The 288,358-nt window shown below is 40.8% G+C and overlaps 2 protein-coding genes and 1 non-coding gene across 3 annotated transcripts in view; 1 reads left to right on the forward strand and 2 right to left on the reverse strand.

The window, feature by feature from the left end:
- Nucleotides 1–97,922: 97,922 nt before the first annotated feature.
- On the forward strand, nucleotides 97,923–239,829 carry Sphkap (SPHK1 interactor, AKAP domain containing). The gene is made up of 13 exons (XM_051153952.1): nucleotides 97,923–98,265; nucleotides 121,011–121,089; nucleotides 133,686–133,785; nucleotides 158,205–158,312; nucleotides 201,339–201,398; nucleotides 203,449–203,583; nucleotides 209,966–210,221; nucleotides 211,227–214,986; nucleotides 227,203–227,388; nucleotides 229,341–229,427; nucleotides 231,573–231,625; nucleotides 231,722–231,906; nucleotides 239,175–239,829. The coding sequence occupies exons 1-13, from the start codon at nucleotides 98,238–98,240 to the stop codon at nucleotides 239,316–239,318; spliced, it is 5,181 nt and encodes a 1,726-aa protein (XP_051009909.1). The 5' UTR covers nucleotides 97,923–98,237; the 3' UTR covers nucleotides 239,319–239,829.
- LOC127196750 (U6 spliceosomal RNA) lies at nucleotides 186,862–186,968 on the reverse strand. Its single transcript, XR_007831523.1, has one exon. It is a non-coding gene; the product is annotated as a U6 spliceosomal RNA (small nuclear RNA).
- Nucleotides 239,830–276,898: 37,069 nt separating the features above from the next.
- Daw1 (dynein assembly factor with WD repeats 1) overlaps nucleotides 276,899–288,358 on the reverse strand; it is a 38,607-nt gene continuing 27,147 nt past the window's right edge. Inside the window, 5 exon segments of the mRNA XM_051153709.1 lie at nucleotides 276,899–277,284; nucleotides 278,093–278,255; nucleotides 281,014–281,090; nucleotides 286,646–286,760; nucleotides 287,500–287,602. Of these exon segments, the coding sequence (XP_051009666.1) occupies nucleotides 277,250–277,284; nucleotides 278,093–278,255; nucleotides 281,014–281,090; nucleotides 286,646–286,760; nucleotides 287,500–287,602 (493 nt within the window). The 3' untranslated portion in view covers nucleotides 276,899–277,249.

Genomic DNA, 288,358 nt, shown 5'->3' on the forward strand with positions numbered 1-288,358 from the left:
CCTCCTCACATGTGCTACCTAATCTTGAGTGATGGGCATTGCACACAGGTAGCATTTCTATGAAGTTGCTTCCAAGGTATCTGTGGAACTCATTGGAGAGAGAACTCACTTGCGATGTACCTGCCTGTGTGACCCACACTAAAATTTCTTTGGAATGTGTACTCATTTTTTTTCACATACTAGCTGAGAAAAATCACACCTGAATCAGGAGAAAAGCCCCCTTTCCCAGCAGTGCTAACCTAGAATCTTTAAGAAACCCTGGCATCTTGCCAGCTAACAGGATTAAAATCCTGCAAGCCCCAACTCCAATAGCACCCGACCATATGATGCAGAGTATTCTTAGAGATGAGAGGAAATAAATTGGCAGTTAGTACTTGGAGTCACTCGCCTCTCTATCTCTCAATTCTCTGACCATGACATCTCTGGACTGAGGACGCAACACTATTAGATCAATGTTATTTGAGTGAGTAAACTTATTACAGAAAAAAATCATATTGTGAATTGACAAGGCATAATACCTAAGTGGTCCATCAATTCTCTATCAAGATCCATGCAGTCAAGATATCAGGATGTTTTGTTCTGATGACCAGAACTTGTGGCATCATAGCAAGATTGGAGGTCATGGGCTCTCAGCCATATTGCCTTTCCTGTAAAATGTGATTCTTGATGAATTAGATGTTCAGAGTCCTTATATATCAGTGCTGGATTGAAATTTATGTCTATGAAAAGAGTATTATGGACTAGAAGATGCTATTGTTTCTGATAAAGATAAAAATTGCCCTCTCCAGCATGGTCTCTCTTCTAAAAGATTTGGCCTACTCAGAGACAGGAACTCAGGGGTATTCTTGTTAGAGTAAACAACTGAATCAGTAGAGGTCACTAGAGGAATGTCGGTGGTTAGGAGTGTGAATCATAGCCCTTATTTCTGCTGTGGTGGTATTCTGTATGTGCCTGCCATGTCCTGACTAAGTCCACCACCAATAGAAAACAGACAATTTTTTTCCCCAAGGGAATGATCCTATCCACTTGGTTACTTTGTTCATCAGTCACAGTTGGTGTTATTTTGTGTGTGAAAATATACAACACAAAGATTTCATATCACTAGGCTTTATGCTCTAGAAATATGGGATAGGTGTGGTAAAGATTGGGGTAAGACACAAAACTAATTAAGTCAGGGTTATAACTGAGACTAGATTACTTTTCCAATCTTTTTCCCTCAAAATTGTGACCCTGGTTCTAGATAGAGGTTGGATGAATTCTTATGTAAGCCTAGCAATTAATCAGGGTTTTTTCAAGGTTTTCATCAGGCAATATTGTTTATCTATGTCTATTTCCCACATCTATTTAAAGGAAGATAAGAATAGTAACCTACTCCATGGTGCTGCTGTGAAAGCCAGGCTCCTAATGTAACTGAACCTGTGCAAAATATGTGGGTTTCTTAACTACTTCTAGAAGGGGGAGTACACACATGTACACACACACACACACACACACACACACACACACACAGTATGTCTTACTAGCTATTCTAGTTGTTCATTGTTGCATAATAAGCCATCATAAACCTTAATAACCAAAATGAAAGTTGGCTAGTTTCTGCCATGGTTTTGTCCTTTGCTGGGCTCAGCAGGACAGTTTGGGGGTCTCTGTTTCATGACATTTCAATCAGATCCTGATGGAGCTGTCATCATGTGAGAGCCAGACAAGGCTGCATTTGTATGAAGAGCTCACATGGCTGGCAGCACCTGTAGATGATCTGGAGAACTTAGCTAGATGCACAGTTTCTTTAAGGGACCTAAGTCTGAAAGCAGGGCGGAGGATTTCCCGAGGTGAGTGTGCTATCAACAAGTGATCCAAGATGAGGGAGGCCAAGGCTCCCAGTCTGGCTAGATTTAGGTTGTTCCGAAGGTATGTAGTGTCACTTAACTCGATTCTGTTACTTAATTGTGAGGCCTGACAGCTCTTAGGGAACGTCAGGGAATCAGAACTATGAAGCCATTGTTGGAATGAGGCCAGCCACCAATAACTATTTAACAAGAGTCTGTGGCAATGGAAATTACACTACAGTGAGTTTATTTTGTGCAGGAAGTATAATATTTTATGACATTTGTAACATGTCTTCCCAGAAGAAGACTTTTATAGATAAGGTATAACCCTATGTCATTGGTGCTATCAGATAACTGCCAATTAATATAAAGTACTGCTATGTAATGGTAATATTCTGTAGGTTTTTTCAAACTTACATAATGGTTTTTATCATAGTGAGGACTGATATTTAAATATTCTGATTTTGCAATGTTCCCTTAAGCAAGTAAAATCTTGAAATGCTTATGAGAAAGGAAGGGAAGTCTGTAGGCTGAGCTAACCACTCTATAAGCGCATAAGGAGACATAGCCTTCATAATGAGACTAGATTAGAATATTTAAAAAATGAATCCAGCTCAAACTATGGCACCAGCTAAGAACAATACGTGCAGTAAACTTTGAACCCCTACCCAGATCTAGCCAATGGACAGGACATTCTCCACAGTTGAGTGGAGAGTGGGGACTGACTTTCACAAGAACTCTGGTGCCCCATATTTGACCATGTCCCCTGGATAGGGAGGCCTGGTGGCACTCAGGATAGCAGGCTACCAAGAAGAGATTTGATACCCTATGAGCATATACAGGGAGAAGAGGGCCCCTTCATTCACAGTCATAGGGGAGGGGAGTAAGGGGAAAATGGGAGGGAGGGAGGAATGAGAGGATACAAGGGATGGGATAACAATTGAGATGTATTATAAATTAATAAAATATAAAAAAATGGTAAAAAAATAAAGTATGTTGCCAGGCCAAAAAAAATTAATACTGTGGTTAGAACAGAGTTTTGCTTACAGAACAGAATCTGAGTCTCAGTTCTGTGTACTCTGAGATACACTTTCCCATTTAAAAAACAGACATTGCTTTTCTCATTGCATCTGCTAAGTAATAAAGAACAGTGTCTTTCTGATTTCTTGGTTTTGTCATTGTGCTCTGAGAATGGTGCAGTAGCCACATGAACAGTGCAGTGTTGGGCTCTCTCTGTGTGCCTCTTAAAGCTGTTTCTATCTGAAAGCCACAGAGATTGGAGTTCTATATTTAGAAAGGTTAGAAAAAGTGAAGTTCACTTGGGTGTGTTTCTCTAGACCTCTAGCTTTAGAAGTGTTGAAACTCGAGACAATTACATTCTTCCCTTTTGTCACCTAGAATGGATGTGCCCTGGAGGACACATAGGCCTGATTTGTACTGATCTCCGTTCTTTTACTTTCCAAATTTTCAGTACTTACAGTGGTACTCATGAGTGCTTATAGAGATTAGTAGGTGTTGGCAATGAAACAAATATTGGTTAATTCATGAACTTTTCAATACTAATCACATCCATCATTATCACATTATACTCAAAAGAATTTTTTCTCCAAATAAAATAAATTACTGAAAGAGGAATAAACCCAAATCAATCTGATATATTTTAATCATTATGAGTTATTTTATTCTATGTTATTAAATTGCTTTAAGAATTTTCACTTCTTGCCTACCTCTTTCTTCTTCTGTCAGCCCTTAGCATTTTCAAGCAGATATTTAACCTTATAGTGGGCAGAAATAGAACCTGTTAGAACTGTGAGTGCTGGTGTATCTTCACGCTAAGTATGATTTCTTAGCTCTTTGGTAGTAACTAAATTTCACTTCTTGCTGATTGAACTAAATAAATGTTTGTGTGGCTAACTGTACTTTACTTTGAAGTATGGATTAATAACATTTATATATGTAACAAGCTCATTCTCAGAACATAGTAGATCAATGATTTTTTTTAACAAGATCCAATCCTTGAAATCTTTGGTACAGTGTTAATAAGATGAAATTCAATAGCACCATGAACTTAGCTCTGCCTTCAGTTGAAATGGGTCAGAAAGTAATGATAGAGGGAGATGCTGGTCATGGTCAGCACTGTGCAAAAGTAAATAACTGCCCTCAAAGTTGCTACAACCAAAATAATAATAATGTAGACATATTAGAAGTAGAAATTTAGGCTACATACAAAGAAATATGTTTCATTACTTACTGTGCAATAAACTACCACATCTTGCTTTTATAGTGTTTGATAAGTTAACACTACTGAAACAAAACATTTTAATTATTTGGAAAAACAAAGACATGAACATGAGAAAAGTGGAATGATAAAGTGAGGCAGTAGTTACAGGTTTCCCTCTGGAGGTGGAAGAACAGCTGACTATGGGGGTCGGGATAGGGGGGAACCTCACGTTCTTGTCTTTGAATGGGCATTCGTGTGTGTGTGTGTGTGTGTGTGTGTGTGTGTGTGTGTGTGTGTATCACACATGTCTGAAGTTACTTGGCTGCAATCAAGATTACAATGTTTGCTTTTATATGTATAGTTGTTTTGCCTGCATATGTGCACCGCATGTCTGCCTGCAGAGGCCAGAAGAGGACATCAGATCCCCTAGGACTGGAGCTACAAGCAGTTGTGGGCCACCATGTGTGTCTGGAAACTGAGTCCTGTGGAAGATCAGAAGGGCCTTAAGTACTGAGGCATCTCTCCAGCTCTAATACTAAGGATCTGAAGAGGAAAGACATGTGTCATGGAACCCCACTTCCATTCTGGCTTCCTTGTTCAGACATTCCATATGATTAATAAAAAAGAAGCTGAAAGTGAAAAAAAAAAAAAAAGAACAAAGAAGACTAATCAAAGAACAGATGGGAAACATGAAAAATGATATGTTGTATGATAAATGGAAACTGAACTATATCAGTGTGAAATAATACCCCATGAGCTGTCAAAACACAATAGTTACGTGATGCAACTATCACTGGAGAAAAAAAATTGAAAGAACCAAATCATGAGTCATTTAAATCTGGGGATGACATTGCACACCTGTAATTCTAGCTCCAGAGAGGTGGAGGCAGGAGGACCACAAGTTCAAGGTCTGCCTGGACTACATTCCAGTTTTTTGTTTCTAATAAAGTCATGCATGAATAAATACTTAAAACCACAAATAAAATAAAATGGTAAAATATATAGGCACTTTAACAAAATAGTTTATTAAAGTGGCAGTATGTGATAATTCATGCCTAACAAGGTCAGCCAAGGCTACATAAAGATACTGTATCTTTTTAAAATGTATTTCTATTTTTGGTCTCAAGACACACATCTTTTGTTTCTGCACTCAGGAGACAGGGAGATACCGAGTTCAGAGCCAGTATAGGTATACAGAAATAGTATTTATAAGAAACAGACAAGAAAAATAAAAGAACGTTGAAAACAGAAGGATTATGGATAAAAGCCATTAAGTGGCAACTAACCAAATTTGTCTGGACTCTATAATTATGCTTCACTGGTATACTGAAAGTATATATAACAAAGACAGAGGGCCAAACACCAGGATCCAACTTGTGCAAGCCTTCACGTATGTACACAAAGTCCCCCAACAAGCTAGATTGTTTTAGGAACTCATTGGGGATAGCTTGTATACTTTCACCTAAGCTTTAGTGTGACCCAGTTAAAGAAATCAGCAGTGGAAGAGCCCATTTGTAGCACCATATCATGTTCTGGTTGCCATATTAGGAGGACGTTAAGAAATCACCAAACAGCCTCTGGCATAGACGGTGAGGCGTGAAGACCATGCCGCAGCTTAAAAAGTTTAGCTGCCGGGTAGAAAGTAAGCCTCAGGTTAGGCGTGGCACCAATGAATTTCTCCTAAAGTCAAGTTCAGTGCTAAAACTCTATATTGAGATTGAAGTCTTGCCCATTTCCTATTTGAATAAATCTTTAAATTTGCAATCTCATGGAGTCGTGGCAACACGGATTGCAGTCAACCGAAACGTCTTTCACAAAACTAAAGCTCGGGTGCACTATTCAAAACTTCTGAGGCAACCCAAATGAGTCATATGCACACGGGACATGTGTTTGGTTGAGAAAAGAAATGGTGGAAATGATTTCTTCCTAGTCTAGGCGGCAAATGTTAAAGCTACAAGATAAATTTGCCGATTAGCGGTTCCATTTGTGTCTTAGTCCATATTCTGCTGAAAGAACAACATGTAGAAGCTTGTTTCTCACAGTTCTCAAAGGGAAGCCCCAGAGAGGCACCAGCGTCTGGTGTGAGCCTGCCTCCTGGTCCACACCTGGATTCTTCTCTCTGCATCCTTACATAGCAGATGGGGTAGGGTCATTCTCTGGGACTCCTGTTGTTCAAGGACATCAATCCTATTCTTGAAGACTGTTCTCATTTCCTAATCCTCTACTAGAGGCCCTACCTGCTAATAACACCACAATGGAAATTAGGGTTCAATGTAAGAGTTTCATGGAGACACCAGAGTCACACCATAGTCTTCAGAAGGGAGCCAGCGCAAGCTCTCAAGGGGATGTTTCATGCAGAAAAATAAAGCACGCCACATATTTGATTACCTTTCTCAAGAGTTCTTTGAATAAATATCATTCGACAGGGAGTTTTTTTTTTTTTATTAAGTACGTATTTTGTGCACAATGTTTGTCTAAGTTGTGGGTGGGCATGCTCTTGATTTGAAAAATTATTCAAATAGCATCTGTTCAGAGAAAGGTCATGTGTGAATCTCCCTGTTAGATGGAAGCTGCACAGCAGCAGAATCTCTCTTTCATCTATGGTTAGAAACTCATGTTCCTCAAAATGCCTGATGCTGAAACAGATGCTTAAAATAGCTTGCTGGAAAAATATGTAAATTTCATTTCTACCTACACAGGTCAGAAAAGGAGACAAGGTATGGTCTACTCAGTCCTGTGACTATAGTGCATTTAGAAGATTTGAAAATGCATTTATTATGGTCTTGTGTTCCCTATGTTCAGAAACTTTAAAGTTATGATATTACCAGATCAGAGTTTTTTTCTAGAATTCTTTGGATTGGGGCGTGGGGTGATTCATTTTCTTACTCTTTTGCAGTTAAGCAAGTAACATATAACCTTCTCATATTTGTCACAATATTCTTTTTTCTGTTTTATTACATTTTTAAACACAAATACAATACACTACCTACAACAAGAAGAACCATGAAACAATCAGGAATTATAGAAAATGTTACATCCATAGTGTTTTGGTTATTTGTATTTGGCAACCTTGAAGAAAACATCTTTTCTATCTTGGTGTGTCTAAAATTCTGAATGCAAATCAATATCTATCATATCTCATCTCTATCAACTTAAAACATCTATCTAGAGCTAAAAGTAACTTTACCCCCTAACGACTAAGCTTAATCATAAAACTAAACTATCTGGTCTTCAACTCCATCAGAGACTTAAGAAGGAATAAAACTTAATTACCTGAGTAAACTGGAGGCGCAGGTTATCAGCTCCCAAAATGAAAATAAAAATGACAGAGACAGTTTGCTGCCTGATAAGTTACCTGAAACACTCTATAATGTTGGAGCATCATCTCCAGCCTTCTGGCCCAGTATATCTGACAGACATGTTCTTTAGTTATGTCTCCTCTCTGCACTCACTCACAAGTTTCGGAGATTCCGATCTCTACATGTACAGAGGGGAAGCACAAATAATAATCCAAAACACAAATCAGGAGGTTATAAATGTGGTGGTCATGAAACTTTCGTGTCTCCCTTCGAGAAAGAGCTTGTCAAATGCACACATCTTCTGCAAACCTTCACAGTTTCGGCTCGATAAACTGTTCGGGAGAACATCTTGCCAATGACTTAGCACAGAAAGGCTTCTCAAGCTTGACCATTTCTATTCAACTCGAGACTCCACTGTCAGGAAGTATTTGCCAGATCAGCACCATTATCTACCCTGTCTTGCCTCCTTCCTCTCCCCCTTCACACACTTGTCTTCATGCCCAACCAGCATAATGTTGTCATAGCAACAGCCCCCATTTAACAACTGGTCTTTATGTGATTTAGAAATGGGAGGTAAAGATTATGAATCATGGAGCGATCTGGAAGAATTTTAGGGCAAGGGGCTTTTAGACCTGTAATCGTAGACTGTAGGGGGCACTGTTAGTGACAGAGACCCAAAAATAAGTCACAAAAGCACTGAGTACTTTTAGAGAATCACTTCTTTCTAAAAGGCCCCATTGATGAAAGCCCCTAGCATAGCAACTGCCACGTCAGGACCTCTTGAAAAAGAGCAGGGACTGATCTGTAAGTCTAAACCTGCCAGTTTTACTGTCTATATGAATGGTGTGTGTGTGTGTGTGTGTGTGTGTGTGTGTGTGTGTGTGTGTGTGTGTGTGTGTGTGTGTGTGTGTGTGTGTGTGTTGCATGCACATATGCATGTTCAGAGCGCTCAGGTTCACGTGTGCAGGAAGAAGCATGCATGCGTTGACATGTGGAGGCCAAAGTTTGGCAATGCTTGTCTTGATTGCTCTCCCTTTCACTCGTTGAGGCAGACTTTCCCATTGAACCCAGAACTGTCTGATTCAGCTGTCTGGCTAGTCAACTTTCCCTGGGAAATCTCAGCTCTGCCTCCAGGCACTGGAATCCAAGAGGACAAGCAAGCCTGCCTGGATTTTGCATGGGTGTCAAACATCTGAACTTCTGTGCTTGTGCCTCCTCAGCAAATTTGTTTCCCCTCAAACTACTTCTCCAGCCCTACTTATTGTATTCATGATGTTATTGTATTTGTTAATTCAGAAAGGGAGTAGAATTTGAATATTTTAGGCAAAAATAAAGCAACCTTTTTTGACTACTGTAGCCTTGAGCAACACAGATATAATATTAAATCCTTTGAGTTCCCTTTCTTATTTATTCTGAGAGCGAACCACATTCTTAACAAGCTACTAGGGCACAAATAAAGTGGGATCTTATTCATTTATTTGCCGTTCTTTTACTTAACTAAGACTATGGTTAATCTAGTCAGTGACCTATCTATTTAATTGTGAGGTTAAAAGGGTTTGGTTAAAAACTAAAAATTAAAATATTCTTTCTAAATTCAAATTTTAGCTTCATGGTAACATTTTAGGTGCAGAAGAAACACATTTTTATTTTGATTTTGGTCTCTCATACCCAAGGATTAGTATTCAATATTATGTTTAAGATTGGCACGGTCCTTGTATACATTTGATTGATTGGGTATATATGTGCAGAAACATGCTGTCCTCTACTTTATGGAAATGCCAGGTTTTAATATTTTTATACCAAACACTGAGAAGTCCCCAGTGTCTCCTAAAGTATATAGGTCTTTTTCCATCCCCATGTTTTCCTTTCTAGTAGGGAAGAAAAGGAATACAGCGGTGAAAAAGGAAGCTCAGGGAGTTGCTGATTTTATTTCAACCTTAAGAACAAGCTTAAAATTTGCTCTGCAAATGGATAAATTGAGTCCCAAAATAGTAACACACTTGTGCTGACAGATGGAGGTGTGGAGAGAGAAGAATATGCCTGGCAACTGCTGCCCGAGGCGTTTCCATCTGTCACTAGGTCCCTGCGATGCCTGTGCCCTCAAAATTACCCGGTCCACTAACGGGAAGTGGTTCATGTTTACAAGTTCATTTCACTGGGAGGTGGGCTAAGCTTCTCATAAGAATCTCTGAAGTAGTGGGCATGGGCAACATAAGTAGAGTCTGCACCTGTGGCACTAAAACATTATCATTTTAAAAACATCACCCTTCTTTTTCTACTTTCCAGATAACATACCTAGGACAAAGAAGGGATGGTGATAAGGGGAGTGGTGCAGAGAAAGAGAGGATGAAAAAAGAAGAGGGAAGGCATCTTCTACTCAAGCATTTTTCTTTTTAAAAGTTTATTTCTCTCCCCCTCAATACAATAACAATAGAAATAATAGAAACAATAGAAAAATAATAAACAATAGAAAAATCAAATTCACTGTTCCTATTTTGTAGGCAACGTAATTAATGTGATTCCAGGATCTGTGGCCAGGCCACTTGGGTTTGAATCTAAGCCTAGCACCAGCAACAGTGGCAATTCGGGTGTGTTTTCAGGCCTTTAACCATCAATTTCTCAATATTAAATAAGATTTAATAATCATGGCTGTGACAGTGCTGTGATGGGTGCTAAATCACTGAATATGCATGAGGCTCTTGGAGCCGTCCCTGTTACAAGAACCTCACTGGTCTGCCTCCTACCAGGAATTGGGCCAGGGGATACCGGTGTGGACTTGCACGCGCCTATCATCTGGACTAAAGCACGGTAAGAGTACAAGATGGATTTCTTGTCTCTCTAAGCTCAGTTAGGTTCCCCATGACCAAATCAGACCATCTGTACCCAGTCTTACCTCTTTGGTCACAATGCACAAGACCTTTATACTCTTAACAGAAACAGTTTGTGACATTTTGCCATCAAAAGGTTGAAATCATGCCCTGAGCTTTATCTTAAAATCTTAATGTCCATTTCTGGGTTTGTAATCAAAACTTCCTTTCATAGAGTCCTGTTTTTGTTCATTTGCTACACACACACACACACACACACACACACACACACACACACACACACGTGTGTTTCATATGTAAAAAGTAAGCAGATTTTTAACTTATATAATTTGAAGACCGAAGCATAAGAAAACACCTAGGTTCAATGAATATGAGAGAAGTAAGTTGGTTTCTAAACTTCATACCCAGAACATTTAAATAGAATGAGTAAGTGGTAGGGGAAAATATCCTGCTGCCCTCATAGATATTTTGTTCACATACATATAATTCAATAGCTCAGCAACTTGAGCTTGGCTTTGGTCAGGGCACCCATTGCTCCCTGCTTTTCTTTTATGAAGTAGACCTGCTCACCAGCAAGTAATAAAGTGGCCGCACTGGTCCTAACTCCAACTGCAGTAAACCAGGAGGCATTCAAAATGTTGATCTTATTGAACATTTTGCATAGTCAATACTGTGTTCCCAAAGAGTCACAACATGCTGACAGGGACTTGATACGAGGAAGGATGGAGAGTGGTTAAAATAACATTTATCCATAGCCTTTCTTGTCTCTCCAAAGCCCTGAACTCCCGAGCACTGCTGTTCCAAGTAGGAATTTGATTTCCTATCTTCATTCAGACCTAGACATTAAGATGGAGTGGGCAAGTATGAAAAGTAATTGCTACCTCTTAGGGTAAAGTCATTGAGAAAATAAAAACAATGACTCCTTTCTCATCTTTCATGAGTCTTGATGGCTTCAGTTACCTTGAAGAGTATTAAGTCAATAGATATTACATGCATTGGTACCCTCAAACAAGCAAGCATAAAAAGATTTAGCCCTGGATTTCAGTTTGTCTTTCTATTTGGATATATATATATATATATATATCTGCAGTGGGCAGGACATGTCTAGGTGTGTGAAGGCACTCCAGCATGAAGTGTAGGAAGAAGACACAAACCTTCATGAGCAGAATGAGGGCGATAAAGTCAAGGAGGCACTTAATTGTCAATGTGTTCATTTTACAATCCATCCATGGCTGAGTCGGAAGGTGGAAAACCTAACCAACCCACTCTAGAGCTCTCTCTGGGTAGCTCTGGTGTGCTGCCCTGTGTAGCTACTTTTCCATTGCTGTAATAAAACACCATGACCAAGGGGACTTAACTTTTTTAGAAGAGTTTATTATGAGCCGTGGTCCTGGACTGGTAAGGGCCCATCATGGAAAAGAAGCATGGCAATAGGCAGTAGGTGTGGTGGCAGGAACGGGAATGCACAGATCCCATCTTTAGCAGCAAACATGAAGCACAGAGAACAAATGGCTAGGCTTAGGGTAAGACTATGAGCTTTCCAAGGCCACACCCAGTGATGCACTTCCAACAAGGTTACATCCCCTATTCCTCCCCAAATGGCGTCACTACTGAAAAACAAATGTTCAAATGTCTGAGCCTATGGGGTATATTTCTCATGGGACCCGTCACAATGGCTGATGTCTCAATTCGCAGGCCTTCTCAAAACCCTGACATCTTACTGATGTCCAACCCTAGTACTTGGGGTCTAAGGCACTATCCTGTATACATCAAGTTATAAATTTAGGGGTGAGAATAAAAACTTCACCTATTTCATAAAAACCATTCTATGATGTTTAAGACAGTCAATGGTTTCTTTGCTATCATCCTTGGTTAGCAAAATAACTTAAAAAACATAAGTGAGAGTATTACATGTTGGAGAAATATTTCAACAACGTCTTGGCTACAAGAAGAAGCTGCTTTGCGTCATGCATGAAGTGAATGCTGACTCTCATGTGTCATGTTGTGTGCAGAGAGCGCTTGTTCCCCGGTTGATTTGAATTTCACTGAACCAGCTAAATTCTGTTGCCTGATGGCTATTAAGGCCACAGGTACACCCTTGCCAAGATGCTGTCCAGGACATGCCTGGGCTTGTAGCTTGAGGACTCACAGCTAAAGGGCCACTAAGGGATTAGCTTGTTCCTCTCCAGGCTCTATTTTCTAGCCAAAGAAACAAACCAGCTGTGTGTTGTAGTATATACATTTTACTTTCTGTTTATTTCATAACACCTAGAATAATCTAAAGTAGAATGAATATTGATGTCTTCTGATCTATATTCCTATTTGTTCGAAATTGTGATGTTCAATTAATTCAGTAGAATGTAGTGGGAAAAAATTAGAATGAAATTTCTCCTAAAATGTTGGTGTTAGAATTATAAAAAGCAACATATTTTACTTTAATAACTCAAACAATATTTTTCTTAATACGTTTGTCAATAAAAAAAACTTCTGAACTAATGGTACTCCTTGGAATCCTTGCTCTATATCTGATTTAGATATAAGACCACAAGCACATATAAAGACCTGTTCTTTCTTTTCATTTCAAAGAATAGACTAGGACTTAAAACATACATGCACAGATTTAAGGGGAGATCGATGAACCTAATGCTGGCATCCTCATGTCCACATTGCCTTTTCTAAACAGACTCAAAGCACTCACTTTCACAGTCACTTAGAAATGAAACCTCTGATAGCATTTTTCATAAAAGGAACATTTTCTGTTTTAAAGGCGGTGATAGAGTTAGGCAGAGGAAACATCTCAGTTGATAAAATACTTCCCATGCAAACATAAAGGCTTGAGTATGCTCCCTAGAACCAACTTTAAAAGCTGAGATGAGAGATTCTTTGGTAAATCTTAGCACTAGGGTGCCACAGAGATGTGGGTTCCTAGGGCTCCAGACAGTCTAACCTCTTGGTATGTTCTGAGACAATGAGAGGTCCTGCCTCAGTAAAGAAGGTGGACATCTCCTGAGGAATGGTACCTCAGGCTGACCTCTAGGCTTGGGTGTGTTCATGTACACATGCTCACACACATCCACATGAGCTCTCCACATATGCACCCTCCCCCACACATGCATACACATATAATCACATGCATACACATATAATCACACATATACACACAAAACTAAATTACAAAAAAATGTATTTTGATAAATAATATAAACCACCTGCAGGGAAGTTGTCTCAAAGTTGTATCTCCCTAGTGCTCTATCTCGTTCCCACACATATACCACACACATGTGCACACACAATGTAAGTTTGCATCCCACTTCGTTTTTTTCTTTTTTATTAATTTATTCATATTACATCTCAATTGTTTTCCTCTTGATTGTCTCCTCCCATTCATCTCTCCCTCCCTCTTACACCCCATTCCCCTCCTCCACCATGTGGTCATAGGCTATCAAGTCTCATCTTGGTAGCCTTACTATTCTTTCTCTGAGTGCTACCAGGCCTCCTCACCAAGGGGAAGTGGTCAAATATGGGGCACCAGAATTCATGTCAGAGCCAGTCCCCGCTCTACGCACAACTGTGGATATTGTCCTTCCTTTGACTAGATCTGAGTAGGGGTTCAATATTTACTGCATGTACTGTGCTTGTTGGTGCAGTATTTTGAGCAGACCCTGCCTGGGTCCAGATATACTTGTCATGATGTTCTTCTTGTAGGTTTCTAGGACCCTCTGGGTCCTTCTATTTTCCCCATTCTCCCATACTTCTCTTACCTAGTGTCCCAGTAGGAGGTTCCCTGTATCTATCCCAATTTCCTGGTAAATGAAGATTTTCAGGAGTTATCCCTGTTGGGCTAGTGTCCAATTATAAGTGAGTAAATACCATGTGAGTCATTCTGAGTCTGGGTTAACCCACCCAGTATGATAATTTCTACTTCCATTCATTTGCCCACAAATTTCAAGATATCCTGTTTTTAATAGCTGAGTAGTATTCCATAGTGTAAATGTACCACAGTTTCTCTATTCATTCTTCAACTGAGGGACTCTTAGGCTGTTTCCAGATTCTGGCTATTATGAATAAGGCTGCTATGAACATGGTTGAGTATATGTCCCTGTTGTGTGGTGGAGCACCTTCTGGGTATATTCCAAGGAGTGGAATAGCTGGGTCTTGAGGTAGCCCTATTCCCAGTATTCTGAGAAAGTGCCAGATTGATTTCCAAAGTGGTTGTACTAGTTTGCATTCCCACCAGCAATGAAGGAGTGTTTCCTTTTCTCCACATCTTCACCAGCATGTCCTGTCACTTGAGTTTTGATCTTGGCCATTTTGATGGATGTAAGATGAAATATCATAGTTGTTTTGATTTGCATTTCTCTGATGACTAAGGATGTTGACCATTTCTTTAAGTGATTCTCAGCCATTCAATATTCCCTCTGTTGAGAATTCTCTGTTTAGTTCCGAGCCCCATTTCTTCATTGGGTTATTTGGTTTGGTGGTGTTTAATTTCTTGAGTTCTTTATATATTTTGGATATTAGGCCTTTGTCAGATGTAAGGTTAGTGAAGATCTTTTCCCAGTCTTTTTCTGTTGGCAGTGTCTTCTGCCTCACAGAAGCTTCTCAGCCTCATGAGGTCCCATTTATTAATTGTTGACATTAAGGCCTGGGCTGTTGATATTCTGTTCAGGAAGATGTCTCCTGTGCCAATGAGTCCCAGGCTCTTTCTTACTTTTTCTTCTAAGTGGCTTAGTGTCTCTGGTTTTATGTTGAGGTCTTTAATCTGCTTGGATTTGAGTTTTGTCATGGTGATAAATATGGGTCTACTTGCATTTTTCTACATGTAGACATCCAGTTAGACAAGCACCATTTGTTGAAGATGCTATTTTTTCCCCCATTGAATAGATTTGGCTTCTTTGTCAAAAATCAAGTGTCCATATGTGTGTGGATTTATTTTTGGGCCTTTGATTAAATTCCATTGATCAACCAGCCTATTGCTGTGCCAGTACCATCCTGTTTTAATTACTGTTGCTCTACAGTACAGCTTGAGACCAGGTATGGAGATTCCTCCAGAGGATCTTTTATTGTACAGAATTGTTTTTTTTTGTTGTTGTTGTTTTTTTTTACTATTCTGGGTTTTTGTTTTTTCCATATGAAGTTGAGAATTGATCTTTCAATGTCTTTAAAAATTGTGTAGGTGTTTTGATCGGGATTGCATTGAATCTGTAAATTGCTTTTGGTAAGATGGCCATTTTTACTATGTTAATTTTCATGATTCATTAACAAGGGCTATCTTTTCATCTTCTGATGTCATCTTCAATCTCCTTCTTCAGAGATTTGAAGTTTATTTTTCAAAAAAGTCTTTCAGTTGCTTGGTTAGAGTTACTCCTAGACATTTTATATACTTGTGGCTATTGTAAAGGGTGTAGTTTCCCTAATTTCTTCTTCTGCATATTTGTCATTTGTATATAGGAAGGCTACTGACTTTTTTGAGTTAATCTTGTATCCAGCCACTTTGCTGAAGGTGTTGATCAATTGTAGGAGTTCTCTGGTAGAATTTTAGAGGTCACTTATGTACATTATCATATTATCTGCAAATATGGACAATTTGACTTCCTCCTTTCCCATGTGCATCCCTTTAATCTCCTTTTGTTGTCTTATTGCTCTAGCTAGAACTTCAAGAATTATATTGAATAGATATGGAGAAAGTGGGCAGCCTTGCCTGGTCCCCAATTTTAGAAGAATTTCCTTGAGTATCTCTCCATTTAATTTGATGTTGGCTATTGACTTGCTGTATATAGCCTTTATTATGTTGAGGAAAGTGCCTTGTATCCCTGATCTCTCCAAAACTTTAAACATGAATGGGCGTTGGATTTTATCAAATGCTTTCTCTGCATCTAAGGAGATGATCATGTAGTTTTTTTCTTTCAATGTGTCTATATGGTGGATTACATTGATGGATTTCTGTTTATTAAACCATCCCTGCATGCCTGGAATAAAATCTACCTGGTCATGGTGAATGATAACTTTGATGTGTTCTTGTATTCGGTTTATGAGTATTTTATTGAGTATTTTTGCATCAATGTCCATAAGAGAAATTGGTCTGAAATTCTCTCTTTTGGAGGGGGGGGGGTCTTTGTGAAGTTTTGGTATCAAAGTGACTGTGGCCTTATAGAATGAATTTGGTAAAGGTCCATCCATTTCTATCTTTTGGAGTAGTTTGAAGAGTATCAGTATTAGCTCTTCTTTGAAGGTCTGGTAGAACTCTGTGCTGAAACCATCTGGCTCTGGGCTTTTTTTTTTTTTTTTTTTGGTTGGGAGACTATTAATGACTTCTTTTATTTCTGTATGGGAAATAGGACTATTTGGTTTTTATCTGATCTTGATTCAATTTTGGCAAGTGTAATTGATCAAGAAACTTGTCCATTTCCCTTAGATTTTCAAATTTTGTGGCATATATGCTTTGAAGTAGGATCTTATACTTCTTTGTATTTCTTCAGTGTCTGTTGTTATGTCTTCCTTTTCATTTCTGATTTTGTTAATTTGGATAGTGTCTCTCTGCCTTTTAGTTAATTTGGCTAACAGTTTGTCTATCTTGTTGATTTTCTCAAAGAACCAGCTCCTGGTTTTGTTGATTCTTTGAATTGGTCTCTTTGTTTCTAATTTATTGATTTCAACCCTGAGTTGATTATTTCCAGATGTCTACTCCTCTTGGGTGTTTTTGCTTCTTTTTTTCCTAGGGCTTCCAAATGTGTCATTAAGTTTCTTATATGAGATGTTTCCAATTTCTTTATAAAGGCACTTAATGCTATGAATTTTCCTCTTAGCACTGCTTTCAATGTGTCCCACAAATTTAGGTATATTGTTCCTTCATTCTGATTGAATTTAAGGAAGTCCTTAATTTCTTTCTTTCTTTCTTCCTTGACACAGGTGTCATTAAGTAGAGAGTTGTTTACTTTCCATGTATGTGTAGGCTTTTTGTTATTTCTGTTTTTGTTGAAGTCTAGCCTTAGACCATGACGATCTCATAGAATATAAGGTATTATTTCATTCTTCTGTGTCTGTTGAGGCTTGCTTTGTGAGCTGCAATGTGATCAATTTTGGAGAAGGTTCTATGGGGTGCTGAGAAGAAAGTATACTCTTTTGTGTTTGGGTGAAAAGTTGTGTAGATATTGGTTAGATCCATTTGTTCCATGATGTCGGTTAGTGTCATTATTTCTCAATTTAGTTTCTGTTTCAGTGACCTATCCTTTGGTGAGAGTGGGGTGTTGAAGTCTCCCACTATTAATGTGTGGGGATCGATGTGTGGTTTAAACTTTGTTTATAGTTCTTTTACAAATGTGGGTGCCCTTGTATTGGGAGCATAGATGTCCAGAATTGTGATGCCATCTTGGTTGACTTTATCTTTGATGAGTCTAAGTGTCCTTTCTCATTCCTTTTGATTAGTTTTGGTTGAACGTCTATTTTATTAGATATTAAAATGACTACACCAGCTTGCTTCTTGTGTCCATTTGCTTGGAAAATCTTTTTCCAGCATTTTACCACATGGTAATGTCTCTCCTTGTGGCTAAGATGTGTTTTCTTGAAATGCAGAGCAATTTTGGATCTTGTTTATGCATCCACTCAGTTATTCTGTGTTTTTTTTTTATTGGAGAATTGCGACCATTGATGTTGAGAGATATTAATGATCAGTGACTATTAAGTCCCTTAATTTTGATGTTGGTTCCAGTAGAGATTTTGTGTGGTTGTGTTTGTGTGACAGTGTAGTTATCTATTTCCTGTGTAATTTTGTTGTAGCTTGTCCCTTTGGGTTGGAGTTTTCCTTCTAGTAACTTCTTAAAGCCAGATTTGTGGATAGATATTGTTTAAATTTGTTTCTGTTATGGAATATCTTGATTTCTTTGTCAATAGTTATTGATAGTTTCACTGGGTATAGTAGTCTGGCCTAGCATCTGTGGTCTCTTAGAGTTTCAGGACCTCTGTCCAGGCCCTTCTGGCTTTTATGGTCTCTGCTGAGAAGTCAGATGTTTCTGATAGGTTTGCCATTATATATTACTTGGCCCTTTTCCCTTGCTGCTTTTACTATTTTTTCTTTGTTCTGTATATTTTGTGTTTTGATTATTATGTGGTGGGAAGATTTTCTTTTCTGGTCTATTCTATCTGGTGTTTTGTAGGCCTCTTGTATGTTTATAAACATCTCCTTCTTCAAATTGGGGAACATTTCTTCTATGATTTTGTTGAAGATATTTTCTGAGCCTTAGAGTCAGGCATCTTCTCTTTTTTTGATATCTGTTATCCTCAGGTTTCATCTCTTCATGGTATCCTTGATTTCTTGGATGTTTTGCATCAGGAATTTTACAGATTTAGCCTTTTCTTTGATGGTTGCTTCAAGACCTATGATTGTAACTTCTAGTCCTGAGATTCGTTCCTCCATCTTCTGGGTTCTGTTAGAGAAGCTCACCTCTCTGTTGCTTGCTTTCTTCTCTAAGGTCTCTTGTTCCCGTTTTTCTTCTGTCTGTGCTTTTATCACTGTTTCCATTTTCATCTTCAGCTCTTGAACTGTTTTATTGATTTCTGTCATCTGTTTGTTTGTATATTCCTGAGTTTCTTTCAGTGCCTCGTTATAGGTCTTCAGACCTTGAACTGTTTTATTGATTTCCTTCATCTGATTGTATTTTCCTGAATTTCTATAGGCTTCTTTTGTCTTCCACCTGTTTGGTGGCATCTTCCTGTGTTTGCTTACAGATTTTATTTTTTTCCTCCATTATCATCTTCATTACTAAGAATTTGAGATCATCTTTTTTTGTATTTCAATTGTGTTTGCATTCTACGGGTTGCTTTCTTTGGGATAGCTGGGATCTGGAGAATGCCATATTGTGTTGGTTTTTGTTGTTTGTTTTCTATGCTGGCCTTTAGTCATCTTGCTGTCTATGATGTTTGGAGGTAGCCTCTGATGTAGTTCACTGGTCGTTGAGATCAGTTTATTGGTGAGTGATTATAGGCCGAGGGCCTTTGCCTGTGATGATCAGGGAAGTCTTCCCTAGGATAGGCAGGTGACTTGGTTTAGGCTCCTGGAGACTTTCCTTTACATCGTGGTCTCCCTACTGGGTCAGCCGAGTTAGGTCCTGGTGCTCTGCAGCTGCCATATCCATTTGCAGTAGTGTATGTAGAGCCAGTTATCCTGTCTTTGGCTGGGCTTTTGAATACCTTGTCCTCGGGTCCTGGGTCTTTGGGTCCTAGGCTCAGATCACTCTAGAGTGTCTGAAGCCCTGCTGGCTTCTAGAGGTTTTTCAGGTTTTTGCCTGCTCCAACCAGGTAGTGGGGCCTAGGTTCTGCCTGCCAGGGAGAGAGCAGATACTACCTTCTGATTGTTGCTGGCTGGCTAGGTTTCTGCCTTTTCCTCCTGGCCTGTCCAGCCTCTTCTGAGAGTGTGTGAGTCCATTGTGACCTATTGTGCCAGGACAGTCCTCTGGGGCGGGCAGCTAGGCTCCTGCCCTGTCCGCTCAAACAGTACCACTGTGGCTGGACAATGTGACCACAGCCATCTGAGACCCCATGTGGCACCTGGGCTTTCTGTGGACTGGCACTGGGCGGGTGGGGTGTGTCTAAGGACAGATCCACCTGTTTCCCTGAGATTTCCCTAGGCCAGGAGCTCTGATGCTTCATTGGTGGGATGATTTCAGTCCCATATACCAAGTTTGTGCTGCAGAGCAAGGGCACAACTTGCAGCTTACTAGCAGGGTCTGGTTCAGGCCCTGGGAACTGGGAAGCTATCCTCAAGTGAGTCTCTGGATGACTGGAGGTCAGACCTACCTGTGATCCGCACTGTGCAGGTCTTTCTCACCCAGTGATCCCCAGCTCCCATGTTCTGTGGCTCCCGTCTCTGGTCTCAGACTGCTCCACTGTGGCTGGGTGTCCAGGTCTCAGACTGCACCACTGTGGCTGGGCAATGTGTCCACGGCCCTTTGGGATCCGTGGCACCTGGGTTTTCTGTGGACTGGCTAGGGTAGAAGGGTGCCTGAGGACAGATCCACCCATTTCCCTGAGATTTCACTAGGCCAGGAGCTCTGATGCTAGGATGCTTCACTGCTTCTCTCTCACCTAGTGATCTCCAGCTTCCATGGTCCCTGGCTCCCAGTAGTGTCTGAAGTTTCCTCTCTGCATCTCAGACATCTTTTAATCATCCAAACACTCCTGCTCAAACCTCGGCCACCTCTGTACCACTCTTCTCCTCAGGCATGGGCTCCGAGCAGCCCCATCTACTGACTCTGGGCTCACTTTCATTTGGATGGCTCCCACTGTCCCCACCAGGCTCCGGGCACCGCCGCTGCCCGCAGGTCCTCGCAGGCAGCCTCCCTCAGCTGCTCCTTGCATCCCACTTTGAATAATCATACACTATGGATGCTTGAGTCAATCAACACTTTTCTCAATAGCATGCAAATAAAATATCTGCCTCCTAGAACTATTGTCAAGGCTAAATGTTGATTGTAAATGACTTCCTGTTTATAATTGTAAATGCACGGTGTAAATATCATTATTTTGAATAATTCCACGGGGTTCTTGTTTATGTATGTAATCAGAAGTGAAATTACAGGGTACCTATCTAGTTCTGAGTTTAGCATTGAAAACTAAATGGTAATGACAGTTTTCTAACTACTCAGCCAGTGAACTATTACTCTATTTAATACACATTTTGTTAAATAAGATCCCGTATCATCCAATATATTTACTTTGAAAATTAATACTTTTAATTAAATAAATATTTTATTCATAAATACTTTACCATTATTAACCTTTAATCAGTGGAAAAATAAAACTACTAGAAGCAACTGATTAATTCACTCAACACCCTGAAAATTAGGTAGCTGTCTTTATTATCTAGCCCTTGCATAAATATACAAATCTAGGCAATAAAGAGCATGGTGAATTGAAGACTGTATCCATTTAGGAACTAGTTTGTGCAGACTCAAGCCTTCATGCTGCAAAATCAATTAAACTTCCCTGATGTTCAAGAAGGGTGGCACTTGAAGGGTTAACAAAGCCCTGTAAGATGCACAGCTTCTTATCCTGGTAGCCTGATAGGCTGTGATCATATGGTGGGGGAGGAGGTCCCCTTATGTCATAGGTCTAGGGAAGGAGAATAGGGTGAAAGGGAAAGGGAGAGGGGAAGGGGAAGATACAAGTGAGGGGATAACAATTGAGATGTAATCTGAATAAATTATTTAAATTAAAAAAAGATGCACGGCTTCTTGTGAACGTCATAGTCATGTGACCAATTAAAACATCTCAATCTTAAGAAAAGGAAAAGGCATGAATGTGTATGTCCAGTTCCAAATTTGTGAGCAGGAGTCTTGGGTGATTGATGGAGAAAAAAAAATGTGTGGATGTGGACCCTAAAGGGAGAGGTGTCTGCCTACAGTTCTTAATCACACCTGGGTCCTCTTGCTGACTGTGTTTACACCTGTGTGAAGGCTTGCAGGTGGGTGGGAACAGGGTCTTGCATACCAAGTAGCCAGATCTTACAGTGCAGCCACAGTGTCTGTAGGCATTTTTCCATGCTTGCCAGGAGAGAGGGAAAGATCACTGTGCTCTAAATACCAAGCTCAGGAAAGCATTAGGCCTCGTGCCCATTTTAATAAAGAACAAACATGCTTTTCCAGAGCAGAGGGGAAACAACTGCATGCTCAGGAATGTCAAGTAATACTCTTTAATGGAATTATGGTAGGAGCCTCTGCCATGCTTTGATATTTATGTATTTTCTTTTCTCTTTTTGTAGCGTAGTATATATGGACGTGTGTGTGTGTGTGTGTGTGTGTGTGTGTGTGTGTGTGTGTGTGCACATGCATGTGGGGGTATGGGGTTCAGAGGTTGAAACTGTGTACCCTCTTGGATTGCTCTCCATGTTCATTATCTTTTGAGGGAGGGAAGGAGGGAGGGGACAGAGGGAGGGAGAGAAGGAGGCCTTCTTCTCCATGCTTACTGATTGGCTAGCCTCACTGGCTTCCACTGTTTTTCCCTTCCTTCTCCCCTCTCTCCTCCTAATCTCCCTCACTATTAAATTTCCTTTCAAAGGTTTGCCTCTTGGGCAGCGAGGAAAGCTTCCAGCGCTAGCAGGTGAAGCCAGGTATGCCAGAAGACTCACTGCAGATGTAAGAAACATCCAAAAAAAAAAAAAAAAAAAAAAAAAAAAAAAAAAAAAAAAAAAGGCAGCTGGGAACACCAGAGATAAATTGCGCTGATTTTGCAATCTCTCTCAGCCCTAGCACTGTTGATATTTCTTGCTCAATACAGCTTTCTGTTCCACACCGAATTAGGTCATGAAACAGTCTAAACTCAGGGGGTTGATGTGAAGAGGATAAAGGCAGCAATTTTTCTTTCCAACACCATTAAGTCACCTTTCCAAAACAGGTGATAGTTAGGAGCTACAGCCATCTGTCTCTTTCTCACCAAAGAGAAATTTTAAATTTAATCGGAAAAAAAAAAAAAAAAAAACCCAACAACAACCAAAAACCTGTTTCATTTCCCCCTGGATTTGAAAGATGTATTACATACCCACATAGTTGTCTCTGTAGTTAAAGCCATTGATATCCAGATTCTAGAGAGGTTTGAGTTGGGGGTTACCTACGACTTTCACATCAGGAGCCCATGGGGCTATGTTGTATGGAAATATAAGCATTTCACTGCTTTTCATATCTCCTTGTATATGAATTATTAATAAATAAAATTATATGAGATTTATTTTCTAGCATGAACACAGAGGAAACTGTATCACAGTCCACGGAATTTACATCTTAACAAATATCTTGGCATCTCAAAGGGATCATAAACAAAACAATGGTTTAAACGTGTTCTTTTTTTAATAAAATATTTCTATCAGAATCTCTGGACTGTCTACCACTGTAACAGTTGCCCAGAGGAAATTAGTTCTTTTCAATAAAAAAGGGGGCTCATAAAAAATGTTATGACCCACAGCAGAGATTTCACTTGTGTGTATGGTAGAAAAGAACAGAAGAAACATTATGTCAATATCCTACTGTTTATCCTCAAGCCAATCCTTCTTCCCCAGGCTACACTTTAGGGCCGTGGTTCCTGAATGAGTACAAACTGAAGGTCATATTTTATAGAGTACCCATCCCTTCCCAATGCCCAGACAGCCTTCATCAACAGACCAGCTGCTGTGCCTATCTCCAGGGTCAGAGTGCCCTAGGTAATTTTCATGCAGTAGATTCTTAGACCAAGAACATAGGGTGTGTGTGTGTGTGTGTGTGTGTGTGTGTGTGAGAGAGAGAGAGAGAGAGAGAGAGAGAGAGAGAGAGAGAGAGAGAGAGAGAGCTCATAATTCTAGTGCTGTCACAAGAAAGAAGAGGACAGAAATAAAACCATCCCATTTCCTTAAGCTTAACTAGGTCATCCCTGGAAGTTAGCACAGATGGTAGATACACCCCAAAGCAAAATGAGGAATACTCTCTGTTTTGTGTTGGCAAGCTCTCTGTTGGCTGTAGGACAAAGGTGCTATCAGCACTGGAAAGGAGAAGGGCTCTGGGGTGGAGGTGGGGCAGGGTGCATCACTTATAAAAGTCCTTGAGAAGATAAAAGGGTTTCTATGCTCTGAACCTACTGACTTTAGTATAGTATGTGGGTGGCTGGGCATAGTATTCCCTAGAGTCCTTTATATATTATTTGAATGCATATTTTTTAATTAAGTAATTTATTCAGATTACATCTCAATGGTTAGCATATGTATATGTGTATATATATGTATGTATGTATGTATGTATGTATGTATGTATGTATGTATATATTTTCTTTTTGAGACAAGGTTTCTCTGTGTAGCTCTCCTGGACTCACTTTGTAGACCAGGCTTTTGCCTCCCCAAGTGCTGGGATTATAGGTGTGCCCTGGCGGCTAGAGGCCATTCTTATACCAGTATTGTTTAAAGCTATATAAACAAAGAAGTCACTGTAAACCAAAGTATCTAACAAGCCATCCCAGGCCAATTAAATGCACCCTCAGCTCAGTTCCCTTTATTGAGACTCTGAAATGCCCATAGTCGAGTTCATCAACCTAAGGCACTAGGAAGGCTACAACAGTGAGCAGTTGAATAGTAATTATCCAGCAATCAAGTGTGATTAAAACAGTTTACATTCCAAATATATAATGACTAAACTCATTCCTGTGGTTCTCAAAAAAAAAAAAAAAGAAGCCATGGATATAGATAACCCATTGAAATAAAAGAGGAGGTATACAGATATTTACTGCTTTTTACCGCTTTATTTCTATTTTCTATGTAGCAATGTTTTGCATGCATGCTTGTCTGTGCACCACATTCATGAAGCACTTGCAGAGACCAGAAGAAGGCATCATATCCCCTGGAACTGGAGCTACAGATGGTTATGGGCTACTACATGAGTGCTAGAAGTCAAACCTGGATTGTTTAGAAAAGTACCTCTTGATCTTAACCACTGTGCCATATCTTCCCCCCATTTTGTTTTTGTTTTGTTGTCTAGTGAAAGACAGTACCATATGTATGGTGACTCAGACAATGAAGTAAAGATTATTTTGGAGGGAATATAAGTAATATTTATCAAGAATAGATATAATGAATGTGTTCATTTGTTAGCCAGAGGTGCTAGGAATATCGAGGGAATGGATAGAAGTGTTGTCCTTGCGTAAGAGCCTAAAACCACATAATCCACTCTTTAGAGGTAGAATGTCTGCTACATTAAATACTAGATACTAACTTGTGATGATTTCTTTCCCCAATAAAATGTGATACAGTGTATCCAGGTGAGTGACAGTTGAATGAGAGAACAGATGGGAGATTGTTGTCTAGAAAGAGTGTATGCATGTGAGGGGAGGGTTGACCAGGAAAAGTTGAAGTATTGCTTGGAAGCAGTGTTGTTTACTTGAGCGTTATGGTGAGAAATTTAGGTAGAGATCATTGAAATCATTGTATGGTCTTTATTTTGGTCAGGAAGACATTGTGGTGAGTTGGTTCAAAGACTGGAGACATTGTATATAACCTGTGCTGGATTCTTCTATAACTTTAGTGAAGATGCATAAGAGGGGAGAAGGCACTCTATGCTAGGACAAGACTATGATGGCAGCTGATGGACTCTGGTTTGGACAGAGAAGACATGAGAGACTTAATGGAGAGAGCAAAGGTGGTACAGTTGAGGGGCTGGAGGACTGGGTGTCCATGGATATGTTCTTGTATTGTCCTACAGATTTATGAAGTTGTGTTTGGAGGGTTAAGAGCTTAAGAGGGAGATGATGAAAGTGTAGGAATGAGGTCATCAAGTTAATGATGTGAGAACTGGATAGTCAAGTCAGGATGGGTGACCATATCATGAGGATCTACATCAACGAAACCAGAGACAACATTTAGAATATTGGAATAGTTATACTTTCTTCTTCCTGAAGAAATGAAGACATCATCCAAGACTGGGGCTGGAAGAGTAGAGGGAAAAGACTGGGCCCAGCGCTAAAATATAATGTCAGAGCAGTTCACGGTTAGTCTGTGTTTACTTTCTAGTTGTACAAGACACAGGCTCCATGAAAACACCTGAGATGATGGGCAAGTAGCAGCACTGCAATAGTTTTCAGTTCTGTTCTCCTTCCAGTGATCAGCACTTTCACAAGGGGGAGTGCACCTCTCATTTACCCACTGCAGTAGTACAGTGTGATTTGGGCTGAAGTGCTTATAAAATGCCTAAGAATTTGACCTAGAAGGGAAACTTTTCTTGAATACCCTTCAGCCGTAGCAAATTAGAACAAATGAACACCTGACTATGTAAGACATAATGGTCAGGCTAATGAGCTCTAGAATTGAATTATCAGGGCTCAAATCCTAGCTCTCCATTTATTTGAATCACAGAATGTTGCAATTTTTCATCATGTTTTAAACTAACCTGGAAACGTTACCTTGGCTTTACCTAGTTTTAAAGGAAGATAAGAGTCATGGCTCTAATTTAAAAATTATCTTCCAAGATGTGCAGATTTATTTGAGAAGAGATGGATCAAGGAGTGCTTATTGAGTTAATCTGTAAAAGGGATACAGGTCATAAAATCTCCATTTGAAGAACAAAATTTACAACTTAAAGCAAATAAATTTTACCAAATGTCATTTTCCTTTCCAGGAATCTTTATCTTTAATGGTGGGAGGAAAAAGTCATCAAAACTACATAAACTAATTTTTTATGCAAAAGCACCCTTTTCTTTAATGTAGAACTGAAATGTGTGGTAACACAAAATGGCATCTATTAAGAGAATTGACCCAGTGGTCATTCTCTAATCTTGACTTGTATGAACAAGCCAAAACGACTGACTGAGTACTTTTTCTCTTGAAAACACCTGTGCACAAAGTCTGCCTTTATTGTTCATCATAGAGGCACTTCTATTTTGGGCACTTTTCTGGTTAAATGTGAAATAAAGGGTATAGAGATAATAGGGTTTTTTTGTTTTTTTTTTTTTGTTTTTTTGTTTTTTTTTTTTTGCTTCTGTATTAAAAATGTGAGCCCTCAAGAACGACTCCATTTCCTAATCCTTACTTTCCCCCACTTTAAAATGGGACTGCCTGTGATCCTTCTGCAGTAGGCTATTTAGGAGAGTTAAACAAGAGTGGTACCTAGCAGGAGGAAGGGTCAGTGAGAGCCTGGCTTTGATGGGTATACCTTGCCTCTGATTCCTCCCCTCTGTTTCTCCTTCCCTGCTGCTGTGATGAGAGCATGCCCTCTGCCCTGGCTGTCCACCATCATGCATCTTCTTTGCCAGCAGCCTAAGAATAATAGAGCAGCAAATCACCAACTGGAGCCTCTCAAGCCTCCGGCCATAATTTTGCCCCTTTAATTCACTTATGTCAGATAAATTGTTCCAGTAACAAAACGGCTAACACAATACCTGAGACTAAATCTGCCTCTTCCATTTTCATATTCTCTTTGCTCTTTCTTCGTTTACTTGGAATTATCCTTTTATCAATTGACATGTTTACCCGCTTATGTGATATGCTGTGGAGATTTGATATATGTGCGCAAAGGGCTGATCAAATTTGACTAATTAGTATTCTCATCCCCTTTAATATTTTCCCTCTCTTTTGAGCTATTTAAACATTTCTTTAGAATTCATCTTAATTTTTACAAAATATTTTGAGGGGGTGTGGTGGGAAGATGACTTTGTGGGTAAGAGCACTTGCTGTGCAAACATGAGGTCTGAATTCACATTCTTAGCATACTCTGGCGATCGTGTGCATAGGTACACACACACACACACACACACACACACACACACACACGTAAACATACATTGCAAGCACCACTATGCATAAAATTAATCAATAAAACAAATAATAAAGTGTTTTGAGCATAGCCTTCTGATCACTCTTTTCCTGTTTTTGTGTATACACGCATGAATGTGGGTATACACCTGCATCCACACACAGATGCCGGATTCCATGCCAATTACTGTCTATTGATTTCCACCTTATATTTCAAGACATGGTGTCTCACTGAACCTGAAGCTCATGGATTTATAAGACAGTCGTCCTGCCTCCACTTCCCCCAGCTGGGATGCAAGGCATAGGCCACCATGCACAGCTTTTTATGCAACTGCTGGGGATCCAGACTGGCATCCTTATATTAATGTTGTAGCCGGTAGTACCCTCACTAAATCTGAAATTAACATTCCTAACAGTGCTATGCAAAATCTGTTCCTCTAGATATAAATTTATATTATGTTATATGTATTATATAATATACATATATAATCATTTATATATTTATATCTACATAAATTTTATAAAAATCATGTGGTATACAAACAGGGATGACCTTTTCCTATTGGGAGGGCCTTTTATTTCTTTGCCTCATTGGTCTGCATAGGACTTTTAAACAATATTATTTTTTAAAATTTCTTTTATTAATTTATTCTTGTTACATCTCAATGTTTATCCCATCCCTTGTATCCTCCCATTCTTCCCTCCCTCCCATTTCCCCTTATTCCCCTCCCCTATGACTGTTCCTGAGGGGGATTACCTTCCCCTGTATATGCTCATAGGGTATCAAGTCTCTTCTTGGAAACCTGCTATCCTTCCTCTGAGTGCCACCAGGTCTCCCCCTCCAGGGGACATGGTCAAATGAGGCACCAGAGTACATGAGAAAGGCATATCCCACTCTCCACTCAACTGTGAAGACTGTTCTGACCATTGGCTAGATCTGGGTAGGGGCTAAAAGTTTACCTCCTGTATTGTCCTTGGCTGGTGCCTTAGTTTGAGCGGGACCCCTGGGCCCAAATCTGCCTATCATAATGTTCTACTTGTAGGTTTCTAGGACCCTCTTGATCCTTCCACTTTGCCATTCTCCCATGCTTCTCTCATCTAGGGTCCCAATAAGATGTCCTCCCCTCTGTCCCAGTTTCCTGGTAGGTGAAGGCTTTCGTGGGACATGCCCCTTGGGCTAGTATGCAGATATAAGTGAGTATATACCATTTAAGTCTTTCTGCTTCTGGGTTAACTCACTCATTATGATCATTTCTAGCTCAATCCATTCATCCACAAATTTTGGGAATTCCTTGTTTTTAATAGCTGAGTAGTATTCCATAGTGTATATGTACCACAGTTTCTTTATCCATTCTTCTACTGAGGGATACTTAGGCTGTTTCCATGATCTGGCTATTATGAATAAGGCTGCTATGAACATGGTTGAGCAAATTTTCTTGTTGTGTGTTGGAGCATCTTCTGGGTATATTCCTAGGAGTGGAATAGCTGGGTCTTGAGAAAGCCCTATTCCCAGTTTTCTGAGATAGTACCAGATAGATTTCCAAAGTGGCTGTACTAGTTTGCATTCCCACCAGCAATGAAAGAGTGTTCCTCTCTCCCCACATCCTCACCAGCATGTGGTGTCACTTGAATTTTTGATCTTAGCCATTCTGATGGGTGTAAGATGGAATCTCAGAGTTGTTTTGATTTGCATTTCCCTGATGACTAAGGAGGCGGAGCATTTCTTAAAGTGTTTCTCAGCCATTTGATATTCCTCTGTTGAGAATTCTCTGTTTAGTTCCAAGCCCCATTCCTCAATTGGGTTATTTGGTTTGGTGGTGTTTAATTTCTTGACTTCTTTATATATTTTGGATATTAGACCTTTGTCAGATGTAGGGTTGGTGAAGATCTTTTTCCAGTCTGTAGGCTGTTGCTTTGTTCTCTTGACAGTGTCTCCTGCCTTACAGAAACTCTCAACCTCATGAGGTCCCATTTATTAATGGTTGACATTAAGGCCTGGGCCGTTAGTGTTCTGTTCAGGATGTTGTCTCCTGTGCCAATATGTTCCAGGCTCTTCCCCACTTTTTCCTCTAAGTGACTTAGTGTCTCTGGTTTTATGTTGAGGTCTTTAATCCATTTGGATTTGAGTTTTGTGCAAGGTGACAAATATGGGTCCAGTTGCATTTTTTTACACATAGACCTCCAGTTAGACCAGCACCATTTGTTAAAGATGCTATCCTTTTTCCATTGAATGGATTTGGCTCCTTTGTCAAAAATCAAGTGACCATATGTGTATGGATTCATATGTGGGTCTTCAATTCGCTTCCGCTGATCAACCAGCCTGTTGCTGTGCCAGTACCATGCTGTTTTAATTACTATTGCTTTATACTCCAGTTTGAGATCAGGTATGGAGATTCCTCCGGAGCACCTTTTATTGTACAAGATTGTTTTAGCTATTTTGGGTTTTTTGTTTTTCCATATGAAGTTCGGAGAATTGAACTTTCAATGTCTTTAAAAAATTGTGTAGGTATTTTGATAGGGATTACATTGAATCTGTAGATTGCTTTTGGCAGAATGGTCATTTTTACTATGTTAATTCTCCCGATCCATGAGCAAGGAAGATCATTCTATCTTCTCAGGTCATCTTCAATCTCTTTCTTCAGAATTTTCAAAATTTTTTCAAACAAGTCCTTCACTTGCTTAGTTAGAGTAACTCCTAGATATTTTATATTGCTTGTGGCTAATGTGAAGGGTGTGGTTTTCCTAATTTCTTCCTCTGCAAGCTTGTCATTTGTGTATAGGAAGGCTATGAACTTTTTTGAGTTAATTTTGTATCCAGCTAATTTGCTGAAGGTGTTTATAAGTTTTAGGAGTTCTCTGGTGGAATTTTGAGGGTCACTTATGTACACTATCATATCATCTGCAGATAGGGATAATTTGATTTCCTCCTTTCCCATTTGGATACCCTTGATCTCCTTTTGTTGTCTTATTGCTCTGGCTAGAACTTCGAGTACTATATTGAAGAGATATGGAGAGAGTGGGCAGCCTTGCCTTGTTCCTGATTTTAGAGGAATTTCCTTGAGTATCTCACCATTTACTTTGATTTTGGCTATTGGCTTGCTGTATATAGCCTTTATTATGTTGAGGAAAGTGCCTTGTATTCCTGATCTCTCTAAAACTTTAAACATGAATGGGTGTTGGATTTTATCAAATGCTTTCTCTGCATCTAAAGAGATGATCATGTGGTTTTTTATTTTCAGTTTGTTTATATGGTGGATTACATTGATGGATTTCCGTATATTAAACCATCCCTACATGCCTGGAATGAAGCCTACTTGGTCATGATGAATGATATCTTTGATGTGTTCTTGTATTCATTTTGCAAGTATTTTATTTAGTATTTTTGCATCGATGTTTATAAGAGAAATTGGTCTGAAATTCTATTTTTTTGTTGAGTCTTTGTGAGGTTTAGGTATCAATGAGACTAAGGTCTCATAGAATGAATTTGGTAATTTTCCATCCATTTCTATCTCTTGGAGTAGCTTGAATAGTATCGGTATTAGCTCGCCCTTGAAGGTCTGGTAGAATTCTGCACTGAAACAATCTGGCCCTGGGCTTTTTTTGGTTGGGAGACTATCGATGATTGCTTCTATTTCTGTAGGGGAAATGGGACTATTTAGCTTGTTTATCTGTTCTTCACTCAACTTTGGCAAGTGAAATTGATCAAGAAAATCGTCCATTTCCCTTAGATTTTCAAATTTTGTTGTGTATATGCCTTCAAAGTATTTCTTCAGTGTCTGTTGTTATGTCTCCATTTTCATTTCTGATTTTGTTGATTTCAGTACTGCCTCTCTGTCTTTTAGTTAGTTTGGCTAACGGTCTGCCTATCTTGTTGATTTTCTCAAAGAAGCAGCTCTTGGTTTTGTTGATTCTTTGGACTGTTTTCTTAGTTTCTAATTTGTTAATTTCAGCCCTAAGTTTTATTATTTCCAGACATCTACTCCTCTTGGGTGTTTATGCTTCTTTTTTTTTCTAGGGCTTCCAGTTGTGTCATTAAGATGCGTATGTGCGATGCTTCCAATTTCTTTTTAAAGGCACTTTGTGCTATGAATTTTCCTCTTAGCACTGCTTTCAATGTATCCCACAAGTTTGGGTATGTTGTTCCTTCATTTTCATTGAATTTCAGAAACTCCTTGATTTCTTTCTTTATTTCTTCCCTGACCCAGGTGTCATTTAGCAGAGAGTTGTTTAGTTTCCACATACTTGTGGGCTTTTTGTTATTTCTGTTGTTGTTGAATTGCAGTGTAAGACCATGGTGATCTGATAGGATACAAGGTATTATTTTCAAGCCTCTTGTATCTATTGAAGCTTGCTTTGTGACCTACGATGTGATCAATTTTGGAGAAGGTTCCATGGGGTGCAGAGAAGAAGGTATATTCTTTCTTGTTTGGGTGAAAGGTTTTATAGATATCTGTTAGATCCGTTTGACCCATGGCATTGGTTAATGATGTTATTTCTCGGTTTAGTTTCTGTTTCAATGACTTATCCTTCAGTGAGAGTGGAGTGTTGAAGTCTCCCACTGTTATTGTGTGGGGATCAATGTGTGGTTTAAGCTTTTTTAGCAGATCTTTTACAAATGTGGGTGCCCTTGTATTGGGAGCATAGATGTTCAGAATTGTGATGTCATCTTGGTTGACTTTACCTTTGATGAGTATGAAGTGTCCTTCCTCATCCCTTTTGATTAATTTTGGTTGAAAGTCTATTTTGTTCGATACTAAAATGGCTACGCCTGCTTGCTTCTTGTGACGATTTGCTTGGAATATTTTTTCCAACCTTTTACCCTGAGGTAATGCCTATCATTATGGGTGAGATGTGTTTCTTGAATGCAGAAGAATGTTGGATCTTGTTTATGCACCTATTCAGTTAGTCTGTGTCTTTTTATTGGAGAATTGAGACCATTGATATTGAGAGATATTAATGACCAGTGACTGTTAAGAGTCTTAATTTTGATGTTGTTTCCAGTCGAGCGTTTGTGTAGTTGTGTTTTTGCCATGGGATAGTTATCTATTTCCTGAGTAGTTTTGGTTGTAGCTTGCCCCTTTGGGATGGAGTTTTCCTTCTAGTACCTTCTGTAAAGATGAATTTGTGGATAGGTACTGTTTGAATTTGTTTTTGTCATGGAATATTTTGTTTTCTCCATCAATGGCTATTGATAGTTTTGCTGGGTAAAGTAGTCTGGCCTGGCATCTGTGGTCTCTTAGGGTTTGCAGGATCTCTGTCCAGGCCCTTCTGGCTTTTATGGTCTCTGCTGAGACGTGTAATTCTGATAGGTTTGCCATTAAATGTTATTTGGCCCTTTTCCCTTGCAGCTTTTAATATTTTTTTCTTTGTTCTTTATGTTTTGTGTTTTGATTATTATGTGACGGGCAGTTTTTCTTTTCTGATCAATTCTATTTGGTGTTCTGTAGGCCTCTTGCGTATTTATAGGCATCTCTTTCTTTAGATTGGGGAACTTTTCTTCTATGATTTTATTGAGAATAGTTTCTGGGCCTTGGAGTCTGATATCTTCTCTTTCTTCAATGACTATTATCCTCAAATTTCTTCTTTTCATGGTGTCCTTAATCTCTTGGATGTTTTGTGTCAGGAGTTTTCCAGATTTGGAATTTTCTTTAATGGTTGCTTCAAGATCTGTGATTGTATCTTCTAGACCTGAGATTTGTTCTTCCATCTCTCGGATTCTGTTAGAAAATCTCACCACTGTGTTGCTCGCCTTCTTCTCTGAGGTCTCCCGTTCTCGTTTTCCTTCTGTCTGTGTGTTTATCATTGAATCCATTTTCATTTTCAGATCTTGAACTGATTTTTTGATTTCTTTCATCTGATTGTTTGTATATTCCTGAGTTTCTTCCATTGTCTCTTTATAGGTCTTCAGAGCTTGAACCATTTTATTTCTTTCTTTCATCTGGTTGTTTGCGTTTTTCCTGAAATTTTTCCAGTTCTACTCTATGTGCTTCTTTTATGTCTCTCACCTGTTTGGCTGCGTCTTCCTGCATTTGATTACGAATTTTATTTGTTTCCTCCATTAATATCCTCATTACTAAGGATTTGAGGTCATTTTCTTGTATTTCCATTGTATTTGAGTTCTCTGGGTTGTTTTCTTTGGGATAGCTGGAAACTGGAGACGCCATGTTGTTTTGGGGGTTTTTGTGTATGCTTTTACGCTGTCCTTTAGACATCTTGGTGCCTTTGTTTTTGTTGGGTAGCTTCCAGAGTTGGATGGAGGGAGTCTGATGATAGATTCACTTGTTTTCTCTTGATTTCCCTAGGCTGGAAGCTCTGATGATTCACTGGTGTGGATGTTAGGAGGTTAGCCCTGTCGTTTTGGACTCTCACAGCCAGTGATCTTCAGCTCCCCTGTGCTGTGGGTCCTGCAATCGTTCTGGGTCTCTGAATGAGCATTGGGTCAGGCCAAGGTATCCACAGCCTTCTGTGTCCCCTGCCAAGTCCAGCCAGGAACACTGGGCCCGAACCTCAGGCCAAACTCAGCTAGATTCTCAGGGCCTGAACCGTCTGCCGAGCTCAGCTAGGGATTCTGGGCCCAAAATGCACACAGCGGCCAGCCAGAATTTTTGGGCTGGGACTACGCACCAAGCTCAGCTAGGGGCATTTGGCCCAAAGTGTGTGCTGTGGTCAGTTATTGACTCAGGGCCTGAACTGCCCGCCAAACTCAGCCAGAAATTCTGCACTCAAACTGCACACTGTGTCCAACCAGAGTCTTAGAGCCGGTGGAACTGAGTGCTCTGCCCAGCCTGAGTCACAGCCGGAGAATTGCGGCTGCTCTGAGTTAGTGCTGGTGGTGGAACTGAGTGCTCTGCCCAGCCTGAGTCACAGCCGGAGAATTGCGGCTGTGCTGAGTTAGTGCCGGTGGTGGAACTGAGCGTTCCGCCCAGACTGTGTCACCGCAGGGGAGCTGCCGCTGAGCTGAGGTGGTGCCTAGGGTGGAACTGAGCACTCTTCCCAGCCTGCGCCTCAGCAGGGGAGCTGTGGCTGTGTTGAGTTAGTGCCTTGGGCAGAATTGCTTGCTGGGCTGAGCCAGAACCCAGGACTCGGGGGCCGAACTGTCGCCGAGTCCAGTCTGGGTCCCAAGGCACCACACGACCCAAATCCTGCCCAGAGTCCCCTCTCCCGAAGCAACTCGCACCAGCCACCACATCAATTGCCACTACCAGAAGGCTATGAGCTGCAAACCTCAGCCACCGCCGCTGCTGACTCTGGTGCAGCTGGTGCTGCTGGTGCCGCTGGTGCTGCTGCCTCTGCCACTGCTGCTCCAATCCGAGGAAATCTGCACTCCTCCCGTGTGCAGGGGCACGCAGGTTCTCCGCACCCTGGTTCCTCTGAACTGTGGAGCACTCCCACTGCCGTGGTGTGGGGACCTCGGTGTTCCTGGCTCAGAAATCTGTGCAATTTTCTGAATTGTTCAGTGGAGCCTCCAAACATGGTCCACACTGCTTGCCGTCATCTTGGATCCTCTTAAACAATATTAAATAGTATGATCTGGAAGGTTCTTGTAAGTTTAAATAGCAATACAGTTCATCTGTTTTTCTCCTAGGAGAGGAACTGAGACCATTTTCTCCAAAGTTAGGAATGATACAAAAATGTTCATGCTCCTCTTTGCTGTTTAATACAGTGCTCAAAGACTCAGCGACAGTATTTAGGTAAGAAACATACATAAAACAGATAAAAATAGAAAAGGGATAAGTCAAACTATTCCTATTTTCATGTGATAGGAATAGCAAAGGGCCTTTAGTAAAAGGTCCTATACAGTCTACTAAAAGACTCTTGGATCTTATCAACACTTGGAGTAATCAACCTAAAAATCAATAGGCATCAGTTATACCAAAAGTGAACTCTCAGAGAAAGAAATTAGGTGAAAATGTTATTTAAAATAATTTCATAAAATTAAACATTTAGGAATATATCTATTCAAAGAAGTGAAAGCTCTTTACAATGATTACTTGAATAGATTGAAAAGGCAAATCATAAAGATAGTAGAAGGTGGGAATATATCCCATGCTTCTGGATTTGCAGAATCAATATTGTGAACATAGCTATCCTACCAAAATTAATGTATAAATTTAGTGCAATGACTATCAAAATTCCAATGTCATAATAAACAAGCTTAGAAAAAACAATACAAGAGTTCAGTTGGAACCACAAAAGACCACACACAGCCAAAGCAATGTTAGGAACTAAGAACCCTTATGGAAGCATCACCCAACTTCCAACTCTACTGTAGAGCAGTGGTTCTTAACCTTCCTAATACTGCAACCCTGTAATACAGCCCCTCAGGTTGTGGTGACCCCAAGCATACAATTGCTTTCATTGCTACTTCAGATCTCTAGTATTGCTACCGCTATGGATTGTAATATAAATTTTTGGGTTTTTCAATGGTCTTGGGCAACACCTGTGAAAGAGTCATTCAGCCCCAAAGGAGTCAAGACACATACAATGAGCTATAGAGCTACAGTCATAAAGACAGCCCAGTATAGGCATAAACACAGGCAAGATAATAATCTTCCTCATATGTGGAATCTAGCCAATAATATATGTATATAGGTAAACATCTGTACACATGGTTACAGTAAAACACAGAAAAGAATAACAGAGGCTAAATGTTAGGAGATTAGGAAGGACTGAATGCAGGTAGTGGATACAAGTTAAGAAAGAGAATATAAGGATAATTGTTTTACTGTTTGTAACTGTCATGGATTTTCTGTGTTAATGGTGGATACATGCGTAAAAACATATTTGATACTGAAAATATAAACTCGAGTGTAAAGTGCCATAGCTTCTGTTGCTAATGTCTACATTAATTGTGTATAAGCTCATTGAGTTGTATAGTCTTTGAGTCTGAATAATTTTGGTGTGAATATCTTTTATTTACTACATTTTTATAATAACACTTCAAATACATTTTAAACTACTTAAATTAATTAAAATCATATGGTGTGCCAAACGGACTGGGCCACTCATATTGGGAAAACCTCTTGCTTTGTTTGCCATCTTGGTCTGGGTGAGACTCCTGAATGGCATGATCTGGAAGTTTCTTGTAATTTTAAATACCATATAGTCTATCAATTCTACTTACAGGTATTTCCCCATGAAAACTGAACCTTGACTCTGCAATAGCTTCTACATAAATATTTGCAGCCATTACTGGGGGGAAAGTTCAAATGCTCATGAATAAGTCGGTGGGTAAAAGGACTGGAGCATTCCCACTCTCTGGAAGGAAGCTGAGCAAGCAAAGGAAGAGGGGCCAATTCACACAGCAACACAACTGCATCTCAAAATGACCACACGGAGGAAAAGCCAGCCCAGGAAGAGCTCACAGGATGTGATGTCATTTGTTATGACCACCCAAAGGCCATGACCTGTGGTATAAAAAGAGAATGATACAGTCTTTAGGACCACAGACATACCTGGAAAGTGTGGATTCTCTTGGCCTACACTTTCCTTCCTCCTCCTTCTCCCCTCTTTGCTCTACCATGCTTTCTCTGCCAGGATGTTCAGCTGTGCCAGCAGCCTAAAAGAAATGGTTCAGGAAACTCACAAATGGAAGACTCTAAAGTCTTACACCCATCAGAATGGCTAAGATCAAAAACTCAAGCGACACCACATGGCTGGCGAGGATGTGGGGAGAGAGGAACACTCCTTCATTGCTGGTGGGAATGCAAACTAGTACAGCCACTTTGGAAATCTATCTGGTGCTATCTCAGAAAAATGGGAATAGGGCTTCCTCAAGACCCAGCTATTTCACTCCTTGAAATATACCCAGAAGATGCTCCAGCACACAACAAGAAAATTTGCTCAACCATGTTCATAGCAGCCTTATTCATAATAGCCAGATCATGGAAACAGCCTAAGTGTCCCTCAGTAGAAGAATAGATAAAGAAACTGTGGTACATATACACTATGGAATACTACTCAGCTATTAAAACCAAGGAATTCCCAAAATTTGTGGATAAATGGATTGAGCTGGAAATGATCATAATGAGTGAGTTAACCCAGAAGCAGAAAGACTTAAATGGTATATACTCACTTATATCTGCATACTAGCCCAAGGGGCATGTCCCACAAAAGCCTTCACTTACCAGGAAATTGGGACAGAGGGGAGGACATCCTACTGGGACTCTAGATGAGAGAAGCATGGGAGAATAGCAAAGTAGAAGGATCCAGAGGGTCCTAGAAACCTACAAGTAGAACATTATGATAGGCAGATTTGGGCCCAGGGGTCCCACTCAAACTAAGGCACCAGCCAAGGACAATACAGGCAGTAAACTTTAAACCCCTACCCAGATCTAGCCAATGGTCAGAACAGTCTCCACACTTGAGTGGAGAGTGGGATATGACTTTCTCACGTACTCTGGTGTCTCACATTTGACCATGTCCCCTGGAGGGGGAGCGTGGCACTCAGAGGAAGGACAGCAGGTTATCGAGAAGAGACTTGATACCCTATGAGCATATACAGGGGGAGGTAATCCCCCTCAGGAACAGTCATAGGGGAGGGGAATAAGGGGAAAAGGGGAGGGAGAGAAGAATGGGAGGACACAAGGGATGGGAGAACCATTGAGATGTAACTAGAATAAATTAATAAAAAAACCAAATGAATAATTCTTCCTTTATCTTGATTATTTTGAAAGTATTGTATAACAGTGATGGAAAGCTAACCTTCAGTTGTATAAAATTCACCAAGAAGCAAAGTATTTTTCAATCACTAGAAAAAAAAGTAGATATGGTGACCATGGAAAACTGAGATCATGACATCAGGTATGGCTACCGATCAGCTTGTTTTGGACATGCACAATGACTAAGTTCACTTGCTTTGTGGATAAAATGATTATAGTCATCTTTACAGATATCAAACTTTACTAACTGTACACCTCCAAAATTCAAATTTCACTGTATATCTTTTTATTTAACAAGCCATTTAAAAGCTAAAGAAAGAAAAGCTACTTTGGGAGTTTATAGATTGCTTTGTCCTGGCAGGTGTGACGCCCTCTCTACATTTGTCTGAATTTGGAACTATCAAACATTCTTAATGAGAACAAACAATAAAATATGCTGGACTAAGGTTAAATTGGCTGGCATGTTAGCAGCCTGCATGGGATGGTGAGTTTGGTCCTCAAGCCTGTAAATGAACAAATAAAAGAAAAGGAGGGCTAGGGTATGGCTCAATAGTAAAAGTGATTATTGTACAAACAAGACTCCTGAAATTCTGATCACTGGACTCCAGGTTAAAGTGAGAAAGGGGGTGGCTGCTCTGTGAGTCTAGACTTAGAACATGGAGACAGAGGAAGGGAGTTCTGGATTTGATGGAGAGACCCTGCCTCAAAAAGAAGGTACAGAGTAATGGAGGAAGACTCTATACATCAACCTCAGCTGCAGCCAGATGCACACACATATGCAAACACACACACACACAACATATACACACACACAACACACACACAGACACACACACACACATGCCTGTGGGCACATAAACACCATGTACTTACACAGAAAAATAAAGAACAAAGAGGATCTTGGAGGCGAGGGAAGAAAGGGAGGATTGGTGAAAGCATTTGCCTGTGGTCCTGGCACTTGGAAGGTGGAAGAAAGAGGACTGGTCTATGGTCAGGCCAGCCTTAGAGGACAAACAGCTCTCAGTTCAAGCACAGTCAGGGAAAGATAGGAGTCTGTCTCAGTAAAATAAACAACAAATACTAAGCAGTAACAAATAAAAACAACACAAGTGTGAACTGATAGCAACATTAGCAGTAAACCCAAGAAAATTCACAATGTAGATAACACACTCAAGAGAGGACAGTCATATTTATGTGTCACTTGCCTTTACTTTTTTGTAGCTTAATAAGCAGTAAGATGCAAGAGGGTCTCAGGGAAAATCTCTACTAAAGATATGCATATGGCCCTATCAGATTTTGACATGTGTCTCTGTAAACGATTTTCAAGGTCAGTGATATTTTAGAAACACAGTGAGCATCCCATATACTGGAGCTTCAAGTGTTTCAGATAAAACAGCCAAAGACAGACCCCAGCTTGCGGAAGCCACACAGCATGTTTCCACTTAGATTAGTCAGAACACAAAGCCACTCTTTTTTTTTTTTTTAATGTGTGAGTTTGACTTTATTTTTTTTAATTTTATTTTATTAATTTATTCTTATTACATCTCAATGGTTATCCCATCCCTTGTATCCTCCCATTTCCTCCCTCTCTCCCCTTTTCCCCTTATTCCCCTCCCCTATGACTGTTCCTGAGGGGGATTACCTCACCCTGTATATGCTCATAGGGTATCAAGTCTCTTCTTGGTAACCTGCTATCCTTCCTCTGAGTGCCACCAGGTCTCCCCCTCTAGAGGACATGGTCAAATATGAGGCACCAGAGTTCATGTGAAAGTCATACCCCACTCTCCACTCAACTGTGGACAATGTTCTGTCCATTGGCTAGATCTGGGTAGGGGTTTGAAGTTTACGGCTTGTATTGTCCTTGCCTAGTGCCATAGTTTGAGCGGGACCCCTGGGCCCAAATCTGCCTATCATAATGTTCTTCTTGTAAGTTTCTAGGACCCTCTGGGTCCTACTGCTTTCCTATTCTCCCATGCTTCTCTCATCTAGAGTCCCAATAGGATGTCCTCTGCTCTTTAGCCACAAAGTTTCTGTTAACCAGGATTGAAAAAGACACTATTTAAGATATGCAATGAAATGGACAACTTGCATTTTTAAATTTATATTTATTTATTTATTTATTTATTTTCAACCTGCATTTTAAATCTGGTATGAGGCCTTATTTCTGTCACAATTAATTCTATTTATTTATTTATTTATTTATTTATTTTTGGTTTTTTGAGACAGGGTCTCTCTGTGTCACAATTAATTTAAAAAAAATTCTTCAGAGAATGTTTGTTTGTTTGGTTGGTTGGTTGGATTTTGGTTTCTTGAAGCAGTTTCACTGTGTAACCTTGGCTGTCCTGGACTTGTTTTGTAGACCAGGCTGGCCTCAAACTCATAGAGATCTGCCTGCCTCTGCCTCCCTGCTGTGATTAAGGCATACACCACCAGGCCTGGCTTGAGAATTTTTTTTTTTTTAGATATTCTGTTGTTAATGGAAACCATCACAGCACATATTAATCTTCAGTTCCTCTAAAAAAGCTAATAAGTGGATAATCTTATTAAGTTTTTGGAATCTCTATCTAAATTGGAAACCATTAGTCTATCTGGGGTTAGAATTAGGCTTAATTCTCATAGAAGTGTGCAGCATGAAGAGACTGTTGAGCTAATGGACTGACCCCATATACTCCCACTTAGCTTGTCACTTGCCTGTGCAGTGCTTAAGTAATGTCAGTAAGGCAGATATCAGCAGCACTGCCATCTTCTCCAATAATCCATAAGCTCTTGTCTCATTTCCCTTACCTAGTGTTCATCTCATTCCATACCAGTAGTCTCTCCTTCTGAAATAGAAGGCACAGCCCTTGAGGTAGAATAACTTTCAGTGTTTGTAGGATGGATATTGTGCATATCAAGGCACCATGCGACACCCCCCGTCCTCTCCCGGGTCTTCCCATTATCAGGTCTGTGCAAACAGAAATCATTAAAAAAAAAAAAAAATACACAGGCTCTGCCGGGGCTGTTTTTATTTGACTCATGACAGCCAAGGAAATAGGAACCAGGGTGTATACACATATCAGATTTCTGGATCTACTGTTTCCAACCCACTGGATAGTCATCTTTAACTAGGACACAGGTGATTACACTGCTTATCAAAGGACTAATGCCATCCATAGTTGGATCCAGCTCTTTACACCCTCTTTATCACCTTAGTCAATTGGCATCCACAGTTGGATATATTTCAGTGGACACATTTGACTCTCACAGAGGGCATTTGAGTATTTTGAATTCTAAGAAAAGTGATTAAATTGAAAATCAGAGATGACAAAAGGGAGGGAGACCCATTATTCAGGATTTAGGTTTGAATGAACTAAAAAGCAAGCAAGATTTTTTTTCCCTACAGCATTATTGAGTGTACTCTGGTTGATTGTGAGATGGTATAAAACAGAGCTAGGGATATGAGCATTCTCAAGAATGCATATCAAGTGAATATCTGTGCAATAAAGGAGAGAAAAGTAACACAGAATGTAGGATTGTGCTCACTTTGCTATTTAAAAAGTGTCTTTATCTGGCATGAGCCCAGGGTGGTAATGCCTGGTCTGAGACATATAATTTCCCACTTCCTATGCTATTTGGGAAAGTAATTTCTATTTTCATCTTTCATCTGTATTTATTATATATTACTTTACTTTTAACTAGACATGTACTGCAGATATGTGCACCTGAGCAGGTGTCAATGGGTGCTAGAAGAGATGGTCAGATCCTCTGGATCTAGAGATGCAGGCAGTTGGGAACCATCCAACATTGATGCTGAGAAACAAACTTGATCCTCTGCAAAAGCAGTGCACACTCTTAACCACTGAGCATCTCTCCCACCCCTCACATTCCTTTTTTATTAAATAAAAGCATTTTTGTACTCAACCTCCAGAGTGAACGAATGTTTAAACTATAGGCCAGAATGGACTGTGACTTGTTGCTTGTGGTTCATGGTGCAGAAAGCCAAGTTACCTGAATTTTCTATGTCACCCACTTGAGGTTTAAATTTTCATCGATGGCAAAATATGACATAGTAATAGTTTTCTTTCCTGTTTCGCTCAGTCCACTGAGTCAAATGAATGGTAACAATGGTCACATGGTTATGGAGACATCCACCGGGGCCAGGACAACTTACCTGCGACTACCCACCTACCAAAGAAAAGTGTCTCTCCTTATCCAACAGCCCTGAACTGCCAATGCCTCCTTAGCTAAGACTGGGGCTTTGGTAACCCCCTACCCCATGGATGCTGAAATGTTTAACCCACTTGATCATGTGTAGGTAACCATGCTTGCTATGAGTTCATGTGCTCAGCAGCCATGCCATGGCCAGACTAGAGCCATTGTCCCCATGCCCAGGCTCTTACCTTGATTCTGCCTCCTATTCCTCATTCCCCAAGTCTTGGTGGGGTGGGACAGTAGGTGATATGGGTGTCCCATGTGTGGCTAAGTAGTCACAGCTGTTTACTTTCAATGCTTTAAACCATAAGAGCTTGTGTACCTACCACTGCCCACTGCAATAAGTGCCCTTTCTGACCAAGATTGAGAGCAGCGCAGGTGAGCAATTATGGTTTAGACCAAAGGTGAGGGCCTGACAAGATTAACATATAAAACCAACTTTCAACACCTAGTGGAGCTCCTCTATCTAATCTGCTTTCCTTACCCATGCACAGCCTCCCATAAAGACAGCAGAGGAAGGCACTCATCATGGTAATTTCTATTTTATGTGACAGTCTATTTTTCTGAACAACTTTGCAGAAGGGAAGCATAGGCTAAGTTTTTCCACCTCCCATAAAAACATCGATTAGGTTGAATATAAAAGTGACAGGGCAGCAAAACTGTGCCTTTTGGTTACCTTGTAAGAAATTATAAAGTGGACCATGGCACATACATTACCTTAATTGGACTATTGATTCTAGCAACGCAACTAGCACTAGGGATGCAAATTTCAGTTGAGGTCCTGTGAGCTCTTTGGGATTATTTCTGCAACTCAGTGCATGAAAACCTTAAATGCTTTTCTTCAGGCTGTACCATTAAGTCAATCAAAAGATTATGGCTTGTTATTTATGCATAATTCGTATTGCTGATATCTGGAAATAAAAGCCTTTCCTTTCACTAATATGAAGAATCATTTTTGTCTTGATGAACCATCAATCCAAAGGCCCTGTGCCTTCCTAGGAATTATAGAAGGCATATCCTTATTCTATAGCTATATGTCATACAAAGGATACATATTGATAACCAAAAGGTAAGAAGTGATCACATAGTGTCCCTGATGGCAAGCAATCTGGTGTTGCAACTATATATCAACATCCATTCTGCTTGTGAGATGTACTTGTTATTCCTACAGGCTGGATTGATAAAAAGCTTCACAACGAGACAGAGGTGTTTCCATCTTAAAACCAACACATTCTTACTTTGTCACCTCTCAGCTGTCAGTGTAAATTGATACTGTGACTTTACATAAAAGTTTTAAATGTGTTGAACATATGTGTAACAGCAATGTGCTTATACTACCGGCTTTGCCAGTTTATCAACTCTGTTCGTTAACACTGTCTTTTCAAGTTTTAACAATTAAATGCCCTTCTCATATTAATATTTTATTTTCATCAGCCTTTTAATTAAAAAATCCCATGCAAATAACAGAAAGCATTAACCCTTTACACTGACACCTTTTTGAGAAACATAGCAAGGTGACTATAATTTACTAAAGTCTAGGATGTTGTTTATATTGTTTACTGTTTCCCTGGTATCTGAGAGAGAATAAAGTCTTATAGCTTTGTGGTTTCTTTCTTACTACACAAGTCATAATTCAATTACATTAATATCAGAGGGACTCAGGTGTACTCAGAATTGTATACCTATAGACTCTAGTTAATGACAACCTGAAATCATTACAGAATAAATTTGATATATTTTTACTAAGTAAATGTGTGTGTACATATATATATGTATATATATGTATATGTGGTTAATTTTACTTTTTCAGAGTCAACCTACTTTTCAGAAAACAAGTTAACATAGCAGGCCCAGACTGCTTCCTTTTAGAATGTTCTGATTTTAATGCTGGGCTCTTGACTATCTCTTGAATTGGCTTCCAAAGATTTATCTAACTAACAAGCAAGTTGGCTGTGCATAAAGAATGCTTTGTACAATGATTTATGATGGACACCTTTAGGGATATGGACTTTGCTGGTTGCTAAGCGGAGAGCATCATTGTGGCTGGTCTCTAACCCTCTACAGGGAAGGCATCTTGTGGAAGGTACTGCATTTTTCCTATGAAAAGACAATGTGATCTATGTGACCACACCCAGAAAGAAAGAAAGAAAAATTGAGATCTATGTGCCTGGTCCAGACTCCTCTGTGCATTTCTGCTGTTTGTCCAGCGGTGCATATTTGCAATGTTGATGTGATAAGCTTTGTGCATATGGCTCTATGCAGGTTCCCACAAGTCTCCCTAGCCAAGCACTGAACAGATGGCATTAGCTGCTCTCTAAAATGCTATTTAGTTCATATAAATTATAACACTAACATTTGTCTTTTCCAGTCTCTCAACACTGTGGTAATAGGTTTTTTCCCTTTTTCCCATATCATGTATGCTATTTCCCATTCCATTTCTACCTATTCTCTTTAAAAATCCCAGTTCCACTCTGGCACTTACCAACTGCCTACTCTTCCGCATGCTGGCTCATCTGTTCCCCAGTGGAGTGTTGTACAGTGTATTCACTAACCACATTGTCTTGGTGGATGGATATTGTCTCCATTCTCTTAATGCCATCACAAATCTTCTGTCTGTTTGCTTTGCCTCAGTTTCCCACACTCACTGCACCTGGAGACATAATTGCAAAGAACTGGGGATTAGATATTAAAATTAGTTTTCACATCTTGATGGTTGCATTCCGTCTAAATATTTATGATCTGAAGATAATCTAAGCTGGAAATCCCTTTCTAAACCATGGGAGCTGTTGGTGTGGTGTCTGTGGGAAATGGCAGGCTTTCACACCTGGCCAGTGGTGGCATAAGCCACAATATGATATGACTTGTGCAGGGGCTCTAAGGTGTCCACCCAAAAAGCTGAGGTTTCTGTATCTCACTCACCTTCCCTGTTGAACTGAAATTTCCCAGTTGTCATTGTAGGAACCACACATCTAGATTAATGAGGGAAGAAAGGAGTTGGTGGTGTAGGGTTGGTAAAATAGGTCTCTTCTAGACCAACCCCTGTCCGAGATAAATAGATAACAAGAAATGCTAATTTACATTAATAAATACTGAAATTAATGAACAATTATTTGTAAATCAGCAAACAGTAAAGGTAAAGATCGACTTAGATTAGATTAGGGTAAATGCTTAGATTAAAGACTGATTTAGATCAGTCAGGATTTATCCCTAATGACTGGAAGAATGTTGGTGTTGAACAAGGTAGAAATTATGGTCATAATGGAAATGGACTTAGTTACTGAGTACAGGAATGGTTTGGACCATATAGAATGGCTAAGTCATTTAGAGTACTTATTCAAATATAGATTGGGGAGGGGTGGTGAGGGAACTGGCTTCCAAAGTTTCTGCTGAAGTAAGTCTGAATGAACCAGAAAGTTTTTTTTTTAAAACAACATCTATTATTTTATTCTACTGTTGTTGCTACTGCACTGGAGAGCATTCATTGAAATGCTGGTGAGACAGACACAAGCCTCTCCCACACAATTTCATTGGTTCTGGGTAAGATTGCTGCAGGTTTATTTGCAGGTATATGAGATTTGTGATGATTTTTGTTATAGGTGTATATAGACTTGAGCATTGGTCTCACCTACAGCTGTAGGCAAGGATCAGTGCTGGACTCCCAGATAAAGCAAGATCATTTGCTGAATCTGTGACATTCATCACAGTTTAAAATAAAATTATGGTGGCTTTACCACTTCTAATATATTGGAAAACAAACTATGAAGGTGTACTTTGTAAGGCAAAAATGAGTTTTTTAATAAAAATATTACATTGTGGAGCTTTCCTGGACCTGGCAGTGGTTTAAATAAGACCTGAGACTTCTATATAGTTTAACGCTTTCAGCCTATTGCTGGGAAAGTCTCTTGCCTAGCATCTAACTTCACCCAATTTTCCAGCCCGTGTCCCAGCCCCAATACTAACTGCTGTCACACATTCTGTTCTCTTCCATATCCTTCTTGGTTCTTCCATGTCTGTTTGTGTCTCCCTGTGTCCCTTTCTTGCTGGGAAGTCCCACTCTTGTACTTTCTTCTCCAGATATTGGTCATCAGCTATTTATTATCACCAAGCAGTATAAGATCCATCCCTTTGGTTGGCTTAAGGCATAGAGGGCTTCTTGACCTTTATGTATTGAGCAGGTGTGGAAGGATACGCATTTGCAAATAGAAGACCTGGTGTTGGGCCATAGAAGTTACAATGCCGAAATCCTGCCAGCACTTAGCTCTGCTGGTACACTAATCAATAATTGAAAATACAGAGGCACACCTTCTTAACGAGAAGAAAGTTCACCCCAAGAGTATCGGCCAGTTCTGATCATACTGAATAGCACAAAACCAATTACAATAAATTTAGGTGTGGTGTATTATTGAGTTTTTCTCTTTATTCCTGAATATACAATAAAAATAATTACAAGACTCTATAAGGAAATATACCCTTACCATAAATTAATCTCAAACTAATTAGAAGCTAAAAAAAAAAAATAGCCCAAAGAGTACATTTCAGTGATCAGAGTTGAGAAGAACTGAGAGGTCAAGTCCAAGAGAATACTGATTACACTCAAAACAACGGCCCAGGCCTTAATGTCAACCATTAATAAATGGGACCTCATGAGGTTGAGAAGCTTCTGTAAGGCAGGAGACACTGTCAAGAGAACAAAGCGACAGCCTACAGACTGGGAAAAGATCTTCACCAACCCTACATCTGACAAAGGTCTAATATCCAAAATATATAAAGAACTCAAGAAATTAAACACCACCAAACCAAATAACCCAATTGAGAAATGGGGCTTGGAACTAAACAGAGAATTCTCAACAGAGGAATATCAAATGGCTGAGAAACACTTAAAGAAATGCTCAACCTCTTTAGTCATCAGGGAAATGCAAATTAAAACAACTCTGAGATTTCATCTTACACCCATCAGAATGGCTAAGATCAAAAATTCAAGTGACACCACATGCTGGCGAGGATGTGGGGAGAGAGGAACACTCCTTCATTGCTGGTGGGAATGCAAACTAGTACAGCCACTTTGGAAATCTATCTGGTGCTATCTCAGAAAAATGAGAGTAGGGCTTCCTCAAGACCCAGATATTCCACTCCTAGGAATATACCCAGAAGATGCTCCAGCACACAACAAGAAAATTTGTTCAACCATGTTCATAGTAGCCTTATTCATAATAGCCAGAACATGGAAACAGCCTACGTGTCCATCAGTAGAAGAATGGATAAAGAAACTGTGGTACATATACACTATGGAATACTATTCAGCTATTAAAAACAAGGAATTCCCAAAAAAATGATTTAGATAAAATATATTAAAATTTCCACTGACAGACACATGATAATAATCTCATTAAAGGAAATCTATTTATATTATGTTACCAATATTGTTTGTTGATCATCCACTATGTACCTGAATATAGTTAAATTTCTTGCATGTATATAAATAATATATTGAAGCAACAAACTTTGCCAAAACACAACTCTCATGTCAAAGAGAGTCAAGAGATTGTTCATTCTATGGCCAAATAGGATTGTCCATGGTCCAGGAACATATATTTAAATCACCCCCAAATTACACATGGTAACAGCTTGATGAAGGTTTCTAGTAAAAGAACAAAGAAAGTCATAAATCAAGACACCTTTCAAATACATGGGTGGAAACAATAAGGAGGCAAGTTGAAGCAAAGGAAGGAATTTAGGTTAGAAACTTCAGATACTTTCTGGCAGCATTCTTGGCTTTTGAGTTGCCTGGTTGGTTGGTTGGCTGGTTGATTGGTTGGTTGGTTGGTTGGTTGGTTGGTTGGTTGGTTGGTTGGTTGGTTGGTGGGTTGGTTGATTGGTTGGTTGATTGGTTGGTTAGTTGGTTGATTGGTTGGTTGGTTGGTTGATTGATTAGTTGGTTGACTGGCTGGCTGGTTGGCTGGTTGGTTGGTTGGTTGGTTGGTTGGTTGGTTGGTTGGTTTGGTTGGGTCGTTGGTTGGGTCATTGGTTGATTGGTTGGTTGGTTAGTTGGAAAACGGGTGCTTTGTTTGTACACTCCAAATGATTTATCAATGGTAATAAAAGTGTTAGGTTGAGTTACAGAGAAGAAGAGGACTAAAGATGGTTGGGATAATTTGACTGTAGACTTGAAACATCCCAAACTCTCAAATCATGGAGGTTCTAATCAGCTTTGCTGGAAGTTTCAGTTTGAAGGTTCCGTTTCTTTCTGGGCACTTCTGCTCAGAGAACTTTTTAAACAAAAGACAAAACCTAAGGAAATAGACATTGTAACGGTCTTGGTAGAAATGCTGTAATGAAAGATTCTTTCATGCTGTGGGCTACAGGAAAAGACTCACAATGAAAGGTAATCTGCCTCTTTGGTATGAATCTCCTCAGAATAAAATAGAAGGAAGAATTCTCAAATGAGATAATTAAGAAAAATGCAAAAACATGGAACTAGTAAGTTTCTTGGTCTTATAAGCCTTCCTTCTCCCCCCAGGAAGGCATCAGTAGGAGAAAATAGCTACCTAGCATCTCTGGCTTGGCATCTGTTTCTCTGGAGAACCTATGATATTTGAATTGATTTGATTCTTAGAGAGGCACAGTAATAGGCTGCTTAAAGAACTTGAGCTTCAGTAGGTTGGCCTGGGAATCTGTGCTACAGTGAATGTTCAGCCTGTGTGATACCCTGGATTCAATCCTCAGAATCTAAAAACTAGACATTAAGACATATATAATAGTTCTGAAGGCAAATTAACCTATTTAGAGTCAAAACTTCCCCATCTATTAAAGATGCCACCTTGGCCAAAATGCTTAATCTTGATGTATACAATTTTCCACATTTTATTAAGGTGGGAATGACACTGGCTACATTTCTATTTCTTGTTGAAAACATTAGCTGTAATATAACATGAATAGGATTGTAGTTGACATACAGAAATCATATTGTGAATATTTATTATTATATTTTAATTTGTTATCTTGTATTATTATGCTGTAATATAATTTAAACAAATCTGTCCTTACCACATAGCCCCTGAAAATCTACTGTTAAATTATAAGAATGATTTATAAAGGGTTATGGACTTAAGATAAATGTATAAAATGTAATTTTCTAAAAATCAGTGACAACTGAAATGTTCCAAAACTAACTTTTTAATTTTCCTTCTTCTCCAATGATTCCTAAACCTTAGGAAGAGAGTTGGTGATGGAGAGGTCTCATTTTGTGTTGAACGTTTTTTAGTGTCTTATTCTCTGAACTCTGGTCAGTTATGGGCCTTTGTGTTAATCACAGTCTAGAGAAAAAATATTCCCTGATGAAGGCTGAGAGATACACCAATGCATAAGTATAATAATAAGTTAGTTATTAAGAGTCCATTTAGCAGAAAAATAGTGTCTTCTCTCCTAGGGGCTATGATCTAGAGCTGCAGGTTTTGGCCCCATCATGGTACTATATATGGATTTATTTCTTGTGTAACGAGAGAGTAGTTGGTTACTCCAGTGTTTGTGCCATTATTTCACCGGTGGGAATGTCTTGCCAAGGCAGTTATTATTGTAGCTTGCAGAATGCGCAGCAACACGAAAGCTAGGCAGTAGGAATGAAGCTTCCAGATGAGTACCAGATTGATTTCTCTACATACTATGGCTCAAGTAAACAGTATATTCAGCCATAGGTTCCACCATTATCAGGTGGACAACCAAGAACACTTATGATACCCTATAGTGTATGCTGATCTATAGGACATTACCATCAACAATCCCCAAAAGGTATTTTGTTTCTGGGATGGAATTTTATTTGTTACCCTGCGGTATGTACTAGAGGCATTGGTGCTCTCTAATTTACAGTAACTCCTTTATCGATGTATGTGTATATGCGTGTGTGTGTGTTTGTGTGTATGTGTGTGTGTGTGTGTTTTAAATTAGCTTCTACAGTAGCTCTTGTTAAAACTGTTTCCAAATATTTTTAGTGTCATTTTTCCTTCTCCACACTTCCTCTTCTACACTGCGCTCCACTTAATTCCCCAATTCACAATTTACTCTTGTCCCCACTACTCCCTTTTAACATTTTATACACTATATTCTGTCTTTAGCATCTTGGTTGCCCGTGGTCCCTAAGTTCCCCAATTTCATGATTTCAATTAATATTCCAAATGAAACATACATTATTTGCAGATTCAAGATCCACAAAAATTTAGAGAAAACACACAGTTTTCTGTCAAGACCTGAGATATCTCACTCAGAATGATTGTTTCCAGCTCAATGCATGTATTAGCAAATTTCATATTTCTTAGCAGATGAATATAATTTCATCATGTAAATAAATGTGCACATATTCTTTACTCATTCATTAGTTGATGGACATCTAAAGTGTTTCCATCCCCTCTGTTATTAATGGGGCAACAATAAACATACACCTCCATAATAGACAATAGTGTCATTTGGGTATATGCCCAAGAGGTCGTGCCGAATATATGCTCTTGTGTTTTGAAGAACCTTCACAGTGGTCTCTGTAGTGGCTGCATTTGTTTCCTCAGTACCTCAGAGAATGAGTGGCCCCTATTTGCACAGAAACTGATACATTTGTCACCATGTTTTTAAATCTTAGACATTCAGATTGAGGTGGGATGAAATCTAAACTTGATTTTAGTTTGGGTTCATCTGGTGGCTAAGGATGTAGAACTTTTTTTTTCCTTTTCTATTTTTTTGACATTTTAAAATTAATTTATTCATATTACATCTCGATTGTTAGCCCTTCCCCTGTTTCCTCCCATTCCTCCCTCCCTCCCACTTTCCCCTTCTCCCCTCCCCTATGTCTGTGATTGAGAGAGACCTCCTCCCCCTATATATGCTCTTAGAATATCGAGTATCTTCTTGGTAACTTGCTATCCTTCCTCTGAGTTCCACCAGGCCTCCTCATCCAGGGGACATGGTCAGAAAAGGGGCACCAGAATTCGTGTGAGAGTCAGATCTCACTCTTCACTCAACGGTGGAGAATATCATGTTCATCGGCTAGGTCTTGGTAGGGGTTCAAAGTTTAATGCCTATATTCTCCTTGGCTGGTGCCTTAGTTTGAGGGGGACCCCAGGACCCAGATCTGCCTGTCATAAAGTTCTTCTTGTAGGTTTCCAGGACCCTGTGGATCCTACTATTTCCCCATTTTTCCATGCTACTCTCACATGCAAATTAAAATGACACTGAGATTCCATCTTACACCCATCAGAATGGCTAAGATCAAAAACTCAAATGACATCATATGTTGGTGAGGATGTGGAGAGAGAGGAACACTCCTTCATTGCTGGTGGGAATGCAAACTAGTACAACCACTTTGGAAAGCTATCTGGTGCTTTCTCAGAAAAATAGGAATAGGGCTTCCTCAAGACCCAGCTATCCCACTCCTTGGAATATACCCAGAAAATGCCCTACCACACAACAGGGACATATGCTTAACCATATTCATAGCTGCTTTATACATAACAGCCAGAACATGGAAACAGCCTAAGTGTCCCTCAGTAGAAGAGTGGACTAAGAAACTGTGGTACATTTATACTATGGAATACTACTCAGCTATTAAAAACAAGGAATTCCCGAAATTTGTGGACAAATGGATTGATCTAGAAATTATAATAATGAGTGAGTTCACCCAGAAGCAAGAAGAGACAAACGGTATATACTCACTAATATCAAAACACTAGTCCAAGGGATACGTACCATGAAAAATTTTACTTACCAAGAAAGTGGGTCAGAGGAGAGGACATCCTATTGAGGATGTAGAACTTTTAAAAATACAAGTAGTAAACATCGAATCCATACTCTGATCTACTCAATGGACAGGACATTCTCTACAGTTATGTGGAGAGCAGGGACTGACTCTGACATGGACTCTGGTGCCACATATTTGACCACCTCCCCTTAGTGGGGAGGCCTGATAGCACTCAAAGAAAGAATAAGCAGACTACCAAGATGAGACTTGATAGCCTATGACTACATGGTGAGGGAGGTGGTCCCTCTCAGTCTTAGACCTAGGGGAGAGGAATAGGGTGAAAGTGGGAGGGAGGGAGGAATGGGAGGATACAAGTGATGAGATAAAAATTGAGTTGTAATCTGAATAAATTAATTAAATTAATAAAAAATGAATAAGAGAGAACACTTAAAAATGCTTCTCAGGTATTTGTGTCTCATCTTTTGAGAATCCTTTGTTCAGTTCTATGGCTTATGCTTTTAAATTTCGGATATTTTTATGTTTAGTTTATTGAGTTATTTGTATTTCATAAATGCTAACCCTTTGTAAATGCATAGCAGGCAATTTTTTCCTATTCTGTAGGCAGTCTTCACTAGAATAATATTTTCTATAACATTTATTAAATGTTGGTATTAATGTTCGAACTTTCATGTTTCTTTTCACATGACTGAAAAATTAATCCTAAGTTTCTTGTGGTAACTCAAAGATTCAGGGCAGCCCAAATCATCCTGAACAATAAAAATAAAAACTGCTGGCTGGGCATGATGGCACACATCTTTAATCCTAGCACTTGGGAGGCAGAGGCAGGCAGATCGATGTGAGTTTGAGGCCAGCCTGGTTTACAAAGCAAGTCAGGGACAGCCAAGGTGACACAGAGAAACCTTGCCTCAGGGGGAAAAAAACCAAACCAAAATATCCCCCCCCCCCCAAAAAAAAATTTCTTGAAGTATCACTATGCCAGGTTTCAAATCATACTATAGAACTTTAGCAGTAAAAACAATATGCTGTCACCACTAAAACCAGACACATTTATCAGTGGACTATAATTGAGGACTCACATATAAACCTGCAGTTTTAGATCAACCTGATTTTTGAAAGAGGCCGGCAATACACACGGGAAAGCACAGTATTTTCAACAAATGGTGCTGGTCTAACTGGACAGCTATATGGAGAAGGATGAAACTTGATCCTTTTACCTCGTACAGAACTTACATCAAATTGAACCATTGAGCCCAAAATGAGATCAGATATCTTGAATGTAAAAGAGGATGGAGCAGGAAATATCTTTGAACTTCTTGGCATACCAATGGATTTTCTGAGCAGAACCTAGAGAACACAGGCATTAAGAGGAACATTCTGGTTTTGTCCTTGCATTTCCTGGGTATTGCTAAGGCCTTTTGAAAAGGCACATGGTATATTATTCTGGGTGACATTTTAGGAAAGTGAAAACTGTGAGAACATTGTGCTGAAGTTTAGATTGGAGGGACAAGGAAGTACAAGTTGCATAAAGAAACATTTTAGGGTAGCCAACGCATTCTACATAATAACACAGGGCAGATGTGTCATTTTTACATTTGCCCAGAGCCACAGGGTACATAATATTTTAATCTAAACTGCAGATGCCTGATGATTCTGGGTTAAGGAGTATGGGTTTTTACCTTTACCTAGTGACCTAATTGAGTTAATGCTGGAGGAGGGAGATGTGGCTTTATGTACTCACTGGCAAACCCACCAGGCTTCAGTGGATAATCATGGTCATGCCAATGGCCTTATTAAGCTCAGTGTACGAAGCGATACAGGAGGACATGAGCTTGTAAAAGGGACTTTAGGGAGGAGGGTTTTGCTGATGGTGTGGAAAGAAGATAAGTGAAGGCAGGTGGCTGAGACTAATCTCAATGCATCCTATACATGTACAGAGTTGCCAAAGAATAAATATAGTTAATAAGAAAGAAAACCGAACAGAAAATAAAGTAGTTAAAAATAAGTTGAAAATATTTGCCAGACATATATACACATTTTAATGTATTAACTGGTATATTTAAGTTTTCAGCAAATAAAAATTAGGACTGAAACTTGCAAATAAATAAACAAACACCAAAATGTACTGAAGAATGCACATTATGAAATATATGTATCATCTATATAAGGGAAATAATTTAATTTTTAAGACATTTAGAGGACTTGAAAAGTAAAGATTTAACTCTCTGTAACAAGTAAGTGGAATAATTTTACTCTCCCCAATATGATTTAAGTGTTTTTGGATCATTTAAAAATGTTTTAATAGTATTTTGTATAAAATTTGGCAAAATTACTTGAGACTTTATTTCCAAAAGCAAAGATAAAAGTATTTGCAAAATACTCTGATAGAAGTAAAACTCAAAATATGCCCTTTTATATTTGACATAAAAATCTTATGGCAGCCTTGAAATTTATGCTGCCAATTTTGTGAATGTAATAATTCACAAATCATTTTTTTCCACAAATCATTTTTTAAAGACCACAAAGAAGCTTTATGTATAGCACTGGAGATCCTTAGGGAAAGGAATGATTATTTAACATATGAAAATTGCACAATAGAAAAAATTTCATTTTATTCGTGTGTGTATGTATGTGTGTGCATATGTATGTGTGTGAGTGTAAGACTGTGTGTATGCCTGTGTATGTGTGTGTGTGCAGGCATACACATACATGTGAAATGCAAGTGTATCTGTGTTGCCGAAGAACACCTCTGATTCTCTAGAGATGGAGTTACAGGCAGTTGTGAGCAGCACTACCATCCGTGGGTGCTGGCAACTCAATTCAGGACCTCTACAAAGGCAGCATGTGCTCTTAACCACTGAGTCATGTCTCCAGGCTCTGAAAATGTAGTTTTTGAAAAGCACCATCATACAAGACGTAAAAATCATAACAACCCACAGATATAGGAAAACAATATTTAACCTTATTAGTAATTTGAGAAAGGTAAATTGAGATGATTTTTTTATATTGATTGGCTTAGAAAATATATAGAAATGTGACAAACATGAAATATGAATGTGGATACAGAGCACAAGAACGTAGGCTCTGTTGAAGTTGTAATTGGTGCAACCACCTTGGAAAACAGTCTACCTTCCATTTGTAGGAAGAGTGGAGAAGTATAAACTATCATTTAAAAATCCTCCATGCTTTTTGCATTGCATCTGTAACAATAGAAAAAGAAGCTATTCTAATATCTCATTCCTACCCGACACTGGGAAAAAGAATGTATCCCAAATGAGAATATGTCTAACCTTCCTTATTGTGCACCCGCCCCCAATTTGGCATACAATATAAAACCATCTATAAGCTAAAAGGGAGGTTTGCCAGAAATATTGCATAAAGCAATAGTTAGTCCCCGAGTTTCTATTGCCAGTCTAAGTAGAGGATGCGTAGCTTCAAAGAGAGCAGTTAGTCCTGTAAGAGTATGTCAGCTTAAGACTTGCATTATCCGTGTTTATGTATGGAAAAGGCGTTGTGTCACTGGCTTGGCTAGAAACGCCTGGCACTGAAATGGTACAGTGTGGTAAGATGCCCGTCCTTCAAAGGTAAAGTCAAAGATTCTGGATGGTCTTAAGCAGTAAAGCGTTGAGAAAGCATTTGGAATGCCAGTCTCTTTATGAGAAAATCCACTGGAACAAAACGCAGACACTAATTCAATAGTAACACTAGTAAAAAGTAGTGTTCAGAAAGAGACAATGAATAAGAGCCTCCGCTGTTGTGTTTAGAGTTCTAATGGCCGATATATTCTATTTTCACTTCTGAGGTCAATGTCTTTCCTCTTGTCATTGAATATAAAGTAATTAGAATTTTTTTTTTTTTTTTTTTTTTTTTTTTTTTTTTTTTGTCAGCTAGCTTTGGCATCACCACTCCCCTCAATTCTTTTTAATTCAATTAAAATATAATTACATCACCTCCCCCTTCCCTTTTCTCTCTTCAACCCCTCACATATATAATACATATTTGTATATTATAAATGAAATGCATTTGGTCCCTTTTGTTGCTTGCGTGTATATAACTTCAGCGATGACCACTTTGCATTTGTTAATCAATTAAGCAGCTCAGCCCTTGGAGAAACTAGGTCTTTCCCTCTCTCGGCTGTCGTTAATAGCGTGTAGCTCTTTATCTCATCTGGAGACTGTGAGATTTCCCCTTCCACATCAGCTTGTCTATCATTATTGTCATTGTTCTTAAAACACTTATTTTTATGATGCTCAAAGGAAAATAGAAAAGGCAATTGGTTACGTCATTCAGCAAACCGAAAAAAGAGAGAACCATTACTTGTTTCTTAAAAAGCATAAAAATAGCCCATTATATGCAACAATTAGAAGTACTTTGGAGTAATATTTATTTTCTTTATGATATAGTTATCTAAAATTAAAATTAATTTTATGATGCTGTGTAATATATAAATTGTTGAGATGTTTCATTTCATTAATGCAGTAGTTCGCTGAATTGAAGTGTTATATTAAAAATATCCTAATTTTTTTGCTGGAAATCTCTCTGGATAATACATACATTTTCTTCAAAAGTCTTTAAGGAATACATAAATATGAAAAGGGTAGAAGACATAATAACAAAAGTAGAACCACTTCCCAGAAGTCACTTGTGCTGCACGCACTACAAATACTAAGATCTTTAATATTCTAAGACAAATCTCAGAGGTTATCTCTATTTATCTCACTTTACAGATAAGAAAACTCAAGTCAGAAAGGTTGCTGGCATAAAATATATATTTAAACCATGGCTTATGTATTTCAAAGCACTCATTTTTACTACTCTAGACTGCATTCACTCAAACATGGTACGGCGATCAACTTTTTACATTATCCAACACAAGTCACTTTATAAAGGTTGACTTTCTGATTCTGTTTTGTTCCTTATATTTACTTGACCAATAAACATATTTGAGGCACTTTATCTATGCAAGTTACCATGCCATGATTTAAGGGTAGAGGAAGGGAGCTACAGTCTCTAGAAGGAGGGAGTATTTATTGGCAGGTGCAGGAAAATGTGTGCAGGAGAAAAACACCCGTGAATGTACTTGCCCGAAGAGAAACTGACTGTGGCTGCCAAAATCCCATCTTAGAACTGTCATCAGGTAGTCACAGGGCACGAGAGTAAACTGTGAATAATGATTACAGTTGTGAATAAACAGTAACCACCTGGAAAGATAAAAGTTAAAGAAGATAGAGTACTAGAAATGTTGGAACCCTTCCCGTGTTTGTCCCCTGAGCTGTAAACAAGAAAATAATGATGCCACTTACTTTATAAAACCAGAAGACAGTATGTTTCTGTAAGCTGGGTGTTTGTGTATCTATCTAAAACCAATCACCAGTGTGTGCTCATTGTTTGCTGATGATTTGCCCCATCCCTAAGAGGCTTCAAGATGCACCTGCCGCTGTGATTTAAATTCAGTGTATGGGTTATTGTAGAGGGGAAAGTTAATGAACTGTATAACAGAACTGATGGAGTTACCAGGGCGTAACACAAAAACTGAGATGAAGGAAATGAATACAACACTGAAGGAGGATAAGAGGAGATTTTCATTGTGTTCTGTGTTCAGAATAAGGATAAATGCACAGTGTAAGAAATACCAGCATGGCCAAGAACAGCCTTGGAGAATGAGAAAGACCTGCAAGTAGAAGATGCCTGCCAGATTAGGAGAGAGCAACTGTGTTTTACTCCAAGGTCTCTTTTTTTAATTGAAAAATAAAATCAGTCATACTGCATCTCAATTGCTATCCCATCCCGTGCACCCTCCCATTCCTTCCTCCCTCCCACTTTCACCCCATTCCCCTTCCCTATGACTGTGACTGAGGAGGACCTCCTCCCCCTGAACATGATACTAGGGTATCAAGTCTCTTCTTGGTAGTCTGCTACCCTTCCTCTGAGTGACATCGGGCCTCCTCATCAAGGGGACATGGCCAAATATGGGCCACCAGCGTTTGTGTGAAAGTCAGTCCCCATTCTCTACTTAACTGTGGAGAATGTCCTATCCCTTGGCTAGATCTGGGTAGGGGTTTGATGCTGACTGCATATATAGTCCTTGGTTGGTGCCATAGTTCCAGCAGAACCCCTGGGCCCAGATCTGGCCATCATAGTGTTCTTCTTGTAGGTTTCTAGGACCCACTGGATCCTTCTATTTTCCCATCTCCTATATTTCTCTCACCTAGAGTCCCAATAGGATGTTCTTACCTCTATCCCACTTTCCTGGTAAGTGAAGACTTTCATGGGACATGCCCCTTGGGCTAGTGTCCAGATATAAGTGAGTATATACCATTTGAGTCTCTCTGTTTCTGGGTTATCTCACTCATTATGATCATTTCTAGTTCAATCCATTTGTCCGCAAATTTTGGGAATTCCTTGTTTTTAATAGCTGAGTAGTATTCCATAGTGTAAATGTACCACGATTTCTTTATCCATTCTTCTACTGAGGGACACTTAGGCTGTTTCCAGGTTATGGCTATTATGAATAAGGCTGCTATGAACATGGTTGAGCATATGTCCTTTTGTGCTGGAGCAACTTCTGGGTATATTCCAAGGCATGGATTAGCTGGGTCTTGAGGTATCCCTATTCCCAGTTTTCTGAGACAGTGCCAGACAGATTTCCAAAGTGGATGCACTAGTCTGCATTTCCACCAGCAATGAAGGAATGCTCCTCTCTCTCCACATCCTCGCCAGAATGTGGTGTCACTTGAATTTTTTATCTGAGCCATTCTGATGGGTGTAAGATGGAATCTCAGAGTTGTTTTGATTTGCGTTTACCTGATGACTAAGGAGGACATCCTATTGGGACTCTAGATGAGAGAAGCATGGGAGAATAGCAAAGTAGAAGGATCCAGAGGGTCCTAGAAACCTACAAGTAGAACATTATGATAGGCAGATTTGGGCCCAGGGGTCCCGCTCAAACTAAGGCACCAGCTAAGGACAATACAAGCCGTAATCTTCAAACCCCTACCCAGATCTAGCCAATGGACAGAACATTGTCCACAGTTGAGTGGAGAGTGGGGTATGACTTTCACACGAACTCTGGTGCCTCATATTTGACCATGTACCCTGGAGGGGGAGACCTGGTGGCACTCAGAGGAAGGATAGCAGGTTACCAAGAAGAGACTTGATACCCTATGACCATATACAGGGTGAGGAAATCCCCCTCAGGAACAGTCATAGGGGAGGGGAATAATGGGAAAATGGGTGGGGGGGAAGAATGGAAGGATACAAGGGTTGGGATAACCATTGAGATGTAGCAGAAATAAATTAATTTTAAAAAAGATGTTGAGCACTCTTTAAGTGTTTTTGAGCTATTTGATATTTCTCTATTGAGAATTCTGTTTAATTTTGAACCCCATTTCTCAATTGGGTTATTTGGTTTGGTGGTGTTTAGTTTCTTGAGTTCTTTATATATTTTGGATATTAGACCTTTGTCAGATGTAGGGTTGGTGAAGATCTTTTCCCAGTCTGTAGGCTGTCACTTTGTTTTGTTGACAGTGTCTCCTGCCTTACAGAAGCTTCTCAGCCTCACAAGGTGCCATTTATTAATTGTTGACCTGAAGGCCTGGGCTGTTCTTTTCAGGAAGTTTTCTCCTGTGCCAATGTGTTCCAGGCTCTTTCCCACTTTTTCTTCTAACCGATTTAGTGTCTCTGGTTTTATGTTGAGGTATTTAATCCACTTGGACTTGAGTTTTGTGCATGGTGACAAATATGGGTCCAATTGCATTTTTCTACATGTAGACATCCAGTTAGACCAGCACCATTTGTTGAAGATGCTATCCTTTTTACATTGAATAGATTTGGCTTCTTTGTCAAAAATCAAGTGACCATATGTGTGTGGATTCATTTCTGGGTCTTTGATTCAATTCCATTGATCCACCAGCCTATTGCTGTACCATTACCATGCAGTTTTAATTAATGTTGCTCTATAGTACAGCTTGAGATCGGGGATGGAGGATTGTTTTTGCTATGCTGGGTTTTTGTTTTTCCATATGAAGTTGAGAATTGATCTTTCAATGTCTTTGAAAAATTGTGTAGGTATTTTGATAGGGATTGCTTTGAATCTGTAAATTGCTGTTGGTAAGATGGCCATTTTTACTATGTTAATTTTCATAATTCATGAACAAGGGACATCATTCCATCTTCTGATGTCATTTTCAATCTCTTTCTTCAGAGATTTTTTTTTTTCAAACAAGTACTCCACTTGCTTGGTCAGAGTTACTCCTAGATATTTTATATTGCTTGTGGCTATCGTGAAGGGTGTAGTTTTTCTGATTTCTTCTTTTGCATGTTTGTCATTTGTATACAGGAAAGCTACAGACTTTTTTGAGTTAATTTTGTATCCAGCCAATTTGCTGAAGGTGTTTATCAGCTGTAGGAGTTCTCTGGTGGAATTTTGGGGGTCAGTTATGTACACTATCATATCATCTGCAAAAAGGGATAATTTGACTTCCTACTTTCCCATTTGGATCCCCTTGATCTCCTTTTGCTGTCTTATTGCTCTGACTGGAACTTCAAGAACTGTATTGAAGAGATATGGAGAAAATGGGCAGCCTTGTCTGGTTCCTGATTTTAGAGAAATTTCCTTGAGTAACTCTCCATTTAATTTGATGTTGGCTATTGGCTTGCTGTATATAGCCTTTATTATGTTTAGGTAAGTGCCTTGTATTCCCAATCTCTCCAGAACTTTAAACATGAAAGGGTGTTGGATTTTGTCAAATGCTTTTTCTGCATCTAAGGAGATGAACTCCAAGGCCTCTTAATTCACAACCCCTGGGTGTCTTACTCAGTCTTCTCCAGGAAAACACAATCAACAGGATATACATAGATTAAAAAGAGATTTATTATGTCCCTGACTGATGTGGTTAAGAAGGCCAGGAAGTTCTGCTGCATGACGTGTATGCCCTGGAGACTCAGGAAATCCATGGCATAAGTTCTGAAAGCCAAAAGAAGCCTGTGATGTAGGGACTTTCCTGTTTAAGAACAGGAGGAGAAGGATGCTTCAACTGAATGAGGCAGAAAAGTCCCCTAAAGGTTGTAGGATGCCAACCTACATTAGTGAGGGAGACATTTTATTCCATCTACCAATTCAAATGCTAATACCTTCCAAAAATGCTCTCACCGGGATACTCAGAAATTTGCTTTCTGGGCATCCTTATAAATTATTGGATTAATAAATATGAGGGGAAGGTATTGGACAAGTTAGGTGTGGTAACTCACTCCTTTAATACCAACAATAGAGAGGAAAAGGCAGGTGGGTCTCAGTGAGTTCTTGGCTAGCCTGGTCTACATAGTGAGACCTTGTCTTTAAACAACAAAGAAAGGAAGAATGGAAAAATCAAAAAAAGGAAAGAAGAAGGAAGGAAGGAAAGAAGGAAGGAAGGAAGGAAGGAAGGAAAGAGAGAGATGGAGGGAAAAAGATGGAGGAGGGTAACTGGAGATATTCATTATAATACCCAATTATCTCTGTCTTCTTCTGGGTTGCAACTAACCTGCCTACAAAGCTGATTCCTCTGTCCAATTATGCTTAGAACAGGGAAGTAAGATTGTGTAAGTGAAGCGAGAATGTGAGGAAGTGGAAATTCACATTCCTTGGAGGGATGACCAACTGGCATCATTACATTAGAGAGCAACTCCACCATTATTAACATATCCTAGAGGGGATGATATAAGCCATTCATCTCTGCAGCAGGCGTTCTTCTCTAGAGTTAGATAAAGTCCCATAGCAATCCCTCACACATGAACAGAACTATTATATTAAGAATACTGATGACAACACTTGGGAAAACTCCCACATGCCTATCAATGGGCATATGGTATAGCCATACAACAAAACACTACATAATATTAATATTCATGGTATATGTTGATTTGTATCAATATTTATAAAATATTAAAATAACACGTTGAATTAAGTATCATACCACTAGCCAAATTTTGTGAAGAAAATTTCCATACTTAGATTTATATTTACTTTATGGCCATGATTGGAGTGATGATTGCTTCTGGAGAGGGAGAAGTACCAGTTATATATGGAGAGAAAGCCTTTCTGGTCCCACACTGTCCTATTTTCTATATGGGAATATATATCCTTCTGGAAGCAGTCATACTTGCTTCCTTTCTCCTTTCCATCATCTCCTATACATGTCGCCAGAGAGAAGCTATTTAAAGTCATTAATGAACTAGGGAATGGATGTGTACCTTCTTGTCTCAGTCTTCTGCTTCCGAGGTTCCACTTCTGTGTGACATGCTTCTGAGATGAGTACCAGTGAGGGATGGGAAGAGTCTGCTCAGGCTGGTAAAGAGATGCTAGGAAAATCTTTGGGCCCCCTGCTTAGTTTAGCTCTACTATCATGCCATCTTTTCACGAAGATGCTTCATCACCATCTTCTTCACTTCTTGAATTTTTCAATTGGCTTTTCAGAACTTGAAAACAGAAAATTGCTAGCAATGAGTCATCTAAAACATCAAGGTTCCCTATACTCAAGAGCATAGGATTTGGCATCCTAAGTATACATCTAAGAGGGGTTAAAAGATAGTTGATAAAAGGAATAATGTTATACCTAATCATTAATAAATACAATATTAAAATTTCAGTAACATAATGACAATAAACATGCCAATTGCCACATAAGCTCTTAATAGCTCTAGGTCTAAAAAAATCTTCACTGGCAAACCATTGTTACCCTTATTGTGTAGTCTTGAAGTCACCGAGTGTCAAACACTTAAATGTGAGTCACAGGCATTGAATTCCACGCAACAATCTGGTCTCAGATCTGTTGAACTTCTGTAGCAACTGAGACTAACATTTCTCTTTTCTCTGAGTCCCAGTCTTTGGGTAAATCACTGGTTAGGAAATAAAGGGCACTTGGGGTTTATCGTTAAGTCACCAATGGCTCTTTGGCAAGCCAGTGGGAAAGTAAACAGCTGCTTTCTTTTCATGCATGTTAATTTCTCTTATGATGGCCTGAAAGCTCTTTCATAGAAGAGCAGACATCAGGTCAAATAATCTCATGTGAGAGTAAAATTGAGTTTTGTAATTTACCCCTCTTGTTTAAGGCAATGTGACAAAACACCCAGGAGATATGTATGGGTTGCATTATAGGTCCTGCCAATTTTACAAGAGGGTTAAAAAGCAATACAGTGTTCTCGTTTTTAAACACCAATATAAAGTGTGTAAAAAGAAAGAAAAAACCCAAATATTCAAAGCAGCACTGGTTGCTTGGCCAATGATTTTGTGGAGATGCATTTAAAAGTTATTTTGTTAGTTTGCCAAGCATACTGTCTCTCTAGACCTTCCCTATTTCTTAGGGAAATGGGAAAACTGTTTTTGCATGTGGTAATGTTTTCACAAGTGCTAAAATAAAATGTATGTGCTAGAATTTCCTGGCAGTTGCAATTGCTAATTATTTGTGCATCTAGAATGTGCTAACGGGTCAACCACAGTGACAATTAGTATGGATTTTTTTCCTTCAGTGTTCTGGCTGCTATAAAATCTCGACAGTAAACCCCTACTTCACTCCTTGTGAACACAATGACCAGCACTCTTCATTACTTATTGCAGTGCTATTTCATCAAAAAGTGCAGGAGAAGCCATTCAATTACTGAGGTTTATGGGAGCCCTTTATGTAAATTGTATACTGACAGATCCTTCCTAGGATAGTGTCACCTGGGTACCCTCTTCCTGCCCAGTCTCTTCCAGTCCTTTGAACAGCAGCCATATTGGTTTTCGTTGGCTCCTCAAGTATTTCACCTTCACCCTTCCTTACAGGCTCTGCACTTCCTGTTCTATCATTCATTCATTCATTCAATCAATCAATCAATCAACAAACTTTCTAAAAGTACCTTAAATACATTCTGTGCTACCTGGGACACTAGTGCAATCACCAAGCATCCATGATGTCAAGAAGTATTTATTTCTTGCCTGCATAGTACTATAAAGGGTGGCCAGAGGGTCTGGAGACATAGCTCGACAGTTAAGAGTAATTGCTGTTCTTATAGAAGACCAACAGTTGACAATTATCCCTAACTCTAGTTGCAGCAGATCTAGTGCCCACTTCTGGCCTCTCCAGCCACCAAGTACACACACAACGCACAACAGGCATGCAGGCAACACACTTAACATACATAAAATAAAAGCTAGGAAATCTTTTGAAACTTGTCATTATAGTCAACTGAAAAAAAAAAAAAAACCCAGATATTCAGGATACGTACAACTAAAAGTTAAAATTCGGCATGGGATGAAATGCAGCACTGTTTTTTGGCTGTATTTTTGTCAGTACTTCACTGAGAAGAATGACCATCTGAGGAAATAGTGTGCATGGTGACTGTGACTCAGTGATTTCAGGAGTTCTGTAGGTCTGAGCACAATGGTGGAAGAATCTTCCACAAAGCGCCTCCTTCTGAAAGTTCCTCTCCCTTCCAGCAGAACCTCCCTGGGGATGTGGTGGGCCTTTGGCCATGGATGGAATACTTTGGAAAAGGATTGTAGAGTTTGAGACCCTTTTTGTTTGTTTGTTTTTGTTTTTAGACAAGATTTCTCTGTGTAGCATTGGCTGTCCTGGAACTCACTCTGTAAACCAGTCTGGCCTCAAATTCAGAGAGCCACATGCCTCTGCCGTCTGAGTGCTGCCACCAGAGGGTGAGACACAATTTTTGTTGTGTCTTTTCCTGCTTCCTGACCCACTTCAGAGTCTGCCACCCACATGCTCTTCCTACTGCTGTCACTCATCCCCAGGAGCATCCAAAGCAGTGTTATCTGCCTGAGCTTGACCCGGAACATCCAGAGGAACCATGAGACAAAGAAAACTTTTTCTCCTTAAAAGAATTTTAATATGAGTATGTTGTTATAGCAACACACACGAACACAGACAGGTTAGCAGAAAGATCAGTGTGTAAATGATGTTCATTTCAGGAAATGCACAGTGTCTGTCTAGCAAGTGTACCCTTTTATCCCTTTCTCTCCATTTCTGTGTCAGTTCTCAATTCCTGTTTGAGTTGTCTCCACACTGCTCTTTGATGATATGCACATTTCCTTGAAGATCAAGTTTACGTGTTCAGAAATTACCCTTCAAAAGGAAGAGCCAGGTTCCCCTTCAGCAACTCTACATCAAATGTAAGGGTAGACAATCATGTTTAGCCAGACTAACTTGATTGGATAATAAGACCTTATATTAATATATTTCTAATTGTTAAAAATAGTGTTCATGGCTTAAGTATCAATAAAAAAACATTTGATACCTTGTAGAAATATCTTTGCCTTTTTTCTCTTGGATGGAGGAATATATATATATTGGGGAGGAGGGGTTTGAGGCCCTGGCTGTCCTGAACTCACATTGTAAACCAGGCAGGCCTTAGACTCACTGAGATCCACTAGCGCCTGCCACCTGAGGGCTGGGAAGAAAAGTGTGTACCACCAGTCCCTGGGCAAGAAATATTTTTAAACAATATGAATTGATTAATAAAAAAAATCAGTAAATTATATTTCTCTTTGGTTCACAAAAAGATTGCTCAACGAAAATAAAACTTTCAGTTATGCACACAGGTTAAAATAATTATAATTTAAAAAATCATATGTATATACCTTTTTTAAAGACTTGTGTATTTTTATATGCATTGATGTATTGCTGCATGTGTATCTGTGTGAGTATGCCAGATCCCCTGGGACTAGAGGTACAGACAATTATGAGCTGTCATGTGGGTGCTGGGAATTGAGCCTGGGTCCTCTGGAAGAACAGTTAGTGCTCTTAACGGCTAAGGCATCTCTTCAGCCCCTACAATTATATATCACATGTATAGATATAATATGTATGTGGGAATGTGGATGTAGCTTAGTTTTAGAGTGATTATTTAGCACATTAAAGATTCTAGTTTGGACCCCAGAAAAGAAAAACGAGAAGCACACACTATATAAAGTATCTTAAGATTCAATTCTTAAAGTGTAGATAATCCAACTAATAAGAAAGAAAAGCACAAAAAAGTAATTCTGTGGGGGTGGGGGAGAATCAATCCCACTTTAATAGGAGAATAAAAAGATATGTGATAACATAAATGATGTGGAAGAGGTCCTTGTTTTCTGAGCTATATTTCCATACCACACAACTGGAAAAATTTAAGACTGATGAATACACTTTGAGAAAGCATCACATTGCCTTTCAAAGTCAAATACCCATATATCTGAGGCTTAGGAACTATACACTTCAAATGAGAGCCATTGAGGAATTTGAGTAAAAATATAACATGGAGACTTTAAGTAAAGACAACAACATCATTCAATATCAGAATGTCAGTATCATTCATTTGTCACCACAGCAATCCTGGAGCAGATTCTGTCACTAGATAGATCTAGGTTCCATTCTAGAAGAGTGAATGAGAAAATTACTCATAAAGAGGAACATGAGACATTTGTCACAATAAACAAATTCTGATTGCATGCAACGATGTCAAAATGTTAGAAAACTAAAATGGGTTTTAAGATGAATATCAAATGATCAAAGGAAGATATACTTATTTCTTAAATATAATATGTATATATGATTATATTAGACAAATAAAATCAACAATGTATGCTTACACCATGTAGGTGGAGGGTGAACAGGTGAGAGAATGAGTAGGTCACGTCATCAACTTGAAGTGGCATGCTTAGGAATGCTTACTGTATTAATTCAAATAATTAGGTTGATGAAAGTGTTTCATGAATTTATCAAATGAAGAAACTGTGTCATGACTCTAAAATCTAGATTCCACCAATTCTATGCCTCTTAGAGGAGGTCCCCATCAGTCACAGTCACAGGGAAGGGGAATGGGGTAAAAGCGGGAGGAAGGGAGGGAGGAATGACAGGATGCACAGGAAGGGATAGCGATTGAGATGTAATATGAATGATTTTAGTTCTCAATTAAAAAAACATAAAAAAAAGAAGAAGACCCAAAAGTTAACGTACTTTTAGGAAAAATAGACACTAAGACACTGGACAAATCAAAGAAGTAAGAGATTCCAAGCTGAGGAAGATGTAGATAATTAGGAAAGTTGTTTAGATTTTTCCAAGGTAAACCAGATAGCCTTCTGACTGTAGTAGGTGTATACCAGGATTTCTTATATCAATCAATCAATCAATCAATCAATCAAACAATCAATCTATATCTATCTATCTATCTATCTATCTATCTATCTGTCTATCTATCTAATCTATCTCTATCCATATACAACTCCATCTCTATCTCCATATCTATATCTATTTATATCTCTCATACTAAAGTTGAACATGGAGCCTTCAGAACTATATGTAAGCAAATTTACACCAGTCCTCTTTATCCTTTGTATTTTGAGACATTATCTCACGACATCATTCCAAATAGACAGCTCATGTTGTAGATGAGGCCAGACTTGAACTCATGTGGTGCCTGAAGCTGGCCTTGAACTTGTGACAAATTTTTTCTTTGGCCTCAGTCTCTCAAATAGCTGAGATTACAGGCTTGTGCCACCAGGCTTGCCACATTACCTCTTTTAATCCTTGCTACTGGGAGTGTCTTCCCAGTTACCAGATGACAAAGTTGTTTAGGACGAATTTTGTCCTACTACCTAAACTAAAGTATAATAAAAACAGCAGATAGAGAGGCAGATAGAATAATTATGATGGGAAAAAAACCATAATATAGGCAGGTAGACCAGAAATTTTGGAAGGACTCTTAAAAAGAAACAAAAGGCATGGTATTAGAGAGACTAGCAAGGTGAGAACGAAGGTATTTCAGCTGATGCAGTAGTAGAATGTTGACAGAGTTGAGGAAAAAGAGCAAGGAGGCCATCAATACCTGATGTACTTCTATCTCTGTACAGCTGTAATGAGAATGGGTCCTCTTAGCATCTTTAGGCCTGAGAAATACGTGAAAAGAATGTTAGAAGAAGCTAGCCACTTGAGAGACAATGTCACAGACAGACACCACCCCAGCACAAAGCAGGTAGTGGTTTCTACACTCCCTTGACCAAGAGGCTGCTGATGTCCTGCCAACATCCCCCATGAGCTGTAAAAGAACGCACCAGGCAATCTTAGTCAGGTAGTATGTAGGGCTTGTTCTTTTAGGGGGACGGAGAAGGAAGAGGTATTGATCTTCAGGAGAGGAGACAAGGAAAGTAAAGTGCAGTTATCTTTAAAACTTTCTCTGCCTCGACCATGGTTAGAAATATCTTATTTTATAAACAAAATGGCAGCTGGGGAGATGGCTTAGTACAAGCTCTGGCTGGGCAGGTGTGAAGAACTCAATTCGGATCTCCAGGATCCGTGTCAAAGCTAGACACAACGTGTCTACAGTTCCACTACTCCTACAATATGATGGAAGCTGGACACAGAAGAATCCCCAGAATTTGGCATCTATCTAGCAGCATAAGACCCTCACTCCAACGGGTGGAAAGTGGGTACTATATTCGGCATTGTCTCTAGTTTTGGTGAACATCTCACACACACACACACACACACACACACACACACACACACACACACGAAGTGGTGCAGAGCAGAAAAAAAAAGATTTAAAAATAAACACATGCCTGTAAATATCATAGCCCATTATTTCTAAGCACATACTGGATCAATGACATGTAAGAATGATTAGTGTCCCATTTTGTTTTTAATCTTGACATTAGTGAAATACAAACCCTTAAAACTCTCTACTTATCTCACCACAAAGCAATACAGTGATTTTGTAGCACAATAGCATGACATTAAAAAAGATCAGCCTTTGAAGTGTTTTACAGCATTTGCTTTATGATTTGCAAGAGGAGAGCAGTTAATATAATAGTCATGCTTTCAACCGTTACCTTGAATAATGAAGAACTAGAGCATCTTACATTGTTCTATTCAGAGAGAGCGTCCCTGATCTTTGTGTCTTTTCCATCTAGTCCATGGTGACATGTCAGGCAGGGCTATAGCTTTCTGATAACTTTAATAATCCAATTTGTGCCCATGCATCTTTCAGGCAGAAAGAGGTGGATCTAGCTACACTAAGGCACCATTTCCTTCTCTGGCCTAAGCTGTCATCTACACACAGCTGCAAACTAATCTCATATGTGGACAATTATGTGAGAAGAGGCATTGTGATATGTTGAGCAGAGGATGGGAGCCATCTTGTCAGGAGCCATGTAATAATAAACTCTATTAATACACACACACACATGCACGCATGCGCGCACGCACGCGCACACACACACATACGGGGTTAGATATAAACTTAAGTAATCAGTGAAAAATGCTCTTGTTTCTACATCTAAACTATAATTGACTTTTAATAATACATATGTAAGTTTCAACTGAACGTAGTTTTCACGTTTTCCCTCAATGAATACAGATTTTTTTTTCTGAGAAGCTTTTTGGGGGAACTTTGAGTCACAGTGTAAGCCATTTCAAAGAGGCTGACCAGTTGAAAGACAAAGAGGATGGCTTAGCATCCCCAGAGATACCACAAAGTCAACATCTCAGTGTTTTGATCAGCCAAGACATTTGTTCTCAATCAATGAATCAGACAAAATCAGTATTATCCATCACCCATTCACATCCTCTGACAAATGCAACGGAAGCATATGATGAATTTCTTAGTGGGTGTAGGTCTAGCAGAAAAATGTCAGAGATACTTAATGACCTTCTGAGTCAAGTCCAGAGAAATTGGGGCCCAAATAAGTGTACAAATTCCAGAATTTGTTATGAAATGGAACAGTAAACAATTTCCGCCAACCTCGTTATTATATGTAATATTCCTGTCCACTATTTTTAGGTTTGTTGCTATGTGTGAAAGAAGCACTGCATAATTAAAATCATCAAAGTGCATTCTTCAATCAGACAGGAGCATGGGTGGGTGACATAAAATTTAATGGCTACTGAAAAAGATAGAGAAAGACTACAAGGCAAACTGTGTGTGCAATGTGTAAGTTCATTATTTGAAAGGCTGCCACACTGATATAAAAGGGTTTTTTTCTTTAAGAATATGATAATTTCTTTTTGTGTGTGTTTTGGTTGATTTTAATTTCCCCTAACTTTTTGCTAGGTCAATTACATATAAATTTGAAGAAAAGAAAAATATTACTTAACTTCATTTCAGTTACTCAATAATACATCTCATCGTTCTCAGTTTTGAAATATAGCAGATAATATTAAAAGAGTGCTCCTGTCCAGACGCTGGGATAGCAGTCGTACCACGAGCAGAGGCGCACCTGTAATTTTGTGAATTGTTCCCCCTTGCACTTCCTTTATCCTCTCCTTCTAGTTTCACCAACAAGTGATAAAGATAATTAAAGGAAAAATTGGAATTTCTTTTCCAACTACTTATGTAGCTAATGGAGTCTGTACTTGATATTCAGTGACCTTTGTGTGACATATGCCAAAAGATATGCTTTGCTGTGGGATCCACGGCCTGCTTCCATTGTGTTCTCCTCTGCACAATTTTCTGCCACAATCAAAGTGATTTTGAGCACCATCTTGTCACTTATTCTAGTTCCACTATCTTAGAGTACAACCCCCCTGTCTTCTATGACTCGGTTAGTCTCATGAACGCAGATTAACCATTGGTTGAGGGAACCAATTGTGTTTTATTGAGACCTAGCAAAAAGTCAGGAAGTTCTAGCCATCCCCAAACAGCAGCACAAAGCTCCCTGCATGTTCCTTGTTCTTATTTTTTTTTTTTTCACTTTATAACACAATCGAAACGTCCCTCCCTCTTCCCCTCCCGGTTCCACCCTCCATGGGGAAATAGAATAGACCGCAGAAGTGGATGAAGAGAGGTAATTGTGTAGGTGAGTGTGTGGGGAGAGAAACAAGGAGGGGTTATCAGATGTGGGGGGAGTGGGGAAGGGAGGGGAGAGGACTTGGAGAGAAAAGGGAAACCAACAGAGGGTGGCGGGCGGGCGGGGTGTGTCTCTGAGGTAAGCTGGAGACCTGCAACCTGGTAGGCTCCCGGGAGAATATGGAGGTGATCCTAGCTGAGCCTTCTAGCAGATGGGGACATGGAGACTGAGGAGGCTACCTTCTAGCCAGGCAGGACTTAGGGTGGTGGGAAGGGAACATCAAACCACCTATAAAACCTTTGACCCCTGCCTCCCACCAAAATGTTACCTGTTCTTAACTGATTTTAGAGGTCTCCAGGGAAGGAAGCTTCTCAAAACTCTATACGCGGCACTTTGCCACGCGTTAGTCGGCCTGCTCCATTGATGGACTTCTCTGGTTGGCCCGGTAGGATGGCCCGGTAGGATGGCCCGGTAGGACTCTGAGAATCCGGGAGTCGGTTGGAGCAGATCCTGGTATCCCTTCGGTTGAGCTCACATGTAGCCACCTGTGCCTGAAGAAGCACTTCTTGCTCTTGTTTGTTTGGTTTGGTTTTACTGGTAGAGTAGAAAAGAGAAGCCATTTTCTTCCCTTCAAATATGAAACCCGTTAGAGTGACTTATGACGGACTAACTTTATGGTTTCTGTTTTCTCTATGAAATAAAAAGAGGATATATATATATATATCGAGAAATTACATAATATGGGAGAACATTTCAGATTGTATAAATCATTCGATACAGGGAAATGGCTAAGATTGTCCACTCAAGCTGTCCCATCTCGTGCCATGCTGAAACTGTAAATATAGAAAGAAGCACTATAAAAACCATAAAGTGAAACCACAGTGATCTGCTTTCTTTCAACCACAATGCCTTCTTAGTTTGTTTCTGTCCCTATCATTCCGTCTCACTCTCTATATTGTCTATGTGGGCACATGTATACTTGGATATTCAATTTGTATATAACTAAGCATATACAGTTTTAAAGTATATGTTATTTTCATATACTATATTTGAAAATTAAAACTAACACACTAACATTGATCCAGCTATTAAAAAATGTTTCCAAATAAGCAACAAAACTAAAAATAGTAAAATGTGATAACATCACACCAAAAAGCTTTTGTGTGGTAAATGGAAAAACAAATGAAGAAACACCCTAAGGAATGTTGCAGAGGAAACATCTGCAAATTATTTATCTGATAATGAGTCACTGTTCCAGATGATGATGGCAAGATGGCCCCAGGGGTAAACATGCCGCATGGCTGCCATTTCAAGTGTCACAATCCGATCAACCCCTCGAACACGGGTAAAAAGGAAAGACAGAATTGACCCCATAATGCTGCTCTCTGCCTTCCACACATGTCCCATTGCACGCACACTAGTCTGCTGTAATGCACTCATGCACACGCGTGTGCACACACCTGTCAATATTTTTAAGTTAAAAAATATTCTAAATATATAACAAATACAACTCAAAGCCAAAATAACTGAGTAGTTCAGTTTTAGAGAGGCAAAGGGGGCTTGAGGAGGCAGCCTGGTGATTGAGAATACTTGCTGCCCTTGCAGAAGACCTGAGTTCAGGTCCCAGCATCCAGGTAGCTCATCACATAGATCCCTGTGACTCCGGCTTCTTTTTTTTTTTTTTTTTTCTTATGCTCCTCTAAGCTCTTAAAGAACCTGCACTTAATGGCACACACAGACACACACACACACACACACACACACACACACACACACACACACACAGGCATGTATCCACATGTACATAATTAAGAATTACTTTAAATTAAATTTGAAAGATATACAGGACATGGACTAGGGTAGAGCTTGGTGGGAGAGTATTTGGCAAACATGCCTGAGTTGCTGCATTCAATAAGCAACGTTAGAAAAATAATATAAAATAAAAACTGAGCAGAAGGCCCAAATAGACATTATCAAAAGAAGGCACACAAATGGTAACATACAAATAAAAAGTCCCTGGAATCACTAATTATCACTGTAATACGAATTTAAACTAAACCACAATATTATCTCACATCTGGTAGAAAATGTCTTACCCAAAAGGCCAAAGCTAGAAATCTTGAAAGTGAACTGCGGTACATGGTTGAGGGGAAGGTAAATTAGTTCAGACATTATAAAACTAGCATGGATATTCCTTTAGAAATTTAACATAGAATTATTATGCGCTCCAGCAAACCAGCTACTTGGGCAGTTATTGAAAGGAACTGAAAAGTCACTGAAGAGACATCAGCACTCCCAAGTTTATTGTAGGATTATTTACAGTAGCTTCCATGATCAGGATGGAAATTGTAAGCTGAGAGACGGGTCAAAAGATGAAAATTTTTGCTTAGATAGAAAGAATTAGATTAAAATATTGATTGTATTGCATTAGTTAGTAATGTGTTTTTTCTTGAAAAGTCTAAAAGTATATAATGTGCTCTCATTACAAAATGCTAACTGAGGGACGTGATGTGTATATCAATTACCTGGCTGAGCCAAACAATAATGGATCTATATTTCAAAACAATACATTGTACATGATAATTATATATATATATACATATATGTGATATGTATGTGTGTATATATATGTATATATATGGGTTGGCCTGCTGAGAGGCATGTAAGAGGCTCTGGATGCTACCATAGAAATACAAGTGTGTCCATGTTTACTGCTGCTATCTCTATATATGTGTAATATATATCATATATAATATAAAACACACACACACACACTTCTGCCAATATAGATAACTAAGTAAATAGCATAGCTATTAGGCTGGCAACATGGCTCAACATGTTGCCATACTTATTAACTTGTTTGCCAATTCTGATGATGTGAGTTGAATGCCCAGAACCATATATTGGAAGGAAAAAATGAAATCATGCAAGTTGGCCTGCAACCATCACATGTGTTGGTGTGTACACACACACACACACACACACACACACACACACACACACACACATATATATATTATACTTTCTAAAAATTAAGGCTAGCCATTGTGCTTTTAGCAGTTTGTTACACAGCTTTAAACATGTTAAGTGTATTTTGGGACGATAACAGAAAGGGAAAGTTATTTTTTTCAAATGCCCACGAACTGTTTTCAAACAGTCCATCCTTTGCCCTGGCCCAGGGGTATTTACGGAGTTTATCCTGATCTCTCCTCAAATACAGCACGATACTGCAGCTATTTTTAGTCTCCTAATTCCATTTCCAATGGCTCAGTCCACAGCTTGACATATCTTTGGAAATGCTCGTTAGGTGGGCTTAGAGCATTTTATAAAGGAGAAGGGGCACTGTATTTTCCGGGTTTGTGTGTGCATTGCTCACACCTTCTTTTCAGGTCAAAGACAAGTACTTCAGGGTTGTGCTGCGACAATCACGAGGGCCAATGTTTTCCTCGTTTGCATCTTATGAATAATCAGTGATGCATGTTTTCAAAAGCAGAGGGATCATGCTGACACACAGAGCAAAGCGCTGGAGAGCATTCACGTTCCTTCCTTAGATGCCGGATACTGCTTTTATAGAAATGTCCTTTCTTCTCGGTTGACTTCCTTTGGGTTACAGGAAGAATTTTCCTCCGTCAGTCATCTGATTTGGCTCCTACACGTCTTTTTTTTTTTTTTTTAACTGCTCTTGTACAGGGCTCTAAATCCCATTTTCACAGAGCCAAGCCCAGCACAATGGTTTCCTAATTGTAGGTCAGCAGCTATACCCAATGCCTTCTCTCTACAGGTTCTTTTTCTTTACATTTAGCACTCAGATGTGCTTGTTTTCCTCTTCTGAAATTGTCTGTTATTTGTGTCTACAGAGAAATGTGTGTGCGTGCATGTACATGCGTGTGTGTGTGTGTGTGTGTGTGTGTGTGTGTGTGTGTGTGTGTGATAAACAAGAGAGCTTGCCTTCCTTTAGGTAAAGAGTGATTAGAAGTCATTCAGGTAAATGAGCTGCTTTGCAGGATGGAGAATGTGCTGAAGAATTAGGCAGTTGGTGGCAGGGACCAAACAAAGAACAGAAAGAATATGTAGTTCGGCATGCTTGGCTTGACCTGCTGAGGAGCACGTACATGTCTCTTTATGGGTGTCTGTGTTTACTGCTGTTCTAGTCACAATAGCAAGGGAATGGAGTCAGCTTAGCTTCTGATCAATGAAGCGTGGATAATGAAGAAAAAACTGTGTATGTGTGTGTGTGTGTGTGTGTGTGTGTGCCCCCATGCACACACGCACACACATGTGTGCATGCATGTATGTTTGTGCATGTGTGTATGTGTGTTTGTATGTGTGCATGTGTGCATGTGTGTATGCATGTGTTTATGCATGTGTGTATGTGTATACACATATGGTGTGCATTTGTGTTTGTGGTGTGTGTGTGTGTGTGTGTGTGTGTGTGTGTGTGTGTGTGTAAGGCTTCTGGAAGCAGAACAATTACGCTTGAGCGTGGTGTTTGCCTGATCGAGATGCTGAATAAGACCCTCAGGACCAGAGCCTGTTCACGGTATCACATATTTATAATCCCAGCACTCAGGGGACAGAGGCCAGAAGATTGCCACTGGGATGAACAAGAAGATATTCCCTCAAAAATCCAAGAAGAAAGGAAGAAAAGGAAGAAAGGGAGGGGGCAGGAATTAAAGAAAGGTTAGAGTCAGGGGAAGGAGAAAAGGAATGCCCAATATCAGACACAGAGTTTCTTGATTCTTCAGAGAGATGTAGTGTGGAGAACTGACCTTGGTGCTACCATACTGGATTCTGACAAAGGACTTGTGCAGTTACTGAACCCACAGAAGATCGCTTCCATTCAGAGGAACAGGGGCCCAGGTGTTTCCAAGTCTCTCTGCGCAGTCATTAGTTTTACCAAGGCTTTGCCCAGCTTTCTGAGAGATGCACGATCATGGTACATGCCTCATCCAGATTGACCCCCTCTCTCCTTCACTCGCAGAAACTGGTTCCTAGCCTGGCCATTAATGCCCACTGTAGACTGTAGTGTTGCAATTACCATTAAAAACATTGTATGAGGTTGAAATATTGAATATTTCTTAGTTTTGAAACAATAGGTTTCCATTCTTTCCACTAAAAATAAATTACATGATGTGTCTACCACAGAAGACAATGTAAGAGAACATCTTACTATACCTGCGCTTATAGAATGTGGAAATTATACATAGAATTTGGATCATGCCAATAAAAATCTGTTTCTGTTTATAAACCAATGGGGATATTTGGTCATTTCTTTGCCCTTCTATCTGTATACACAAACAAATGTCCTTGTCATCAATAAAGGATTTTACAGGTATGCCCCTCCCTGCTGGTCGTGGGTAACGCATCTATGCAGAGCACCAATGAACACATGTCCCTTAGTGATTGAGGGCAAGGTAAGAAGTCTGTCGCTATTACACTGACCATCTGTTCTGAGAGGAAGTGCGTTGGGATGCTCCTGACAAAACCTATTCCTGTCATTAGAACATCTGAAGTCGCCATTAAAATCTGAAACCACTCAAGGCAAAGGGGAATCACTTTAGAGATGCCTGCCTCTTGGAGATCAGACTCCTGTGTCATCTTATCGTCCCTTAATCAAAGAGATGATCCAATACTCTGCTGAGCATTTATTTGCCAGAAAACAATGTGAATCTGACAATTTACAGGTTTCCCCTCTGGAGCTGAACTAGACTGAGTTAGGGAGTGAAAGTGGTTCACAAATAAAGTAAAGCTAGCATTTACCTTTGTGATCCCAACCAGAATATTGGGTCTCTGCTGGCCTGTGGGTAGACCTGCACATCTACAGGAAATTTAACAACCTCAGTGAAAATGCCTGCTAGCCAATGCTTACACTAACCAAGAGGTCTGCTTCTGCAAACTGGAACAACTTCCTCAGATCGCTATCTGATTTTATTAAATCATTCAGAGATAAACTCCTGAATCTTGGAGGAAATTTTTGCCTAGTTACACACGGAATGTTTGGAGGGATCAAACGTGATATACAAGACAGGAAAAAACACAGAAATTTTATTGGCCAGAAGGTAAGATTCTGGAAGTAAATTCACTTATAAAAATGTTCAGCAGGTCAAAGGCTTTTCATGATAAAACTCGCTTACACACAAGATTGCAGAGTTTTCAAGGAAAGGGAGCTGGAAAGATATCCCTTGCTTTTAGTTTGTAAATTTACACACAGTGTGAACAAAACAGTGCTACACCACTCCTCTGCTGTCTTGTTCACTCACTACTGGACAGGATTTCAGCAGAGAGTGCACCTCTTCCTCCTGGGCTGGCTGAGAACAAGCCTTTCACGGATACGTGTGCAACCTCAGTCCACCCTGGCAGAAATCTTCCTATCCTAGGCAGCCAGAAGCCGGAGAGATAAAGAAATGAGATGAGGACTCATGGCTACTGCCTGGCTGTTCCAGCCCCAGCACCAAATTATGGGAAGGAATCTCCAAATGCTGCTATTCTCACTTGCCCCTTGACCTTTACTTGATGAAGGACCACAGCATGACTTTCCCAAAGGGACTGTCAATTCCTGCGACTGCATGAGTTAGTAGGGAGCTGTGCTTATAAGCAACTAAGCCATAGGACGAGTTCATGTGGCAAGAATGACCTCAAACATCATAAAATCTGTCCTCCTAGATGATAAAAAAAAAATAGTAATGGCAACTGGAAAGTGGGCTCGTAATTACAAAAATGATTGTGACTCTGTGCCATAGTTGAGCCTCTGTGAGGGGAATTATGTGGAGCCATACACTGAGGGAGGAGGAACAGAACTAAATTTGTTCCTGAAAAAAAGATTACGAAAAACAGTGATGTTTGGGTTACAATTCAAACAATAGATACTACTTATTTAAGGACAGGCACAGCGACCCTTTATTGGAGGCTATTTGGTCTCATTATGAACCTCGAGATTGTGAACTGTAAAAACCTGCTTCTTGTTTGGTGTGGTTAAGCCCTAACACACACCTTTAATTCATCAGCTGTCTGTTTATTGTAAACAGGTGATCATTATGTGGCTCAGCCCAACACACATCTTTGATCTATGTATGCAGGATTCAATAAAGGTAAGAAACCAGCTGTAAAACTGAATTCTTGAGATTTACTTTTTATAACAACAGACCCTCGTTCTCATGAGATTTGTACTGCAAAGAGAGAAAGCAACCCATGCATTGGCCCCGGGGTAGGAAGGAGGGTCACTGAAGTCAAAGAGCTGTGAGTTACAGGCTGTGCAGTCACTTAGAGGAGGAGGGGCCCATCCTGCCAGGGTCTGGCCAGAGTCAGGAAACTGTTGTCATGCAGTAGCAAGCATCAGAATCATTTTAAGTTGGAAAGTTATAAAAATCAACTTGAATATCCATCAAAGATGATGCCGATACTTGCTGAAGTGTTCCAACACGTGTGAAAGTGTTGCACAAAGCCAAAGGCATTACTGAAATGCCAACAAAAACAGTTTAGTTATCACACAAAGAAAGAAAGAGACGGTGATTAAAATACACGAGTAGATAGGGCATTTTCAAAATAATACCTAAAATGATGGGAAACCCTTGTAATCATTTACAGTGCTTAGATAGTTGGCTCTTAATAGTGTAGGTGTTAAAATGTGGTATAGGAACTGTCAAAGCAGAGGCAAGCATTTCCGGTGTCAGTAGGGGCAGTTTCTTGGGGGAATTTCCATTTGCTGCCTCCTTCTGTTTCTGTCCTGTCAGAAATTCACCATGTGACCTTGAGTCCATGTTTTGAACTCCTTGGGACCATTTCTATTAGAAAATAAGAGATGATCATAGTTGGTTAATTTTTCGGCTCTTCCGTTCAAAATGTGCGCATCTGTTGTCCATAAAATTGTTACCTATGAACATGTGAGGGGAAAATCATGTATGTGCACATGCCCTTTTCATATTTGGTTCATATGAATTGAAGGTCACAATTACACATTCATGACCATCTTTGCTATTCGATGCGTCATTCTTGTGGTGTTTTGCTTTGTTTTCGAAGACAAACTGTTCTTAGCACAGCCACGGGGTCCTTTGTTCTTAAGTCGTCTAGGAAACAGTTAACTGATGACTCTGCGTTGTATCAGAATAAAGTCTTCCTTACAGGTTTTAGAAAACGCTGGCCAGCTGCACTGGCAGGAACTCACTGCCAGCCTCCAGGTTCACCATCAAAGGTGTCCTTACAATGACCTGGCTTAGTCTACTTACTTCGTCTGACTCGTAAGGGGGCTTTTCCTGAAGAAGCAAGGGTACTGGCTGTCCAAACCTATCTTTATCTCCAGACACCATATATCTGTTGGATGAGGCTCAGCCACATCCAGCAATCACTGAGGTTGGCATGGGGAGCTCTCAGTAGATAGAAATTGACCTAAGCTCCATCTCTCATTTGCAAGTCTTCCTGATAAAACGAGCTGTGTGGGAATGGCCCTCAGTCTCTGCTACAAGTGGTTACAGTTCATAGGAAAACAATGCATCTCTGTAAATAAATAGAAAGTACATCCATGAGAACTTTGTCCTCGTGGGACATAAAAGTTCCCAGCAAGAAAATATGGTGAGGCAGGAGTCCCAGAGTCCTGTTTCCTTTGCGATAGACTCCAAGTAACACCTTTAGGGAAAAAGAAGCAATAAGAAATTAAAGTTATTTGAGAGGGATATAGCTGTTAATTAAACAGTAAAAAACAGAGAAGCTTTGAATTCAGGCAGAACTGCGTTAATTCGGCCACTTGGTAGTCCTGATAATTATAGGAGGTTATGAAACTTTAAAAAAAAATTAATTAATTCACTTTACATCCCTGTGGTAGCCCTCTCCTTCCTCTTCTCCCAGTTGCCCTCTCCTTCCTTCCCCCCCCCACCCCTTATCCTTCAGAAAAGGGGAGCCCCCTAATCAACCCATAAGTGACCCCCAAAATTCCATCAGAGAAACCCTACAGCTGATGAACACCTTTTGCAAAGTGGCCAGATACAAGATTAATTTTAAAAAGAAGTAGCCCCTCCTGGATACAAACAACAAACGGGCTGAAAAAGAAATTAGGGAAACAACACCCTTCACAGAAGCTACAAATAATATAAAATATCTTGGTGTAATTTTAACCAAGCAAGGAAACGACCTGTATGGCAAGAACTTCAAGTCTCGGAAGAAAGAAATTGAAAAGTGTATGTTATGTAACTTCTACATCTATGAACTATAGATACTTTCCGATGAACTGTTAAGTTTTACCAAGATGTGGTTATTGTAAAGCCAGTACCATAGTGAGTCCTGAATAAATATCATATGCAGAAGATCATGATGTTGTTAGAATTTTTAAATGGTGATAACACTTTTGCCCATCTGCAGGCCAATTGCAGCATTGTACATGAGACAATATATACAATTAATAAATATTAAGCAATACATAAATTATTATGCTATACATGGAAACCAAATCCTTTCTTAGTTGTATTTATATATATTTTAAATCTCCCTTTTAAATTACAGTTTTATTTATTATGTGCGTTTGTGTTGGTATATACATGTGGTTAAAAGATAGTTTGAAAGAATCTTTCTCCACCCTGTAGGCCCTTGGGGACTGAACTCAGGCCGCCAGACTCCAGTGAAAGTACCTTGGCCCACAGAGGAATCTCTCCAAGCCAAAGATAGAAACATCTTTTAAGAAATCCACCAGTAAGCCGGATGTGGTGGGGCACACCTTTAGTCCCAGTACTCCAGAGGCAGAGGCAGGTGGATTGTTGTGAGTGTGAGCCAGCCTGGCCTACAAAGTGAGTCCGGGACAGCCAAGACTACAACAGAGAAACCCTGTCTCATAGAACAAAAAAAAAAAAAAAAAAAAAAAAAAAAAAAAAAAAAAAAAAAAAAAAGAAAGAAAAGAAAAAAGAAAGAAAGAAAGAAGGAAAAAATCCACTAGTAAATTATGAAATGATTAACATTAATGACTTAATAGAAGTTTTCTTCTGTTAATTGGAGTAGTCTACTTATCTTTGGTGCCTAGCCTCTTTACATATTAATGCTGTTCTCCAGTGAACACCTATTAAGATATAGAATGTAAAGTACATATAAAGAATTGAAACCATCAAGACAGCTCAAAGAATAACACTTGAAGACCTACTTCAGTTCTTGGGGCCCACATTGTTCAAGGAGAAAACCAATACCAATTGTCCTGTGTACACTGTGATACACACACACACACACACACACACACACACACACACACACACACAAGCTAAAAGAAAAATAGATAATAATCTTTTAAAAGAATTGTAACACATTGTGGTGCTATTTTACTACAAATATCCTCATTTTAAAAGTTCTTGGTGCTAAAAATGAAACGGCAGCATGAACTATAGTCACTAATTATTGAATATATAAAATAATTTACAATGTCAATGTAGAAACAAACCAGGTATAGTCATACTCAAAAATCAAGAAAATCGTAAGTTTAAGGTCACGCTAGAAAACATACACTTCCCAAATACCTTAAGAATCACTTGTATTCATCTAGAACTAGAGTCAAACCTACTTTGAGACATTTGCTGATAGCTGCTAACAAACTGTCTATGTGGTAGAAAAGTTAAAACCCACATAACTAGTTGATACATACTTAACATATAACGTCCAGCCTGTGAATATGCATATATGCATATTGATAATGCTTCTGTCTTTGCAAGCCGAGTTCTTAGTTAAAGGAAAACAGGTTTCCAAAGGCAGAATCCAAGCACCATCTGGGAGTTCTGGCTTATCGCTCATAGTTAACATAATTACATAGGTGAGACCAAAAATCTGTACAATATGGTACTGGATTTCTCATAACTGCGTTAAAAAAAAATCTTCATGCTTGTAGAAATGAGAGCTCTATCCTCGGATGTCATATAAAGGTGTAACGTGTGCTCATGCTGAGTCTGATTTCATGAAGAATAAGAATCTCAGCCCATCTATAAGGAAGGCACAGATGCAGTTGTGAATGCACACAAGCGGTCCTTAGCCTGAGAGTTGTAGCAGGAGGAAAAAGAATATCTACCATTTATCCATTTCCAAGTTGCTATATTCTCTGCTTTGGGAACAATCCTAAGACAGAGATGCCATTTAAAAGAATCAAAGTGTAGGAAAGTAAGCTGATGAGTGTCCTCTAAAGTGAGTAACTGCTGGACTGTGGGGCTGGGCAATCTCTTGAGGGCTGTTCCTCCCAGCCCTCTACTTTCCCTACTACAAACTGCTTTGCTCATATTGAAATGACTATATAGCCTATTTCAAAAAACACACCTCACATATTTCTCACATATTACATTATTCTTTTCTTGTTTTTGTTTGTTTGTTTGTTTTTCGAGATAGGCTTTCTCTGTGGAGCCCTGACTATCCTGGACTCACTTTGTAGACAAGGCTGTCCTCGAACTCAGAGATCCGCCTGCCTGTGCCTCCCTAATGCTGGGATTAAAAGCATATGCCACCACGCCCGGCTTATTGTTTTCTTATCTTGCTGTACTTTTTCTGGAAATGAAGTTTGATTTTCTGTTATCTTGAAACCACCTTCATTCTATCACTGAGAAGCCCTCCACATCCCCAATTAACATGCGTGCATTTATATCACAAATGACCAATCATCCTGAAGACTATTGCACACACAAAGAGAAGTATGTAGAAGCAGGATTTCAACTTGATATAGCAGTGCAAGGTCACATAGGGGAGCCTTGAGGTGACACTGGGTTTCCTTGGGTTTATAGACTCAAAATAATCAGCTGTCAGATCAAGGCATCAGAATCTACTCTGAATTGGCTACTGCTGCTTCTGAGATGAAAATAGACACAAAATTTATTTTCTTAGTCTCTTGGGGATTCTGTAACAAATATCATAAACTGGTTGCTTAAAAGAGACAAGAATTCAATTCTTACCCTTCTGAGACTAGAAATGGTCAAAGTACTGGGTTACTGGGGGTACATGAGGACCTAGCTCTTGGTTCCTAAACTGTCTTCTCCTCGTATCCTACCATGGTGAGATGGCGCTCTGTGGGTCTATAAGAACACTAATCTGTCATGAAAGTTTTACCTCCATGACCTCCCTACTGCCCCTTAATGCCCTTGTGTTAGGAGTTAGGATTTCAATACATGAGGGTGTGGGGGCCACAAACATTCAGACCAAAGCAAGCAGAAGGTAAGTGCTGACCTGGGAGTGGGTTAGCAATAGTACGCCTGTACTGACAGTCTGGAGCATCATTTCTTACAGAAAAGCAGCCATTTAAGATGATGGCACACTGCGCAGCCACAGGAAACTATGTGTCTGTCCCTCGCATCTTCTCTATTCACTCTTGTTCCAAATGCTTACACTGACATTTTCTTTCTCCGTCCACAATGAAGGTTTCTTTGGATAAAGGAAACCTGTTCTTTTCATTTTAATTCTGGTGGTTGAGATTTTAGACCATTCACTCCTTTTTTATGGCTTATTATTTTTTTTTTTTTACAAAGTATGTTTTATGTCCTTTACGATTCCTTTCAAGGAAAACAAATACAGGAAGTACTTGCGAAGGCGTTGTTAACTAACAGCAATGAGCAAAAACTCAGTATATTAAGTCAAGAACCAAGAAGTAATCATATTTTTCTGGTATCAATTATTTAAGCTTCCCTGTTTGCACCCCCGATGTCATAATGGTTTTTATCTTAGATTGTATTTGTGTGAGTTAAGTGGCACAATCATTTTAATCCAAACAAATACTTCAATTGGTCTGTTGAAAATTCCAACTATTCCAGACTCCTGACTATAGTAGCAGATTAAGGAAAGCAGTAAGAGGCAATACTTTATTTCCCAGGAGAGATGGGAAGACTCAAGAGCTACTGTAGTACATTTTGTCAATAACTCAAAATTGAATATCTTGAGCAGCACAGCCCAAATCCATTTCCAGTGCTTCGTGTCTCTTGCTGCACATCCCCAACTTCAGGGATGCTACAACTGCATTGTGGGCAACTCCTGGAAGACCTCCTCTCTGACTTCATGTTCAAAGGCAATGGACAGATGGCACTCTCCTTTCTGCACCTGTGCCTTGCAATAGGTAGTGATGGGTTTTAAATGGAATTTTCTCTTTTTCAGTTCTGGGCAGAGTGCTAAAATGCCAATGGATTCTAACGGGCTTCTCCTCCATGGCACTTGGTGCCTGTGGACAAATATGTCCACTAGGAATGTAGCACCAGAAACAGTAACACAAACATGTTTACCATGTGAAAGAAGAGCTAAAATTTCTTTCTCCTGCACCTTGAACCAATCTACTCTTTATCCTTTTTTTTTTTAAACTGCTGTTTCATATTTAAAGTGAGTTCTTACTGAAGCGATTTCAGGAGTCAATAAAGTGACCAAAACTATGCATCTAACTCGGTTGCTGGTGGGAAAGCCCATTCTTTGATTTTGAGGTTTAGAACTAGAAAAGCAATGGCTGGCCAGGCATGCTGGCACACATCTTTAATCCCTGCACAAAGAGAGGCAGAGGCAGAGGCAGAGGGATCACTGTGAATTCAAGGCCAGCTTGGTCTACAAAGTGAGTCCAAGCAGCCAAGGTTACACAGAGAAACTCTGTCTCAAAAAACAAAACAAAACAAAAAGAAAGAAAGAAAGGAAAAGAGAAAGAAAGAAAAAGAAAAACAATGGCTACCATCAGTTTTTATTACAAACTTGGGCTGGGTTTGTCTTCTCCGACACTATAGTTCTCTCTGAATCCACGCATACAGCAGTGGGGATTTGTGAAGCATCGGTCCCTTTGGCTCTGCACATTTGTTCAGGAAGCTGGTCATTTAGATTCCTGTTACAGACTCTTCGTCAACTCCAGCTTTATAAGGCAGCACCCTGGGATTCCATGCAAGGTATTACGGTTCTGAAAGCTTTTATTTATTTGTGGATTTCAGGAACAACTTCAGATGTCAATCTAAAGAAAACGTTAATACACAGAATCTTCGTATCTTCAAAAGCATACTCGGAACCAGGCCATTCAAGAACACTCTAATTCACAGTTAAAAGCACCATTCAAAGGTTGATGTTTTAACTCCTGGTTGTTATAATTTTTTTTTCATGCTCTTTTATGTTGTATAATTCCCAGAGGAATTCATAGGATTCTACTTTCTGTGGCAATTTTTCTTATCATAAGAATTCAAAATCCAGTATCAGGCCTTATAAAGTATAGTTTTCATAGTAAACAGAAATTATAAATGTTAATTTTTCAGGATATCACACGAGGCTTCTTCAGGTATGAATAGCAAAAAGTTTGCTGCCATGGAGGCAAGTTTTTAAGCCAGCAAATATTGAATATTAATAAATTTGTATTGAATGATAAAATAAGATAGCCTCAGTTATCAACGTTGTGATACATTGGAGATATTTATTAAAATACATTGTGTCCTGGATTGTTTGATGTAATAATTATCAGCAAGAGTTTTATTAGTAGATGTAGCTCAAAAGCTTTAAAAACCCATTCTGCCCAGCAAAGTTATTCATACAGCTCCCTTCGTGTGTATATAAACATGCGTGCTTCATACAGGTGCAGGAGGAGGAAGGGGAGGAGCTGCCTGATTGCTACACAGTTTCAAGAGTCAGGCTCATCCATAAGGCTGGAGAGTTCATGTCTTAGAAAGCATGGAGCAGCGGAGCGCGGGGGCACATGCTTGTAATCCCAGTACTCAGAGAAGCAGAGGCAGGTCAATCTCTGTGAGTTCTAGGCCAGCCTCTTCTACAAAGTGAGTCCAGCAGAGGCAGGCGAATCTCTGTGAGTTCTAGGCCAGTGAGTCCAGGAGCTACACACAAAATCCCTGTGTCAAAAAACCAAAAACTAGAGGGGGAGGCAAGAGGGTGGGAGAGGATGAGACAGAAGGAGAGAGAGAGAGAGAGAGAGAGAGAGAGAGAGAGAGAGAGAGAGAGAGAGAGAGAGAGAGAGAGAGAATGGAGCAAGGACATGTAGAACAAAAGACAGCAAATGGCAAGCGCTCTGATGGTGGCAGTGTCTTGGGTCCTCCTTTCCTTTATATTAACCACCTCCAGGGTGACTGAGGCTTTTGATACTTATAATCCTCAGCAACACAAGGCTATGTCCCTCATGAAGCACCTGTAGTGAGGAGCAATGGAATACATCTAGTAAGCGAATGACATATCCCTATCTTTGGGATTCTTCCAGCAGTGGAGGACCTGTTTGTGAGGGCAATATAACCCCTTTCCAGAAATTCTAAAAATACCTTAACTATTGGGGGGGGGGGGAAGCACTCAACCTGGATTTAATTACACTATCTAATTACAAGAAATTCTTTGCAGATACTCTCCTGTTTAAGACTGAAGGCGATCTTCTAATTTTATCTCCTAATCCCAAGGACCTTTAAATACATCACTGTGTATATATAACATGGCAAAAGGACTCCCTGGGTATGGAAAGGCTATCCCAGAATACATTAACAGGCTTCAAAGGGACCTGAGGATGTGAAAGGAGAAAAAAAAAAAAAAGCAGCGTGGAAACAGATGCAACAACTACGGTTATGTGGTCTCAGCCAAAAAACGCAGGCAGACACCAGGATACACAATAGAAACACATGCATCTCTTGAAGACCCTAGAAAGGTCAAGGCCTAGTCACCGATGTTAACCCAGGATGCTCATACCAGAGTCTGACCTTCAAAATTGAAAAGAAGTCAATTTGTGCCGTTTTAGGCCACCGAGTTTGTGGCAGTTCCTTTTAGCAGCAGTAGAAAGCTAACACACTTCTATTACAAACGTAGGTGCTTTATAAAGCCAGATGGCTCCCTCTGTACCTTGTGTTACACTAGCCCACAGCCTGGGACACTGAGAAATTATCTTTGCCTACTAAAAACTCTGCCAACCATGAAGCTACCCTCTACTGAACCATGAGTAGAGTCCACAAATAGATTTACAACAGAGACAACGTGCTCGCAGCAGTGTGGTGCCTGCCTGCACGATAGTGGCTGTGGTGTGACAAGGATGGATGGCAGGCTTCAAAGAAGGAACAATGGCAAAACATCAGGCACATCTGTTGGACTCACCCACGTAGTTCGCAATGCTATGGGAACATAGGTAGCTGAACAGTTGGTATTTTTAATTAAATATTAAGAGGGTATAAAACAAGCAGTACTTATAAGATTAAAAAGGATTATTTTAGAATTAGTTTATGATTATAGGATAAGCATGCATATTTAATATTTAAATTCAACTATAAGAGCAAAAGAATTCTGCCAGAACATTTTTCAGTTCATTATACAAACTATAACTCTCATTAAAGGAATGAATTATAGAAATGTAGCTGATTCCTTCTGGTCCAGTCAGCCCTTTTATGTCTGGAATAGCAGTTATAAAATAACAACCATGCCACACTTTTAAATCTGATTTGTCTCTGCATCGTTGCAAACTGTGCATCCATCAACCTACATACTGACAGTTGTCAGTAGTGCCGTTATGAGGCACCTAGGATGCCACTGGCTGAAGAAGCCATCAGGCCCACTCTCAGAAAAAACCAACAGCAAAACAAAATCACAAGGCTTCCAGTACTTTCTGGGTGATGTGAGTCCACTTGATGGGGTGCTTGGCTGCTCTCTTGCTTTGGTAGACTGCATTTTCACATCATAAGCATGTTCTGTTGACTGGTGTGGTTTGTGGGGTCCATAAGTTTGTATGATAGGAGTAAATAAGGGAATGTGAACATGTATGTCTTGACAAAAGCATACAGGTGTATGGAGAAAGCCTTTAAACAGAGGGTACATGTTCAGTGAGTGCCTGACCTATTTGTCAGGTAGAACATACACAGCTTCTACTCCAAGGGCAAGACTAGAACACTCATAATCCAGACCCAGCTCTAAAGCAGTGACTCTTAAGCAAGTTCTCTTCTCTGTATGCCTATTTTACATTTCCAAAACATGCTGAAGAAGAAGCTTTTTGAGATTTGCTGTAGATAGTGTAGATGCCCATGGAGGCTTTACACATTAGGCTTGTGCTATGTTTGGAAACAGTATCCAAAAATTATTTAGTTTTTCTGAGATCTCCAAGGTTCAAGCTCATGTTCAAATAGAATATGCATTGCATTGAGTTGGCTGTTTTGAACTATATGCAATGGAATTGATCAAACACGGGGGTCACAGCGTAAGAGTAAGAGGCTTTGCAGACAAGAGAGACTATAGCTGGACTCCATAGTGGTGCCTTGTAGTTTCACTGCTATCTCTAATTACAGGGACCCTATTCATCTTCATGTCTCTTAAGCTGGTCAATAAACACCACATATCACCTGTTCCTCATCTATGCTAATATCCTTAGAGTTAGGGAGGAAATTTTCTTACACTTGCTTGTACAAGAGGATTTTTCTCTCTTGTGCATGTTCAGTAACAGTTACCAGCCCCATCGAGTAATCCATGCAGTTTCTTGGGCTTTCAAGGATGCTTGAGTCTGATGCTTCAGAATTTTCACACCATGGCTCCTCAGATGTGTTCCAGAAATCTGAACCAAATCTTCTCCTTATTGTTTTAAGGCCACATTGAAGGAACAGCACCTGGTGCCCTGCTATGCCCTGAGGAGCTCAGATCCTGACAGTTGCCATCTGGAGCCTGCTATCTAATTGCACCCTCTTTCTGCTTTCATAATTGGTACACACCCACATTTTGGAGAACAGTGTCACAAGAGCCACAGTTGAGGGCTGAGATACAGCTGAGAAAAAGGACTCCAAAGCTTCCATCAGACTAATGTTAAAAACATTTCATGATGCCATATTGTCCACTAACTTGCTTGAAAAATAAGTTTTCCAATTGTTTAACATGCTGCACAAAACATTAAAAAGAAATCCCTAATTACTAGGGTTGTTTTTTTTTTTTTTTAACTTCATTGTTCATTTGCAGTGGCGTGTGCTGTGATCACTAGAAAACCTCAGAAAGTTCTGCTTTGTTCTGTAAATGAGTGCTGAGTCGCAACAATCGGGAACTGTTAGGATCTTGAACGTACGTAGACATTTCCCTTGTCTCTTAGCAAGTTTTATACCCTACTGTGTGAAGTGTAAATTATAGACTGAGCCACTTCCTGTGGCACTGGTTTTTTGCCTGGTTCTTTAACTTTTTCTTCTTCTTTTCTTCTTCTTTTTCGTGAGGAAATATATACTATCATTGTCAGATAGCTAGGCAGGAAAGAAACTAATTTTAGTGATCACAGCTTCGGTTAAGCACTGTAATAATGATGCCAAATGTCCCACCAAGGGTGCAAGGTGGGGGACGGCATGAGACTATTCTGATGCTTATTATATGTGTACTTAATGAATTATATAAATTATAGATGACAATCTCTAGCCAGCCAAATCTCAGAAACGACGAAAGAAACACTCCCATCACGATGACAATGCTTCCATCCTTTGGACACTGCTCTGAAGCTACCAAGGTCATCAACATATTAGGAGCTTTTTCATCCATTTTTCCACATGTCATCTGCCTGTTGGCCAGGGTTTTCCCCTAGACCTCTGAAGTCCTTCTGGTCTATTATAAGTTAAATGTCTCTTTGTAAGTACTATTTTATGTATTCTTTGAAATGGTTTTATATATACAACATATCTTGCTCACTTTTACCCTGACCCAACCCACAATCACGTACCATACTGTCTAGCAGAGTCTTGGTCTTTGCAAGGCTTCGAGAATATGCAAAGTCCTTGCTAACCTCTGTCACTATTCAGTGTGCACATCAGCAACGATGAACCCTGAATGCCATGATATAGTCACCAGGTGTTGGGGGTTGTCACCATTAGGATAGCATCAGAGGACGAAGCTGTTTGGAGTTGATGAAAGCATTTCTCATGAAGCTTCCTTATAAAAGAGAACTTGGTGCAGAGCAGGAAGTTATGTAGCTGTAACTTTAATACTTAGGAGGCTGAAGAAGAAATAGTGTAAGTTCAAAGTCACGTCTTATATAGTATGAGAAGAAAACTGTCAGCCATCAAGTAAGAAATGGGCTCACACTAGACACAGAATCTGACAGTGACTTGGCTATAGAGATAAGAGATAAACCATGAGAAATAAATGCTGTTCTTTGTAGAACTCTGATGTTCTGTAACAGTGATCCCAGGGAGCCCAGACACAATCATGGGATTATCTTCATACGTGACTCCTGTCTCTGTAGAAAGATTATGGCATGTCACTCTACCAACTGGAGTTGTGGAGGCTCCCCTCCCTATCCCCAAATTTGGCCACTAAGATGTACTTTGGCAGGTAGAATCATCATCCCCTAAAGCTGTTCATACTATGATCCACCTCACACTGTGTGTATGTTACTTACACGGTCAGAGAGGCTCTGCAGATGTGATGAGGTAGAGAACTCAGAGACGTCATCACCTTGGGTTTTCTAGATGTCTCGATCAACCTCATAAGTCCTCAAAAGTGGAGAGGAGGACAGGAGCGTGTGCCAGGCAGGCAGTATGAAAGACATATATGGCTCACCACTTCCAGATATGAAGGTGGGAGGGGGGACTGCAAGCCAAGAAATGCAGCAGATCCTAGAAGCAAGGAATATCTCCAAGTTTGAAGCCAGCAAGAAGACAAGGACCTCAGCCTTCCAAACACGAGGACCCACATTCTGGCAATAATATGAGTGAGCAGAAAATTACTTCTCTAGAGTCTTTGGAAAGGAGAGTAATCTGCTGGCACCTTGAATTCAGCCTGGTAAGAGCCAGATTTGCCTGGCTTCCAGACTGGGAGATTTAAAATTCTCCCATATTTTAAGTTAATAAAGCTGTGTGTGTGTGTGTGTGTGTGTGTGTGTGTGTGTGTGTGTGTGTGTGTGTCTGTGGTGTCTGTGTGTGTGTGTGTCTGTGTGTGTGCTGTGTGTTGTGTGTCTGTGTCTGTGTGTTGTGTGTCTGTGTGTGTGTCTGTGTGTGTGTCTGTGTGTGTATCTGTGTGTGTGTCTGTGTGTGTGTCTGTGTGTGTCTGTGTGTGTCTGTGTGTGTGTGTGTCTGTGTGTGTGTGTGTGTCTGTGTGTGTGTGTCTGTGTCTGTGTGTGTGTGTCTGTGTGTGTGTCTGTGTGTGTGTCTGTGTGTGTGTCTGTGTGTGTGTGTCTGTGTGTGTGTCTGTGTGTGTGTGTGTCTGTGTGTGTGTCTGTGTGTCTCTGTGTGTGTGTGTGTGTGTGTGTCTGTGTGTGTGTGTGTGTGTGTGTGTGTCTGTGTGTGTGTGTGTTGGAAAGGGTCGTGGATACATGCATGAAAGAATCATGTTGATTGTCTTCTTGTTATTATCCTTCACCTCATTCTTAGTTCTTCAAACAGGGTTTCTTGCTTAATTTGGAGCTCACCAATTCAGCAGACAAGGTGGCTGGCAAGCTTCAGGGATAGCCCCACCTCTGCCTCCTCATACAAGGATTGTATTTGTAGACCACCATATGCATCTTTTTACATGGGTGCTGTTATCACAATTAAGTCCTAGTGTTCGCATGTTAGCCCATTGCTCCCTGTGTTCTCTTTGATAACTGTTAATGACAGCAGTAGGAAATCCACATACAGGTTCTCAAAACTCTAGATGAGAAAATCCAATAGTACAAAAAGCCAGTAAAATCAGTGGTCATGTGTCCCAGTGGAGTTTGTAGGCAAACATCTTCCTCTAGACTTCTAAAGCCTAGACACCTGTAGAATGAACAAGAAGAAGAAGAAGAAGAAGAAGAAGAAGAAGAAGAAGAAGAAGAACAACAACAACAACAACAACAACAACAACAACAACAACAACAACAACAAACTGCATCATTTATGTTGTATCAAAGGATTCTAAATCTCCCAGTCTGGAAGCCAGGCAAATCTGGCTCTTACCAAGCTGAGTTCAAGGTGTCAGCAGGTTATTCTCCTTTCCCAAGACTCTAGAGAAGTAAAATTTCTGGTTGCTTAGATTATTGGCAGGATGCGTGTTCTCATGTTTGTAGGGCTGAGGTCCTCATATTCTTGTTGGCTTCAAATGCACTTACAAAGAAGCTTCTCTCTCCAGAAACATATTCTAAAAATTTTTTATTTGAGAGGTGGCAGAGAGGTTAAGGGTGCTGGGAATCAGGTGTGGGAAGGAGGGAGTACCAGGAGAGAGAACAGAGAGTGGCATGGTGGGGGCATCTCTGGAACATGGGAGGCTCTTGGAAGTCTGTGACTCTAACTGAGACTCCTTGCAGTAAGAGTTAAGGAGCCTGAAATCACCACCTTCTGTAGCCAGTGGGACTTCCAGTGGAGGGAGGGGGACACCAGCTCACCTATAAAACCTTCAGCCCAAAATCTATCTTGCCTTCAAAAAGTAGGAATTAAGGCAGAGAGGAGTTTGAGGTAGTGGCAGATCAATGTCCAGCCCAACTTGAGACCTACCTCATGGGACAGAGCCAACCCCAGTCACTAGACTCCGCTATGCTTGTAGACAGGAGCCTAGCATAACTGCCTTCTGAGAGGCTTCATCCAGCAGATGATGGAAACAGATGCAGAGACCCATAGCCAAACAATAGGTCAAGTTCGTGGAGTTCTGTGGAAGAGTGGAAGGAAGGATAGAGGGATTTGAATGTGTTAAGGACACTGCAAGAAGACCCTCACAGTCAGCTAACCTGGGCCCATGGGGGCTTACAGAGACTGAACCACCAATAAAAGAGCGTGCATGGGTTGGACCTAGACCCTCTACTATGTTCATCTATGTAGTAGATGTACAGCTTGGTCGCCATGTAGGTCTCCTAATATTGGTAGTAAGGGCTGTCTCTGACTCTGTCATCTGACCCTGGATCCCCGTTGCCTAGCTGGGATGCCTCATCAGACCTCAATGGGAGAGGATGTGCTTAATTCTACTGTGGCTTGAGGTGCCAAGGTGGGTTAGTACCCCTCAGGAGCCTCCTCTTCTCTGAGAAGAAGGCAATGGGAGATTGGGGAGAGGGGTGCATGAGGGTAAGACTGGGTGGAGAGAAGGGAAGAGGCTGGGATCAGGGTGTAGAGTGATTAAATAGATTTTTAAAAATAAATTTAAAAAATAAAATAAGAAAAAGCCAAAATTGAGAATATTTCATTAGCATCAAGATTATCCTAGTACATCTGTTTATTTCATTCCACCTACAAGAAATTTCTCTCTCTCTCTCTCTCTCTCTCTCTCTCTCTCTCTCTCTCTCTGTCTGTCTCTCTTTCTCTCTCTCTGTCTCTCTCTCTCTCTCATATGTTGTATGTGTTGTGTGTGTGTGTGTGGTGTGTATAGAAGGGCAGCTATCTATATCTATATCTTTCTATTCTATATGTGTGTATATCTGTATATATATTTATATACATGTATGCATATCTATCTCTCTGCACACACAAAAGCAGAGGGAAGGGTCTACACTTCGCTGTAGGTTCTATGTTGCTGACTCCATGCACTACACCAGTTGACAATATGAAACAATATTTTTTAGGGGCTAGAAAGATGGCTCAGTGGTTAAGAATGTTTGCTTCTCTTTCAACAGACCCAGATTCAGTTCCCAGTACCCACACTGTATGGCTCAAGACTCCCTGTAACTCTAGTTGCAGGGAATCTAATGCCATCTTCTGGCCTCTGCAGGTACCTGCATGCGTGCGGTATGCATAAATTCATGTGCATGCATACATATGTACATAAATAAAAATACCTTAAGTATTTTATGTTGAGATAATTCTCACATCTGTGAAACACAAAGAGATAGAAGCCAGATAGTTTTTATCTAGTAAAATGCAATATTACAATATAGTATCATATTGACATTGGCAAAATGAAAATTATATAGTATTTTTATTCAAAATCACTTCCCTTCCTTTCTGCTCTACCTAAATCTTTAGTAGCCATTAATGTGGCCCCTGTTTCTATGATTTTGCTGTTACATAACATACTACATGTTACACCACATGCACGACAGACATGCTACATAAATACATACAGAACATACAGAACATAACCACTGCATTGCTTTTTTTTTTTTTTTTTTCACTTTTGATTTTCTATAGAACCATCCAGATTCTTTTCTAAGTTCATGGATGATTTCTCTGTTTTGCTGAATTGTATTTCAGTTATATCAGTTTGTTTAGTCAACTAGCCCATGAAGCATACTTATGCTATTTCCAGCCTTGTGATACAAGTGCCACAGACATTTGCATGTAACACACTTGTGTGAAACGGGTTCTATGAGATGCACACAGGGACACAACTGTTGAGCCTCGCTCTTCCAGCACATCTAAGTGTTCTAAGCCCTTCCAAACTGCTTCAGAATATTCCATACTTCACATTCCTACCAGTAATGGATAGCTGACGATAGACTCTTATGATTAATCAATGGTTGGTTTAGTTCTTCTCTTTCGTTCCATCATTTTGACAGGTCTACAGTGAAATGTTGTAGTTTTAGCTTGCGTTTTTCTGATAGACAATAATGTTGGTATTTTATTGTGAGCTTATTTTCATATAAACCTACTTTGATGGACTACTCACACTCCTATTCATGAATTTGTCTGCATTTGAATTTAAAAAAATTTTTAACATTTTACTCTTTCACCAAATACCTTGTTTGCAAACATATTCTCCAAGCTAACAACTTAACTTTAAATCTTTTCGACTGGATGTTTTCTCAGATCAAATAATACAATGGATTTAGCCAATTTTCCTTTTGTAGACTATGCTTTTAGTGTAAAAAATAAGACTCTTTGCTTAGCCTTAGATCTTAAAGGTTTTTGCTTATATTTTATAGTTGTGTTTGAGTCTTGTTTCTGATGTTTAACTGAAGTCTATGATCGGCGATAAGATGTGTTTTATATAGTGACAGCCAGTAACCTTTTTTAAAAACACATGAGTGTCCAGAAAGTATAGCAAAATCTGTAGAGGAGGCTAGAGGAGGGCAGCGTACCCTCTTCCTTTGAGTTGCTCTGCAACTTTGTTAGAAATCATTGGGCACGTTTGTGTTGTATATGTATCAATTTATGTTGTATATATATTATTTATGTTCATTTCGCTGACTTTGTATGCATCCCTTTATCCAGTACATGCCTGGAATTACTCTAATATGATGTCTTGATGTCTTATAGACTGATTTCTATTCCTCTTTAAATTTCTAATTTTTTTTTTTTGTTTGCTTTTCTGGTTCCCTTCCATTTTCATATACATTTCAGAATAACCTTGTTTTGGTATCTATAAAATGCCCTTGCAGAAAGAAAATATGTCAAACCTAGTATGAGTTTGAGGAGGTCTGATATCATTACTGCGATGAATTTCCAATTCCTTGTGCAGCAGGTGCCTGTAACTCTCCATAGTCTCTGATCTCTTCTGTTAGAATCTCATCCCTTTCTGGCACCAATTCTGTGTGTATTTTATTAGATATTAGGCCAAGTATTTCTTTGTTTCTCTTCTAAGTAAATTTAACTTATACTTTAAGTCAATATTCACGTGGTCACAGTGAGTATAAAAAATAGATTTTACCAGAGTTTGTGTGAAAGAACTCTAGCGCCCCATATTTGACCACATCTCCTGGATGGGGGGACCTGGTGGCACTCAGAGGAAGGATAGCAGGCTACCAAGAAGAGACTTGATACCCTATAAGCATATACAGGGGGAGGAGGTCCCCCTCTGTCACAGTCATAGGGGAGGGGAGTAAGGGGAAAATGGGAGGGAGGGAGGATTGGGAGGAATCAAGGGATGGGATAACCATTGATATGTAATATGAATAAATTAATTTAAAAAATAGATTTTACATTTTCATCTTGTATCTTGAGGCTTTGTGAGCAGTTTTGAGTCCTAGGTTTTTTTTTTTTTTGGTTTTAATCAACAACATATTTTTTTTTTTTTTACTGGACATGGTGTCACGTGCTGGTAATCCTAGCAATCAGGAGGCTGAGGCAAGGTGGTCACAAGTTTTCAGCCTATCAAGAACACCAAGGTTTCATATATAAGCCCATATTTATATGTTTATGTACACAAGCATATATGTATATTTACATATGTGTATATGTATTATACATGTGTGCGTACATATGCACCTGTGTGTACATATGTATATATGTATATATACATGTGGGTATGTAGACACACGTGTATATGTGGGCATATATATGCATATGTATATATGTCTATGTGTGTGTATGTATACATATATGTGATCTTTAGTTAATTTATTGAAATCCTTTCCTGGGGACTGCCTGCATAGATATTTATGCACGCTGTAAAGTCAGCAGCTTTACTTCTTCCTGGCTAAGTTAATTGCTTTTATCTCTCTTTCTTTCTTGGCTATTGCATAAGCCAGGACTTTCAGCACAGTATTGATTGAGTGTGAGCAGGATGATTAAACATGTCTTCTTTCCTGTGCTAGGGAGAATCATGCCGTCTTTCCCTACTGTGTGATGTTAGGCAAGAAGTTATGGTAGGTGCTTTTTACCAAACTAAGTCCTATCATATTCCTATTTTTCTCAGAATCATTATGGAAAGTGAGAGTTGGATTTTGTCATTTTTTTCTTGCTTTAACTGATAGGATCATGCATTTTTTTCTTTTACCTGTTAATACAGTAAATTATAGTGACCAGCGTCATTTGCAACCCTTAAAATAACCTCTACTTTAGGGATAAAGAATAGTAGTTAGGAGTATAATGTTCTTGCAGAGGACCCAAGTTCAGTTCCTAGGACCTATGTCTATTGTAGAAGATTATATTAGACTCTTGAAGGCTTCTCTACCCTGGTTGGTTTCCAAATAATTGACACAAAAAGACTATAATTTACTTTAAAAGCTTTAAGGCACTAGAGCTTGGCGGGTACCAACCATCTAAGCTATTTTGCTATTTCCAAGTTACACATCCCATGTTACTTGCCTTAAGAATCCTTGTCTGGGCTGCTTTTGTTCCATCAGTCCATCCTCACGGCCTCATGGCCTGTGCTGCTCCATGGCAACTTCCCTCTCTCTGGCTTCCTCTCCTCCTGCTATATATTCTGTTTCTCCTCCTCTTCCAGCCTTCTGGTCCCTCTCAAGACCCCAAGCTTGGGAACCTAAGCCCTGCCTACCTCTCTTCTGTCCAGCCCAGGTTGTCAGCAACCTTATTAACCAATCAACTTTATATTAGAGAGAGGAAGGTTTACACAACAAAGAGCAGTGTACATGAGAATGTGTTTGTCTGGGGACAACCAGATCTTGGGGACCAGTAATGAGCAGTAGAATGCATAGCACCAGACCAACCCCCAACACATGTTGGGGGACATTATTTCTCTTTGCTTTTTTTACTACATCCTTGAGAAGGAAGCTTGCAACATCGATTTGTACTTTTCTGATAAATTCACTTGGTGTAAAATAATTTCCAATCAGGACTGCTTAGTAGTTTCTAGAAAATGAAATGCGGATTGAATGCAACTTTTCTACCATTCTGCCACCGTCAAGCAGGCATCTGCCCAATTCCTGCCTGGCTAGGAGATCTCTGTCATTTGTCTAGAGACCCCCAACCATGTCCCTTGCATGCCCAGGCCCCTCGTTGGCTGTTGCCAGCCTTTTTTGCTATATACAATTCATAATATGGAGAGCCCTAGTTTTCCTTGCAAGAAGCAAAAGGGGAGATTTTATTCATTCTGTCTCCCCATTCCTGGAAGTCCCAGGGTTTTCACTTTTAGTTTCCTTTTCAATTAGAAAAAAAAGGGGGCAGAATGCCCCATGCCCTTATCTTAACAGACAGTTTCTACCACCAGTGTCTTGATTTCTTTCTTTAAAAATAAAGGCTGCTTCTGTTCAAAGAGATACTGAGCAGACAATGGAGCATCAGTGAGGCTCGCCTTCAGGTTCTGAAAGCTGCCTCAGAAGGATGGACGCTGTTTTGAGACCTTTTTCTGCTCATAGGGTCTAACAGGTGAGAGATGTCAGATCGCTGCTTAAGGAAAATGGGCTAACGAAGACAGGAGAGAATTAAATCAGATGCTTAGAGGAAAGCAAAAAGAGCTGGGTGCATTGACACAGGTGATTACACTTGCATCTCCTGTGTTGTAAAGGACACACAGTTAAGCTTCCAGGGGACTTGTGGACCACCAGTACGGACAGCGGGAAGCCAGAACCGCCAGAAGTGAGCCTATGAATGTAGCCAAGGTGGTGAACAAGTTCGAGGCTCAGATCCGGTGCTCCCCAGAGAAAGCGAGGGGCGGGGACTGGGCTAAGGGGAGGGGAGTGAGCCGGAAACAACAGCAAAATGCTCAATAGTCAGTCCCCAAGATAGGAGACCTGGGAGGCAGGCGGGAATTAGGCTGAAGGATCGCTTCCACCTAGTAGTCTCCAAGATCTGAGCAGACGACAGGAGGCGCCACCAGGACATCTCTGCTGCGCTTGGTGGCCAGGGAGGAGCGAGCATCAATCTCTGCTGCGGGTGTCAGCCAGCCACCGCCGGCTGCTCCAGCCTGCACGTCTCTGTCCCTGGCGCAGGGCGCTCGGGCTTCTTAGCCTTAGCCTGCGCTGTCAGCTTTTCTCTACCCGCGATCAACCATGGATGTCAACTCCCCGCTTTCTGTGCAAAGGTAAGCCTCGCTTCCCCATATGTTTAATGGAGGCAGGGGTTCCCCTCAAACTCCGCTGGGCATTGGAGATCACAGGCAAAGTTGTTTTCCATCATTTCTTCTGTTAGAGATTCCCATGGAGAAGTTGGGTCCCCGCACTACCAAGCCTTGGGATCAGCCCTCTGCGGACGTTGGTCCCTGTTAGCTACCCCAGCTGGGTGGGGCCTGTGTGCTGGAGCTGCGCCCCACGGAGGGCAGCCAGGTGGCTGCTTTTAAGGCTAAGCGATTGAGGTCTCCTCTGTCCAGCGAGGTACCCGAGGAACAGGACTTTTAAGCGTGTGTTACCTGGAGCAGCTTTGCGCCTTGGCGAGGAAACAGAGACCTGAGGGATCAAGACCAAAGTCAGTTTATCTCCAGTTCCATTGGTCTTGACCTGGGTTAGTGTTTGTGGCTTTGGGGATAGCTACATGTCCTGTAGGGTTGGGGAGAGGGGATCTCTTAGGTCTCTCACTGACACCTAACCTGAGCCCACCTGTGCAGAGGAGACATCCTCCTGAAGCTCTTGCTCCCCAAGTCCACCTAGTCCATGAATCCCCTTCCCAGACAGGTAAGTGTAACCCCCTGAGAAATGTGGTTACAATGATTTGTTGTTTGACTCCTGTTTCCTGTCCCATTGCTCCTGTTCTGCTTTCCTCCGACTCAGCCTGAGAATTCAAAAACCTGTGATTTTTTTTTTCTCTTCTTCCCTATAAACCTCTTGGGGTTGAATTGGGGCTGTTGCTCAGGTGCTGCCCAGCTGAGCAGGTAGCATGAGCCCATTGTGCTCTGCCCAGCATGGAGCTGAGCATCACAATTCACCCTAGAGCTCCTGGCACTGTTGAATGCTGCAACCTGCCCTGCCTTGCTGTCACCCTTCACAGCCCCACTTTTCATCATCATCAGCTCAGTGCTGATCTTGTGAGCTCTGTCTTCCTATCCCTACCCCCATGCCCAACCAACCCAACAGGAAGGTAGCTATCAGCTGACACTATCAGGCACTGAAGCCAACACCTTTGAGCTTGGATTCTTGGACTGCACTGGAACACAGCAAGACCCAGTACTCACAGGCTAAGGCTCACACACAGCACCCAAGAGAGGGTGGGGATTCAGATAAGAGATGAGGGCACAAGAGGTTATATATCGTCTTTCAGAGGGTCAGAGCTTGTGGCCAACAGACTCAAGTGTTTATGTTGTGTGACAGAATCAGTCTTCCAAGCTTCCTATCCGTCACTCACCTCTGTGGACAGGGTCAGCTCTTATGTGAGTCTCTTAACTCTGCCTCAAGCAAAAAAAAAAAAAAAGACCACTGAGTCTCTCTATTCCAGCCTAACATCTGAAAAAGCAAGGAAGTGCTGTGGGAGGGAAGATTCTAAAATCTTAAAAAAAAAAAAAACTAGTGTTGTCTGTTTTAGGTAAAAGTATAATAAGTTTTAAAGGTCGAGGACATTAGAGGCTTACTGTTCGCTGCCTGGAGAAATGGTCCTTAGACTGGAAATGCTGAGGGCTAGAGCCTTGCATGCACACGGCCCTAAGTCCAGCCCTCAGCTTCTCCATCCCAACTCCACAAACTGAAAAGGTGAACTAAACAGTCCCAGCAGTCCCCCCAAAAAGGTGCTTTTTGACATAAAGAATTGCGTACTTTAAACCCACCTTTCCAGATTGTCATGACTGTGGCTCAGTCATGACTCAGTTTCCTTCTCATCCTGGAAGGTTTACTAAAATATTAGAAGCACACCATTCCAACAATTTGTTAAGTTGTTTTCTAGTACAGTGACCAAAAAGGCTTTACAAAGCGTAAACTAGTTGAAGACCCATATCTGAATCTTAACACCACAGCTCCAGAAATATGCCTTTCAAATATTAGCAGTTACTTAGCAAGAAACATCACATTTCCCCCCAAATCAGTATTACAATCTCATCTATTGTAGCAGCCTCATTCATTCCTTTATTTTAGTGCAAGTTAAGATTATAACCTTTCTCCCACAAAATTTCTTGGGAGGCCATCAGAATTAACTTTTCATATATATGTGAAAACAGAATTAGAGTTTGAACTGATACCTGAAGGCCCTGTATTAGTCACCAGACTGGTTTCTGAAAGCTTGAATTTGAAGAACTGACCATTGGATATTCTACATGAATGTTTTTGAGAAAATGGCAAAATGATTAAGTAATAACAAATTATTACTGGTCAAGAATGTATTGTACAAATCTGAAACGTTCTTCGTATTTAATGAAGTTAAGTTAGTGATTAAAATACCAGTGTTTCTTTTAAGCAAGATAAGATAATTCAGACATCTATTCAACAATGCACAGAGAAAACAACATGACTTGGGGGCACAGTGGGTTAGCTGTAGGATACTTTGTGCTGTTGGCATTTTCTGTTTGTTTGTTTTACTTTCTTGGTGATTTCAATTAAAACAGAATATAAATGGGGCAGTAATCAAGCAGTACTCTGTGGTGAGTGATCTCAAAACAGAATTTGAATTACGATTTGGTAACTTTAAAACATGGGTTTTTAACAAAGAAAATGGTGGCAGTTCTGTGAATTGTTGTATTCTATTAACCTTGTATCTGGGCAGGTTTCACTTTGACTGTGAAACGTTTCATTTTCAAGTATGTAATAAATTGTATGAAGTGTATTCCAGACTTTTCAAAATAAATCACCACACATAGGAGCCAGACATGTTGTGGGCTAAGGATACAGCTCACTTATAGAGCTCTGTATGCAGGAAACCTTAAGCCCGGTCCTCAGTTTCAGGAGGAACTTCATCCTCCAAGAAAGAAGCCAAGCAGTAGAGAAATCAATACCCTCACAGTGGATGTTTTATAAGCCCAGAATTTCATGTTCTTTTCTGGCTAGTGGTCTGGTAGAAATGAATGTTTTAAAATACAAAGGTGTTTAGTTTGGTTTGGTTATTTTTTAAATTTTTTTTATTAATTTATTCTTGTTATATCTCAATGGTTATCCCATCCCTTGTATCCTCCCATTCTCCCCTCCCTCCCATTTTCCCCTTATTCCCCTCCCCTATGAGTGTACCTGAGGGGGATTACCTCCCCCTGTATATGCTCATAGGTTTGGTTATTTTTATATCTGAAAGTTTGGGAGCATTCTTCACTTATCTGTTTCATGAACTTTATTTGATTTGCTAAGTCACATAACTAGGTGCTTAGAAAAAAAGAATAAAGGGTCTCGGCTAAGTATTTACTGTACCACAATTATTCTTGTATCATAGTTACAGACGTAAGTCAGTGTTGTTTACATGAGTAACTGTGTGCACAACAATCATGTTTAGACTTTATTAAGTGTCATCCATATATTAAATTATTTGATCATCACATCCTTGGGAGTTTATTATAACATAAATTACTTCTACTTCCCAGAAAAAACTCTGAAGCAAAGGAAATTAAATAAAGCACATATCAGATTTAGAAGTTCACATAAATAACACGTATGACACCTTAGACTTCTTGTGGATTCAGGTCTAGTTTTTTTCTTTTCTTTTCTTATATTGGCCATAAACTCGTATTTGTTTTTAAGTAGGACAGAAGAAATGCTGGCCTAGGTTTAATGGTAACATCATCCTCAGACACATGGGGGCAGCCTAAATGCAAGATGATCTTCAAACCAGCAAGCCTTGAAAATACCTTTTAAAAACTAAAACAAAACAGTTTTTAACTACACCGTACTTGAGCTAGGATTTGAAGTTGAAGAGTTATTCTGTTTTCCAGTGTTTACATTTTTATACTATATAGAAGTGTTCTTTTTGTTTTGTTGAGCTTCCTGGATTGTGTGTGTGTGTGTGTGTGTGTGTGTGTGTGTGTGTGTGTGTGTGTGTGTATGCGTGTGCACATGTGTGTGTGCATGTGTATTATTGATTTCATTGTCATTTTATTTTACCCAGCCTGAAGTTTAATTTAGCAACACATCACTCATATTGTTAGGACCCAGGAGAAAAACTATTTTTTAATGTACCAAACAACTCCAAACTGTATACTAAATTAAAGTCACTCATCAATATATTTTCAGTGAATGTTTATAGGTTTTCTTTTTTTTTTTCTTTTTTTTTTTTTTTACATCTGCTGCATTTCTTTTTTTCTCTTTTTCTTTTCTTTTCTTTTGTTAATTTATTCATATTACATCTCTATGGTTGTCCCATCCCTTGTATCCTCCCATTCCTGCCTCCCTCCCATACAGGTTTTCAAATTAATGTAGAAGAAGAAATGCAGAGGCATAGCTTTATACCTACATCCTTTCTCTTTGTAAATGACCCCAACGAAGCACTGCCTCTTTGAGTGATAAGAGGGCAGGGGTAAGGGTCACTCATGTGCAGCTCTGAGTGTTAGGTGATGTTTTTCTATTGAGTGTAACATTCTCTACCCAAATCCAGCACTGAACTGCGTCCAACTGAACTGCCTCCATACCCCACAGTTCATAAAAGCCAGGGCGCTACCACTCCAGAAGTAACTTCCTATAGAAAGAGAATCTAGGAATTAGGAATGTAGATGAACATACAAGATTCAAGATGTTGACAGTGCTTTTGAGTAATGGACACACAGTAAAAAAAAAAAAAAAAAATTCTGAAAGCAATTTCTAATCAAAACACCTTTATAAATACTCATGAAGTCTACCATTAATATTTCACTGTACTGGCAACTTTTATGGGCACATGGCCTCCATTCTGTGGTTCCTTTGGTAAAATATGTATGTATTAGTTATTAAATAATGATCTTGTAAGTCAACTTACAGAGCTTCTTGTCCATAAGGGTCCTCCTTGGCTAATATTCCTCAGCTGAGTGGCCTTTGTTTGTCTGTGGGAAAGTGTCCTCTAAATGTAATCTTAGAGAGAAAAGAACAAATGGTGGTGAATTTGATGTTGGAATATTTATGTCCTTTTCAGGAATTAACAACAGTCCCTGTCTATGTGAGGTGCTCATTGGCTCCCCCTACATTTTCTGACGTGTCCAGGGGGGTATACTGATCATCTGGGTCCTTTTTGTTTATAACCTTTTATAATGTCACACTTTCCGTTATGCCAGTGGCTGTCAATTAGGCACTATAAGAATGAATGTGTAACTTCCTTGTCAGAAAAATAAAAAATAAAGGCACGTGAAATAACCAAAACAATGGTTTTGTAAGAAAGATGAGTTTGAAAGAAGGGTTGGTTTCTCTTTAAGATTCCCCATAGGTGAAGAGAAACATGTTTATAAAAAGTACTTCAAAAGGTTACTTCTTGGTACCTAAGAAACACCCCTACCACCTATGAGTTATCAGTTCCCTACTTGGAAGCAAGATGTCTATGAACTCCGTGATTACTTCCGTCATCTGACTAAAGGAATAATAATAGCTTTTGAGAGAGTTCAGCTGAGCTGAGGCAGCCTCGTGTACGAAGAATGAGTAACAACAAAGCCTCCAGAGGTGACTGTTTTGTCTTCTTTAAATGATGTTTGTAAGGTCCTCGGGATGTCTTTCTGGACCATCTTTTTTTCTAATCAATGTCTTCATGTTTAAAGTTACTTGCTGGAGACAGGGTATTAGGACCTACCTTCTAAACATCATCCAATCGTCTCTTTTAATGTAACCAGCTCACTCATGTCCGTTAACCTCGCACATGGGGCTAGATTGAGATTCGCCATCAAGCTATCTATTTTCTATCTGTATAATCTGTCCTCTTTTTAAATGTACATTTCCTCTCATCTGCTTTATTTGAGGTTAGTCGGGTAATGCTTATAATTCCGTGCTAGCTCCTCTAGTGATTTACTATTTATATTTTGCTAAAGCAAAATACATATCTTTAATTAACCAGACTCTACTTTCAAGTTATAATGTATCACTTCACATCCAGTGCAAAGTTTTAATTGTACATTCAAATTCTCTTCTCTAATATTTTAGCCTTTGGTTGGCATACATTTTTATAAATGGCACAGAAACCGTGCTCTTATACTTACATGAACTCACCTATTTTAGGATACTAAGAAATAATAAGAAAAACGTTTAATGCTTTTTTAAAAAATTCATTTCTGAAGTTTTTCATACTTTGCATAGAATTAGCCTTCTGTCTGTGTTAGGTAGCTTCTGTTAAAAAAACAAACAAACAAACAAAAAAAAGACTTCCTTCAATATTTCCTGTGGAAAAGGCCTGTCAGCAATGACTCCTCCTCTCTGCTCATCTAATAAACCTTATTTTCCTTTGACTTTCTGAATATTCCTTATAAGTATATAGTTCAAAGTTGAACATTATTTTTGAGTAGTTTTGGGTGAGTATGCAAAGTAAAGGTTTCACTGTGGTATTTTTGTACACATTTTGCTCTTCTTGGCCCTTCTCGCTACTCCAGTCCCCGGCCACCTACACATCTTCTGCTGGCCCACTTTTTTTTTTTTTTTTTTTTTTTTTTTTTGTTCCCTCTCCTTTTAAAAACCTCATCTCTCATTATCAGATTTCTAGTTTCATCATCTATAGCACCTTCACATACAAGAATGTGTATATATAAGTAAATCCAAGAGCCACAAGGGAAAGAACACATGTGCTTTTTTTTTTTTTTTTTTCCTTTCTGGATATAGCACATTTTAGGTAATGGTTTCTGGTTCTACCTATCTTCCTGACCTTGTCGTCATTTTATTTTTCCTTGTGGATGAGTAAAACACAACTGCTGTTAGACTCACCACATTCTCTTTATCCACGCATCGGCTGGTAACATCAGGCTGCCTCCCGCCACCCCTTTTTAGTCATGGTGAATAGTGCAGCAATAGATATGCAGGTATCTTCTCAGAAGGAGACCATTTGAATCATGTGGGAGTTCTACTTTCACCTTTTTTATTTTAAAAAAAGAAGTTTCCACAAGACTTTCTAGAGTGACTCTAGAAATGTACCATCCTTCTAGGCCTACACAAGGGTTGATCACTTCCCGCGTCTTCACCAGCATTTACTGTCACTTATTCTTGAGGTTAGTCATTCTATCGGGGGTGAGATGAAATCTTGAAATAGTTTTAATATCCATTTTTGGCAACTAGAGATGTTGAACATTTCTCAAATATTTGTTAGCCATTTGTGTTGCTTTTCCTTTTGAAAACTCTCTGTTGGGTTTTACTAGCCCATTCATTGGCTGGGAGATTTGTTTTGTTTTTGTTTTTGTTTTTGTTTTTTTAAGTTTTGGAGTTTTTATATATCGCACACACTAAAAACCTATCTACTGTATATGGACAAAGATCTTTCTACTATTCGATAAGCTCTCTATTCATTCTGGTGTTTGTTCCTTTGCTGTGAAGGTTTTAAATTTAATCTGATTTGTCTATTATTGCCATAATTATTTATGTGCTATTAGAGTCCTTTTCAAAAAGTTCTTCTCTATGCTTATGTTGATGAGTTATTTTTGGTTCTTGCTAGAAGTTTCAGCATTTCAGGTCTTATATGCAAATTCCTTTTATATTTTTAGTTCACATTATTAAATAATAAGAAATGTTAAAATAGTAAAAGTAATATTAAGATAAATATTATTTTCATTTTTATGTGCACTTCTGTGTGCCTGAGTAGTGTATATGCATTTGTGTGAATGCATGTGCCTGTGGAAACAGGAAGAGAGTATCAGACACCCTGGAACAAAAATTATAGACAGATGTAGATGCTGGGAACCCATCCTGGATCCTCTGCAAGAATAGCCAGTGCTCTTAACTTCAAAGCGTCTCTTCAGTCCCAAAGATATAGTTCGGACTGGATGAGAAATCTACATTGAGTTTTGTTTTTCTGCATGTGCACATCCACCACCATCTTTCGACGATGCTGTGATTTTTACGATGTGTTTTTGTTGCTTGTATTAAAAATTAGATAACTATAGGTGTTTTTTTCCAAAAACATTTATTGAAGATGTTCCCTCTATCCAAAGTGGTTTTATAACTTTTCAAAAAGAAAAATAGAGATGCAGTTGTGTCTGTGTAAACTTATTTCTTGGTTATCTATTCTGTTCTGTTGGTCTACATTTCTGGTTTTGTGTATTATCAATATGCCTTTCTCACTATGACAATACAATAACTTGAGGTCAAGTATTATGGCACCTGCAGCATTCTTACATCTGGTTATGATTGTTTTGACTTGGGGAGGGTCCCTTGTGTTTCCACATGAATTTTAATTTATGAAGTTTTAGGCTTCCACATTTTTCTAGTTCTCTGAAGATCATCATTAGAATTTTATTCTTGAATCTGGAGCCTCCTTGATGTCCTTAATATTTTCACAGTAGTAAGTCTTCCAATCAATGAAACAGGAAATTCTTTCTGTCTTCTAGTATCTTCAGGTCTTTTTCTTCATTCTCTTTAAGTTTTTTGTTTTAGAGGTCTTTTATCTCCTAAGTCTATTTCTGTGCTGTATTATACTCAGACTTGCATATGTTAAACTAAGTAGATGGTGATAATAATCATCTATAGCATCAACATTGTCATCATCATCAGTCTTTTATCTTCCTAAAGAATGCTTCTATTGGTTAATATGTAGAGGCCTTACCTATCTCTTCTGATCAGTTTTAGTTAGAAATTCTCTTTATCAGATGTGGAAATAGCTATGCCCACTCATACCCAGCTTCCATTTGTTCAATGCGCTGGCTTATATCCTTTAACTCTGTCTTTGCCAACCAGATGTGTTTCTTGGAGACAGCAGCTTGTTGGAGCTTGATTTTAACTCAGTCAGCCTGTCTGCATTTTTTTTTAAAGGCAAAGTTAAGCCTGTTTTCATTTAAAGTTGTTACTGAGAGAGATCTGCTATTTCTAATGATTTTCTTTTCTTCTTATTGTTGTTCTAAGATGAAATGCTGTTGTTTATTTTCTTCCTTCGCTGCTAGTGTCAGAAATTTGCTGGTTCACTCTAGACCTGATGAGTTGCTTCCTGGTTCTTCACTCATCTCTGAACAGTGTATCTAGTTCTTTGTTGTACATATCCGTTTGGATCAAACTCTCTCTACTTTGCTGTTCTCATCACACATTATTAATTTCCATGTCATCTATCTTTTATCCCTTCCTGCCTCCAAGGTTTTCCTTGTCTTGTTTACAGCAATTTGATTATAATGATGCAAGGAGTGAGATGGCATCAGTATTTATTAGCCTGGCTGGTATCCTGTGAACTTCTTGGATTCATGATTTGGTGTCAATTATTAATTCAGAAAATGTTCGAGATGATTTATTCAAACCTATTTCCTACTCGGCTCTGCTTCTTGCTTTCCCTCCAACTTCGATCCTTTCCTGGCTGAGTTGACTCAACTGGTGGTTGGCAAAGGCCAATGTTTATTTACCTAGAATTCACATTTCTTCTCATCACATGGTTTTCATATGTAAGTTTGCATACTGCCCAATTGGTCCACTATAGCCACTCAAGTAGTAAACACTGTTTGATTTTCAACAGTTCTAACATTTCTGCCCTGCTTGGATATGGCTCTGTTAATTGTTTTTTATCCCTTGGAAATATTTTTTTTCTATTGTTTTGCATAGCTTGGAATGTTAGTTCTCTATCCAGGTCAGAGGGAGACAGTGGACCTGCGGGAAACAGTTTTAGGTCCTCAGTGCTACTGTAACAAAGACATATTATGTATTATGGTGGGGAAGGCACAGAAGGAGGATGAAATGGTTGCTCACATTGAATCAACAACAATCAGGGAGCAGAAAGTGGGCAGACAGTTACATCTCAACGCTTGCCCTCAGCTAGCTCCGCCTTCTCAAGGTTCCACAGCCTCCCAGAACACCTCCACCAGCTGAGTACCAACTGCAAATATATGACTCTATAAGGGCCATTTTACACTCAAACTATAACAGCCTTCTTTTATTCCTCTCATTTTTAAGTATATGTCAAATAGCCAATTTATTGAAATAGTTACTTAAATTTCTTAGAAGAGTCGTGGTTTCAGCTGCTCAAATTAGTTCAAAAATATAAATTGTACTGCTTTTCAAAGCAATTAGTGTTTGAAATAATACCTTGCATTTCTGTGGTTCTAAAGCCTAGTGTGTATCTTGGAATGACAGCAAGTGTTAAGAAGACACGGTCTTTTCTGGAGGTTGTCCTAAAGGAACTCTGTTTTTCTAATGTCTATAGGCTGCTGAGTTTTAGTACCATAGCTACCCACTCCATCTGAAAAGCTAGCAGTTCATGTATGTGGGGTTCTTATTACATCCCTCTGGCTTCTGACTTCCTCTTCTGCTAGGGTAATACTGTACCCTAGATAATCCATCGTAATCTTTCTATATTAAGATCATCTGATTAATCCCATCTTAAACTTTAATCCTGCTTTGCCTTAGAATATAACATAGTCATGCTTCCAGGGATTAGTCACCAAGTGTCTTGAGGGAATCACTATTGTGCCTGCCACAGACAGTAATCAAATTAAGTCTGTTCTAATATCACAAGTAAAGTCATTAAGTGTAGTAGAGCTGAAATAGCCTTCCAATTCTCAAAGATACTCAGGGCCCTGTTGAATTCCTTCCCCACATTGGCAAATAGGATTAAGTTGTCCTTCCAAGTATAAGCCAAGATTGTTCCTGAGTTTCTTTTTGATACAAGATATAACCATGTGGTTTAATTTTGTCCAATTCTGTATTTTGGGAAAAATAATGACAATAAACCCTTAACTTCACTTTTACTGTATCTAGCCTGTGCTGCAGCTGAAAGAACACCATTTGACAAGCCTATTTACAACTATTTACAATTTAATAGCATACCACTTGAGAGCCGAGCTAAGTAGGGAGACTGCTGAAAAATCACAGGTCCCCAGGTCTAGTCAAGAGTGGTGATATTAATAAGGCTTTTTTCTTCTTGCTTCAAGATACAAAACAATATCTGGAAACAGATACCCAGGAAGTTGGTCATATTTCACAAACATAGAGAAGGCAACCAAGGCATCTTCTGCAATATGCCAGTTGACACATCACCAGATTCTCATGGATGCTCGTGCTTACTGGTAATGCTTCTTATAGACTGGTATAGGTGTCTATGCACTAGCTTCCTTTCCATAATATAAGAGACATGCGAGAAAGAGAAAAGGAGGGAGGGGGAAGAGGAGGAAAGGAAGAACATGAGGAGAGAGATGATTTGAGAGTGGATAAATGTAGTATTATCTGGTATGTTCCACTAAATTGAAATATGTTCCTGGCTGGAAGTGGAAGCTCACAGACTTAAAGTGGTAACAGGAAGTAAACAACAGCCACCATGCCAGGAGGACATTGCTTTGGAAGATTCTTGAGGCCCCTACCTAATGGTATAAAAGGTAGAACAGTGCTGGGGGTGGAGACTCTGAGCAGCCAAACTGTGGAAACAAGTTTGTTCAGACTGTGGCGTTGTCTGTAAGCTGAGAAGAGAGCTCCAGGTTTGTAGGTCTAGGTGGGCTTTCCAGTGACATAGTATCTGCTTTTTGAGTTAGCCCTGTTCCTCGTAAATACCCCACTACTCATAGCCCTGTTAGTAACTCAACGAGAAACTCACTGGCTGAGCACTTCCAACATTGGTGCACCATTACTTTGTCTGTCATAGACTTTCTCGGGTGATTAGATTGTGTGTGTGTGTGTGTGTGTGTGTGTGTGTGTGTATTGCATCTCTCCAGGAAGACTGTCACACCATATGTGACTGTAAGGTAAAGAATGGGTCGCTTGGCTACCATACATACATATGGTAAAATTACACATGACAGTGTTTTCCTTAACATTTACCAAAGGTTCAACAAATAGCATTTTCTTTGTGTTCTTAAAATTCCCTTTCTCTTTTAATAATGAAAGGGCTCTTTCCTTCTCAAGGGTCATGTGTGGTTTGGAAACTTATTGTAGACCCTTGTCCACCGTCTATAACTGCATCTTCCTGTTGTGGCTGCTGATTCCCAGATGCTCACTGGCATGCGACTGCCTCTGCTCATTCTGAAAGTGGGACACCAAGATCTGTTCCATTTGGAGTGCAGTACTTAGTGACTCAGCTTCTTCAGGGACAAAAAGTCTTTCTTTCCTGGGTGTTACTACCTCCTCTTGGCACTTTCTCTAAGTAGAGCTGGCTTCCCTACCAACCTCTGCGCTCTTGCTATCTCATCACCTCTCGAAGTCAACTTAATATAGTGCTTTCCACTCCTTGTGGTTGATATTAACAGTAAATAATTAACTTCATCAAATTCTTCCCACTAAATGTTGGCCACTTTGAATGGCGGCACAAATAAAATTTAATAAAAAATGGCCCAAACGATAGTCTTGTTCAAGTTGAAATCGAGATAAAACTTAAGATTATAAAGTCATGGGTAAGGATCGAATTGATTTCACTAATAAGTATAATTCAAATGTAAAAGAGACTTTTCTACAAATTACCCCATGTCATGAAGTTACCAGCATGCTCCTATTTAGTATTTTGAACTGTTAATCCAGTGATAACTGAAAAGCAAGCACTCAGGCATTTCTTGTACTGGGCCCTAGTTGTTCAGACACCCCTGTTTAGAGACAGGTGATGACAGCCTAGGTTGAGGACTGACTCTAGACTGTACAAGGGTTGGCTCATAAAGAAGAATAAGAACAGACTACAACTACCACTGATGAAAATTGAAAGCAAGTAAATTCCTAGTAATTTCTAAGTATTTTCTGACTTCTGTTGACTTGTTCTGCAAGGCCACAATTGCTGTTCACGAGTTATATTTCTGAAGGGATATGAGTGAAAGCCCTATTAACATTTCTATATTCAGCACTGTCTCTGTCACCCAAGTAGCAAGGCATTTTTAACTAGTTATAAAACTCTTAACACAGAAGTATGGGCCCCGCTTGGTAAGACCACTCAATAAAACATCGTGCTCTGAAAACATGGTTTGATGTCATGTACATCTGTGCTTCAGGGAAAACCTCTCATAAGGTTTTTATGGTTCATGGATGATAAGATGAAGGTTGTTGGTGAAAATTCAATGGATAACATTCTGAAGCAAAGCATCATTATTTCTAGATTAAGCCAACTCATTGTTCCCACACGCTGGTCATTGATATGATCCATTAGCATCATAGCTGCTTAGGAATGTCTTTCCTCCTTTGGAAACTTATATGGCGCTTTCTGGTACCATGAAAGGGAGTTGTCATGGAGGAGACATCCAGCTAGGGTCCTGTTTCTGAACTGCTTGGTGTCTTCAGCGATAGGGACTTACCCACTATGTCTGGGAGGCAACTGAGGTGATGGGTAGTCTATAATGTTTTGGAAGTCTCTTGAGAAAACCTGACCAACAACTCAAAAGAGAGATCTCATGTGTGGTGTGAGGGTTTTTGTTAGATGATCTTTAGCTCTTAGAGGGTGTATTATCAGCCTAGATGAGAAAATGTCATGTAAACTTTATATGTATATTTATACGCAGCATACTTAGAGCAGTGGTTCTCAATATTCCTTATGTTGTGGCCCTACAGTACAGTTCTTCGTGTTGTGATGACCCCCAACCATAAAATTCTTTTCATTGCTACCTCATAACTGTCATTTTGCAACTACTATTAATTGTAATGTTTTCTGATGGTCTCAGGCAACCCCTGTGAAAAGGTCATTCAACCCTCAAAAGGGTCACAGCCCCCAGGTTGACAACTGCTGATTTAAAGATTATTGTATAGGGAAATAAGTTCTATCAATATAGCAAAAATAGCACAACAGCATAGCCCTTGGCTCCCTGTACTGAGAAATGAGGATGGAGAGGAAGGGAGAAGCCCCTGGGAGCTATTGACTAAGAAAATCTTACTTTGTCTCTCAAAACAAATAACCTTATCATAGGTGATTTCCTGATGTTGAAAAGTCCAAGAACTCTAATTTCCTAGAGTAATGTCTTTAGAATATTTTTTTCTAATTTGTGATTCAGTCTCTGAACTTTTGAGCAATGAATCATTTTGAAAGTCTTTTGGCAGTTTACAAACCAGAACTGTCTTCCTAAAGGATCAAGGAGACATTTCTTTGAAATATAAACACACAGACACACACACACACACACACACACACACACACACACACACACACGTGTGCGCGCGCGCGCACACACACACACGCATGCACACATGCACATACCCTGCATGCATGAGACAAGGGGAGGGCAGTCTGAATGTCTTGGGAAAGCAGGAAGCTGGTATTTGTGGGTCTTATATCAAGGTTTGGAAAACTATGTCAGCTCATGGAAGTATAAGAAAATGTAGTTTTCCTCTGCACAAGGCTCCTGAGCAAGCCCTCTCCTTCATGCTCCTGCTATTGAGAGATTCCTCTGGCCTGTTAGAGTTGAGTGTAGACTTCGCTCCAGTCTCCCTCCCCATTTCAATGGCCTTAAATAATGTTTACTTTCTGTTTCATCCCTCCCTCAGTCCTCACTTCATGTTGTAGTCTTGTCTTTCTCATCTAGGACATAGGAGGATGATGGGTTGTATCTTTACAGGGATAATGAGAATGCAAGGAAGGGGATAAAAAACAAATTGTACTTAGCAAAACTGGAATCTTCATAATATTTAAGATAAGGAAGGAGGTGATTGGGGGGTGATTACAACTTATCTTTGGTTTGGGGCATCTGGGGTTGCTTTTAATGACAAAAAAATGTTGAATTAAAATTTCTGGGGGCAGCAGGGAGAAGAAAGCAGATCAAGTGCAAATAAGTTGAATTTCAATAGATATAAAGAAATGCATATGGATGACCAGCTGCTGTGGTTGAGTTCTAAGGCTCCTGTGGAAGTAGTTGGGGTGGGAATATGATTCAGGGCTGGAAGCCTCAGGGAGATAAGATCCTATGGGATAAATTGATGACGTCAGAATAGCGCTGTCGTTTTCCCACTCCAGATTCTATTCTTACTTAATTTTGAACCTTGCCTCCCCCTCCCTTATTCTGTAGGTGCTCCTCCTTTCATTCACTGTATCGATTTGGCAAGAGAATTCAGCTGCCCTGACATTGACACTTCACCTTGCCTTATCTGTACCCTAAAACTTCCTGCAAGCTTCTCTCACTCTTGGCCACTTTAACCACTCGCATACACTAGGACTGGTTGTGATTGGTCTCTTGGTGTTCTTACATGGAATACAATCACAGAGATAGTGCTGAAAAACAAGAAGTGAATTCCAGCTGCAACTATGTACATGTGTGCGTGTGTGTGCGTGTGTGTGTGTGTGTGTGTGTGTGTGTGTGTTGTCTGTCTGTCTGGGTGTTTGGTGTGTGTGTGTGGTGTCCTTCCATCTGTCTGTCTGTCTGTCTGTCTGGGTGTTTGGTGTGTGTATGTGTGTTGTGTTTGTGTGTGTATGTCTGTGTATGTACTTTCATGTGTCCTACTGAGGTCTGAACAAGAGAAAAAGCAGGTGGAAACTGTGAGACAGTTTGGACACCGTGTGGAAGTTGTTTGGATACATGGCCAACACTGCTCAGCAGTGCTGATTAAATTCTCTAGATAATTGTCCCACAATAAACAAGTCTGTGTGTGTTGTTCACCCTGCTGCAGACTTCCTGGCCTTTTGCAAGCTTATCCATCATAATTAGCTACACCCAGTTTGACACGTTGCTGTGCCCCTGGCATTTCCACATTGGTCTTAAGCACCAGGCAGCAGGCTACACAAGTATGTTTAATGCAAAACCCAACTCTAATTAAGATTTGAAGCCTAGTTTCCTTGCTGGTGCTCTTATTCCTTTTAAGTATCACAATTATTCAATTTAGACAAGATATCCACTACCCTTCTGTGGCCATCTTAATTATCTCTGAAAAATATTCAGTGCCCGTTTCTTGATTTTTTTTTTTTCAATGCTCTGCAGTAACAGCTTTTATAGTAACTGTTAAGCAATCAGACTCCAATAGCACCCTCTGGACTTCAGTGCTTACGCCCCTAAAATGCTATCACCTTTCACTACAAAGCAACAAAAACATCTGCATTGGCACAATGGGCTCAGAATTCCTCTGAAAACAATTTCTATTTAAAAACAAGACAAGGTGAGTAGTAGAGGCTCTGTCACTAGCCATCCAGCTGCTGCATCCTGAGCTTAGCATCTAGACCCTGCCTTGTTTGTCTCCATTTTACTAGTTTTGCTTTGTTTGAGGCTGTGAGTAAGGAACGTCATACATTTAGATATATATTCAATCTCCAAATACTTGATTTGTTTTCATGGCATTCAGTACACACGTACACACTAGTTTATATTTTTTAGAGGGGGATAGTGCTCTTTCATAGGTAGTGGAGAGCTAGGGTCAGGGTGGGCAAGATACAGGATTGTGGTTAGTGAGTTTAAGGTGGTATTCTGTGGGGCGCTCCCTAGATGACTCGGGTTAAAAGGAGTGGCTGCTCTTCCAGAGGTCCTGAGTTCAATCCCCAGTGTAACCACATGGTGGCGCCTGACCATCTATGTGTATCTGATGCCCTCTTCTGGCATGCATGTGTACATGCAGACAGAGCGCTCTCACCTATCAGGTGACTTGAGTACCCTTCATGTCTGAGTGTTTCCTGACCGATTCTCACCATCAGCATGCAAAAGCAGCTAATGTTTCATTAGTATGACATGGAACACCACCCCTCCCTTACACTTCACCTACTTCAGTCTTGTAGGTAGCTTTGGGGCCTGTCTTGTCCAATATCATATAAATTCATGAGGCCAGAGTTGGTTCCTGTTCGTTTGCTGATGTATCATGAGAACCATGCACAACGCTTGGCTGTTATTGGCTGCTAGGTGAGGGATAAAGATGGACTAAGATCTCTGCATGATTTTCTGATTGCTCCAAAGGGTTACGTGGTTTTGCTTACTGTGCTGGAAATTTGACCAATGGGTCTGTTAACAAATTGTTAGAGAGAACTTTTACTTTGATTGGGTGATTCACACACACACACACACACACACACACACACACACACACACACACACACACGCACACACACTCACACAAAGCAGCAAGTGTGCCTGGAATTTCTAGAAAATTCTATCATAGAGAATGAACAGCTCTGAACTAGTGACGTGACGGTTGTTACATATGAAGCCAGGGTAGCTTGTTTTCATCATGCTTCAAGTTCACACTTGCGCTTGAAGCAGCAAGTATTCAATAGAAAAAGGAGCCATTGGAGCAAACACACAGGAACCTCCAGGAAATCTAATAGCAATCAATTACCCTCCTGTCTCCTGTGTCACTCGGCTTTCTGCTGCTGTAACAAATGCCTGAGATAAACAATGGGGAAAAGGAAAAGAAAAGAAAGAAAGGAAAGGATCATTCATGCCAGAGTTTTAAGGCATCTTTTTACTATTGGTTGAACCCACTGTTGGAGACTATGTCCCTTCATCAGAGCAGAAAAGCCCATGTTCCTCATGGCCCACAAAGAGATAAGAAAAAAAAAAAAAAAAAAAAAGAGAGAGAGAGAAAGACACTCTACAGTCTACTTCAAGGAAACACCTTCATGACTTAAAGATTTCCACTATGCCAACTTCTAAATGTTACATGGCCCCTCCCTTCCAGAGCGTCACTCTAGGGATAAAGCCTTTAAACGCTAAAGATTAAGGCTGTAGCAGCATCTGTGTCTAGGTCTTGTGGTTGGATCATAGTTACAGTTGAGACACACGCATCAGATGTTGAGGAAACCAGCGCAGACCGGGTGAAACGTCACATGTCGATTAGTGCTCTCATCTCAAAGTAGGCAAAGAAGAAAACAGCCTGTTGTCTTAGGTGGCACATCTTGGCTCAAATAATCCTTCCCAAGGGAAGGTATTTCTCACCACAGTGCTCCATTCCACTCTGCCTGGAAACTGGCTAATAAATCCACAACCTGCTGTTTCCTCCCTGAGAGGCAATGAAGGAGGACTTCTACGCTCTAAGCCTCCGCTCCTCTGTGGTTGAGCCACACTGAAGCTCCATTTGTTCATAAATGTAATTTGCAATAAATACTGACTTTACAGGACTTCTCTTGGAAGTCCGTGGTGGCTCTCTTACACATTTTATAAACAAGAAAACAAGTGTGTTAAGGTACCAAGCAGCGAGAGAGGCTTTGCATAACTACCATGCCTGGGTTTGCTCACTTTCTGCTCTCAGCTGCCTCTTCCCGGCAACGTTTAATGAGGCAGTAACACAGACCTGCTGTGCCAATGGCTCTATTGTCCTAATAACGAGGATACACGCTCATCTCTCAGTCTTGGTAAAATTCCGTGCTCTGCTTTCTCTGGGGAAGAAGGAATGCAGCCTCCAAGAATGGCTCAAGGTTTCCTGAACCTTGGCTGTTGGGAGTTGATAAATGTATAAAGATCTAACGTGGTCATTTATATCCTTCATATCTTGGGGTCTCTTTAAAGAGCTCCTTTCTTCTGTTGATATGATTCATAAAGGCCATAATTAATAGTCTTCTATTAACAGGACCTTATGCAGGTTGTAGCTACAAAGGAGCCTATGTGTCAGCTACCCTTTTCTCATGATCTACATTTAGAAAGTGAAGAAGACAGACTAACGTGTTCAAGCCTTAGAAATAGGACTGCTGAGTGAATGGCAAGTGCATCAGATGGAGGAGCTACACCTGTCTCTTGGCCCCCATCTTCTGAAAGAAAGCATGGTAGTGTTGCAGACAATAAGAAAACTATGCCAGGGAGCCCTTGATAATTGACAGCAAGTAGGATGGAAGACTACAACTGAGTACCGTGATAATGGCTGCTGGTATTCAGGGAATAAATGTGCTCAAAAAAGAAGCAATGTCACTAGACTATTTTTTAAAGGTCTTCATACATGGGTTAAATTGTAAATCTTGTAAGTTAGTTTTAAAATGGCTTATCCACACATGTAAAAATATAATTTAGTTAGTAATATTTCACTTCTGAAAAGTGATAACCCAATATAAAGTTTTATTATTTTATTTAAGAAGAGGTTTTTTTTTTCTTTCAGATACACAATTAGAAGACTAATTAGATACAAAAATACAAACATTCTTGACAATTTGAGAATGCTTAAACTGCTGATGTGTGTGTGTGTGTGTGTGTGTGTGTGTGTGTGTGTGTGTGTGTGTGTGCTGGAAAATGTAGATATTCTTTTCCCTGTGTCAGCTCCATGGATTTAAACATTAGAGTTTAGGACAAAATTGAGGATTTGTACTTTGTCTCTTTATCAACAAATTAGTTTACTTGTTTTTAAGTAATTGAACTCCCGTGACAATTAAGAAAGATATATTTTATTCTTTCCCACATTTTTGTGTTTAATGGTAAAATTTGATGGCTTTAAGTTGCTTTCTGAATCCCAATGTGAGAGTAGGGTCATAGAAGATCAACCACTCAGCTTCCCTCCCCAGCACAGGGCTGTACTATGCAACTTCTTTGAGTGTAAAAATGCTATGTGCTGAAAGCTAGTTAGGTCCTGCACAGAGCAACACCCACTGCATTCTGTGTCCAAGACATGTAGTTTCCCTCCAGAAAAATCAAACATACGAACTCAACGATAGACTAGTGTATATTGAATTTTCATCAAAAGGATTAAGATTTAATAAGATTATCAATACATTTTCATGCTGTATCTCTTTTGCCTAGGTGTTTAATGGATTTTCGATTTCTTTTTTAAAAATTTATATATTTATTAACATTACATCTTGATCATAGTCCCCTCCTTCCCCTCCACCCAGTCCCATACTCCCTGCCTTCTCTCTGTCCTCCCTCCCCTACCAACCCACACTAACTCCTCAAGTTGCATCAGGACTGAGCACATCTTCTTCCCCTGTGGCCTGGCAAGAAAGCTCAGCCAGGAGGAAATGATCAAAAGCATGCAACAGTCCATGTCAGAGACACCCCCTCTCCCCTTTTTAGGGGACTCACATGAAGATCAAGCTGCCTATTGGCTATGAGTGTGTAGAGGACCTAGGTTGAGTCCATGCATGGTCTTTGGTTGGTGCATCAGTCTCTGCAAGCCCCTCTGGGCCCAGGTTAGTTAGCTTTGTTAGACTTCTGGTATTTTCATGTGCCTGCTTTTTTTTTTTCGTGTATTACATCCTGGCTCCAGTTTCCCCTCCATTCCCTCCCCAAGCCTCTTTCCCCATCTCCCCCAGATCCACCCCATCTGTCTCCCCTCAGGAAAGCGCACCCCTTCCACCTCCAGGGACAGCAACTAAACACACCATAACAAATTACAGTAAGACCTGGCACATACCATCCTATGAAGGCTGAACTAGGCAATCCAGTAGGAGAAAAAAGGTCCCAAAAGTAGGCAAAAGAGCCAGAGACAGCTCCCGCTCCCACTGTTCAGACTCTTACACGAGCACCAAGCTGCTCAGCTGTGCCATACATGCAGAGAATCTGTGATAGACCCCTGCAGCTCCCTGATCTCTGTGAGCCCTCATGAGTCCCAGTCAGTTGGAATTACTTGCTTTGTTTGGCATGAAATATGCTGCATGCTACATATACTTGAAAACAAAACAAAACAAAACAAAAAAAAAAACAACTAAAATCAGGGTCCATGCTCTCAATTATTTGTTTTTAAGGAACAATCCAGAAAATTGTTTGAAATTTGTTTTTTATGGAACAATTCAGGAAATTGTTTGAAAAGGCCCATATTTTTAAACTATCTAAACTGTGGGGTTATTTTTTTTTTCCAACAGTCTTCATGTAAAATGCGAATGACCTGACCAACTTCTCAAAATTGACATGCAAGTGGAATATGCCCAAATTACAAACTGAAACCCAAAAATACTCCAGGGTTCAACACTTTTGAGTACTAAGAAACTGCCACCCAGGACTTTTCTATGTCTGACCCCAAGAGACGGTTATAGTTGAGATTCAGGCAAACTGAAAATATTGTAAAACACTACCCTCATGCTCTGTGTGTTAGTTCTACACAAAGCAAGTAAACCTAGGCTTAGATTTGGGACCTAACTCCAAGATAAGTCATCAGGTGTATGCAAGTATTCTAACCACTTTAAAAATATCTAAATACTAAACATTTCTGATCCTAAGCATTTCTGATTAGGATACCTGAACTACACAGTAACCAACCCGACTATTGATGTTATTGTTTTTGCAATAGCTTATTGCTATGGTGTGAAGTTACTCTGTCTTTGTTGTTATTGTTGTTTTGTTTTTTGAGACAGGGTTTCTCTGTGCAGCCTTGGTTGTCCTGGACTTTCTTTGTAGACCAGGCTGGCCTTGAACTCACAGCGATCCACCTGCCTCTGCCTCCTGAGTGCTGGGATTAAAGGTGTGTGCTACCACGCCTGGCCTGAAGTTACTCTGTCTTTAAGCTACGTAATGACTATTGCCTTCTATGCTGGGCCACTACTACCTCTGAAAAACTTTTCCGTCAAGAAGATAGCTTTTTCTTCTTTTGTCTTCTCTGTTCACAAAGATTCCTTTGTCTCCCTTATCTTAATGACATTTTTCTCAACCTTATAGCCCCCTGGAGCTATTATTCTTTCTAGTTACACTGTTTCTGACACTATCAGGTAACTGTTCAGTGCCTATGAATTTTAGCTCTAGTGTTATAATTTTAAAATGTCATTAATGAATCATTTTTCCTAAAATTGACTAAAATTGCTAATGCTTTTTAGAATTTTTTTTACATGTATGACTGTTTGCCTGCTTGTGTATATAGGCAACATATACACACCTGCTGCTAGCACTCATCACAAGAGGGTGTTGATCATCTGGAGGTGCAGTTATACATGGCTGTGAGGCATGGGTTCTAGGAACCAAACTGCCAGAGAACCAAGCACTCTTACCTGAGGAGCCATTTCCCTAGCATCTGTTAATAAACTTTCAAAACTTACCAGAAGAACACAAGAATGGACACCATAAAAAGTACTTGTTAACAAGTATCTTCAGACTGAAAATGTATTTAATAGATCTTATAAAAAAAAATGAGTCAATATAAAAAGTTCCATGACCTTAAAACTTCAAAAACAACGTTTAGACTCATGGCCATCTTCATCAAAGCAAACAGGTGACATTTGCAATGTATTAAAAAGAAAAGAAAAGAAAAGAAACAAAAACCCAAGTGCTAGTTTAGAATTCTGTGCTCCTCAAAAATATCCTGCAAGAGTAAATACAGGTATTTTCATCTGGCCAAAGATGACCACTTGTCCATACTTCTCCCTCTCTGCCCCACACCAGGGTTTTCCTGCTGCAAAGTCTCTGGCATTGCTCTGATAGCTTCAGTCACAAAGTAAGATTGCCCTGTACTCTAATGAGCTGCCAGCAGCTATGAGACAATAAGGTAAACATTATTTTACTGGCAGTTTCCTTCTCACCTTCAGCTTGGCTGGATAGACACTCCTAGCCATATCTATTATCTCTTCATAGTTATAGTAGATACTGAGGTTTAAAGTGTTATACTATCGATTCGCATTCCAAAAGTAATGTGAGCTTACACGCGTTCATTTTATAGAAACCTTAGCTACAAATCTTTCAAAGAAAAGATGTCTAGAATGATATACTCCCTTATTATTCTCTTAAAATATTGTCAGAAAATATGCATAAAATGAATTGGGAGGCTCGAAACTCTTATGTAAACAAAAAAGCTATTTTTTATGCATGAAAGGTATATTGATTAGTCACAAATACAGATCCATTGGGACCCAAGTCAGATGACACACAAGCAAACATCTGGAATCTTTAGACTTTTTCCTGAATCTTGAAATATTTGCTAGAACCTGTCATTTAGCCGCGGTTGTGCAAAAACTGGCGCACTGTGAATCTGTCTTTCCTCTTAAATGATACTAAACTTTCTTTCTTTTTTTCCCCCATCCTCTCTTCTCTGGCTTCCTCTCCAAATCTGCTGGTGTTTGTAACCCCTTTATGGTGGGTGTGGTCCTCTCCATCAGCCATGTGGGTAGTTGAACCAAACTCTGCTACCTGCCTTTCTGCTGCCCTGCCTGCCAAGAGACACTGCCAGGAATCCAGGTTGGTTGTGGGGCCTGGGGTCCAGGGGATTATAGTGCCAAATCATGAGGGTCTTCTCCTCAATACCAGTACTCACGAGGCCCCGGGATACATGGCTGAATGCTTTTACCCTCATGTTCTAGATTTACTTGTTTATAGCCAGCTGTGGAAATGCAAATCATGAGGTGCCCCTGGCCTCTTCTTTACTCTCACATTTAACCCCTGTGTTCTAGCTTTTCAGTTCCCTGCCCTCTTCTAGCTTAAAAGGTGGAGGCATTAAGATCTATTTTAATATCATAAATTCATATGTTCAATCTCATTAGTGTCTTTCTGCCTTCTTCCAGCTTAAAAGGCTCCAAGGTATTAGGAGGTATTTCACTATCATTATTAGACAGGTGGCCAAATTTCTACTGAGGTAGAACTTTGTGTCACAAAACATAAATTCAGGTTTGTTTTCTATTACATTTTCAGGGAAGTCCAGACCCACTGGCATGTTTATTGTTGCCCTACCCCCCAATCTGATTATAACCATGAAGGTAACTTTCTGTGGCTATCCGGATTCCCAGTCTGCGTTGCTTTTCTCTAGACTCAAAAGCTCAATAAAGTCAGAAGAGCCTATTAAAAATAGTTCTTATGCAGTAAGAAACCATATGAGGTCAGCTGGGATTTTAGGGAGGCCCATAGACTAGGAGGCTGGTTCTTCTAGACTCAGCTTCTTGAGTCATGACTCGAACAATGGCTCTGTGAGTCAGTATTCTTAGGAACAGGCCAGTAGCCTGTGCCCTGTAGCAATGCCAAGAAGATGAAGTGGCAACCGGAAAAGTCCTGTCGAAAGGAGTAGAACAGATACCAATGAGATGCGTTTATTTTTCATTGAGGCTGCCTGACTTTCATTAACAGTGGATATTAAAAACTGATTGTCATCAGGCCCATTTATCAGAGATTAAATATCTCAACATGATTAAATATCTTTTCCTAGTTCAAAGTCAGTTGGGAGCCCAGTTGAAGTTGTTAAACACCCACTATGCCATAATTTTCTACCCTCCATAAAGGAGAAATGCTGGAATCTGACTTATTGAAATGAACTGCAAATCTTCTGTAGGAGATTTTTAGTGTGTGGATATTTGTACACTTTATTCCATCACTCCTACATCAAATACTGCAATTAGAACAGACGTTTCGTATGTGCTAAAATAAATAAATAAGATTTTAAAATGTAAAGATTTCATTTAGAGTATATACCCATTTTTTCTGTGTATCTGATACAGTCACTGGCCTTTGTATTTTAGGAGTAACTGTTTTCACATAAAAAGAAACCCAAATTAATACTTTATTATTAATATTTGACCTACTTAAAGATTAATCAAAAGGTCTCGAATGTGATGTCATGATTGAACCTGTCCCCTTTATGGAAAGATGGCTAGTTAGGGGCACTGTTGTCTTTTGCAGGATCTCATAGTGAGTCAAATATTCTTTCTATAATCAGAGCTACTACATATTGAAAGATAATATATGGAAATTCTAACTTATCTCCATTTCAGTTGTAAGCCTCTCTTAGGTACAAATGTGGTACCTTAAATGGAGGTTGGCATGTGTTGATGTTGATAGGTAAAGATGCACTTACTGAATCATGGTTTCTGTGTGGGGAGTTTTGTCCCAGAGAAGGAAAAAATGATTAATTCTTTCTCTAGCTATATAAGTAGCTGCCCAGATAAGTTGCAAAGCCCTCTGTTATGATTTAAAAAAAAAAAACCACCTCATCTACATTCAAACAGTGTTTCCAAGTTCTTCATTCCAAAATGTAATGCAAATTAAGGAACAATCGGGAACACAGAGCTTTAAAAACTTAATATCTGAGGGTAGGCATTGTTGCATTGAATAGAAATAACACAGGGGAATTTCAGGGCTTTGAAAATGTCCCATGTAACACTATAATCATGGCTGCATGCATTCTTCCAAATCCATAGAACATACATAAAATATGAGCCCTAATGCAGACCCTGGACTTGGGGTGATAATGATATGCCTTTGTAGGCAGGTTTGCCACTTATAACAAGACCAGTTGTTGGTCTTACCAACAAGAGCATGTTGGTAAGAGTGTGTGTGGAGGAGGCAGGGAGCCTAAGGAAACTCTTTGTACCATACTCTCAAACAGGCTGGAACCTGAAGCACTCCAGATAAGTAAAATTACTTGCGGGGGGGGGGGGGGCGGGGAGGGGGTTGAAGTAAAACAAAACCTTTTCCAGTTCAAAAAGCATAAACAACAAAGAAAAGATCTGAGGGAAGAACATATAAGATGAAAAATATGTCGGGGATATTTGTTACCTGGAGTCAAATGATCAAGTTCTTCAGTGCAATTCATATAAAAAAAAAAAAATGAGTGCAGGGGATTCAATGCTTTAGCCGGGTCTCATGTTCACCAATTACTGTCTGCTGCAGGCAGATCTACCTTCTTACCCCTGGTAGTTTTCTAGGCATACTCTTCTTCTTCTTCTTCTTCTTCTTCTTCTTCTTCTTCTTCTTCTTCTTCTTCTTCTTCTTCTTCTTCTTCTTCTTTAAGTATCAGGAGCTAATTCAGCTGTGTTGAGCAGTATGGCTCCTAGCCTGTGGATTATGTTTATATTCTTGTTGCTGCTTTTGATATATCCTTCCTTCTATTTTAAGTTTATTTTCCCATTCTTACGTGTTTGTTTGTTTGTTTGTTTGTTTACATTAAAAGAACTGTGCTAAGCCAGGCGTGGTGGCACACGCCTTTAATCCCAGCACTTGGGAGGCAGAGGCAGGCGGATTGCTGTGAGTTCGAGGCCAACCTGGTCTACAAAGTGAGTCCAGGATGGCCAAGGCTACACAGAGAAACCCTGTCTCGAAAAACAAAACAAAAAAAAAAAAAAAGGTGTGCATCACCACACCCAGCTCTAAAAAAGAACTGTGCTTTTTAAAGTCATTAAATGAAAGTGCATTTGTAAGGAGGGAGTTGAATTTCCTGAGCTGTGAGGAGGTTACCCATAAGTGTAATAACAGGCAGATTTGTCAAGGAAAATCATCAAACATGAATGTGCATGCCACAGTCTGAGGGCAGAACCACCCACCTAAGGTTGTTCTTCTGCCTTTTCCTAAGTTCTGTTCTGTGCCATTCCACAGTGCCATCCTAATGCTTTCTAGTGGCCTTCCTACAGGCTTCGACTATTTTCGTAAAACATTCACATGTACCCAATGAAGAGTTCAGCTAAAGTCCTGAGCTCATTGGGACAGTGAAGGAAAAACAATGCCGTTAGGATTGCTAACCTTATATATTATGATGCACATAGTATTAACTTACACAGTGCCAGCCATGCCACCCAGCAGTCTCTGAGAGCTTCGGCTCCTCTTCTCTCCTTGTTCACAGTGAATTGGTCCAGGGGACTCTGTTGAGTTTAATTCTATTTGGTTCCTCAGCAACATGGACAACTGTGATCTAATGTAGAAGTCTCAGGAGGGACAGGCAAGAGAGGCAAGAAGCAGATTCACAGGCACTTACCTGGGGTGACAGGCTTCTCCCCAGCAACACTGATGCTGCTATGGGTGGGAATAGCTTCTGGTCAAAGGCAGGCCTTGCTGACTTGGTTGGCTTTCCTGTTTCTGGCAGCCACATCATTCGGCCCATTTTCGCTGTGGTAAACGCACTGTCTGCGGTAGGGCCTGTGAGAACCCATCCAAAATGATAATAATATGTATCTTGATGACAGAAATCTCATTACGTCTGAAAGGCAAACGTTGTTTACTAATCAGGGAATGCATCAGAATTGTGAATACAAATTGTGACTTTCTAACTTTTTTTTTTTCCTTGAGATGGTTTGTTTCCAAATATGCTCTTATCACTCATTTCAAACAGAGAACCTTCTCTGGCCCTGAAACAATAGATGAAAAATATCCAGGAACTACAAGCAAGAACAAGAAAGAAAACATACAAGACCATTTCCCTGTGCAACTACTATTAATTTTTTCATGCTTCTATATGAAGCTTTACACTATGTATTCTTCAACTAACTGTTTGCTTTAACGCATAGCTACTGACCCGCTATCCCTCAGACATCACTCTTGGGCTGGGATCCACACATCACAAAAACCCAACAAAGCTAACCATATTTATATAGTTTATAACCTACAATGGAAGAGAGGCATATAGTGATTAATGACTTGGGAAATAAATATATTGCATAAGGTGTTTGTGCACCAAGGATGGCATAGGAAAAAGGCAAGCCAGAGATAGGGACACTAAGGAGAAATGACAGTAGCCACAGCGGTCACAGACGCCTCCGTGAGAGTGGAGAAAGGAAGGACCGGAAACACGCAGTGACCTGAGGCATATCAGCTCTCTAGGTAGAGCGCATCCCAGGGGCAAAGTCTAGAGAAGACTCCCACACAGTAGTGGTGCCGAGACTCTTCGAAAAAGGGCAAGAACCTCAGTGTTGGCCAGAGTGCCAGAGGGGGAGAGGCTGAGGGAGACAAAGTCACAGACATGGCCTACAGCCCACACAAGTGGAACTTTGTAATCCAGAACAAGGACACATGATTCTCCTAGAAATGAAATGCAGAGCCTCAGTGAGTTTCTAAGCACAGAAATGCCCTGACTGATCCTGTATCTGGAAAAAAAAAATATGTCCCTGTGTTAATAGTCACAGTAAGGTTCATGTGAGGCTTGTTGTTCCAAAGGGTTAGAGACCTTGAGGCTCACAGCAGGGAGTGTGGCATCAGACATACATGGTCCTGGGGCAAGCAGCTGAGAGCTCACAGCTCAGACCACAAAAAGGGAACACGGAAAGAGAGCTAACTTCAAATGCCTTTTAAAACCTCAAAGGCCAACCTCGTGACATACTCCTTCCAGCAAGGCTAAACCTTCTAATCCAGCCCAAATGACCACTGACTAGAGACCAAGGATTCCAATGCCAAGATGTACGGGGGGCTCATCTCAATAGAAGCAGCACACACAAGTAAGAGGCAAGAACATGTCAACTTTAGGGAAAGCTTATTCAAATGGTTTTCCAGAAAAGCCAAGAATATAGACAATATGTAGATACATACTGTTTCTATCAATGGCATAATGTAATCATTTTCCTACTGTGAAGTATCGAAAATTATTTCTTTCATTAGCTACCAACAAAAATTTCTTAAAATTTATACTCCAGATTTAAAAAATCACTAGACACATCGCAGTGGTCCACCACTCCATAATTCCGCCTGTATTCTCCACCACCAACACACTTCTTACCATTCTGTCTCTATTTCCTGCGTGAGCCCACCTGAGCTTTCTCTCTAGTCACATGTCTCCCTTCCGGTTGTGAGACATGACGCTTACGTTAAATGATGCAGAAATTCAAAGGCCTCTCCCCCTAGGATCTCTAGGAGGAGGATTCTGCCAAGCAAATATACTAGGCAAACAGGAACACAAAATGAAAGGCATGAGCTACCTTAGAAAAATAATTGTTACATGTTCATTGAAATAATCTTATTGACTTTTTGGCCAGTTAAAGGAGCATTTTTTTTAAAAAAAAAAAAAACAACTTTTTGCCCTAGAAACTTTCTTTTTTAAATTCAGGCTTTCACTACCTAATACATTTGAAGTTTGGTTTATTATAATTATTTTTCCGAATTAATAAACAAAACATTGTGGCCTAAACAGGCCACATTTTTGTAGTCTAAGATTCATTGAACTCTCTTGTGCTCTTTGGATTTTTCAAAGACCTTCGGAGTCTTCTCTTCAGGGCATCATGAGAATGCTCATGAATCTCCCTAAGTTCAGAAATGTTTATTCTGAATATTTTGAAAACTCGGGTTTAAAGACAAAAACTAAGTATGTGTGCATTATAAAAGTTCGCATTTATAATATTTCCAAACGCATGAAAGCCTAAAAAGGAGCCTTTTGGAATAAATGGATCTTCAGGGCTGTGGTGGCATCCTTTCTCAGCTTCAGACTGAGTGCATTTCTGGGCCATGCAGCCTAGTGCAGCTTTGCAGGAAATAACCTTATCAAAGCCACCATCGTAACCCAGGATGCGTGCATTCTCTAGGTAAGAAGAAAAAAAAAAAAAAAAAAAGTAAACATTAGAGAGGTTTGAGTAACACCTGCAGATGGGTTTCTTGAACACCAGGGAACTGACCACATTTGGACTCACTTAACTTTGCACTGAAACAAAGATGGAGAAGGCTTGGTAGCCGGAATGGAAGAGAAGGACGGCGGCACACAGTGTCAAGGAATGGCAGAATAAATCTACGGCTGCTATTTGATAGGAGTGTAACATCGGTTTACATATCAATATTCCCCATCCTAGCTACAAAGCAGGCATTACTTAGTAAGTAAAACATACCACAGAGTACAAATATTGAGCTATTAAACACGGGCAACGTTAGGGGAAGTGAACGGTGTCGTGAAGAATTGGATAACCCAGAGAGTCTCTTGCCTAGAGAGTTTAGCATTGAGCAGGAAGGAACTGACGTAGTTCTGTCTAAGTTCATCTGGACTAAGAGCTGACGCTGCTGAACGAAGCCACATATGCAATATATTTTATCTTTGTAGCTGAAACACTTTTTCTTTTAAAGATGACCATTTGGTAGTTTTATAGTTACTACAGCATTCCTATAGTAAGCATCCAGTTTAATTCCTGTTCAAATACTTATTCATGAAAAGTTAACTTAGCAAGAGTACTGTGAACTTCCTGTCTTAGCATTACTGGCTCATATTTTTGTACATATCATTGGTAGCACATATGTTTTGAAACAATTTCCCCCCATAGCCCTAGTTAACACAAAAAGAAAGGGTAGCCAAGTTTTGATGTTCTCTGGATGGATCGCTTTTCTGAGCTAAGTGGAACAGTTTCCAAATTATATCTTAGGATCTTGGTGAAGTCTGAGATTGTGAAACAGCATTAAAAGAATTCTAAAAATCTGGACAGTAGTAATTAAAGCTGTGTGTATGTTGTCTGTAATCACCTCCTTGGTAGGAATAGCGTGAGCTTGCAAAGCCCATGAGCTGACACCCAGCACCTGCCCTGTAAGTGCTCTTCCTCCCCGTGCGCCATCCATAACAGCATGAGAAAGCAGAACCGGTCTCCTATATCAGCAGTCACTGTTGCTTGTCTTTCCTATTGTAATCCAGTCATTCTGCCTAGTATCCAATTAAGACTAGTATCCAAGTAAGATGTATTCCCAGATTATGTATGGCCATAGCTGATAGATTTTGAGATCTCCAAATAAAGAGCTTTAATTATACATTATCCACCACAATTCTTGGTATGAAAGACTTCAATACAAGCAGGACTGAAAACAGAGAATTTACTAGCTATTGGCTTTACAAATTATATTTCAAGGGAAGTAACAAGACTATAATCACGCCTTTGTTCTTTCTCTGCTACTTAATCCTGAGACTAAATTAGGGCAGAGCTAATTTGCAGCCATTAACCCCACCAAGAAGAACCCACTGGTTTTATGATTAATAATGAAGGACCTGTTGTAGTCTCTTATTTTCACCACCAACCACTATACAAAAATGATACCCATGATTGTATCTGCAACAACATTCTATGTAGTAGAAGGACAAACGTTATTTTTTAGAAGAAGTCATCAACTATTTTTTGTGTACAAGGGAATGCTTTTCATTGTTTAATACATCACAATGTTATAATGTTGTCTATACTTTCCTTGAGGTATACTAGTGACATATAGTAAGCTGTTCATTTTCACTCAATTCTGTTAGCACTTTACTGTTATTATTCCACTAGTGTACGCTATCAAAGGTCTACACTTTATTCTTCCATTTTTTGAAAACGTTTTTTATTTGTTTTTTCAAGACAGGGTTTCTCTGTGTAGCCTTTGCTGCCCTAGACTCACTTTGTAGACCAGGCTGGCCTTAAACTCACAGAGACCCTCCTGCCTCTGCCTCCCTAAATGCTGGGATTACAGGTGTGCACCACTGTGTCCAGCTGAAAACCTTTCAATATTCAAACAGGATACACAGAAGATGATATTTTCAAAGTTGACTAACTGGTTCTTCTGATACATTCACTAAACTCCTACAACTCATGAGGACTCAATAGCCCTTTCAGCCACAGCTGAATCTATGAATAATTTTGTCTGCATGGATACCTCCAGCAAGTTGGCAAGATAGATTTTACATAAGCCATTATAATAGGTGCAAGTGACATCGGTACAGATCTGAACTTCTCTCTAAAGATACAAAGGGGAGATTTATAAACAAGAGGCAGAATGAAAGGAAGACCAAACATGGAAATAGTAGGAAGATAGATCAATGTTAGAGGAGTCCATGAAAAGGAATTGAACAGCCTTGCTAAAGACAGGCCAAGGACAGCATCTAGGGGGAGAGATAATAGAGTTGGTCAGACACCCAGTGTAGGAAGCTTCTCTTTAAACTGTGGTAGAGAAGTTAATTGTTCGTATAAGGCTCAGTAGATCAAGGTCCAGGCATATCTGAAAAGGGTGCTCACAAAAGTCAGACTAAAAATCAGTGACAAGAACCAAGTCTCAGTCAAAAGATGGCTCAGGATATAAAAGAAAGACACCAGCACATCATGTAATTTGTAGTACAAATTTGTTTTTGAAAGTTTGACCTACATGCCTGATCTGCACATTTAGCAGATCCTTTGCATGAGGATAAATTAAGGACATTCAGTAGGGCAATCTTTCGTTTTCAACTGGGCAAGCACGTATTTTAAATTCCTCTAAATAATCTGCAGTGATCATAGTGCTTGTTTAAGTTGATATTAATGGGAGCATCTCAGTTGCTCACTCAAGACCTCTTCAGATGGATCTGAGAATTTTCTCCCAGTATTGAGATGAGAGGATCAGAATAGAGACTGACAAGGGCTGAGACAACCAAACAGCAAATGACAATCACAACATTTTACAAAAAGCATCTTTTAGGGGAGAGAACTCAACAGCAAATCTTATATTTCACAATCTTCTGAAAGTGTTTAGCAACAATAACAGTAGAGTCTCTTTTTTTTTTTTCCGTTAGAACTATCCTGGGAACTACTTCAAATTATCTTCTCAGAGAGGGCTTATCCTACCATCTGTCACTGCTGCTGAAAATTAAACAGTGAATGCAAACAAATGTTTGTGTCTAATCTTCTGAGGTTAACTGATTTCTCAGAAAGGTGGGAACAAATGACCTCAGCAGTCCTGCGTCCTCTGCAGTTGCCGCACTTTTAAAACTCACATTGTAAAGGGAGAGGCAGAGAAATACTGTACACAAATCAGCGTTCTTGACAAGGGCTGGAGCAGATGTGGCTCGGGATGCTCCTGGGACGCGGAAGACAGTGAGTATTTCACTCTGTAGATTGAGATGGGAATAGTAAGAGCTGTAAATGGGTTTGTGTGTACATGGCACTTCTAAAGGATGCTGAAGAGGACTGTGGTCACAGTGGGGAGAACGGACGAAGGAGGAAGCTGAAGTAATTTATAAGCTGAGGCAAAACTGATAGAGGAGGAAAATTAGAGAGAATGTTCCTGTGTGAAAACCATCATGTACAAAAAAGATCATGGCAAATCAGGGCGCACATCACTTAACACAAGAGACAAGTGCTTTGTGGACATTGGTGGGCATGGCTATCGCTTGACTTTAATGTCAGTTTTTAAATTCTGCTTCAGTAGCTATAAGGAAGAACCCAAATTCCAATTCCAGTTTCTGGAACAAGTTCTGAGTAGGAATATATAGAAAAGGCTAGTTGTGGAATACTTGTCCCTGGAGAAACCACGGGACCCTCGATGGTGGCTTTCTCCTTCACTCCACATGAGGCAGTGAAAAGGGAAGTGCAGTGGCCTCTGGAGATGTCTTTTGTTCACAAATGCCATCTTATTTCTCTGTAAAGAAGGTTGCTTGATAGAGGACAAGCTTAAAGTCACTACTTCACATCATGCTTTGCTTTTTTTTTTTTTTTTTTTTTTTTTTTTTTTTTTTTTTTTTTTGTCTTCTTTCCCAGTTAATCTTCCCTCTCATTAAAACACATTTGGTAGAAATCCACATAGAAACCAGCCTGAAAGGCTAGCCTTAATTAATATTGCCAGCACCTGTCCAAATCAAAGGAAAATGTCCCCAGGAAGGATTTACAGTCTTTCCCATCAGAGAAACTTATAGAATGGCAATATGTGTCTTGACAGCAATTCTTTTCATGTCAACTTGAGCTAATAGTAATAAATGCATGAGTCCCAGGTCACCACCATCTTGCCTCATTCTGCAGCAGCCAAAGTCTCACCTCCTTGGAGACTAAGGACAAAAACCTTTATAAAAACTCAAATCACCCATCCCATCTCTAACCCAAAGGCCACGGAATGGATGGAGCCAATTATAAAGTCACACAGTGGAAACCCTAACCCATACATCCCGGTGTTAAAAGGCAGGTCTTCCTCTATTTTGTTGTGGATATTCGATATCATCAAAGCCCTGTCTCGGGTGATTTGGGACAGGAGAAGGTATGTCTGGATCCAGTTTTGGTGTGGTGACATCACATAATGCTTGTCGCTATGTAATACACCCACTACACTGATTTTATACTTATGATGTTACTCTATTTCCTCATTTAGTTCTCACAAGAGTAGCTAAAAGTATATGCATGTGCATAGTTATCTATTGCTTCTATGGTCTTAACTGAGCAAATGGAGTATGACAAGTAACACAACTTAAGTTCCTGTGTGCATCTTTACATCTGCCAAGGAGACAGACTATCACCAAGAAGTCTATGGGCAGAGTATCTCTTTCTTCCTTTTAATGGATGACTGAACGGTTCTAAGGTGTCTGAGCACTATCCCAGGCTTTCTAATGCCTGGTAGTATATGTTTGGTTGGCGACTACGTGAGGTTCAAGGCTTACTGCCTTTTACTCACTCTCGTATCACCTGCTTTCTGACTTGGTATCTAATCAGCTCTTTAAACCAGATGAACTTCCTTCTAGAGAAGTTGCCGACTTGCTATTTCTACTGTATCTTGTCAGCAATGTGTAGCCCAAGGCCTTTCTCAATTTTACTTCTCAGCCCTTCTACTTCCAAAGGGCCCCTAAACCTATTTTTTAAACAGATGCATAATGTGCCCTTACTCTGCACCTAAGTCCTAGGATGATTGGTATAAGTGATCCACCAGCTCACCAATGATAATTGGAGGTACAATACCAATAGGACACAGAAGTCTCTTCCTGAATTCCTGCCTGCAGGGCTTGAGTGACTCCTAAAAAAGAATCATGCATTATTTTCTGTATTCATGGACCAGTAATTGTGGACCAGGATTAGCTTAGCTATGATCTTATCTATCACATATTAACAATTTGTAACCCATGTTAACCCATTTCCTTTGCGTTTTTCTTTTTCTCTATTCCTCCATAACACTCTTGTTTCTTCCATGACTATTTCCTTCCATTTTTACTTTTTCTTCCTTAATCAAGGAAAATGTGGGGTTTGCCTTTTCCTTATATCGAATTCATTATCCTTAGGGCATTCATTACTCAAAAATAGATGAGAAGTTTGAACTCTATAGAAACTTTGCTAGACCCGATGATTTGTCACAAAACACCTTCATTTACTGCAATTACTGAAAATGCCAACAGACTACACTCACACCAAGATTTTATAAAACTGATTTATAAGTGGGAGCTTAAGAATGGGGTCCTGTTAAGAATATGCTGTCTGTTGAATTGATTTGTTTTTTTTTTTAAGCAAAGATATCCACATCTCAAAAAATTTCATATGAAACCATTAGATAATGTTTCAATAGAAACTTTTTAATAAATTATGCATATCCTATATGATGAGCAACAATCAGGGTCAAGCACACGACTTAAGACATGAGAATGAGATTCCACATTTTCATGTTTTCAGAAGGAAAACAGTATTTAGAAATGCTTATAAAATTCACAGGACTTTTTTGTATTTAAAAGGGGCTTAATTTTCAACTGTTAGTTGTGTAATGAAAAGCAGATAGTGGAAAAAATAAAGCCTTCAGTTTTTAATCACCTCTTAAAAATGTAGCAACAATTCTAAATCTTTAAAAATATTTACGCAGTTCTGAACACAGACAAACTCAGCAAGTTTTCATATAGATGTACGAGAGCATTCCAAAATTTGGAAACAGGCAAGATGAAGGATACCTATCACCGTAGAGATGCTGATCGGGTAACCGACCCCTGCTGAGCTCAGTCTTCCTGGTGTCATATCATATCCTTGCGAAAATTATTTTTTAGCTTCATTTTGAAAAAATGAGATGTGCATTTTATGACGCATTGGTTTGGCAGGGCTGAACTAATGTGACAAGTGAGAACACTTGACTTGGTTTTAAAAACTGCTTGAGAAAAGTGGCTAGCATTGTTAGAAGTCGGACAGCTGGGACTGTGTCCACTTAAGCATTGTGGGACTCAACGGCTTGCAGCTTTCCATTCATAATATGATTGTCCCTCATCTTTCCAATTCACAAAGTGAGCCCAACAAGGAAAGGGCAGTTTAAGCAGGATGGGTGGTGCTGCTTGTAATCAGCAAAGAAGCGTTTGATGTCACGCAATGCTCGATCCGAGCTGCGTGTCTAAGTGGAGAGATTACTCACTGGTCTGTGTTCTCTTTCTTTGGTGTTTGGGGCACCCGCAGCAGCACCCTGGAGTCACCACTGATGCACGAGGTCTCAGAAGCACAGCCCATCAGCAGCAGTGCAGCAGGCAGCCTGGCTGGCTCCATCACGGCCTGTAAGAAGGTAATCTCTCCTCACGACACTTTCTTCCTGCCAGAGGAACAGCACCTGAGCTTGGCCTTTCGAGCATGCTTCCTTACATAGAGACAACCAAGAAAACAGCCAAATGACCCACCTTTTGCTTTCCCAAGTATGCCTTGATGACATTTTTTAAAGTATACTTCATAGAAAAGATTGAATAGCTGAACAATTAATTCCCAGAGCCCTAACTTGAGAGGGGGTAAGCCCCAATGCCCATCCAACCCTATCCCACCTCTTCTCTCAGACCTGGGCCCAAAGGGAGCCATAGAAAAGAGCCACTTGTCATGGGAAGCCTTCTCAGGTTTTCAGTGGCTGGATCTACTGTTTGGAGCTATGTCATATCAAAGAGAACATTATGTCTGCCAAAGGGTAGATAGAGTATGGCTTCCCAATGGGATGTGCTTGGCTTACCTTAGCAACACAATTGCATTTCCTAAAATCATGGCCAAACATTTTATTTCGTGATACTTTCAGAAAATAATTGTTTGTGTAACATAGAATAATCCAATCTAACTGTGATTTTTTTTTTCTGTCAATCCAACTAAGGCCCAAAATGTAAAGCAAAATATCTAAGGTCCTGATTCCACCAACTAATATTTTGTCATTATTTAATGCTGATTTATGAAGGACAGTGGAGTGCTTCTCATTCAAACTCAGAGAATGCCACCTGGGCTATTTTATTTATAGCAATATATTTTTTATTTTTTAATTATACAAACACATTATGTGTAAATGAAGACAAATTATTATATGTAAATGTTATATACATACATGCTACCCATATGTAATATACATTAAATATATTCATAGCTGTATATACATTACACATAAATCAAGTTGGTGAGGACTCTGCCCACTTAATCAGCTTATCTATTCTCTTGCCTATGTAACTTTTTAAATACATTGATACTTTTAAAGTATAAAACAATTAAGAAACATATATACTAGAAAACAGAATCAGTATAGAAAAGAAACAGTAAACACAATTATACCAATGTATTTTCATGCTATATGCTTTCCTCAGCTTTCTTTAGCTGAGACAAAGCTACTAAGATAAGTAAGTTTAAATAGGAAAGATTTACTGCAGGTCATAGGTCCAAAGGTTCCTATCTGTGATCTCTTAACCCTGTTACTTTTGTGCTTGTAATGAGCTAAACCGTATGAGCCTAAAGCCAAGTTGCCTCCATCTCCATCAGAGGCTTGCCTCTAATGGCCAGATCCCCTTCCGTACTCAGGCTAAACACTCTGTCCCTTCTTAGTGGGACTACAGGATTGGTACTAGTGTCTTCCCAGAGCCTTTGTGAGCCCTGTAAGAGAAAGCCTAACTCACGTGTTCACTCAAAACCAAATCCAGAATAAACCTGTGCAATTGGGGCCTCTTACTAGGAGGTATTATGTTTTTTCCTGTTATAAAGTATCTATAGGAGAATTGGTTTAAGTCCCAATCATTAGTGGTGAGATCCTACAACTCAAAATGATTTTGAGCTTCTTACAAGGGGAGTAAGCTGCAACCTTCAAACCTTAGGTACATTGCCTCAATGCATTCTAATTTCTAAGGCACATACACTGCTGTTGGTGAGCGTCTACATGATATTTGAAAGGACTGAGGCCACAATGCCTGGATATGACAGCCAGCTTCTCAATCCTTGTGAGCTGTCTGATTCGCAGCAAATGACTAGCTCTGGGTGCCTCAATTTCCTTAGCTGAGAAATGAAGATATTAATATTACCTTCCTCAAAGGAGCGAGACATAGCCAGAATGAGGCATCAGACGTGACGTGCTGAGAACGATGTCTGGCATATCATAAGCACCCAAAAGAAAGATTACCTACTTCTAATGTTGTTAGACAGGATAATTTTATCGAAGAGTACAGTCCCAGAAAAAATAACTCAATAATGAGAGAGTAATTCATGATGTTATCTTGGTTATAGCCATTTCTATGGGGCGGGAGGGAAGATGGCCATGTTCCTTTCTGTTTTGAGAACTCGTGTCTGGAAGCTACAGAACTGACACTTAGTAGAAGCTGGGTGTTTACTCAAAAAATTAAAACCTTTCAGGAGTGAGGAGGAGAGCCAGAGAAATATAGCAAACTTACGCCAAATGGCTATGTAGCATCAACTAAAACAAATTAAACCCAAAGCTCAATTCTGAAAGCTTTTGTTTGTTTGAGACAGGGTTTCTCTATGTTATCTTGGCTATTATGGACTCACTTTGTAGACCAGGCTGGCCTCAAACTCACAGAGATCTGCCTGTCTCTGCCTCCGAAGTGCTGGGATTAAAGGCATGCGCCACCACGCCCAGCTTCTGAAAGATTTTATTAGTATACACATGTAATATTTCTGCATACCCATATGAATAGGATATGTATTTTTTTAAGATTTATTTATTTATTATGTATACAGTGCTCTGCCTGTGTATACATCTTCAGGCCAGAAGAGGGCATCAGATCACATTATAGATGGTTGTAAGCCACCATGTGGTTGCTGGGAATTGAATTCAAGAGATCCGGAAGAACAGGCAGTGCTCTTAACCTCTGAACCATCTCTCCAGCCCCTGGGATGTATATTTATGTACTGATAAAATTTAAAAGTAACTAATTCTACAATTATTTCTGAACAAGTGTTAATCAGTTTAATGATATTAAATTACCTTTTATTACAAACCCAAAGTGGTCAAACTTAGGCAATTTCATGAAGGCCAACCTAAATATACTCCAAAGCCTCTTAGATCCTGAAGGTAGATGCAAAGATGGATCACAAACTGCCCTTAACAGGAAAATGTGTGGTCTCTTTTAACAAGTAACTCTGTTTCCACATGTGTAAAGTAAAGGAGAAGTTCACAAGTTAATTATAGTTATATCTCAAAACAGTCTAAAGTAGTGAGAAAGAAGCCTTCCTCCCTGTGAGCCTGCTTGTTTTCTAATGAAGGCTGGAAGGGAGTGGATCCAGGTGGGAGCGAGTTGGTGTGGGGACTGGGGCCAGTGGAGGGAGAGGAATCCTTAATCAGGATGTATTATGTGAGAGAAAAATCTACTTGCAACAAAATGAAAAAAGAAAGCAGCAGCAGCAGCAGGAGGAGGAAAGGAGGGGGTGAGAGAACCCAGGAGGCAGCCATTGCTATAGGAAAGTGCATCTGGTTCAGACCCAGTGCACAGCAAAGATCTGAGTGGGTGCACAGACTATGGAATGGCCTGCGACTACTTAGCCAAGACCTTTGTGTTCCGAATCTGCATAGTAGATGCCATTGATTTCAATGGTTTCTTACATTCAAAGGATTATTTAGTCATACTTTAGTCAGTCACAGACCATTTGGGGTGGGATTGCCTGACACTGGGAAGATGGCTCACTCGGAAGAGAGCTTGCTGTGAAATTATGAAAACCTGAGTTTGGGTCATTAGAACCCATGTACAAGTCAGAAATAGCAACACAAGCCCTTGGGTGCCCCTTCCAGATGGGAAGAAGAAACTCCAGGTGCCAGAAACTGTCATACAGCATACAAGGCAGCAGTGGACAACCAGAGAGAACCTGTCTCAAGCAAGCTAGAAGGCAAGGACTGGCACCCGGGGTTGTCCTCTGACATCCACATTTGCACTGTGCTCTGGCACACTGGTGCTCACACCAAAGTAACTCACAGCACTCAACCCTTCTATATACCCAGTACATAGACTCTTAGCCAAAAGACATCAAATGCTTGCATGGCTTTATTATCTTGACTACCAATTAATCTCAGTGATTATTGATTGGATTTCAGATCTTGTTAATCACAGATAAATGGCCTGGGGAAACGAGCATCTCCCATTCATAAATGTCCATACAAAGACAAATGGGACCTTACAAAAGCAGCCCTGGCCTGTGGGAGATTCTTAACATACCTGATCATCCTGGGCTCCATAATGGGACATTGTCTCAAAAGTACATGGACACACACACACACACACACACACACACACACACACACACACACACAAAGTTCATCACAAAGCTAATTATATCTTAGAAGGGGCAAGACCTATCATCCAGCTGGATCAACCTTCACACTCCAGTTGAAGTTCAGTAAAAGTATCATGAACAGTGGGAATCTACCATGAGTTCCCAAGCTCAACTTACTACTCCTCAAACCCTCTGGTCAGAACTGACATATTGCTAAGGTAGCTGGTGGTAGAAATAAGATCAGGATCAGAGGGTAATGCTCTAGACAAATAATCACCCACTGAAAAGCACCAACGTGATGATTTATTTCGTGTGTTTCACAAGTAATCTCCCAGGGTTTCAGAAGCTGGCTCAGAACCTCTGGTAACTGGAAGCCACGACTGGGGAAAGAAAGGCCATTGCCTCAGATAATGCACTTGGATGGACTTATTCAAATGAGGGATTCTTCCCTTTGTGTTTTCTACATTGTGGGGCCGTCTTTCCAGAGATTCCAGATGACCATGTGGTAGTGGTTTGAGACACTGCCTGGAGCTTTGGTGATAGAACATCCCTGCTCTTGAAAACAAAAGCTCCAGTGTACAGAGCAAGCACGTGATCACGCTGACTCTAGGTGCAGAGATGCTCGTTCCCTTGTTTTCTTATCTCTGTGTGCTCACAGGTATGCGGGTGTATTTGCATGTGCGCGTGCAGGAAAGAGAGAGGGAGAGAGTGAGAAAGAGAGAGGTGCAAGTGGAAAGTTTTAGTTGTCATTCCTTATCTATCTATCTATCTATCTATCTATCTATCTATCTATCTCTTTCTATCTCTATCTCTATCTCTATCTCTATCTCTTTCTGGCCTGGAACTCATCAAGGAGACTAAGCTGGCCAGACAGGGAGCCTTCAGAATTGGCTTGTCTCCCCCCTCCTCCATCCCCCTCCCCATCCCTGGGATTACAAGAAAATACTGAATTCCTGATTTGTTTTTGTTTTTAATTTTTAAAATACTGATGCAATATACTTTAATCATAATCTCCTACTTCCCCTAACCCCTCCCAGATTTTGTTTTTAAATATAGGTTTGGCAATGAACTCATACCTCTATGCTTACAAGGAAGGCATTTAACGAGTCACCTATCACCTGGCCCCTCACCTTTGCTTTTAAGAGCGAGGAAGATTACCCAATAAATTTATATTAAGATGCTAGTTACTACATGTCCTAATATAGCTGTGACAAATCCTGCTGCTGCTGCTACTATTTCCCTTTGTCTTAACTGACATTGCTAAGGAAGCTTGTGTCTGGACATGGCCTTACACGCTTACTCAGCACAGGAATTAATCAGATCTATTGGTCCATCCATGTTGGAAGGTGTTGCTGAGTCACCTACATGACAGTCTAATTTAGTGACTGTGAAGATCCAGGATAAGTTTGAGTGTTCAAAATGGGATTCTCGAAGTTGTGCATGTTAAATGCTGGGATCGTACACACGCAATGCTGCAGAAAGCTGGGAAGAGCTGGGAGGTGAAGCAGATGCTATTTTTCTCTCCCAGTGACCCTGGGACAGCTTCTCTCATAGGCATGGCCTAATGTTCTCTTTATTGTACACCCTTACATGATAAACAGAGTCAGCTGTACTACACTGTTCGTAAGGATTTCTGCTATATAACATAATTTAGTATAATTTTTATATTCATGGAACTTTAAGTGAAAGTCTCTGTTGTAGCCTTATAAGATCTGAACATGGAATCCACTCAAGCACTTGAACTCCATCCTCTAAGCACTTGAACGGCAACCCAGGGTTCTCTTCTCGGTGTGTGGTCTCAGGCTGATGGGTGGGTCTCATGCGATATTCTTCTGTGTTGACTATTCTTACATTTTCTTCTCCCTAGAAATCATTGCACTTTATTTCATAGTGCCACACTAGGGGAACATTTTCAACCCTTGATTTATTTCACGAACCAAAGATTTACAATTTAAGATAGAGTGGAACCAAGTTTCTAAATAAAATTGACACGAAAAAAAGATTTTTTTTTTAAGAGAAAACTCAACACCCCAAGTTCAACAAGAAACCCAGAGTGTCTTGCTGCCGCTTCAGCTCTGTGTCCACCTCTCACCCTAGGGATAACCAGGCTTGTTGCTCACCAAGCTGGACTGGAGGGAGAGAAGCTTAGCTGGGGGGCGGGTAGGTGCAGGCAGGATCTTGGTTGGTGTGGTGAATGTGTGGGGCAAAGAACACAGTTTTGGGAACAGCTTCAGAGAGCTGGTTTGTTTAATTGGGGGTGGGTGGGTATTTATGCCCCTGCGGAGGTGGCCCTGGTCTCTGAGGCAAGGTTTGTGTGGCATGTACGATTGGCCAGGGCAGGGGTGTTGGAAGATGCTTCATACTAAGGGGCTGAGGGCTGGCGGGGCCTTATAGAGTCAAACAAGGAGTGAGGACTGATAACTGCCAAGGTAATAAGTGCTTTCTAGAGTTGATGGTGGGGCAACTGACTTGATGGGGCCAGGTTGGGACAGGGAGGGTGGGGGTGTGAGACCAACTCCTGCCGTTCTCATCTGAGAGATGCAGCTCTCCTCCTCCCTTCCTGAGCAATCCTGGGCTGGTAGGGCCCAACATCTTTCTCTTTTCATCTCATGAAACCCTCCTTAAACTTGGACTCATCAATGTCAGCAGACAGAGAAACCCGCAGATGCCTAGAGACAGAATGTGACCTTCCCATGATATCTGATCGGACTGTGATGTTTCAAGCATTCTTTCCTGTGGCTGACCCTTAAAGTGGCTTAAATGTGTTTCAGATACATATGTGGAGGCACACACATTCAAATGATTCAACCCATATCTTTAATGACAGAACTATCTGGAGCAAAACCCCCAGCATTGTTTCCAAGAGGCTAAGTGATTTTACTGAGCTAGGCAGGTTTTTTTGTTTTTGTTTTTTTTGTTTTTTCTCGAGACAGGGTTTCTCAATGTTATCTTGGCTGTCCTGGCCTCGCTTTGTAGACCAGGCTGGCCTCGAACTCACTACCTCTGCCTCCTGAGTGCTGGGATTAAAGGTGTGCGCCACCATGCCTGGTTGAGCTGGGCAGTTATATAGTCACATCGTGGTGAATGTTTATTGTGTTCTATATTAGTGATAGCTCTTTCCATTCAGATAGGAAATACTTAGAGAGGGAGACTGAATAAAATAAGAAATAAGAAGCTGTAGTCTAAAGAAGGAATTACCTCCCTTCATTCTGTAAAGCGAATGGGGGTCCCCACATAGTCTCTGTGATCCTGCAGTACACTAGTGGTCTTCATGTCCAGCATCAGATGTGAAAGAATGACTTCATCACTTTTTGTCAAGTGGTTTGATGCTTCAATTTATATCTATTCTATAGCAGTAAAGAAATGGAAACTTGGTGCGTGCGTGTGTGTGTGTGTGTGTGTGTGTGTGTGTGTGTCGGGAGGCGGGGGTGATGGAGATATGGCTCAGCAGCTAAAAGCACTGGCTGCTTTGCCAGAGGGCCTGATTCAACTTCTAGGTCCTGTACGGCATCTCACAACCATCTGTGACACCAGTTCTAGGGGATCTGACACCCTTTTTTAGACTCTTCTGCCATCACAGGCCTATGCACAGGCAAAATACTTATACACATAAAACATAATGATACATGGAAATTTTTTTGGCTTTTTCAAGACAGGGTTTCTCTGTGTAGCCTTGACTGACCTGGACTCGCTTTGTAGACCAGGCTGACCTCGAACTCACAGAGATCTGCCTGCCTCTGCCTCCCTGAGTGGTGGGATTACAGGCATGCACCATCATTCCCAACCATGGAAAAATTTTTAAAAGAAAATTAAAAAAAAAAGAAAAAAGTTATCATACTAAAATTATATTTAAGGGCAGCTAAGTTAGAAAGTCTAAAGGTAAGTTTTCGGAGCCAAAGATTCCTAGACTCTGGGATATCTGGAAGAGCCACTTCATAGGGTGGAGGAAGTGGGACGTGGAGATATAGAGCCAGTGTGGGAGCAGTGGAAAGGGGGAAGGAGGGGCCATGATGAGACTGTATTGAAGTCAGGGTCAGTAAAACAACACGACAGTGAAGGTAACACAGAAGATGACCTTGAGTATTTAGGCCGAAACATCTGCAGAGGTGGCACAGTCAAGACCCTTCAGAGGGGCATGGAAGAAAGTGAGGGAAAGGAAAAGATAACTATGAGCTCAGCATCTGCCCAGTTGGATGTGAAGAGCATACACCAAGATGCCCTTGAGAACGATGCCACTGGCTGCCTAAGAAACTTCTGCTCACCCGGAGCCATTTCACATGTAGGAGGCTTCAGGTTGCATTGAGGACAAAATGCAAATCATGATGGCTTCCAGCAGAGACACACTTCCTCTGCTGTCAGTAAAAGCAGGTCACAATGCTAGATGTCTTCTCGTCAGTGGGGCACTTCGTCTGGTTCACCCTGAACCAGAGAGGAGAAGCTGCCTGTGCCCCACCACCAGTTTATTCTTTGGGAAATGTTAACCTTGGAACGTTTTGTGGGATGGTTTATCTAAGGCTACTGAAGCTGAATTTTCAATATGAATATTATTTACCTCTGTATTCCAAAAGGTGATGTAATGGAGGACTAGTTTTATGGACTCCACTCCCTTTTTCCTTTAATAATTCTTACTATCCAATGGTTGAGAACTAATGTGCCAGTCTTATTTTTGACTGTCTCTTCTGCTGTTTGAACAGCCCCGGAAGGATCTTGCAGAACGCTTTCTTTTAAACCAAAAAAAAAAAAAAAAAAAAAAACTAGGACTCTGAAAGCCCAAAATAGCTTAGAATATTTTGCGAAAATTGAGCGATACTATGCTTTTGGAATTAAATCTCTCCTTCTGAGCACTTGCAATTATCATAAACTTTCTTTAAACTGTAAACTAAATATATCTACCCAGGAATGGAAGGGGTCTTGAGTTTTGAAAACACAATCTGGCACCTGTAGTTCTCTTTCTCTCTCTGGGTACTTAGAGAAAGACTTCCTACCCTGATCACTGTCACCAGCATCAGAGTATCTTTTCTCTCAGTCCTGTATCTAAAATCCCTTTCACTTTAGAAGTCTATGGTGGCCTCTCCTCTCTCCCCAGACCACACTGACAGCATATGTCTTTTCTCATTTCATACCAGGCTCATCCTTCTGGTCACAGTGCCTAGTTTTCATTCTGCTAATCTTAAAGAGGAAAAAAGGATATTGATACAGTTGATGGACTGAGAGTGCCTTTGGCTCAGGCATCTCTACGAAAGAGCCTAGTCATGTGTGTGTCCACATTTACTAGGCCAGTGGTTCTCAACCTGTGGGTCACAACCCTTTGGGGGTTGAATGACCCTTTCACAGGGGCCACCTAAGACCATTGAAAACACAGAGATTTACATTATAATCCATAACAGCAAAATTGCAGTTATGAAGTAGCAAGGAAAATAATGTATGGTTTGGGATCATCACAACATAAGGAACTATGTTAAAGGGTCACAGCATTAGGAAGGTTGAGAACTAGGCTCTTTCCTTCCTTTCATGAGGGTGGCCACCCTAGATGACTTACCCCAAGGCTCCTTCCTGCTCTCCCAGAAGAACAGCCATGAGCAAATGTGTTCCTTAAGTTACATGTCTACTGCAATGCTTCCAACAAGCTTTATGTTTCCAATGACTTCTTCCAGAGAAGAAATGTGATTCAGGAAAGGGAATTGTCATTTCCTTCTAGATGTCAGGGGCCAAAAGGTATGTACGGATAATGAAGTGACATATGATTATTAAAGTCATACCCTTTTGTCCAGTGGTGAATTCTATCTTACCTATATCTTCTTATATATCTATACAAAATAATCTAAAAGCTATTACAGGCTTTGGTGATATATATATATATATATATATATATATATATATATATATGTGTGTGTGTGTGTGTGTGTGTGTGTGTGTGTGTGTGTGTGTACATGTGTGTACATATATATACATATATCCCTCATAAGTGATTTTCCATAGCTCATCATTAAAATACTATTTTTCCTCACTGATTCCACATAGCAATAATAACAACCAATCAACTTTCTTCCATTTATAAACCTAACTTGATTGCGTTAAAGCCATTCATAAGTTATGCTGTTTTTTCATATCCTGAGAGTGCCTGCTTCTGTTACACCCTCACTTCATACTCTATACCCGAACCTGGTTATGTTCATATGTAAAAAGCCCTGATCAACTTTGAAAGGGCTTTTTCTGGGCATCGGACATCTGTGGGATGTAGCAGAAGGAGGCATGTGCAGCATGACAATTCCTTGTCAGTCCCAAACCTTTCCAGAGCTTTGAATTGTCCATTGTTCTCATACCTAGTTCTCAGAGCTACAGAGAGATGCAGTGCAGCTTTCAGAATGTGTGTAACTGAGAATCACAAGTAAAATAACAAGCTCTCCAGGATATGCAAAAGCTGCATTGCTCCATGTTTTCCATGTGAGGGTGTATGTGGGTCCAGGTTAGCATACAAAGTGTCTAAGCTATGAATGTGGAGTTATTAATTTCACCCCCTTTTCCCATGAAGCATTTCCATTTTACACTCAGATACTCACATCTTTATGAGACATTTGTCAGAGAAGAATGTTTTATAAAGTCAGCATGTCCCATACTTATGCACCATCAATAAGCTTATTTAGACCAAGTACTGATACTGAAAGCATTTCATAAATGAATGCTCTCCTCTTACAACAACAGTTTAGCTGAGGCCGGAACTCAGTCTGTTAACCATGCTGCATGTCTGTCTGAAGCTGCTGATGCTCTTCCCAGTCTACCTCATCAGCAGGGGCCAGAATGCACTGGGTTCCCCACCAATGGTCCCTTCTACCTAGTGTTTCCCAGGCTCTGCTTCCTCCTTGATGACGAAGAACTGTTTTATTCTAAATACCAACAGAATTCCTTTAGTTGGATGTACTTTTCTAATAATCAGAACATATTTGAGTCTTGACAGGTGTCAATGGCATAATTCAAAAAAAAATTTTTACATCCAACCTAAAAGAATTGCAAAGTATATCCTATGAATAATCATTATTCACACACTAGAGTCCAATTCTCTCCTGTGAAAGGAGGCTAACAGTCATCCAATTAAAGTATCATTGAAAGGAAAAGGCTGCCTTGACATTTGGTTAAACCCAATGTGAAAGGTTTTTCAATGCCACTTTTTCTGCTACACGATAATTTTATTTGTGTCATTGTTTCTGCTCAGTAGGTTGGTGTGCTTTAAATAGACTTTGTGCACTTTCCATTTGAAATAATGGAACGGTGTTTCATCCAAGAGTAGAAAACAGTCAACCTCAAAAGGAAAGTCAGGAAAGGCATAGATTAAATCAACAGAAACTTAAATGTACAAAATTGAGCAAAAGCCTCTGAATTCTAGACCAGCGTATGTGTGCATATGTGTGGCAGATTTTTAAGCTATTATTAACTTAATTCAATAAATAGTTAATCCACTAACTAAACATTCCAAAATTATAAAAGAAGATTTAAGAAAAAACAATCTTAGTGTGTCTCCAGATATTCAAAATTGTCTGTGCCAGCTTAGCTACAGATGTCTTCTTATCCAAAGATAAAAGGCTCTCTTCTACTTCTGGGAAACTGCATTTCCATCAAGTCTACCCCCCCCCCCGGGCCATTATGGGTTTTTTGCTGTCCTTCAAATGTATACTCCTGCTTTGGGCCTCTGCCTGTGCTCTTGACCTCTGCCTGGGCCACTGTTCTTTCCTTGGCTGGTAATGTGACTAACGCATTGCTTCATTCAGATCTCCATCCATCCAATATTATCTTTACAACTTTCAAAATTCTTTTAGTATAGTGTTAGAGACGCCTGCCAAGATACGCTTTCCAAGATAGCATCTTACTTATTTAAGCCTTCATCTGCTGTAGATTTTTCCTGTAGTTTCCATCTGACATATATGTTTATCAATTATTCTTTTCACCCTGCCCACAATAGAACAAGATTCTACATGTATTGCTATTCTTGTTTTGCCCGCTGATTCCTCAATTACATAAACAATTTCTAGTGGGAAAACAGCAAAGGTATAACAAATATTTGAATAGGTGAAAGTTTGTGAAAACCTAGCATGGATGGCATAGTTTTCCCTTATAATGGTACTGAAAAGTTGATATCAAATATAAAGTCCAGTAAGTATTTGAAATATGTTGTTATTAATGATATTCATTACTTCTAGTTTTCCCACATGTGCATTCTGATTACTCTCTCACTCTTTATTATCCCCCTTCCTCCCCTATCAACCACCCCCTCCCCTAAAGTCCTTTCCCCAGATTCATGTCCTTTTGTCTTCTGTCTTACTTGATCTATCTGCATGACCATGGATTAGGGCTGTATATTGGAGCCTGGTAGTTTCACCAGTGTGTATACAAGGGAAAGCAATGAGTCTTCCTCTTCTTTACCAGTAGCCAATACCTCAGTGATGAGGCGAAGGCCCCATGAGTCAGTCCCTCACTAACCCATGCCTGACTGCGGACACACCACTCCTGTGCGGACGCAACACAGGCAAAAGCGGCTGTGGTGAATTCACAGCGGGAAATGGCATCCTACAGCCTACCTCTGTGTGTTGTGGCTCTGACACTCTTACTATCACCTCTCCTTGGTTGTTCCATGAGGTAGGTGGTGATATAGCTGCCTTGTTTAAAGATGAACACTCAACCTTCAGCTATGCTCAGCACCTTGAGCAGCCGTGACTATCTGCATTCACCACCCTTCACTGGAAAGAGAAGCTACACTGATTGACTCTGGGAGTGGCATTTATCTATTGGCATAAACCTAAATATTGAGGCCAGTGAGAGGACTCAATGGGTAAAAGCATTTACTTCTAAGCCTGATGACTGGAAACTTATCTCTGCAACCCTATGATGGGGGGAAAATCTAATTTCATCAAGTTGTCCTCTGACCACAGCAAATTCACACACACGCACACACACACACGCACACGCACACGCACACGCACACATGCATGCATGCACATAACACAAACAAACAAACAAACAAATAAATAAATAAAGTTAAAAATAAATATTAAGTCTGGGCGCAGTGGCACACAATTGTTATCCTAGCACTCAAGGAGGCAGAGACAGGAGGATCTCTGTGAGTTCAAAGCTAGCCTGTCCTACAAAGTGAGTCTAGGACAGCTAAGGCTATATAACTGGTTTTTTAAAGACAAGGTTTCTCTGTGTAGCCTTAGATGTTTAAATGTCCTGGATTCATGTGTGTATGTATGCATGTATGTATGCATGTATATAAATTTAGAAGACAATTAACATTATTTCACAAAGACTAAGCTCTCTTCTAGGGCCTATGACCTCCCCCAACACAGGTCTTTGGCCATATGTACCACATTAATTGTGAATGCAGTCATTACTCCTACAACAGTTGTACCATTACTGAACAATTTTGCACATCTTACAGGGTAGGCTGGTATCGAGGTTTTTAGGTTTCAGAGCTGGCTAAGTAAAACTGCTGGTTCTCTTTCTCCCTCAGAGAGTTGCATAGCACTTTCTAGCACTGTGAAAGCTAGGGAGGAAGTTTCCAGTTCATATCCACCATAACTTCTCTGTGTCTAGGGAGTTTGCAGCTCATATCCATCTTAACATCTCTGTAGCTCAGGACCCAGGTGTGTGGTGTCTTCAGCCACAGGTCTTGTTATAACCTAGTTCTGCTGGGCTTTCAGGAAGAACAGCAGAAGCCTTCATCCTTTTGTTGGGCCTATCAAGCTTTCCTAACCAATAACTTACGAAAGGAGGAGGTGATACCCGACACCTGGCAATGAAGGTTTTGTTTAATTACCCAGAGCTTTTGTTGAGCCCAAGTTAAAATTTTACTTTCAAAACCATCTTTATAAGAAAAAAAGACATAGCCGGGTGCAGTGGTGCATACCTACCTGTAATCCCATCACTGAGGGAGGCAGGGGCAAGTGGATCTCTGTGAGTTCTAGGTCTACAAAGTGAATCCAGGACAGCCAAGGCTACAGAGAGAAACGCTATCTCAAAAACAAAAAGAAATCATTTGAAACTAAGAGGAAAACAAAGCATAGTATAACACTACCATGCCCCTGTTATACTTACTAAGCTTAAAAGTAAAACCTGGTAATACTAAATCCTAGCATAAACATAAAGCAACGAGCATTTTGCTGTTTTGCTAGTGGAAACTGAAATCGATAAATTTATACAAAGGCTTATTAGATCCATGTAAATCTGCCTTGATACTTAGTAATACTCATTCCTGTGTGTTTACCCAGAAACTACCCCCCAAAAAAACTTAAAACAAACAAAAATTGTGCAAATATTTACATCTTTATTTGCAACTACCCAAAGATATAAACAAACCAAATGTCTTTTTAATTATAAGTAGGCATTTAAAAGTGCTCTGTATACCCAGAAACAAATACTGGTGGACATTAAACAAACTACTACACGCACACAGCGGCACAATGGACTTTAAACTCATTGTGCCAAGTGAAATAAATTTGCCATTGAAAAATCTCTATGCTATGAGATGCACATGACAACCTGGAAAACACGATTCTAGAGGTGGAAATACAATGAAACCTCAAGGGCAGAATCTGGGTAGATGTGTGTGAGTCCGCACTTGGCGCATAGGTGCACGAACTGGGGTTTGATGCTCCCGGTGACGCTGAAGCACATTCTTCCATCCTGGTTTCAGCAAATTACATAGATTGAGAGATAAGGGGACTAAGAAGGAGAAAAACACTTACAGCGCAACTGGTTAGGACTCTACCAGTTCCTGACTTTCCCTGCGACTTAAAAGTCCTGTCTTAGAGCATTCAGGTGTGTGTAATAAAAATGCCACACATGTGTTAATATGCAGAAGCAATGTTACTCCCAACAGTCCTGGATGTTGGGAATTCTGTGGTGCAGTTTGAGGTCTATTTCTTATCAGATACAAAGTGATGTGTGTATCCATCATGGAGGATGAAAGGGATTACGGAGCTTCTTTAGAAAAGACACTGGCCCTCTTGATAAGAACTGGAGCCCAGCTCAGCCACCACCTCTAACAGCATCACCTCTATTTTTAAATGTCATCATTTTATATCCCAATAGTAGCCCCCTCCCTCATCGCTCCTCCCCTGCCATCTGACCTCAGCCTATCAAGTCTCATCAGGACTGCTTGCATCCTCTTCCTCTGTGGCCAGGTAAGGCCACCCCACCAGGGGCAAGTGATCAATGAGTGGGCAACAGAGTCCATGTCAGAGGCAGCCCCTGCTCCCCATATTATGGGGCCCACATGGAGACTGTGCTGCCTATCTACTGCATCTGAGCAGGGGTCTAGGTCCTCTCCATGCATGGTCCTTGGTTAGTGCATCAGTCTCTGCAGCCACCCCACCCCACCCCCAGCCTATATTTGCTCAGTCTCAGCTCTAAAGGGAAACATATTAGGAGCTTGATTCCACCGTATGAGTTTAGAGGGGTGCAACATTCAGAACATAGCAATACACACCCCTTTTATTCCCCGCCACAGCACTTTGTTGATTTCTCCATCATACAAACCATATATTTTTGCAGTTACATATTCCAGTGCTCCTCTGTTTATTATTTTGCCTCCATAAATGTGAAGGTCAAGTCTGTACTATGTGCAATATGTTACCCAGAGAGCAAACCATAACATGCACATTAAAAGCCTTGCTAATGTTTAATGTGTGAAAGAAAAATAAACTTTGTAGAGCAGACTACGGAAATAGAAACAGGCAAAAGAGATGCTCCAGCTGGCTCAGAACTAGCAAGGCAAGGAAACTGGGAAAGTCACCATCACTTCTGGACCAGGAGTCAGGTTTCCTTTAGGGTTTCAATTGGGGAAGGATGGAGTTTGTACACAGACATAAGAAGCTTAAGATGATGACAGCCGACCCAGTGCAATGACCACCCATTAGCAATGGGTGAAAAGCAGGCTCCTGAGAAAGGTCCAAACTGATGCAAGAGAGAAGGGCCCGCTGTTCTTCCAGGTGATAATTAAAGCCCCATGAGGCCCTGGGCTCTGCAGAGAATGATTGACAAGAGTGGAGAGAGCAGTATTCCTAAAAGAAGTATTTATGAGCAAAGGTGGGAAAACCAGTCTGCCGAGAGAGAGGCAGTCCTCCCCCACCTCCCACCCCTGTGCCCCAGAGAGAGAGGCAGTCCTCCCCCACCTCCCACCCCTGTGCCCCAGAGAGAGAGGCAGTCCTCCCCCACCTCCCACCCCTGTGCCCCAGAGAGAGAGGCAGTCCTCCCCTACCTCCCACCCCTGTGCCCCAGAGAGAGAGGCAGTCCTCCCCCACCTCCCACCCCTGTGCCCCAGAGAGAGAGGCAGTCCTCCCCCACCTCCCACCCCTGTGCCCCAGAAAGAGAGGCAGTCCTCCCCTACCTCCCACCCCTGTGCCCCAGAGAGAGAGGCAGTCCTCCCCCACCTCCCACCCCTGTGCCCCAGAGAGAGAGGCAGTCCTCCCCCACCTCCCACCCCTGTGCCCCAGAGAGAGAGGCAGTCCTCCCCACCTCCCACCCCTGTGCCCCAGAGAGAGAGGCAGTCCTCCCCCACCTCCCACCCCTGTGCCCCAGAGAGAGAGGCAGTCCTCCCCACCTCCCACCCCTGTGCTCCAGAGAGAGAGGCAGTCCTCCCCACCTCCCACCCCTGTGCCCCAGAGAGAGAGGCAGTCCTCCCCCACCTCCCAACCCTGTGGCCCAGAGAGAGAGGCAGTCCTCCCCCACCTCCCACCCATGGCCCAGAGAGAGAGGCAGTCCTCCCCCACCTCCTACCCCTGTGCCCCAGAGAGAGAGGCAGTCCTCCCCCACCTCCCACCCCTGTGCCCCAGAGAGAGAGGCAGTCCTCCCCCACCTCCCACCCCTGTGCTCCAGAGAGAGAGGCAGTCTTCCCCCCACCTCCCACCCCTGTGCTCCAGAGAGAGAGGCAGGCCTCCCCCACCTCCCACCCCTGTGCCCCAGAGAGAGAGGCAGTCCTCCCCCACCTCCCACCCCTGTGCTCCAGAGAGAGAGGCAGTCCTCCCCCACCTCCCACCCCTGTGCCCCAGAGAGAGAGGCAGTCCTCCCCCACCTCCCACCCGTGGCCCAGAGAGAGAGGCAGTCCTCCCCCACCTCCTACTCCTGTGCCCCAGAGAGAGAGGCAGTCCTCCCCCACCTCCCACCCCTGTGCTCCAGAGAGAGAGAGGCAGTCCTCCCCCACCTCCCACCCCTGTGCTCCAGAGAGAGAGGCAGTCCTCCCCTACCTCCCACCCCTGTGCTCCAGAGAGAGAGGCAGTCCTCCCCTACCTCCCACCCCTGTGCTCCAGAGAGAGAGGCAGTCCTCCCCCACCTCCCACCCCTGTGCCCCAGATTCCCCAGTCACATCAAACTCATCTTGCAACACACTCACCAAGTGCAAGAGCCTTTGTTGCCTCTGGACCCCAGGTAAAACTAATCACTTCACTCTTGGAATACTTGACAGGGATTGACATTACTCAAAGCACCTCCTTTTTCTTTGTCACATTCTTGGGAGGACTTTTCCAAAGATGCAGGTGGGTTTTATTTTACTTTGCCACGGGGTCTTGCCTCTCCTGTGCTGGCCTTGCTCGTTGGCTCCTCCTACCTCCATCTGCCCACTGGTGAGAACTCAGGGCATGGTTCTACGTCCAGCTTCTTCATCATAATTTTCCTGTTTTCTAACATCAAGTGAACTCAATGAGCACTTGCTAACTGGCTGCTGGCTGGATAGAGCAGAGAAGGAATATAAGATAAGAATGACATAGCACAAGCAAAGGAAGAGAGCCAGTGAGATGTTGTGGAAGTATCAAGAAACTTCTGGGAGCTGGAGAGATGGCTCAGAGGCTAAGAGCACTGGCTGTTCTTCCAAAGGTCCCAGCAAACCACATGGTAGCTCATAACCATCTATAATGAGATCTGGTGCGCTCTTCTGGTGTGTAGGTATATATGCAGGCAGAACACTGTATACATAATAAATAAATAAATAAATAAATAAATAAATAAATAAATAAATATTGTTTTAAAAAATAAAGAAACTGTGAAGATGGAACGCATGCCCTCTAAATTCCACTGACATTCCCTACTAATAGAAATCATGTATCGGTCAGTTGCCTATCCTGCTTGGTGATGGTGGTTTTGTTTTTTGTTTCTGTTTTTGTTTTTATTAATTTATTCAGATCACATCTCAATTGTTATCCCCTTACTTGTATCCTACTCTTCCTCCGTCCTTCTCTCCCTCTTCCACCTTATTCCCCTCCCCTAGGTCTGTGAAGGAAGGGGACCTCCTACCGTGATGGTGGTTTTGTAAACATCTTCCTATTAGGTCCCTAGAACAACTTTCTCAAGAGGCATTGTTATCATGGAATGATGCAAGAGCTAACAGAAGTCTCAGAAATTGTCCAACATATTCAGGAACTGTGTGAGATGAGGAGGTAGAATTTTTAGCCCTTCCTCCAGATCTCAGAACCAAAGGTTAGCATCCTGTCTGATCTAAGTTGCCAACCAGAGCAGCAGGCATTGTTCACCAACAATGGGACTGAGTCTAATTTTAAGAGGCGGTTCTTCCCTCTCTGTCTCATACTAAAACTAAGACCCTGAATCTTGGTACTGCCTGTTGAAATGAAAGTGGCTGCACCATGGGGCAGAAGGATCTTTTTTTTTCCTTATTCAGGACACTCTTGAAGTTTTCAGATGAATTGCACCATTATCGTTTTAAACTTGGAAATGCGCAGCACACAGCACGTTCATTATTAGCACTCCATCTGAAATAAGCAAGCCAGGAACTAAAAATAGCAGATAACTAAATGAGCCGTGGAGAACCTGGTGAGCGTCTCTCTTTTCCCACTCAAAAACAATTCCCTCAGCAGGAAGCTATATTCATAAAGCTTCAAAAACATTAACTGCTCAAGTGCATACCTTATTTCAAGCACTACTTCTAGTCCTTTGTCCAAACTATTAGACAAAAAGCAGGTTAAAATTGCTTAACACACTAGGCTAAGAGGTTTACAGAAGCTAGAGTGTTTATTTTCTTTCTTTGTTCCCTTATCAGAGTCTTTTTAAAGCACATTTCTCCCATAGTATGCATATATGTGAGTACCTGACTGTGTGTGTAATGTGCACCATGTATGTTTGTGTCCCTGGAGAGGTCAGAAGAGGGTGTGGGGTTCCTTGGAATTAGAGTTACAGACAGTTGTGAGCAACACAGTATGGGTGCTGGGAAGTGAACCCAGGTTCTCTGCAAAAGCAGCCAGTGCTCTTAGACCCAAAGCCACCCCTCCAGATTCCTTTGTTGTTGTTGTTTTGTATTCTGGAGGCAGGGTTTCACCCGTGCGTCTCTGGCTGTCCTGGAACTCACTCTGGAGATTCGACTGCCTCTGCCTCCCAAATGCTGGGATCAAAGGTGTGCATCATCATCTCTACCTAGCTCTTTTTCCTCCTCCTCCTCCTCCTCCTCCTCCTCCTCCTCCTCCTCCTCCTCCTGCTACTTCTCCTCCTCCTGCTGCTCCTTCTCCTTCTCCTCTTCCTCCTTCTTCTCCTCTTCCTACTCCTCCTCTTCCTCTGCTTCTGATTCTATCTGCTTCCTTTAGTTAGACTACTAACATATATGGAAAAGGAGTTAATGCGAAGTGTGAAAATCACATGATGCTTGGTATGAACATCAGATAACCTGATATAATGGTTTTACCCATGGAAACTGGGACCAGAAGCAAGGAGAGAACAGGAGTTCACTGACAGAGAATCAAGACAGGAATACAACTTTTAACTTACCCAGACTAGGGTTCTTAAATTAGGACAGATGACCCAAGAGTGGGATTCATGAGATGCCACCATCACACAAAGATTATGGCTTAAGTCAAGGCCTTGCTATCTGAGGGGTGGGCTCTAATGCTGCTACAATACCAAACAAACAAACCATGGGTCCCTGAGAGAGCAAAGGCAGAGAAAGCAATAACTTAAAGATGGCCACTGTTGGTTGGTTACTTCAATACAGCAGGAATTGTTTCATTGCATTGGCTTCACATTGTAAACCATGAGTCTAGAGATTTAATTAAAATAATATGTGAGAGCATTAGCTCATAGTTCCCAATGAAGCATCATTTTTTAATTATTAATGTTGATACAAGTAATTCTAATTGGGCTAGGCAAATAGCTTAGTGATTAATAAAATAAAATAAAATAAAAAAGCTTGGCACAGAAGCATCAGGACTCAACTTCAGATCCCCAGGACCTGTGTGAATGGTAGGGGTGTGGCAGACAGTCCGTAATTCCAGCTTTAGAAGACAAAGACAAAACACACCCAGAAAAGTTGGCTAGTGAGATTAGCCATATTGGAGATTACTGGGTTTGACTGAGAGACCCTGCCTGCCTCAATGAAGAGTGAAAGAGTTATCAAGAATGATCTCTGACATTAACCTTGGGCCTCCATGTTCATATGCAGCCATGTACATGGTTACACAGACAGGCATGCCAACACACATGTGAAAATGCATACATCAACACTCGTACACAATTGGTGTCTGGGGAGAAAGAAGAAATACTTAGTAAGTGCAAGAAACAGGCTGGACAGTGTCACATCTGACAGTCCCTTCCTCAGATGGAGGAATTGCTGGCTGGTAAGTGGCAAGTGGCAGCAGGATGCAGCAATCCCTGTCCGCCACTTGAAACATGTGGCCACTTTGCACAGCCCATGGGACCAAATGAACTGCAATCCAGCTTCTCCCCACTCCTCAGGCTGATCTAGAAAAAAGGCCGGCCAAATGCTGACGGGAGAATCGTAACAGTTTGCTGTGCCCACAACATTGCATGTCTTTCGTCAGTCAGCATCTCGACAGGCAAGGTCCTCAGCCTAATTTTTGAAGAGTGAGCGCTGAAATTAATGAAGAGGTGATTCCGGTTAGAATGTGTATTGAGCTGCATGGTAAAGCAGGGTTAGCCAGTGTGTTCGTCTGGTGCCTGTTAGTTTAAGCTCTGATGTTCCTAGACGGCAGAATTAATGAGTTTTGGGTTTCAGTGATGAAGTTCCAAATCCCGAAGATCAAAGAAAGGCCAGGGACAAACAACGTGGCACCGCTTGTCTATGGTAACTTAAATAGGCTTCAAACCATGCATGCCGCCTGTGAGAAAATATAATATCCTATTATCACTAAGTGGATTAAATCAGCTATATCACTCCCAACACAAAAATTTCTCTTTCTTAAAGGAAAATGCTACACAGGATTCTTAACAAGGAACATCTGACCTTAAGTGAAAACATGTAAGATGAATTTCTACTTTAAAAAACTAGACAGCACGAGATGTTACAGACACATTCCGTACCAGACCATTTTGGATGCGTGGAAGGCAGCAGTGTTCAGGAAATTGACAAACAGACCTTGGTGCCCTCAAGACTAAACCCAAGGTCAAGTTCTTTGTGGAACAGAAACCACCAAAACCCCAAGCCATCTGAGCCTCAAGGTCTTTATTGCCAAAATCACAAATTCTGTGAGGACTTTTGTCTATGAAATAGTAGCATTGTAACGATTTTCAAGTGAATTTTAACAGCTCAATTCTCAGAATTGTCAAACCCTGCAGCAGCAGACAGTATTGGCCGCATCAGTCTTACAAAATATACAACAAAAACTACACCTCAGACCAGAATCTTTGGGAAAGAAACTCTGTTTTCGTATATTAAAGTCATTTTATTTTACTAATTTTAAGGAAGTCTTCCAAATTCCTGTCATTGTTTATAGTTCCTTTCAAGTCACAGCCCAACTGTGTTCTGAGAGAATAATCTACCTCACGCACCTGCCCTCACCACAGCACCTCAGTGGACCCCCCTCCCTGCCCCCACCACAGCACCTCAGTGGACCCGCCTCCCTGCCCCACCACAGCACCTCAGTGGATTCCCCTCCCTGCCCCCACCACAGCACCTCAGTGGCCCCCTCCCTGCCCCCACCACAGCACCTCAGTGGATTCCCCTCCCTGCCCCCACCACAGCACCTCAGTGGCCCCCTCCCTGCTCCCACCCCTATTCCTCAGTGAACCCCTTTCCTGTTTTCACCATAGCTCCCCAGAGGACCTCATCCCTAATCCCACCACAGTGCCTCAGTGGACTGCCTCCATGTTCCATCACATGATCTTTCCCCCTTCTCATTGGTGCAGAAGCTGACTCACTTGGCCCAACTTGTCCTGCAATTAATGGCCAAGCTCACATTCCAAACAAGATTTTAAAACTCTATTCTATCTGGTAATAAAAGTGAATTGCAGTTTTATGCAAGGAGGATAGATTTATAGATTTAGAGGCCCTTCTGTGTTAAGTGAAATTAATCTAGGTTCTTGACTTTGTTTGTTTATTTGTTTTGTTTTTTCAGGACAGGGTTTCTCTGTATAGCTCTGACTGTCTTGGACTCACTTTGTAGACCAGGCAAGCCTCAAACTCACAGAGATCTCAGCCTCCCTGAGTGCTGGGATTATAGGCATGCACCACCGAGCCCAGCTGATTGTTTTTAATTAAAAACATGTATTCAAAAGAACTCAAACTTTTGGAATCTACAATGATTTAGATTTTTTTTAAATTTATGTACTTAGTGTTTTTATTTTATTTTGTTTCGTTTGCTTAGTGTGTGTGTGTGTGTGTGTGTGTTTGTGTGTGTGTGTGTGCTCACAAGCATGCAGGCACAGGTCCTCATGCACACATACACAGGGAGGCCAGAAGATGACTCCAAGTGTCATCACTCTTAGGTGCCACCGAGCTTTCCCTTGAGAAAGCCTGGCTCTTGTATGTGGGCTCTGGCCATGAAACTCGGGTCTCGCACCTGCTTCCTTACATTCAACGTGACTATTTTAAAATGCTAAAGACTTAGTAATATATTCATTAATAAAATACATATGGTTTTCAAAACAATAAAATTGGGGTGAGGAGAAAGGGAATTTATTTTGAAAGTTTGCAGATCTCTCAAACTTTTCTTTCTCTTTTCTTCGTATTTATTCCTCTCTCATAGGATACATCCCAATGACAGTGTCCTCTCCTCTCAAGAGACAACAGCTCTCTCCTCGGTGCTTCTGTGTTCAGGCCTCTGAGGCACTACAAGTCACACTGCTTCTAGAAACGCTACTGAATGCTCAGAGATAATGGACACTAAAACAGCAAGTGCTAAGCTGGGTGGGCACACGACTTTAATGCCAGCCCTTGGAGGGGCGTGGGGCAGAGGCAGGTGGATCTCTGTGAGTTCGAGACTGGCCTGGTCTACAAAGTGAGTCCAAGACAGCCAAGGCTACACAGAGAATCCCTGTCTCGAAAAACAAAAAACAAAACAAAAGCCAACAAATGCCGTGTTAGCATTATTAGGTAGGCTTTCCTCTAAGAGGAATAAGAAGAGGGTTAGCTTTCAGGAACAGCACCCAGCTCACCGTTTCAATCACCTACTCCTGTGCCAGCTGTCTCTTTATGTTATTCCAAAAGATGGAGGTTTGCCATCCTGAGGTAACAATAAATATTGAGTAGAAAGATATGCCCAAGTGAGAGCACACATCTGAGGTGGGGGAAAAGCTATAGAAAAGAAAGTTAATGTATTTCTGTTCATGTAGGACAAAAGAGACAGTATTTTGTTGTAATCGAGTTCGAGTTCTATTTTAGAGGTCATTAGCTGAGTTGGGCAGCCTGTCACATGGGTAAGGGAGGGCTATAAGCAGAAATTAACGGACATTCATCTTAAAGAGAACCATGATAACACTGGGAGTCTTGAGTGAGGGGGAAAAATGTATTCACTATTTAGAAAAGTCATTTGGAAAATTGAGCCACTTAGTTACTTGAGATATTGTATCTTCAAAGTACGTGTCTTTGAAAAATGCTTTTTGTCTTTGTTTTGAAACCCAAGGCCAAGAGCTAGCTGCATTTATAAATCATATCTGGCTTTGTTGATATGGGTGTTCAATTTCTTCTCATCTTTGGCAAACTATTGCTAAATGGAAAAATTTTACTAATGGAACTGCATTATTCACAATATTTTTTAACAGCCTGGTACCTTAGGTGTTCTGGAAAACTCGTGCCCAATTTCATACGTATGTTAGTGCAATCAAAAGAACAAAGAATAAGCAATGCACCAAAAATGAAAACATGAATTCATAAAAGTAAAAGGTATTCAAATTTGTAAGAAAACATTAACTATAAATGGAACTTCTTTGCCCACTGCAAGCTAGGCAACACCCCAAAACAGTCCCTGGGTGACAAATGATGTACAAGTCAAGCATTGTTGATGTTTTGGGTGTTAGGTTTCATGAACAAAAAGGAGCATCAATAACAACAGCAAGCCGGCTCACGGTAAAACGTGTTGTACTCTCTAATTCTGCTTTAAACCAGCGCGTTTCTCCCTCCTCTTTTCCTTACCCAGCTGCTTGGATGAAAGAGGGGAAGAAAAACACCTACAGGTTTCTCCGTAGAAAGCTGCTTGTTTAGATAGAAAAGCTCGCGGGGCAACACTGAAAGGCTTGTCTGTGTTCCCCCAGGTTCTTCGTAGCAATAGCTTGCTGGAGTCGACAGACTACTGGTTGCAGAACCAGAGGACGCCTTGCCAGATTGGGTTTGTGGAAGAGGAGTCTGAAAACTGTGCTTCTGTAAGCATGTGGGACTCGATGGGGGAGGGGGCGGGAGGAGGGGGGATTGGGAGATGGGGGCTGGGGAGGTGGGAGAAATCGGGGCGTGCACCTAAGACAGAAATTTCACAGTATCCAATGACTTCTTAAAGTGTACGGGTTGGCGAAGTATCCTTTTAGAAATGCGTGAGTAGCTCACAAGGACAGACATCATCGAGCGCTCTGGCATCGATGCTTCATTTAAATGCATGAACCAATGTACTCACTCCTCTGAAAAGTGGGGGCTGGGAGGGAGAGGAACCTATGTTCTAAAACATTGACCCAGGCATGGATTCAGAAATAAAACTGTAGTATAGGGGAAAAAAATCTCAAAATCCAATAGATCTTTTGGATTCTTTCCAATATGTTTTATAACTCCTGTTAGAAGGTGTTTTCTGGTATGAAAATTGGGTAAGAATTTTCTAGCATTCTTATGACTTACAGCTATAATTTTGAAATCCCCCTCAACCTAAGAAATAAAAAAAAATGAATTTTATTTTTATTTCATTTTATTTATATTTTTTATTTAAGCAATTTATTCAGATTATATCTCAATTGTTATGCCCTCACTTCTATCTTCCAGTTCCCCCCTCCATCCCTCTTTCATCTTATTCCCCTAGGTCTGTGAAAGAAGGGGGCCTCATCCCCCAACATATGATCACAGCCTATCAGGTCTCATCACGGTAGCCTGCTTACCCTTCCTCTGAGTGCCACCAGGCCTCCTCACCAAGGGGAAGTGGTCAAACAGGGGCACCAGAGTTCATTTCAGAGTCAGTCCTTGTTCTCCACACAGCTGTGGAGAATGCGCTGTCCATTGGCTAGATCTGAATAGAGGGTCTAGATTTACTGCATGCATTGTCCTTGGTTGGTACAGTAGTTTGATCTGACCCCCCTGGGTCCAGATCCGCCAGCCTTGAAGGTCTTCTTGTAGGTTTCTAGGACCCTCTGGATCCTTCTATTTTCTCATTCTACCATACCTCTCTCACCTGGAGTCCCAATAGGAAGTCCTAGTTTCTATCCCAATCTCTTGCTAAATGAAGACTTTCAGGGGACATCTCTGTTGGGCTAGTGTCCAATTATAAGTGAGTATATACCATGTGTATCTTTCTGGGTCTGGGTTAACTCACTCAGCATGATCATTTCTAGTTCTATCCATTTGCCTGCAAATTTCAGGATTTCCTTGTTTTTAATAGCTGAGTGGTATTCCATAGTATAAAAGCATGAATTTTAATGTTCTGAGTGCACTGTATTACATGGAAAGCCTCTGCTAGGCAAGAATTATTTTTATAGACTATCTGGGTAATTCTTAGGGCTTAGAATATGTGTCCACATTGTGTGTGTTTGCAGCGCTCTTTCTCCTATGGGCTGAATGCTGCATTGTGATTGAAATCGCCGCACTCTTGTGGCCTCAGGAGAAGGGAGACTAGGCAGTGCTTTCAAAGGGTGAGGAAATGTATTTCTCCTGATTAAATTGAGAGCACCACCTCTGAGCTATTCCCGGAGGTAAGTTCTGTGCTGGCATATCTGTTTCAAAAGAAAAGAAAAAAAAAAACTACAGAAAGATGAAAATGGGATGGGTGACTTTTGGTAAGTTACTGAGCAGAGCACATTTGGCAGACAGTGCAAGGAGCAGTTCACAGAGTGGAGTCTCACAGCACACATGGCAGAGGCCACCCCAACACTCTTAAGTCTCTCTCTCTCTCTCTCTCTCTCTCTCTCTCTCAATTCTATTTTATTGAGGGACAGTTGGATATCTAATTTGATATACAGTTGAAGATGGTCTTGAGTTCCTTATTATCCTGCCCTCCGAAATGTTGACATTATTCCACACATGTGCCACTATGTCCAGCGTCAAAATCTTTGAATAGATACTTTTATTTTTAAATCAATTTATTATAACTTATTCAGATTACATCCTGATTGGATTGTAATCCCCTAGCTCTTATCTTTCTGTTCCCACCCTCCCTCCCTCTTCTGCCCTATTCCTCCTCCCTTAGACCTCTGTCAGAAGGGGACTTCTTCCAACACCATATGACCACAGCCTATCAGGTCTCATCTCGATAGCTGGCTTCCCCTTCCTCTGTGTGTCTGCCAGGCTTCCCCACCAAGGGAGTGGGTGTGGCTTTGTTGGAGTAGGTGTGGCCTTGTTGGAGTAGGTATATGAGCATGCTCAGACCTCAAAGCCACATGTAGTGGCTCAGTCTTCCTTCCTACTGCCCGCTGATTGGATGTAGAACTCTAAGCTACATAGTAATTTCCCAACCAGCCTATTGGTAATATCCTGCCTCAGATGCCTCCTTGGAAAAAAAACAGTGTAATTTAAAGGAAGATTAAAAGTAGTATTGTTAAAAATAATCCCTTCATTAAAGTTTAATTTAAAAAATCAGCATTATGAAACTATCCCAGCCTTAAAGTATTTACAGACAATCAGAACAGACCCCCGAGGAACCTGTAGGGATTCTGTTTATTGCTCTGCCATCCTTTTGTTATTCTGGAAGACTCGACACTAAGTGGATTGCCATTTGGGCTATTTCTTTCTCACTTCAATTAGTAGCTAATTTTATATCTGCAACAGATTGGTTTGGTGTCACTTGGGAAAAAAATGTTTTTTGAGGAAGGGCTTCAGGCTTGGAAATTATTGAGGTGTAGTGTCCATGTATCAGTACAGCTTTTGTTTCCAAATAGCAAACCATGAGGTTTAGTTATTTGTTCAGGAGGCAGGCTCAGCTATCCTACAGCAAACATGAAGCCTCTGTTGTTGGTGCTGTGACAAACATCCTGCTCTGAAGCAGCTAAGCAGGGAAAGCATTCATTTCAGCTTGCACATCAAGGTCACAGTCCAGCCTGGAGGGAAGTCAGGGCAGGAGCTCAAGGCAGGAAACTGGAGGCAGGAACTGGGCGGGAATGCTGCTCCTAATACAGCCTGAAGCTAATACAGCCTTCAACATGCCACAAAAGGTTGATGTTTAAAAGTTGGTATTTGACAGCTGTCCTGTAGATCTGCCTTCTATCTTGATGACAAAAATGAGAAAATCTCTGATGACCGCCCTTTACCTTGTATCATTTCTCTAAATATATTCATACTCCATCATGAAACTTGAGAAAACTTTAAAAGAAATGTTCCATGCAACAAGTTTTTTCTTTGAATAATCTAGCCTAGGGTGTTCAAGAAAATATGCAACTACAGAACTGTAGGCAACAAATTCTAACACATGTTTTAGTTCATATCTTTAAAAGGTATGTTAGTAACTCACAATTTTTCATTAATTTTAGACTGATAGACATGGCAAGAAAGGAGCCACCAGTTCACCACTTCCTTGAACACTAACAGTCCTCTAACTTTGTGGCTCACCCTTTCCTCCTTGTTTTTATGTGACTAATAGAGTAAGAACTATTTTAGCATGAGTTATAAACATGATGTCCTTTATTTCTCTCTTCTTGGTGTGGAGCATAAAGATTCAACAGGATTGAACTTAGATCTGCAGAAAAACCTTGTTACAGTTTGTTATACTTTGAATGTAGAAAGTCCCCCCAAAGGCTTCCTTACGGATGGTTCCTAGCGATGGTGCTCATAGCAGGTGGCAGAAAACGTAGGAGATGGGGCCTGTTTGGAAGATCACTGGAGGCATAGTGTGGAGAGGCATACTCATTTCTCGCTTCTCTCCCTTTCCCTCTTCCTTTCCCTCTCCCCCTCATCCTTCCCTTCCTACTTCCCTCTCTTCTCTTCCTTTTCTCTTCTCCCTCTTCCTCTCCCTCCCCTCCTCATTGACCTCTTCTCTCTTTCTCTTTACTGGCTCCCTGACCTACCCACCCACCTACACCATCCTTCCTCTCCTGCCTCCTGAGCCTTCATCTAGAAACAATGATGCCAAATGGCCATGCCCTAGATAGCCACTTCCGCTGAAACTCTAAGCCAAAATAAACCTTTCTGACTCTTAAAGCTATTTGATAAGGTCCTTAGACACCATGAGGAAATGCTGCTTCGCTTCGTGACACAACCTAGTCCAGTCCCTCTGCACAATAGCATTCCTTTGTCACTGAGGAATGTTAAAGAAAAGCTAAATACCACCTTGACATCAAATGTCAAGGAATGGTAACAGAGCAAAACAAAACCTCCTTTTTGAAGCAGGGACTTTTGCCTTAGGAAGAATCTCATACTGGCTGGAAGGCTGCTTTAGCTGGCAGCCTCTTGGAAGAGGGGGTATGCATAGTTCTCAGCCCTCACCCATAGGGGTTTGTTGTTTTCTAGCCACTTTTTTCCTCCCTTCTGTCTGACATATTTCCAGGGGGTTGACGATTCAAGCCCTTCAATTAGTCTGGAAGAAAGGACCCTCTTGGAAGGCTTGCTTCTCAACCCAGCTCCCAGAATTGTTAAAATGAGATCGTTCTTGCTGAAGTGGAGCACAAATCTTTTAAACTGTCTGTGTGGCCTGGCCTCACCCTATGCATCTGCTTCACCAGGAAATTCAAAATTCCCAGAGGACACACTGTTGAAGTTTGCGGCATAACTATATGGTAGATATACAAATCACACCACGAGGCAGACCCATGAAGGAGCCTTTAATGGAAGGGTATACAGAGATGGTCTTGGGGAGACATAAGGAAGAGAGAGAGATGATGGAGTGAGCCCCCTTTATAAAGTGACCTGATGCATGTGCAGAAAGTGCACAGGTGACCTAGGGGGACCTGAATCCTGGCTGCTGGTGGTGATGTGCTTCTGATGACAGCAAAGTATTTTAGGGTGACTCTGAAGTTTCCTGTTTTCCCATGGTCCTCAGGGGCTTTGGGATGGCTGTACCACTGCCTAATTACTAATATTCCTCAGTTTTGGTTATTATAAAAAGAAATGAAGAACCAGAAAGGGAGTGGTGATGAGGAGGGGGAATGTGGGCGGAGCTTTGTTCAATGTGGTACTTCCTTCTGATTAGGGGCGTGGCCTCTCTCAGGATGTGGCAGATCCTCACCATCAGGGTATACTTGATTGTTGTCAGCATCTGGTTCTATGATCAAAGGCTCATAACCCTGTAAAAGCAACTGATTAAAGGTTTGATTAGAGATCTTTTGTATCTGGTGTTGGAGAAACGAAGAGAAGAAGTTAATAAAGCAGGGTGCAAACAGCAAGATCAGAAAAATAAGCAGAAGGGGCATCAGAGGGTAAAACCCATTTCCATACAGAATTCTCAAAGGTGTGGAGGTTAGAAGCATCCAGCTGTTCTCTTTGCTTCTGGAGATCTCTCTGAAGTTGTTGAATTGTATCTTTTACTATACCCAACTGGTTGACGTAGAAGCAGCATTCCTCTTGGAGAAAGAAACAAAGCCCACCCTTTCCAGCTGTGAGGAGATCTTGTCCCAGTTGATTTTGGAGCACCACTGCTGCCAAAGAGTCGATTTGTCCATGAAGAGTTAATAATGTCTGAGCCCCTTGCTGGAGGTCCTGGATAAACTGAGAAGAAGGCTGAGAATAATAGGGTTAGTGAAGTTGCCAGTCCTGCTGCCCCCCAGTTCGGATACCAGCAGTGAGTCCTGCAACAAACAGCCAGGAGGGGCAGGATTTGAACTGCTCGCTTGTCCTGATGGACAGCTTTTGAGTCCACAACGGGGATTGGTAAAGGATCTTCTCCAATGTATTACTTCCAACTCAGGGAAGAGAAGCACCAGTGTGCAGGCAGCCCTGACCAGCCAGCAGGTGGATGATGATAGACCCGAGTACCACAAAGAACCGAGGTGGCGTGAGTAGTGGGGCATTTGGGGCTGAGATGAGGTATCCAGTGTTAGAGTTTTGTTGCAGTCTAGGGAACTTAACATCCCTATAGAACGTGTCCTAGATGCCTTGAAACAACTTGTCACTATATGAAAGAGGTAGGGGGTCTTGGCAATACCACAGTTATTGCAGTTAATGAAGGATGAGGTGACATTATCTGACAGGATGAGTGGAGACGCTGTCAGTGGCAGTTCTGAGCTGGTCCAAAGAGGAACACACAGCCAGCAATCTGCAAAGTGGCCAGGCTGGGTGACAGCTTATAGGCTGAGGTCAGATTCTGGAATAAAGGACAAAATGACAGGTTTGTATTGTTTAGGAGAGGGGGTGTCAGAGAGGCAATAGCCTTGGAGGAGTGATTAATCACTTTCTCCACCTTTTCCATGTCATAAGTCTGGGTGATTGGGGCATCATTTCTCCGGATATGAATTGTGCTTATTGGAATTTCAGGTATGTAATGGTGGCAGAGTTTGCCAGTGATTCCTGTTTCCCCTCCGGGATCCCACGGGTCCTGGATGTAGAAGAAGAGGGTCTTTCTGTAAAGGTGAAGGAGCTTCTTCTGTGTTGGCATGTAGATCCAGCATAACCGATATGGGCAGCCCCCATAAGTGTCCAGTCCTCCCCTGCAATGACTCTCTGTTTGGTCAAAGAGGAAGCAAACCCAGTCAAGATGACATTCCTGTGACAGTTTGATAAGAATATTTTTCAAAGATTGAATAGTTCGTTCTATCTTTCCTGAGGACTGAGGGTGGTATGGGATATTAAAATGGCAAGGAATGCTGAGGGCTGTGGATAAGGTCTGGGACACCTGAGTGGTGAACTCAAGGCCACTGTCTGACTAGAGGGAGGCAGGGACTCCGAATGCAGGGACAGTCAGAAACTGTCTGAGCCTTTTTGTTAGTAGTGGGAAAGGCCTCCACCCATCCTGAGAAAGTGTCCACCAGAACCAGCAGATACCGAGTACATTTGACTGTGGGCATGTGGGTAAAATCAAATTGCCAGTCAGTCCTGGGGAGGAAGCCCTTAGCCTGTGAGTAGGAAAATGGGGGCTATGATACCTGGAGTTGGGGTTTGATATCTGACAGGAGGTAGTAACAGTCTTTGAGCAGTTTAAGTCCTCAGGAATAAGCTGTAGGTGGGCTTTAACAAAGTTAGATAAAGATTGGCTATTAGGATGAAAGAGTTGGTATAGATAGGACAGAATTTGATGATTATCAGGAGGTGAGAGGGGCTGTGTGGGTTGAAGTGTGGGGATTTCTAGCAGTGAATAAGAGGAGTTTAGGCCTCCAAGGGCCACAGCCCTAGCTGCCTCATCAGTCCAATTGTTTCCTTTGAAGATTACAGAACTATCACTCTGATGTTACTGACAGTGGGCAATTCCAATATCTGTGAGAAGATGGGAGGCTTCTAGCATGGCTGTAATCTGGTCTGCATTAGTTATAGGTCCTCCTTCCCTTTGTTGTTAGTAATCCTTGCTCTTTCCAGATGGCAGCATGGGACCGGAGGATGTAAAAGACATATCTGGAGTTAGTGTAAACATTTAAGGATTGTCCCTGTGTCAATTGGAAGGCTCGAGTAAGGGCAAGTTCAGCCTGATGCTGAGTGGTATGGACAGGGAGGGCCTGAGCCTCAACCACCTCAGTATTCAACACTATGGCATGGCCAGCTTTTCAGGCTCCTTCTTGTACAAAAGAGCTGCCTTCTGTGTACCAGGTATGGATGGCCTGGGGCAATGTGCGCTCCTTTGTGTGTGTGAAGGGCAGGGCAAAGTTTGTCCAAGGTTTCAAGGCAGGAATAAGATGGGAAATAGTATTTGGTTGAGGAAGGAGAGTAGAGATATTAAGAGGTGGGCGTGGTTGGAAGGTAAGTGTGGAGTCCTCTATTAGTGCCACCTGGAGGGAGAGAACCCTAGAGGGAGATGGGGAGGTGAAATCTGTAAGCCTTTATAAGTTAAAGATGAGAGAAGAAAAAACTGTATGAGTGACCCAAATGCTAGCCTTTTTAGACCCACAAATAAGAAGCTCAGCAGCAGCTAAGGCACGTATGCAAGGTGCCCATCCTTGGGTGGTGAGGTCCAGGGTCTGTGACAGATCTGCTACAGATGCAGAGGAAGAACTCAGCTGATGACTTAGCATTCCAAGGGCAGATCCCTCCTCTTCTGTTACATAGAAAACGGGCTGGTTAAGTCTAGGAGTTATAAAGTTGGTACCTGGAGAAGGGCCTTTTGGAGCCTATGAAAGGGCTGATGACAGGTTTGAGAAGGAGTTCCTGTAGGGAGCCTTGGGCTGCCTCATAGAGAGGCCGGATGAGAAGGGAAAAGGAAGGGACCCAAGAGTGTAAGAAACCAGCCATTCCTAGGAAAGAGAAAATCTCCTCTTTAGTGGAGGGACCTGCCAAGGACTGGATCAGGTGTTTTCTATCTAAGGTAATGACTTTGTGGGTTGGGGTAAGTGTTAGTCCCAAATAGATGTTGTGGCAGGTAGATAATTGGATCTTAGAAGGTGAATCGCTATAGCCAAGATTAGATAAGAAATTTCGGAGAGCAGAGGTTGTTAGTTTTGCTAATCTGTAGGGAAGGGTGTAAGGATTAACTACGACAGAGTGGAGTGGGACCACAGCAGAGTGGAGAAGTCGGAGGTTTTGGACCGGTTCCTTTGGACTTCTTAACTGTGAGTATAGAAGTATTAAAAGGGGGAGAAGGTGGGGCAGAGGAGGTCTTTTTCTTAAAAATCTCAGAGACAAAAGGCTTGGGTTCCCTGAAGCTCTCAAGACTGAGTATTGGGGTTGGGTAACATACCGGGTAGGGCCCTGTAGCTGAATGACCACAGGGGGATGGTGTCTAGCGATAGAGGGGTTCAGGATGTCCCAGACTTGGGGGTCCACTTGAGAGGCTGGCAGAGGAAAGTGTTTTTTAGAACTAGTAGAGTGGGTGCTTAGGCAAAGGAAGACAGAGGCTGTAGGCAAAGTTGGGGTTAGGTGGATTGGGGGAGCAAAAGATATAAAGGCTCCCAGTTTATCTTGAAGGTCACTTCCCCAAAAGGGGACAGGGCAAGCTGGCTTTACTAAAATGGAGTGGGTGAGAGGAACACTTCTAAAAATGCAATTAAGTGGTGGAGTTTGGTGAGGTTGGTAAGGCTGTCCCCCTACTCTGACAATAGGGAAATGAGAAGGAGAGGTAGGCCCTCAGAACTCCTTCAGACTGAGTAAGTGACTCTGGCGTCCAGGAGGAAGGAGATAGGCCAGCTTGATGCCATAATGACTACCCATGGCTCCCCGCTAGAGATGGCAGTGGTCAGGCCTAGGAAACCCGGGTACCCTCAGTCATCCGTGGCCAGACCTAGGATATCGGCCGAACGGCGATTTGGGAGTGATGTCCTTGTGTCATGGGGGACACAGGGGCAGTCTACAGACCAGTTCCCCTCTTGGTGGCACTTTGGGCATGGCCCTGGTGGCGTCTGTGGATCTGGGCAAGCCCAGGCCCAGTGACCCTCTTGTCCACATTTGAAACAGGGACCCAGTGGTCCCTTGGCTCTAGGAGGCAAGGGGCTTGGGTAGCTGCTGGAGCCTGTCTGACGGCTTTAGCCAGCATCTGGCGCTTTTGTTTATGGGCTTTCTCGTCTCTTTCATGGTACACCTTAAAGGCCAGCACTAAGACTGATGTCTGTGGAGTCAGGAGTCCTCTCTTCAACCTTTTAAGTTTGGTCCTCGTGTCAGGGTAACTGTGGGGAAAGAAGTAGGTTATCAGGAGTTGTCTGCCGTCTGTACTTTCAGGGTCTAGATTAGTATGTTGTAGAAGGGCTTTTGTAATGCGCTCTAGCAACTGAGATGGATTTTCGCTCTTGTCCTGCATGACCTCCTGCCGTTTCTCATAATTTACTGGCTTGAGGGCAGCCTTACATAGACCAGCAAGGAGGCAGGTCGTGAACTGGTCTCTAGCTAAAATGCCTTCTGCAGTATTATAATCTCAGAGTGGATCCTGATCGGGCACCGCCTGAGCTCTGACCAGATGCAATGCATTAATTAGTCTGCTGAACCTCATCTGCGTGCATTCTTGCCTGTTTCCAAACTCGCCTGCGCTCTTCAGGTAGTAGGTTGTTAGTGAAAATTTTATATGTAATGGAAGGTAAGACTATAGGACTGAGTGACATATTGAAATCTTTAATGAAAGTAGAAGAATTAGAGGTATAAGACCCCGGTCTCTTTTCTATCTGAGAGAGTCTGGTTAGTGAGAAGAAACATGTACCCTAACTCATCCATTCATGCCGGCCACCTCCCACAAAGGAAGAACTGAAGCTGGCTTAGGTTGAGTGTGGGAAGGAGGAGGCTTTGCTGCGGAACAAGAGTGGGTAGTGGGGGGCTAAAGGGTATTGGTGGCGTGAAAGTGGGTGCCAAGGTAAGATGATGACTAGAATAGACTGTTGTATGAGAGGAAGGGGAGTAGCTGGAGAGGATATAGCTGGAGAGGAAGAGGAAGTAGCTAGAGGGGAGATACCTGGAGAGGAAGAGGAAGTAGCTGGAGGGGAGGTACCTGGAGAGGAAGAGGAAGTACTCAGAGAGGAAGTAGCCAGAAGGGAGGGGGGAGATACTTGAGCAGAGGCGGGGGATGTTTCAGAAGGGGAGGATGTACTCTGCATTGTTGTGGGTTGGCGCTTGAGAAGTGGGGGTTCATCAGCAGGGTCAGAGGTAGTAGAGGATTCTTGAGATAGAGACTTTACACTAGAAGAAGCTGAGTCGGGGAGCAGGAAGAATAGATCAGAGAAGAAAAAAAAAATAAAATCCTGAACATAGGGGACTTCCTTCCATTTCCTAGATTGATGGCTGTAGCTAAGAAGATGCTGTAAAGTATTTGGATGTAGCACACTGTTAAGCTGCCATTCGGATCCTTTATCTAAGGGATACCAAGGCCAAGTTTTGTTCCAGAAGTGAAGTCTGGAGGCCCAGAAATCAGGTGCTAAGCAAAGGGATTTAAAATTCTCTAGAAGGCACCCCAAGGATGTGCCTGGGGGTACGGACCATTGGGCCTTCCCCATGGGGAGAGTAGAAGTCCGTGACTCGTCCTAGGCATCCCAAGGGCAAAGTCTGACTCAGAGATTGATGCAATCTGTACTGGCAGCTAATCAGCCACTGGTCAGAGAGCAATGGCGTAGCCCGAGGCAGTCAGGATCACCCAGTACCGGGATTTCAAATACAAATGAAAAGGAGTGAAACCGTGCTGGAAGAGGGAAAATCTGACCCACTGGAAGCTCCTATCTGGTAGTCAGTGAAAAGGGTCAACTGTAGCCAGTAAATATCAAGGCTGGGGGTTCCTCTGCCTCAAGAGGTGCCAAAGAGGTGCCAGATGATCAATGGTCAATCTCACCAGACCCATAGAAGAGTTCGCATCGACCAAAAGGGGAACTCACTAATTTGGCAGATGTAGCATGTGATAACACAGTGATCTGGTGCAGCAAAGTGGGTATGGGAGTGGGCGGATTGGCACAGGATTTCAGCAGCATGGGCAGAAAGCCACTGCTGGGGTGTAATGGCCAGAAGAGCCCTCTGAGTCTTGGCACCAAATGTTGGAGTTTGTGCCATAACTATATGATAGATACACAAATCACGCGACGCAGCAGACCCATCTAGGAGCCTTTATTGGAAGGGTATACAGAGATGATCTCTAGGGAGACACAAGGAAGAGAGAGAGGATGGGGTGAGCCCCCTTTATAATGTGAACTGGTGCACGCGCAGAAAGTACACAGGTGGTGATGTGCTTCTCATGGCAGTGACGTCTTTTAGGGTGGCTCTGAGGTCTCCTGTTTTCCCATGGTCCTCAGGGCCTTTGGGATGGCTGTACCGCTGCCTAATTACTAACATGCATTTTGACTCTTTGGGAAACAAAATGTCCACTAAATATGACTATGTTCCCAGAAGCCAAAGACTTAGAAAAAAATCTCTTTGTTTGAAAACATAATTATGAAGGCTTATATATTTTTATAAATCAGGCTTTGCATATGAACAGTAGGTTGTAAACTACATTGGATAAACACGTCAAAATATCCAAGGTATGATAGGAATTAAAAATAATGTATTTCAACCAAGATTTTTATTAGATGTTTAGAAGACAGGCTGATAACTAGTTGAGATGAGAGAAATGTTCATTTGCTCTATTATCCTAATGACTTCAGCATGCATATATTTCCTAAAATGTATTGTATGCCTTAAATAATTGATACAAAACCAACGAATTAAACATAGCAAATTAATGCAAAGCAAGCACAAGAGTAGAAAGGAAAAAAACCTAATGTTACAAAAATTGTGTGTATGTATTAAATAATATTATTGAAGGACAGTAGTCAAGAATGATTACACTGTCATTTTTTTTTTTTTTTTTTTTGGCTTGAGTCCCTGGGCCACTGGTAGCATCATTTACCACAAGTGAGGAGAGGAGGGAACAAGCAAGGGAGGCATGCAGGAGGCAGGGAGGGGAGACTAGACATTATAAGGTGGGAAATGGCTGAATATCATTTATTCATTCAAGTAGAGATGACAGGTAGATATCTGGATATAGAAGCTGGAACTCTTGGTGAGATCAGGGCTAGAGATTTCAAATGTCATCAAAGGACACTGGAGAGCAGAGATCGATGGGCATGCAGGGGGAGGGGGCATGGAGAGAGGAGCAGCTTGCAAAGAATCTGGGACACTCAGAATCCCTGCGTGGCGGATGGCCTCATGCCGTAGTGTCCCAGACATAGCAAGGGACTATTACTTTAGTCTGCAAGCCTGAACTTTAAGTGTATGAAATATTTTACAAATCTCAACATTTTGCCACTGGAAAATGTGGTTGTATGAGTGGATCTGGGTGTGCTTAGGCAGCGTGAGTGTTTACATCATTTATCAACTATTTTTAATTCATTTTGACAGAACACATTATTAAAATAGCTCAGAATAGCGACATGTTTCAAATGTTCAACACCTCCTTCCATTACTGAATTTTTCCCTCTGAGGGAAAAGCCTATCAATCAAGAAAAGCCAGCAACAATAAATAACTATTCTCATTAAAATACCTCTAACACCTGGAGGGTGTGACTACATAATTTTCTATTTCTTTTTGGAACTGTTTGTATTAACCTGCCTTCCCTACTCGATTATTCTTGATGTCCTAGGGGGGAAAAGGTGAGAATGAATAGTTGATTTTAAAAAATCTTATATACTCAAGGTTGAGAAATAGACATATTAAGAGGTGAGCTGGCTGATGTGCACTAAAAGGTATCTGTTTTGTATTCCTGGGAGTATTAGTTACTCTTTTATGACAATGACACAGGTTTGCTGTAGAGGTTAATGAGGAAATGAGGTCATACTAAAGAATAGAAGGATTTCTGATCTTTGGTATCAGTTGCTGTTTGTTCTAATAGACTAGAGGCATCCCCCTACACACCTTTTCATAGTGTAATGCTGTAGTGTTTAATTGGATCATCTAGAAGCATTTTATATACTTCCCAGAAACACCTGGAATAACTGAACTCGGTGAGAGTTTTCCCTGCTAAGCTGCGCTTTATATTTGGTTTAATATAATCATTAGGTAGAGAATGTTAGTCAGCTGGCTCGCGTAGGCAGGTTTACTGGGAACCCATGGGTCAAGTCTTATAAACTAAGCTCTTTTCTCCTTTGGTACTGCTTAAACATTGAGCTGGGCAATTCTTTGTTCCAAGGGGCTGTCCTGTACATGGTAGCATATTTAGTACCTGGACTGGCTTCTACTCATTAGGTTCCAGCGCCCCAAATTATATCTAGTCGGGAAGTGCTTGTCCAAATTTTCTGAAGCCTTAACCTTTCAATCACTAATGAGGTGATCCACCCAAATCTACATTTCAACTCTACATTGCATGCCAGACTGCCATAATCACGGATGGAAAACAAAGATTTGACTCATCTCCAGTGAGTCCAGTCTACCTGTCACTGTAATTACAAGCCATCTGTATCCAAGGGGAGAAAGTTAAGGGAAGGTGCCATGAGACTGTCAAGACCAGTTTAAAGTACATGTCTAAAATCAAGATTAATTCAAAGCTATTGCCTTTGCCACAAGGGATTGCCAGTGCCAGTGCCACTGGGACATAGCAATTTCTACACATTTCTAGATGGAGACATGCTTTATGTATGAACTACCTACCTTATGCTATTTACTAGATGAGATACAGTGATACAATAGCTTTCTGAGAGCCATAAAGAGTCTCCTAATCTTACTATCTACGGGACCTACAACGATTGGCAACTTGTTAACCCACTGTCCCGTAGGAGCTAAAGTGAGCAGCCAGGATGCTGCCTTTTGTCTTTAAGAAGCAATGTGAGGCCTTCAGCATTTCCAAAGCAGTCAGAAGTATTATTATTTTTTTTTGTTTCTATATAAGATATATTATAAATATCAAGATATTTTCCAGACCTATAATTTTCCTATAACACCGTATAACCAAAACACAGAGCAGACATTGGGTTAGGGTCAGCTGGTGGGGCTCCAATTCTGACTTACACGCTGTCACCACGTGCTATGACATCATCCTACACAATCCTAAAATCCTGCCCATGCTATTACACAATCCTACAATTATGGGACCAAGATTCCCTTTCTTGTCACTTCATTTAGCTTAACCAAGTTGTTACTACTCTTTAACCAAGCCGCCACTTCTAAGTACCCTCACCCCCAAGGGATGCCTGAGGAAACAATCTCACCCATCATGGACAATAGATGGCAGTGAACATAGATGGCCCAAATTTACTTCCTTTATCCACATGGATTGGTAGTACATACACATATGTACATCGTGTGCATATCTATTCCTGTTGAAGCCATTGTTCTGGTAAGTAAATATTGCCTCTCATGAAGACTCAATCAAGAAAGAATAATTTAAAAATTAAAAATGTGTCCACTAGGTATATTTATACACAAGTCTGATTGAAGACCGTCTACATTTCCCTGTCACATTCTGCCTTTCATGTAGCTCTATCCCCATTTACTTCCCCAATGCCAGGTTCATTAGAATGCCTCTACCACTCAAATCTCTCTTCCCATAGCCTGGACTATCTTGGTACCTGCTTTCTGTCGTATAAACTGCCACTGACTTTTTGAGTCCTGTACATTTGCTACATTCATGCCAAAAAAAAAAAAAAAAAAAAAGTCATTTCAATTCTTAAGGATTATTCAGTCAGGCAGGGGGAAATGTTTCACATCTGTGCTTTCAAATTATTGCCCCCCCAAACAACTGTAATTTCCCGCACTTCTACTTTTACTGGGAACTGACTTAATTACTTCAATATCTTACTCCTCAAAATTTCTGTTAGCTTAAAAGACCACAAATGGTCATAATTCCTGATCAAAAACAAACGGGGGTTTACTGTATCAGTGTTTTTTCTTTGTTAGTATACACATTTCTCCTCTGTCCTTCTAAATACTCATCTTTCTGCAGCTTCTTGACAGGAAACTTACAAAACAGAGCCATGTGCTTTGAACTCACTCTCCTGCCAAACCACCCACCCGACCCTGTCGAAAGCCAGTAAAGGCATAGTCCCCACTATATTCACCCATCTTCCCCACCATTTCATTGATGTCGTCCTGGTGTGTGTCACTAAGTCCAATGGCATGACCTGCTGCCATTGCCTTCCTGACTTCACTCTTGATAGAGATAACTGAGATTTCACCCGTACCCGAACTTCAGCCTCTGAGAACTATATTCTCCGTGATCCCCCAAACACCATGCTCTCATTCAAATTCCTCTCCTGCCTCTAGAATTTTTCCTTTGCAAACTTCAAGTTGGACTTTTGCCCCTTCCCCATCCCACAACCTAGCACTTGGGGTTTAGTGTTTCCTCAAGATCTGCCTGGAAGCTTGGTCCCTTCTCCTTTGATGTTTTCTTTGATCCTATTTTATCCACCGCTCGTGTTTTCAGCTGTCTCTTGCACTGATGACCACCATCTGTAGTCTTCAGGAGTATTTCCAAGTGCCCATTAGATACACCCACGCAAACACCCCAAATAGTAAACAACTAAATAGAAATATCCAATTGGACATGCACTGTGGCTTGCATCAGCCTCTTTCTCAGAATAATGTCCGAAGTTTTTCCATTTCTGATAGCTTTGTAATCTATTCATTTTCCCAAGTCATAATCCACAGTCATATTAATCTTCTCTTTCTCTGTTTCTCTTCAACCTAAATTGGTTATAAAAGCCATTTGAATTTTAAATTCTGTTTATGACCTTTCAACCTAACTGTAATATGCAAGAATTAAAAGCAAACGGGAGAAAAGTAATGAAATACCAGGCCCAGATACCTTTTCCTCTTGAGGAATACTACAGCAGCTAATTCTTAGATTTAATTTTCCTCTGTTACAAGTAATTACATCCTCAGTTCCCCTCTGCCAGCTCCATATCACTTCATTCCTATAGAGGCTGATAAAGTACTTTAGCACCTAAACTCAGGACCAGGTCTCTGCATTTTAACTGAATTGGTTTCAAAGGATTTGATTCATCATCTTTATCCTAATTTCTGCCATGCGGGAAGCCGGGGTCACCACAAAACAATTTGGCAGTGGCACACTGGGAAACACACTTCCCAGGGGCTAGTAGTAGATGAGTTTGAACGCGAGAGTTAAGAAGGCAGGCATGAGGGAGAGAGGGCTCAGCACTTAAGACACTGGCTGCTAGCGCTGAGGACCCTGGTTCAGTTACTAGCACCCACAAGGTGGTTCACAAGATTTATAACTCCAGTACCAAGGTATCTGATGCTCTTTTCTGGCCTCTGTGGGCACCAGACATGCATACGGCACACATACATGGATGCAAATATAAACACTCATAAAAATAACACACATTAAAAATAAAGGAAAGGCAAGCATGGCATGGGAGTTTGTACCTGCATGTAAGTACCCACGCCGTACCTTGCATGAGGAGGTTAGAGGATAATTTTCATGAATTGGTTCTCTTCTTCCACTATGTGCCTCCCACTATGCATGGACACACACACACACATGCACACGCACACACACACACACACACACACACACACACACACACACACACACACACACACACACACACACACACACACACATTAAGAATCATAATTCTAGGCTGGAGAGGTGCCTCAGAGGTTAAGAGCACTGCCTGCTCTTCCAAAGATCTTGAGTTCAATTCCCAGCAATCACATGGTGACTCACAACCACCCATAATGAGATCTGGTGCCCTCTTCTGGCCTGAATGTGTACATGCAGGCAGAGCACTGAATACATAATTAAAAGTAAATAAAAAAGAATAATAATTCTTCTCTCACAAATTCCAAAAATGGCTGGGGATGGACGAGCTCAAAAGACCTCTAAATTTAAGACTCTTTACAAAAGTTTATTCATTATTGTTGGCAGTGTAGTGTTAAAGGAGGGTGAGGCCCAATTACTGAGAGCAGCATATATATATATATATATATATTTTTTTTTTTTTCACCCTGGCCTTCAGTGTGAGTTCTGTTAACTCAGCAGACTGCTGCTGTCCTGAAACTCGATGAAAACACATTCTGTTAGATGACCTAAGAGGAAAACTGTTTCAGGATATATTTTTAGTTTACCTTGGCAATGTCAAAGAGAATCTGTCAATCAATGTCACAGGCTCTTAGCTATTGAACTTTATTCATTGTTTTTCTTCTGTCAGTCAGTTTGTCTGAGAAGTCTCTTTCTTGTCAACCCAAACGTCTCACTCTCTACTCAGCAAACATCGCTTTGATTTAGAGAAATTTTGAAAAGAAATGAGCCCTGTTTACAATGCCTGGACACTCACATGGGATTTAGGATTCTAAGAGAAAGTTCAATTGTGTTTTTAGGTTAAGAAAGCACTTTCAAAATGTTAATCACTGATAAGCATTTAAGAAATGGCTGAAAGAAAGATCCATAGGACAAAACAGATGAGAGATTCCTGCAGTGCAGGAAAACCTACATCACATTGTTTGAGAACAAAGCAAGCCCATAAGACAGATTCATAACAATAAAAATTAAAACATTAAAAATGTGAAGTGAATTGCTCTGACAATTTCTGCCAGGTAAACCAAAATACATCCTGACACAGTTTTCCTCTTAGGATAGCCAACAGAATGTGTTTTCACAGAGTTTCTGGACAGTTGGATAACGGCCTCGACCTCTCCAGTTCTGAATTTTAGGTGCACACCATCACCATGAAGCCTTTTTCTTTCACTTGTCTCTTTTTTCTAAAGAGTAGTGTGCCAGCCACTGCAAACCCACTCTTAGCCCCATTAATGTTTGGAGTTTTTCAATGCAATGAGGCGATGACTATGCACTCTGCCTACAACAGACAGACTTCGGAGGTAAATGGAAGGGTGGCTCCCTGGATGCTGCTGACCATCATTTATTAGGGTTTCCAGACTGGCTGTTGTTTTTCTAAGCCTTACAAAAATAAATAAATAAATAAGCGAGAGGATTGACTGGACACAGTACAGCGCCGCCACTGGTCTGTTTTCTTTTGCGACGAGCAAAAGGTTTGACAATAATAACGGCGGGCATACTGAACTGGTTTCCGGGCGGGCATACTGAACTGGTTTCCGGGACCCCAGAAGCTTTGTGCAGCTATAGGCTTCCCAGCAAACAAATGACTGGGCTTGGGGTGGAAGGCAGGGATATATCACAAAGGGGGACCCCTCCCTTAGCTACATAAGTGGCTGTTGAGTGATCTCAGATCTATATTCTCATTTCTTTCAAGTGCGTTCCTGAGAATGTTTCTATTGGTACTGTCTGTTATTACCAAGTGCAGCTGCTTGAGTAATGCTTCTCCCATGAAGCATTTCTACTGACTAGTAGTATGGAACCAAATTCTTACAGAAACAACATGAAGTAACTGGAATAGGTATCTTAAGTAGAGAAATGTGCAGTGTTGGAAATTCAGTTTGACTGAGAACACATGGTGATAGACTTGGTGCCTTAACTCAGATTTCTCAGTTAGAAACAAAGGACAAACAATTTCTTCCTGGCTATGTCAACTTCTATTTTTGTTACTTTTCTATTGATGTGACAAAACACCATGACCAAGGCAACTTAAAAAAAATGTTTAGTTGCTCTTATAGTTCTGGGTTAGAAGCCATGATCACAGAGCAAAGCACAGCAGCATCTCCTACCAGTGCCCTATGACCTCACACACTCCATAGCATCTCCCGTGACTGTCTGATAACTAGACAGGTGCACTGCTGTCCCCTTTCCTCAGAAGAGTAAGGTGGCATCTTTCACAAGAAAGATATTGGATCCTGTGTGACTCTAGCTTTTTCTTTTCTCAAGGCTGTAATTACTGGTGTTATTTTTAGGCACGTAAACTCTCATGTGCCTTGCCACTTATAGCAGTCCATGAATCACACACTTCTAGAATTCACAAACGCCATGGCAAGGAATGTTTCATATGTGTAGTGCAGGGGGAAGTCCAAGCACATGCTACCCCATCAGAGGAGGGAACAGGACCGCAGTAACTTAAAGGCTTGTGACAAGGTACATTCCTCAGTTGCTGGAGCTCATACGTGAAGAAATACTTAGTCAGGGAAAAGTACCTACTCACTCTAAGTTGTCATTAATTTTGAAAATCAGACACATCTACAGATATCAAGACAGTGTGTTAAAACATTACTACGTTTGAGGCAAAAGGGAATGTAAAAATCTCTTCATCCTTGAGACCCATTTTGTGATGCTGAAATACATTGTTTATTTCCATAATAGGCTTCTTTCTTCTTTAAAAAGCATTGAATTATTCCCTAGGATCCATGGTTACCATTGTGGTGCTCATAGTCTACCCTCTGGGCACAAAAATAAAAATTGTCTTGGCTTTGGAATAGAATGATCTCATTTTTCCCTGATAACATTGATTATCTCTTGCTGAACATAAACTTTATTGGCAAGAATACATAATCATTAATAGAGAAAGGAAGAGTATAAGAGAGAGGGAAGAAAAGGGAGCATGGGAAGAAACGAGGGTAGCTTTATACAACAATAAATTGTATCAAGGGCATTACTGTTGAAGTACTTCAAATAATTCTTATTAAATTTATTATAAATTGTAATATAGAGCACAAACCATAGGTCTGAAATCATGGTAGTTTATATCCATCACAGGTATTTTGCACTAATATATAGTTATTCATGCATGTTATAGTATTTTTGCCTTCTGCCTTTATTTTTAAATCATCGAAAATGCAAATCACTTGGGCACAGTTACGTTTGACTGAGAAGTGCAGGGGCTCATTTAAAGAAAACCCTTGAGCATAAACCCGCAGCAATTCACACCTGTCTATCTACAGAGTAATTCTTATAAAATGTAAAAGAGCCTCCTTTAGTATTACTATTGCTACTTTCTACTTTATATCTATGACCTGACCAGTGGTCTCTCTCTCTCCTACACTACCACAGGTCATTGAGACCAATGCTTTCCTACGACAAACTTCTGGCCCAAGGGTATTGACCTTTTTGCTATTGAAATCTTTAGATGATAATAAGAGTATGTGATGACATGACATTTACTGACATCGCTCGCAGAGGAGTGACATAGGGAAGCCATAGTGTGGCTCCATGACATGAGAGCTGACAGTGTGAGAATCAGGGAGGAACACCAGTTGCTAGAGAGAAATGTGCTTTCTTCTGCCTTTCTGTTCTACTAGAGTCCTCCGTGAATCATATGATGTTTACCCACACTGGGGACCAACGGACTTGCCTAAACCAGAAATCCTACTTTGGGAATTAAACCCATAAAATATATATACATACACATATATATATATACATATATATATATACATATATATATATATATATATATATATATATATATATATACATATATATGGCACATATATGCTGTGTGTGTGTATGTATGTATACAGATATAGATAGATAGATAGATAGATAGATAGATAGATAGATATGCTGGTACTACACTAGGAAGTATCTAATATGTATTAATATAATTAATAACATATAATACATATATTATGAATCAGACAATAAAAATATCTCCCATACAAAGACACACAATATACACATGATATATTTCAAGAAAGAGGTATGAGAGGGAAAAAAAGTTTGCATGGAAATATTGAGGAATAGAGCAGGTAAAACTAAATAGAAAAACCCCACAATTTTCACCCACTCTCTCTTCAGAAAACTCGCACATGGGCCTAGCAAGATGGCTAGAGGTTAAAGCACTGGCTGACTTTCTACAGAGCCTACGTTCTGTTCCTAACACACACATGACTGGTCACAACCTTCTGTAACTCCAGTTCCAAAGCATCTGATGCCCTTTTCTGCCCTCCATGGGCACTAAAAACACAGAGGGCACAGACATACACTTAGAACAATAGAAAATAAATCTTAAACAGGAACTCTCATACTCCTTTTGTCATGGATGAAAGCCCCAGAATATGCTATAATCATGTTTACTGAATGTTGTAGCAGATAGAGATAGCATGTGTGTCGACATGATAAAATCATGTTATAAAGTAATATTCTACTACTGAAAATTTTAATAGAATTCTTTTTTCTAAAGATTTATTTGTTTATTATGTATATGGTGTTTTTACCTGCCTGTTCCCCTGTACACCAGAAGAGGGCACCAGATCCCATTATAGGTGGTTGTGAGCCACCATGTGGTTGCTGGGAATTGAACTCAGGACCTTTGGAAGAGCAGCCAGAGCTCTTAACCTCTGAAGCATCTCTCCAGCCCATAAAATTCTTAAATGTGGTCATATACAGTAGGTAGGTAGATAAATGATAGGTAGAATGATAAACACAGGTAGCTATAAGATAGAATAGGTAAGTGATAGATGATAGACACAGACATGTACAGATACAGGTTTGTTTGATTTTTAACTGTGTGAAAGGATAATCTATAAAGATAATAAAATTGATTGTACCAATTATAAATATTTGAAAAGGAAAGATGTCAGAGAAGGTAGAGTTGGTCAGCTTTGTCACTGTATCTGTTTTATTGTTTTATATGTTTCCAATATTATAATGGGCATATTATCTTAAAACACAAATAAATATGTTGCAACAACAAATCAAATAATAGCTAAGTCAGAGTCCATGTCTTCAAGGCACAGTGGGGAAGGCTGTCTTTCTGTTTGCTCTCATGGGTGTGGCATGTTAATATCAAAGTCATGAATGAAGGAAGTGGACAACTGAAGGAAAGAGCTGTTTCTATTTAGTGTGATGGGGAAACTAACATCCCAATTTGATTCCATGAATAGTGAGGGTTTTATATTGTTTGAAAAATGAGGGAAAGTACAAAAAGGAAAAGGCAGAAAATTCTAGGCAGATAGAGAGAGAGCAAAAGGTAAGTGCATACAATCGTAAAATTACTTTAATATCTCCATTAAGGAGAGATTCAAATATATATTTTTTTAAGAAATGGCTGTGATTGTCCCATGGTTTTAAAGCTGGAATCCAACTTATTTTCTTTCTTCTGAAACCCACAGAAGTGTTAAAAAAATCTGGATGAATATAGAATAAAATATCTGAACTGAGAAAAAGATTGAAGCTGAAAACACAAAGACCTCCCAAAGATAATTAAGAAAATCCTGAATCTAAATATTTCAAATGGTTGTAACATTAATGTTTCTCAACTCTTAAGCCACTTAGTTGGTTGGCTAGCACATAGAGATGTGGTCCCAGCTGCCTGTGTGTAATTAACAGCTCAGTCTTCCATTCTAGTGACCATGGGTGTGAATAACTTGTGAATTCATATATGCTTCTAAATACACAGCAGAACCCATTTTCCAAGTGAACTCTGACAGTGGTATACAAATCAGTGAGAACAAACATGTTCCTAAAGGCTTAAAAGTGACGGAGAACAATTTCTCATGGTTCTGAACCTGAGGCCCTCAGTTAGATAATACGTAACTGAATAAGTGCTTTTCTGTCTGGTCCACAATCTGATGGCTGGCTAGCTCAGACCCCGGGAGACCCTGTCAATTTCCAAGCCAAGGTGACTTTAACAAAGCATAGGAAATAAAGTACTTTCCTTTGAATTCCTTCCTCGGCTTGTACAATTTATAATTTTATATTCTGTAAGCATAACTTGTGATTTTTTTTTTAAAAAAAAAAAGCAGTTTTCTTTCATTTAGAAATATAAAACAAATCCACTTTCTCTGGAACTGAGAGGACCTGTGGATGTTTCTGGTGGTTTATTGGTAATCAGATGGGATTCAGCTAATTGAATGTTCAGTGCTTGAGCAAACAGAAGGGGAGAATGTTCCTTAGTTAGGGTTTCTATTGCCGTGTTGATAACCAGCTTGGGGAGGAAAGGGTTTATTTCAGTTTATAAATCTCAGGTCACACAGAAGCCATGGAAGAGAGCTGCCAACTGCCTTGCTCATCCGGATTTCTTACGTAACCCAGGACCATCTGCCCATGGGCAGCAGTGACCACAATAAGTGGGGCCTCCCACCTCAATCATGAATCAATAAAACCACCAAAGGCCAATCTGGTGAGGGCATTTTCTCAATTAACGTCTCCACTTCCAAAATGATGCTATCTTCTGTTTAGGTTGATGTAAAAAGTAGCCGCCACACTTGGTGCAGTCCTTCTTATTTTTTCCATCTTTGTTTTTGGCGGGAGCTCACACGGTAGGCCTGCCCTCATCTATGCAGATTGGACTGGCCTCCAGATCGCTGAGATGCACCTGTCTTTGCCTCTAAATCCTGGGATTAGAGGTGTCTACCACCATGCCAGTCCAGCCTAGTCCTTTTTACAACCATGCTGACACAGAAAACCAGAATGGCCTTCTGGGCTGCATGGCAGGACCAGAAGAGATGATTGAGGACTCTTAGCAGAGCCTGTGCCTTACACATTTAATGTCATGCCTTTGGAGCTGAGTGTCCAAATTATGTGAAGAAAGACAGTACTGGGTGTGTCTGTTTAACCCACGGAACAGGACATCAGAAACACATCCATGATCCTCTAAGCATTAGCCCTCCGTTTTATGCCTAACCAGACGCTTTTTATTTTAATTGGTGATTTTTGAAGAGATTAACTGCTCTGATAAATTTTACACTCCAATGAGAATTTATTATGGAGGAATGAATGTTATTTTTGCTCCAAAGAGTCTCACTACCTGAGAATAAGTCCCCCTCTGCATGGAGACGGGAATGAATGTGATTTGTCACTGTCAAAGCGATGTGCACAGAAGCAATGGTGCAGTAATTACAGCCCTGGTCTCAGGCTCCACTACCCCTCACACCTGGGCCGGGGAGACTCTGATCTCAGTTTTCTCTGGAGCGCTGGCATGGCTTTGCGTCTGGAGACCCAAACAGCTTGACAGAGGGTAATTGGATCACCTTTGAAAAAGCTAGACCTCAAAGAGACACGAATTGCCATTTTATAGAAACTGAATTTCTGTGTGCCAAGGTGAGACCCGGGGGAGAGGGTGGGGCTAGGTGTCACCGTGGCATAAAGGATGAGCTCCGTGCCTGATGATGGTGTCAGACACCGGGGTAGCAGTTCACTGAACACTTCTCAACACGGGAGTTCTAGTTCAACAGAATGAGCTGTATGCTGTTGAAAAACCACTACTAGGTAAGAAAGGAGCAGTGGGGGAGGCAGTGCTTTTCTTCAGTAACAGGAAGTTAAAATTGCCCCGCAGCTTTCTGATTATTCTTCAGGGTTTTCCTTCGCTGATGGGTGCTGAGGCTTTCTCTCGTTGCCCTTCTGCATCGTGCACTTCAAACCTAAGCCACCTGAGCCTCCTGAATGCAAGAAGCATTTAAAGTTTTGTCCCTCTTCTCTCCCACTTCCTATAGTGGTGGCAATTTCCTCCTCCTTTCCCATTTTCCAGCTTAGTGAACCATTATCTTTTTTTAAAAATCTAACCTTTATTTTCTTTTTTACATTTATTTTAAATTTATATATTAACTTTACATCCCCATCAAAGTCCCCTCCCTCCTCTCCTCCTGGTCCCTCTCTTCCACCCTCTTCCCCCTGTTCCCCTCCCCTTGTCCTCAGAAGAGGGAGACTGTTAATTGTCCCTGAAAAGCTTCTGGAATTCTGAGAGGGGGAGTGGCAGCATGTCCTGGACACTCTTGCAGCATCGCTAGGTGCCTATCCTAGGGTAGACTGTGGTAAGTTTGTTGAGTTCCGAGAAGAGGCTGGTCTTCTCAGAGGTAAACCCTCTGTGTTGCCTGAGGCACGCTTCCTGCGAGCCCTTCCCAATTACTTTCTCAGTGGCGCCCCCTGGTGTTTCTGAAAACACACACACACACACACACACACACACACACACACACACACACACACACACACACACACACCTCACTATCATCAAGCTTCCTCTTCAGCAATGCCAGGGAGCTCTTCTTTTCACATTTACCCAGGATCAACTCAGTCTTTTCTCTCAGTGTCACACTTGACCTTAAGTCAATGGTGGTGTGCCCCTCTCTAAATGAAGCCTGTTGAGTACCTGGGGGCATCTGAGATGTCACCCTCCTTTTAATACCCTCATATTATCCTGAGCAGAAGGGGTTAACAGGATGTAAGACTGCTGGGTCAGAGAGAACAGACTTTATGTCTCCTAGGGCAGTTTGGGCAGAAAGTCAGCATGGTGGTATTGGTTTCCTTTACTTCCCAAGAATCAGAGGGGTGGAAAGTCGGTCCCTGAATCATTCATATAGTACATTAGTTCATGCTGACAGGGAGAGATGTTTGCTTATCTTTCCATCCCTGACAGGAACACTTGCATTCAGGCAGAGCAGCTGCCAGTCTAGGTATAACTGTTCTGTTTCTGTGTAGGGGTAGCAACACCCAAGAAAGTTCTAGACTTCTGACACCTCAGACTTGTTCTCTCTCTTCTAGTCCTTGCTTTTCTTTTTTCAGCCATCTTTTGTATTGACTCTTCCTTCGCAGTTACAATACAAGGTGAGCAATGTCAATCAAGCTCATCTGCAATTTGACATCAATTAAATTATATCCTTAAAGCCCTCATAGGGGAATGTTTTTCTTTGGACACTTGTAACTTCTGGTGTGTTAAATACAGTATACTTGTGTGTGGCGTGTGACGGTTGGTTTTTTGTGTCAACTCTCCACAAACTAGAATCTCTTGAGTAGAGTCTCTTCAGCCTCTGCTGAAGAAGTGTCCTGACTGGCTTGATTGATGTTGGAAGACACACCTAGATTGTGGGTCATAGCCCAGACACAAATGGTGTCACAGAAGGTACATCATCTCTCCTTGTGATCACTTGGCTTGCCTTCTTACCCTGGACTAATTTGCCCTGCTGCTGCTGAGGGAGAGGAGGAGGAGGAGGAGGAGGAGAGGAAGAGGCTGAAGAAGTTGATGATAATGTTTCCTCTTCTGATGTCAGAACCAACGTTTCCAAGCTCTGATCAGCTTTGATTGTAGACTAGAAAACAGTAACTCCAGGAGACTTCCAGGCTTCTGGTGCCATATTGAGACTGCCACTGCCACTAGTGGTTGTCGCCCTCACCTCTGCCTAGTGAGAGACAGCCAGTGTGGGATTACTCTGAGTACTGAGGCAACCAGCCTCAAGGACCAAAAGACTACCAGGTTCTCAGCTCTTGGGTGTAATTTTGCTGTAGTTATTTTAAGGTATGTGTGTGTGTATTCGTGTATTCATATATATACACGTACATATATATGTGTGTATATATACATATATGTACGTGTATATATATGTTCCTTTTTCAGTAAGGCCATATATCTGAGGGTAAGGCAAATGCAAGGAAACAGAATCAGCCTAGCTGTCCATCAACAGAGGAATCAAAAAGGAAAATGTGGTATGTATAAACAATGAATTTTATTCAGCTATGAAGAAAAATACAATTATCAGGAAATGGATAGAGTTGGAAAATATCTTATTAAGTAATGTAACACAGAGTGAGAAAGATAAATACCATGTTCACTCTCATAGATGGGTCCGTCTTCTATGTTTTCGTTCCATTGTTTGCACCATTATTTTTATTTATTTCTACGTGTGTGCCTCTCGGTGTGGGTATTTTCACGTCAGTGCAGGTACCTACAGAGGCTCAAAAACAGTATCATATACCCCAGACCTGAGGCTTAGGTAGTTATTAACAGTCCCATCAACAGGTAACGGAACTCAGGTCTTCTGAAAGAGCAGCAAGCATTTCCAGCCCCGACCCGGGCCTAATTTTTATACACATGTATCTGTACTGTGGTGAGTGTCAGTAGATGTCAGGAAACTAAATGAGGCCAATAGGTGATGGGAAAGAGGTCTCAAGGAAGGAGGATGGGGAGAGTGAGAGAATAGATGTGACATGAAGTTGGAACAGAGACTCTGTGGAACAGAAGGCACCAGCGGATGGGGCATGGTGAGAAGGGCGTAGTCTCCCCGTGCTCCAGGTGTTGAGAGTTGAACATAGTGTACTCATGACCTAAAGCTTTAGCTTGCCAAAGCTGTGTTTTCAGCATCACCCTGTGGCTTTTGCTTTTTTTTTTTTTCCTCTTCTCACTTATTCTGACATGTGGAATGAGATTTTGGAGACAGCATAGTAGAAGGGTTTTTATCCTGTCTCCTCCATGGAGGAGGTTATGCTTTTTAATTTTTTTTTTTCTGATCAGTAACTGCAGTTCTAAAGTTTGATACCTGGCCTTATACTGGAATAATTGTGCTGCAATCAATAACTGCAGTTCTAAAGTGTGAGACCCAACCTTATATTATAATAACTGTGAGGCAACGGCGTAAACTGCTCCCATCTGAGCTGTCTATTTTCCCTTCTGATGATGAAGAATAGGTGTTGGAAAATACATTAAATACAGGTTCTCAATGATTTGATGGGCAAATTCTATTAGAAACAGGCAATTTATAAGAGTGGCCAGCTGAGAAGTGAGGACTAATCTTAGCTATGGTAACAGACTCTTTTGTGGTACTTTCTCTAGGCCAGATGTTCAGTTCTCTTGAAAATCATACAAGGAAGATAGCTATTTACTATTATCTCCGTAATGCACACGAGAAGATGTAGGTACAGGCAATCAAAGCAATGTGTGCTGAAAAGAGACTGGGTAGTAGTCAGCATCCATTCCCAATGATCTGTTCATATGTTCATATATTTCACATATATTTATATATGTTCATATTTACATTCACATATTTAAAGCTGACTTTATACATATACACATACATATGTATATATTATATATGCTTTATACATATATATGTAGGTACACATAGGTATATGTGTATACATATATGTACATGGATATATATGTGTTTATGTAAATATATATGTATACACACACATTCAACAGAATGGCACAGGCCAGCTATATTATAATCCTTCATATATGTAATGATAGTATGGCTTCTATAACCTTGAACTATTTATTACACCTCAGTTCTTTTTTTTGTTGTTGCTGTTGGTTTCTGTGTTTTTTTAATGACACTAACATGCAGTATTTACTACAGCTTTGTGAGATTTTTACATCAGAAGGCATAGTGTCCCTCCTTATTCTTTTGCCCAAGTTTGATTTGACTTGTCAAGGTATTTTGTTGTCTCATTCACATATTAATTATCTTTTTTCAAAAAATTATAAGGAATGTCACTAGAGTTTTGAAAAACTGCTTTTATCATTACTTTTTTTTGAGTTTTTTTTCCTCTTTTTTTTTTATTAATTTATTCTTGTTACATCTCAATGTTTATCCCATCCCTTGTATCCTCCCATTCCTCCCCCCCCCCATTTTCCCATTATTCCCCTTCCCTATGACTGTTCCTGAGGGGGATTACCTCCCCCTGTATATTCTCATAAAAAAATATGGAACGCTTCACGAATTTGCGTGTCATCCTTGCGCAGGGGCCATGCTAATCTTCTCTGCATCGTTCCAATTTTAGTATATGTGCTGCCGAAGCGAGCACTACACCTCAGTTCTTAAGCTGTAAAAGATATATCCTCAGTGTGATGTCATTGGGCTGAGGGAGGACAACCCAAGACAGTTCAGTAGAGCCACACACCTGCCAGGTGTCATCATCACAGCTGTCAATGTCAAGGCTCCTTGCAGCAGGCATGGGTTTATGTTCCCTAGCCCCCAACCCTGACTGCAGAGTTTCAAATTGTGGTGCCTCAGGATTATTTTAATTCCTCCTTCAACTTAATTCATTTCTTTCTGTGGAGGTGTTCTAATATTTTATCTTCAGGTAGACATATTGTAGACATGTCTATCACATAGAAATGACGTCTGTGCCTACTCATATGTACTAGTTGTACAAAAATGGTTCCATTTCCATATTATCCTCTATTTTATCTATTATAATATAGTCTCTGTTCAGGGACTAAAAGGACTCAGCATATTTTGTCCTTCTGTTACTATTATTGAAAATCTAGATGTGGATGAGGCAAAAGGTAACAACACATTACAAGCCAGATCCTTAAAATTTTCCTATTCTGAATTATCTACTCACTGCCTCTCTGCTCTCATCCCTTACCTAAAGTCATTTTATTTGTTTTATTTAATTGTTTATTTTTTACTATTATTATAATTTATTCGCATTACATCTAGATTGTAATCCCTCCACTCTTATCTTCCTATTCCCACCCACCCTCCTTTTCCCCCCATTCTCCTCCCCTAGACCTCTGACTGGTGTTGGTGTCCGGTGACCTCCTCCCCCATTGTCTGACCACAGCCTGTCAGGTCTCATGTGGATAGTCTTCATCCCCTTCCTCTGTGTTCCCACAGCGTCTCTCTGCTAAGATGCAGTGATCTTCTCAGAGGCATCCCCCCTGTGCCCCACAATTGGCTACACCTGAACACGGGGCTCTAGGTCCTCTGCTTGCATTGTCCTTAGTTGGTGCATCAGTTTGTCCAGGCCCTCCCTGGGTCCAGATCCGCCACCTTGTGGATCACCTGACAGCTGCTCCCCACCCCCGACACACACACACACACACACACACACACACACACACACACACACACACACACACACTGTCATTCCATCCCCCAACTCTTCCATACAACTTGCAGCTCTTGGCCTAGTCTGGTTGCAAGTCCCAGTATCTGTCCCGACTCCCCGCTGGGTGGAGTCTGTCAGAGGACATCTATATTGGGTTAATATCCACTTATAAGTGATTACATACCATGTGTGTCTTTCTGGGTCTCGGTTACCTCACTCAGGATGATCTTTTCTAGTCCCATCCATTTGCCTGAAATTTTCAAGATTTCCTTGTTTTTAACAGCTTAGTAGTATTCCATTGTGCAAATGTACCATAGTTTCTTTATCCATTCTTCAGTTGAGGGACACCTTGGTTGTTTCCAGATTCTGGCTATTACGGAAACGGCTGCTAAAATACATTTTATTAATTCTTTGAGAATTTCATGCATGTACATGAAGTGTTTTGATTATAGCCACCCCCACCTCCATCTCCTCCAACTCCTCCTGGAACCCACCCCACAGCCAACTGTGAGCAAATAGTGCTGGCAGTGAGTTAAACCTGTGTGTGGGTATAGGGTTACTCACTAGAGCCAGGACATTTGTCACTAAGCTGAAACTTTAGCAAGCCAGGTATGATTTAGTAACCTGAGTGAATACGAAGGAATACCAGTGCCTCAGTTTATTCCCACGGCACAGCCTCCACGCAGGAGCCACAGATTCTGTATTGAGCAAGTAACAAGCCAAAGAATTTCACTTGGTCCATTTATTCCAGATAAGGAGTGTAATTATGTAATTAAAAGTCATTCGAACTTTACAGGGATTTAGACGTACCTTCAATCCTACTTATTGCATTTACTTTTCAGATCCCATTTTTATTTTTTTTAACTTCTTTTGTGAGTGCATAGTACATGTATGTATGTGTGCACATGTGTGTGTGCAGGTATGCTCACCCCTGAGGAGAAACACAGACTTATGTAAGGATGGCTTTCTTCGGATGCTTTTCCATATTAGTAATTAATTTATTTGTTATTTTGAGACAAAGTCTCTCACTGAACCTGCAGCTTTCTATTTCAGCTGGGCTGACTGCCCTGTAATATTCTCGTATCCTTCTGTCTCCAACTCCAAATCCTTGAGTTAAAGGCCAGCACCATGTATGCCTGGCTTTTATTTTACATGGGCTCTAAGAATCTGTGTTCAGGTCCTCATGTTGGTGCAGCAAGTCCTTTACCCTCTGAGCCATTTCCAGGGAGCGCAGAATGGTCTTTAAATCTCAAGTTCAGTTCTTCTCACCTGTGTGACCTTGGAGGTTGAAAACCCTGACCCTCGGTATCTTCACCTGTGAATAAGAATATCCATGCTGCGCTGTGCGTTTATTATGAGGGTGGAGTGAGGTGAGGTGCAGGCCTCGGTAAGTAGCAAAGCTTATCACTACTGTTGCTATAGTTACTCATGTTATAGCATAGCCAAGAGCCAGCCCCATGAAGGACCCATGGGTCTGAGTAGTTAGGCATAGCTGGCCATTGAGTCTCTACCGAAGCCTCTAAATAAATGCCTATGCTCTGCTTTAAATTCCATGTCACTCGGGGGACTATGAGAACTAGAGGTCTGAAGAGATAGCTCAGCAATTAAGAGCACTGGCTGCTCTTCCGGAGGACCTGAGTTCGGTTCCCGGTACCCACATGGAATCTGTAACTCCAGTTCCAGGGGATCCAATGCTTCTCCTGGCCTTTTTGATTATTGCATGCATGAAGTGCACAAACATACATGCAGGAACCACTCACAAACACATAAACAATAAACTAAATCCTAAAAAAAAAATGTAAGGTAAGGAGGGAATGGTGAGCCTACACTTCAAATCTATATTTCTATTTTTATTGGAAAAGGAAAGCTCCTTGCTCCCCCTCTCTTGTTCTTTTGTTTGTTTGTTTTTGTTTTTAGACAGAGTTTCTCTGTGTAGTCTTGGCTGTCCTGGACTCCCTTGTTGACTAGGCTGGCCTCAGAACTCACAGAGACGTGGCTGCCTCTGCCTCCCTGAGTGCTGGGATTACAGGTGTGCGCCACTGCACTTAGCTCAGCTTACTCCGTTAAAAACAATATTAGAAGTTCATGCCACATTATTTTGTTGGATATAAATTATATGTAGACAAAGACTACTTGATATTAATTTTCAAAAAGCATGGCCTCAAGTATGTTTTTGTGGTGTACTCACTTAATATATTAGAAAACACCTGTACAGAATACTAGAACATTCTGAAGGTGGCTAAGGATGGGACTCAGAGCTCTGTGTATGCTAGATAAATGCTAAACCAATGAGCCACACTTTGACCACTTCAGAACATTTCTCCTGTGCATAGAACTTTAACGAAAGAAGTCTAAGGTGAATTCTATTCAATCAAAAATTTTAGCCATGTCTCCCTAACTGTATAGTAGCAATTTAGAATAGACCCTTGAGTTGTCAGATATTTGATACCTTCTCAGTCCTTTGAACAAGTCAGTGTGTGTGTGTGTGTGTGAGTGTATGAGAGAGAGAGAGAGAGAGAGAGAGAGAGAGAGAGAGAGAGAGAGAGAGAGAGAGAGAGAGAGAGAGAGAGAGAGAGAGAGATTCCTTCTCCAACATGGACATCACCCAAGTGATTCTTAGAAACACTATTATGCCAACTCAATTCTACTATAATCATGAATACATCTGAGGTAAAAGAAGCATACTTAATGCAAAGGAAGTCCACCCACTCATGTTTCAAAACTGCCTGGTAACTGGTTTAAAAGAATACCTGTTGATGCCTTAAGTCCCCTTTTATTGATTGTATTAGTCACTGTATCCTGTTTTTCCTGTAATTGCTGTGCTATCTACTTACTTATTATACACATGAAAATTAAGGACCTCGAGGTACCAGTTTTAAGGCTTAGAGTTTAATGGTCATTTATTGAAAAAGCAAACTACTTCTCATCACTTAGTCTAATAGTGTATTTAAAAGAACTGCTAATGAGTTCTATAATACACATTAAGGACAATTATTTGGAAACCCATCTTGGATTAAAAGCAGAGAAACTAAACAGATGTTCTTAGCAGCCAAGTAAGGAGGACTGAGGTCCACTTTCTGGTGCCTTTTAACAATATAGTCAATCTCATAATTAAGTTTGGGGACTGTCTTCTCAAAATATCCCCATGCCTTCATTCACAATAACTCAACATAGGAATTTGGTGACTGCATTTGGGATTTCTTTTCCATACACTTAGCTATTTTGATGTCAGCCAATCTCCCAAACTGAAAGCGCATAGATTTTACTTAGTAACTCCCAAGACTTTTCAGAGAAATGATGTCTAGAAGTTGTTTGTCTGTCCAAAATAGAAAGGCTGAAAATTAGTTTAAGTAAATTCTTTGTATCTTAGATTGAGTTTCATGGGCTGGGGATGTAGTTCAGTAAGTAGAAGGCTTTGCTTGCCTAGCATGAACAACGTTCTGGGTTCAGTTCCCCCAGGACTGCATAAACTGGTCATGTTGGCACACCCATGATCCTAGCACTAGGAAGACAGAGGCAAAAAAAAAAAAAAAAAAAAAAAAAAATCAGAAATTCAAGGTCCTCTTCAGCTGCATAGTAAGTTCAAAGCCAGCCTCCGTTTCCTGAGACTCCTTTCCAAAAACTGAGCTCATGTTTTTCATTTACTCCCAGTGATGGGTGTTTAAATTGTCCTTCAACCATAGTCATGATTTCACTAATGACAGGACATATTCGCAGACGTGGACACTCAGGGAGTATTGTCATTGGACACACATTCTGAAGAGGTTTTAGTGCTTGTTTTGTTTGTGTGTGGTTTTTTTGTTTGTTTGTTTGTTTTTTGTTTTTTGTTTTTTCTTGAGACAGGGTTTTTCTGTGTAGCCTTGACTGGCCGGGACTTGCTTTATAGGCCAGGCTGGTCTCAAACTCATAGTGATCTATCTGCCTTGCCTCCCTGAGTGCTGGGGTTACAGGCATGCACCACTGTGCCTGGCTATGAGGGGTATTTTTAAAGATATAGATTGTATAGCCTAATACATGTGTGTACACATGAAAATGCTCTGAGGGCCAGGACGACATGGCATCCTATGGGCTGCTGTGAGTGTGTATGGTGTACTGTTTTATAGTAATTTGTTGTATTCGAACATATTAATTATAAAGAATGGGTTCCATTATGACATTTTATATGCATATATAATGTAAAAAGGGTAATTACAGGCAGGGAGGCAAATTGTAATTGTTTCGCACGCTCAGAAGTAGCTGCTCCTTATAAATATTTCAGTTTGCATTACATAGCTTGAGTCTTACAAAATTTCCTTTAATATGAAAGAAGTTTAAAAAGTAGCACTGTTTAGTTGTTCTTTCTTATAGAAATCAATGAAGGACAGGCGAGTTCTCTGTGTGGTAATATATGCATGAAAAGGGCAGAGCAGGCATATATCCCCCACTCTACATTTCAGGTAATCTGCACAGAAATTCTGCAAACGTGTTTACTTCCCCTACTTTTGGTAGTTTGTTAAGACTGCTGGAGTAAGGGACAGGGCTATCATGTAAACCCTTGCCACTAAGCCAGCGTCCCTTTGTCCTTTGTGCTCTGGAATGATTCAAAGAGGAGAGAATATTCCTACCACAGAGGGCTTGCATGCTTCTGAACATTTACTAAGGACCCAATGTCTACAAGTCACCCACAGCCTCTGGGCTTCCCTCTGGTGTTCCTCGATGAAGTATAGGATTTGCACCTTCTGAGTGAACAGTGAGCCTTCCGCTTGAAATACACAGGGTTGGTTTTAAAGGCTTGAAGATAAGGTGGCTTTTTGCTACAGGACTTACTTGTCTAATTGTGTTTTGTTACTTTGCCATAGCTGCTCACTAAGAGAGACTGTGGAGATATGGGTTGTTTCTGGTTCCTCTGAGTCAGCCCACCACCTTGTTTTTCTTTTTTGGAGCATTCTAATTCATATACAGCAGAGTTGATCCTTTGCACTAAAGACATCTGAAAGAGTATCAGAGTGCCAAGACATAATTTGAACAATGAGCAAATAAGGTAACTTGAAGGATTTTGCAAAGTTTAGAACCACCACATTTAACCTGGCATGGGGTAGGAGTATTTTTTTTTTCTGGTCATAAACCCTTTAGGACAGGAAACAGATCACCATACCCACAACATTCTGAGGCCCTGGCCATCTAACAGAAGAAACAACTCTACATGCTTCTACCCCACACTCCACATATCCTGGTTCCATGTACCAGAAAAGATTATTCCTTATGAAACTGGCTGATGATTGCAATGCCTCTCTGCACCTCAGTTTTAGCACCATAAGCAAAGTGGACAGTTGAGTTTTTGTATGTGTGATTTGGAGGATTGTACTGAGCCCAGGGCCTTGTGAGTGCCATGTGAGCTGAGCTACATTCCAAGACCTTGGAAGATAGTAGTAGTGATAACAGCAGTGGTGGGAATGGTGGCAGGAGTGGTAGTGATGACAGTGGTGGTGGTAATGGTGGTAGTGATGACAATAGGGGTGGTAGTAATGACAGCAGTAGTGGTAATGGTGGCAGCAGTGGTACTTTGGTAGTTTAGAAATAGGGACTTATGTAGCTTGCATTGGTCTTCAGCATACTGCTATTTAGCCTAGACTAGAATGTTGGAAGTACAGATGGACACCATCACGCATAGCAAAAAAAAAAAAAAAAAAAAAAAAAAAAAAAAAAAATATATATATATATATATATATATATATATATATATATATTATCTTGAACAAAAATAACTAGTGTCTTGTTGCAGAGTGTGAGGCCCCTTAGCTCCACCCAGGTGTCTGTACTAACTTAGTTACTTTATAATTGATTGACTTTTCTTTGTATGCACTAGCCTAGAACATGACTCAAGAGTTCAGAAGCCTATCTCTTTGCATGTTAGGAGTCTAAGTAACCGCTATGAAGAAAAATATGAGCAAAGTGGAGCTAAGTTTGCCACACCTTTTTGTCTGTCTCTTTACGAGTAAAGCTTCCAGGCACAGGCAGTTGCCAGCAGCGTTTGATTCACCACTTGCCACGTCATCCTTGGGCGTCCTTTGTTAAGGCCACACCTTTCGGTAGGGAGAGCTACCAAGAGGCTCACAGCCAAGGTGAAGATGACAGTCCATGATCATCTTATGTTTCCCAAATTCTCACCCAAAAACCTTTGAAAAACAAATATTTCTTTGAAGAGGATGCAAATTTCTAAAAATGGACATGTAAAATGAATATTTCCACACAATAAAGTATTATACTGCAGTAACATCTAAGGAACTACTACTGACAAACACTTAGTGCAGTTGAACTTAAAAGCATTATGCTGGGTAGTCACAAGAAAACCACAGTTACATTTACATTCAATGTCTAGGATAGACAACTCTATAAAAGATATAAAATAGCTATACAGTTGCTAATGGCTGTGAAAGGAGTGGCATGAAAGTGACATTTTACTGACAATTGATAGTTTCTTCTAAGAATAAAATAATATTCCTATATTGTTCTCTGTGCCTTTCTATATTGCGCTCTGCCTTAACGTTATGAGCCAGGGTCCTTCGAAGAACCAGCCTCACCATTTTGGCTGTGTTAGGTGACCAGAGTGCTCTCAGGACCTGCCCACCCCCTCCCTCCAACTCTGGAGTTATATAGACAAGCAGCCATGGCTGGCTTTTTTGTAGGTGGATGCTGGGAATTTGAACTCAGATCTTCCAGCTTGTAGCAAGTTGTCTTACCTACTGAGCTACGTCCCCAACTTCTCTTACCCCTTTACTTGGGTACGCACAGAGCAGTATGTTCAAGCAGATTGATTCCAAATAAGCACCCAGATCCCCTTCACAAAAATTATTTTTAGACTCCCAGTAAAGTTGATTGTATGTTCCAAATAATCACCCAGATCCCCTTCACAAAAATTATTTTTAGGCTCCCAGTAAAGTTGATTGTATGTATGGTTAGTTAAAATATCTAATTTTTTTTTTTTTTAGAATTGTCTATAGCTTTTTTTTTTTCTACTGTGTGCCTTACCACAAGTAGCTCAAATAACTCTTTCAAAAACATTTCAAATGTATTTTTAAAATATTGACAAAAGGAAGCGGAGAAGTCTGACAGCCCTGAGTGTAAATAAAACTTGCATTTTGTATGATTGCTACAATTAATTTTGAAGCAATGACTGTATACAAATGCAATATCATCCCCAAAATTCAAGAGTGTTCCAGAACGGCTGACAACATGACAGCATGTCGACACTGATGGAAAAGTTTTCCTGTTAGTATCATTAACCCAAACCATTAATCAGAGAAAGTGTAATGTTTTGAGAAGATAAATTGGGTCCAGGGTTCTGCTTGTAGCACAAGTCCTTTGCTTGCAGAAAGAAGACAAGACAAATTTCCCCCCTTTGAAAGCATTGTAGGGATCAGCATCTGATACTGCCAAATTAAGGGTTCTTGTCATAGCTCCCATGGGCAGATGGCTGAATTGTTCAAAGCAGCTGAAAGGAGCTGGTTTTCTTCAAAAATAAACCCTAAGTATATGTTTGGTCATAAACAACATTCAAATGTCGAAATTTTAAATGCAGTTTGACATCCTGCTTTTTAATGAACTGTTCATAGGAACCATCTTTATAAGAATATAAGACACAGAGAAACTTTCCTAGCACCGAAAGTGCTAGGATACCTCCTGGCTAAAGTCCCTTCTGTCATCTAGCCTTCTGCCAGTGGGTGTTCCTGGTGGCTGCACAGCACGGTGCTGTCTCCTTACTGTGGCATTTGCCTATCTGGGTAGTCTAAAGTGTTGTCTGGAATTAATGTGCAGAAACCTAAAACTGTGCCTACATGATGTAGATTTGATCCTGACAGCCATCGCCAGTTCTTCTTATGTATTCTCAGTTAAATTCACAGTTCAAACTTATTTTTTAATCCGATACAACATTTGTCATTTATCTCACACAGGTTGCTACAATCTGTAGTCTGATTAAATTTATTTTATATTACACTGTTTGAGTAGACCGTAAGGCCAACCTCTTTCTCATATCAGATTTTCATTACACTCTCTCTCTCTCTCTCTCTCTCTCTCTCTCTCTCTCTGTGTCTGTCTCTCTCTCTCTGTCTCTGTCTCTCTCTGTCTCTGTCTCTCTCTCTCTCTTTCATTGAGTTGCTTGACTAAATAATCCATACTATGAAACAGAGAAAATAGTATATTGTCTATGAAACTTCACAGTTTATATATATATACACACACACATATGTATGTATGTATGTATGTATGTATGTATGTATGCATGTATATAAACTTTGAAGAATATTTTAGTTTAAATTATTGAGGAGATCAGATTTCTGGCTGAGATTTATTCCTACCCTTTTTGCACTAACACCAATGAGTACATAAGGACAAGCGGAGAGACAAGGCAGCACCATGAGAGTGTAATGTTAAGAGTCCCAGCACAGAGGCAGCACTGCTAAGCATGCAGGGTAGGTAGTGTCTGAGTTCCCTGGGGACAGCGTGTTTCCATCTGCTTCAGCCAAGTGCAAGAAGGAAATATTACAAAGAGCTTGTCCAGACACAATCATGTAAAACGCATTTTACATGAAGAGAAAGGAGCTTGCGTTACAAGAAAACATCACCACTTTTAATGTCTCTTCATTACCAATCATTGTCTCAATATCTTGTTTTTGTTGTTGTTTGTTTTTCTGTGTCTTTAGCAAATCTTCGTATGTAGAAAGGAAAAGTTAGTCTAAGTTCTTTACATCAGCGCCAGTTGCTGAATTAATGTTCTTCCAGGAAATTCTCCTACTAGGTTTCTATAGTTTCCCTCTGTCCTTGTCCACAAAACAACTCTGCTTAGGGCTCTTTAGCTCATCACTTAAATCAGAACAGATGACCATGGCACAGTATCTGCCTCCTATGGCATACTTACCACTCGAGACAGGCCTTCTGCTTCATTCATTCACTCGCTCACATTGGGCTGCATGATGGCTCAGCAGTTAAGAACACTTGCTGCTTTCTTGGAGGACCAGAGCTTATTTCCTATCACTGTTATATAGCTCAGAATGACCTGAAATTCCAAGAGCAGGAGATTCAACATCCTGCTATGATCTCTAGGGGCACCCAAACTTTCAGTTGTACACAGACAGACAGACAGACAGACAGACAGACAGTTAGATAGATAGATAGATAGATAGATAGATAGATAGATAGATAGATAGATAGATCCTTCAAAAAAAGAATTCCCTAAGCATCTACCAAGTGCTGCTCCTTGTGATAAGCCCTGAAAACACAACTGAGGAACAGTGCCTGGCTCATGAGCACATCTGATAAAAGGCAACAGTAGATAGATCGTGTTAAAAACAAAACAAACAGAAACTCTCTAAATACAACCAGCTTTCCCCAGCTCCTTCCTGGACTCATTTGGCATCCTTGAACTTGCCTACTCAGGTATCTTAGGGAGAACTCTATACCATCTGTTCAGGGAAGAAGATGAGCCTGCACAAAAGTTATGCCTTCTTGTCCCACCAGCTGCCATCTCCTGCAGCCCCAGGTCCCCACCCCATCACCATCGCAAATTGTTCTCCAGCTTGAAGACCTGGAGCCCCAAATCCCTCCACTTTTATCACTTACTCATACAGCACTGGTCTAACAGTACCCTCCACGGAACTTTTTTTTTTTTTTTTTTTTTTTTTTTTTTTTTTTTTTTTTACTTTTTTCTTTTTTCTATTAATTAACTAATTAATTACTTTACTCTACATCCTGATCAGAACTTCCCTTCCCTCCCCTCCCCCACCATGTGCGCCTTTCCCTTTGTCCTCAGTAAAGGGAAGACCTCCCATTGGTATCAACACCTTGGCATATCAAGCTGTAGGTGGATTGGGCACATCTTCTTCTCTTGAGGCTAGACAAGGCCATCCAGTTAGAGGAAAGGGATCCAAGGGCAGGCAACAGAATCAGAGGCAGCATCTGCTCCTACTGTTAGAGATCCACATGAGGACCACGCTGTTACATATGTATAGGGGCTTACACCAGTCCCATGGATGCTCTCTGGTTGGTGATTCAGTCTCTGTGAGCCCCTGTGGGCCCAGTTTAGTTGATTCTGTAGGTTTTCTGATCCAGATAACTTTATTTCACCTTCCCATTACCAAAAGTTTCTGTTACAAGCTTTTAGCCATTAAGCAGGGAAGTTTGCAATGTTAAGCCATAGGTCACTTTTCAGCACTTATGATGCAATGAGTGTAGGATAAAATCTTGATTTCTTCTTTCATTCAACTCCTTTAAAGGACTAAAAGGCTTTTCACTATGTCAGAGGAAAGGACTTTGGCTCCAGAGTCCTGTTTCTGTGGGCTTCACAGCTCTGGCTTCTCCTCCCTTGGTGCTCAGTGTGAAGCCTCTCCCAGATCATTGTGCAAAGGATGGAGAATGTGGAAACATCATCCATTCCTTATGTGAGCTTTCCCCTTTGCTCACTTCAACTCTACCTTCCTTGGGGTACCATTTGTGTCTAGCCTCACACTCCCAGCATCCTTCTCCACTACACCCAGCCCCTGCCTCATCTCACAATGTTGTTCATCATTTTAGGGATGTGTTGTTCTGTACCTAGCTCCATGAGGACAAGAAGAATGCCTTCTGTTGTCTGTCTTTTGAGCACACAGCACAGCGACCATATATCTCAGAAATGATGAGCACTCGGCCTCCTCTCAAAGCATCTTCCTTTCATTTCCCAGCTCTTCTGTGTAGACATCTGTGTTGTCAGTTGGGGGGGCGGTCAGCATGAATGGGTGACTGAATCCCAAGGAAGTAACTTAAACTCACAGGGAGTTAGATTTGTAAATGGCAATCCAATCACGTGGACCACTTAACAAGAGGCAAATAACTGTAATGCTTTCATGGATGCTCTTGCAAAGCTCTCTGGATGTGCAAGGGTTGTATTTCCAATGACCTGGACTAGGGAAAAGAAACACATTTTCAAATGATTGGGTTACAAATCATTGTGTTCAAAAGGTAGATATTTTAGATGTGATTTCTTCTTTTAAAGATTTATTTATTTATCATGTATACAGTGCTCTGCTTGCACATACACCTGCAGACCAGAAGAAGGCACCAGATCACATTATAGATGGTTGTGAGCCACCATGCGGTTGCTGAGAATTGAACTCAGGACCTCTGGAGGAGCAGTCAGTGTCCTTAACCTCCTAGCCATCTCTCCAAGCCCCTTAGGTGTGGTTTCTATTCAGACTCTCACTCTATCTCATTTTTTTTTTCTCCTAGATTGACTGGAGGCTTTTGTGAGCTCTGACAGTAGAGTAACTAGATGGAGTTGTGGTCGTGAGCTATATTCTAGATGGCTTTGGGCCATTTAATATACATTTAAAGTATCAATGGCCACCTGCAAGAAGGAATGGCTCTCAAGAATATTCTTATCATTGAAAGGGACAACTCAACCTAACACTAAGACAGGAAGTGGGTCAGATTGGAGATCACTGTCATGTTAGCACAGACTCCACTGCCCAATACTCTACCCACAGACCGGAGTGAGCAAAGTTAACCTATATGGGATTTCGAAGACACCAGCCACATAAGATGTAAATATGAAATTGGCCTTTTGATGATGCTAAGTCAACCCAAAGTCCTCTCTGGAAAGGAAGTTAGCCACTCCTACTGCATTAACATTTGTAAGGGAAACATGCATTTTTCTCTTATTCATCAGAACCTCACAAAAATTATTATTCCAAGTTATTACATCCATAAAGCACAAAATCATAACAATACTATAAGCAGAAAGACTGCAAGAACTTGGACATGAGAGGAATTATGTGGCGGCGCCCCACTAAAATGGAAATTAAACTAAAAGAGGCAGTATAAGGTTCGATAAATCAGAGGTTGGGTAACTGAAATATATTCACTAGACCATATAAAAACTGGGCTATGTCTTTATTCTCCATGGAGAAGATAGGATTCTAAAGCTGTTGGGAAAAAAAAGGAGGAAAGTAAAGAATATACAGTCAGAAATTAATGGAAAGGAATTAAGGATGCAGAGTGGGTAGTAGTTAACATCTTTCTGAGTGTTTTTAATTTTGAGAGGTTCTTTCTTTCCTTTTCTCTCCTCCCCCCTCACCTCTCCTCTCTCCCACTGGCCCCATCTGTGTGTGCATGTGTGTGTCTGTGTGGGCATGCATGTGTTTGTGTATCTGTGTGTGCATGTGTGTCTGTGTTGTGTGTGTGTGTCTGTGTGTGTCTATGTGTGTGTGTGTGCATGTGTGTGTGTGCACGGGTCAGAAGACAACTTCAGGAGCTGCCCCTCACCTTCCATCTTGAGACACAGTCTGTAGAACCTGCTGCTTCATCTCTAGCTGGACCGTGATGCTGGGGATTCTCCTGTAGCTGCCTGCAGTCTAGCCCTACGGGTGCTAGGGTTACAGATGTGTACTACTGCACCAGCTGTCACTTGGTTTCTGAGAATTCAAACTCAAGCTTGTATCACAAACTATGTACCCACTCAACCATCTTCCCAGTACCTATAATTGAGATTTATTAATATTTTATTTAAAAAAGAATACTTGCTTTCATATCTAGTAAAATCCTGTTATTCTATTTCTTAAAGAAATTATCCTCTGGCTGTGTGTGTATATAGGTATGTGTGTGTATAGTATATACTCGGCCCTAGAATCCTGACTCAATAACCTACCACCAAGATGCAGAAACAAACATTTTCCATGCCAGATATAAGGTTATCGACATGTGTCAGCAAAATTTTATAGTGCAGCCCACAATGGATGAATAAGTTTGTCTCCTTATAACCAAAGCTGTATTGCAGGGCAGATAATCACCATCCTAGATGGCTTTCACTGGTCTCTGTCGTGCTTTTTCCTACTGTGATACTCAATGATAAGAGTTTTGTGATGTGCAGGGGCAAGGTAATGGGTCTTTTTAATGGTGAGCGGAGAATCATCACATTAGTTCAATGTCCGCAGTGCTGACGGGGCAGCATTAAAACCCCTGAGCACTAATGGATATTGAGCCAATTTTTCCAAGGTCAATGTTCCAATTACCGCATGAATCCTCAAATGCGTCTAGATCATGAGCCGTTTCTGTTCTCCATCTACTGTGCTTGCATTGCATGTCTTTCTTTCAGGGATGGTTTGACTTTGTTGGCCTGTGGAAGGGGGAAGGCTGTTGCCACGACAGTTGGGACATGTGGGAAGGGGGCCAGAAATCTCTGTAGAGACCCAAGGTCTCTATGCTGAGCTATAGAAAAATGTCTAAAAATTTAAAACTATTTCTGTGACTTTTAAAATTTAGTTTATTTATTTTTTCCTAAAAGGATGGACAGATTCTTCAGACAATCGACAGTTTCTTTTTCTTTTTCAGGTCTGTTTTGTGAACCTGGATGTAAACAAGGGTGCCTGCAGCACAGAACACCTGCAGCAGGTAACAGCTGGACCTGCAGCTCTCCTGGAGCCTGTGACAAAAAAGGCTAGACTGTCCATGATGCTCTTCTGTAGAGGGTAGATGGTGTTGTCACTGTCCGCTTCCCTGACCTTGCCCTGCAGCGTTGCATGCTGTCGTCCCATTACATGTTTGAAAGTCACTTTGCCTTGCCTGTAAAACTGTTCAGGAAGGCATCTCCCCTTACCCATCAGCATCATAAAGTGGTTGTTATGTCCTTCCTTCTCTCTCACACCACAGTCTGGCATGCCTTTTCCAATGTGTCTTATAACCCAAGGGAACGCAGCCAGCCCTGGTGTTATGCTTTCCCATTCTTTTTATCAAATCTCATCTCACCAGCGTCTCCATTGTCTTACCCTTATCATAAGCTTGGGCATTTTACACTTCATAACAGCCATCTTCCACCAAGCTCATCCAAGGTTGATCCCTGGTGTGAATCCTTGACTGCATTGAGCACGTGGATGTCTATTTAGTTCTTTTAGATGCTGAGCATGCCTGTGGTGCAATGGAAAGAATTAAGTAATGTGGTAGTTTGTCATTGCGTACCCAAAGCTGAGAGAGGCTTGGCCTCATTTGCTATACCAGCATGATATTTGCAGTTGGATTATCACACAATACAGAAATGCTTCCCTTAATTGATGCTAGGTACTCAGTCAGGACCCACTCACAGCCAGCACAGAACTCCTAGCATAGTTCTCCTACTGTAGTTGAATCAAGCTTCTCAACCCATTATTCACAGGGATTGGCCATGACAAACTTTGACCAAATTCTGAATAATATCCTCTGTACGGTACCAGGGGTTTCAAAGGAAATTTCACATATAACTTTATTCAATAGTCAATCAGAAACTGACAGATAGGACAGTAGCCCATCCACCATCACAGCTACGAAATAGTTTATGGAGTGATTTAAGAGAGTTTCCAGTCGTGGTTTTGCTCATATAAACTGATAGGATTCGTGCAAGTTACTACTTTCTAGGCTATAGGCTGGCTGGCTCTCTCCCTTTGTCTCTGTCTGTCTGTCTGTCTGTCTGTATTATATATATAATATATATATGAAAGTAATTATGGCATATCTTTTACATAAGGTTCTGTTAAGGATTAAATAGAATAGGATGCCATCATATATATATATATATATAAGCTTTACCAAAGTACTTAGAACATAGCCAAAATAAAATCAGTATTAGACATGATTTTATTATTATTGAATTTGTTGTACAGAATAATACTATCAAGTAATTCTTTTATTCAAATTTTAAGGGGAAAAACTTTTCCAAACTAGTGTTTTTTTTTTCCATTGTGTAATAGTAAGTGCCAAATGTTTGCTTTGAAAATTTTAAAAACAAAGAGATTTTTAAAAGAAAAAAATTAGATTTTTATTCCAATATTAATTCTTATTAATTTGAAACAGTTTTTATCTGGTTTCAAGTATTTTAAATTTTTTATTTTTTGAGATTAAAATGTAATTACATCATTTTCTACCTTTCCTCTCATCCTTCTGACTCCTCCCCTATTCACATTCAAACTCATGGCCTCTTTTTAATGGTGTGTGTGTGTGTGTGTGTGTGTGTTTCAGGGCTGACTGTTTGGTATTGGATGGTTGTGCTTTTCCCGGGGGAAGACCATTTCTTCTGCACTCAGCAATGCTTAGTTGCCTGTAGTCCTCTGTGAGGAGGGTGAGACCCCTGAGCTCTCCAAGTTCCATGCTAGCATATTTATTACTGTCGTCCTTATTCAGGTCACGTTTAGGCAGCCATGATGGTGAGACCTCATGGGTCTGACATTTCTTGCAGAAATAATCTCCCAGCAAACTTTTTGTTCCTCTACCTCCCACAAGCTTTCTGCCTGCCTCTTCTACAATGATCACTGAGTCTCAGGAGCAGGAGTTGCGTTGTAGAGATCTATAGACTAAGCAGCTTATAGACCTGTATTCTAAGTAATAAATAATTTTTGCAGATGGAAAAGTTTGGGAATGCTATTTTAGAAGTGTAAAGAAACCTTCTTAACTAACAAACTCTTCTCCCACACAGAAACTGGTCAGCGTTTCACCAGACCTCCCCAAACTCATCAACTCCATGAATGTCCAACAGCCGAAAGAAAATGAAATTGTCCTTCTGAGTGGGTTAGCCTCAGGAAACCTCCAGGCCGACTTTGATGTTTCACAGGTAAGGAACACAGCTCAATCAACTAGTCACTTAGTGCAATGGCTCTCAACCTGTGGGTCGCGACCTCCTTAGCAACCATCTACCTCCAAAAAATGTTTGCATCGCAATGTATAACAGTAGTAAAATTATAGTTATGATGTAGCAACAAAAATAGTCCTATGGTTGGGTGTCACAATACCATGAGGAACTGTATTAAAGGGTCGCAGCATGGGGTAGGTTGAGAGCCGCTGACTTAGTGGTATGCTTTCTGTAGTCAGATAGATATAAAACAGATGCTGTACATGAGCTTTAGCAGAAGAGCCGACTCTGTGTGTGATACTGGTCTTTAGCTCTCCTTCTCCCAAGTAGCACCTCTCAGAGATTGACAGATTTTCTTCCGTATCAATTCTCAGATTCCTGGTGTAGTTTCCCTGGGGCTTGAGCAGATTTATTACGCCTTGGCGATTCCCATTTCTGCTCTAGAAAAGCCTAGTAAATATTCAAAATCAGAGTCTTCTCCCCTTTAGGAACAGGCCTGGAATTATAGGATATATCATTTTTTTTCTCATATCGTCTAATGGCATTATTCTTCTGGGACTTATTGCTCCTTGAGAAATTTCAAATTAGCCAAGATTATAAGAAAGCACATAGCTTCTAGGATGAAGAGGAAGTAAGCTGGGCCCAAAGAAAGAATAAAATCCCAGAAGAAAGAATGTCATTAAAGCAGGAATGAAAATGTTATAATACTTTGAAACATTCCTGCTCACTGCTGTTGTATAAACTGTCACAACACTATTATGAAGAATGCAAGTAAAGGTTTTCAGTCAGTTTTCTAAAAAGTACAAACAAGGTATGCTGTAATGTATATGTTTTATAATATATAATGTAATATGTGACAGAACCCAAGCATTTGTTGTCCATCAAAGTTGGTCATCCTTTAAAATATCAGAAGCCTGGAAGGCCAGCCTTTTTTCAGTCTGGACTCCAAAGACTAAGTAGATCTCTACCTCAGCTGTTAGAATTTTTTTAATTGAGACATCAGTATAATAACATTTTTCATTAGTCAGTAACCTAGATTCCTGGAGGGTTATTAAGAAATGGACCTAAGTTCTAAGTACCCTCAATATTTCAGCAAAACAATGATGATCAGAAAACAATTTCAAGTCTGAAACAGTTGAGTATTTCTACACCAGGCCTGTATGTCCTCTGTCTCTATGCTCGTGAATGAGGGCCTTTGTAATCCATGGAGGAGCTCCTTAAATAAAGAAGGAAACCACAACTAGTACTGGAAGCCAAACTCTGAGTAGCAGCAAGCACTGTTGACCAACCCTTGGCCACACCATGTATCTGCACACGAGTTTAATCCTTTTCATCAATAAAACAAGAATCCCATAGCACGTAATAATTTGTATCTTGTCAGCCAGAGAGAAATGATACTCCTGAACAGCCACCAGGTGAGATTTGAGGCTAAAGGATTTGGGTCTTTCTGAGTCTGGATTTACCCACCCATGAAGTGGGAATACATTTATTTCTACTTTGAAGCATCAACTTGAGAAACGAAATTGGTAAAAAACGCACATTGTTCAAAACAAATTTTAGGATGCTTGTTTGTTTGTTTGTTTGTTTGTTTGTTTGTTTGGAAAGCCAACATCCTACAAAGAATTGAAACAACTTTTTTTTCTAAAACATCTTCTTTAAGATGAGATGCTTTATAGCAAAACTGCAACATTATAATAATGACTTTTAAATGTTATGAATCAATGAATAGAAAAGCTCTACTGCTTAGTAACCATATATTCTTGATTCTGAAGCTAATAACAAGGCTTGTGCACTATAAATTTTACATAAATCTTATGCTGTGGTTTTAAACAAATAAATCACAAAACTTTGTTGCTATCTACTTTATAATAATAGGTTGTTTTATACTGATGTACTTGGCTGTAGATAACATCGGCAATTGCAGGTATTCTTGGGAGATCCCAATTTCCTTCTCATGCCTCCATGATAATTGATATTGACATTAATTAGAGCTGGCCTTGAATTGAACTTGGTAGACTCTGATTGACCTTATTAAGATTCTTACTTAAACATGACTGAAAGTCAACTTAAGCACACAGGGACTACTGTCTCATGTAATAAGCAAACATAGGGAGTAGAAGAGATGAAAGGCCTTGGACCATGTTGACAGGACATGAATTTTTCCTATAGCCCCCTTCCTGCTTTCTCTCTGTAGGTCCTATTACCCAGGCACATAAGGAGATATTATCCTTTTGTGTTCAAGTTGACTAAAACTAACATTTCAGGTAGTTCTCAGATGTCTCGTTGAGTTCTATTGGTTCTTGTGTGTTATATATTCATTTTGTAACCAGTCACCATGGCCTGAGGAATGTACTGCTCTGACTGGCCAGGCAAGATTCATCCCTAGCATCAGAGATGAACTCCCTGTGAATTTCTCAAAGATTTCTGCCTCAGAGGACAAAAGGGGTAAATTGTGGTCACTAAAGAAGCAAAGATGTTCCATGAGACACATGAGAGCAAAGTCACTAAGAACGTGTTAAATATCACATAGTAAAGAATGTCCAAAGTCAACCATGGTTGCATACCATATATCCCCAACTATCTGAGAGGCTGAGGTGGGAGGACCACTAGGGGCCAAGAATTTGAGACCCATCTGGTGAGAACACCATGTCAAAGAACAAATGAAATGTTCAATTTATCTATCTTTGTACTTACGTGCTATCAATGCTTGCCTGTGAGTATCACTTTACCTGTCTGCCATCTCTCAAGGATCCCAAAGATGCTAAGTCATTTTGTAGATACCGCAGCATATGTTTTAATAGGTCAGCAAAGCAAAGGCAGCCTCATAGGCAGCTGAACCTCATCTTGGCCATCATAGCAAGTATCTACTTTTTAAATACACTGGGATTAGCAGCTTTGCCTCCATTATAATTTGTGGTCTATTAACCCATAAATAAGATGTAGAGACTGGCTGAAACTGTGTGCTGGACTAGCCAGGGAAGTCTGAATAAGTCATCTTTAAGGATGGCCTAACAATACGTTAATTGCATACTAAGATCTTGCCCATGCTGGGGAATGCAGTGGTGAACAAGTTAAGCATCTTGCTCTTGTGGATCTACCTTACAATTATTTGATGGAACCTTACTGTCTATATGTTTTACTAAATATATACAAGTACAAACCCAAAAGTCCATGTCCATACATCTCAAAGCACTAATGAACATGGACAGTGACCATCTAAGAAAAATAATAACAAAAACTGTCAACAGCCAATAGTTAAATAAAATAGTAAGTACAATTAGCTACTTTCTGTTCCTGTTTAAATTCTGTTGCTATAATAAACACTGTGACCTCAAAGAAGCTTGTAGAGGATAGGGCTAGTGTTTTTAGCACATGCATACAGGTAGTGATCCATCACTTAGGGCAGGATCCAAACAGAAAACACTGTGAGGGATGCTACTCACTGTCTCACACTCAGAACATTTTCTTATAACAGCCCATGTCCACCTGTCCAGAGATGGTGCTGTCCATAATGGCCTAGATCTCCCTCATCAGTCATTAGTCAAGACAATCTCTCACAAATATGTTCACAGGCCTGTCTGACTGAGGCTCTTCACGTGGGGTACCCCATTCCCAGGTGACTCAACTTTGTGTCAATAAGAGGTGAACAGAACGCTTGGCTACAGCAGCAGATGTATTGAGAAGCTTATCATATACAGCAGTCAGGTCTGCTCTGATGGTTGCCCCAATTCACTGTTTGTGTATGAGTGTGAAAAGGCCCAGGTGTGGCCTCTCTCCTCGTCAAACTTCACACAAGTCTTCTGTGGATACTGGCCATTTCTTGTTTGAATCAGGAGACCATAGGGATAAACACACACACACACACACACACACACACACACACACACACACACACACACACACACACACACACATTGAGAGTACCATAAACCTGAATTGCAGTGCAGGCTCTTCCTCTGTGTACCTGTCTAACCTTGAAAGGAAGAGGTAGCTTTTTTGCCTCTACTTTCTTGTCTCTACAAGGGCCAGAAAGCCACGAGCCTCAAAAATATATTGATTACATTGGAATTAATATTTAAAAACTACCCTGAGATAGCATATCAAATATCCTGCATATTAAATATTTACATTACTACTCATAACAGTAGCGAAATTATAGCTATAAAGTCGTAATGAAATAATTTTATGGTTGGGGGTCACCACAACATGTGGGACTGTATTAAAGGGTCATAGTATTAGGAAGGTTGAGAAGCACTGTATAAGGCATTATAAAGTTATATGATATGTCTTTGTGTTACAAGCTTTTTTTCTTTACTTAGCTATAACTCTTTAGATTTTTTATTTACTTTTTAAAAGACTGTTAAGAAAGAACACTTTCTTCCTAAAAATTCCAAAGCTCTGTAACAGTACAAAATTAATAATACCTTTGAATCTACCTTGAACTATTACTGGTTCATATTGATTTGTTAATATTTCTTGGGGTTCTGCTACCATTTACATTGCATACTAAATTTGAATAATATTAAGTGGCAAATAAGAAATTATCTTGACCCAGAACTATGACAACTCCATATGGTTCCAGTTAATAACTCTCTTTACCATTGACACTGTGCCTTTTATGGTGACTGACTGTCCTGTTTTGCATCTCACACTATACTTTATGTCTAACAGTCAGAGGATGTCTAGTAACTTTCAGGTTGGTTTGCTAGGCATAAGTTCAGAGGAAAGGAAATTAATTCAGAGGGGGGAGGGAGGGAGGGAGGGAGAAAGAGAGAGAGAGTGTGTGTGTATTCTTCATATCACTTGGGAGATCACAGGTTTGTGGATTCAGTAAAAAGCAACATACCAGTGCACCTACAAGTCATTGTGGCAATCTGAGAGGCTCCTTGCAGAAGCATGTCATGATTTGAATGGATCTGAGTTGAAGTCTGAAATTGTAAGTTTCTAGGTAGCATCTAGAAAAGGCTGAGATTTCCAGTCCACACCCCACACTTTGAAATACAAGGCTGTGCACCACCATCCTTGACAAACAATTCAAATCACAAATGTGCAATGCTAAACTCTATCCCTGCCCAGTGAGGGTTCCTGAACCTTTGTGAGAAAAATTGACTTCTTCATAAAACCATCTTCCTACAATTGCTCTAGCTGCAATATTTAATCAAGTGTTGATATGTGGCATAAAGATAAGAAAGTTAACTTCAGGAAGCAGCAGGTGGGTGTCTATGTGCATATATCCTTTTACAGTGCCTTGTATTCCCTACTCATGAACACATTAGCAGAATCACAGGTTCTAAATCACAAATCCACTAGCATTAGATCAGTAAACTCAGGCACAGATGAGCATAAGATTGAAATAAAATATTTTTCCCAAACATTTCTAATTCCACTTAAGGTTGAATTTCTCCCTTGTGCATTAACTCTTATGTCCATTTGGAACTATTTCCTCTCAGATCTACTGTAAATCTACACATTATTGCTATTATAAAAAAATGAAGTTATGGGGACGGGGGCAGTGGCTCAGCTGATAGAGCGCTTGTTGTTGAGGCGAGTTGGCCTGAGTTCATATCCACAGCACACAAGTAAAAGCCTAGTGTTTCAGCACTGCACCTGTAATCCTAGTGCTGGTAGGTGTGAGCATAGCAATGGGCGGGTCCTGAAGTCCCACTGGCCAGCCTGTCTAGCCAAAGTGACACCAGGCTCTAGACTTCCTCCGACCCCCAAGCATTTAGCCCACAAAATGTATTACTGTGGTTTCTTTCCCATTTGACACGTAAATCTGCTTTTAAAACCTCTATCCAGTTTTTATAACCCAGTAGTGTTTTATCCAAGGATCTTAGAACCATGTCTTTGAAACCAGTACCCCTCTCTTACAGGGTCCTAATATCTATAGACCATTGGCCCAAAGACATTTTACTTTTCCCTTGTGTAAAACCAATTAGCAAGCACAAATGACCTAAAATCCCCCTTGCCTTTTGTTTCACTGCAGCGCTGACCTAAGTTCTGTGTTCATTCCACTTATTTCAATAATCTTCAATAAAATCTTCCTTGCCTATTCACCTTTGAACAATTCAGTTTTGTTTTGTTTTGCTTTCATGAGAGAAAAAAAAACCCTCAAATATAGGATACATATATTTGACATGTTTGTTTTAAACAAATATTCCTTCTAGATGCCCTGTGTTCCAAAATGCCATGTGATTTTCTTTTAAAGTCTACCAGCTGGAGCTTTGAAGATATTTCAAATATTTTAAAAGCCCCTCTCCTGTTTACAGGAGAGTTTGGGAACAAAAAAATAAAAATGGTCGCCAACCTAGTGTTTTATTGTTGCTACTTTTGAGGAAGTGCCTTCTTTTCTCTCTGCTTTTAGTGCCCTTGGCTGACGGATATCTGCTTGGTCCAATGTGCAAGAGGGAACAGACCAAACAGTACCAACTGCATCATCTTTGAGATCAACAAGTTCCTGATTGGTCTGGAAGTGGTGCAGGAGCGCCAGCTCCACCTGGAGACCAGCACCCTGACGCTGGAGGATGACACCAACTGTTCCCTGTCTTCAATCGAAGAAGACTTCCTTACGGCCTCCGAGCATTTGGAGGAAGACATTGAGGTGGAGGAAGGCAGGAGCGGTAAGACTCTGCTGATAAGACAAGTAGCCCCCTCCCCTGAGATTAGCCACCCCACCCCACTCTGGGAGAGTTGAGAGAAGTGTCAGGCCACAGCAGTTTGGCTAAAGCATCACCGTCTCTGCTTGCTGAGGTTTGATGAGGCAGTGATAATAAGAGAACACTGGGGAACATGCTGACTAATGCAAGACAGCTTAATGGTTGGGTGGATACTGGTTCCCAGAAGATGCCTTTAGGGATGCTGAGGGGAATCTGTGTGTTCTAAAAGGGAAACCTTCCTCTCCACCAAGAGAAAGCCTCTTCCTAGGAGGAAAGTTCATTTCCCTGAAAATGCCAGAAAAGTACATCAACTGGAACCAAGTTGGACTGGCTTGGATTCGAATCCCAGAACTTCCTTTGGGCCTGAGAGATCTAAGACTTCTCTCAAGTCTCTTTTAAACCCTGGCTTCCAAAAGTGCTTGTAGTTAGTGGTGGTTGTGAGATTAGAAGGTGATGGTGACCCGGGAAGGTGCCAAGTAATCATTTGCATCCACTGACTCATTAACAGAACTCAGTGTGTCCCTCTTTCCCCTTAAGCCCCAGAGAGAAAACCTATACAACACGTTGCATTGCTGTTGAGGCAGGTCCTGTGCAAATGTCACTGCAAATCTTTGCAATAACACTCCCAAGATCTTCTACCCCCTGACCCCACCCCTTCTCTCTCCCTTCCCTCAGATGCAATTTCCTGTGTCACTTTTCCAGGAAAAATGATGAGAAGCCAACATACCCAAATACCTCCTCCTCCCCTAACTCCTACGCTTGTGTACCACATTAAAGGTGTTCTATAGGACAACATTCAATAACAAAACAACCTTGTCAGATTTACTTTAACTGAGGCAACAATCCCAATGGTGTATTAAAGGGGAAACTGGAGAGCCAGATGCAAATTTAGAACAGAATTGTTAGTTTAAGCCCATTAGAATCGGCTATCTGAAAAGTTAATGCTGGCCCTCAATTTCTTTTCACTAGGTTTTGAAACTGTAAATGTGCCCGCTAATGTTTTGGAAAGTAAAAAGCCAAAGGAAACTACCCAGGAAGGATGGGATTGCCGCAAGGAAAAGCTGCACTGTGCTTTAGGGGAAAAACACATTAGAAAATATCGCATGCCTTCGATGAAAACAGAAAGATCAAAGGAAAGCGTAGCAGAGAACACAGCCTTGCAAAGTCTCAATCCTTCAGCCAGGTCATCGCGCTGGAAAAGCGAAACAGCAGGGAACAAGCAGCTGGCCACGAACTACTCCTACCATGAAAATATCAAAGGAGAAACAGAACCATCTCAGATGCTGTACATCCCCAGGGATGCTTTTTTCTCCATGGTTAAGAAAGACATACTTTCTCCATGTGCTGCAGTCTCTGAGCAGGGCAGCAACCCCAGAGATGATGCTACTCAAAACCCTCCTCCTCCCATCCAAAATGGAGAAGCCACCACAGGAGAGTATGCCACAAACTTAGCAGAATCTGTAATGCAAGACGCCTTCATCAGATTGTCTCAGTCACAACCCACCCTCCCCCAGGAATCTGTGGTCAGGTTCTCTGTGGGGAATGCTCTTCTTCCCAGTGGCTGTTGCACAAAAGATATGGTGGCCTCTCGGTCATGGAATGAGCTCCCCAAAATTGTCATTGTGCAGAGCCCAGACGGCTGTGATACTGCCCCTGAGCCAAGTGTCTCTTCCTTGCCCGACATGGAAGTTTCTGTTGAAACCTCGGGCATTTTTTCCGGAGAGGGCTCCAGCAGACCCACTCAGAGTGCCCTAGAAGTCGCACTGGCTTGTGCGGCCACTGTTATTGGAACCATTTCCAGTCCACAGGCCACAGAAAGATTCACCATGGAGCAGGAATCTCTGATATCCAATTATGCCCAGAAAGGCAGCAGGGTTCAGGAGACTCAAAATCCCCAAGTAGTCATGGAACCTTCTATAACTGAATACTCCTTCCCATCGGCTCTGTGTGGCATGACCCAGGTGGCAAGTGCTGTTGCTGTCTGTGGCCTAGGAGAAAGAGAAGAGGTGACATGCTCTGGAGCTCCAAGTGGCCTCGTGCCCACATCTGGGGCTTCTGAAGAACTAGCCTCAACTGGAAAGTTAGTGAAGGAGAGGAGCCCAGCACTGGGGAAGGAAGCCATTGCAGAGGCTCTGCTCAGGGAGGCTGCTCTGGTTTTAGCAAGGCCTGATGCGTACAGCAGCATTGGAGACCTCTTGGAATCTGTGAACAGGAGGGTTATAGAAACTACATCCAAAACCCAGGTCCTGTGTGCAGAAAGTGTTCGAAGGAACGAACTGGCGCACACCTTGTCCAATGTCATCCTAAAGCATTCTATTGATGAACTCCACCAGAAAAATGCAGGGGCTTGCCCCACTGACGAAAGGCTTCCCAGTGGAACTCTGGACACTTTAATGGAAAGTGTGAGCCAGCTGCTCCACAGTGTGATCTGCTTCACGTTCAAGAAGGTGAGTCACGTTGTGACTGTCAATGAACATCCCACTGGCCTTTCTAAGGAGACTGTCAGTTGGATGCAGTCAGTTCCCATAGGTTGCCAGTCATTTGATCAGGCTGCTGGCCAAGCATGGACAGAAGCCTCGGCATGCTCCAGCAGCCATCCTCTTAGCAATGCACACGGCACTGGCCTCGCCATCAGTGATCTTATCGAGGAAGCATCTCCTAAGCAAAACACCGGTGGAACACGGCCAGGACTATTCAACAACCCATGCAGCCACAGAGGGCTTGATTCGATGCCTAAGACATTCCCCAAGGAAATATATCTCAAAGGGATTGGGGGAGGGGACACAGGAACCCTTCATCATATACTCAGTTATGAATGCAATGAGCAAAGAGCCTCTACAGAAGTAGGAAAGTTGATGGCAACAGGCGAGTGCTGCAGTGGCTCCCAGGAAACCGAAGACAGCATTTTCTCAAACACCCAAGAGAAATACACCTGTGCCACACCCCTAAATCATGAAGTTCAAGTTAACCTATCCTTGTTAGGGGATGACCTGGTGGCTCCTGCTCAATCTACACCACAGGAAAGGCAGTCCGAGGTCTATTGCCTCACAGACTTTGCGGAAGAATTGGCAGAGACTGTTGTCTCCATGGCAACCGAAATAGCTGCAATCTGCCTCGACAACTCCAACGGAAAACAGCCCTGGTTTTGTGCTTGGAAAAGAGGGAATGAGTTTCTGGTGACGCCCAATGGATCCTGCCGATCCTTGAAGAGGAAGAAGGAAAACTCCGGAGGCGGCAGCGCTGTGAGGAAACACAAGCCACCCCGCCTCAGTGAAATCAAGAGAAAAGCAGATGAGCACCCGGAGCTGAAAGAGAAACTGATGAACAGAGTTATGGATGAGTCTGTGAACCTCGAAGACATCCCTGACACCGTCAGTACTTTTGCAAATGAGGTGGCAGCCAAGATCATGAACCTAACGGAGTTCTCCATGGTGGATGGAGTGTGGCAAGCCCAGAGCTGTTCCCGGAACCGACTTCTGGGTGGTGATAGGTGGAACCGGCTGAAAGCCTCTAGCTGCGAGAGCATTCCAGAGGAGGACTCTGAAGGCCGGGTCTTTGTGAACAACCTGGGTTTGATGAGTACCTTAAGCCAACCTGTTAGCAGGGCCAGCTCAGTCTCCAAGCAGTCTAGCTGTGAGAGCATCACCGATGAGTTTTCCAGGTTCATGGTGAAACAGATGGAGAATGAAGGGAGGGGCTTTGAGTTGCTGCTGGACTACTATGCTGGCAAAAATGCCAGCAGTATTCTGAGCTCAGCAATGCAGCAGGCATGCCAGAAAAATGACCACCTCAGCGTGAGACCGAGCTGCCCCTCTAAGCAGTCCAGCACAGAGAGTATAACAGAGGAGTTCTATAGGTACATGCTGAGGGACATTGCCAGAGAGAGCAAAGATGGCACCTCCTCCAGGCGAAGCAGCCATGACTGGACCACAGGCTTGCTGTCTCCTTCTCCAAGATCCCCGCTCTGTTACAGACAGTCGTCTATGCCTGACAGCAGGTCCCCATGCTCCAGGTTAACAGTAAATGCACCTGTCAAAGCCAACTCCTTAGATGGCTTTGCCCAAAACTGCCCTCAAGATGCCCTAAATGTACAGCCAGTCAGTAGGGCTTCCTCATCCGGACTCTGCAAATCAGACTCATGCTTGTACCGTAGAAGTGGCACTGACCGGATCACAACCATGCTAATTCACGAAACGTGGGCCAGCTCCATTGAGGCCCTCATGAGAAAGAACAAAATTATTGTGGATGATGATGAGGCAGCTGATGCCAGTCCCGGTCCTGTGGCTGGTGGCTCTCCTTTGCAAATAGAAAAGTGTGCAAACAGATTAGCCATCAGCACAGGGCACAGGGGACCAGCTCTGCTTGTACAGGAGTCTGTTGATTACCAGAGAAAGGATGCTGCTGCAGAAGGCAATTGTTCCCCAGTATCATCTCCAAGGAAACCGGCCCCTGTCACAAAACTCAGTGGTCTTGATCCGAGAAGAGAAGCCTCTTCGAGCCACAATGCCAAGGCTATTGTTCTCAAGAGCCCCAGGCAGGCAATTTGCTCAAGGGACGTGCCTTTGATTCAGATAGAGACAGATCAGAAAGAAGCGTGCGTTGGAGAAGCTGAAGGCTTCCTTCCCCAAAGTGGCCCCGCAGAGGAAGCAGAAGGGCGTCGGCCTGAAGAAACCATCCCAGAAGTGGCCAGATGTGCAGACACAGCCCTGAGCACCTGTCAGAGCTGTCGGTAAGTTGATCACCTCTGAGAGGCCAGAGAGGGTGCATGCTCCTCAGAGTCTATGGTGCGCTCAGTGCTATTCTAAATCCTAGGTAGGAATAGAGGGGCGTTATTACGCACAAGCAGAATTCCTGAGACAGTAACTGACCTCTGTAGTCCCCTCTGCATGTACAAAAAGGGATATGTTCCTCTTACCTTATCCCCTGACACTTTTCTCCAGCTTTCCCAAGGCAGAGCCCGCTGTAATTGTAAGCATTTGTCAGGGTCCCTCTTGTGCCTCCTGTTCTATTTTGTTTTAAATGCCTGATCTTTAATCCTCACCCAGGATCAGTAATCCCTCTGGCCATTTTGTGGAATTTTATTCATCTATCTCTCGTAACTCTTGGCCCCTATATTTTTATTGTATGTCTCTCAAATATCCAACAATGGCAAAGTGAATTTATCCCCATATTCAAAGGGATCAGGTCACTACCTGGTCCCTATAGTTGATGCTTAACTATGTTTCAGAAATGATTACTATGAAAATATGAAACCAGTCAGAATCTGATAAAGTTCTAGTATACCTTTCTATTAGCAGAAAAAATATTTTTTGCCTATTTTGTAATTAAATGCAAATTATTAGTGTGAACATTTCTTTGGAATTTTAGATAACTGAGGCAATACTGAAATGGGACAGTTAATTTGGAATTCAAAGCTGATTTTATTCTATAGTCACGGCATAATAAAACATCTGCCTACTGCACAAGAAAGAAAGAAGGGAAGGAAGGAAAGTAGAAAAGAAGGAAGATAGGATTGTGAATAACTTACACTTTAATTTCCAAAACAAATTAAAATGTGTTTATATAACAGAAGCAACACAGAATAATTCTCACTAAAGCAAGAACCCCAATGGTTTGGTAGCATTTGAAATTCACGGTGATTTTCAATCAAAGACAACAATAATAGATAACATTTTTTTTTCATTTGGAAATAGTTAAATTTAAATAAATTATAGCTTTAGAATTTGTCATTAATTTTTTGGCATCTCTTCCCTAAGGAGATCCCTTTTTTGTCTTTTTTAAAGAATCTCTACGAGACCCTGTGTCCCACAAGAACATAGTGCAACTATCATGGGGTACATAGTCTCTCTGGAATTCTGGCATTTGTACAGTGCTTTTCCAGAAGATTGTACTGCAAGGGGGAGTGAATTTTGAACCCGGGGCAAGGTAATTATTTCCCTCAGGCTGCATAAGGAATACTCAGTTTTTTTCATAACTTCTACTCTCTGCACACTACTCATAAGAGACCACTATGTCATTCCTTTATTTTTTGTCCATAATTAAAGTTCAGTGAAACAGGAGAGGTTTTTTTTTCAAGCTTTAGAAAGATATAGCTTGAGAAATAACCTGTGTAGTCTTTTCAGAGATTTATGCCTACAGTTGGTAATTTACAAAAGAGCCTTAATGTTTTTTATATTTAACTGGAATAAATAAGTTGAACACAACTCTTACTGTCAACTGCTCTCTAAAATCTGGGGTGCATTTGCCCCTGAGCACAAGAGCTCCATGTTGAGGTGCTTAAGCATCCCACTAGAGAGTACCATACATGGTGTCTTCAGTAAAGGGTTCAGTCAGACATGAGAATTTTCTGTAAGACAGTGCTAAGAACTTCCCTTTCCAACTGGATAGAACCCCAGAAACACAGAAGGAGAAGAAAATACAAAAGCACGAGAACCAAACGCACAAAGCCAAGACCAGTGAGGTAAGAGATAAGGTTTCATCAATAACCATTTGGATATGGACAGTATTCCTCAAAGATTTGCTAAAGGGACAATGGAGAAATATATCAGCGGTAAGGACACAAAATAGCCAACCTGTCACTTTTCAAGCTTGTTACAGTTTGAAATACATGAAAATGATAAATACTGATTCCAGGCACCCGACTTAATGTCAGCAGAAGCTCAAAGATGCTTAGTCAGTGAAGACCACTAAATTACAAAGCATTGTGAACTAAGATCCAACAAGCTGCATGGTGGTAGACTCAGTCAAATAACGATGGTCACGACACATTTTTCAATTAAATGTCACTGGTGTAATTCTAAAAGCAGACTTAGCCTAGAAAAGTTGCAAAAGCCGTGCACTGTGTATGAGTAACCGCAGCCGACTCAGATTCTTGCTGCATGTACTCACTCAAGCATGCAACCTCTCCCTTCAGGGTAGAGCTATACGGTTCTGGTTGTCATCAAATAAGACAGGAAGGATACAGAATATCTACCCTAGGAACTCAAGAGTTGACTCTGAGTGCAAAGCACAAGGGCTAAGGATCGAATATCATCTTTGTTTTACGGAGCAAATAAACAATCACCACATAACATGAGCCACACTCCCTTGAACGGTATCGACTTGAGCCAGTTCCCTAATCTCTTTTATTTTGGTTTATTCACCCATAAGTAGAAATGATAATAATGATAACATAATATAATTCTTAAAGTTTAAATGGCTTGTATACAGAACTCTTAATGCAATACTTTATTCGTGATGGACATTCAGCATATTTGTTTGGTTACCCTTGCCATTTGCGCTGTCATTTGGGTGAAGGTTTGTGGTGGCTATTACCTCAGGAGATGTCGTTTTCTCTAAGGGGAAACCCGTCATGAACAATGTCATAATTTTATTGAAACAAGAGAATTCCCAGGACTGCCAAACAGAAAAATTAGTCACAACTCAGTTAAATTTCTTGAGTTCAGAGTTGCTATCATGGGAATTGATTTGTCAAAATACCCGGAAACAGAACTCCCTTCTCCATGGAAAAGTCCAGCCCACTTCTATGTAAGCATGGGGAATGTGGCACAGGCCATCTGAATGCTGTTTGGAGGTGGATAAAGGTTATGAAGGTTATTTTAGGCTTTTCTCTGAAGGACACCTTCGTCACAACAAGATAAAAGCCACTTTCTTACTATTTGATTACTTGATTTTAAAAAAAAAAGTCACAACTGACAACCCATTGTGGAAATCGTTGCTAAAAGCAGCTATTTGTTGACTGTTAGTGTTATATTTTGAAGATGTATGGGCCATAGTTCTGAAATCTCTAAAGAAGAAAGACAGCATCCTGTTGGTGGCCACTGCTTTCTCCTTAACACGGCGTGGCTTGCAGTGAGGACTAAAGAGCAATTGGTTATCTGGTGCTTTCTCAGAAAAATGGGAATAGGGCTTCCTCAAGACCCAGCTATTCCACCCCTTGGAATATGCCCAGAAAATGTTCTACCACACAACAGGGACAGATGCTCAACCCTGTTCATAGCAGCTTTATACACAATAGCCAGAACATAGAAACAGCCTAAGTGTCCCTCAGTAGAAGAATGGATAAAGAAACTGTGGTACATTTACACTATGGAATACTAGTCAGCTATTAAAAACAAGGAATTCTTAAAATTTGTGGACATATTAAACTAGAAATGATCATAATGAGTGAGTTAACCCAGAAGCAGAAAGAGTTAAATGGTATATACTGACTTATATCTGGACACTAGCCCAAGGGATATGTCCCATGAAAGTCTTCACTTACCAGAAAATTGGGATAGATGTGAAGACATCCTATTGGGACTTTAGGTGAGAGAAGCATGGGAGAATGAGGAAATAGAAGGATCCAGAGGGTTCTATAAACCTACAAGAAGAACATTATGATGGGCGCATCTGGGCCCAGGGGTCCTGCTCAAACTATGGTACCAGCCAAGGACAATACGTGCAGTAAACTTCGAACCCCTACCCAGATCTAGTCAATGGACAGGACATTCTCCACAGTTGAGTGGAGAGTGGGGTCTGACTTTCACATGAACTCAGGTGGCCCATTTTTGACCACATCTCCTGGATGGGGAGGCCAGGTGGCACTCAGGAAGGATAGCAGGCTACCAAGAAGAGACTTGATACCCTATGAGCATACACAGGGGGAGGAGGTCCCCCTCAGGCACAGTCATAGGGGAGGGGAGTAGCAGGAAAGCAGAAGGGAGGGAGGAATGGGAGGATACAAGGGATGGGATAACAATTGATATAATATGACTAAATTAATAAAACATTTTTTAAAAAGAGCCATTAGTTAACTTTTGACATATTGATCCCTAAGTGGAAGTGATAAACAGAATCCTGAGCTTTCACAGGATATCCCGTGCATTGGAATGATCACATGTTTCAGAAACATGCAAAGGACATGTACAGTAGAGTCAACTGGTCTGTGATGAGAGAGCAAAGGTGATGTAATTTAGAAGACAGTGTTTGCGGGCTAGAGAGATGGTTCAGCAGGTAAGAGCATTTGCTGCTCTTGCAGAAGACCTGGCATTAGATACCAGCATCCACAAGATGGGGCTCACGTTCATCCGTAACTCTACCCCAAAGACTCTGATGCCTCCTTCTGGCCTCTGCAGCCAACAGGCATGCACATGGTATGAGCATGCATGAAGACAAACATTCATATGCTAAAACAAAATAAACAAATATATAGAAAAAATATTTACAAAAGAAAGAAAATGAGGTTTCTTCAGTAGTTTCCATAACAACCAGGCATCCATTGTGATGGTTCTTCTTCATTGTCAAGTTATCTGGATTTAGACTCACATAGTTCCCCTCTAGATGTGTCTATGGAGATGTTTCCCTTTGGTTTAACTGAGGAGGGAAGATCCACCTTGAATGTTAGTAGTACCATCCTATAGGCTGAAGCCCCAGATCAAATTTAAAAAACTTAGAAGAAGCCAAAGAACCAGCCTTCTCCTCTCTGTGCTTCCTAACTGTGATGTAATGTGACCAGTTGCTTCAAAGCCCCTGCTACCATGTCTTCCCTACTATGATGGACGATCTCCGTATGCCATGGACATGAAAGACCACTCCTTGAGTGGTTTCTGCCAATGGAATTAGATAAGTCATAGACTAAAACTGTATTTCTAAAAGATCCACCCAGTAAAAGAAAATGATCTAAAATGTTAAAATTCAAAATGTCCTTATATGTTGTCAGAGCTCTCATAAACACGGACTATCCTAATAAAGCAGCATGCCTTCATTGAAAAACAAAATCTCAAAATTCGATGATAAGAAAAAGAACAACTCTGAAGGATTGAAAGATCCAGAGAGGTCAAGGACACCATAAGAAAACTTGGGCCCATTAGGGCTCACCGAGACTGAGTCATCAATCAAAGATCTTGCATGGAATGGATATGGGCCCCCTACACATAGGTAACAGATGTGCAGCTTGGCCATCGTGTGGGTCCCCTAACAACTGGAGCAGGGGCTGTCTCTGACTGTTGCCTGCCATTGGATCCCTTTCCCCTAAGCGGGCTGCCTTGTCTAGCCTCCATAGGAGAAGATGTGCCTGGTGGTATTGCATCTTGATATACCAGGATTGGTTGTTACACATGTGAGGCCTCTCTCAGGAGAATGGGAGGATGGATGGGGGAAGGGGAGAGGAGAAGGAGGGACTGGGAAAAGAGGACAGCGGGGAGGCTGTGATCAGGATGCAATGTAAGTAAATACATTAGTGAATTAAAAAAATAAACTGAACAGCTTTTAGAAAATAGATGAAGGTTCAAGGATTGTAGGCTAGGTTCCCAGCGAGTGAGCATAATCATTGGGAAAAGATTCCATCACAAAGGCTTTATGCAATCTTTGCATCAATCTACGATTGGATTCATTATTTGACCACGTTATTAGGAGGTGATGTAAACTTAGAGGTGGGGTTGAGCTGGAAGCAGTAGCTTGACAAGTGTCCATGGGGGCTATATTTTGTGTCTGTCTCTTTACCTCCTGTCTATCAGGAAGAGAGCTACTACTTTAGCTTTGCCACCTGTTGCTATCATGACACTCAGCTTCTCATTTTGGGCCCAGAAACAACATACATGAGTAGGCATGGGCTGGAACTTGTTAAACCATGAGCTTAAACACACCTTTCTTCCCTTATTTCTCTCAGGTATTGAAAAAACATTTTTTTATAAAAAGCTACACAATGCTCAGCTATCATACACCGTTAGGAAATTTCAAATTCAAACAATAAAATATACTGACTATCTATTAAGACAAAAGCCAAACCGCAGACAGACAACACCAATTCCTGGCTAGGATGCAGAATGTTACAAACCTGTAGTGTAAAATGGAAGAGTAACATGTTCATTTAAAAAAAATCTGTATGTGGATCTTTACATCAACCTTATTTCTAATTATGAAAACACAAACATAAGCAAGGAATCTTTTGCCTGAGTTACTTTTCTAATGATACGACAAAACCCTGTGAGCAGGAAAACGTATAAAGAAAGCATTCAATTGGGTATGTGGCTTCAGGGATTAGCACCCATAATGGCAGAGCAAAGGTATGGCCAGCAGAAACACTTGAGGGCTTACCTCTTGATGTACAAGTAGGAGACAAAGAGAGGCACATCAAGAATGGGATGAGTCTCTTGGACCCTTCATGCCCACCCCAAGTGACACACCTCCTCCAACAAGGCCATACCTCTTAATCCTTCCTAAACAGTTTCACCAACTGGGGGCCAAGTATTCAGATATATGAAGCCTACGAGGCGATTCCCGTTCAAACCACCAAACCCTTCAGTAGGTGAGTGGTAAAACATATTGTCATGCACCTTAACAGTGGAATAGTGTTAGAAGAGTGATGGAGGCCTGGAAATGAATGGAGGAGAGTGAACATATGTTATGAATAACCATCTCAAAGGGCTATAAGCTGCATGATTACAACTTCATTGTATTTGGCAAAGAAAAAAACAACTGGGACAGTAGAAAAACCAATAGCTCCAGAGGGTGAGGGAGGTGGGGAGTGAATAGTCAAGAGTTTAGAGGATTTGCAGGGTAGTATAACTGCTCTGTGCGATGGAATAATATATAGATCTACAACTCTGCTGTGGTTGAAGCATCTGCTGTCAAAACCACGAGTTAAAAATCTGATCACGGCTGCAAAGAAAGAAGCTGATTTGGTGAAGTGCGAGAGCTGTGCTTGCCTGTGAGCATATGGAGGAGGATTTAGAAGGCCATTGGAAATGATGCTGCTTTAGTAACATGGCAGGAGTGTGTTGCCCTCTAAGACCCCTGACCTCTCCAGCCAGGGGTTACTGGGTAGGATTCAGTCCTGGGGAGGGCAAAAAAAAGGAGTGGGATGGATGTAAATATATGGTGTATTCATACATGAATTCTGCAAATAAACTTAATTCTTTTCAAGGATAATAACCTTTAAAAATATAATCCTCAATACAGAAGTATGGTAAGCTGCCTACTGAAATGTTTTGGGTCATAAATAGTTCAGTCCTTATAAGGCGATAATGCCAAACGCTAAAAGGCTCGGGCATGCAAATTTAGCCCCCACCCCACCCCCCGTCTCAGTCTCCCCTGCCCTTGCATATCCTACAAGGATGGCATGACAAAAAGTCCTTCACCAGAGACAGACTCCACAGCCTTAAGTTCTCACCGCCAGAACTGAGAGCCAACGTTTTTTATCATTTATAAATTACCTAGTCTTTGTCATTCCAGGATAGGTCCACAAAAATAGGATGAGACAACTTTGTGTGCATGTCAAAAATGCATACAATATGCAGCATCCCAGGTGTGCTCTAATGCCAACTATGTAGTTTAGATCGTAATTACAGCAATGGACCACTACAGTGCAGTGTTTTAAGAGGAAAGAGAGGGAGACTTTTCATGGATAGAGAAAACTTAGGTAGATGGATGTATATAGATGGATGGATGATAGACAGACAGACAGACAGACAGACAGACAGACAGATAGATATAGATAGATAGATGATAGGATTTTTTTTATGTTATATGAGATAGAGTATCACTATGTCTGGCCTCAAACTCGTAGCAAGCCTCCTGCCTCATCCTAGGTTTTAAATACTCAACTTTTCTGAATTAAAGCATATTAAATTTTATTAAATAAAAACAGTTTGAGGCAAGCAATGTGACTCGGTGTTTAAAGGTGCTTGCAGTCAACACTGACAGCTTGAATCTGATCCCTTGGACCTACATTATGAAAGAAAAGAACTGACTTCCATAAAGTGTCCTCGGGCCTCTACATAGATGACATGCCACACACATACTGAATAAATAAAGCCTCAAATTTTTCAAACAGAATCCCAAACAGAATGTGCCACTAGGAGGCCACACAATAAGTGTTTGTTTATATGATTCTATGGGAAAACGTGCTTGCTATGTCGCCCAGCTTGCCCTTGTGTTGTGCACTTTGCTCGCGTGGCTCTTCATAGCGCTCAGAGCATAGTTCGTCTAATTAAAGTTGCCTATTTCACGAGAAAAAAAAAAAGTTTGCACAGTAATGGAAATGAATATCAACAATGACTTGAAGATAGATAAAGGAGCAAAGAGGGTCACAAAAAACAACAGGGTGGGCCAACGTAAAGCATAGTCTTATCTTACTTTGCAATTCTTCAGAATATCCTATTTTAAGTAGAAAGGGTTTTCTAGATCATTTTATGGTATGTGCAAACTAAAATATGTCACTTATGGCACAAAGTATAGGGAGGAGGAAACAGAAATATGTTGTGTACAGGTCATTACACAACATACATTTCATTATATGTCAATAATGTAATGAGACAGTAAGCTATACATTGAATAAAAATGCCAATAGCCTGCAATAGCCACCAATATATGAAAAATATAGTTGTAAGTTAGTAGTGGAGATAAAAATAAAAATCTAAAAATTGCTGTTAATTAAGAGGAATCTGAAGACAGAAGAAAAAAAGAAACTAGGGACAGATGGGACAAATAGAAAACAAGATTATATATTTAAACCCAGTCTTGATAGTCGAATTAATTATCAATGATCTAAACACTTCAGTTAAAAGGCAGAGATCATCCTAGAGCACAAAAATGTGAAATCCTGGCATAAGCTGTATACAGCTAAAATATAAAGATTAAAATGGGTCAATTTCAAATACTAAAAAACAAAAAGATTTTTAAGAGGTCAAATGGCCCTCAGGATAAAGAGTATTGCCAGGGAGAATGATGTTTTATAAGCTAACAGGGTCAATCCATCCAAAAGACAATCTTCTTGTCTATAGAACCGCCTAAGCAATAAAACATTAAATGGTAAATTTTTTAAAACTATGAGAAGAAATAGACACAGAATTGTACTGGAAATGTAATACTCTTTGAATAATTCATGAAATAATAAAATATGTAAACATATTATAAATGTTCATATATATTTACAAGAGAATCAACAGCAAGAAAACTGTGTCATTTTCTTCACTTTGGAAGCTGCTTATCTGAATTTCCTGTATACTCAGGTAATTAATTTTATTTGTTCTCAGGTCTCTGATGGGGTTGAAGACCAAATAGTTTAGTTTTACAATTAAGCTTAGTTGTTTAGGGGTCACGATGTTCTTAGGTCTAGATAGATGATCTAAGATGATAGAGATGGGATATGATAGATATTGATTTACATTCAGAATTTTAGACTCACCAAGATAGGAAAGATGTTTTCTTCAAGGCTGCCAAATACAAATAGCCAAATCACTATGAATGTGACATTAATATAATTCCTTATTGTTTCGTGGTTCTTCTTGCTGTATGTAGCTTATTTTTTAATATATATAATAATATAAATGTATATGTGAAAAAATAAAGACATATTTAAAAAAGAAAGCTTCCAAACACAACAGGATGATACACATAATGAGCTCAGAGATGACACACCACAGCCAAATCCTGGTCACGCTCCACCATGACAAAATCCCAGTACAGAATGAGGAAAGTGGACACAAAACCCCTCCACTGGCAGAAGAGCTGCTGTGTGAGGGAGTGCGGCTTTTCCTTGCCGATGTGACCCTTAGGAAGCTGGTCACACACAGCACTCACCACTCCCAAGACCAGCTAGGCAACAAACTGGACTCCTGGGGAAAGAAAGGGGGAAAAGACTTATGGGAGGGAGGGATGGAAAAGTGGAGGAGGAGGAATGGGAGAATGAATATGGATGATTAACAGGAGGATGAATATGTTCAAAAATACTGTTCAAAATTCTCAAACATCTAATAAAATATTAAAAAGAAAGAAGAGCAACTTTCACAATCAACTCAATTCATATAACTCAAAAACAAAACAAAACAAAACAAAACAAAACTCTATCCCAACAGAAAAGTATCCTTTTTTTTTTTTTTTTTTTTTTTTTTAGAGTACTTAAAACATTTGTGAAGATGTTCCAGAGGCCAAATTGCAAGTCAATACATTTTAAAGAATTTAAAATATAAAGAACATATTCTCTGGTCATGTTGGAGTTAAGCCAAAATATGTTAATGACAGTGATGTATATAAAATCTTCCATAATAACTAGAAATCACTATTAGAAATTAGAAACTTATCTTTTGCTCACAAATGACATTAGAATAAACTCCAAATGAAAACTGTAAACTTGTTAAAATTTGTGATATGAAGGTGATGCTACTTAGGGAAGACATCTATACTTTTAAGTGTTTCTGGCTCTTTTTTTCCCCCATCATAACAGTTTATCTATGTTCTAAGTGTCCATTTTGAAAAACTAAAAAACATCAGGGCTGGTGTGATGGCTCAGTGGGTAAAGGCTGAGCATCCGAGTTTGACCCCCCAAGACCCACATGATGGAAGAAAAGCAACTCCTCCTGCAAATTGTTCTCTGACCTCCACATCCATACTGGGTTACAGGCTCACCCACACACTTATGTACACAAAAATAAACAAGTGCACTAAAAAAGAATGAGCAAATTAAATTCCAAAAACAGCTGAAAGCAGATAATCAAAATGAGAGTGTGTATCAATGCTTATAAATATAAAGGGAGAAAATTAACAAGAGTCAAATTCTCTTTTTACTTCAAAGACTGCCTGAATGCATGCATATGTATACATTTAACATTTGAATGAAATAAATAAGATGTACAAATGTCTGCTGCCGTTTCTCCTTCCAAAGGGCTTTCTATAGTAATAAACACCTGTATGGCCCCTGCAATGAGGACTCTCACCAACTGTATGCTTAAGCTGCTGCCTTCTACCTGTGCCCGGTGATTTCTACTTTCCATTTATGACAAAGGCTTAAAATAAACACAGTTAGGTTGTGTTAACAGAAAACCCAACCTAAGGAAATCTTACAACGGTGATACAGATGGTCCGTAGGTGTGTGAGATAAAATCGGGAGAACTCTGGGCTGGTTTCCAACATGGAGATCGGACAATTGGCATTGATATGACTACGGTCCTCTGAAGCTCTCATGGGAACTGAGCGGTCAGCAAGGAGGCTGCCAGATGACACAGATCTGCATTGCACATTTGTATATTATTCACCAATAAATAAGTAAAGCTATAAGATAAGCTTATCCCAAGAGCAAATAAAACCTAGCACTCCGGGTAATTATCACTGGTTCTGAATTTCTGTTATATGGCACAGATGTGAGGTTTGCTGCAAATAGAGCATGAAATTGAGATAAAACAAGATGTGCTGACAGACTTGTTTGTTAACCTGGATAGTCCCCGCCAGTCACTAGGGCTCAGCTCCCTTTTTAGCATAAAATATCCTGGAATGAACTCCTCTATAGTATAAGGCCCCAAATTAATAAGGAATTGGGCCCAAAATTGCTTTTCAACTGGGTGAACAAATGCAGCCAGAGCCTTCTATTTTTTTCCGTGTTTAGTTCATTCAAAAAATAGTTTTAATTAACACCATCTCCTTAACCACACCCAGCCTCCCCATCTCTCTCTCTTCCCTGTTCAAATCTCAATATTGGAGGAAGGAAATACAGTCTTATTAAGTGGGAGAGCACATGAAAGGAGCCATGGTGTTGTCCACGGGCACTCGCCACCAGGCCTGGCAACCTGAGTTTCAATCACCTGAGTCCACAATGTGGAAGGCAAGATCCAACACCCTCAGGTGTCCCTCTGACCCCCACATAAGTCCCATGACATGTGTGCACCAGCCTCACCCCCACCCCCACAAATAAATATGATAAAGTCCACTGTACCTCAGGGATTCAGATTTTCAACCTATTTTAAGACTAAATAAAGCCAGTAGAGAATAGTAAGTGGGAGACATGGAAAAGCTGGTGGAGTTTAATTGTGAGAAGAAAACACAGTGTAACCCTTACAGAAAGACTCCACCTGTGACCAACAACATCTTGCCTGGTGCGTGGAGACACAGGCTCGTGGGTACCCAGGGTGGGCTCTGAGAACAGCTCCATGTCACACGTCCTCTCTTGATAACAATATCTTGATGTCTACAGTGACAGCCTTGAGACCAGAGAAGAGTCAGAAGTGGATGTTTTGAAAGAAGTCAGACCCCCAGATGAGTCCCCGAACCCTCCAAGCAGCAGCGAAGAGAGCACAGGCAGCTGGTCCCAGCTGGCCAATGAAGATGACAACCCAGATGATACAAGTAGCTTTCTGCAGCTCAGTGAAAGGTCCATGAGGTACCCACTTCCCCTTTCCCTTCCCTTTGGTTCCTACAGAAAATTCCAAAAATGCGTGTCATGGCTCAATGCCAGGTGCCCTTAAGAGAACAGGGGATTGGTGGGGCGGGGCTGGAGAGATGGCTCAGAGGTTAAGAGCACTGACTACTATTCCGAAACGCCTGAGTTCAATTCCCAGCAACCACATGGTGGCTCACAGCCATCCATAATGGTGCCCTCTACTGGCCTGCAGGTGTACATACAGACAGAACATTGTATACATAATAAATAAATAAATAAACAAACAAACAAACAAATAAGAACAGGTGTAAGAAAAAAGAAAGAGAGAGAGAAAGAAAGAAAGAAAGACAAACAATGGGGGGGGCAGTCAGTCAATCATGATTGGGCTAAAAACGATCTTAATTTCTAGTTATGACTTGAATTACCTCAGCCATGTTTAATAGTTAGCTGTGTTCTCTTTCCCCCAAAGACACCGCAGGTAAGTTCAGTGCTGAGAACTGTCCATTTGTTTCCATGCAAGCCCATGCTACACGTTTGAGATTTTTTTTCTGGTTCCCTTGTATTTCGGATGCAACACAGGCTGGGTTGTCACAAGGCAAGTGTTTGCACACTGTGTTGCACTGCTTGCCCTGACTTCTCCCTCCCTTATCTGCTGTGCCCTCTGTATTGCTTCTGGAAAAGATAGAAAGGGCCATCTGGCTGTAACCACTAGAGGGAGCTTTCTGTCTAAACTCTTTTTGACCCCAGGCCAATGAGACCACAGACTGTCCAGAGAGACTGGCTGCAAAATGACACTGAAACATCTGGGTATGGATAAAAGATCTTTGAAAGTTCTATTTCATGCAGTACAATCTAAGAGTTAGGAACACTTTACATTAAATAAGTGGTTTCAAATTTCAAACATCCCCACAAAATGTTATAAAATAGAGACAGAAAAGCAAAGACAACTTGAATCTTTGGACTTGGAGTGACAGGTTTCAAAGTGTTTCTTCCTCCAGTGTCCTGCCTAAAACTCCAGATGAGACTGTGAAGGCTCAAGAGACTTCTTGGTGGCTCACACAAATGTGAAGGGACAAAGGCCCATGACATGACATACTAGCAGTCACCATTGCCGAACTTTGCTTGGGAGAGATACTGTTGGAAAATGTGGGAAGTGCGGGAAAAGTCAGCGAGTTTGGTAAAAATTGGATAGGTTCTATTTCACAAATACAGACAGAGCCTAAAACTTGTCTCAGCAGTACTGTGCTTCAGAGAACATATCCCAGACTCACGAGTAGACCATATGTCGATTATACAACTTACAATAATGGTATTATATTCAATATTCTTTCTCTATGAGACATAAGGTGTCATGTGTTGCTCCTTCTCTATGGTTGGAAAAAACAACAAAACCTAACCCAGATTTGTATTTGTAAATTTTATAGTCCTCCAGGAGAACAAGAAGTCAAATGTATGCTCTATGGAATCTTATGGAATATCCCTAAGAAATTTTCTCCATATAACAAAGGGAGACCTTGGGCTTCTGGCTTTTTTCTAGATGCAAGAAGTGGGCAGATAAGCATTAGGGTGCTTTCCCTAGCCAACATTTTCAGAAGTATATTAACTTTGTAAGTACATCAAAGGCCAAGGAGTCAAGGGTAAACCCCTTCTCCTTAACCAGAATGAGGAAGTAAAGAAAAGTGTTATTACCAACTATGTATGGCCCCCAGGTTGTGGCACCCCTTCAGGAATTATAAATCGTTATCAGTATAACTGCCATAAGTGTACTTGGCTTCTACCTGATGTCTTCCTTTAATTTGGTCAAACATCTGATACCAATTCAGAAGGTCAGGCATAAACCAATAGTGCCCTGGGGAACGACGAAGGACCCCCTCCCTACAATGGAACAGCAGTGTCAGCAGTGTGGCCGAGGGTGGAGACCCGCATTAATGTGTAAACTTTTGCTTTGTCAGCAATGGCAACAGTAGTGCCACTAGCAGTCTTGGCATTATGGACCTGGACATTTATCAGGAAAACATACCGTCTTCTCCCATGATTAAGTAAGTAGCCATGTGACTCAGTGACTGACAGCTCTGCTCCAATTCCATCTGGCAATCCATCGTGATCATAAAGGTTGTGCCCAGCCACCAGTTCATTATGTCTGTGCCACTGTGGTTCCATGTCACTGGAGTGCAGAACTAGGGCCTAGAATAGGCCCCAACCCCTCACGGTCTGCTTTCTCGGTTTCAAACCAGTCCCTTACAAAATACTCGTTGTTGATAAAGCTCACCCACGTAATCAGAAGTGTATATCATCTTTCCTATTTTTGATTGACAGAAACAACAACATTTCATTGTACCATGGCTCCCTTGGAAGACTATTTAATAGCCTTTGCGATGGAGCACAGTCATTTTAGCAAAATTAGCTAGGAGTGGTTTTTCCTTTGCTTGTGGATACTGGGGTTACCCATATGGGATGCATCCGGTGTCAGTGGTTGCCATGAGGGAGATGTCATCATCACGCAGTATCTCTGCTCTCTCCATGTGAGATCTTCTCAGAGATCAAGGGAAAAAAGCATTTGGAGATGTACTACGCAGAATGACACAGAAAAATAGGAGGGCACCCCGAAGTCATGGCTACTCCTAAAATTTGTGATTATTCTGGAAAATGAACTAAATTGTATTCTAATTTTGGTCATGGTGACTTTAGAATATAATTTGGGTATTCTGAACTGACAAATCCATATTGACCTAATGCTGATTCCTAATGTATTTCCCTCTAGCTAACTACAGAATAATTGATTTTATTTCACCACTGAATAAGTATATTTCTCAGTGACTGGAGGTTGCCAAAACCCTTCCTTGTTTTAATACCCATGAGTAAACATGAAGACATATATGATCTTTTTTTTTTTTTTTTTTAGGAGAAATGAAAACAAAATCAACAAAATTGTTTTGTGGTAGATTAGTTTCTCTCCTCTGAAAAACATGAACATAGCATTTTCATGCTATGTTCTTTCTTTGTAATATGAAAGTATGACTTCAAGAAAAGCTAGTGTTGAGAGGAAGCCAAGATCACTCCCATCACTGCACCCATTCCTTGCTGGGCCATTTGTGCTACCTGCAGAGAGAGCAAGAAGAGGCTCTGAACCCTTAGAAAATCAGCATTCCTGCAAAGAGTTAGCTATGAATGGAAGAATGACTATACTCTTTCTCTCAACTACAGTAAAGTTTACCCCACTAATGGACTTTACTGTTCAATGGAACACCGCAGATCCTAGCAGCAGCAGAGAATGTAATAAACCTTGTATCACCAAAAGACACATTTTTAAAAGCCTCACTCCAAATTTCTAGAAATTAGAAAGATCTAGGACATATATAGGCATCCCAAAATGGTCACTTCTTCTCAGCTACTATGCATATTTCAGAAGTTTTTACCACCACCACCCCATTACATATGGAGATCTATAAGTACACACCATGCAAAACCAAAAACCAACCAAACAAACAAAAATAACAAAATGCTTTCATATTAAACATGACCACAGCTATGGAGAGGCTCGTTTTGGTTATGAGACATTAATTGTGGAGAATCTCCAGCCTGCTCTACCTCCACCAAATAAAAATAATGGAAACGAATAAAGAAAGAGTCAATTGTTGAGACATTTTGTTACGGTGTTTAGGTTTCACAGTTTGTTGGTTGTCCTTACTCAGCTCATAGAGCAATCAGCATGTTAAAAAGTATCTTTCTACTTTAAAATTCAAATGTACATTGTCAAAGAACAGAGAATACATTGTGACAAGCTGGAAAAATGAGGTCCATTAAAAGACAAATAAAATGCATGACGATAACTCTTCAAATTATAACCGGGTACCCAACATCTCTCTTTAATTGTTCAGTCCCCTGGGGGGTGGTTCATGGAAAGGGAGTTGAAAAGAAAAGAAAGATGTAACTCTCAGAGTCTCCTCCACTGACTGTCCTAACTAACACCACTCAAGGCACATGGGACTTCTCTTTTGTGGTGGAGAATAGTAGCTGCAGACCCAACTGTCTTGTGTAATATCCACCTGGATCTAACTTGTTCTGTGAAGACCATAAGAACGAGTTCTTGACGTCAGTAGCTCAGAAAGACTCATCTCGTCGTCTTCCATACAGCTCATTCTTTCAAAGCGTCACCAACCATGTACTGTTGTTTTTTCCCAAAGCGAATTGGTAGAAGAAAAGGAGAGTCTTAAGGAACAATCGGAAAGCATAAAGGGTAAGCCACGGTCCCATCCTTTCGACACACTATTGCTCGGGGGTGAGGGGGTGTCCCTTTGGAAAGCAGAGTAAGGTTGTATTTGTGTCTCTTCAGAACATGCCTCTGGACTGCCAGGGAGAGCAGCCAGCCCCCAGAGGAGCCTGCTGGTGATCAACTTTGACTTGGAGCCAGAGTGCCCTGATGCTGAGCTTCGAGCCACGCTGCAGTGGATAGCTGCCTCCGAACTTGGGATCCCAACTATCTACTTTAAGAAATCTCAGGAAAGCAGAATTGAAAAGGTACCCTGTTCCCTGTCTGGGTGAGATAACAGTAGCTCTGTGGTCTTTAGCTCAGCTGGAGACCCAGTGAATGCCTATTTCATCCATATGGACTTGAAGTGTTTAATCTTGATTTCCCTCACCTGAAAAATCTTGTGCATACCTTGAAGAGCCTAGCTGTGACAGTACATTCACCATCTCTGCCTCGTGGACCTTCGGATTCTTAAATAGTTGGTGCTAAACAGAAAATGAGGCGAGGAGACAGTAGCTTTCTTGATATTTTTAAAAAGTATTTTTGTGATATCCCTATACCCTGTTTTGGCTGCAAAATACTCCTGAGTAATTCCTTATTTAAAAACTGTCTCTCTCAGTTAAATAACATTCGGACTGCAATCTTCAGGGGTTTTTGTTTTGTTTTGTTTTGTTTTAATGCACAATTGCACTCTAATGTTCTGGGCCAGCATCCTAGATAAAACCCTTACCTTCTTGCCTACACACTCGGAAATTAGAACAGTTTCAAAGTCTCTGTGACCCCAGGCAGTCGGATTGGCTGCCAGGGACATCAATCTCCACACCTCCACCTCCCTTCCACCAGCAATTTGTTCTTCCAATTAAGGTCAAGTCCACCGCACCCAGGTGTCCTAAATTGCCCTTCTTAGTAGGCAAAATGAGGCAGGCCTCACTAGCTGATACGCTCTCCCTTCAGTCATTCCACCCCTAGGCTTCCCTGTGCAGAGGATACCCTAAAAGGACAGAATCCATAAGTCACATAGGATACATCCCATGTTGGACTCAGCCCCAGGGGGAAGGAATCGAGAATATTCTCAGGAAGATGACGTTCCCAGGTTCACATAAGGGGTTGGCTTTGTATCTCTAGCAGCTCCCCGAATAAGAGAATCCCCTGGTGCATTTTCAGGTGGAACATTAAACAGATTTTAGTTTAATCCACCTCTTTAAAGGGGCAGTCACTTTCCATGCATGTTTGTCTAATAAATCTTCCATTGTTGCAAGAGCAAGGGGGAGGGTATCTTATTGATGCGTTAATACGTAAACCACATTGTAACTTGGTATTTGTTTATGTCTCCCAGGTGGTCCATTTTAATGTGTCTGTCTTTGTTAATATCTATGTTTCTGAGAAGACAGAGCCTTCACTCCTGTTATCAGGAAAAACATTGAACGACCTTTCAAAGATTCATGTCAGTCAGCTCAAGGGACTTAGCTGTAAATCACGCAGTCTTAAGGACTAGACTTTCCAGGTTTGGTTCTGAGCTGATGAAGGCTCTCTGCATACAATGGTTTTGCTAGGAATGGGCATCACCCTTGGTTGTCTGTGACTGGATTGCTTAAAGAAAGAAAACTTGCATAACACTTAGAAAGTTTGCAGTTCAACTCTATTTGTTTTTACTTAGTCATGGAATTAAGTAATCACTTTTAAGAGTGTGGAAAAGAGCACCAGAGATAACATGCCAACTCAGCAACATTTCCAACATTTCATTAGCTCCTCATCTTCTTAGAGAAAAGAAACCCTACATTCAGAAACTGCCACCTTCTGACTGTCCCTCAGTATCCAGCATATCTTTGTTGCTTTTATTTTGTGCTTTTTGGGACAAGGTTTTATGTAGTCCAACGTGGCCTTGAACTCTCTATGAAGCAGGTGATGACCTTGAAATTATTTTAATTATGTACAGTAGAGGAGGGGTCATAGGCGCATGAGTGTAAGTGTCCCTGCAGGCTAGACCAGAGTATCTGATCTCAGAGACTTACAGGCTATTGCGAGCTGCCCAATATGGGTGCTAGGAACAGAACTTGAGCGCTCTACAAGAGCAATATGGGCTCTTGATTGCTGAACCATCCCTCTAGCATTAACCTTGAACTTCAACCTTCCTGCCTCCCTTCTCATGTGCTGGCTTGTGTCATTCTGAGACCTGAGCCCTCAGGCTCCTTGCATGGTAGGTGAGCATTCTAACTCCTCAGCCCAAAACCCTATGTCTTCGGTTCTTCGAATGCTGATTTAATTTTCTCAGCAATTAATTTAGTCAATTTATGTATCTATTTATGGTAGTAGAGGGGAGGAGGGTAACATGAACACTACTAGTACAACTCATCTTTCCTTGGACTTGTCGAAAGCTTGGCCTTGAACTTGGAAGGCACTTGAGGACAGCAAACGATGAATCCCAGAAAAGGCAGATTCCAAGTACTCCAGATCCCCAGCGCACTGTCAGTTGTCTGAAGACTCACAATGCCTTCTTCTCCTAGCCTTGCCCTTCATTTGCATTTTATTTCATCACTAGAAGGCTACGTTCCTTTGATCACCATACATCCAAAACATCCACCAAACATCTCTAGACGGCACCGTTCTAAGCTCAAGGTCCCAGGCAATAAGAGAGAAGAAAGTTCCCGCCATCTCAATGCTTACCTTCAGTTCATGAAGAAGCACCAACTGTCTCTAGAACACTTGAAGAGGGCATTGTTTATAAACGGCCACCTAGAGATACCCAAGCTGGTTCAGTAAGGAAGTTAACGAGGGTCTAGAATGTTGGTTGGTATCTAAAACCACAGCCATGAGTTAAATGGGCACAAAACAGAATCACCTGGTAGACACACTCACAACTGACTCTAATGCATAATTTCCTCCCATCCACTCGAAAAACCAATAAAATCTACAAACTTTTCCAGGGAAGGCACTTCCCTGACACTTCCAGTACCTGATAACCTCAAACACTTCAAAAACTTAATTCTCTACAACCTTGACATCAGGTAAAGTTAGTCCAGTTAACTAAAGGCAAAATAAAATAGTCATTAGCAAAATTTATAAAAACCACTTTTTACTAGCTACTTTCCAGGTTTATTGAGGTTTTTTTTTTTTTGGTTGTTTGTTTGTTTTTTAATGTAGAGAACATTGTTTTTTTTAGCTATTTTCCTTCTGCAAAAATGCAGTGAGCTTCTGAGATCTGAGCTGATAATCCAGTGTCTGGCACCACAGTACACATGGCTTCCTGCTCATCTTTAAACCTGTGTTGAGAAGCATTTCCTTTTCTTGGAAGCAATGTGCAAAAAGGAAAGTGCAGAAGGAGGAGACAGATAGACCCTTACCTTCTTATAGAAGGCCTCACCTCTAATTTCTTATTGCAATCTACAAGCAAGGGGGCGGGAGCTGATTCAGGAAACACTGATGACATTGACTGCTGATTCAAATCCCCTCCTGAATAACTCCTGCTAAAGTGTCAGCTATAAACAAAGGCATATCAAAGAGGAAGGGACGGGTACAAATTACATCCTAAGGGTTTTCATTTGTAAACAAAAAATAGTGTCTTACTTCAATCCTTTCATCATAAATCTCAAGTCAGGGAGTGTTAGAATCACCCAGGACGCCTTCCAAACCCAGAGCCCTAACCAGTTTGTTCAGAATCTCCGCTGGAAGGAAGACCCAAGCCCCAGGTCCTGGTGCAGGTCTAGAACTCCTGGATCCAGCCCAAGTTTAGACTCAGGGTTTTATAGGCCGTAACTTCAGGGACAGAGTGGGGACCTTCTCACTATGCTAATGAATTCTCATTTCTACCTTGGAGCAGAAGACCATGGCCGCTTTCAGAAGTATGCATTGAATGTGTCAATAATAATAATAATAATCACATAGCTTCCTGTAATTCCCATAGTTGTACTATGAGCTGTAAATAATCAAATCTACAAAATGCACCTGGGAATACAAAGGTCCGATACCTAATGAGGTGTCCTTCAGATGAGTCTGCTGGCGGTGAACTGTCACAGAATAGAATCTCTTGAGTTTCCTAAGACACTGCTTTTGCTTTAAAAAAAAAAAAAAAAAAAGTCTGAAGTCTACTGCTGTCTACAGGAAAGGAACTTAATTATTGTTGATTGTGAAGTGTCAGTACAGAAATGGGTTTTTCTTGTTTGTTAGTAGAGCAGGCTAAGAATCCAAATTCCTGAAGTACTAAAGCATAACGTGAGCAGACTTAATGAAATCTCTAGGGTCAATTGCTGGTAGAATGTAGCTCTAAAACCAGGACAACAAGCTGGCCCTGGCGGTGCCAGCTTGTAAATTCCAGCTAGTGCAAAAGAACTGCAAATTCAAGTTCAGCCACAGTCACAGAGTTTAGGGTGACCTCAAGCAATTTAGTAAGCCCTTTTCTCGGAATACAAAGTTGAAAGAAGGTTAGAGTTACAGTTCAGGAGTGAGCATTTACCCAGTGTGCACAGTATCCTAAATTTAATCCTGATACCACAAAGGTAAGAGGCTGTAATACCGAGCTAGAAATACCCTTTCTGTCTACTCACAACCTTATTTTATGTTCACTGTTATTTTTGTTGTTGGTTTTGGTTTTGGTATTTTGAGACAGGGTTTCTCTGTGTAGCCTTGGCTGTCCTGGACTCGCTTTGTAGACCAAGCTGGCCTCGAACTCACAATGATCCACCTGCCTCTGCCTCCCGAGTGCTGGGATTAAAGGCAGGCCTGGCACGGTCACTGTTTTTTATTGAGGAAGCACAAGACTTCCATGCTCATCAACTTCATGCCTGCTTCAAGATTTCAGGATCCAAGATTAAATCAGTACAGCTGCTGTGTTTAGTGGGGTTGTACCCTTCACTAAAGCTGCCTTAGAGAGGCATGGTGACACATTCCTATGATCCCAGTACCTGGAAGGCAAATACAATAGGATTGCTATCAATTTGAGGTCATCCTGGTCTGCCTAACAAATTCTAGGATAGCCAGAGTTCCATAAGATGACCCTGTCTCAGAAAGAAAAACAAACAACAAAACCAAAACTACAACAAAACAAAGTGGTCTAATGGGATAGCAGACTGGCCTTAGACATCAACACACATGCTTTAGGCAAGGCCATCCCACAAACTCCTAGTAGAGTGGCCTAACTCTGGGATGCTTTAACTACTTTGGGTCATTCACTAGCATTTTTGGTCCTCATCACTGTGAAAGGTCCTTTTCAAATGCCCCAATAGATGGAAAGAAGCTGTAATATTGATTCCAGGAAAAGTATCTTTGTTGGAATCCGCTCCTAAGCAGTGACTTGGAGACAGGAGTAGTAAGGTGGTGGCAGCAGAGTAACCTAGGGTTTATAGAAAGAAGCTAAGGCAAATTCAGCATTAATAGACTTTTCATTGACTTGACCTTCATAAAATGTGTAGAAAAAGAAGATGTACTTTTAGTAGAAGATTTTGGCCAAAGGTCATGTGTGACCCTTCAGGGAAATCTTGAGTGAGAAGTTATTGGTCTATGAGCATCTCTCAGTGAGTTCTTGGAAGCTTAATGCCCAGGCTATACATGCCTATCTATTCCTCAGATTTCCAGTAAGAGCTAAGGAATGTTGACCAATTGAATTATTCGGCTACCTTAGCCTCCCCCACCTCCTATTCACATTGTCAGTAATACTTTAAAACCCCCTGTTCCGCTCTTGTTCTACCCAAAGCATGACCTGAGTTTACATACACACTAACATGTAAGTAACAGTTCACAAAATCCTTCCTTGGTGTCTCCATAAACCAGCCACCTCAACCATCCATCCCTCGGGCCATTTGCACTATAAGCAAAGCCTTCCTCTTGCCTCACCCCTGTGAAGGCTTCACATCTGTCCCTGAAGTGTCAGCATCAGGCAGGACGGAGAGGCATCCCAGACAACTAGTGATTTCTCTAAAAGTCCAACAAAGATGCATGGAGCTAAATATTCTGGCCTTCCATTGCTGTTGTCATGAGAAGTAAGATGAAGCTGTGAATATATTACCTTAGGGATGTGTACACCTGCGGTGGTCATCACCATGTGATGAGAGACATGTCCTGTGACCATCTTCTAGTTAGAAACTTGCTGCTGCCATCTCCCACTCCAAGACTTTTAACCACTTTCATTAAGTTTTATTTCAATAGAGAAGTATTAAGCAACCATCATATAGGTATGCATGTTGTTTGTTTTTGATTGTATGTGTGCAAACATGCTCCCTAAAACTGAAGGATACTTTGAGCAGTAGGCTTATCCTCAATGATGTTAGGTGTGTCCACTTACGTTTCATGAAAAGGCATACCATATCTGGCTCCGTTTAGCCTCTTATTCCTTCTGTCATTAAGTAAATATTCATTGGCTCTTTACTGAGAGCAAAGGATAGAAAACCATGTCTGAGTTGGTACCCTACTCTGGGGAGATTGCTAGCCATGATAACATGAACATCTGCCTTCCTTTACAAGAGCCTAAAACCCTTTAGGACAATATTTATGTTTTCAGATATTTAAAGTATTTCATTCTCCAATCTAGATGATTGCTTTGTTTAGACTCTAAAAAGTGAGTGTATACCAAAAAAAAATTTTTTTTAAAGAAATAACCAAACTATGATCTTAGTGTGAATTTTTTTTTTTTAACAAATAACACTCTTTCTCATAAAATGCCACCAGATTCTTAGGGTATCTACTCAATTGACGTTCCGAATTAAAAAAACAAAAACAAACAAACAAACAAACAAAAAAACCATTTTCTACAATCCTGACACCGAAACAGAGAGAACTATAAAGAGCACTGGTGCATATCAAAGTATTGCCTGTTGTTCACAGATCTTATTAATTATCACTTTCTAATTAAAAATCATGTCACAGCGGATGTCAGTGTGGTTTCAAAAATAGCATATCATACAGGGACTCCCAATGTCCTACGCCCATCAGTCACTTGTCGAGAATTTCCCATTATGCCCAACTGAAACGGAAACCAATACCATCTGACAAATCTAAGAAAGTCCTTGCTTTCCTTTAACTATTGCTATAGAGAACCATCTTGAAAACCTTAGCATGGGGATGGAGAGGTGCCCATCACTGTTGAATGTGGAAGCATTAGGTGACTCTATCTACCCAGAAATGTAGCACTCAATTTATGTTCCCCCAAAGTACACATCCAATGAGAAATTGTTTTATAGTCCTGGTGCAAGAAGATTTAAAATGTGAACCTGAAAACAAAAAAAAAAAAAAAAAACCACCAACTACCTAAAAGGTAGCCTCTTAGAGGGACTGTTCTTTTCCACCCAGTTCTCCACTAAAAATAAGACTGCAAAATAGAAGGAATTTATTGTATGAAATAAAAGGCAAACAGACTGCCTTTGGCAATGCCCCCTGAGAGTGAAAATGCTTAAGCATAGACTTGGAGTCCCAGTCCCCTTTTTGAGGAGATGCTGGTGAAGACACTATAACATGTGAGTCCTAACTCTCTCTCTCTCTCTCTCTCTCTCTCTCTCTCTCTCTCTCTCTCTCTCTCTCTCTCTCTCTCTCTCTCTCTCTCTCGTTTTAGTTTCTAGATGTTGTGAAGCATGTCCATCAGAAGTCCTGGAAAGTGGGCGATATATTTCACGCCGTTGTCCAGTACTGCAAACTACATGCAGAGCACAAAGAGGGGACTCCAGGTCTCTTTGACTGGCTCCTGGAGCTAGGATAAGTCAGGTGCGCCCCTCAGAGAATTTCCTTCCTCTATCCCAGCTTAGGTTACGGTGGTTTGCGCTAAATGCTCTGAACTTTCTCAACACACTGCATCTCATTAGCAGAACTATTTAAAAATCTGCTCCAGTACCATGCACAGGGAATAAGTCTGAAAGAATGTGAAATACAAGTCTATACTAATCAATATCGCTGTGGGCAGGTGTGAAAGGGCTTGTTTGAGAACAGTTTCGAGAGGAGATACTTCAGTGAGGCCCAAATAGGAGGGTTTCCAAAAGCCCAGCCTCCAGGAAAGCTACACTCACATACACATCACAGTAAAAAGTGATCTATAATGACCCCGGCTATGTGAATCAAACAGAAACGAAGTCATTGGGTTACAGTAATTCTATAAATTATGCCAAAAAACTTCAATGCACTTTGCTTAATGGGTACAGGGATTATCCACCCAAGGAAATGTTTGGGATATAGTTGAAAGTTTCCATACCTTTATGTGAATGAATGATTTCCACTCTCAGACCAGTACTGATGGATACCGATGCACATCCAACAGTGCTATTGTGATCCATGTGAGGTGATTTCGCTTATTTGCAGAGGCTGATAAGTGTTGTACCCCTTCCCAAGTGTTCCTGAGCTCAAGAAAACTAATGTCATTCAGTGGCTAAAGGGAAGCTCAAGGTTGCCTTTTTCCCATCACTACATTTATCACTTGGGTAAAATTATTATGGAAGTCTTTCCTAAAGGCAAGCTTTAAAAAATAAACAATAAGATAATAGTCTTTTGAGATGAAATGTGCTTGCATATATTGAATTATATGAGAAATTTTATTTTGTTGTAAATTATGAAGAGATTATCTAAATAATATATTGAGTTTTCTTAGAGCTTCGTAGACCATGAGGAGACTGTTGTCTTAAGTTTAGTGTCATGACCCTTGGTGGGGGATTGTACGATGAGTGCACTGACGTCTGTATTTCTGACATGCTTCTTCGAAGACATTTGTAATAATGGATGCAGGGTAATTGCCCTGTACTTGACAAGACCAGCTAGGAATGTAGACTTCCTGATTGGGTGACACTGGCACTAAATTAGAGAAATAGAAGCCTTTAACACATTTTTTAAAAAATTTATAAGAAATGCCTTTGAAAACTCAAAGTATCTACATAATCTTAAAAATCTTCTTCCCTCCCAACTAACTATGCTTCACTAGCTTTTATTTTCTCAATCAGGAAGGTATTTAGTATGGATCTTCTGAAGCTCTATGCTTTTAGTTTATGTTTAAAGCTTATAGGGTAAATGTGAACGAGGCCCCGCATCACCAATGACAATACTTCTGCTCTATCTATCACATCCTAAAAGACTCCAAGCAAGCTTCCTGGTAAGCCATAACCCCCTCCTCCCATGACAGGAATTTTTCAGACTTCAGTGGGCATTTATCACGCAGATAGTCCAGATTTAGGCATATGTCCAATCTGACACATTAACCAGGTTTTGAAACCTAGCTATCATCTCAAACTGAACTGTATGTGTGCTTCTTTGTGCTAATATGTGGGAAATGATATTTTTATTGTTTTAACCATCCCAGAATATTGTGTGTAAACTATTGTTGTGCTCGAATAAATGTTTACTTATCCTCCAAAGCACAAATACTGGATGTAACCAAGTGTTGTACCTAATGTTGCAAACTAATCAATAAATCTCTGTTGCAAAATTGTTGTTCCATCTTCTCTCCTTGACTCTAGGACATAGAGATTAAGGAGCTTTGTCTAGGGGGCTGGAGAGATGATTCAGAGGTTAAGAGCACTGACTACTCTTCCAGAGATCCTGAGTTCAATTCCCAGAATTGATAGCTCACAACCATCTATAATGTGATCTAATCTCTCTTCAGGTGTGCAGGTGTATATGCAGGCAGAGCACTGTATACATAACAAATAAATAATTTTTGAAAAGCTCTGTCTAGAAAATTTTCAAAAAGAAATAGTCACATTGTAAGTAGATGAAGATAGGTGTCCCACTTAGATAAGATTTTCTGTCCTGATTTCAACTTTTGATTAAATAAATGTTTAAGACAATTTGCTAGAGTGGGGAATATTCACTTTAAAGTATTTTTTTCTTAACCTTGACACTGTTCACATTTGGAACAAGAAAATTATTTTGCTGTAGGGCATTGTCTTAGACATTGTATGATGTTTCCCTGCATTTGACTCCTTCCAGTTAGATAGTGATAATTTCCTCTTTCTGATTGTAGCAATCTAAAATGCCTCCTAACACTGCCAAATAACTCTCATAGAATCAAGTCAAGTCTGGCCAAGGACCTCTCAGGGTAACAAATAAAGTGAAGGAACAGGACCTGGGCCCCAGAAAATAAAGGAGGAGGAGCTGAATCCTCTGGTCTATGGAATCTCGGGATCAGAAAACCAGGCATGCCCTACCCACAGCCCATGGGGGTAGCCTTTACACAAAAGCTTGGCGACCAGAGAAGAGACATAAAGCCAGCATGGAGTTTATCTACATGAGTAATTAAGATGAATTTATCAAAGCAACAGAAAAATGTGTCAGTGCTTTCTAAATGCTAGAAAGAAACTACTAGAGTAAATGCAAATTAAGCAGTAAAAGGTGTAGGCAGTTAATTCACAAAACAGACCTATGAACATGCTTAGGCCCGGGTAATTCTCCAGTCAGACAGAGGATGTCATCAAAGTAAAGCAAACTGGTCACTGGCATGTGGAGATTTTAGTTGAAAGGACTATTGAGGAAGGAGTGACTAACTCAGGAGGTTAGACTCCTAAGCACAAGGTCTTTCAACAGTCAAGCAGAAGGCAGTTTTCCTTAATAAAGAGCAACAAACAGGCTAGAAAGGATGCCTCTCAAACATCAAAACATCAGGGCTAGACAGTAGATCAGAGACTGTTCTATTCCATTGGACGGTTGTCAGGAGGACAAAGTGTAGGGCCCAAGCTTCTTGAAGAAGAACCATGTTATTCCAGTTGATCAGTGGGTACATTGGCTAAACATTTATGATGGAATATAAATTTGGAGGGTCTCTCTTTGGTCTTGTTGGAGGTATACGAGTGGAGGTGGGGGCACCCGGGAACTTTATTTGTTTCATATAGAGGAGGAGGATTTCCAGAAATAAGTTCCACCCAAGAACACAACTGTTTTGGAGGATGCCTCTATGTCTCTGATCACAGATATTGTCTCACATCGCAGGGCTCAGGCAAAGATCATATTGTTACTATCAAAGACTAAACAATTGTTATTGGTGAAACCATTCTCTTTGACAATTTCTGTCATCTGATGGCTTTCTTCCATAGAGTAGGACTATGTCACTCATCTAATAAATGTCCTCTTATAAAACCGTGGAGTATCAGGCACCATGCTAAATAGTTGGAACAAAAATTGAAATCATACCTAGAAACGAACTCACAGACAAGAGGGTAAACACACATATCAGTCTCATAGAAACAATGTAATCCTTGCTGTTATGTAATTCCTTCAAGATTAACAATTGAGAGATCAATAGGCAGGAAATATTTATCACTGCCTGGTGAGATATTAGACCACTTTAAGGACAAGCCAGTGAGCTTGGAGAGAAGCCATTTAAAGAAAGAAGGGAGAAAGAACTTTTAAGGATTCAAAATAGTCCAATCAGAGAAAAAGTAAGATCATAAGGGAATATCTAATGTGCAGTCTGAGGCAGAAGGAATTTGATAGAATTATAATATTGTGGTGAGCTAATGAGTCACGAGATTTGGAGCCAGGAGCTGAAATTAAACACATATTTTAAGAAGAGACCATCAGGTCCAGTGGATCTGGATCCAGGGGGCCTGCACAAACTGTTGCACTAACCAAAGACAATGCATGCAGTGAACCTAGACCCCTGGTTCAGATCTAGCCAATGGACAGATCATTCTCCACAGTTATGGGGGAGAGCAGGGATTGCCTCTGATGTGGACTCTGGTGCCCCTGATTTGAACACTTCCCCTTGGTGGGGAGGTCCAGCAGGGCACACAGAGGAAGGGGATGCAGGCTATCCAGATGAGACCTGATAGGCTGTGGTCCCCTTCTGTCAGAGGTCTAGGGGAGGACAATAGCGCGGAAAAGGGAGGGAGGGTGGGAATGGGAAGATACAATTGAGGGGATAACAATCAGGATGTAACCTGAATAAATTATAATACATTTTAAAAAATAAAAGATTTATGTCTATATCATAGTCCTTTCAATCAAAGAAGATGTAAAATCCACTGTCAATGCAAGAGAAATAACATGTAAATTTATGTTACACTCACTGAGTTATAGCTTAAATAGGATAATATTATTACAGAATATTTTGTTTGTAGGGTTGTAGGGTATATAGAATACTACTGCTAATACCGATACTCTTCAAGCTACTCCAAAAGATAGAAATGGATGGAAAATTACCAACTTCATTCTATGAGGCCATAGTCTCATTGATACCTAAACCTCACAAAGACTCAACAAAGAAAGAGAATTTCAGACCAATTTCTCTTATGAACATAGATGCAAAAATACTAAATAAAATACTTGCAAAACGAATACAGGAACACATCAAAGATATCATTCATCATGACCAAGTAGGCTTCATTCCAGGCATGCAGGGATGGTTTAATATACGGAAATCCATCAATGTAATCCACCATATAAACAAACTGAAAATAAAAAACCACATGATTATCTCCTTGGATGAAGAGAAAGCATTTGATAAAATTCAACACCCATTCATGTTTAAAGTTTTAGAGAGATCGGGGATACAAGGCACTTTCCTCAACATAATAAAGGCTATATACAGCAAGCCAATAGCCAAAATCAAAGTAAATGGTGAGATACTCAAGGAAATTCCTCTCAAATCGGGAACAAGGCAAGGCTGCCCACTCTCTCCATATCTCTTCAATATAGTACTCGAAGTTCTAGCCAGAGCAATAAGACAACAAAAGGAGATCAAGGGTATCCAAATGGGAAAGGAGGAAGTCAAATTATCCCTCTTTGCAGATGATATGATAGTGTACATAAGTGACCCTCAAAACTCCACCAGAGAACTCCTAAAGCTGATAAACACCTTCAGCAAATTGGCTGGATACAAAATTAACTCAAAAAAGTCTGTAGCCTTCCTATACACAAATGACAAGCTTGCAGAGGAAGAAATTAGGAAAACCACACCCTTCACATTAGCCACAAGCAATATAAAATATCTAGGAGTTACCCTAACTAAGCAAGTGAAGGACTTGTATGAAAAAAATTTCAAAACTCTGAAGAAAGAGATTGAAGATGACCTGAGAAGATGGCATGATCTTCCTTGCTCATGGATCGGGAGAATTAACATAGTAAAAATGGCCATCCTACCAAAAGCAATCTACAGATTCAATGCAATCCCTATCAAAATAACTACACAATTTTTTAAAGACATTGAAAGTTCAATTCTGAACTTCATATGGAAAAACAAAAAACCCAGAATAGCTAAAACAATCTTGTACAATAAAAGGTGCTCCGGAGGAATCTCCATACCTGATCTCAAACTGTACTATAAAGCAATAGTACTTAAAACAGCATGGTACTGGCACAGCAACAGGCTGGTTGATCAGTGGAATCGAATCGAAGACCCAGATATGAATCCACACACATATGGTCACTTGATTTTTGACAAAGAAGCCAAATCCATTCAATGGAAAAAGGATAGCATCTTCAACAAATGGTGCTGGTCTAACTGGAGGTCTATGTGTAAAAAAATGAAACTGGACCCATATTTGTCACCTTGCAACAAAACTCAAATCCAAGTGGATTAAAGACCTCAACATAAAACCAGAGACACTAAGCCACTTAGAAGAAAAAGTGGGAAAGAGCCTGGAACATATTGGCACAGGAGACAACTTCCTGAACAGAACACCAACGGCCCAGGCCTTAATGTCAACCATTAATAAATGGGACCTCATGAGGCTGAGAAGCTTCTGTAAGGCAGGAGACACTGTCAAGAGAACAAAGCGACAGCCTACAGACTGGGAAAAAATCTTCACCAACCCTACATCTGACAAAGGTCTAATATCCAAAATATATAAAGAACTCAAGAAATTAAACACCACCAAACCGAATAACCCAATTGAGAAATGGGGCTTGGAACTAAACAGAGAATTCTCAACAGAGGAGTATCAAATGGCTGAGAAACACTTAAAGAAATGCTCAACCTCCTTAGTCATCAGGGAAATGCAAATCAAAACAACTATGAGATTCCATCTTACACCCATCAGAATGGCTAAGATCAAAAATTCAAGCGACACCACATGCTGGCGAGGATGTGGGGAGAGAGGGAACACTCCTTCATTGCTGGTGGGAATGCAAACTAGTACAGCCACTTTGGAAATCTATCTGGTGCTATCTCAGAAAAATGGGAATAGGGCTTCCTCAAGACCCAGCTATTCACTCCTTGGAATATACCCAGAAGATGCTCCAGCACACAACAAGAAACTTTGCTCAACCATGTTCATAGCAGCCTTATTCATAATAGCCAGAACATGGAAACAGCCTAAGTGTCCCTCAGTAGAAGAGTGGATAAAGAAACTGTGGTACATATACACTATGGAATACTACTCAGCTATTAAAAACAAGGAATTCCCGAAATTTGTGGATAAATGGATTGAGCTAGAAATGATCATAATGAGTGAGTTAACCCAGAAGCAGAAAGAATCAAATGGTATATACTCACTTATATCTGCATACTAGCCCAAGGGGCATGTCCCACGAAAGCCTTCACTTACCAGGAAACTGGGACAGAGGGGAAGGCATCCTATTGGGACTCTAAATGAGAGACGCATGGGAGAACAGCAAAATAAAAGGATCCAGAGGGTCCTAGAAATCTACAAGTAGAACAATATGATAGGCAGATTTGGGCCCAGGGGTCCCGCTCAAACTAAGGCACCAGCCAAGGACAATACAGGAGGTAAACTTTAAAACCCCTTCCCAGATCTAGCCAATGGTCAGAATATTCTCCACAGTTGAGTGGAGAGTGTGATACGACTTTCTCACGTACTCTGGTGCCTCACATTTGACCATGTCCCCTGGAGGGGGAGACCTGGTGGCACTCAGAGGAAGGACAGCAAGTAGCCAAGAAGAGACTTGATACCCTATGAGAATATATAGGGGGACGTAATCCCCCTCAGGAACAGTCATAGGGGAGGGGAATAATGGGAAAATAGGGGGGGGAGGAATGGGAGGATACAAGGGATGGGATAAACATTGAGATGTAACAAGAATAAATTAATAAAAAAAAAAAAAAAGAATACTACTTAGCTATTAAAAATAAAGACATCATGCGATTATCAGGCAAATGGATAGAACTAGAAAAGACCATCCTAAATGAGGTAACCCAGACCCAGAAAGATACACATCGTATAACTCACTTGTAAATAGATATTAGCCATAATGTATAGGAAAACCATGCTGCAATCTACAGACCCAAAGAAGCCAAGGAAGGCCCAAGTGAGGATGCTTGCATCTCACTCAGTAGAGGAAGTAAAACAGACATCTGAAGTAGATGGAGGGAGGAAACTGGGTGAGAGAGGGGGTGGGGAGGGTAACAGGGGTAGGAATCAGGTGTGGGGAGAACAGGGAGTGGGGAAGGACTGTAAATCAGAGGGAGGGGGAATCTCTGGGACAGGGAAGGCTCCTGGGAGTCTATGGGGGTGACCCTAGCTGAGACTCTTAGCAGCAGGGGTTACGCAACCTAAAGTTTTCACCTCCCGTAGCAAGGTATGACTTCCAGTGGAAAGAGGGGGACACCAGCCTACCCATAAAACCTTCAATCCAAAATTTGACTTGCCTACACTACAAGAAGTGTAGGGATTAAGATGGATCAGAGATTGAGGGAATAGCAAATTACTGTCCCACCCTTGAGAGCCACCCTGTGGGAGAGAGCCAAGCCCTGACACTATTAATAATACTCTGCTATGCCTGCAGACAGGAGCCTAGCATAACTGTTCTCTTCAGAGGCTTCATCAGGCAGCTGATGGACACAGATGCAGAGACCCACAGCCAAACAATAGACTGAGCTCGGGGAGTTTTGTGGAAGAGTGAGAGGAAGGATAGAAGGAGCTGGAGAGGTCAATGACACCACAAGAAGACAGGGTACCATGCTCATGGAGGATGGGTCTTCCCACATGAGTTAGCCTAATCTGGAAACTCTTCTAGACAAGCCCAGATGTTGGCGTCTGTAGGAGTTCTAAAGCCATCAAGTTAATCAAGGTTAACCATGACAATGGTTGATACTATTTTGTCATAAATTCTATCAATGCAACTTTGTTTTGACGTTCTTCTTGGCTGGCTGGAGTCCCGCTAGTTGATACAAAATGCCATTCGTGTTATCCAGTGAAATTACTTTGGATTTCACAGAAGAGAAATAGTCTGGAAACACTGGAGTTTGATTTAAATCACATGAGGACATTTGACCTAAAACATTAGACACTGCAGCATAGAGAAAGCTGCAGGGATATTGGGATGGCTCTAAGTGTGACGCATCCACATTATCAGCAGAACTCAGAGGCCAGCTGAAAGCAGATGAGTTTGAATGAAATGAATGGAATGAAAGAAGTCACTGAAGCCTAACCTCCTAGCTAACAGAAGCTAGCTCCGCACGAATAAACGAAATGCCAGTCTGACCATCTAAGCATTCTCTCATCAATAGCATCAGAACACCCCGCCCCCTAAGGACTACACCTGCCCCTCATTCTTTTCAGCTTTTTACACATCCTTGATAGAAAGACAGGGAGCCCTTATTGTTCTTCAAGGACGCCCTTCACTGAAAGTTATCTGGTGTGTGTGTGTGTGTGTGTGTGTGTGTGTGTGTGTGTGTGTGTGTGTGTGCGCGCGCACGCGCGCGCCCTCATGCATTTGAAAGATTATCACTTCCTTTGGCAAATTCCACCCAATTGATTATTACATAGTTTGGCCTGTTTCTGACACAAAATGTAGACGCTACTGTGATGCACTTAGCACACACAGCCCAGGTGCAAAGACTGAGCGTGAATGAGCCCTTGAGTTGAACGTCTGTTGCAAACTCCATACATACACAGCATAGCTCTCTCTTGCCACGTGACAAACAGCAGACAGCCCTCCAAAAATTGCTCTGAGACTCCCTCCCTCCAGATGAAAACCAAATGACTCACCATGTGTCGATAGAGAGGGAAGGTAAGCAAAAGCAAAGAGGCCTTTAGTTTCAACTGTTCTGAGCCCTTCCCAGGGCCCATACGTGACATTTGTGAAGGGTGAGCCTGCCTTCTATGTCAAATAGCAGACCAATTATTTTTGACCTGGCCATATTTTTAGTAATAAAGGAAGCAGACCACATGCTGACCTTTTGTGAAACCCACAGAAATGTCAAAGGGGTTGGCAGGGTAGGGGGTGGGGCTACTAAGATAGATTGGTTATTTCTTTCTGCCTTCATTTTTGGCAGCAAGATCTTATTTTTAAATTTGAGTGTGGCAGACAATGTAAAAATCACTTGTTTGGAGTCTCAGCTATATAAGAGCTCCAGCTCATTATTAATTGTCTCCGAAAATTAGAAGAAATAAGCTACATAAACAATGAGATCTGTGCGGCCACTTCCAAATGAGCATTTGGTATTACAAATCCACAGCATGGCTGTCACAATTGTCTGACTAATTTCCACACTGCTTATTATGATGAAGAAGAGAAAGCCGTCAATAGGTTGAGGGAGAGGTGGGAACCATCTCTTCCAGACCAATGTAGCAGGGGCTGGGGGGGGGTGGGGGGTGGGATCTTGTGTTTCTAGACTGTCACTGGTTTTCCTACGATGCCTGGAGCATGGTGCTGTGGCTCTTTGTGTTATAAATGCCTGAGGCAAGATACTGAGAGATTATATTTTGAACACTTCCAGCTAAAGAAAAAGTTGGAAGTACTCAATGAAACAAACAAACAAACAAAATACATAACTATAATTTATTGTTGCTGTCCGAGTCAAAGTTTACTCAACAAAGCAAGTGGAGAATACTGAGTGAAGAAGCAGAGATCAGTTAGAAAGCTGAGCAAAGCAAGCACAGAAAGAGGCTGCAGTGGGTCCCTCACAACAGGGAACAGTATAGTGGCTTCCCCACTGTGGATTTAAAAAAAAAAAACAGGCAGAGGGATCTTTCAGTTTTTTTTTTTTTTTTTTTTTTTGGTTTTTTGAGACAGGGTTTCTCTGTGTAGCCTTGGCCATCCTGGACTCACTTTGTAGACCAGGCTGGCCTCGAACTCACAGCGATCCGCCTGCCTCTGCCTCCCGAGTGCTGGGATTAAAGGCATGCGCCACCACGCCTGGCTCATCTTTCAGATTTTTTTATGAATTCAAGTGTTCTTTGACAATTTCATACATGTCTACAATACATTCCAATTACTATCACCCCCTACAGTACTCCTATATGAAATCCTCCAAAAAATGACTTCAAGTTAAAAATATATACTTTTAAAGGAATTATTGTAGAATATATCCTCATCAAGGAAGGAAGGTAAGGACAGAATGTAGGCAGGAAAAAAATGAGATAGGAGAAGGAGACAGAAAAAGAGGAAAAGCAGGAGAGAGGGAGGGAAGAGAGAAGAAAAGAAACAGAAGAGAGTGACACTCCAGCGCAGATGCTACTTTTCTATGTGTGACCATTGACTAAGTTTTTTTAAGGTTTGGTTTATTTTTCCCCTCTCTCTGGTGGTCTCATACATGAGCACACTGTATTTTGGTTATATTCTTGTGGCTTCTCCCTCCCAACCCTCACTTCTCCTGAAGCCCCTCTCCACACCACCCTCCCTACTTCGCTGCTTCTTTGTGTTCTTCCTCCTCCTCTTCCTATTTCTCATCTTCTCTGTTTCTATAGCCCACAGAGTTCAACTGGTGCTGCCCATATGCATGTGGGCAGGAACTGTCCCCTAGCAGTACACGGGCAACCTACTACAGGGCGTGGTGCGAGAAAATTTACCCTCCTTCCCTTCCTCTGTAGCCATCACCTGTCAAAACCACTTCATTTAAAAAAAAAAAATTGTTTAAACGCATAGCTGCTTTGAAAATGAGAAAACTGCACATCCACAAGAACCCAGTATTTAGTTCATAAACTTTGCCATAGCTGTTGCACAAGAGGTTAAACGTTCATTTTGAACACTGTGAGAACGGGTCGAAGCCTGGCACCCATTCATGGCACTTACCGGGGCTGCTGTTCAGCCTCAGCCTCAGGCCGTGGCTCTCCTCAGCTACTGAGGGATGAGGCCCTGATTTTGATACCGTATTCAAACCATATGAATTTCTTTCCCTTCATCGTGGAAAACACGATTGTTGTAACCACTACTAACATCCCCCTATGACATTTCCAGACTGGCTCAGGCTCCTGCAGGAGCCCATGGGTTGTTGGCTTAAGAGCACACCATTGCCCGAGACAGAGGTATCTCATCTTTCAAAATGCTGAGGGCAAAGCTGCAGTTATTGGAAGTGCCCTGTCTGATGAAGGATAACCTTTAATTGTAAGAACGTTCAATCCTGGAAGCAGGGAATGCGGTCTCCTGACTCAGTGGGGATGGTTGGAAAGCTCGTTCCCTTGAAAAGTAATCTGCTTGTCTGCTAATGAACATCTGGTGGGGACCTAGCATGGTCAACTGCAGAAGATTCCGGGAATGCAGAACAGTTTTCCTAAGAAAGCCGCGAAACCTGATTAGCCAACATTTTACGAATAATTTCCTCCTCTGCCCTCCTTTTGCAGGTCCACATAGGTCCTTTGAGCATAGGGAGAGACCAGGAACTTAATTTTGCTGGTAGAAAAATGGCAATTTCAAAGTGCAGAGAAATTTAGCAAGGACAGATAGAAACAAAAACTAGAAAGTATTTGAATCCTTATTCTAGTTTAAGTTCCACGTGCCATTTGAAGTATTTTTCGTGTACTGATCTATTTAATATCAGCAATAGCCCTCTGCAGAAGGTATTGTTAGCATCACATCATTATCAGAGAAACCGGAAGCGGAAAAAGTGTCAGCGGTTGAGTCAGCTTTAGGAACAGAGGCAGAAACAAGCGGAGCTGGGTTTATTTTAAGGGATGAACACTGAAGCCTACGCTCTTGCTTCCTGCTAATAACATTTTAATTTGGCGTCAAGTGAAGCACAAAAGGCCAGGAGCTCAGAGTAGCGCTGACAGAAAGACACCAGTACATATAGCAGCTATATAGTACTACTAGGGTTTTGTTTTTTTTGTTTTTTGTTTTTTGTTTTTTCAAATTAGGAGGGCATCCACGTCTCTCTCAACATAAGGAGGCAAAAAAATTGGATGGGACTGAGTTTAGTTACAGAGAGCAGGTGGCTTGGGAAACTAGCACTGGTGACTATTTGGAAAGCTGAGAGGCAATATTTGCACATCACTCGAGCTGCCTCCAGGCCATCACTACTTTCAAATGGAACATGTAATGATGCCCTTGATCTGAGACAGCAACTGGTCATGATTTTTTTTCCAAAGCTTTGAGACAGCAATAAAAAATTATTGTAACCAAACAAAAACATGTTCCTATCCTCTAATAGCAGTTTTAGAAGTGCTGTTAAATGGTGTGTGATATTTAACTTGAAACCGTGTATCAAACACTCCTAAGTATGTTGTGCAGAACATCTATTCAAAATAAAACATGAGGCAGCAATAAAGAGCCACATGGTTCGGAATCCCACAGAGGAAGTTTGCATCAGCCAAGTTTTCAGCCTGCGAATAGCGACCAACCCATAATCACACTGGTAGATGAATTTAAATGTGGTTTTAGATCATAACTCTAGTAGCGGGTGGAGTGTTACCAGCAGGTCATTTTCAAAGTACCGCTTGTCAAGGTTGACTCATGGGCAATCTGGGATTTATATCCAGCCAATGAACATAAGGTAGAGATAAGGAAATGATCATAACACACAATTCCACTGGTCACCAGAGACATGCTGGAAATAAGACTGGGCCTATCCCAATCTGTCCAGGAATAGTAACTGTGAGTAATGTTCAGATCTTTGGCATGAGGCAACACAAAGGAAATTGGTCCTCACTACCTAAGGCCACATGGGTCATTGCCAAGGTAAAAGCATATGACTAGCACATATGGTGCCCCCCACATTGAGAACCCCACCACCTTCCCTTTCCTGGTGTTATTAATAGAAATCCACCTCCTCTATAGTACCCCAGTGATGTGAGTGAGGGATGCTATCACCATCCTGGCTCTGGAGATGGGCATAGGCGACACCAAATCACCGAGGCTCATTATGTCTTTATCAAAATATTTGGTTAGGTTAGAGAGACATCACAGAGATTAAGAGCACATAATGTTCTTCCAGGGAACCCGTAATTCAAATCTCAGCACCCATGTTAAGTGTTTCACAATCCTCTGTAACTCTTACTCCAGAGGTTCTGACATCTCTGCCCTTTGTAGACACCTGCACTCATGTGCACCTACCCGCGCACAGGCCCACTCAGGCATATTTACACAATTAAGAATAAAAGAATTAAGATCTCTATGAGTTCAAGGACAACATAGTCTAAAGAGTGAGTTCTAGGGTAATCAGAACTACACACAGAGAAACCTTGTCTCAAAAAAAAAAAAAAAAAAAAAAAAAAAAAAAACAAGAGAAAGAAAGAAACAAAGAAACAAAGAAAGGACTTTCATAAACTACATAACAAAACACTCAAACTCAAAAGCCAACTGAAGAATGTTTACAAATATAAAACATTCTACAAAAAGAATCAGACTGTTTAAAGCCCTTATTATTAAAAGGAAAAATGGTTCACCAAAGGAAATAGGTAAAAGAAAATGACAGTATTTTGTTTTTGTTTGTTTTGTTTGTTAAAGAAAGTAACCACACAACATATGAATAACCTCTATATATTTAGCACTTTAAAAAGTACAAATTGGAACATAAATCATAAAACCAAATCAGCAACTATCAACATTCAGTGCCAGGAAAGGGGTGAACACATCAGGTACTTTTATATCATGTGAGAAATTAAATATTTAATCTTTGGGGGAAATGGTACAATATTATCAAAATAAATACCTGAATACTTTTCTAATGTGTTAGTTACTTTCACCTAGTTAAGACCTGTCTTGTCTGCTTGCTAGTGCTGGCCTTAACTTCTACAACATGAAAGTGGAAATTTAAGGTCCATCCAACCAGTATATTCTGTACGCATTTGTGTAACTTGTGTTTTGTCTTGTGTGTGCATCTTATTGAAAAAAGTTTTAAAATATTCCTTCAAATAACAGTATTCAACTAAAACTTACCACAGAGGAAGGTTAGGTGTTGTTTGTCACCATTATCCCAGTACTCTAAAGATAGGCAGTTACCTGGAATATGATGCCTATACCATGGTTCTGTTATAGGGAGATGAATAAAGTTCTATGGACATCTGCCTAGTTCTATGGTTCTCTCTCTCTGTGAGGTAGGGTTGCATATCAGATATCCTGCATATCACATATTTACAGTGCTATTCATAATAGTAGCAAAATTACAGTCATGAAATAGCACCAAAGCGATTTTTATGGTTGGGGTCACCACAACAAGAAGACCCGTATTAAAAGGTTTCAGCATTAGGAAGTTTGAGAGCCACTGGCCTAGTTGATGACAAAAAGAGGTGAAGGAGCTTGGCTGAAGGAAGAGTGCATTTGGAAGAATAGAAGAGTGTGGCTTTGAATCTCCTGTCCATCTGTCCTTCTGTGTGTCTTTGGGAAAGTCATTAACCATTCCAACCCTTAGTTAATCCTTCTGGGAAAGGCTCTTCAATGTGCCTTCATTACAGGAATGTTTGTTGTAAGTCATCAGTAGGCCAACATGCATTCTGTATCAGGTTTTCTGAGCTGTGTGACTTTTTAAAAGGGCAAAACAACTTAAGGGAGAAAAATACTAAGTTGGGCTTATGATCTCGGGAGGTATCAGTCTGTCATGTCAGGTCAGTGGTGTCAGCAGCTTAATTTTTCCTAGCTTTGATAAGGTGATTTTTTAAAAAAAAATATTCACAGATTTGTTTCACACTTCTTCAGCTTACCAGTATCTACGTCCCCTCATAGCCATAGATAGAGAAGCATTACCCCCTCCTCACAAATGGACAAGCATCAGCCAGTGGGAGACATTTCACTCTGAACCATCGTGAGCAGCAAAGGGCTATCTGAGACAACCCGCCAATGTCATCTCTGAACACTGATGCTATTTTTGAAATGCCAGCCTTAAATAGTGCCTGCTTGAAAAACGGTATTTAAGTATAAAGTGACAGCGTTAAAACTGGCTGAAATATTTATAAGCCTAGTTTTCAACTGCGCCGAGAATATTTTTTGACAGGTGATTCTCAAGGGAGCCTTTCAAGGGACAAGTTCGGAGGCCCATGAAGAAAGCTTATAATTGGGGGCACTCAGCTTTACCTGAATGCTAAGCTCTTAAAATTGGGGGGCATAGTAAGAATTTTAAGAACACAATTTAGCATAACTTGTCTATGTATCTCAGATATATGTATCTCAGATCTATGAAAATAAATAAAAATAAATCTGTATCGCTGATCTATGAAAATAAAATTCTGTCCATCGTCCATGAGGGGTGCTAAGAATGAAACAATCAACTCTTGGTGAGATAAAGTCATAACCTAGTTGTGATGGTTCATACACTATTTCTACCAGCCATGGCAGTTCTTTGGATGGGGCTGCAAAGCCACGCACAAGCAGCTCTTCCTGCCTGTCATACATGCTCTCCTATTAGAGACACTTGAATGTGGCACTTCTTGCTCCTATTTGTCCCATCCCAATGGCTCCTAGCTTACATCTTTCTATCTGCTCTCTTAGAGAGAAAGGAATGCCTTCTCGGGTTTCTTGGGTAAGCATGATAACTAAGTTCAGCAAAACCACTGAATTCTATTTCCAGGGCTTCAAGAGTATTACTACGGCCTAGAGAATTTAAGTAAGATTTGGTTGACTACTGTGAACTAATTAAACCCATCAGTCAGAATAGCGCAGACACTTTTACTTGTACTTTCCCACTGTGTGTGGTATTATGCACAATTCTGTTGAATTTCCAGAAACTCAACCATATTTCTTTCTAAAAGACTGAGAAGGGCAGACCGATCATCTTAAGAAGCTTGGTTAATGTTGGAGTCAGCCATTCCAAGGTTGTTTAATTTCCTCACCTGTTTGATAGATTTCTGTGGGATGACATGTACGTTAAACTGGACACCTCTTCTCTAGTAACTGTTATCCTATTTAACTCTATGAAAACAGAAGCTAACCAAAACACATCAGGACCATATCAGATGAACCTGATTAAATCTTTGCAATAACCCATGTCTCTAGGAACAGTTGTCCTTCATTTACAACAGCTTTTCCTAGCTTCGATAAGGTACTGTTTTTAATGGTCACAGATTTTGATACTTCTCCAGTCATCCAGTGCCTGGGTCCCTATCCTTGCATATGGGCTGGGTTATGACTTTATACAAGATATTTCATATTTGTGGAGCTGATTTGAGTTCTAAGGCTCAGCTGTTGAGTGCCACACACTTTCTTCCTGATGCTCTTGAGAGTTTACCATGAGAGAATTCTATTTTTAAGCCAAAATAGCCTGAAATGATGCTGCTGGAGAGACCATGTGTACATATTTCACTGGTAATCGCAGTGAGCCTGGTATCAAGGCTTCCACTCTGAGGACCACAGCATCAGGCAGAGATGAACCATCTCTGATGGTTATTCTCGCTTGTCAACTTGATTACATCTGGAATGAACTAAAACTGAAATGGCTGAGCACACCTGTGGGGGATTTATTTATTTTTTACTTAAATCATTTGAAGTGGGAAGACCCACTTCTATTTAGGATCATTGAGGTGGGCCGATCCACCTTTAAACCCGGCCACACCTTTTGCTGGAAGCCTATAGAAGCTTGCTCACTGTTTTCCAGCTTGCTCTCACTCTTGCTAACAAGTCCATTCCTTCACTGGTGTTAGAGTCTACTTCTTTGGGACTCTAGAATATACTGAAAACCAGCTGAGATGTGCAGCCTTATGAGCTGAACAACTACTGGATTCTTGGACCTTCCCTTCAGGTACATAACAATTGTTGGACTAGCTGAACCACAGCCCATAAGGCCATTTTAATAATAAATTGTAGATCTAGGCTGGGTTCTGATGTGCATGTGTGTGTCTGTGTGTGTGTGTGTGTGTGTGTGTGTGTGTAGTGCCATATATATATATGTATATGTATATATATGTATATATATATACATATATATATATATATAATCCCATTTTATAAGTTCTGTTCCTCTAGATAACCCTGACTAATAATCCATCTTTGTTATAAAACACAGAATGTAATGAAACAGAAATTCTTCATGCTAGAGTTTTCATTATAGCATAGTAGCAAGGGTAACTGTCTTTATTGTTCATCACAGATAGAGTTTAAGATTTTCTGCTCATAATCTTCAACTACTGGGTGCTTAGTACAGTTGTCTGGTACAATTAAGATCCAATGAGGTTTTTTCCCCCCTTTTACAGCATTGGAGGTAGTGATACAGTACTTGAAAAATCTGAGTGTGGCCCAATCCAACACCAACACAAATATTTTTTTTTTGGTTGTTGGTTTTTTTGTTTGTTTGTTTTGGTTTGTTTTTTGTTTTTTGGGTTTTTTTTTTTTTTTTTTTTTTTTTTTTTTTTTTTTTTTTGGTTTTGTTTTTGTTTTTTGCTTTACTCTGAGTCTTTTTGTTTAGCTTCTTAAATCCCAAAGAGTTTATGACACCTAATAGTGATAACCTTGGCCAGGCTTGATGGAATACATCAATAATCCCATCACTCAATAGACTGAAACTCTGCTTCCTACACTGTGGATGGCAACACCATATGGGTGATATAGCTAAACATAGGAGTCACCAAAAACATGGCACTAGTAAGATGTTTCTGAATGGCAATGAAATTAAAAATGAAAAGCTCAGTCCCATTGCACCGTGTGACTTCACCTCACTGTAGCCATGGTTCTGAACACACAATACATGCATTTTAAAACAGAACATACCATCACAGCACGCAACACCAACCTACCTCAGGTCAGATTCAAGACTCTTACATGTTATGAGCTACAGTGTTTCTTTCTGTTCCTATGAACCTCCCAGCTCTTACTGAAACTCGATGGCTTCATTACTAAAAACAAAGGCTTTTGATGTTCCCTCACTATTGTTCCTCAGTGTGTTAAATAAAGTAGTATGTCTCTGAATTGTATTGTGATGGAATGCTGGGTTTTTTGTAATTAGTATTTAAATTGCTGACTTGTGTTTCATAGATAACCTCCTTTCATCCAGCAAAATTTGAGTTTGGAGTAGGACGGAATTACTAAATTCTGAAATGGCCATGAACATTCTTCTGTCATTCTATACTATAAATTCATGGGAAGGAGGGGCAGAAGCAATATTGATCAATTCTCCAAAACACTGACAATACTTTCTCTCCTACAGAATGAAATAGTCATCCACGATTTAATTCTTCATGCAAAAAGAAACAAGTACATCCTCTGTTAGTATGCAAATTTTCTTTTGTCTTTAATGAGTGGCAACATTATATGGAACAAAGTATTATTTTTAAATAAATTCCTTTATGATTTATTATCAGTAAAGGTTTGATTCCTATACTTAAATGTATACATGGGGAGTGTCACACAAAAAAATCTTGAGCAAAGGCCAAGAGCAGGAAAAAAACTAAAAAGGCCTAGATAGGACTGAAAAAGTGGCTCAGCACTTAGGAGCACAGGCTTCTGCTGCAGAAAACCAGGGTTCTATTCCATGCATACACAGGTGGCCTGAGTAAGTTCTGTCCAGGGGCATCCAGTGCACTCTTCCGAGGACACCAGGTACACACATGCTGCACAGACAAACATGTAGACAAAATACCCATATTCACCCATTAATTAATTAAAACAAAGGCCTACACTAGATTGAGGGAAAGTTCAAGGTTGGCCTAGCTACATGTCAAAACCATATCCCAGTAAAATAAAATAAGCATTTAAATGAAGAAGTAACTTAAGCATTTAATGATAAAGGTGAGTATTTTTTTCTTCTTCTTCTTCTTCCTTTCCTCAATAGTAACAACTTAAGTTTTTAAACTCATGTTGAGGTTTCATCCAGTTATGACCGGGTGACAGGAAGTCTGAACTATTTAGAGCAGAGGTACTTTGGAAAACAGCATCACTGTTGCATAAGCGTCCACAGCAAAAGGAGAGTAACTTCTCTTCTTGGTCTGTTTTTAGAAAACTGGTGCTCCAAGCAAGGAGTACTGATTTATTGGATCACACCATCCCGAAGTCGAGGTAATTGGACATAGGATAATTAACTAATAAATTTAGTTCTTATCCACAGGGGGAAAGTCATTCTTCTAGAACCTCCAAGTAGCTCATTTTCATAGTATTTTTAATGTAGATGTGGCAAGCATTGTTAATAAAGCTTATTATTAGGAGAAGACATAAATACCAAAACACAAATAATTTCCCCCAATGCTTCATGCTGACCAGCCCAGACATGCTTATTAAATAATCACCATGAAAATGCATCCCACAAGGCAGCTAGCCCTTCTTAGAACAAGAGAATGCATCTTCATCCTGGTGGTACCTGAGGCGGGCACCCGACCAGCATCTCTGGAAGTCCCAACTCAGCACCGACATGGTAAAATTTAATCAGAATCCTCCTTAATAAAAGGCACATTGTCAAATTAGCCCCTTGAAATGGCCTCCATGAACTGAATCCTGAAGTCCAAGAACTATTTATTTGAGGGGAAAATGTTAATATAGATTTGGGGAACATCTTCCTTACAGATACTAGGCTGAACACACAGCATGACCGCCTCCATAATTTCCGTGGTTTGATAGGGAAATGAGCTTATTGTAATATGGAACAAACTGACCTTATAAATCTTTTATGATTTTTAGAGGGGAAAAAAAGCAACCATTGTGGAGCAGATCTAGCCTCCTCCAGACCCCAAGTCCCCAGCATTAACAGCTCTCCAGTATTTCCTTATAAAAACAGTGACACCTGTGGAAATAAATGCCCAGCGCTATTGCAACTTTCATTAATTATCCTAGTAAAGAAAATTTATGTTCAAACTGAAGCCTGCAACTTGATGATCTTAGTTTGGAAACGAAACAGAAATTATGAATGGTTTGTTTGTGCTTCTTTTGTTGATAATAGTATGAGCAAAAGGAAATCATAGTTAGGCTCAGAAAAAGAAAAATGTTTCATTCTGACCTAAGATAACCCTAAAGGACCCTGAAAGACAGCCTCGTGCTTACAAGATCAACTTTCTGCTTAACTAAGATTTCACTTGCATGCCACCTTAAATGTTAAGCAAACAGTCATTAAGCATCACTGCAGCTATATAACCTAGGCAAAACAAACCTATGTCAAAATCACTGCTCGCCCTTTCCATCAAATAACCATAATATTCAGGAACCAGTGGTGGGAAATGGCTCATACATTAAGTGCATTAGAAGGTCTTTTTATCTTCTTGATCCAGTATCATCTTTAAATAGATATATAAATCTAGAGACAGAGATCGAGATATGTACATGTATGTATGTATATATATGTATGTATATTGATTAATTCTTTGAGAACTTCTTTTTTGGGGTTTTCTTTTTTCATACAGGGTTTCTCTGTGTAGCCCTGGATGTCTTGAACTCACTTTGTTGACCAGGATGGCCTCGAACTCACAGAGATCTACCTGCCTCTGCCTCCCTGAAAGCTGAGATCACAGGCGTGCATTACCGCACCTGGTTGGAATTTTGATGGGGACTGCATTGAGTCTGTTGATTGCTTTGGGAAGGATGCCTATTTTCAATATATTAATCCTGCTAATCCATGATCATGGGAGACCTTTCCCATATCTTCTTCAATTTCTTCAATGTCCTAAAGTTTTTATCATACAAGTATTTCATTTGTTTTATTAGACTTAACTCCAAGGTATTTAATATCTTTCAAGGCTCTTATGAAAGATGTTGTTTTCCTGATTCCTTCCACCATTTGTTTGTCATTTTTATATAATAAAGCTAGTGATTTTGTGTGATAATTTTGTATCCTACTACTTTCCCAAAAGTTGACCAGCTATAGGAGTTTTCTGGTGGAATTTTTAGAGTCACTAATATATACTATCATATGATATGGAAATAAAGATATTTTGACTTCTTCCCTTCCTATGTGTATCCGCTTCATCTCCTTCAGATGTAGAAACGTTCAACATCTGTATACTGATGAATGTACTTCATTATATAAACAAACTGAATAACCAAAAAGCACATAATCATTTCATTAGATGTATAAAAGGCCTTTGATAAAATCAACACGGCTTCGTGATAAAATCTTGGAGAGATTAGGGATCCAAGGAACATACCTCAACACAATAAGGCAGTTTACAGCAAGCCCCAAACCAATATCAACCTAAATGGAGGGAAACTCAAAGCATTTCCACTGAAATCAGGAGGAAGACAAGGTTGTCCGGTCTCTCCATACCTATTCAATACAGTACTTGAAGTCTTGGCTAGAGGCAAATGTTTTAACAGATCTAGTACTGGCCACTTCAGAGACATTCTAACAAACATGTCTGCATTATGCTGAGAAAATGTCTTCCACACACAAGATGTTCAATATGGTAGTCACACTTACTCTTGAGAATTTGAAACATGGCTGGTTTTACTGAAGGGTTATTTAGTTAATACTAATAATACAACATTGACATAACAGCTAACAAATGCACTTAGCTTGGATTTAAAGCAGATGCTTTCGCTACAAGGTCATATTAATTATTCTAAAGCATATACAAACCAGATCTGCCAATGGTGAGTATAGCTGATACAGGGAAATGTTTCTCTGGCAGACAACTTAGGTAGTGGAAAACTTTCAAATGTAATTTGAACAAGATAGGTACATGCATCTAAGTTTTCAACTGGAGATAGGAAATATGAATACAAATCAAACATTTCCAAATATAGCTTTTGAATAAAGATGAGCCTGCCCTCTTAGCCATGGCACTGTAAAAAATGTCCTCATTCTTATTTCTGTCTGGATGGCTCAGGCTACAGAGTTATTGTCAGGTGAGTCTTCCTCCCTGAGGTCATGACATCTCATGGGGCAGCATGTGGAAAAGCAGAAGCCTGCCAGGTCACAGGAAGGATTCTTGAGATGTCCTGACCTTCAGGGCAGACTGCCTGCCTTTCCCAGTCACCTCACCATTCTTCAGAGCTGTGCAGAGCCAACGTGCTGAGAATAGTGCTGTCCAATGGTATTTATCAGACCAAGGAAGTCTTACAGAATTTTTATTGCTTATTCCCACAAAGCTTACTGAGGTTCCACTGCACAGTGACTTGAGCAGGCCATAGAAGACTGAGTTTTCTCTGTCCTCAAACATACCAACTTTTAATGAGTTCTTTTATGCTTTGGGTGATTTTCTGTGTCTATGTGGAGAGGCTATAGTTTCCTACTATTTAGTCAAGTGCTCTTCAAGGTTTATCTTCTTTTCTTGTATAAATGGGAAAGCTCAGAAGAAATGAAGGTCTGGTGGAGAGCCTTGAGCCAAGGGAGAGTCTCCGTCCTGCCACTATCATTGTGAGCGGTTTTACCCCACTTCTGGGGATTAAAAATACAAATGTGTCAGCTCTACTCTTCTATTCCCAAGAGTCACAAATAAGAGGCACCATGGACAGGCAGAGCCAATGTACTGAGAAGCGTTGGCTTCTGAAGGCATGGAGCACATGTGCACATGCACACACACACACACACACACACACACACACACACACACACCAGACAGACAGACAGACACACAATCATACAAAATATCTAAAATCAAAGGAGATGTAGTGTATCTATTAAGTCTTTACTACGTAACAGTAAACTAAGCTAAGAGACAAAATATCAAGCACTCAGGGTAACACGAATGTTTGTTTGTCAGCATCTATTTCTTTCTGTAACTCAAGGGTTATCCTTCATTTTCTTCTGAAGTCTGGCCAAGTGAGAAAAAAAAAAAGATGAATGGTAATAACATGCATTAGTTGTTACTCGCAGCTCTACAGCCTTTTTCGTCTTTGCCTGGGTTACCATGGACCACCTTCTGAGACTACAAACACGTGTGAGCTTTCCATGGCTGTCAGCTGCCCTGAGAACCTAGAACAAGTTTTCTGTAGGCAGGAAATATCTTTTGTGGGACCCTCCTGCAGACCGAGGGGTATTATTAGTGGCTTGTGCCAACATTACCTTCCCTGTCATAATTGAGAAACTAAGTCACTGGTTTTCAACCTTCCGAAAGCTGTGACCCTTTAGTACAGTTCCTCATGTTATGGTGTCCCCCAGCCATAAAATTGTTTTGTTGCTACTTTATAACTCTACTTTTGCTGCTGTCATGAATCATAAAGTGAATGTCTGGCATGCAAGATATCTGATATTTGATCAAAAGGTTGGGACCCACAGGCTGAGAACCACCGAAGTAAATGATGCAGGGATCCTGTCTTCTGTGTGCTTATAATCAGGAAAATTATTTACTGTATCTCATTGGCTGCAATAATGCTGTGTTCAGAAAAAAAAAAACCCAGTTGTTTTTAATTAAGAAGATCATTTTCATATGAAAGCATCATAAAGGCAATTTAAGATTCAATCCACTAAGGTATTTATTCTCAATCCTCATTAATGGTTTGAACCACATGTTTGAATTAGCAATGGCAAAGACCTACACCCCTACAGGTTGTAGTTGGTACTGAGGAGGGCCCAGGCTTCAGAACTGTTCAGTGACCCTTAGTTTCAGACTCAATGAATCTGATGGTAAGCTCCTAAGACAAGTCTTCATGTTGCTCTCGAAACTAGACATGAAGTCCAACATGTCTATTTCTGGAAACATGCGGTATTTTAATCACTTCTTTAGTGTCCCTTCCAGTGGGGATCGCTTTCATGTGTTCACAAAGCTACGCTACAGTTTAGACTACTCAAAGAATAACAGAGGTGTCACTGGGGGAATATTTTGTAGCAAGATAAAGGCCTATAACTAGCTGACTTGAAGTAAGAGAGATTATCCTACACGCTCTACAGGGGCTTAGATCAACGGACAGTTAATATTTGCAATATAACCAAGGCCTCCCTTTCAGACAAAACAAGGAGTTTCACCTGCACATAGCAATTTTTACCTCTAAGCTTAGGCAGTCTCATCCTGGTGGCCTGCCCTGAGGATTTCAGACTGCTCCCCTCATCCCCAAAAGTACACAACCCAGTTGCTTACAACAAACCTTTTTCATATTCCTGTCTCATTTCTTTCTCAGAGAAACTTGACTAAAACATTACTTCACCCTCATTAACTTGTAAACTGTGGGGCATAGATAATTGTCTTATTCATGATGAATTCCTGGTACCTAACAACATTTGGGCCCATAACAGTCACCCATTAAATATATACTGGATGAATAAGGGGACAAATGAATAAATGAATGAAACACCTGGCTCCTTTTGTAAAAGCACCTACCAAAAACGAGAGGCAATCAGGAAAATAGATGCTTGTTCTCTCACTCTTTCTGTATGCATATAAATAAATTACAGATAGATGATAGGTGATAAATTGATGATAACAATAGAGATATGTAGGGATGACCTACATCTGTACCATCCAGAACCTGCCCAATATTATCTGATCACAGAAGCTAAGCAAGGCTCACCTTAGATAGGAAACTACATCTACATTTTTATGTCCTTTAATTAACATAACCTCTAAATGTGAAGTTCTGTGTGTTCCGCCCATAAGTTATTCCCACAGAGGCATAGATTGAAAATTGATTCTAAATTAATCGAGTGCACGATTACTCACTCATTTACTCATTCAGTCAGTTCATCAGTGTTCACTACTGGATCCTAACAGTAAGCCACATCCAGTGCCAACTCAAAGCGAATAGAGAAGACGTGTCTCCCGGAGGTGGGGCCAGGTTGAAAAGTGATGATTAATACCCTCCCATGGTTACAGGTCCCTCCGCACATGGCTGGGGTCTTCAGGTGCTTTCTAAAACCCTTGGGGCTTATTACAAAGACAAGGGTCATCTGGTAGAGGACACTGACTTTGATGAAAACTCGATGTAGGCTTGCCAGATTTTCCTCTGCCCTCATCTCTCCTCTATGAGGTTGTGCCAGAGCCCTGGGGAGAGTATGAAAAGAATAAAAGTGGTCTATCATAAAAATCTCTGTGAAGCACAAGGAAACAGCTAAACTGCTCCTGAGCCACAAGGCAACACAGTGGCAGTGCCAAAAGCCACTTGAGATGAAGCAAATTCTAAAATTAGAAAATGAGGGCATGTCCTCTATCCGAAGAGGAAAATGAGAGGGCCAAGGAAGTCAGAAGAGGGACTGCTTGTCACAGCGCCTGCATCTGTCATAGAGGAAGCCATATGCCTACCAAGTGAAAAAGTGGTCCGGGGAAAATTCAATTTCTGACTGTGTGGCCCATCTTTTTCTTTTCTTTTCTTTTCTTTTTTTTTTTTTTTTTTTTTTTTTTGGTGTGTGTGTGTACGTGTGTGTGTGTGTGTGTGTGTGTGTGTGTGTGTGTGTGTGTGTGTTTCAGTTGAACTTAAACCTTGTTTATGACAGTCAGGCACCTGACCCCAGCCTTCGCCTTTATTTTACTTTTTATTTATTTTGACACACAGTCTCAGTAAGTTACCCAGGCTGGCCTTCAACTTATAATTCACTTCCTTAAGCCCACCAGGTTGCTGAGATTGTAAGCATGCACCACGAGGTCTACCTGCTTAGTCTGTCTTTCCGTGCAGACCTTCAACTTGGTCACAACTGTTCCGTAATTATCATGATAGAGAATCACATAAGCATAATGTTAGTGTGTACAGGAAATCTCTCCAACCTGGCAGGACCCTCAACGCCACCCAGCAGCACTCTGTGAGATCATCTGTGACCATCCCAAACCAAAATACTGCCAATATCCATCTCAGCCCTCAAGTACTTCACCAACAGAAGATGTCCCCACAGAAACCAAGGTCATTGGGCTTTAATGAGCCAGGGCTTGTTGCCTCTGGCCTGAAAAACCAAAACCAGACCATAATATTCTCCTACTGTACATAAACAACCCACAGAATATTAACACAAAGGTCACCCTGTGACTGTTGATGGACAAGACAGAAAAGCATCTCTGCTCTAGTCACCTCTGAACAGAACATTAAACATGTCAGAGATACAGAAATGACTCAACACGTCTCTCTCCTGGCTGAGATGAGGGAGAGCTGCCCCTTCGCCAATCACAACTTTAGTCTTGCTCTATACCTGGCCTCCCCCTGAGCATGAGATGTGTGACGACGCTCAGTCATAGAATTAGCCTCACATCCTGACAGCATGCAATCTTTGCAAAAAGCAAAGCCTCCAAGCCCTTCTCAAAAACAAAGCCAAGCTACAATCTTACAAATCCCTTCTATCAGTCTGTGTCTGAGATGTCCCATGGGTCCCCATGGCAGGACATCTCTCTTTAAGAAGCAATAGACTTGATTTGTTCAGCTCTGGGTACTCTTTGGCCAGAAGACACTGGCAAGAATAACAAGGACTCTCATCATCATCATCATCATCATCATCATCATCATCATCATCATCACCACCACATTTGCTAGGGTTTTTCATAGTTACTTTTCCTTTGTTGTTGTGATAAAATAATGTCAAAAAGCAGTTTATTCTGGCTCACAGTTCAAATGGACAGTCCACCGTGGTGGCAGGAGTTTGAAGCAGCTGCTTGCATGGCATTCATGATCAGGAAGGACAGAGAAATGAGTGCATCCTCTGCTGCTTTGTGCACTTTATATGGTCCAGGATCTTAGCCTAGGGAACTGTACTGCCCACCGCTGAGATGAGTCTTCCTACGACAATCAACATACTCAAGATAATCCCTCACAGACATTTTAGAACCAAGTAAGAGAAAAGCCCTGGGCACACCTCTGAAGCAAATGGGTATGAATGAGTGAAATCTGTGGTGCCTTGGATTTTTTTACTTTTGTTTTTGTTTTTAGGTTTGGGGTTTTTTTGTTGTTGTTGTTGTTTGTTTTTATCAAGCAGTGTCTATGTAAGTAGGACAAACTTAAGAAAAAAAGAGTTTAAGAGAAAATTTTGTCTGGCATAAACTAAAAACTGTGGTGTAGTGGTTTGAATAAGAACGGATGTGGAGAAAGAGGAACACTCCTTCATTGCTGGTGGGAGTGCAAACTTGTACAACCACTTTGGAAATCAAACTGGTGCTTTCTCAGAAAATTGGGAATAGGGCTACCTCAGGACCCAGCTATTCCACTTCTAGCAATATACCTGAAAGATGCTTCACCACACAACAAGGATATTTGCTCAACTATGTTCATAGCAGCCTTATTCATAATAGCCAGAATCTGGAAACAACCTACATATCCCTCAGTTGAAGAATGGATAAAGAAACTGTGGTACATTTACACTATGGAATATTACTCAGCTATTAAAAACATTTGCAAGCAAATGGATGGAAGTAGAAATGACCATCCTGAGTTAACGCAGACCCACAAAGATACACATGGTATATACTTACTTATAATTGGATACTAGCCCAACAGGGATGTCTTCTGAGAGTCTTCACTCAGTGAGGGATTGGGACAGATGCTGGGATTTGCTATTGGGACTCCAGGTGAGAGTGGTATGGGAGAGTTGGGAGATGAGGGAGGGAGGGCGGAATGGGAAGATACAAGTGAGGGGGTAACAGTCAGGATGTAATCTGAATAAATTATTTTTAAAAAGAAGGTCCCCATAGGCTCATATGTTTGGATGCTTGGTCCCCAGTCAGTAGAACTGTTTGGGAAGGATTAGGAGGTGTGGCCTTGCTAGAGGAGATGTGTCCCCGGAGTTGAGCTTTGAAGTTACAAAAATCCAGACCAGGCCCAGCCTTTCTGTCTCTCTGCCTGCCACTTGTGGATCAGATGTGAGCTCTCAGCTACCACTCCAACACCATGGCTGGCCAGCTGCCAGCAGGCTCCTTGCCATGATGATAGACTGAACCTCTGTTGCTATAATCCAACACCTGATGAAACGCTTCATTTTATAAGTTGCTGCAGTCATGGTGTCTCCTCACAACAATAGAATAGTAACTAACACATGGGGGAAAGGACCTGTAATTCCCAGTTGTAGGTATAGAAAAAAAGCTTCAGAGAAGAAGGTAAAAGCAAAGCCACAGATGAAGGGAAGGGTGGAGCATCTTTAGACAGTTGAGTGAGACCCAGGGAGTACTTCTGTGATGTATAAGCTCATTGAGGCTGCTATAACAAAATACTCATAGTGGGAACTTAAACAACTGAAACCTACTTTTAAGAGTTCTGGAGGTTTAAAACCCAAGATCAAGGTGCCTAAACATCTCAGTTCATTCATTCATTCTCATTCTCTCTCTCTCTCTCTCTCTCTCTCTCTCTCTCTCTCTCTCTCTCTCTCTCTCTCTCCCTCCCTCCCTCCCTCCCCCTCTCTCTCTCCCTCCCTCCCTTGCTTCTCTCACTGGCTGACAGAGGGACTCCTCATTTTACCTCATGTGCCCTTTTCTTTGAGCACAATTAACTGTGGTCTCTTTCTCTGGTTTTCTACTTTGGATAATAGACTATCAGAACACTTGGTGTGACATGTCTTATGTCATTATAGTTCTCAAAATTGGGAGTTAAGCTTACTCACGAATTATCTAGGCAAGTTATGGCATATAATCTGTGGCAACAAAGACTTTGTGCCAAAAGGTCTTGCTTTCTAGTATAGAGATATTTGCATTTGCCTATTTCGATTCTTCCTCTATACCTGATCTAACAGTTAAGACCCTACAGATCTTAAAATGATTGCTAAATAGGCAATGCTAAAAGAAGAGGTTTGTCTATGACCATACTACCCCAAATGTGACTGATCTCATCTAAAAGGGGTGGTGGTGGTTAATGCTTATAGACATTACCTCAAATGTGCACAGAAGCAGCTGATGCCCCTCTAAATATAGGCCACCTGCTGTGCCTGAGGGAGTTGGAGAAGAGCATTGGAGGAGGGTATTCTCCATACTGTGGCAGCAGCAAGGAGCTTTCAGGGAAACAAAGGGGCTACTCTTGTACCCTTGGACAAAAGCTGGCAGTTAACAAAAGCACCTTTCCTCAGGCACAAGTCAGCACTGATACCAAGCTTAAGATGGACATTCTCCAGGGAGATGGGGAGGGTCAAACACCCATAGCAACAATCAACTACACTGAAGGCATTGAGCTAGTGGGGATCCGTGTGGGGCTCTGTTTCATTCTGTTGTCATATTTCCATGTTATAGATAAAGAAACAAATTTGGTAATGTGACATGTTCACTGAGACTAGAGTGAAGAGTGGAGTCTTGTCTTATACCAAAGCCATATACCAAGTGTAGTGGGTTTTCTCTCACTAATGAGGTAGGTCATGGTATCTTCAGCCTTTGGTTTGAGCTCTGCTGTCTGCCCTCTTCACCAGGCTGCAGAGAGGGGGAATAGACCGCCATTGAAGATTTGCTTAATGACAGGTCTGATATGAGAAAAAAAAAATCTCTCACCTTGCACTGAATAAGCAACATATGAAGTCAAACCCTGTGCAATTCTTATAGGTCAAAATCTGTCAAAGTTGGTGATTGCATATGATTTACACTAATTGCTTATTTATGGTAATAGCCCAAAGCACTCTGACTATCCATCTACTTCTCATTGGAGAGTGTCGACTGCACAGTCCTTTTGCCCCAGGCACACAGAGAAAGTAAGTCTTATACTGCCTGGGGAAAGAAGGCCAAAATTATCTTCCAGAAGCTTCTATCACCTTAGACACAGAATCTGGAAAGCAAGGAGAGCCGATTTGAGTTAAACAGAAATTCCAGCATTCTCCTCAAGATTGTTATCTCCATAATTAAAGATGAGCATGTCCTAGAAATATCAGCAGAGCAGGTGTATGAAAAATACAATGCTAAACCAGAAGCAATACTAAAGGGGACCCTTCCCAAAGGGTCCTTACACATTTAGCATAAAGCAAAGTCAGGCATGTTGATGGACCATATACCAGAGAAGCCCACGTGACAAACATCTGCAGCCATTTACTCTGAAAGATATCAGATTCTTTACTATCTTCCAGAAAATACATTTCAAGTTCTGGAGCATTTACAAATGTCTCCAGGACGTGTGAAACACTACATATCAGAAAACCCTAGGAAATATCTCCACCTTTAAATGTTTTAAGTACTTTATACCTTTTAATTTTTCCTCAGGTGTTGGGAAGAACATTTTAGAAGCATTATGAAATCTGAAATCATACTTATTTAATTATATTTACATCTTATGTGTTGCCTCACCCACAAATTATATTATTTCCACTGTGGTGGAGGCTGGTAAAGGTGCCTTAAATGAGTTAGAAGCATAGCCCTTTGCAAGAATAAAAAAAAAAAAAAATAAAGGAGCTGGGGATGACTCAGAGTGAGGACCACCAGATTATTAAATTGAGTCAAAATAGTACTCACATCCCTGAATACATAAGAGCTCATGAGAGATGGGAACTCAAAACCATCACTGAATTTCTTTACCGCCTTTCATTCTTTATGGAAAAGGGACTTGGATTTGCAAACAACGTACTGATGATAAAGCTTGAACTGAATGGACAGATTCTTTCATGGGTCTTAAATCCATCAAACTCAAGTCACAAGATATGTGCCCATAAATATCCGCTAATACTGAGTGCTCGAGCAAAATCAAGACCTTTATGTGTTTATTAACTGATTTAATCTGAGCGAAGTTCCCACCCACTGTTATTAGCCCTATTTTAAAGATAAGAATATTGAATTACAGAATGTTTTGTGTCCCCAAGACCCCAATGCCAGGAAGCGGAAGTGCAGAACATGAAAACAGACCATCTGATTCCAGGGCTCATGGTTTTCATCACCAAGAACTATGGCTTAAGTGTAACCAGATGCAGACTAAGTGCCTTATGGTTTCTATTGCTGTGATGAAACACCATGACCAAAACCCAAATTGAGGGAGGGTGGGGAGGGGAGGTTTGGCTTACCCTTTCACAGCATTGTTCATCATTGAAGGAAGTCAGGATAGAAACTCAAACAGGGCAGAAACCTGGAGGCAGGAGCTGATGCAGAGGCTGTGGAGGAGTGTTATTGACTTGCTTCCCCTGGCTTATTCAGCGGCTTTCTTATATAACCCAGGACCACCAGCCCAGGTACCACCCACAATGGGTTGGGCCTTCCTCTATTGATCGCTAATTTAGACAATGCCTTACAGCTGGATCTCATGGAGCCTCTCTGATGATGCTAGCTTGTGTCGAGTTGACGCAAACCCAGCCAGATCACTAAGTGATTCTTACTCTTTTGAAAATCCTAACTGCTCACTTCCCCAACATTATTGGTTGTGCCTGAAGGCTACAAGGTGCCTCTGCATCCAAAGTTCCTAATGTAAAAGACGTCACTCTATCAATGAGGGACCATGCAATATTTCTTCCTATTGCTTGGTAAAGAGACCCTCAGTTGCCTCTGGTGTTTGAAAGGAAAGGACAGCTGCTGGAGCCCCTTGCTCCCAGCTTGTGAGCATCAGGTTTTTTTAGTTTGGTCTCAAATTTTTTTAAACAAATTTTACTTTATTTTTTTTAATTTGTTTTTTATATAAATTTGTGTTTTGCCTATAGGTATGTCTGTATGAGAATGTCAGATGCTCTGGAACTGAAGTTACAGACAGTTTTGTAAGCTACCATGCGAGTGGCGAGTGCTGGGAATTGAACTTGGGTCCTTTGGAAGAGCAGCTAGTTTTCTTAACCACTGATCCATCTCTCCAGTCCCCTGGTCTCATGCTGTTGTCTTTGCCAACCAAACACGAGCTGATTTGACCATGAAGTTCACAGTTATATAATGATAAGATGCAATATTTACACTTGCAATACATTGAAATTACAGAAAACTTCATTAACACACAAAACCACCCATCTTTGCTCTGGGAAGATAGCGGTGTGAAAAGGCTTCATTCAGAGTTGCAGTCTTTCATACTGGTCATTACAAAATAAATGTTCGCACATGCTTCCCCACAGGGGATCTTTAAAGAAAAAGGGAACTATCTATTATTCAATTTAATGGTCTCTGTCCTTAAGATAGATGGAGAAATGTCCCTGCAGAATGTCAAGATTAATGAAATGTGTCATTTGTCCCAGATTTGGCAGGATTGTCCCAAGCCTTAAACTGTACCACATTTTGAGTAGTATCTGTATTCCCATATAACCCTAATCTGTAAACCTGGCATTTAAAAGATTACTCTGAACAGTCTGTCAATTAAAGCAAGAATTGCAAAACGATAAACACTGCCACCTGCTGAGGGGAGAGAAGAAATCAAAGCTTGCAAGCCCATAAACCCTGCAAACAGCAACAAATTCTAGGCCATGTCAAAGGGACCTACTGTGTTGTTCTCCCTACTGGACACTTGGTGTGTGACAGCAAACATTTCAGCAACAGCCATATTTCTAATAAAAGAGCATCAAGGGTGGCTTTGTCCAAAGCAATGAATCCAACGATTCCTTACAGGCAAAGCAAATGGCAATCCTTACCATTATTTTATCTGCCACTTCCATAGAACTTTTCTGGAATTCACATTTCTTAAAGATTCACAAATTATCCAAAAACCAGGATAGGTCTTCCAGATAAGGAAAGGAAGTGGGGAGGGTAAAGAGAGGTAAAGATGGGCAAATTCATTCCGACTTCTGGGTGTATGCTACCATATCTCTGAGGCTCACCATTCCTATTCCTTCCCTTTAAGGTAAACATAGTGACTTATGAGAAACTCTTGCAAGTATAAAATACTAAAACTTTTTTTTTTTAGTTTTTACTGTTTATCTCATAGAGAATCTTAAGAGGTGGGAGGAATCTGGGATGGTTTACGATCTTATTCTGTTTCTGTTCTTAGTGCCAAAGTGATAATAAAATGGTGGCTTACAGATTGGACAGCAGTAAGACTGGGAGCTAAAATATATTGAAGTCCATGCTTATGATTTGGTGGCCAGAGGGAAAAAAAGGAGGAAAGAGACTGATCCCCTGGTGGCAGGAATGATGCTTCTGAGAGGGTACTGAATGTAAAAGATAGGGAGAGTAAAATGACAGCCACCCATCTGTGACCACGGATCACCAGTGACCATGGATCATCTGTGACCACGGATCACCAGTGACCATGGATCATCTGTGACCATGGATCATCTGTGAGCATGGATCATCAGTGACCATGGATCATCTGTGAGCATGGATCACCAGTGACCATGGATCACCAGTGACCATGGATCATCAGTGACCATGGATCATCAGTGACCATGGATCATCAGTGACCATGGATCATCTGTGACCATAGGTCATCTGTGACCATAGATCATCTGTGACCATGGATCATCTGTGACCATGGAGTACCTTAACCATAGATTCAACCAAATATGATCAAAACTGTTTTTAGAATCTATTTCTATGAGGAATGTGGACCACACCTTAAAACACCTAAACTGACAACCTCCTCACTGCTTAGCACTCCTGGTTCAATCCAGAGCCTTAAAAGACTGTTATTAGTTACCTGAACTAGACATGCACAAGATGAAGCCAGTAATACTCCAGTCTGGAGTGGGGAGGGGCTCAGCAGCCCTCATTCCTGGCTGAGGGTCTACTGGCAGTTGGTGGCTGCCAAAGGAAGGAGAATCTGTTTTCTTTAAGGGTGCTAAGGTAGTATTATATTCCACTGGATGTCCCCATATCCCTAAGTACATGGCCAGCAAAAACTGGACAGTAGTTTGTTTGTTTTTAATTTTAAGGAAAATAAAGGATGAGAAAGAGATGTGAAATGGGAGAGGCAGATACGGGAGGAATTATGGAGAAGAAGACAAATATGATAAAAAAATATAATACAATTATCTCAGGAATGTTATATTTTATTTGATAAAAAACTAAATATTTCTCCTTAAGACACTACAAAACATTGAAATAGTTGATATCTCTACTCTAAGTTCTGAAAAACTATTGTGTTCTTTTCCCAAAAAAGTGTTATATAAAGTGGTCACAAAATTTTTAATCATACAAATAGTAATTAATATTTATCACACTCTGATCATATGCTATATATTAAAATCCTCAAAATAGTACTATTATAAATTTTGAAAAGAGGAGACTGAGAATCAGTGGGAGGGAACTTCCCAATAATTAAGGGCTGAAATCAGAACTTATATCTAGATGCTATGGCTATGCTTGGTCTCATCTGATCTCATAAACTAAGGGGGCTGGGACTGGTTAGTATCTGGATTGGAGAATGTGTATCCAGGCAGCCTGACTATATAGTTCACAGGCTTTATTATAATGCCATGCTGCCTTTAATTCAAATAAAAATCAAGTGGTTGTACCGTCATTTTCCATATCATCTTGATTGCTTAGGCACTTAATTTTAAGTCAGTTGTGGTATCTAAAAATCTTAGTAAATATTCTTTTAACAAAGACTTTCTTCCAGTCTCATAATCATAGACCTATAATGCCAATTTCACAAGTGGCTGAGGTAAGAAGACCACAAGTTCAAGGCCAGTCTGAGTTACAGAAGGAATCCAGGTGCAGTGTGGGAAACGAGGCAAGACACGGTCTCAATGAAAGAAAAAAGGATGAGCATACAGCTCAGTGGTAGAATGATCGCCTAGCATGTGCTAGCCCAAGCACTGTGGGGAAGAGAAAGTCAGACTTCATTGGTACATAAAGCAGAGAGAAATAAACCATCCTATATCTTAGTTGGGTTATAAGACACTGACTGTCTACTAACTGTACATTGGCTAAAATTTTTTAAATGGTGTAACAAAATAATATGGTCACATGACTGTCCTTAGTTGCTTTTTGTTGCTGTGATAAAATGACCCAAGCAATGCCAGGGAGATCACGGTCTATTTGGCTTATACTTCCATGTCATAGTCTGTCATTGAAGGATGTCAGGACAGAGACTCAAGGCAAAATCTTGGAGCAGAAGTCAACAGAGGAGTGCTGTTTCCTAGCTCCCTCCAGCTTGTTCAGTTACCTTCCTTATAGATCTGAGGACCACCTGCCCAGATGACATGGCTCACAGTGAGTTGGACCCTTCTTCACCAATTAACAATTAAGATGTCCCATAGACATGCACATAGGCCACTCCAACAGAGGCAGTTCTTCCCCTGGGGTTCTCCCTTCCCAGATGTGTCAAGTTGACAGTTAAAGCTAACTAACCCATGATGAAAGCCGAGTAACAGTCACAGAATGTGTCTGCTTCTTTAGAGTCTTCAAAGTAGCTGCCACATGGAGGAAAAATAGTCTCTGCATTGAAGTATTGAAGAAACAGCACGTACATGCAGGAAATAAAACTGTATTGATGTGATTTAGATCCTGCATGTGTCCTCAAGTCCCATGTGCTAAAGGCTTGATTTCCAATTTCTGTTACAAGGAGTTAGTGGAAACGTTTTTTTAAAAAAAAATGGGGCCAGGATGGAGGTTCCGGGTCAGTGGGGGCATGACCTCCCATTCTGTCTCTTCTTCTCGCCCTCCTTTCCTCTCCCTCCCCCACCTCCATCTCCCACTCCCTTGCCCTGTTCACGAAGTGAATGATCTTTCTGTGCCGTGTGCTCCTTTGTATCCTTTCCTAGGAGCCCAGGAGTAACTGGACCAACCAGCTCTGTACGGAAACTTCTAAAAAGCATGGACAAAATGAAACCTTTTCATAATCCATATCTATTATCTTAGATATGTAATCATAATGGTGACAAGCTAACTAAACCAAACTGTACATAAAAACCAACTGTACACAAAAGTCGGCTCAAAATCCATTGGAAATTTTAATGCTAAGACCTGAAACCATAAAACTCCTTGAAACACCATTAGAGGAATGTACTGTGGCACTGGTCTTGATGGTGAATGATTGGACATGACTCCAGAAGCATAGGAAACAGAAGCCAAGGTAATTCGACTATGCCATCTAAAGCCCAGCAAAGGAAATGATAAGGAAAAAGGGAGGCGAGGCTGGTGAGAAGAGCCAGGGGGTAAAGGCAAAGGCACTCTGCTGCCAAGCCTGACCACCTGAGATCAGTCATCAGCCCTGGGACCCGCACGGTAGAAGAAGAGAACTGACTCAACTGAGTTGTCTTATGACGTACACATGTGCACAGTGGCATTCATACAACAAACAAATATGTAAATAGGAATAAAAGAATAGAAAATGCACATATGGAGAAGAGCCTTATTTAGTCTTGAGAAAGAGGAAAATTCTAACATCTGTGAAAATGAAAGAGTATCAAGGACATTGTGCTAACGAAATAAGCCAGGCAGTGAAATAGAAACAGTCCATGATTTCACACTTATACACCCTAACAAAAGCCAAAGTCAATAGAAGCAGCAGAGTAGATGAGTGCTCACCAGGGGCTAGGTGGTTGCTGAAGTGGAAAGATATTAGCCAAACAGTAAAAACGCATAGCTTAAATAAATATAAATTTAGGGTATAGTGTGGTGACACTGTGCTTGTAGATATTTTCTAGTAGATTTAAACATTGTCATTATGAGGAACAGACAATGGATCATTAAAGAGTGTGTGTGTGTGTGTGTGTGTGTGTGTGTGTGTGTGTGTGTACACGCATATGCACACACAAATTTCAAGATTTCCTTGTTTTTCATAGCTGGGTAGTATTCCATTGTGTAAATGTACCACAGTTTCTTTATCCATTCTTCAGTTGAGGGACATCTAGGTTGTTTCCAGATTCTGGCTATTACAAACAAGGCTGCTATGAACATAATTGAGCAAATGTCCTTGTTGTATGGTGGAACATCTTTCGGGTATATGCTCAGGAGTGGAATAGGGGTCTAGAGGTAGCACTATTCCCAATTTTCTGAGAAAGTACCAGATTGATTTCCATAGCGGCTGTACATGTTTGCACTCCCACCAGCAATGGAGGAGTGTTTCTCTTTCCCACATCCTCGCCAGAATGTGCTGTCACTTGAGTTTTTGATCTTAGCCATTCTAGGGTAGGGGAATGAGGAAGAAAAAGGAGGGAGGGTGAGACTAGGAAAGCACAAGTGAAGGGATAACAATCAGGATGTAATCTGAATAAATTGTAATAAATTAAAAAGTTTAAAAGATTGTGTGTGTGCGCACATGTGTGTGGCTGTCTACCACATGCATGCAGGTGACCACAGAAGACAGGAGACAGTGTCAGATTCCCTGTAGCTAGAATCACAGTTCATTGTGAGCTACCTTATACAGGTGCAGGCAAATAAACCTGGGTGCTCAGCAACAGCAGGAACTGCTCTTCACTGCTGAGCCACCCCTCCACCACTGCAAGATATTTTTAATATTTTAGCAACAGTTTGGTTGTTTTCTCTTATACTTCAATGTTTTCACTTGTTTTTTTAATTTGCTAATCTGAGCATCTTCTCAGACCTACCCACATGAATCCTATGCCTCTTTCAATGCAGAATATATTTGCTGATGAGAGCCATTTTAGTCTTTGTTAACTTACCCACCAAACATATAATGAAACACTATTCATCAGAAATCTTGTTTAAAGACTTTAATGAAGAGATACTGTAACATCAGCCTTTGGGTACAATTTAGTAGATTCTAGAATCTTGGAGAAGTGCTGTAAAGGCACTCTGACTTCATCTGTCAATACCCTGGTGCTATTGAAACACAAAACATAACAGAAACAATTAGTGACATTTACCACGTGTTACACCTGCTCCTGTCATCACCTCAGATAGCATCAAGAAATGATGCAAGCTCATCAGCTTTCATGGTCATGTCCGTGAAGTGAAGGGCAGGCTGCCCCATAGGTGAGGTGCATGAAGAGGAAGTAAAGGAAATAGGCTCACTTGGTCTCTGGGAGGTTCAAGTTCTTGATCACCATTGCCAACAGGCCTGCTTCGCAGCAGAGCCCTTCTGTCAACGCCATATCCTGCAGGAATTGTCCTTGCTGCCTGATGAAACAAACTGTATGATCATTTCCCTCTTACCTTATTTCCATTGCCCTATCTTCTAACAGGTGGACTTTCTCCTGGGCTACTGTTACTCAGCTATCTGTGAGATGTGAGGCTCGCCAAAGGCCACAAAATTGCTGATAGTTGGGGAAAATATTCAATGTAAATTCTTACCCCCCACATATTAGTGCTTCAGCAGAAAAGATCCAAAGGGGGAAAATTTAATTTAATAGTACATCTCTACTGGGCTATAAAACCATCTATGGAAAATGGTGGTGCTGACTTGTTTGAATTATTGGTACTCACCACCATCAGCTGAGTGGCAACCATTAGACCCTTGGATGGCTGGAAAAGTAGAGGGACCAACTAGACAGATTTCTAAATGGCTACCTTCCCAGGAGCAACAGAATCTTACTGCTAGTAACAAGAGCTTACTGCCAGTGGTAGGACACACTCTTGTGAGTCCTGGTCCAACTAAATGGGACCTGACATGGTAGCTAATATCCAACCCTAGCACTGGGGAGGCTACAGCAAGAGGATTGTCACAAGTCTGAGGCCAGTCTGTGCTACATAGTGAGGTAAGACCACCCAGAGGTACATATTAAGACGCTGTCTCAAAACAACTTTTATAAAGCCAACAATAAGAAAAAAAGGTTCAATAATGGTAGTAAAATTAGAATCCAAGATAAGCCAACCACCCTGGAAAACAGAGCAGAGGTTGAGCATGAACTCCTTTAAGCATGCTTCTAAAAATCTAGTAGCTAATTTAAGTGGAAAACCAGGTCTATGCCGTTTATTTCTCCCTTACCTGTAATGACTATATTCCCTTTATAGTTGAAAGCACATGAAAATATCTCATCAGTGTGGCCCTCGAGAACTTGGAGACACTGGCCAGTCTGCACATCCCAGATTCTGGCTGTCTTATCAGAGCTCCCCGTTAGGAGACGGTTTCCTTGGGGATTGAAAGAGATCTGCAAAGCAGCAAAAGAGACCACAGCAGGTTGATGTTTGGGTTAAGAGTAGACTTCCATCAGCAAAAGGAGGGTTAAGCACCCATCTTCTCTCTGGCCTAATATTTATTTTTAGAACAATTTCATCCTGATGGGAAAGATATGGGGGCTAATATCTGAAAATTGAAACCTAGATGCTAACGTTTAACCACTCGCTCTCACACAATTCTGACCGTAAAAGACCAAAGCACCTGCACACTTTGACTATTCCCCAACAGTTTCTTCCCAAAGGCTCATGGTTCCCTCCTCACCCAGAAGAGAGGCAGAGCCAGGTAGTTGATAGAGGCAAAGCAGGCTAGATCTGCAAAGTGCAATGTCACCTCTGCACTGCGTGTCACTAAAGGCGCATAGAGGCTCTCCATCTGCCCCACAGAAAGAGTGAATGACCAAGGGCAGGGTCGCAAAAGGACTTTCATCCATTGCCACCCCAAATCCATCTAGTTTCAGATAATACATTTGGATACTTCCCTCAGGCCTAGCATCTCCTTCGGTACCTGAGTGGCAGAGGGACCTGCTGCTGACCCTTTCATTCCTCTGATAGGGCCAATTATAACCCTGTATATTTATCACAAGACAATGAGTTGAGCCACTTCCGCTGGGACTGAAGAGATGGTGGGGACGGAGCTGTGTCTGTGTCTCTTCACTGTCTCACCAGTGTCTGTAAAATGCCTCCCATGGTGGAAACACTCAAAAGATCATTACTGATGCCCACACTCCTCTAAGACATCCTAAGGGAACTCACCGGGCTTGACACAAAACTAAGAAGAGGACAAGCTGGAATTAGGAAGAGGATCCACAGGAGAGGAAGGGGGACAAGAGAGCGTAATGAGGATATATATGATCCCAATACATTATATACACATATGAAAATGTCATAATAAATCCACTATTGGACATACTTAATATATCCTAATGTTTTAAGTGTTTGATGAATGAATAAATGGAGTACTAAATGATTTAGCTCTGTACTCCTTATAAATATTGCCAGGCATTAATTTCACGAGCAATATATTCAAGTTTTTCTGATAGTCACATGTTCATAAAAACAAGCACGCACTCACAGAGGGAAAATGTCAAACGTGATGGTAGCTACTTAGCCATACACTTGAGAACGTTGCCGAGGCTGCCCTTGTATGCCCTACTTTCCCCTTTATTTTTCAGTCCATGAAGTGGTCGGTACTGCCCATTGCCACAGAGACCAGCACTTACCAGCCATGGGGCAATGGCCTCCAGAAACAGGGGTGAAGAGTGGAGGGATGGGAAAACACGTGGGCAGTGCTGGAATCTGATTACAACCTTCAGAGTTCTGAAGCAATCAAGCTAGTGTTTCATAAGGAAGGGGCAGGTAAGAGCTCACATTTAAAACCAAGAATTTGGCCTGAGCTGGGAAGCAAGATTCCCCGAGTCCCAGCATACTCTGACATGTTCTGGGGACACATACAAACCACAGATTCTTCTCTGTGAAGATTCTAAAAAGTGTTCAAAAAAACCCTAAGATACAGCCCCAGAGCTTCAAAATGGGTAAATTCATACGTTGTTAAATATTTTCAAACATCACTCCCTCCATTACAGCTAATTCACAGATCCCTTGAGGCACCATATGCTTTTCTGCATAACACAAACTTGTGTGTTTACCAGAACTAGGCAGGGAAAGCACTTGACAAGCTCCTTAAGTTGCTGAGCTGGGTATTTTTGGCTAATTAAATATTTGCTGATACTTGAAAAGAATGCTTCTTTATGATTTTTAAAGGTTTAGGCAATCGTTTGTTTTTTGCTGAATCGGAGAGGACAGTCTTAAAAAGAAAGGCGTATGTAGTTGAGTTTTAGAGGAAGATGATATAATTAAGGAGACTTTACTATCTCAGTCCCAACATACCTGTTTGTTTGTTGGGGGGGGGTTGTTTTGTTTTTTGACTGTTCGGAGCAATGTACCATATAGCCCAGGCTGGGCTTGAATTATTGACCCTCTTGTCTCTACTTCCAAAGGGCTGGAATTACAAGCCTGTGTCCCTATGCCCAGCTACCACTTCTACGATGTAAAGGTACTAGATGTTTTGTAACCGACCTAGGTGTAGCTCCACTCTCTACGAAGTAAATGAGCTCACTGGTATTTTGAAAGGAAAATTAACTGAAACCCTTGAGTTCCTAGCAAGTCAACATATAGGTGAAGTCTAGTCTGATCCACTTGGAGAAAGTTCCCTGCTGTCCACCATGGAGCCCACTGCCAATAATGGGCAGAGGAAAGATAGCGAGGAGCAAGGAGTTTATTTAATGGTAAACATTTTCACAAGGGGTGTTATCAGATCCTTTAAGTGGAAATTCATCTTAAAAAGATGATCAGGTACAGACATGACATAAGTAAAATCCAGATGTGGCTTCTCAGCCATTCGCCTCCAGCAGCTCTAGCAATGGTGGACCCCATGTTAGACTCAGCAGGAGATCAGCAATATATCATTCAATCCACTAAACTCGGCTTAGTCTGTGTTCTCTCTGTCTCAGTGCATTCAATGTCAGAAACATCACTTCACTGTCTAACCCATATCAATAAATATGTTGAATATTTTCAAGGGGAAATTACGATATATTAACTCATTTTAACTCAGGGGATTAATTTGCAACTATTATCCTACTTGTATCAAACATGCTCTTTTTTTTTTTTTTTTTTTTTTTCTTTTTTTTTTACAGTTAACACACTACTCCAAATGAGAAGGCAACTCACCTTTGAGATTTCTCCTTCATGGCCTTCCAGTTTGGTTATGCATTTTCTTGTGGCTGCAATGTAAACTCTTGCTGTTCCTTTTGGGGAGAGATGGGGAACAAACATTAACCCAGGGCTGGAATACAGAGCTTCACATTACCTGAAAGTCTATGCTCTAGAAAATAAGCTCCGGGCTGAGTGTGTCCTCCCAGTCTCAAGAGCCATACTCAGCCCTCTAAATGCAAGCTGTCCCACCACAGAAGAGAGCACAGAACTTGCTCTCTGTCTCTGACACAGGCAGAAACGATCTTGGGCTCCCAAGTAGAAGGGGTGATATATGGAATAAGAAATAATGAGGTAGATAAAATGATTTTTAAATGTTATTTTAGAATTGATATGATTACAAACTTAATGCGTATGGCTGGGAGGATTCACATCCAGCAACATAGAAATTGGGGGGTGGGGGCACCTTAAAAAGGGAGGCTGGGACTTGAAATAAATTATGTGTTGTATAGACTCCTCATGACATAATAGCCATGATGGCATGATGAGACAGGACAAAACAGAACTCAGCGGTCAGACTGCTGGGTTGGTCCACTTCCCACCTCTATCATTTCCCACCTCTGTGTCCTGAAGGGGGCAACTTCTGCTACTTTATTACACTTCAGCTCTCTGGGGACAGCAGTTATACCAGCCTGTGTTAATCATCTTTGACTGTACAACAAACTAACCCAAACTTAAGAGCCTCAAATAACAAACAAAAAAAAATATTATTTTGGAGATAAACAAGAGTGTTCTAGATCTCAATGCTACCTGGGAAGCACAGAATCAGAAGACGTTTTTAGACTACTTCAAAATAAGAAGCGATAGTTTAGAAATAATGTTTCGTGGAACTATGAAAGAACAGAGTTGATACTGTAATGATCAGCAGGGAACAAAACATAAAAACTAGAATTGAACTTGTACTTTAGAAAACTCTTCACTCCTCAGCCTGCTGACCCTCCAACCCTGTCCCCCGCAATTGCTGCTGAGCAGCTTCCACTATTCTATGCAATGGAACATCTTATGTAGCAAATGTGTGTGAAGGATTATGTCCTGCCTTGCTTTATATAACTACACTGAATTTTCCACAGTAAGATAAACTACAACATAAAATCGTAGAGTGTTTCCAAGGGCGTGATGTATGTGCCAGTGTAAATCATGTGTGCTCATCAAGAAAGAGGAGCATTTATGTATTAGCCCACACAATTGTAAAAAACAACAGGTTATAGCTTGGCATCATGCATAGGAGACAGAGTCTACTGACATTGAAACATGAGCCAATGGAGCAGTGAGGTAAAAGAACCACACAACTTCATGCAATGCCGTGAAGGACTAGACGCAGCCTAAAGCCTGCAGATGTTTGCTATGGGTGCGCAGTATTGTGTAGAATCACACATCGTTCTCAAGCATGGGCTACGCATTCAGGATGGTAAGCTTAAGCAGATTGTTTAAAGATTCATTTTATTTTAATTATGTGTATTTGTACGCGTCTTCTGTAGGTACATATTATGGGTGAGTGCAGGTGCCAGTGGAGACTAGAAGAGAATGGTGTAGCCAATGGAACTGAAGTTGCAGGCACTTGTGAGTCAGTCAACATGAGTGCTGGGGACCAAGTTTAAATCTTCCTCAGGAACAGCAAGCACTCATAACCACTGAACCATCTTGCCAGCCCCGCTTATGCAAATATTAAAGTGATAGAAAATATATGATACTGAATCACACATTACATCGCTAGGTAATGGAATACAGTGTGATAGCTTCTAAGATGTCAAACATCTTACATGTATGAAGTATAGCATCATTAAGAGCTTTAAGGACATGGCAAAGTCAGTGTATTGCTATACATGATCACTGGGAAGAAAGAAAGCAATTCATTGTGCAGTATAATATAGGGTACCAGAAGCTGTCATAGAAATAACATATCCTGACTTTCGCACATACTCTGGTGCCTCACATTTGACCATGTCCCCTGGAGGGGGAGACCTGGTGGCACTCAGAGGAAGGACAGCAGGTTAACAAGAAGAGACTTAGTACCCTATGAGCATATACAGGGGGAGGAGGTCCCCCTCAGGAACAGTCATAGGGGAGGGGAGTAAGGGGAAAATGGGAGGGAGGGAAGAATGGGAGGATACAAGGGATGGGATAACCATTGAGATGTAACAAGAATAAATTAATAAAAAAAAAGAAACAACATATCCACATATCATATCTTGATGCATAGAACTCACTATGGAGACCAGGCTGGCCTGTAACTCACAGAGATCTGCCTTTCTTTGAGCCCTTTCTCTAGCCCTTGCTTGAAACAGCCTTTGTTCAAAGTTATAGAGCTATGCTACAAGAAGTGATATTTCAATGATTGATTTTATGGTATTGATTTCATTCATACAAATTCCTACATTTACGTAGTATAACAGTGATTAGTTGAGATAAGTCCTAACAGACACGTTTAGACTGTTTATTGTGATCTAAGGGGTGTGATCACCAAAAAGGAGGACAGGGAAGCAAGTTAAGGACCAATGAGAACTAAAATAATTTCCAAGGACAACATTTGCAAAAGTTTTCTTTCCTGATACCAACATTTTTTTTTTTTTTGGTTTTTTTTTTTTTGGTTTTTTGAGACAAGGTTTCTCTGTGTTATCTTGGCTGTCCTGGACTCAGTTTGTAGATGAGGCTGGCCTAGAACTCACAGTGATCCACCCGCCTCTGCCTCCAGAGTGCTGGGATTAAAGGCCTGTGCCACCATGCCCAGCCCAACATTTTCTTTATACCATAGTAAATAGGACTGTGTGGTCTTGGCCAAAGAATAGACAGAGTTCACAAATAGAGAGGTTCCCAGTCCAGTCCAATGGGAGAAAACACAGTGTCATATGGATATGGGCATGGGAAACAATGAGCTCACAATTCTACTCACTCCACGTATAGAAACTACTGCAATAAGATACAAAAGTAAAAGCTATCAAATCTCTATATTATATCTTGATGCATAGAACAAGTTCCCTAAGACCTGTGGGGTTAAAGACTTCTTAATTATTTAATAGTTACTGTGTGAAGAACTCAAGAGGGGCTTTGCTCTCTAAGGGTCTCTTTGTTGGGATTAAAGTAGCCACCACACAGAGCTTTAATACCATTCTTCACGGTAATCCAAAAGACAATGTAACTATATGCTTACATCACATATGATATTAAAGTTCATGATTAACATAGAGTAGAATATATAGACATCACAAATGACATAATACCGTCATACAGCATTATATCAAAAATGGGGCAAAAATAGAGTTTGCATGCCTACAATGCTGTCAGAGACATGAATAAGGGCACGGTATAACATATTTATCATAATATGTCACAGTAGGACCACAGTATAGCATAAAACTTAAATATGAGGCACACCATATTTGTCACATGTTTTTGTCAAGTATATGGAGTAGACATCAGCCACATCAATCTATGTCACCAGAGAGTTTTACCCATAGCATAGTATGATTACACATGGTTACCAAAGAGGAAAGGTAGACAGATACAGTACCATATGTAATATTTTAAAGTGTATATCCACAAATTTCAGGAATTCCTTGTTTTTAATAGCTGAGTAGTATTCCATAGTGTAAATGTACCACAGTTTCTTTATCTATGGAATATTATTTAGCTATTAAAAACAAGGAATTCCCAAAATTTGCGGACAAATGGATGGAACTAGAAAGGATCATAATGAGTGAGTTAAGCCAGAAGCAGAAAGACTCAAATGGTATATACTCACTCATAATTGGACACTAGCCCAAGGGGCATGTCCCATGGAAGTCTTTACTTACCAGGAAATTGGGATAGATGTGAAGACATCCTATTGGGACTCTAGGTGAGAGAAGTATGGGAGAATGGGGAAATAGAAGGATCCAGAGTGTCCTAGAAACCTATAAGAAGAACATTATGATGGGAAGATCTGGGCCCAGGGGTTCTCCTCAAACTATGGCACCAACCAAGGACAATATGTGCAGTAAACATCAAACCCCTACCCAGATCTAGCCAATGGACAGGACACTCTCCACAGTTGAGTGGAGAGTGGGGACTGACTTTCACACGAACTCAGGTGCCCCATTTTTGACCACATCCCCTGGATGGGGAGGCCTGGTGGCACTCAGGAAGGATAACAGGCTACCAAGAAGAGACTTGATACCCTATGATCATATAGAGGAGGAGGAGGTCCCCCTCAGTCATAGACATAGGGGAGGGGAACAGGGTGAAAGCAGGAGGGAGAGAGGAACGGGGGAAAACAAGGCATGGGATAGCTATTGAGATGTAATATGAATAAATTAATTTTTAAAAAGTAAAACAAAACCAAAAAGTATATAAATAAATAAAACAAAGTGTATATCTACAGTGGAACATGATGCCTAGTGGTCATACATATTACATACAGAATACAATTATGCACTATCATCAGAGATTATGTGGAAACACAATGTCACATAAATGGCAAAGGGATGATATATTGATAGAGCATCATGGATGAGCTTCAAGGAGATACACAAGCAGTATCCATAGCTGATACAGCCAGTGCAATTATAAACCCAGTTGCAAAAGAGATGATACAGGCATATTACCATTACTCAATGGATTATGTGACATTGAGATTATCTGTACTGAGTATAAAGGTATTATCAATATAGATAATGCAGATATATACATGTAACAATACATATGTATATGTGTGTAGCAACATATAGAGTATGGTTTTATCAGTAGATAGAGATCATACACACATGCACACATACTACAGAATCATATGGAGTAGGATATTATCAATAAATATCATGTAGATATATATTGAGGCATCATATAAAGTAATTTACTGTCAGTAGAGATCATATATATATACATATATGTATTAATATAGAGTAAGAAACTGCCAGTAGATCTCATGTAGATATATATACTGCAAGCATCATAAGGTAGATAAAATAAATGAGGCAAGTAACCTGACATAAATTTCAAGAATTTGCAAATTTTACTGTAGTATCAGAGGTGGGTTTTTTGTTGTTGTTTGGTTTTTTTTTGTTTTGTTTTTCGCTTTTTGTTTTTTTTTTTAACTTATGACTGACACACCGTGGCATAAAACATGCTCATCCAGAGAGTATTGCTGACATTGTGGGTTCTCATGAATGATGATCATGAGTGAGATGACAATGTACTGTTATTTGTAGATAGAATGGAAGGGGCATTACGTTCGCATGTAACATTCTTAAAACGTGTGTCATTCACACAGTGCACATTACCATACATGTAACTATTCGGTGTAAGGCCACAGCTAGTCATCAACGTGATGTTCAAGGTCACAGTGTTAGAAAACGGACATGAAGAAGACTTCACAGATAGTGTGCATCATCAAGGACAGGGGCGCACAGTGCTATAGCACCGTTTGCAGTTACCAAGCGGCATCATATACAATGATCAGGGCAAGGGCACAAAATCAGGATGAGGACTTGGGGTTTCAAAAACATATATGATCATCAGATGATATTGTAGTTGCCTAGGAGCAAGGCATAGAGTCAGGCACCATTTCCAAGGAAAGCATAAATTCCTCGGTAACGGAAATCGTCAACAGACAACTTACCATCAGCAGAAGCCGTTGCAATAAGTTTCCCTGTGTAGTCAAAGCAGCTGTCTAGTATTTCATCATCGTGGCCTGTTAAGGTTGCTATGCATTTCCCACTCGTAGCATCCCACAGCTGAAATTGAGAGAAATAAAAACTATCAACTAAGCAACTAAATTCCTCTCCAAAGTGGGGGGATGCCCAGTGAGCTTCGTGATATGAATGTGTCTTGCTGAAGAACTGTGCTAAAAGGATGCATATAATTCTCTCTGATCAGCTAATTATACCTTGATTTACAACCTAAGATCATGGCCAACCATCTGGACACAGGAAAATCAAAGTGGAGACATTTGAAATATCTACAGTATTAAGGAAAGAAAAAACAACCTTAGACATATGTTTCAGAGACTGGCGTGAAGGGATCATTTCTGTAACAAGCATCATGAGTGGTTTGATTCCAAACTATGATGACAGAGAATGAAAAGTACATCATGAAATTCAAAGAGCTTTTGTATAAAATCAGGTGACAAGTGAGTATCACCTCTCAGTAATTCTTTTTCAAGAGATGAGACACTATGGCAGGAAGAAACTTATTGGAGGCTCCTTGGGGCCACGCCAATACTAAATATGCATACAAAATAAACAGCAGGAGGCTGGATAAAACTAATGTAGCTTTTCAAGCAAGACCTTTATCGCTTCTGAAGCAATCAAAATTATTTCATAATTCCTGTAAACAAAATAAAAATGAGCAATCACTATTTATAAACCAACACTTAGCTGTATGCCCTCCTTGGACTCTGTTAGTATTGTGATGTACTTGGCCCAGTACAGAGGACAGAGACACTGTGAAAAGCAAGACTGACTCTGAGCTCACCATGCAGGTCTTGTCCATGGAACCCGTTAATATGAGAGAGCAATCCCAATTGAACAAGGCGCTGCTGATCTCAGCACAGTGGCCAATTAAAGTGTGCATCTTCCTGAAAGACAGAAATAGCCACAAGTGGTAAAAGTTGTTGTCCTGGCTCTGTTTCTATTGTTGTGACAAACCATTGAGGAGAAAGCAGTGTAGGGGAGGATGTGCGTATTCAGCTGAGCCTTCCAGGTCGCTGCCTGTCATTTTGGGGAAGCCAAGGCAGGGACTCAGACAGATGGCCACATCCCAAAGGGAAGCCAGCACACCCGACACCCTGCACCCCAGGCCTCCCACTAGCTCAGCTAGCTTCCTTCACTCTTCGATGGTTTAGGACCCAGCCCAGGAAATGATGCGGCCCACATCCAGGGTGGGATAGTTCTACCTCAGTCAACACACTCTCCCACAGACATGCCCAGAGGCCATCCTCATCTAAATAATTCCTCACTCACAGTTTCTTTTCTCAGATGACTCTGGGTCAGGGGTGCTCACCTACAGGTTGTAACCCCTTTGGCAAACCTTTATCTCCAAAGTTTTTTACATTACAATTTGTAACAGTAGCAAATTAGAGTTGTGAAGTAGCAACGGAAATAATTGTATGGTTGGAGGTCACCACCACATGAGGACCTGTACTACAGGGTCGCATGCAGCATTAGGAAGGCTGAGGACCACAGCTCTGGGTTGTGTTAGGTTCACAGTAAGAACTAATGACCATAGGTGCTTTATTACAGCATACACGGCCAGGCCCATGTGTGTGAACTAAACTGTAGTATTTACAAAATTACATGTTTGATAATTAAACAGAAACAGTTCTATTGTTACT

Source organism: Acomys russatus, chromosome 12 (assembly GCF_903995435.1).
Source record: "Acomys russatus chromosome 12, mAcoRus1.1, whole genome shotgun sequence".
Classification (NCBI taxonomy): domain Eukaryota; kingdom Metazoa; phylum Chordata; class Mammalia; order Rodentia; family Muridae; genus Acomys; species Acomys russatus.

What these genes read in the sequence shown, in the direction of transcription:
- Sphkap (XM_051153952.1), top strand. Translation starts at nt 98,238, where the DNA reads ATGTCAACTCCCCGCTTTCTGTGCAAAG. An exon ending in CCATCACGGCCTGTAAGAAG is followed by an intron (nt 133,786 to 158,204) that starts GTAATCTCTCCT and finishes GTGTTCCCCCAG; the next exon opens with GTTCTTCGTAGCAATAGCTT. An exon ending in AGCACCTGTCAGAGCTGTCG is followed by an intron (nt 214,987 to 227,202) that starts GTAAGTTGATCA and finishes TGATGTCTACAG; the next exon opens with TGACAGCCTTGAGACCAGAG.